This window comes from Narcine bancroftii, chromosome 3 (genome assembly GCF_036971445.1).
Source record: "Narcine bancroftii isolate sNarBan1 chromosome 3, sNarBan1.hap1, whole genome shotgun sequence".
In the NCBI taxonomy this organism is placed as follows: domain Eukaryota; kingdom Metazoa; phylum Chordata; class Chondrichthyes; order Torpediniformes; family Narcinidae; genus Narcine; species Narcine bancroftii.
Window position 1 is genome coordinate 192,777,777 of NC_091471.1, and position 264,353 is coordinate 193,042,129.

Below are 264,353 nucleotides of genomic sequence, written 5' to 3' on the forward strand. Positions count from 1 at the left end.
AGGTGGGTGGCACTCCTAATTAAGATGAGATCAGGGCAATAGTGAGAGATGATGTAAGATCTAAGGAACAGAATGTTGAGTCCATCTGGGTAGAGATTAAAAATAGTAAAGGGGAAAAAAAAATCACTGGTGGGAGTTGTTTATTACCCACCAAATAACAAGAGCACAGTGGCACAGGCAATTAACCGAGAGATAACTGAGACATAAGAACAGAACGGCAGTTGTCGTGGGGAACTTTAAATTCCACGTAGATTAAGAAAATCAAGTTGGTCGAGGTAATCTGGAGGATGACTTCATAGAATGCATCCATGATAGCTTTCTTGAGCAGTATATGAAGGAACCAACAAAGAGGAATGCTATTTTAGATCTGGTATTGTGCAATGAGATAGGTAAAATTAAAGATTTAGTAGTTATGGACCCTCTTGGAAAAAGCGATCATAGTATGAATGAATTTCTCACACAGATGGAGGGTGTAATAGTTAGATCTAAAATGAGTGTATTATACTTGAACAGGGGAGAGTACAACAGGATGAGGGAGGAATTGGTCAACGTGGACTGGGAGCTCAGCTAGTTGGCAGAACAGTTGAGGAACAATGGAAAACATTCAAAGAGATTTTTCACAGTGCTCAACAAAAATATATTCCCATTAAAAATAAGGGCAGTAAGAGAGGGAAGAGACAGCCTTGGTTAACTAGGGAAATAAAATAACGTATAAAATTAAAAGCTCACGTGTACAAAGTAGCCAAGAGTAGTGGGAAACTGAAGGATGGGGAAAATTTTAAAAGGTAACAAAGGACAAGGGAATGAGGATTATGAAGGTAAATTAGCACAAAATATAAAAACAGATCGCAAAAATATTTTATAAATATATAAAGCAGAAGAGGGTGACTAGAGTCAACATAGGTCCCATGGAAGATGAGAAAGGGAGGTTGATAGAGAAATGAAGAAATGGCCAAGCCATTGAACAGATATTTAGTGTCAGTCTTCATGGTGGAAGACACATCCAGCATGTCAAAGAGTGGTGATAGGGATGCGAAGGGAGGTGAGGGCCTTGATAAAATAATTGTTATGAAAGAGATAGTGATGAGCAAACTAATGGGACTGAAGGTGGACCAATCCCTTGGTCCTGATGGGATGCATTCCAGGGGACTGAGGGAAATGGCAGGTAATCATATACCAAAATTTTACAGATTCTGGGCAGGTCCCAGCAGAATGAAAGACAGCAAATGTCAGGTCATTTTTTAAGAAGGGATGTAGGGAGAAGACAGGTAACTATTGGCCAGTTAGCTTAACATCTGTAGTTGGGAAAATGCTTGAAACTGTCATTGAGGATGAAATAGCAAGACATTTAGAACAAATGGGTTCCATCAGATAAATACAGCATGGATTCAGAGAGGGCTTGCTTGACAAGATTGCTGGAGTTCTTTGAGGATATAATGGGTGCAGTAGATAGAGGGGAACAGGTTGATGTTGTATATTTGGATTTCCAGAAGGCGTTTGATAAAGTGCCACACAGGAGGCTTATCAATAAGATACAGATGAATGGAATTGGGGGAAGTATATTGGCAAGGATTGAGGATTGGTTAACTGACAGAAGGCAGAGACGGGATAAATGGGTGCTTCCCTGATTGGGAGACAGTGGTATGTGGGGTGCGCAAGGGTCGGTGCTGGGCCCGCAGCTGTTCACCCTTTATGTTGATGATTTGGAAGAGGGGACAGGGTGTAATGTCGCCAAGTTGGTGGATGATACTAAATTGAGTGGAAAAGCAAATTTTACAGAGGATATGAAGAGGCTGCAGAAGGATATAGTTAAGTTAGATGAGTGGGCAAAGATCTAGCAGATGGAGTACAACGTTAATAAATGTGAGCCATCTACTTTGGTAGGAAAAATAGAAGAGTAGATTATTATTTAATTGGTGAAAAATTGCAGCATGCTGTTGTGTAGAAGGACTTGGGAGTGCTTGTACATGAATCGCAAAAAAATGCAGCGTGTTATGAAGAAGGCAAATGGAATTTTGGTCTTCATCACTAGAGGAATTGAATTTAAGAGCAGGGAAGTCATGCTGCAACTATACCAGGTACTGGTGAGGCCGCACCTGGTGTACTGTGTGCAGTTCTGGTCTCCATACTTGAGGTAGGATATACTGGCCTTGCAGGCAGCACAGAGGTTGATCACCAGGTTGATCTTGGAGATGAGGGGGTTGACCTACGAGGAGAGACTAAATCACCTGGGATTATACTCTCTCAAATTCAGAAGAATGAGAGGAGATCTTATAAAAACATTTAACATTATGAAAGGGATAGATAAGATAGAGGCAAGAAAATGATTTTCATTGGGAGGTGAGACCAGAACTAGGGGACACAGCCTCAAGATTCAGGGGAGTAGATTTAAGACGTAGATGAGGAAAAACTATTTTACCCAGAGAGTAGTGAAGCTATGGAATTCTCTACCCAGGGAAGCGATTGAGGCTACTTCATTAAACATGTTTAAGGTTCAGTTAGATAGATTTTTACATAAAAAAAGGAATTAAGAGATATGGGGAAAAAGCAGGTAGGTAGAGTTGAGTCAATGATCAGATCAGCCATGATCTTATTGAATGGCAGAGCTGGCACGACGTGCCGGATGGCCGACTCCTGCTCCTATTTCTTATGTTCTTATGTTTAAAGCACTGGTGAGGCATCACTTGGAGTACAGGGTGCAGTTTTGAGGACCTCATTTAAAAAAAGGATGTGCGAGCATTGGAGAGGATACAGTTAAGTTTCACAAGAGTGATTCTTGGCATGAAAGGATGACCATACTCCTCTTGGACTGTACTCCTTGGAGTTCAGAAGAATGAGGGGAGACCTCATAAAAGCATTTTGAATGTTGAAAGGCCTGGATAGGGTTGATGTGGCAAATATTTTCCAATTGTAGGAGAACCTAGGACAAGAAAGCACCACTTTAGAATTGTAGGGCGTCCATTTAAACAGATGCAGAGGAATTTCTTTAGCCAGAGAGTGAGGAACCTTGGGAATTTGTTACGATGGACATCTATGGATGCCTAGTCATAAGGCAAAGATTGATAGGTATCTGAATAGTCAGGGTATCGAAGATTATAGGGAGAAAGCAAGGGAATGGGGCTGAGTGAGAGCATGGATCAGTTCATGATGGGATAGCAGACTCGGTGGGCCAAATGGTCTACCTCTACTTCTATATTTTATGGTCTATGGTTCCTGCGGAGTCCCCTTTTTTAATGTCCTGATTAAATCTCTTGGGATTATCTTTAAGGCTATCTGCCAGAGCCATCATTTCTCTTTTGCCCTCCTTAATTCCATTTTTAGCTTACTCCTCAATTCCCAAAACACCTCCAGGTTTACATGTGATCGATCCTTGCTGCTTATACCTGCTCCATGTTTCTTCTTCCTCTTGACCAGAACCTCAATTTCCCTCAGTTGCATGTCTGACCCCTCACCCGAACATGTCCTGGACTCTTGTCAACACACTTTTAAAAACATCCCCTTTCCCTATCTTCTAATTAACTTGAGCTAGTTCTTGTCTTAATCAATCAAAGATGGCCTTGCCTCAATTTTGAATTTTAACTTGTGGTCCTGGCCTGTCTCTCTCCATAACTATTGTAAACCTATTAGAACAATGGTCATAGGTCCACAAGCACTTCATTAACTTTCCCCTCCCAATTTCCCAATACCAGGTCAAGCATTGCCCTCTATTGCCAAAGGAAACTTCCCTGAGCACAATTGACAAATTGCAAACCATCTAATCCTTTTGCAGTATGACTTTCCCAGTGAATATTTGGAAAATTAAAATACCCTACTCTGACAACCTTAGTTGACCTAAATCTGGAAGCAAATAGGGTCCTGCTGACAGACTTCCAGGAACTGGAGGGGGAGGGGAGAGTTAAAAAGCAGGGCCTCGACGGTTGACTTCCTGTCTCAACTGCCAGCAAAAATAGAAACAGGAGGATAAAGCAGATTAAAGTATGATTTGAGTGTGGTGCAGGAGCGACAAAAAGGATTCAGATATTAGATAATTAGGTTCAGCTTTAAAGCTTTTTCAAGATTGAAGGTTTAGATCAATCAGTGGGATTAATGTCATCCGGAAAAATTTCATTAGCATGTGGGTGGTTAAACTAAGTTGGCAAGGAAATGTATCCAACGTGCATGAGTGGAAGAGAGAAATATGGTGCACAATGTATAAGAGTGTCAAATGGCATGTTGTACAGTTTTAGCAGATAGCAGTAATACGCACTATCAATGAGTCCAAAGACTGAGAGTGACAAACGATAGGCTTTAATACACTTTAGATTGTAGCTGGCCTGATTCCGTGTGCTCGAATGAATGGAGGTCAACCTTTATGGCCAGGTCACAAGTGGAGGAGTTACTAGGAAGTTAGCTATCAGTGGGTGGGTCAGCCACTCATACACAGCAGAATATACATATCGCCACATTCACCCCCTCTTTAAAAACCAAAACCCCGCCAGGTTAAAATCTTAGAGGTTCGGCCAGTCGGATGGTTTCCTCTGCCTCTGTGACCTGTGCAACTCCACCGGAGGTGTACTGGTCAGCTCCGTTGCCGCGTGTGTTTCTTGGGGCTCGGGACGTAGGGCTGTCTCTGTAGGAAGTGGGATTTGGTTGTATGTGGGAGCAGTCGTGGTGGTCGGAGCAGCTGGAAGGGGGCTCGGGGCGTATTGTATGGGTGCCCGGGATGTGTTGCTAACCTGCATCAAGTCCCTGAGGTGGGGGCGATGTGGATGTAGGTGGGATCTGAATTGGCTGGGGTGGGGAGTGGATAGGGGTTTCCAGCACGTGCCAGGTCCCGGACAGGGACTGTGTCCTCATGCCCGTCAGGGTACAGCACGTAGGCATATTGAGGGTTGGCGTGCAGGAGCTGCACCTCTTCGACCAACAGGTCGGTCTTATGGCCCCTTGCATGCTTCCGCAGCAGGACAGGTCCTGGAGATGCAAGCCAGAGTGGCAGTGTGATTCCAGTCACCAACCTCCTGGGAAAGGAAAATGCGTTCATGTGGGGTCATGTTGGTAGCGGTGTATAGGAGGGATTGGATGGCATGGAGTGCTTCCAGCAAGACTTCCTGCCAATGGGGCACTGCCTTTTGAATTAAGTGCCAGGAGGACCACCTTCCAAATGGGGGTGTTTTTTCTCTCTCCACTTGGCCATTCCTCCTGAGGTTGTAGCTAGTAGTCCTACTAGTGGCTATGCCTCGAGCCAACAGGTACTGCCATAACTCATTGCTCATGAAAGAGGACCTCTGATCACTGTGGATATAGTTCGGGTACCCAAAGAAGGTGAATATGCTGCAGAGTGCCCTGATGACAGTGGCTGAAGTCATATCAGGACAGGGGTTGGCAAAGGGGAATCTGGAGAACTTGTCGATAACATTGAGGAAATAGACATTCCTGTTGGTTGAGGGCAGGGGACCCTTGAAATCGATACTGAGTCATTCAAAGAGACATGTCGCTTTGATGTGGTGTGCCTTGTTGGGCCAGAAGAACTGCGGTTTACATTCCCCGTAGACCCGATAGTATCTGGTCAGAGTGAGGTCATCCAGGAGGAGGAAGAAGTTAAAAGTGATGTCGACCAGGAAGATGAAAGAGAAGTCAGGTAAAATGGCAATTCCTGGGTCGCGCACGCAGTTGAGCCTTTTGGGACTGGAAACAACATCGGGATCGATGGCCCACCCCCCCCAGGGGTGCACGTAGCGCTGCTCACTCGGGAAGGTTTTGACTTACACAAGCTCTGGTAATGTCCTTTCTTTCCGCATCCTGAACAGGTGGCTTCCTTTGCTGGGTTGAGTTAACCATAACCATAACCATATAACCATTTACGGAGCGGAAACAGGGCATGTTGGCCTTTCGAGTCCGCACCGGTTCACTGATTGTCGGGGGTGTTTTTCTGGCCACAGAAGTGGCACTTCGGGTATCTAATCGTGGCGGCAGTGGAGTTGTGGCCTGCTTTCATGGAAGCAGTCTGGGATGCCAGATCCCAAAATGGCAGCGCCTGCGGCTCACACGTGGAGGGCCCGTTCTTACCGGCAGCTATCGTCTTGGTGTTGCGCTGGGCAGAATCAAGAGTCCTAGCAAACTAGAAGGCTCTCTTCAGAGGCAGCTTGTCCTCCTCAAGCAGTCGCCGGCGGATGTAGTCAGACTTCACCCCTACACGCAGGCATCCCAGACCGACTCCTCCACACAATGGGCAGCAGGTACAGGGGTCAAAACAGTGCTCCAGCTGTGGTACGGGGTCCAAAGGAACTTGTCCATGGACTCACCAGGCTTCTGTTTCCTCGAGGTCAGAAGGTGTTGCGAGTACACTTTGTTCACCCGGTTTCAGCAGAGGTTGCGGAGTTCAGCCATGGCCTCTGGGTAGGTTGTGCAATTCCTGATTGCCTGGTACACTCAGTAGCCCACTCTCACTAGCAGGACCTTGGGTCTCTTCTAATTCGAGTCCACCAGGCCCGCTGCGACTTCACAAAAGTTTGAGAAGCAGGCGATCCACTGCTCATACCATTGGCAGTTTCAGGCGCCTGTGGATTGATGTCTAGCCTGTTGGGTCTCAGCAGTTTGTCCACCCCGTGTAGAAAATTAAAGTGTATTAAATTGATACACACTATCAATGACTCCAAAGACTGAGAGTGAGAAACACTAGACTTTAATACACTTCAGATTGTAGCTGGCCCGATTCCATTTGTTTTAATGAAGGACAGGGGGAGGAAGGTTGACCTTTATGGCCGGGACACAAGGGGAGGAGTTACTAAGGAGTGAATCTTCAGTGGAAGAGGCCAGCCACTCGTACACAGCAATATATACATATCACCAGAAACAGACTAAGGTTAGAGAAAGACAAAGCAAAACATGAGCAGTTGGAAGGACTCAGCAGGTCAGGGAGCATCTGTGGATGAAAAGGGATGGTCGATGTTTTGGATCTAGGTCTGAAAATTCAACTACCCCTTTGCCTCCACAGATGCTGCCTGGCCCAATGAGTTCTTCCAGCTGCTTGCTTTTTGCTCTAGATTCCAGCACGTGGATTTTCTTGAGTCTTTACAAGAAGGATAGAGCTTGGTTCATAATTTATGTGTGTAGATGCACAGAATATAGTAAATAATAAAAAGCACTCATAGCCATGTGAGCTTACGATCGTTGAAATTTAGCATGAGAAAGGTCAAGACTGAGGCAAGAAGGCCAGAAACTATTTCAAAATTTTCACATGTTCCTTTTTTCTCTCTCTCTCTAATTCTTTCAAACAAATGGTTCATCTCAATAATCCCGACCTCACCCCACAGAGATGTTCCCTTTGTCCTATCCCTCACTTCCTCACTCTGCATCTTAAATCTAACTTGTTTTCTCACTTTTGTAGTTCTGGAATTACCTGAAATATTGAACCTGTTTATTTTTTCACAGAAGCAGCCTGACCTGCTGAGTAAGTCTGACAATATTTGGTTTTATTGCAAGAGCTATTTTTCAGGTTAGAAACCAGGAAGTGTACCATTATGTTACCAGAAGTATCTTAAAGGTCACCACGTTGAGAGAAAGAAATAATAAATGAATGAAGTTCAAAGTACACATGTGATGAACGTCTTACCTGCGGCAGCTTCCCAGGTACATAAACTACACAGTGCATAATAGCACATGAGAATAAAAAAATAATATAAAAGGTAGAGGGTAAAAAAGATATTCACAGTTGGCCATAATGCAAAAAAATCCTGAGCCAGTGGTGGTCTTGTAGAAGTCTTATAGAAGATTTCTTGTATAACAGGCTTCTTGTTTAACCTCATGGGAGTAGAAGTTTCATACCTGCCTGTGGAGGGATGTAGTCTGCAGTAAGGATAATGGAGAATTCCCTTGTAAGGTAACAGGCATGGGATAATATTGCCACAGCTGAGCACCACAAAGAGTTAACTCGACAAAAGGAGCAAATCTTCAATCGATATAGGAAGCAGCCGTGGAATGAATAATGAGAGTTTCTTGATGTATACATTAGTAGATCCAACAGGAGCTCTCCAATGGCCACCGTGACAGAGGTGCACCAAAGAAGAGGTACAAGGACTGTCTAAAAAAATCTCTTGGTGCCTGCCACATTGACCACCGCCAGTGGGCTGATATTGCCTCAAACCGTACATCTTGGCGCCTCACAGTTCGGCGGGCAGCAACCTCCTTTGAAGAAGACCCCAGAGCCCACCTCACTGACAAAAGAGAAAGGAGGAAAAGCCCAACACCCAACCCCAACCCACCAATTTTCCCCTGCAACCGCTGCAACTGTGCCTGCCTGTCACAAACGAGCCTGCAGCTGACGTGGACATTTACCCCCTCCATAAATCTTCGTCTGTGAAGCCAAGCCAAAGAGAAAACATTAGTAGATAGTACAGATACACCAAAATTCTTACTTGTTGCAGTCACACAGATATAAAAGATATACCAACTACAATAGTATATGTTAAATATCCCAAGACAAAAAAATAATAAATATAAGAGGAGCAATAGGTAGATAATTTCACCGTTGCAGTTAGTGCAAGACAAAAAAGTGACATTGCAATTGTGCAAGCAAATCTTCTGGTGATCCCAGAGTATTTTATGGTACAGGCAGTAAGGGAAGGAGAAACATTGTAGAGTAGGGGTATTGGGGTGAATTTTCTTACCTCAAAACTGATGTTACTTTCGAAGGAAAAATAAGTGGTGGAGGAAGGAATTTCTGAAATGTGTTTGGGGAAGCTTCCTTGATCAACATGCTCTGAAGCTAGAGACGAAGGAAGCTTTACTGGATCTGATGTTGAACAATGAAGTGGGACAAGTGGAGTGGGTTTCAATAGAACACTTGAAATCACAAGATTTAGATTAATGATGAAGAAGAACAAGATGCAAACTAATGAAGAACATCTTGAATGAAGGCTGAATAAACTCTGGCAGGTAAAATCCAAATGGACCAATAAAAACCCAACAAAGAGGAGGTATTTTAAATACAAATGAGATACATTCCCAGAGGAGGAAAGATAATAGAACAAAAGCCAAGGTTCTCTGGGTGACAGTGGAGATATTAAAGTAAGGTGAAACATAAAAATATGTTATATAATGTCTGTTAAGTGAATAAAGCTCTGTGGAAAGAAAAATAAGGTAGATTAAGGGCAAATATGAGAAAAGTAATCCAAAGACTGCATATAAGCATAATAATGATAAGTGTGTAGTAAGAGGAGGGATGGAGGCAGTTAGGGATCATGAGGGCAATCTGTGATCCTTTACAAAGCCTAGCCAGCAATGTTTCATTAGTGCTTCGAATAGGCCTTTAAACAAACCAGAAATGTTGCCAATATACTGATGGAAGTGGTACGGTAGAGATAATGGACGTTGTGAAAATTGATAAGAAGTAATTATTAAAAAGCCTTGTATGTAAAATAAGGAAGACACTCAATCTGGATTTGAGATGCTTTCAAGGTTGTTGTGGGAAAAGGGGATAGAGATTTCAGAAGTGTTTTCCATAATCTTCCAAAGCAGGGGAGATTGGAAAATAGAGATGTAAAGATATTCAAGACCAATACAAACTGTATTAACTGAAAACTATAACTTCAGATATCAGAGAAGCATTTAAAAACAATAATTGGGTATGAAGTTAATTGGAATTTAGAAAACAGTGAGTTAAAACAGGAAAGCAGGAGCACACTTGTTAAAGGATAAAACCTTTTGAAAAGGTAATAGAGGCAATCAGTGTCAGGAATGAAGCAGATCTCTGAAAGGACTTCATCTGTGACAATTGTAGCTTCTTCATTTGAACCACACCGCCTGCACGCAGCATTTTCTAGCTACTCCCATTGAGAAAAAGATGCAGAAATATCAGAGCCTGAACCACCAGACTTAGAAACAGCTTCTTCCCACAGGCAGCGGAATGATTGCTAAAATAACTCTTTGTGACACTACTATTTATTTTTTTACTTTTTAAAAAAATTTAAATATACAGCATGGTAACAGGCAATTTTGGCCCACAAGTCCGTGCTGCCCAATTTAGACCCAATTAACCTAAACCCCCGGTATGTTTTGAATGGTGGGAGGAAGTCCCTGGAGAAAACCCACGCAGACATGGGGTGAATATACACACAGCAAGGGATTTGAACCTGTGACAGATTATGTGGTGTTTGTATTGTATATAGGTATGTTTTAAAGGAGATAAATTGAGGTAGGTTTTTAGTATAGGTCACCTATAAACACTTCAAAACAGATCTCATTTAAAATAATGGAGCTCTGCTCAGGCCAGATAGCCTGGCTCCAAGAGCCTTTGCAAGAGCTTTGGGCAGTGCCTATAGAGACTTCACTAATGGATTGTTGTTTTGAAAAGCAACAGATGAAAAAACTTGGAGAATTAGGTTCGGAGCCGCAGTCTGTCTGAGTGCATGTTGCTGTTCTAAGAGGTTCATGTGGTTTTGTAAGCAGAGAGTCAAAGAGGTTTTTTTCTGAGAGAGAGAGAATTCAATGCTAGAGTCAGGACAGGACAAGCTGAAAAGCTTATGGAAAAAACCCATTTTGAAGAAGGGTTGTGACTGCTTAGTTCAGCCTGGTCAAAGCCCTTGTGGTCCATACAAGAGGACAGGACTGGGTGCCTAATGTTTCATTTAAAATAAGAGAAAGAAAAAGGAACTCTGTGGTGTCATGCAAGAAAGAAGTTATCATCTGAAAAACCCTGATGGGGCAAGCTTCTTCGGCGAGACCTTGACGTGGCTGATTACAAGGAATCAGTTGTGGGTGCCCACTCAAAACCAACAAGAACCTTCCTTGACGTGGCTGATTACAAGGAATCAGTTGTGGGTGTCCACTCAAAACCAACAAGAACCTTCCTGAGCAGTAACCATTTACCTTTCAAGCACCAAAGCCTGGTGAACTTCATAAATGTTAAATTCTGTGCACAGTATAAGAATTGCCTGCAACCAGTGAACTTGGAGGAGTGAGAAGTGAGATTCGACAGTGAATTAAATAATTTTTCTAAACTTGCTCACACATTACATACACATGCATTTAGAATTAGAAGGGGGTTGTTAGGTAAAGTAGGTTAATAGAAATAAGTTAATGTTTGATCCTTTTTTCATGTTTAAAGATAATTAAAAGCAACTTTTGTTTAAGAAACCATTTGTCTTGGTGAATATTTATTGGTGCAAGGTTTTGGGGTCCTCTGGGCTCATAATAAACCTCAGTCCCTATCGCTGGGACTGTAAAGGCATTGAGCTAACTGCTACGCAAACTGTTTTGCCCATTAATCTTATTAATTTTATATTATTAATAATGTTTATTTTAATGTATGTACTGTGAATATTTTTTGGTGAGGTCAACAAAGGTGATGTAGAGTCCTTTGTTTTTTTCTCTGCACTTTTCTTGGAGCTGTCTGAGGGCAAAGACCATGTCAGTAGTTCCTCTGTTTGCGCGAAAGCCGCACTGTGATTCTGGGAGAATATTCTCGGCGACACTAGGTATTATTCTATTTAGTAGAATCCTAGCGAAGATTTTGCCTGCAATGGAGAGCAACGTGATTCCCCTGTAGTTTGAGCAGTCTGATTTCTCGCCTTTGTTTTTGTACAGGGTGATGATGGTGGCATCACGTAGATCCTGAGGTAGTTTACCTTGGTCCCAAAGCCTTCGACACCGTGAGCAGGAAAGGGCTTTGGCAAATACTAGAGCGCATCGGATGTCCCCCAAAGTTCCTCAACATGATTATCCAACTGCACGAAAACCAACAAGGTCGGGTCAGATACAGCAATGAGCTCTCTGAACCCTTCTCCATTAACAATGGCGTGAAGCAAGGCTGTGTTCTCGCACCAACCCTCTTTTCAATCTTCTTCAGCATGATGCTGAACCAAGCCATGAAAGACCCCAACAATGAAGACGCTGTTTACATCCGGTACCGCACGGATGGCAGTCTCTTCAATCTGAGGCGCCTGCAAGCTCACACCAAGACACAAGAGAAGCTTGTCCGTGAACTACTCTTTGCAGACGATGCCACTTTAGTTGCCCATTCAGAGCCAGCTCTTCAGCGCTTGACGTCCTGCTTTGCGGAAACTGCCAAAATGTTTGGCCTGGAAGTCAGCCTGAAGAAAACTGAAGTCCTCAATCAGCCAGCTCCCCACCATGACTACCAGCCCCCCCACATCTCCATCGGGCACACAAAACTCAAAACGGTCAACCAGTTTACCTATCTCGGCTGCACCATTTCATCCGATGCAAGGATCGACAATGAGATAGACAACAGACTCGCCAAGGCAAATAGCGCCTTTGGAAGACTACACAAAAGAGTCTGGAAAAACAACCAACTGAAAAACCTCACAAAGATAAGCGTATACAGAGCTGTTGTCATACCCACACTCCTGTTCGGCTCCTAATCATGGGTCCTCTACCGGCACCACCTACGGCTCCTAGAACGCTTTCACCAGCGTTGTCTCCGCTCCATCCTCAACATCCATTGGAGCGCTTTCATCCCTAACGTCGAAGTACTCGAGATGGCAGGGGTCGACAGCATCGAGTCCACGCTGCTGAAGATCCAGCTGCGCTGGATGGGTCACGTCTCCAGAATGGAGGACCATCGCCTTCCCAAGATCGTGTTATATGGCGAGCTCTCCACTGGCCACCGTGACAGAGGTGCACCAAAGAAAAGGTACAAGGACTGCCTAAAGAAATCTCTTGGTGCCTGCCACATTGACCACCGCCAGTGGGCTGATAACGCCTCAAACCGTGCATCTTGGCGCCTCACAGTTTGGCGGGCAGCAACCTCCTTTGAAGAAGACCGCAGAGCCCACCTCACTGACAAAAGGCAAAGGAGGAAAAACCCAACACCCAACCCCAACCAACCAATTTTCCCCTGCAACCGCTGCAATCGTGTCTGCCTGTCCCGCATCGGACTTGTCAGCCACAAACGAGCCTGCAGCTGACGTGGACTTTTTACCCCCTCCATAAATCTTCGTCCGCGATGCCAAGCCAAAGAAGACTGTGAATATGTATTGTTTGTCTACATGTGAATAATGTCTATATGTCTGTTTGCACTGCTCTTCACTGTGGACCAGAGAATGCTGCTTCATCAGGTTGTACTAGTACAATTGGGCGACAAATAAACTTGAAACTTTGACATAAAAAGAAGAAACCCACAGATGCTGAAAATAAATTCAGAAGATGCTGAAAAAATTCTGCAGGACAGACAGCATCTGTGCAGAGTGAATCAGAGTCAAAATTTCAGGTCAGTGATACTTCATCAGATCTATTATCTGTTCCGAGTATTTCCATCCTTTTCTGCTTTTGTTTGTGGTCATAGGATATGATATTGCAAATATGTACCTCTTTAAAAATTGTAGCCTCTGTGTTGTCTGCAACAAATGTTTCACTGCAATGCAAGGCAGAATTGGTTGCCATATGAAATATGATTTCCTTGTTGTTAGGTTTTCTTTCTTTGGTTTAACTAGTTTAAGGAAGTATCCTTGTTGTTAATTTGAATCACTATTTATTTTTATACCTTGTGGCATTGTCTTGATCTTTAACCAATACTATTTTGGTTGACGTCCTCAAAAATAAAATTCTGCCTCCTCTTTTTTTAATTAAATGCTGAGATGTGTCAGGTTTTGTTCAATTTGAGAATGGGCCATTGTTATCATTGTGTAGAGCTCGTCGAAAGAACCAAAGACTTGTTGATCCAAACCAAGGCTTTTATTAGCAAAAGACCAGAGCTCTTCACAGGTGGCCGTCCAGTCCGGAATGAACCGACCTGGCTAGGGACACAACCCTTTAAGGCCCAGACAATAGGCGTGGCTTAGCTCTCAGCCAATCGCTGTAAGCACAGTCTAGATACAGTAACTATATACACTATGTACATTGGTGATAGATCTGTACTATCACACATTGATATGTAGTAATGAGGTGGGAAAAGGAATGTTGGGTAAAATCTCCAAATTTGTAGTTGACATTAACATGGAGGAGTAGTAGGTATGGACAATTTGGGCCAAAGGGCCTGCTTTTGTGATGTGAAACTCTATGACTCTATGATTGCAAGGCAAGGCTGGTAAATAAGACAGATGAAATTTAACAGAGAGAAGTCTGAAGTGGTACCCATTGGCCGAAAGTACGAAGAGACACAATATGGCTAAACACCATTTTCTAATGAGTAAACAGTACAGAGGAAAATGGGTATCAATGTAATATTATTCTTCGGATGGCAGGGCCACTTTAGTTTATCTTCTTAAGAGTAGTATTAGCATATGTACTTGCAGTAGTCTTGAAGAAAATTTAAAGAATTCCTATTAGATGAAATTGTCTCTTTTCTTTGCATGCTTAGATATAACAGCTTGTATTATGTGCTGTTTTTTTTAATAGAGTGGAGGATAATAGGCACTGATGTTTCCAGGAGCGAGAGCTGGAATCACTGCCTAAAAGACATTTTAAATGCTGAATTTCATTAATGGGTGAAAAAGCAGAGAAGTTATATTGATCTACTAAAGGTTCAGGTTGGTTTCCAATTTTAAATCCTACATTTTGGAACACAGTGAAGCTGTTAGGCAGGTTTCAGAACAGATTTTCAAAAATTGTTTTGGAATAAGGAATTTAATCTGGAAGATTGGATTGGATTTGTGGGTTTGTTCTCCTTGGAACAAAGTCTGTGAAGAGATTTGATAGGTCTGAGTAGGTAAGGCAGTGTACAGATGTGGTGCTACCACGATGTGTATAGATGAATATATATGCTGTATGGGCTGGCCCGCCCCCTGAACCTGTGACTCCTCCCTCCAAGGCTTTCATGCCTAAACCCCTCCCTCAGTACCTGCCTTGGAACCAGGCCAGCAGCATGCCAGCGGCACTGACGCTTTAAGGCAATGGCTCTCAACCTTTTTCTTTCCACTCACACACCACTTTAAGCCCTATGCTATAGGTGCTCTGTGATTAGTAAGGGATTGCTTAAGGTGGAATGTGAGTGGAAAGAAAAAGTTGAAAACCACTGCTTTAATCATATCTAATTAACTCATTAGTTCCATGGTTTCATAACTCCAAAGGAAATGGGCCAATGACAATTTTTCTCAAGCAAAATATTTCAGTAACAATTGGGACTAGAGCAGTGATTCTCAACCTTCCCTTCCCACTCACATACTACTGTTGTCGCTTTTTGACTATTGTAAATAAGGCCAGGTTTACACAGTTTTCTGGGAGCTTCAGCACTGTTTATTCATTGTTTCATGGTCGACATGTGAGGTTCTGCATCCACCATTACATAGGCATCAGATAGGCTGCCAGCCTCACTCTGGTTTCAGTGTCCCAATGTTTCAACATAAAAGCCCCCTGGCACACTTCTAGTGGTTTCAAAATAAAAGACCTGCTAATAGCAGCATTAAACATTACATCTCCCTTCAACAACAAAAATGTCATGGTACAATCTTCTTGTGCAGAACAACCCCTTTTTTCTTAATAGGTAAGTGTAACAAATCACATAGTATGTAGTATACAAGTCACAATGCAGGTAAATGCAACATAACTGCTTTTTTTCCCATAGGGCAGCATTCTTCATACACCCTTTTAGTCATTTATAAGTCAAGGACTTGCCTTGGCTTAATGGCACGACCATACCTTGTGCGGGGATGCGGCCCAGAGTGGTCTGGTTTGCACACTGAATCAGGGTGAGGTTGCTATTCCCCTGGTTGACCTTGTCCAGTGATCAGGGCGTCACCTGGTCCAGTGATTAGGTTGTTCTCGCTGATCTCAGGCTGCTGTACGTCGGGTGTAGGCTTATCATCTCAGGTGTCGAGAAGGTGCCATCGGTTGCGCCTGAAGGTCTGTCCATCGGTGGTTTTGATGTGGTAGCTTCATGGGGTTTCTGTGGTTTGGATGACTGTTGCTGGTTTCCATGTACCATTTTCCTGCTGGAAGTGGATGTGTGCTCCGGCATGTAGCGTTGACAGCGGCCGAGCACATGTCATACTGCTATTTCTGGTGTCACTGGCAGTTCTCTCTCCTTGCCTGCACTGTTCCCTGAGGGGATACCTGAGGTTGTAACTGTTGTATTGTCATTGGTAAGAAAGAGTGCAGCCTGTGGCTCCTCAGGATTTGGGCTGGAGATTTGAGGCCATCGACCGGTATGTTCCTATACTCCAGCAGGCTGAGGTATGGGTCTTTCCTGTCCTCTCTGGCCTTTATGAGGATCCGCTTTGCAGTTTGAACAGTCTTTTCGGCTAGCCTGTTGCTCTGGGGATAATGTGGGCTTGAAGTGACATGCTGGAAACCCCATGACTCTGCAAACTGTTGGAATTTCGGTGAGTTGTAACATGGCCCGTTGTCGCTAATTACCTTTTTTGGTATGCTGTGTCTAGCAAATTTCAAATTTCAATTTCAAAGTATCTGCTGAGGTAGTCACATATGACGATGTCATTCTCAGAGTTCCAGGCGAATATATCTATTGCTACACCCTGCCATGGGTTCTCTGAAATTGCCTGTGAGAGCATGGGTTCCTTGGTGTTGGCGTGGTCTGTTTGGCATATTTAACACTTCATTACTGTTTCCTCTATCTGTTCACTCAAGCCTGGCCAAAACATTATGTCCCTAGCCCTGTGTTTGCTTTTCTCCACTCTGAAATGTCCCATGTGTATGTGCTGTAGCATGTCTGTTCTGAGCTCCTGTGGAATAATTATCTTCTCACCCTTTAGAAGGATTCCATTGGTCTCTGTGATCTCGTCACGGTGGTTCCAGTATTTTCAGATTTGTGACACCTTTTCCTCATCTCTGGCCAGCCTGACCGAATGACCTGCTTGAGGGTGGACAGCTGCTTGTCTTGGACTGTGGCTGCCTTGATGTCGCCTAGTCGGTCTGCACTCACAGAAACTGCACTGATGATGGTGTGTACCTGGGTCTTCATAGCGTCGGATAGTGAACTATCCTCAGCATCCATGGATTTTCTTGACAGTGTGTTGGCTACTGGGATCTCTTTGCCCGATCTGTGGTTGAGTGTTATGCTGTATTTCTGCAACGCGAGTATCAGGCGCTGTAGATGTGGTGGTGTGAGGGCTAATGGCTTGCAGAGTATTGTTTCTAATGGCTTGTGGTCTGATTCCACAGTTACGTGTCGCCCGTAGGTGTATTTGTGAAATCTCTTACACCCGTATAGGACTGCATAGAGCTCCTTTTCAATTTGGGCATAGTTTTGCTCAGTGTAATTAAGCAGCTTTGATGCATATGCAACCAGTCTGCCTTCCTGCATGATGGTTGCACCCAGGCCATTTATCGATGCCTCGACTTGGAGTGTCACTTCCTTTTCAGGATCAAAATAGGCTAACACTAGGCTCGGTTCCGCTGTGATCGTGTCCTTCATCTGCTGAAACACTTTCTCATGGGTTGCGTCCCATTTGAACTCCGTGTTAAGTCTTAGCAGGTGTCTGTGCGGTGCACTCACCTTGGCCAGGTTAAGAGTGAACCTGACGAGGTAATTCATCATGCCGAGGATTGTCTCCAGCTCTGCCTCGTTTTCTAGCAGCTGCATGTCCCTGATAGCTTTCACCTTGAAAGGGTCTGGTTTCAGGCCATTGGCTGCAAGTCTATGACACACAGATGCAGCATTTGTCCGGGTATGGCCGCACCCCTCTCTCTGGTCCCACTGAACGTGGCTCTGAGGTTACAGTCATGCTCCTCTCTTGTCTTTCCAAACATGATGATGTCGTCCATGATCCCAGCCACTCCACTGAGACCCTCGTATGTTTCATCTACCCTCCTCTGGAACTCGTTCTGAGAAGACACAATGCTGAAGGGCAGTCTGAGAAAACAATATCTGCCATAGATGGAGTTGAATGTAGTGAGCAGAGATGATTCCTCAATGAGTTTGATAGCCCAATAGCCTGATCTTGTATCTAAGACGCTGAAGTATTTTTCCGCAGCCAGTTTGGATGTTACATCCTCAAATGTGGTTGGGGATAGTATGGCCATAGTATTGGTTTGTTCAGAGGCCGTGGGTCCAAGCATATTCGGAACTTGTGTGTTTTTTTGGCTCCTCTCATGTTACCAGAGCATTAACCCACTAGGTAGAATCAGTCACTTTACAGATTATGCTGTCCCTTTCCATGTTTTCTAACTCTGTTCTTTAGCATTCTCTGAGGGCAAATGGTTCCCTCCGTGGTGGGCAAATCACTAGTGCTACGCTAGGGTCTATCTCGAAACTGCACTCACCCTGGAATTCACCGATACCTTTGAAAACATCTGTGTACTCACTCAGTATGTTCCACTCTTACTCACTGGAATCGGTGACCACATATACCACCTTGATGAGTCCCAGGGCTTTACACGTTCTGTAGCCTAGGATGGGTGGGCCGTTGCAGTCTACAATGTAGAACTTCTGGGTGATTGACTTATTCTTGTATCTTCCTACCAGGTTGCAGTAGCCATTCACTTTCAGTGGATGCCCCCCCGTAGCCAAGTAGCTACGCTTGTCAGTCATTAGTGATGTGCTGGGCATGAGCTTGTAAAAGTCTTCTGCAGGTATCATGTTCGTTTGTGCTCCAGTATCCAATTTTGAATGTCATTTTTTTTATTCTGTAGTCCCAGACCTTTGCCTGCATACGCATTATCCTCACCTTCCTTCTCTGATGTAACAGTGTCCACAAACAGCTCTGAGTCAAAGTCTTTATTTCCCTTTTCGACAGTGTGTACATCTCTGTGTCCTCTTATGCTTGGAATATGGGACTTTGATTTACCTGCTCTTGCAAAGTGGTTGAGTTTTCGGCACTTTAGGCACTGTTTTCCCTTTGCTGGGCATTCTGCTAGCTTGTTGTGATGTCCTCCACAAACACTACTTGCTTTATTAAACATCTTTGGGGTTTCATTTTGCCTGCTGGCATTCCTTGCAGTACCTGGCTTTCCTGTCTTGTGGTATATTGCGTGCACTTCACTGCTGTCACTAGCCATGGCCTTGAGCTGCACCTGCCCTAGCTCGTAGGCGCGGGCTATGTTGATTGCCTTATCTAGTGGGAGCTCCGGCCCCTGACTAAGCAACTTCTCCCTTACTCTAGATGAGTTGGTAGTGAATACTATACAGTCCCTGACCAGTTTTTTCACTATTTGCATAGTTGCAGTCTTTAACAAGCAGTTTGAGCTCAGTCACGAAATGCTCGAATGACTCACTGCTCCCCTGTGTATTCTCATAAAATTTTTCCCTGGCGAATATGGGATTAGCTTTCGGCGTGAGGTATGCTGAAAATCCGTCATAATATGTTTTTAGCACTTTTGCATCGACCTCACTCATTGTCCAAGTGTTGCTTATGTCCCGACCTTTGTCCCTGATCCACAGTAGGAGGAAACTGCATCTCTCCTCCTCCATTCTCCCTCTAAGCGGGCCTACGAACATGAGCTCAGCATGCTGCTTGAATCGCCACCATGCATCAGGTAGGTTGGGTGATTCCCAGTCCAACGTTGGATAGGGACACCGAAGGCTTCCATTATTTTCTCTACCTTTTTTCCCAAGTGGGTTCCTTATTACCCTGACACAGAGTAATGTGACTTTCTGCCCACTGTAAATAAGGCCAGATGTACACAGTTTTCTGGGAACTTCAGCATGGTTTATTCATTGTTTCACGGTCTGCATGTTAAGTTCTGCATCCACCAATACAGAGGCATCACATAAGCCGCCTCCAGGTGGCCAGATTACCCCAATGTTAAGCCGCCTAAAATACCCAAATGTGGCTGTTGGGAGGCCAACTGAAAGCGGAGAACCCTGACCCGAGGACTGCCGAGAAGTCTCTGCATCTGCCCACCTCAAAGGCTTAATATGAGACGCATGTGTGACTGGGTTCAGCTCTGGCTATATCAGACAGAGGCTACTAGAAAAGGACGATCAGAGCCTGCAGGAGGTAGTGGACCTGGCTAAATCACTGGAGACTGTGCAGTGACGTGACATAGCATGCTCTTCAGGTAATGAGGCCACTGCGTGGGGGACATGGGCACCGCAATGTTAATACGTGGGATTCCACATCACTGCCGGTGCTATTGAGTGCCAGAAGTACTACCTCTGCGGGCACGACATCACCCAGTTCCGGGTTTTCTCGACTATTGGCCTCAAGTTATCACCAACTACCAATCCAACCAGAGGACAGACTATAATTAAAAGAAATGTGTCTTTAGAACTTCACAGCTGGACATCCTGGGCTGCTTGGTGAAGAATGGCATCATTGGGCCAGACCCCTGCATGCGGCCCGTGTTGGATCTCCCGTTACCCCAGATCAACATGGTCCTGAAAAGGTGCATAGGCTTATTTTCCTACTATGCCCAGTGAGTTCCCAATTACACAGACAAAGCCCACCCCCTAGTGAAATCAGCCACTTCTCCCGTCAGCAGAAGTCCAAATGGCATTCACACGGATCAAGGGCACCATCACCAAGGCAGCAATGCATGCTATGAATGAATCCATCCCCATCCAGGTGGAGAATGATGCGTCTGACTTCGCCCTGGCCACCTCGCTCAAGTAGGGAGTTAGGCCCATGGCATTCTTTACCAGAACCCTCCAAGGCTCCAAGGTTTGACATTCAGCCATCAAGAAAAAGGCCCAAGCCATAGTGGAAGCTGCGCACTATGGAGGCACTACCTGGCCAGAAATCCATTCACCCTGGTGACTGACCAACATGTAGTCATTTTTATGTTTAACAACGAACAGTGAGGAACAATTAAGAATGACAAGATCCTGAGGTGGAGAATTGAACTGTCCACCTACAACTATGAGATCTTGTACCAGCCCGGGAAGCTCAACGAGCCTCCCGATGCCTGGTCCCGCTGGATTGTCTCCAAGTCCTCCACAACAACCTCTGTCACCCTGGAGTCACCGGGCTCTCCTACTTTATTAGTGCACACAACCTCTCCTACTTGGTTGAAGACATCAAGGGCTTGACACGTAACTGCCTGGTCTGCACTGAGTGCAAACTTGAGTTCTACCGGCTGGGCAAAACCCACCTTGTCAAGGCCTCCCGCCCCTTCAAGTGGCTGGGCATAGACTTTATGGGACCTCTCCCATCCACCAACAGGAATGTATACCTCCTTAACATTGTGGATGGATACTCTCGCTTCCCCTTTGCAATCTCCTGTCCAGATATGACCTCGGCCACTATCATAAAGGCACTATGTGGCATCTTTGCTCTGTTCGGATACCCTTGCTATATCCATAGCGCCTGGGAATTCTCCTTTATGAGCAGGACTATGGGCTATAATCCCCGGGGGATTGGACCAGTTGAGAGGGAAAAGGCTACTGTTTGGAAGGTGGTTTGCTTGACTCTTAAATCAAGAAGACTATCCACCACCCAGTGGCAAGGTGCCCTTCCCAACATGCTCTATGCGACTAGGTCCCTTCTCTGTATGGCCACAAACGCAACACCACACAAAAGGCTCTTTTCCTTCCCCAGGATGTCAGCATCCAGAACCACACTATCATCCTGGCTGATGAAACCTGGGCCTACACTGCTTTGAAGGCACATCAGGCACCACAAAACTAACCCTCTGGTCGAGAAGGTCAACCTCCTCCACGCCAACCCCCAATACACCTACGTGGAGTATCAGGATGGTCAACCTCTTGAACCCGGCTCATGCAGGAGACCCCTCGACCGATCGGCCAATTCCCTCCCCCGGTAACCCTGACCAACCAGCCCCACTTGATTTCATGCCCCAAACTCCATCTGACCCAAAGAGCATCACAGTCCCAACACCCCCTCAGCCACCGGAGGCACTGCCTATTGTGCAAGACACCGCTCTGAAAAGACAGCTGTGGTCCCTGCGACGGTTCCAGCGACAGACGAGACCAGTGGATAGACTGAACCTGTAAGGGACTTTGGAACTGCAATGAAAATTAAACCCCGTCGGACTTTGTTTAAAAAGGAGTGCTACCACTATGTGTATAGATATATATATGTGCTGTACGGGTTGGACTGACCCCTTAAACCTGTCACTTCTCCCTCCCAGATATCCCCATAAAAGCTGTCACACCCAAACCCCTCCCTCAGTATCTGCCATGGAACTGGGCCAGCAACATGCAAGCTGTACTGACACTTTAAGGTGATTAAAGCCTATTAATCATGATTAGGTCTGATTGTGGTTGATTGGTAGTACAACAGAGCAACTGTACAAATTAGTAATTGCTTCATAGACCTTGGTCAATAGATTCAAAGCGATAGGCAATGTGTGTGGAGGGAGTGGAAGTAAACATTTCTTTATACAGGAACTGGTTATGATTTAGAAAGAGTGGTGGAATCAGTGCTTTTAAATGCAGTTCAGAGTAAATAATTTCCAGTGCTGGGGGAATAGAGTGAGAAAGGAATTAAATAAGCAAATCTACCAAAAGATTATATCTACTCAAAGAGTTGAATAGCTTCCTTCTGTGTTGTAAACATACTATGATTTTCTAATAAAGAAGGGATTATATGTTCTCCCCAGGAGTGTTCAGAGATCAATCTTAATGTTCTGGATTACAAAATGTAAAACAAAGGCAACCAAATAAAAAGAAAGTTGTTGTGAAGCAGCGTCACTGCAGCAATAATTTTTTTTATGCTATCAAGGTGCTGCAGACATTCCAGTATTAGGTCTTCTTTTAAAAAAAAAGCTTATTTTTCCTTGGTATCATTTGTGACTCTTTGGCCATCATTCCCACATGTTAGACTATATTCACACCTGCAAGCATTGTGTACCTAGACTCAATAGATTTGGTTTGCCCACTTAGTACTTTGGAATAGACACAGATGACAGAGTGTTCTCCGAGGATGATCAACCACATACAGAAAAATACCATTCAAGGTCTCAGCCATCTCTTTGTTTCAGTCTTTCCCTTTCTCTTTTTGCATATTAAGCTATTTCCTCCCATCCTTTTGGTTCTCTAATATTCAGAGCTACTTCTTGAATGGGATCTTCAATTTAATTTACTCATATTCTGTTACAAATATCTTTTACTTCCTTTGGGTGTTTTGACCCCTCCTTTCTTCTCTCCATCTCTTTGTTTCACTTACCATAATTAATTTGAACTTCTGTTTCAAATATACCACCACATTTCAGATTCTGATCTTCACACTGCCAATTTTAAATATGATTTTGTTCCAATGCATTCCTTGTAGTTATTTATTTAACCATCATACTTTTCTTATTGACTTAATGTCACATTAATGCACATTGCATTTGCTCTAACAATTTTGGCCAGTGTTCTGTGTAATAATGATATTAAATCACTAAAATACAACACTCGAAAAGTAACTCATGCAATTACATTTTCCATTACACTGAACAATGAAGATTTTGCTTCCTGAACACTTTTGGGCTGCAGATCATGAAAATCATTTTCAAATTTTCTTGTCATGTAGAATTTTTTTAGATATAATAGGTTTGTAATTTCCTATCATATTTTATTTTTTTTTAAATTTTTCACACTACGAACCATACTGACCAAAATACACACAGACATTTCCCTCTTGAATATACACAGTGTCATTTTCTCCCCTTTTTCCCCCCCTCCCTTCCCTCCATCCCTCACCCCCCTCCCCACTCACTCAACGTTCAACCTATATGATACATTAAACCCATTAAACAAAGTCGTCACACAATAAAAATAAACAAGAAATTTGTGTCTTCTACTTTTACATACTGGGTCAGTTCATTCCATCTTCTTCTCCTTCTGTCATTTTAGGCGGTGGAGGTCCGCGGTAGGGCTTCTCTATTGTGTTCCATGTACGGTTCCCAAATTTGTTCAAATACTGTGATGTTATTTCTTAAATTATATGTTATTTTTTTTCCAATGGAATACATTTATTCATTCCTATGTACCATTGCTGTATTCTCAGGCTATCTTCTAATTTCCAGGTTGACATAATACATTTTTTTGCTACAGCTAAGGCTATCATCATAAATCTTTTTTGTGCTCCATCCAAATTGAGTCCAACTTCTTTACTTCTTATTATTACTTAGAAGAAAGATCTCTGGATTTTTTGATATGTTCCTTTTTGTGATTTTATTTAATACCTGGTTTAGATCTTCCCAAAATTTTTCTACTTTCTCACATGCCCAAATTGCGTGTACTGTTGTTCCTGCTTCCTTCTTACAGCGAAAACATCTATCTGATACTGTTGGGTCATATTTATTTAACTTTTGGGGCCTGTGTAACGAATTATATTGTATCATGCGTAACCTCGTGTTTATTGTATTTCTCATAGTTCCGGACCATAGCTTTTCCCATGTTTCATTCTTTATCTTTATGTTTAGATCTTAACCATATAACCGTTTACAACACGGAAACAGGCCATGTCGGCCCTTCAAGTCCGTACCGGTTCACTTGAACAACTCCACTAGCGCTTCCGCAAACTCCTGAGGAAGTAGAGGCTTTTTTCATGATGCCATTGGTGTGTCATAAAGATAAAAAATGAAAAATGGGAAAAACAGGCTATATATCACACCCCAAAAGTTAAATAAATGCACCCCTTCTGTTTTTAAATGTTAGCAGTTGAGGGGGGGGGGGGAGATTTGGTAAGACTCTAATTTTAAAATACTATATGAAGTATGTAATAATGTTGTTGTCATTTTAATTCAATTATTTAGAATGCATTGGCTTTTTTAGTATTTTTATGTTTTTTTTTAAACAAAGAACCTGTTGAGCTGCACCAATATATGTGACAATAAACTCATTACCATTAACATAGCTCCAATGGATAAGTCACACTATTCTTGTTCCCATTTTTGTTTAGGTTTACAGCTTGTTTCCTCATCCTCTTTTTCTTGCATTTTGATGTAACATAACATAACAATTACAGCACGGAAACAGGCCATTAGGCCCTTCTAGTCCGCACCGAACCAAACACCCCTTTCTAGTCCCACCTCCCTGCACAATGCCCATAACCCTCCATCTTCTTCTCATCCATATACCTGTCCAACCTTTTCTTAAATAATACAATTGACTCCGCCGCCATATTTCTCCCGGAAGCTCATTCCACACGGCTACCACTCTCTGAGTAAAGAAGTTCCCCCTCATGTTACCTCTAAACCTCTGCCCCTTAATTCTTAACTCATGTCCTCTTGTTTTAATCTTTCCTCCTCTTAACGGAAATAGTCTATCCACATCCACTCTGTCTATCCCTTTCATAATCTTATGTTTGTTATAAATCTTTTAATTATCATTGTGTCTGTAATCACATATTCAAAATTGCTTCCTCTGGTAACCTCAGTCTGATCCCAATTTGTCCTTCAAGTAGGTTTTCAGTTGGTGGTATGCAAACATTGTACCGTGATTTATACCATATTGTCCTTCATTTGTTCAAAAGATAATAATTTATTTCCCGAAAAACAATTTTCTATTCTTCTGATCCCTTTTCTCTCCCATTATTTAAAGGAAAGGTTATCTATTGTGAAAGGGATTAGTTGATTTTGCGTCAATATTAATTTTGGTAGTTGATAATTTGTTTTATTCCTTTCTACATGAATCTTCTTCCAAATGTTGAGCAGATGGTGCAGTACTGGTGAATTCCTATGTTGCACCAGCTTTTCATCCCACTTATATAGTGGTACCTTCTCCCCTATTTTATTTAGTTCTAATCTGGTCCAATCTGGTTTTTCCCTTGTTTGATAAAAATCTGATAGGTATCTTAATTATGCTGCTCTATAATAATTCTTAAAGTTTGGTAGCTGTAAGCCCCCATGTTTGTACCATTCTGTTAATTTATCTAGCGCTATCCTCGGTTTCCCCCCTTTCCCTAAGAATTTCCTTATTATTTTCTTTAGGTCCTTGAAGAATTTCTCTGTTAGGTGAATTGGTAATGATTGAAATAGGTATTTTATCCTTGGGAAGATATTCATTTTAATACAATTTACCCTTCCTATCAGTGTTAGTAGTAAGTCTTTCCAATGTTCTAAGTTGTCTTGTAATTTCTTCATTAATGGCTGATAATTTAGTTTGTATAGATGACCTAGATTATTATCTAGTTGTATACCTAGGTATCGAATTGCTTGTGTTTGCCATCTAAATGGTGATTCTTTCTTAAACTTTGTGAAATCCGCATTATTCATTGGCATTGCTTCACTTTTATTTGCATTGATCTTGTACCCCGATACTTCTGCATATTCCTTCAATTTCTTATGTAATTCTTTTATTGATATTTCTGGTTCTGTTAAGTATACTATGACATCATCTGCAAATAGACTGATTTTATATTCCTTCTCTTTTATTTTTATCCCTCTTATTTTATTTTCTGTTCTTATCAGTTCTGCCAGTGATAATATTATAGCTAATGCGAACAGTGAGGGAGATAGTGGGCATCCCTGCCTAGTTGATCTGCTTAATTTAAATTGGTTTGATATATATCCATTTATTGTCACCTTCACCAATGGTCCCTTATATAATGCTTTAATCCAATTAATATATTTCTCTGGTAGGTTGAACCTCTGTAGTACTTTGAATAAATAATTCCATTCTACTCTGTCAAAGGCTTTCTCTGTGTCTAAAGCAACCACCACTGTTGGCGTCTTGTTTCCTTGTACTGCATGGATTAAGTTAATGAACTTACAGATATTGTCCGTTGTTCGTCTTTTTTTAATAAATCTAGTTTGGTCTAGTTTTACTATTTTTGGTACACAGTCGGCCAATCTGTTTGCTAATAGTTTATCTATTATCTTATAATCTGTGTTAAGTAGAGATATTGGTCTATATGATGCTGGTGTTAGTGGATCTTTCCCCATCTTTGGTATTACTGTAATTATTGCTGTTTTGCATGAATCTGGGATGTTTTGTGTTCCTTCAGTCTGGTTCATTACTTCCAGGAGAAGAGGAATTAATAAGTCTTTAAATGTTTTATAAAATTCTATTGGAAGTCCATCCTCTCTCGGCATTTTATTGTTGGGTAGTTTTTTTTAATATATCCGGTATTTCCTCTATTTCAAATGGTTTTATTAATTTATTTTGCTCCTCTTCTTGCAATTTCAGTAGTTCAATTTTAGCTAGAAATTCATCTATTTTGTCTTCTTTCCCTTCGTTCTCAGTTCGATACACTTGCTAGTAGAATTCCCTGAAGTTTTCGTTGATCTCTGTTGGGTTATATGTAATTTGTTTGTCCTTTTTCCTTGATGCCAATACCGTTCTTTTAGTTTGTTCTGTCTTAAGCTGCCAAGTTAGTATTTTGTGCATTTTTTCTCCTAGCTCAGGGGTGTCAAACTCAAATTCCCGGAGGGCCAAAATTAAAAACTTGGACTAAGTCGAGGGCCGAACTAAATATTTATTGAAAATTTTCAACAACATCTGCATGTTTTCTCTTCTTTCAACATATGTAATGTTAAACTTTTTCTTATTAAAATAAATGTTTAATAATAGTTTTGGATAAACTCTTTCCAGAAGCATTAACAAATGAGAAATAAAATATTCAATAAATAATATTTCTCTATAGAGGATTTGTCAAATGTTGCTAGTGCACTGTCGAATAGTAAAATCTGAAGGCTATTGAGAATGTGGGAGAATAACATGATTCCTGAAAAAATCAAATGGGTGACTGATTGTGGGCATGAACTCTATCAGGGTTATTTGCCATGCCCTTTTTCCATTGGTACAGATATCTTTGATTTACACACTTTTCAAGTTTTATGCCTAATGAGCTTGTATCCAGGTGCAGGACCATTTTTAACCAGGAATATATTTATCACTGTGACATGAAAGGTCCCAGGACCTTTCCAGGGCAGTCACCATGCTCAGAACCGCGCTGGGATCCCGGTCAGCGGTGGAGGAGCAGGTGAGCGCGGCTAATCCCGATCCAGCCCACGCCACTCCTGAGATTGGCGGAGGGTTCCACCCTACCTGCCCGACCAGCCTCGCTCTCCATGTGTACTCCGGGCACCCGCCGCTGGTCCGGTGGGAAGGCGCAGGGCAGCCGGCGGCCGGCGCCCCCATCACCCGGCGGGGAGCCCCAATCTTCCCTCTGGCGTCCCGACTCCATCTGCTGCTCCAAGAAACGCTGTGCCACTGGGGTTCCGGGCGCTGGGAAGTGGCCTTGGCTTCCCCTGACACCGGCCAGGCCGCGCTGCGGTTGGGGGGGGGTGGGCGGGGGGACACGACAGTGTGTTTATAAAACCACCCACCACTACTTTTCAAGGACCAGGATTTTTCTCTCTCTCTCTCACCCTGGGACACAGCGGTTACTGTGCATGCGCTATACTGGTGCGGCGGCCAGCGGGCCACCTCTAATACATTTTTGATATGATCTTGCGGGCCAAATATAATTATATCGCGGGCCAAATTTGGCCCTCGGGCCAGAGTTTGACATGTTTGTCCTAGCTCATAATACTTCTGTTTTGTCTTCATTCTGTTCTTCTCCACCTTATATGTTTGTAGTGTTTCTTATTTTATTTTGTTGTCTGCCAATTCTCTTCTTTTTGTTGTATCTTCCTTTATTGCTAATTCTTTTTCTGTACTTGCTATTTCCCTTTGCAACTGTTCTATTTCCCGATTGTAGTCCTTCTTCATCTTAGTTACATAACTTATGATCTGCCCTCTGATGAATGCTTTCATTGCATCCCATAGTATAAACTTATCTTTCACTGGTTCCATATTTATTTCAAAGTACATTTTAATTTGTCGCTCAATGTATTCTCTAAAATCCTGTGTTTTAAGTAGCATGGAGTTTAATCTCCATCTATACGTTCTCGGTGGGATGTCCTCCAGCTCTATTGCCAATACCAGGGGTGAGTGATCCGATAACAATCTAGCTTTATATTCCATTTTCCTAACTCTCCCTTGGATGTGGGCTGACAACAGGAACAGGTCTATCCTTGAGTATGTTTTATGTCTACCCGAGTAATATGAGTATTCCTTCTCCTTTGGGTGCTGTCTCCTCCATCTATCCAAAAGTTGCATTTCCTGCATTGATTTAACCATAAATTTGGTTATTTTGTTCTTTCTGCTAGTCTTTTTTTCCAGTTTTATCCATCTTTGAGTCCAAATTAAGGTTAAAGTCCCCTCCTAGGGTGCTTAAAGAAGTTGCTATGGAAATTGTGGAGGCACTGGTCGACATTTTCCAAATTTCCATAGATTCGGGGGAGGTCCCTAAGGATTGGAGAGTGGCTGATGTGGTGCCGATTTTTAAGAAGGGAGGGAGGGAGAAAACGGGAAATTATAGACCGCTCAGCCTGACGTCAGTGGTGGGGAAGATATTGGAATTTATCATAAAAGGAGTAATAGCAGAACACTTAGGCAGAAATAATAGTATAAGGGCTAGTCAGCATGGATTCCTTAAGGGTAAGTCATGCTTGACTAACCTTCTGGAATTTTTCGAGGATGTGACAAAGAGGGTGGACTTGGGAGAGCCAGTGGATGTGGTGTATTTGGACTTCCAGAAGGCCTTTGATAAGATACCGCACGGGAGACTAGTGGGCAAGATCAGGGAGCATGGTATTGGAGGTAAGGTGCTGACATGGATAGGAAATTGGTTAAGAAATAGGAAACAAAGGGTTGGAGTAAGCGGGTCTTTTTCAGGATGACAGGATGCGACGAGTGGAGTGCCGCAGGGATCGGTATTGGGTCCTCAGTTGTTTGTAATTTATGTAAATGATTTGGATGAAGGGATTATTAATAACATGAGCAAATTTGCAGATGACACTAAACTGGGTGGCGGTGTGGGGTGTGAGGAGGATGTCAGGAAAATGCAGAGGGACTTGGACAGGTTGGGGGAGTGGGCTGCTGAATGGAAGATGACGTTCAATGTGAGCAAATGTGAGGTTATCCATTTTGGGAGCAAAATAATAGGAAAGCTGAGTATTATTTAAATGGAGACAATCTAGGGAGTGGGGAGGTGCAAATGGATCTGGGTGTACTTGTTCACCGGCCACTGAAGGCTAACATGCAGGTTCAGCAAGCTGTGAAGAAGGCAAATGGCATGTTGGCTTTCATAAAGAGGGGATTGGAGTATAGGAACAGAGACGCCCTTCTGCAGTTGTACAGGGCCCTGGTGAGACCCCACCTGGAGTATTGCGTCCAGTTCTGGTCTCCAATTTTGAGGAAGGACATACTAGCTATAGAGGGTGTGCAGTGCAGATTTACAAGGTTAGTTCCAGGGATGGCGGGGTTGACATATGGTGAAAGGCTAGAAAAACTGGACTTGTAGCCAATGGAGTTTAGAAGGATGAGGGGGGACATGATTGAGGTATACAAAATTATTAGGGGGATAGACAGGGTGAAGTCGGACTACTTGTTCCCAATGATGGGGGAGACAAGGACTAGAGGGCATAGTTTAAGAATACAGGGTAGGCCCTTTAGGACGGAGATGAGAAAACATTTTTTTACCCAGAGAAGTGTGAATCTGTGGAATGCTCTGCCACAGAGGGTGGTAGAGGCAGATTCGCTGATTATGTTCAAATGAAATAGATAAGACTCTAGTGGGCAAAGGAGTTAAGGGTTATGGGGATAAGGCTGGAAAGGGGTACTGATAGTAGTGATCAGCCATGATCTGTAAAATGGCGGTGCTGGCTCGACGGGCCAAAGGGCCTACTCCAGCTCCTATTGTCTATTGTCTATTGTTTTATCAGTATATTCCCCTGCGTATCTGCAATCTTCAAAAAGATATCTTGCATAAATTTTTGATCTTCTTCATTAGGTGCATATAGATTGAGCAAATTCCAGAGTTCTGAATATATCTGACACTTTATCATTACATACCTCCCTGCTGGATCTATTATTTCCTCCTCTCTTTTGATTGGTAAAGTTTTATTGATTAATATAGCTATTCCTCTGGCTTCTAAATTATATGATGCTGCCGTTACGTGCCCTATCCAATCTCTCCGTAATTTCTTGTGTTCCACTTCAGTTAGATGTGCTTCTTGGATGAATGCTATATCAATTTTTTCTTTCTTCAGTAAATTTAACAGCCTCTTCCTTTTGATTTTGGTTATGTATTCCATTAATATTTATAGTCATAGAGTTCAACATGGCCATTTCATACTTTGTTTACCTCTCATTTCCGCTTCCTCATCACCAGCTTCCCTCCTTATCCATTTCTGTTTTCTTTTTTTGAACACATTGTAAGACAACACTTCTAAAACATAAAATATTTCCACTATTCCCACATCTAAAATTCCCTTAACCCCAAAAGATCCCCCCCTCTCTGTGTTCCCCCTTGTCCCTTGCCGGGCAACCACAACTCCCCTCTCCATTTCGATTGCGATCCCGCTCGCAAGCGTCAACTGATTTTGCAGTGACTGTTATTCTCCCCCACCTAGCCCCCTCCAGAAAAGACTTTTATTTTCACATATAACAAAGCTCACTCTCTTAATTCCCCCCTTACTTCCTTTCTTCCCTTTTTTCCCCTTCTTAGTTCTTACTTATACTTTATTCTTCTTCTTTATTTGTATTTTGTTGTCATTCTTGTTCTTGTTACATCTCTTCATCTCTCTGTCTGTTTTGCAGGCATTCTGCAAATTCTCGTGCTTTCTCCGGATCCAAGAACAGTCTGCTTTGCTGCCCCGGGATAACTATTTTAAGCACTGCTGGATATCTTAGCATAAATTTATAGCCTTTTTTCCATAGGATCGATTTTTTGCGTTAAACTCCTTCCTCTTCTTCAGGAGCTCAAAACTTGTGTCTGGGTAGAAAATTTTTTTTTGACCTTTGTATTCCAGTGGCTTTTTGTCTTCTCTTATTTTTTTCATTGCCTTCTCCAATATATTTTCTCTTGTCATATATCTCAGGAATTTTACTAGAATGGATCTTGGTTTTTGTTGTGGCTGTGGTTTAGGGGCTAATGTTCTGTGTGCCCTTTCTGTTTCCATTCCTTCCTGTAATTCTGGCATTCCTCAGACCCTGGGGATCCATTCTTTTATAAATTATTTCATATCTTTGCCTTCTTCATCTTCCTTAAGGCCCACTATCTTTATATTGTTTCTCCTATTATAGTTTTCCATTATATCCAGCTTCTGAGCAAATAACTTCTGTGTTTCGTTAACTTTTTTATTAGTTTCTTCCAATTTCCTTTTTAAGTCGTCCACCTCCATTTCTATGGCTGTTTCTCATTCTTCCACCTTGTCTACTCTTTTCCCTATTTCTGCCATGACCATCTCTAATCTACTCATTTTTTTATTCTGTACCTTTTATTCTTCTTTTTATTTCATTAAATTCTTGTGTCTGCCATTCTTTTACTGCTTCCATATATTCAAAAAATTTCCTATCTATGTACTGTCCATTTCCTTCATCTTCTATTTCTCTGTGCAGAGCTTGATGTTCTCCCTCCTCTTCCTCTGGGTCCACTCCAGGATCTGTGTCCTTTACCTCTGTCTCTTCTGACTTTCTTGTTGGGCTGTTTATCTCAGTTTGCTGGGTATTTTTTTTTATTAATGGTATCTTGATGTTGGTCCTCTTCCTTTGGACCGGTAATCTGCTGAGTCTCTGATTTCCTTTTTTTCATTCTCCTCCCTCTCATTCCCGTTATTTTCTGTATCTTCCCGCTGGGAGCCCTGCTGTCGGGTCTTACTCAGCTGTTCAAGGTGAGGAGTTCCACACCCCAGCTGGTCCCCCTTCCCGTCGGTGTTGTCTTTGTCGTGCGCATCGCACACCTCTGTTTGGCTTCGTGAGCCATCCTTGTAGTCCTGTGCTCGGTGGGTCGTGACCCTTTGGGGTTTCCACTGACCTCAGGGAGTGGGCTCCTCTCTCCATGGTGGGTCCCTGCTTCTTCATACAGGTAAGGCCTTCACCTTTCTCTTCCCACATCTTTCCTTCTTCTTTTCTTCCCGTTGTTTTTGGCTTTTCTTTCTTTTGTGGCATTTTCTCCACACCTTTATTTTTTTATTTCTTGTGGTTTGTGTGTCTGTGGCTTTGCTTTTTCTTTACTTTTTTCCTTCTTTTATGGAGAGGGCTGGTATTCTCCTACTGGCCACTACTCCATCACGTGACTCCTCTCCATTTCCTATCATATTTGAAGTTTATTTCAAGCAAGCAAAACTGCTACATGTCATTGAAAATTCATTTCCTGCATTCTATTTGGACTTCTTTCCCGCTGATTTTGGTGCAGTCAGTGACAAACGTGGTGAAATGTTTCACTAGGTCATTGTGACCATAGAAAAGCGATATCAGGGCAACAGGAATCTATCAATGCTGGCTGACTGCTATTGGACACTGACACGAGAGGCAAAACATTTTTTTAGGTCAGTTGAACCAATGCAATGTGTCAGCATCATTATATGATTAAACATGCTATAAATAGAATTAAAGTTAGTTTAATGTTTCTCCAACTTCCTACGTAATACAGCAAATCTGAAATTATCTTTGTGTTCATCTTGAAATTGTTTATCATAATCCCAAATTTGTTTTCAGGAAGAAAACCAGTTGAAAAAAACTGTTGTCGAGTGTTATTTGTTTTCGATAATCTTACACAGCAAACAACTAAAAAATGAAGAATTACATTTTATATGACATTGATTGCAGTTTAAATAATGGACGAGGCATAAAAATTTTGAAACTGGATACAACTTTCAGTTCTTTGAACAAGTTTCACTGCTAAGTATCTCTACAAGAGGAAAATATTGATTTTGGTTAATGGTAGAAAAACTTCAATACTCTTCTTCAAATAAATATGTCCAGCGGAGCAGAGAAACAGACGCTTGGGATCTGAAATCTCTATTAAGGATATTTTCACTCCCTCAGTACTGTAATGTCAAGCTAGCTAGTGTACGAGGGCCAAGAGCAAGACTTGAAACCAATTTTATATGACCAGATGTGGGTGTACTTTTACATTTTCTCCACAAAAGCCAAGAAATAAAAAATAATTGACATGGTTAACCTAGCATTTTGCACAATGCTACTACAGCATCTATGACCCAGGTTCGAACCGTCGCTGTCTATAAGGATAATGTAGGTTCGCCCTTTTTCAACGTAGGTTTTTTTCTGGGTGCTCTGGTTTCCTCCCACATTCCAAAGACTCACAGGGTTAGAAGGTTAATTGATCGCATGAGTGAATTTGAGCAGCACTGGCACATGGGCTTGAAAGGCCTGTTACTGTGCAGTATCTGTAAATTAAAATAAAAATACATTAAACTAAAGCTATTTCTTCACAGTAAGAAAAAATAGCCAGTGAGTCATTTGGGCCCAGCCTTATTTGCTCAATTTTGTCTTCCTCTACTTCATATCCTATGCCATAGAAATTATTTATTTATGTTTCTGCAACCACAGTATTTGATTCCTGAAGAGCTCTTTGTACTGGCCTACCAAGTTAAATACTTTATAACAAAAAGTTATGCCACTCTATTTTGCACCGTGCTCAGCAAACTCCACTAACTCCCCATTCTCTGTTGGATAGAATTTAAAATAATGTACCTTGTACACAAAATCCCTCATTGGTTTTGTCCATCCTGTCTGCAACTTCAATCCTGACACTGCATTTGAACCTGAAATATCAACTTTCCCTCTCTGTGCACATAGAGTACTCATGCAGAACCAATGTAAGTTTAGTGGAATGGACTTCAGGAAAGCACTGTCAATATGTGTTTCAAAGTGCAAGTCAATGTTTAGTTGTGACAGATGCATCTCAATGTTTCTTCTTTGACAGTGCCTCATGACTGAAAATGGCTTGCTTCAGTTCCGTAGGCCCTGATGGGGCTGGTATAGAAATTGCTGACTCTTTCACAGATGTCGTAGGGCATGGCTGCTTGGATTGGTGGGTTGGTAGTTTGTGAGGTAGTACATTCCTTCAATCGTTCATACAAGACCTCTCTGTGTTCCTGATGCATGGAGTAAAGATCCTTAGTGGTCCTCTGAATGCTTCTTCTCACTTTGAATAGTCGTAGGTCAGGAATTCCTGGGACTCAGTGGGGATTTTGAGAGCATCCTTAATCTATTCCTCATTTAATTCAAAATTCAAGATTATTTTATTGTTCTGCAATAAAAGAGAAAATATGAGGTGACAAAAGATTTCCTTTAGTCTACCATAAAGTAGCAAAGATTCACTATCAGCAGAAATTGTTCAGTGCCTCTTACAATCAAAGAAAGATAAACAAAAGAGAGTCTCCTCTGAGATACTGAATATCTATGGTTTTACCTCCAGCATTCCTGAATAATCGAACTACAGAATTCAGTTTATAAAGGCATGAATACTTTACCTTTCCAATGCCTTGCTCCCTGATAGAGTTGCACACGAGAGTTACTAATTTCACCATTTTCTTCGGGGATTTGAACAACCATGCTATGAACAATTCTGAGCATCTGAATAATTCTCTACATCTGAGCTGATGGAAGCTGAGTCAAAGAGTTTATTAATGAGGAGGTAAATAGATGTCATGAAAGACATCAAGGAGTAAAGGAATATTGGCATAGAAGATCAGCCATGTGACAGGCTCAAAAGGCCAAGTGCCTGACTCCAGCTCATATTTTCTGTGTTTTTGAAATTAGGAAGGGAATCAAAGGGCAGCACAGTTAGCATGGCAATTAGCGCAACTATATTGGAACACCGGCAACTTGGGTTCGAATCCAGCGCTGTCTCAAAGGAGTTTGTGCTTTCTCCCCATGTCTGCGTGGGTTTTCTCCGAGTGCTCCGGTTACCTCCCACCCTTCAAAAATGTACAGGGGTTATAGGTTAATTGTAGAATATAGGGGGAATCGGCTTGTGGACCAGAAGGGTCTGTAACTGTGGTGGGAACAGCTGATGCCACCTGCTCCCTATGGACCATTGGCCTCAGCCAACTGTATCTACACCATAATTCAGTAATTAACTGCTGTCTTTGGACATTATGGTAGCATGCTTTATCGTCGCATCCCATGTGTAGTATCAGTATCAATACTTAAAAGTACCTTGATAAGTGTAAAAATCTGGGACCTGCTGAGATCATGAGAAATGCTATAGAATTAAAGGATTAAAGGTAAGGTACTTTTAGAAATGAAAAACTAAAAATAATTGTGTTTGGGTTACAGTACCTCTTTCCCCACTACACAACTTTGGCATCATAAAGTAAAACAATTTTGTTTACGTGGAGTATTGTGCTCTGTTCTATTCACCTCATTGCAGGAAGGATATAAATGCTTTGTTGTGCGTGAAGAGGAGCTTTACTTGGATTGGAGAACATGTCAAATGAAGCAGGGCTGATAGAGCTAAGGCTTTTCTCTGGAGGGATGGAGGAAGAGGGGTGATACCCATACGGTTAGAGGGCTGGATGGGCTGGAGTTCATTAAATGTACTCAGGATTGTTTTCTAAATCAGTTAGTAGAAGAACCGACTTGGGACAGTGTAATACTGGATCTCCTGTTAGGGAACGAGCTAGGTCAGGTAGCGGACATTAATGTTGGAGAACCAATTGGGTCTAGTGATCATAATTCTGTTAGTTTTAGGGTAGTTTTAGCGAAGAGCAAGGAGAGGCCTAAAGTTGAGGTTCTGGATTGGAAAAGAGCAAATTTCGAAGGAATAAGAAGGGATTTGGCGAGTATTGAGTGGGACAGGATATTTTCAGGTAAGGATGTTAATGAAAAGTGGAGGGTATTCAAAAAAGAAATTTTGAGGGTACAGAGCAGTTATGTCCCAGTGTGGATCAAAGGAAAGACTGGAAGTCATAGGGAGGCTTGGTTTTCGAGGAATATTGGAAATTTGGTTAGGAGAAAAAGGGAGGTGTACAAGAGGTATAAAGAGCAGGGAGCTGAGAAGTTGAAGGAGGACTACAAGGAGTATAGAAGGAATCTTAAGAAATAAATTAGAAAGGCCAAAAAAAGGCATGAAGAGGCTTTGGCTGACAGAGTAAAAATAAATCCAAAGGGTTTCTATAGGTACATTAAAAGTAAAAGATTAGTGAGAGATAAAATTGGACCCCTTGTAGATAGCGAGGGTAGGCTGAGTGAGAAGTCTGAGGAAATGGGGGAAGTTTTGAATGATTTCTTTGCCTCGGTATTCACTAGGGAAAAAAATGTTGAACCAGTTGAAGTAAAGAAAAATAGTGGGGAGGTCATGAAGCATATAAGGATAACCGAGGAGGTAGTGATGGCTGTGTTAAAAAAGATAAAGGTGGATAAATCTCCCAGACCGGACAAAATATTCACTAGGACACTCAGGGAGGCTAGTGGACAGTTAGTGGGGCCATTAACAGAGATATTTGGGATGTCACTGGCCACGGGGGTGATGCCAAAGGATTGGAGGATGGCACATGTGGTTCCTCTGTTTAAGAAAGGGTCCAAATGCAAACCTGGGAATTATAGGCCTGTAAGTCTGACGTCTGTGATGGGCAAGTTGATGGAAAGTGTTCTGAGGGATGCTATTTACAAATTTTTGGAGGTACAGGGATTGATAGGGAGTAATCAGCATGGTTTTGTCAGGGGTAGATCATGCTTCACAAACCTGATTGAGTTCTTCGAGGGGGTTTCAAAAAAGGTTGATGAAGAGAAAGCTGTGGATGTTGTCTATTTGGACTTTAGTAAAGCTTTTGACAAAGTTCCCCCACAGGAGGTTCGGAAAAAAGGTGGAGGCATTAGGTATAAATAAAGAGGTAGTGAAATGGATTCAGCAGTGGTTGGATGGGAGGTGTCAGAGAGTAGTGGTAGAAAATTGTTTGTCCAATTGGAGGCCGGTGACTAGTTCCTCAGGGTTCAGTCCTGGGTCCACTATTATTTGTTATATATATTAACGATCTGGATGTAGGGGTGGAGAATTAGATAAGCACTTTTGCGGATGACACAAAGATTGGTGGTGTTGTGGACAGTGAGGTAGATTACCGTAGATTAAAAGGTGATTTAGGAAGGCTGGAGGTGTGGGCTGAGAAATGGCTGATGGAATTTAATACAGATAAATGTGAGGTGCTACATTTTGGAAAGACAAATTTAAATAGGTCATATACATTGAATGGTAGACAATTGAGGTGTGCAGACCAACAAAGGGATTTAGGAGTTATGGTAAATAGTACCCTCAAGGCTGATACTCAGGTAGATGGTGTGGTGAAGAAGGCATTTGGAATGTTGGCCTTCATAAATCGGAGTATTGAATTCAAGAGTAGGGAGGTTATGATGAAATTGTACAAGGCATTGGTGAGGCCAAATTTGGAGTACTGTGTACAGTTTTGGTCACCAAATTATAGGAAAGATATAAACAAAATAGAGAGAGTGCAGAGAAGGTTCATGAGAATGTTGACAGGATTTCAGGGTCTGAGTTACAGGGAAAGGTTGTGCAGACTAGCGCTTTTTTCTCTGGACCGTAGAAGATTGAGAGGGGACTTGATAGAGGTGTTTAAGATTTTAAAAGGGACAGACAGAGTAAATGTGGATAGGCTTTTTCAATTAAGAAAGGGGGAGTTTCAAACTAGAGGACATGGTTTAAGATTGAAGGGGGAAAATTATAAGGGGAACATGAGGGGAAATTTCTTTACGCAGAGGATGGTGGGGATGTGGAATGAGCTTCCGGCAGACGTGGTCGAGGCAGGATCATTGGTTACATTTAAGGAAAGACTGGATTGTTACATGGATGGGAGGGGACTAGAGGGGTATGGACCCGGGTGCTGGTCAGTGGGACTGGGAGGGTGGGGATTTGCTACGGCATGGACTAGTAGGGCCGAACTGGCCTGTTCTGTGCTGTAAGTGGTTATATGGTTATATGGTTAATAGAGGTAGAAAAGATTATGAGCATCCTAGATCAGGTGGACAACAGCATCTTTATTCTGGGGTGGCAATAGCAAATATGTTTAAAGTAAATGGAGGAATGTCTATAGAAGATAGTGAAAGTTTAATTTTTACACAGAAAGTGGTGGGTGACTGGATTGCATTGCCAGGGTAAGTGGTGCAGGTTGATACAATAGGGACATTTGAAAGACTCTTAAAAAGGCACATAATGTAAGAAAAATAGTGGATCATGAATGTGAAGTAGGGAAAAAAAAAAGCTTGTTGTAGAGTAGGTTTACATAGATCAGCACACCTATGTAAGTTTTTCACACAGAGTCTGGTGGGTATATGGAATGAGCTGCCAGAGGAAGTGGTGAGGGTGGGTACAATTACATTTATAACCGTATAACATATAACCATATAACCATTACAGTACGGGAACAGGCCATATCGGCCTTTCTAGTCCTTACCGATTTATGTGAACTCCACTAGTACCACCTACCTGCTCCCTGCCCATAACCCTCCAACCTCCTCACATCCATGTCCTCATCCAACCTCTTCTTAAATTAAAAAATTGACCGTGCTGCAATCACCTCTTCCAGAAGATCATTCCATTCAGCCACCACTCTCTGAGTGAAGAAGCTTCCTCTTCCATTACTTCTAAAGTTTTGCCCCCTAACCCTTAACTTATGACTCCTCGTTCCAATCTCTCCTACCTCAAAGGGAAGAGCCTATTCACATCTACTCTATCTATTCCCCTCATAATTTTATATACCTCTATCAGATCGCCCTCAACCTTCTACTCTCCAATGAATAAAGATCCAGTCTACTCAATCTTTCTCCGTATTCCAGATACTGCAATCTAGGCAACATTTTAGAACATCTTCTCTGCACCCTCTCTATCTTATTGATATCCTTCCTATAATTTGGAGACCAGAACTGCACACAATATTCCAAACTTGGCCTCACCAATGCCCTGAACAGTCTTAACATCACCTCCCAGCTCCTATATGCTATGCTATGACTTATAAAGGCCAGCATACCAAAAGCCTTCTTCACCATCCTATCTACATGAGAAACCTCTTTCAAAGAATGATAAATCATTATTCCAAGATCTCTATGTTCCTCCTCACTATCCATAACTCCCCCTATTTTTGTATCGTCTGCATATTTACTTACCCAATTTACCACTCCATCATTCAAATCATTAATGTAAATGGCAAACAACAAGGGACCCAACACTGATCCCTGAGGCACACCACTAGTCACTGGCTTCCAACCTGACAGACAGTTGTCCACATGACTCTCTGGTGCCTATCTTCTAGCGATTGTTGAACCCATCTGACTATCTCAACATTAATCCCTAGTGCCTGAACCTTCCTCACCAACCTTCCATGAGGAACCTTATCGAAAGCCTTACTGAAATCCAAATGGACTACATCTACTGCTCTACCTTCATCAACCTTTCTAGTCACTTCCTCAAAAAATTCCACAAGATTTGTCAAACTTTTTGTTAAAAGATGTTTGGACTGGTTCATGGACAGGAAAGATGGAGAGAGTTATGGCCCAATGCAGGCAAATAGTACTCGCTCAGGAAACACTTTGGTTGGATGCACAACATAGGCCAAAGGGCCTGTTTCTGTGTTGTATAACTGTACAATTTTATGTCTCTATGGCATTTAGTTGGTGATGTTGAAGTTGTAGTGGACATGCCTGATACTCGGGGTGTGTTGAGTGTCAGAGGTGGGATAGTACACAATGGAAAGTTGAACATGGAGCTGACTGATATTGACATGATATTGACATGCAGTAAATAACTCAAGAGGCCGAAATGAAGTTACTGATTTACAGACTTTTATTCACAATAGAAAAGGATCTCATCCTGTGCCATGATCCGAGCTTTCTGGGGAAGGGTCAAGGTGATGGAAGCTTTTGAACGAGGAAGGGGCCACAGGTTCAGTCACAATGGGGTTGAACCAGGTAATCAGGAATACAGCAGTTCACCACATTCACACCTTGTTTTTTTAATTGCCTGGAGGGGTGACATGGGGATCAAAGTCTTACAGGTTAAGCTGGTCTGGTGGCTTGATCTTCCATACTGATTAGAAGAGCACCAGTTGTTGGGTTGCACCTGGGGCTGCTGTCTCGTCCCTGACCTCCAGTGCTGTTTCGACCTGCTGGGGGTGTGATGGCTTGGCCAGAGTGACTGGGGTTGGAGGGAGGGTGGAACGGTACATATTGCTTGTCCATGGAAGGGGGGTGCTGCATGTTGTGTATGCTCCTTATGGGCCCCCATGTGCGCAAGGTCTTGGATGCAGACCATTTCCTTGTGCCCTTCTGGATAGCCCACGTATGTGTATTGGGGGGTATGCATGGAGGAGCTGGACACCTTCGACCAGGGGGTCGATTTTATGGCCCCTCGTGTTTTTATAGAAGCACTGGCCCTGGAGACATCAGCCAGGAGGGTAGCGTGGTCCCCGACGCGAACCTCCTGGGGAAGGAGAAAATTCTTTTGTGAGGGGAAGCATTAGTGGCAGTACATAGCAGAGATTGAGTGGTGTGGAATGCCTCTGGAAGGACCTCCTGCCAGTGAGACACAGAGAGTCTCCTGGACTTCAGGGTAAGAAGGATGCCCTTCCACATGGTGTCATTCTCTTTCTCTACCTCACCATTCCTCTGGGGATTATAACTCATGGTCCTGATGATGGCAATACCCCTGGCCAGCAGGATTTGGGACAGTTTGTCGTTCATAGATGAGGACCCCTGGTCGCTGTGGATGTGCGATGGGTTCCTGAACAGGGTGAACAGGTTGCGCAGGGCCATAATTACTGTGATAGAGGTCATGTCAGAGCAGGGGATGGCAAAGGGGAACTGCCAATACTCATGAGTAAATAGGTATTGCAGTTGATGGAGGGAAGGGAGCCCTTGAAATCTATGCCTAGGTGCTTGAAGGGGTGTGTGCCTTTTATCAGGTGTGCCCTGTCTGGTTGGTAGAAGTGCAGTTTGCACTCTGCACAGACTCTGCTGTCCCTGGTCATGTCTTTGACATCCTCGATGAAGTATGGCAGATTCCCAGATTTGATAAATTGAAAAAAATCTCATGACACCAGGTTGGCAAAGGTCATTGTGGAGGGCTTTGAGATGATCCAACTGTGCACTGGCAAATGTCCCTTGTGACAGGGCACCTCATTGAGCTTCCCCAGATGATACAGGATATTGTAATTGTAGGTGGACACCTCGATCCTCCACCTCAGAATTTTATCATTCTTTATCTTACCCCATTGTTCATTCTTGAACATGAATGGCATGGCACGTTGAGGAGGGTAAAATGTCTGCCAGCCAGGTAGTGCCTCTAGTGCCATACTGCCTCAACTATTGCTTGAGCCTCCTTCTCCATATAGAAGTGTCAGATTCAAAGCCCTGGAGAGTGCTGGAGATAAACGCAATGGGGAGGTCTGCCTGATTAAGGGTGGCTGCCAGGACAAAATTGGATGCATTACTCTCTACCTCTATAAGGGGAAGATCTATCCACTTCATACGTTGGGGCTTTTGCAATGTCCTCCTTTATGTGGCAGAAGGCTGCCCTTGCTTCATTTGTAAGGGGGAAGAAAGTGGACCTAATAAGGGGACGGGCTTTATCCACATAATTTGGAACTCACTGGGTGTAATTACAAAAGAAGCCCAGGGACCTTTTCAGGGCCTTGAGGCTATGGGGAAGGGGGGGGTCTATCAGAGGTCGCATGCGGCCGGGGTCGGAACCAATGACCCCATTCTCCATGACGTAGCCAAAGATCACTAGTTGGCTAGTGCGGCAAACACACATCCTTATTAAAGGTCAGATTCAGACGTTTGGCGGTGGTGAAGAGTTTCTGGAGGTTCACGTCATGGTCTTACAGGTCGTGGCCACAGATCATGATGTTATCCAGATATGGGAAAATGGCGTGCAGGTCGTTTTGGTCTACCATCTGGTCCATCTCCCGTTAGAAGACAGAAATCCCATTTGTGACACCGAATGTGACCCTGAGGAAGTGGTAGAGGTGATCGTCCACCTCAAAAGCTGTGTACTGACAATCCTCAGGGCAGATAGGAAGTTGGTGGTAGGTGGATTTCAGGTCTATTGGGGAGACTACATGATACTGGGTGATTTGATTGACCATATTAGCACTGCGAGGGAGGGAGTACAACATCCAGCTGTGTGTAGCGGTTAATGGTTTGACTATAGTCGATCACCATTCTGTGTTTACCTGCATCCTTGATCACCACTACCTGAGCTCTCCAGGGGCTGGTGCTGGCCTCAATATTCCCCTCATCCAGGAGTTGTCATTCCTCTGCTTTCATAAACACCCTGTCCTCCTCACTGTATCACTTGCTTTATGTGGTGACTGGCTTACAGTTGGGGGTAAGATTGGCGAACAGCAACGGTGGTCAATGCGGAGGGTAGAGAGACTGTGCATCGGTTGGGCCAGCGGGTGAGGGAGGGGATGAAGGGGGAGCAGAGCAGCTGATTAAGGAACTGTAGGTTGCCGACCATGAGACGTGGGAGAGGGCCTTCAAATTGGATAGTAAGACTCTTTAAATAGCAATGGAAGTCCAGCCTCAACAGTACCAGTGCACGGAGCTGTGGCATAATGAGGAGCTTACAGTCTCTATGTCATGCCCCGCACAGTCAGCATCACCATAGCGTAGTTGTGGATTTCTGCAAAGTGAGACTTTGAGGCTCGGGTGACTTTGTGGGCAACTGGTTTTGCCTCAAGGGTGTAATGTTGGACAGTGTCAAGATGAATAAAGCTCTCAGTGCTCCCATATTGAAGAGGCATTTAGTCACCTAATTGTTAATGTAGATGTCCATCATGGAGCTGGCGAGTTGGTGAGTGCTGTTTTGGTCCATCACCACTGAAGTCAGGGTTGGACCGTGGTCCGACCTGTGCTGACTCGCCATCTGGGGGCATGATAGCGGTGCCCTCGGAGTGGTGTGGGTCTCCCCAGAAGTCGGCGGCGTCCAAGATGGTGGCTGTCATGCCCCTCATGCAGTGGCACTGGGACTGGAGGGTTGTGATAGGCATACTCCTGCATAGTGGCTCTTCGTCCTGCACTTGGAGCATGTCACATCCCTTGCCAGGCCACATTTTCAGAAGTGTTTTGCCTGGCTGCAGAAGTAGCACTTCGGGTGCTCCTGGGAGAGTGCAGCTGTGGTGGGCTTGTTAATTGGGCGCGGTACCTGACTGGTGGCCTGTAGACCCATGTCCCAGGATGGCAACCCCGTGTTGGCTTTCACAGAGTACGCTTCCGCGTTGCAGATGGTGATCTCCAGTGACTTTGCAAGATTGATTTCCCCTTTTAAATCTAACTTACTCTGCTTGAGTAACCTCTGACTTATGTAGTCAGACTTGATGCCTGGAACATAGATGTCCCAGATCATGTCTTCCATGTTTTTGGCAGCCGATACTGCCTGTAAGTTGCACATCCACACGAGTACCCACAGGGCCCAAAGGAACTCATCATCCGATTCACTGGGTTGTTGTCTGCCTGCTAACCTGAATTCATGTCATTTGATACCTGGGCCAGTCTCTAGACTCCAGGGGAACACAAATGATCATGTGCATGACTCACTCTCTGTTTTGGAGATATCATGACCCTTCTCCTGGTTGCCATTGATGGGCAGCACTAGAGGACCAATTGTGAGATGTGTAAAAGGGGTAAGGTACAGTCTTGGCCTGCATCTGGGTGAATCATCATAGCTTCACCCAGTTTAACTTGTACATTTGAAGCTGTAGGTGGATAGCCTCTTTATTCCATGCACTGTGCCTGCACATCTGGGGTGGAACGGTTGGTTTAGCGGTTAGTGCGAGTAATCGGGACAGGACTAGGGTTCGAATCCCATGCTGTCTGTTAGGAGTTTGTATGTTCTCCCCATGTCTGCGTGGGTTTTCCCCAGAGGCTCCGGTTTCCTCCCACCATTCGAAATGTACCAGGGGTTGCAGGTTAATTGGATGTAAATTGGGCTGCACGAATTCATGGGCCGGAATAGCCTGTTATCGTGCTGTATGTCTCTATTTAAATTTAAATCTGGGTGGGGATGAGAATGTTAGGTATTGTTTTCTTTTTAACTCTCAGTAGTTCTAGATCCTTCCATAGGTGCCTGTAACCTGAGATTGATTTGTGTGAGGAGTGCTGACTTCTGTTTCATATGGGTTTTTTTGAGTTTGTAAATAAGTTCCACATTTTTACTATGAACATGTCTCCTGGGTTAATCTCTTTGAATCCATTACCTGCACTCTCTCCACCACAGTAAACTTCGAACTAGGGGTAGTAGGTGATGAACGAAGAATGGAGATGATGGGAAAACTGGAGCAACACACAAAGGCTGGAAGAACTCAGGTCAGGCAGCATTCAGAGGAGGTAATAGGGAGTCAATGTTTTGGACTGTAACCCTTCGTCAAAAATACCAAGAAAGAGGGCAGAAGCCTGAATGAAAGGGTGAGGGGCTGGGCAGGAACACGACCTGGCAGACGATGGGTTGGGGGGGGGGGAGAAATGGGTAAAAAGTAAGAAACTGGGAGGTGGAGGCAGTGGGCAAAGGAAGATGGACTCTGATAGGAGGAGAGTGGATCATGCAAAGTAGGAAGCGAGACGTGGAGCTGGAGGAAAGAAAATGATTGTGACAGGCAGGCCGAGAGGGCAGAGGAGGGGAAAGAAAAGGAGAAATGGTGCCACAGAGATAATGAAATCCAAAGAGGGCTCTCTGAAGTAGGACACTGGGGCATGTTACCAGAAATTGGAGAAATCGACGTTGATGCCATCTGGTTGGAGTCTGCCAAGATACAATATAATGTATTGATCTACAAATTTGCATGTGGCCACAACTTGGCAGTACAGTCAGCCGTGGAAAGACATATTAATGTGGGAATGGGAAGTGGAATTAAAGTGGCTGGCCACTGGGGGATCCTGGCTGCAGTGATGGGCAGAGTGGAGTTGATCCACAAAGCGGTCCCCCTCCTCCCACGCTTTTATTTATGCTCCTGACCTCTTTCATAGTATTCCTGATGAAGGGCTATGGCCTGAAACGTTGACTGTCTATTGCCTTCCATGGATGCTGCCTGGATTGCTGAGGTCCTCCAGTACTTTGGGTGTTGCAGTGGGAAGAGTACATCTGTGGTTTTCAGATGTGAATGCTAAGTCACTAAATTATTTCTTGATTTCTTATTCAAGACTTTTTTGGTATGAATTATGGATAAACACTCATTACTAGCCTCACTTCTGATGCTTTTGTTGATAACATTTTGTTAATGCACTATGGACGATGTAAACAACACATTACTTATTTCCACCTAATGGAAGTATCCTATTAAATATTACATTTTCTCAATGGAAGGTCTGTTGCCTTTGAGACAGAGGGTTGGGATTTTATCTGCAATCCAAGATGAGCAAATAGCAAAATAAGAAAGAGGAGATGGAAGAGGAAAGGGAAGATAGGGGTGAAGGGAGAGGAGGGGTGGAGAGGAAGGGAGGAGAGGAATGAAGGAGGAGGAGGGGTGAAGAGGAAGGGAGGAGAGGGATGAAGGAGGAGGAGGGGAGGAGAGGGATGGTGTGAGGAGGGGAGGGATGGAGAAGGATGAAGGAGGAGGAGGGGAGGAGAGGGATGATGGAAGAGTGGAGGAGAGGGATGGAGGAAGGGAAGAAGGAGGGGAGAGGAGGGGAGGAGAAGGATGAAGGGAGAGGAGGGGAGGAGGGGGAGGAGAAGAGGAGGGGAGGAGGTGGAGGAAGAAGAAGGAGAACAACAACCTGGGTTCTTTTAAAACAACTAGAACTTATAACTGTATAGAGGCATCCATCTTGAATCTAACTGAACTGCAACCAACTCCTCTAGTAGTCAGGTGTATCACTAGTATCCCCTTTCACTATATCCTCTTTCCTTGAGATGTTTAATCTAACAACATGACACACTATTACAGTATTCATTTCAATTTAAAGATCAACACAAATGTAAACACAACATCAGCAGAACAAACTTCTGGAGTTATTTTTCTTAGAGATTTAGCCTATCATGTGCTTTGTTAATGCCTGTGGATCTTCTTAACTCAGGTGCTTCAGTCTGCTCTACTCTTCTGCTATTGTCCAGCACTGATGGTGTTTCCTCTGTTGTTGTGCAGGAAAAACATTGATTTACATAGTGACTCAGCCCTTTAAACTTATTACAGTCTTTTCCTTAGGCAGGGCATTGTTTTGGTGCATGTTTGCAGTTGAATGTCTCCCCATATTTTTATTGTTTCCTATACCTTATTTTTTTTGTTTGTGTGTGGACACACACTGAAGCTATGACAATGCCTTTGTTTTCACTGGTTCTTGCTCTCTCACCAAACTTTTTTGCATGCTGCAGAGCTAATTCACTGGCATGGCGTATCTTCACAGCTCCATCTAAGTTAAGATCTGTCTCTCACAGCAACCTCTCCTCACTTTCTTATCAATAAACCCAAACACAATTTGATCACGGATCATTGAATCTTGCAGCAATGGAAAATTGCATGTTCTTGCTTTTAATTTCAAGTCCGTTAAAAAAGTATCAAAAGGATACTGCAGCTCTGTGAGTGAAGAAAATACATACCTCTCAAATGTTTTAGTTTTCTTTGGTGAACAGTGATCATCAAACATCTGAATAACCTTGTTGAACTTGCCTTGGTCAAATACTCAGCAAAAACACATGTGCTGAAAATCTCTAGTGCCTAAGGTCTACCACTATAAGTAGTTGGGCAATCTTCCATGCTTTAGGTTTGCTATCAGTCCAGTGGCTTGCAGGTACAGCATGAATCTTTGTTTGAACAGCCTCCACTCATGATTGATATTTCTAGTCCAATTTACATTCTCAGGAGCCTTCACACTTTCCATTTCACTATTGCAATTGAATGATTCACACTCCTGGTACCATGTGTTGTTTCTTGTATTATAATAAAGAAACTTGGGTTCTTTTTTTAAAAAAAACTATATTAGCTAAAGAAATCATGACCTTGTGGAGGCATCCATCTTGAATCCCTGAGCTGCAACAAACTAGTCTCCAACTCCCTCTAGCAATCATGAGTATCACTATCACTCTGTCACTACAGCGTGGAGGGGAGGAGGAGAAGGAGGAAGAGGAGTGCAGTGGAGTGAGAGGAGGAGGGCAAGATGAGGGAGGAGGAAGAGGGTGAGGAAGTAAAGGGGAACTGGAGTGGGGAGGAAGAAGGAAAGAAATGGGTGGGAGGTAGAGGAAGGAAAGTGGAGGAAATGGAGATGGAGGAGGTGAAGGGAGAAGGAGAGGGAGGCAGGGAGGAAGAGGAGGAGGGTTGGGGAAGGAAGAGGAGACAGTGGGGTGAGGTAGAGGAGAAGGAGGAGGAAAAAAGGGGAATGATGGGAGGAGAAGGAGGAGGAGATGAAGCTTTCTGACCATCAAGTCTGCTTTGTTTTCCCTTGGGTCATGATTGACTTTCTATTTCAACCCCACCTCCTTCATTATCCTTGTATCCCTTGTCTATTTTACTGTCCAGTGATCCATATATATATTTTTTTAATTAATTGAGCATCCACTGCCCTTGAGAATGTGGAATTTCAAAAATTCACTATCCTCTGAGCTAAGAAATTTTTCTCACCTCAGAGTTAATTAATCAGCCTTCTCCCAGAGATGGTGACCCTGGTCCCAGGCATCCAGAGGGCAGAATCATTCTCCTAGCAGCTGCTCTTTTTAACTCCCAAAAATGTTTTATGTTGCAATTAGGTGAATGTTTATTTTTTTTGAGAGGCGTGGATTTTATGCATAACAAATTCGATCCCACATAACACTTCTGCTCCCATACTAGAGGAATCAATCTAGTTTAGCTTTGAAACACTCCCTTAAAGGTAATTGGTCTAAGGTTTCTTCACTCTAATATTTAAATCCTTTTGCAATAAAGGCCATTTTTCCACAGGGTGATAATTTGATGTCTCCACAAGTTAGCATTCTGTCATGTTTGAACCTCTGATCTTTTTTAATACCAACATATTTCAGCCTTACATCTTTGAAAAATTAAATCATTTTTTTTCCCATAATTTTCATTCAAGAACAAGAAAATGCCTCTTCATTCAACTTCATTTGGGATCATAAACATTGTAAGGATGCAACCAAAAAATAAATAAAATAGAGAATGTATATGCATTTACAGAGCCCAGTACATTTCACAAGCCAAAATGGTTTCTGTGCTTAGTGCATCTCATATAATCAAGGAATCATACTGCCTGGAAACAGGCCATTCGGCCCACAATGTTCATGCTGACTACTGAGCACCAATCCATATGAATTCCATCTTACAGCACTTGGTGTGTAGCTTTCTATGTCTTGGCGATTTAAAAGTACTCATTTATTTGGGCACTTAAATACTGCAAATGACTCTACTTCCTCCGCTCTTTTTGGCATTGTATTCCAGGTACTTATCACTCTCTAGGTGAAAAGGCCCCCACTCCCATACCCTGTAAGTGTCTTACCCTTTACCCAAAATGTATGTCCTCCAATTTATCTACCTCTGAAATGTGGAATTGTTTACTGTAATCTTTTCTGCTTACATCCCTCAAAATACTTGGCCTTCTGTCGTTAAGATTGAAATCACCTGATCAGCTGTTTTTCAACTTTCTTTAAGCATTAATCCACACTTCTCTCAACTTAATCACTATCACCACACCATTCCTCCTCACCACATACTTTGCTACACCACTCTATTTCAGGAATCTCCTTAGAGATTCCAATTATATTATTCACCATTATCTTCCGTGTTGTGCAACATTAGTTCCTGGTCTTGCAAAATCACACATAGAACACAGAACAGTACAGCACAGTACAGGCCCTTCAGCCCTGGAAATTGTGCCTGTGGTGATATGTAATTACACCACTAGGTCACCAGGGATCATCCCAGTGACCTTGTATATAAAGCAGTCCAGAGCTACAGTCTAGCCTTCCAGGTTCATCTTGCAGAGAGACAAGACCTCTTAGTGTACATATTAGTTTATTAAAGCTGTCTTATACTCGCACTGCTGGTGTGGTTATTGTCAGTACAATTTAATAAACTAATATGTACACTACGCAGTCTTGTCTCTCTGCAAGATGAACCTGGAAGGCTAGACTGTAGCTCTGGACTGTTTTATATACAAGGTCACCGGGATAACCCCTGGTGACCTAGTGGTGTAATTACATATCACCACAGTGCCAACCTATAGAAATGTACTGAACAAACTAAAGCTTCCCTACCTTACACCTATAGACCTCAATTTTTTATTGTATCCATGTGTCTGTCCAAGAATCTTTTAAATTCCCTTATTGTACCAGCCACCAACACCACCCTGGCAATGCATTCCAGGCACTCTGTATAAAAACACTTAACACTGACATCTCCCTTAAACTTTCCTCCCCTCACTTTGTAGAGATGTCCTCTGGTGTTTGCTCTTGCCCCAAGAAAATTGTGCTTGCTGTCCACCCTATCTATGCCTCTCATAATCGTGTACACCTCCATTAAGCCACCTCTCATGTTTTTGCTCCAAAGAGAAAAGCCCAGCTCTGTTAACCTTATCTCATGAGATATGTTCTCCAATCGAGGCATCATCCTGATACATCTACTTTGCACCATATCCAAAGATTCCACATCCTTTCTATAATAAGTTGATCAGAAATGAACACAATATTCCAAGCATGGTTTAACCAGAGCTTCATAGAGCTGCAACACATTACCTTATGACTCTTGAACTCAATCCCCTGGCTAATTAAGGCCAGCACACCATAACCCTTTTTAACTACCCTGTCAACCTACATGGCAACCTTGAGAGAGTTATGGATTTGGACTTCAAGATCCCTCTGTTCTTCCACTCTGTTAAGAATCTTGCCATTAAACATGTATTCTACCTTCAAATTTTACCTTCCAAAATGCAGCACTTCACACTTACCCAGATTGAACTCATTTGCCACTTTTCTGCCCAACTCTACATCCTGTTTACATCCTATTGTAACCACTACGACAGCCCCACACGATCCACAACACATCTAACTGTCATGTCATCTGCAAACTTACTGACCCATCACTCTACTTCTTTTTCCAGGTCCTTTATAAAAATCACAAAGAGCAGTGGTCCCAGAACAGAATCCCTGTGGAAATCCACTAGTCACAAACCTCCAGGCAGAATAGATTCTATTTACTACTACACTCTGCTTTATGTAGGTAAATCTATTCTAAATTCATACAGCCAAGGTTCCATGGAACCCATGCCTCATGACTTTCTGAACGCTTTCTGAACGAGACTACTATGGGGGACCTTGTCAAATGCTTTACTAAAATCCATATATACCAGATCTACCACCTTGCCTTCATTAATTTCTTTCTTTTCTTCTTCAAAACAATGAATTAAGTTGCAAGGCATGACCTACCCCTCACAAAACCGTGCTGACTATCCCTGAGACTATACTTCTCTTAATGTCTATAATTCTTGACCCTAAGAATCCTCTCCATTAGTTTGCACACCACTGATGTCAGACTTACTGGTCTTTGAGTCCCGGGATCCTCCCTCTTACCTTTTTTAAAAAGGGGACATCATTTGCCATTCTTCCATCCTCCAGTACCTCCCCTGTGGCCAGCTAGGATGCAAAGATCATTGCCAAAAGCCCAGCAATCTCTTCCCTCACTTCCTGTCATAACCTGAGCTATACTTCATCAGTCCCAGGAATTTATTAATCCTGATGTTTTTAAAAAGACCCAGCATTTCCTCCTTCTTAACCTCAACATGCTCCAACATATAAACCTGCTCTAAATTGAGCTCACATTGACCAGTATCCCTCTCTCAAATGAACACTGAAGCAAAGTATTCATTTAGAACCTCCCAAGCTTCTTTACCTCCAGGCACATTTTGCCTCTTTTATACTTAAGCAGTCCCACCTTCACACTTGTCATCCTTCTGCTCTTCACATATGCATAGAATGCCAGGGATTTCCTTAATCCTACCTGCCAAGGCTTCTTGAACCCCCTTCTCGCTCTCCAGGTCCTTTCTTAAGTTCCCTTCTGGCTACTATCTAATTCTCATGAGTCCTTCTGTGTGCTTCCTTCTTCCTGTTAACTAGCTGTCTCACCTATTTTGTTGACCACAGTTCCCTTATTCTACCATCTTTTTCCTGTCCCAGTAGGACAGACCTGTCTAGAAATCTGTGCAAGTGGTCTCTAAACATCAACAGATCACAAGATATACTGTAAGAGCAGAAGTAGACCTATCAGCCATCGATTGTGCTCCATCATTCTACCATAACCTGATCCATCCATCCTCCCACTTAACCCCACTCACCAGCCTTCTCTCTGTAACCCATGATGCCCCTGACTAATCAAATACCTGTCAATCTCTGCCTTAAATATACCCAACAAACTTGCTTCCACAGTCACCTGTGGCAACAAGTTCCACAGACTCAGGACCCTTGGGCTAAACAAATTTCTCGGCATCTCTGATTTAAATTGATGTCCTTTTATCCTGAAGTTGTGCCCTCTTGACCTAGAATCCCCTAACCATGGGAAACAACATTGCCACATCTAATCTGTCCAGGCCTTTCAGCACTTGAAATGCCTCTATGAGATATCCCCTCATCATTTTATATGCCAATGAGTACAGTCCAAGAGTGGACTAACCTTCTTCATATACTAACCCTTTCATTCCTGGTAATGTTCTCTGAACCCTCTCCATTGCCAGCACATCCTTTTTCAAATATGGATCCTAAAACTGTGCACAGTACTCCAAGTGAGGTTTCACCAGTGCTCTATAGAGTCTCAACATTACATCCCTGCTCTTATATGCTATTCCTCTAGAAACGAATGCCTACATTGGATTTGCCTTCTTCACCACCGACTCATCCGGGAGGTTAACTTTTGGGGTATCCTGCATGAGGACTCTCACCTTGGAATTTTGAATTTTCTCTCTATCTATATAATAGTCTGCCCATCTATTTCTTCTATCAAAGTATATGGCTGCATACTTTTCCAACATTGTATTTCATTTGTCATCTCTTTGCCTTTTCTCCTAATTTATCCAAGTCACTCAGCAGCATATCTGTATCTGCAGCATGACCCACCCTACCACCTATTTTGGTATCATCGGCAAATTTAGCCACAAGCCATCTATTTCATCATCCAAATCATTTATATACAATGTAAAATAGAAGCGGCTGCAACACTGACCCCATTCTTTGTTTCCTGCTGATCAGCCAATGCTTTACCCATGCTAGTATTTTTTCCTGTAATTCCATGGGCTCTCTCGTTATGTAGCTTCATGTGTTGCACCTTTTGGAAGTCCACATACACATCTTCCATCTATCCTAATTGTAATCTCTTAAAGAAAATTGCAGTAGGTTTGTCAGGCATGATTTTCCTTTAAGAAAACCATGCTGACTATCTTCTCATGTGCCTCGAGGTACTTCCTAACCTCATCCTTGACAATCGACTCCAACACCTTCCCAAGCAGGCTAATGGATTCAGAATTTCCTTTCTGCTGCCTCCCTCCCTTCTTGAATAGCCGAGTGACTTTCGCCATCCTCCAGTCCATCAGAATCCATTGATTTCTGGAATATCATTACCAATGCCTCCACAATTTCTACAGCTACTGCGTTCAGAACCCAAGGTGCATTCTATCTGGTCTAGAAGACTTGTATACCCTTAGACCATTTAGTTTACCAAGTACTTTCTCTCTCGTGATCTTGAGTGTGCTCACTTCTTAGAGTCCCTTGAGAGTCTGATATGCTATTAATATTTTCCACAGTGAAGAATGATCCAAAATATTCATTCAGTTCCTCTGCCATCTCCATGTCTCCCGTGACAATTTCTCCAGCATCATTTTCTATCGGTCCTATATCTACTTTTAGGTCTTTTATTCTATATATTTTGTAAGCTTTTAGTATTCTCTTTGAGATTATTTGCTAACCTCCTTTCATAATTGATCTTTTCCTTTCTAATCACCTTCTTAGTTGTTCTTCTCCAAGTTTTTAAAAGCTTCTCAGTCTTCTATCTTCCCACTAATTTTTGCTTCCTTGTATGCCCACTCTTTTGCTTTGACTTTGGCTTTTCCTTCCCTCGTCCACCACAATTGTCTCATTTTTCCATGCACACATTTCCTTCTTTTAGGTATGTGCCTGTCCTGCATTTTCCATATTTCTTTCAGAAACTCTCGCCATTGTAGATCTGCTTTTCCAATCGACTTTGGCCAGTTCCTCTCTCATGCGGCTAAAATTTCCTTTACTCCACTGAAATATTGACACATTGGACTTTAGCCTCTCCTTTCAAATTTCAAAGTGAATTCAATCATATTGTGATCACTGCCTCCTAAAAGTTCCTTTACCTTAAGTTCTTTAATCACCTCTGGTTCATTACACAGCACCCAATCCAAAACAACTAATCCCCTGGTGGGTTCATCATCAAGCTGCTCCAAAATATCATCCCTTAGGCATCCCACAAACCCTCTCTCCTGTGATTATCTACCGATCTGTCTTTCCCAATCTAAAAATTCCCCATGATTATTGGAACATTGTCTTTCTGACATACCTTATCCATTTCCAGTTGTATTTTCTAGTCCACATCCCGGCTGCTGTTTGGAGGCCTGCATATAACTGGCATTAGTGTCCTTTTACCTTTACCATTCCTGAACTCACCCTCTTAAGGACTGTACCTCTTCTGATCCTGTCACTTACCAGCAGAGCCACACCACCCCCTCTACCTACCTGCCTATCCTTCCGATACAACGTGTATCCTTGGATGCTCAACTCCCAATGATACCCATCCTTTAGCTATGACTCAATAATAGCCACAATATCGTACTGTGAGCTGTACTACAAGATCATCCACCTAAATTCAAATGTTGGGTGGATTTAAATTTAATACCTTGAGATTAGTTTTTGAATGCGCCATGGTCTCTGTCATCCTTCTGACTACAATTTTGTCTCATCATCTGCCTGTTATCCTTGTGACTTATCTTACCTATATCATTGGTACCAAGTTGTTTCCATTGGTGGGGGAGACTTGATCTCAGGGACATAGCCTCAAGATTCAGGGTAGTAGATTTAAGATGGAGATATGGAGGAACTGCTTTTCTCTGAGGGTGGTAAATCTGCTGCCATTGAATCCACTGCCCATTGAAGCATTGAAGATTACTCAGTAAATATATTTAAGGCAATGTTGGATAGATTTTTACACAGTAGGGGAATTAACGCATATGGGGAAAGGTCAGGTAGCTGGAGATGAGCCGATCATCAGATCATCCATGATCTCATTGAATGGTGGAGCACATCCGACGAGCTGGATGGCCTACTCCTGCTCCTATTTTTATAAATGTTCTTATATACTTATTAAGTTCCTTGCATTTATAGATGGAAACACAAACAATTACACACAAAACTCTCATCATTTCCTAGCAAACCCAATGCAAAGGCTCCATAATAAAAACAGAAAATGCTGGTCAGGCATTTTCTTCTAGATTCCATATATTCACCATTTGCAGCTGTTATTGTAATTTTTATTTAACACACTTTCAAAGCAGGACCATTTGAAAGATTACAGGGGAATGTAAAAGTTGTGATGTTCCCATAAACCTGAAGCCATGTCCTTCTTGATAGAAGTCAGGGGTTTTGTAGGTCCTGTTGGAGTAGCCAAATTGCAAATCCTCTTTCTTTTTATCTTGGATCTCATTCAAGAATCATCAGACTTTAAACAAATATTAAAGATGCTATTTATGGACATCATTGCTTCTTGTATAGTTTATATTCATTTTATAATATAGGAAATATGCCAGTCAATTTATACACAAGTTTCAACAATATGGTAATAACCAACCACTCTGATCTTTTAGTGATGTAGGTTGGCAAAGGATAACAGACATCATGGATAAATCCTCATGCTTCTCATGAAATGGTCCCACAGATCTGTTTAAGATGACGGCACTGCTGAAGTAGCTGTAGTGGTAATGCTGCCGTTGGTGTAGACCCATGGGCAGTGAAGGAGTGAGGGAATGGAAATGCTGCACTCCTGTGGGGTCCTGCCACCCAGTTGACTGCCATCAGCTCTGCACGGGCTTGGAATGGCCTGTTGAGGGAGCTGACGGGGGGTTTATTTGAGATCCCGTGACTGTGGGGTCTGTGCCCAAGAAGGCGGTGCCTATTAATTTGTAGCAGCCATGAGAGGCTGCAGACTCCAGGGAAGTGGAGGACTGGTGCAGGGCACCAGAGGATGGGAAGGAGATGACACGTGGGGACGGTAACTACAGTGGTGGACCATTGTAGGGGCTCTGCGGGCTGCTGGTGATCGAGGTGAAGGACCCAACAAATCTGCGTGCTGCTGGAGACTGCTGTAGGGAGACTCATGCTGGGCTGCGGACTGCTGGGGACTGGCTCAAACTGGCTGGAGGGGTACCAGGTATTGGAACCGGGATGAAAGGGGGTGCCAAGGGCACTGAAAGGTCCCTGAGTGTGTCAGAGGTTGGGATCTGGAGCTCGGGTCACTAATAGTTTGGACTGGACTGCAGAGGCTGCTAAAGCACTGGAGGCGACTCTATGGACACTTGATCACTCTGGGGAACTCTCTTTTGCTTCTCTCTCTCTCTTACTGTAAGTCTGACCGTAAGAGGCACTTAAGTGATTTCTGCCAGTGGCAAATCTGTCTGCCTTGCTGCAGGTAAAAATAAATTTCATGTAATATGACACTGTTTTATTACTATGACAATAAATTGAATCTTGAATCTTGTATCTTGTCCACCTGAACATTCAGTTACTGCATGTGTAAACTGTAACAAAGAAAGCCATGTTTCTGACATCTGAGTCACAGAATATATATATTAGATTAGATTAGAACAGTCAAGTAAATAGTGCAGGAATCAGAAAGGAAGAAGGGTGCTTCGTGATATATGGTCCAGAACTGCAATCATGTAGCATTGTTTTTCTCATTGCTGCCCATCCAAAAGATACGCAGACTTCAGTAATGTTGCAACTATTTTGGCAGCAAATCTCACCACTCCAGTCATTGCCAGTTCTGATTTTGTGACAGTGGCACAAGGAAGTGATGGTTGCCATATAAAGCTGCTCCATCCCATAATTTCCTGAAGTATGGTATCTCCTGATCAGCCATGGTCTATCTTGAAATCAATATCTACTGATGTACACCTCCCCTCATGAATTCCTGCCATACATTCGGTTATTTGCCTGATCTCTTGATATTATTCTCTTGATCTGTTTAGGGGCTGACATTATTCACCATATTTACAGATGAGGTGGCTAATTGGATAGAAAGCCACATTTTCAAGTTTCCTTTAACAAACAGTGGAATTGTAAGAAGTGAGAATGGAAGCATAAACATCAAAATTTTAAAAAAATCTATTACACAAATATAAAAATGTGTGGCAAATTAGTGCCATGATAAACAAAGTAACACTATCTCATAAAAAAAACTAATGAGCAGAATACTTTGAGAGGATAAAATGTTAGAAATACTGGAATCCAAAAAGATTTGTGAGTCAGTATACAGAATTTATCGAGGGCAGAAATGAATTGCTATCTAGCATGAAAGTGCTATCTAGATGAAAGTGCTAGCAAAAGGAATATAACTTAATGGTGATGAAGCTCTGAAACAATTACACTTTCTTCTTTGGCTTGGCTTCGCGGACGAAGATTTATGGAGGGGGTAAATGTCCACGTCGGCTGCAGGCTCTTTGGTGGCTGACAAGTCCGATGCGGGACAGGCAGGCACGATTGCAGCGGTTGCAGGGGAAAATTGGTGGGTTGGGGTTGGGTGTTGGGTTTCTCCTCCTTTGCCTTTTGTCAGTGAGGTGGGCTCTGCGGTCTTCTTCAAAGGAGGTTGCTGCCCGCCGAACTGTAAGGCGCCAAGATATACGGTTTGAGGTGATATCAGCCCACTGGCGGTGGTCAATGTGGCAGGCACCAAGAGATTTCTTTAGGCAGTCCTTGTACCTCTTCTTTGGTGCACCTCTGTCATGGTGGCCAGTGGCGAGCTCGCCATATAACACGATCTTGGGAAGGCGATGGTCCTCCATTCTGGAGACGTGACCCACCCAGCGTAGCTGGATCTTCAGCAGTGTGGACTCGATGCTGTCGGCCTCTGCCATCTCGAGTACTTCGATGTTAGGGATGGAGGCGATCCAATGAATGTTGAGCATGGAGCGGAGACAACGCTGGTGGAAGCGTTCTAGGAGCCGTAGGTGATGCCAGTAGAGGACCCATGATTCGGAGCCGAACAGGAGTGTGGGTATGACAATGGCTCTGTATATGCTTATCTTTGTGTGGTTTTTCAGTTGGTTGTTTTTCCAGACTCTTTTGTGTAGTCTTCCAAAGGCACTATTTGCCTTGGCTAGTCTGTTGTCTATCTCGTTGTCGATCCTTGCATCTGATGAAATGGTGCAGCCGAGATAGGTAAACTGGTTGACCGTTTTGAGTTTTGTGTGCCCGATGGAGATGTGGGGGGGCTGGTAGTCAAGGTGGGGAGCTGGCTGATGGAGGACCTCAGTTTTCTTCAGGCTGACTTCCAGGCCAAACATTTTGGCAGTTTCCGCAAAACAGGACGTCAAGCGCTGAAGAGCTGGCTCTGAATGGGCAACTAAAGTGGCATTGTCTGCAAAGAGTAGTTCATGGACAAGTTTCTCTTGTGTCTTGGTGTGAACTTGCAGGCGCCTCAGATTGAAGAGACTGCCATCCGTGCGGTACCGGATGTAAACAGCGTCTTCATTGTTGAGGTCTTTCATGGCTTGGTTCAGCATCATGCTGAAGAAGATTGAAAAGAGGGTTGGTGCGAGAACACAGCCTTGCTTCACGCCATTGTTAATGGAGAAGGGTTTAGAGAGCTCATTGCTGTATCTGACCCGACCTTGTTGGTTTTAGTGCAGTTGGATAACCATGTTGAGGAACTTTGGGGGGCATCCGATGCGCTCTAGTATTTGCCAAAGCCCTTTCCTGCTCACGGTGTCGAAGGCTTTGGTGAGGTCAACAAAGGTGATGTAGAGTCTTTGTTTTGTTCTCTGCACTTTTCTTGGAGCTGTCTGAGGGCAAAGACCACGTCAGTAGTTCCTTTGTTTGCGCGAAAGCCGCACTGTGATTCTGGGAGAATATTCTCGGCGACACTAGGTATTATTCTATTTAGGAGAATCCTAGCGAAGATTTTGCCTGCAATGGAGAGCAGAGTGATTCCCCTGTAGTTTGAGCAGTCAGATTTCTCGCCTTTGTTTTTGTACAGGGTGATGATGATGGCATCACGAAGGTCCTGAGGCAGTTTTACTTGGTCCCAACAAAGCTTGAAAAACTCATGCAGTTTGACATGCAGAGTTTTGCCACCAGCCTTCCAGACCTCTGGGGGGGGATTCCATCCATACGTGCTGCTTTTCCACTTTTCAGTTGTTCAATTGCCTTATATGTCTAATACCGGGTGAGGACCTCATCCAGCTCTAGCCTTAGGGGCTGTTGAGGGAGCTGGAGCAGGGCGGAATCTTGGACTGAGCGGTTGGCACTGAAAAGAGATTGGAAGTGTTCTGACCATCGGTTGAGGATGGAGATCTTGTCGCTGAGGAGGACTTTGCCGTCTGAGCTGCGCAGCGGGCTTTGGACTTGGGGTGAGGGGCCGTACACAGCCTTTAGAGCCTCGTAGAAACCCCTGAAGTCGCCAATGTCCGCGCTGAGCTGGGTTCGCTTGGCGAGGCTAGTCCACCACTCATTTTGGATCTCCCGGAGTTTGCGCTGAAGATGGCTGCATGCGCGACGGAAGGCTTGTTTCTTCTCTGGACAGGACAGCTTTGTAAGGTGAGCATGGTGAGCAGCTCGCTTCTTTGCCAGCAGCTCCTGGATTTCCTGGCTGTTATCGTCGAACCAGTCCTTGTTTTTCCTGGAGGAGAAGCCCAGTACCTCTTCAGTGGATTGCAGTATGGTAGTCTTCAGCTGATTCCAGAGGGTTTCAGGGGACGAGTCCGTGAGGCGGATTGCATCGTCGAGCTTTGCTTTGAGGTTAGCCTGGAAGTTTCCTCTCACTTCGTCTGACTGCAGGTTTCTAACATTGAACCTCTTTCTGGGGGCTTTACTGTTCCTGGGCTTTGGCTTGAAGTGAAGGTTGAGCTTGCAGCGAACCAGCCGGTGGTCAGTGTGGCATTGCGCGCTGGGCATGACCCTGGTGTGGAGCACATCTCGTTTGTCTCTTTCTCTCACCAGGACGTAGTCCAGGAGGTGCCAGTGTTTGGATCGGGGATGCATCCAGGTAGTCTTCAGGCTGTCCCTCTGCTGAAAAAGGGTGTTTGTAATGACAAGCCGCTGTTCTGCGCAGAGCTCCAACAGGAGGTGCCCATTGTCGTTGCATTTGCCAACACCATGCTTGCCCAGGATTCCTGGCCAGGTTTCTGAGTCTTTGCCGACGCGAGCGTTGAAGTCGCCAAGGATGACAACCTTGTCGGTTGTAGGGGTGCGTTGAATGAGGTTGCGCAGGTCAGTGTAGAACTTGTCCTTTTCTGCTGGTTCCGCCTGGAGGGTTGGAGCATAGACACTGATGAGGGTGATGCGACACTTGTTTTGAAGGGGGAGTCGCATGGACATGATCCGGTCCGAGTGGCCTGTCGGGAGGTTTTCGAGTTTGGAGGCAATGGAGTTCTTGACCATGAAGCCTACACCAGATAGGCGTCGTTCATCCAAAGGCTTGCCAGACCAGTAGAGTGTGTAGCCCGCGCCGTGTTCTTGGAGGCTGCCTACATCTGCCAGGCGGACTTCACTGAGAGCGGCTATGTTGATGTCAAGTCTGAGGAGTTCATGTGCAATGAGGGCTGACCGACGTTCAGGTCAGTGGCTGTCAGCCTTGTCTAGCATGGTTCTGATGTTCCAGCATGCTAGCTTGAGTTTGTGAGCATCTTTTGAGGGGGAGGACGTGGAGGGGGAGGACGTGGAGGGGGAGGACGTGGAGGGGGAGGACGTGAAGGGGGAGGACGTGGAGGGGGAGGACATGGAGGGGGAGGACGTGGAGGGGAAGGACGTGGACCTGTCCTCGGGCCTGCGCAAAGGAGCTTTTAGGTGGAGAGCAGTGCGCGCAGTACTGGCCCTACCCTTTACACCCATGGTACGTGTGCCGTGGCCAAGCAAGCTGGGACGTGGCAGCGAGGTCCTTGGGTCGTAGGTTTTATATCGGAGTGGCCTTCTCCTATGCAGGTTTCTTACCCGGGCTGGAGGGGTCTACCTCCCCTCCTAGGTCGGTCCATACTGCCCGGACCGGGGCCGAGGCCGCCGCTGCTCTCCCTGTGCCCGGACTGGGGCCGCCGCCTGCCTCACTCGACCGAGGCTGGGGCCGCCACCTCCCCCTTGCTCCTGCCTGGATCAGGGCCGCCGCTGCCCACCCTCTGCCCGGACCGGGGCTGGAGCCGCCGCTGCTCTCCCTGTGCCCGGACCGGGGCCGCCGCCTCCAACTCTCTGCCCGGACCGGGGCCTCCGCCTGCCTCACTCGACCGAGGCCGGGGCCGCCGCTCCAACAATTACACTAGTGCCTCATTTAACCCCACCGGAAATACAGTGAGCAATTCCAGACAGCAATTTAGGAGTAACATTCTGACTTTGGAGGATTGCAGCTTGCTTCAAAGGAGTGCATTACATGAAGGGATTGCACAAACCAAGAATTCTTAGAGTGTAGGAGATTAGTGGTAATTTGATTTGTTTTTATGGTGTTAAGAGAAACTAACAGGATAGATTTAAAAAGGATTTCAAGGCCACAGAGAGGGTGTGGAAGTGGCTTCAGATTTTAGATTTATAGTCAGAGTACATACATGACATCACATACCACCCTGAGATTCTTTTTTCCTGCATGCGTATTGGAATTACCACTAATTGTACTACAAAAAAAACTGTACACAGATAAATAACTGTAAATCGATGATGAATGTAAAGAAACTGACTGTGCAATACAGAGAGAATAAAAAAGAAAATCAATAAAGTGCACAAGTAAGAGTCCTTAAATGAGTCTCTGATTGAGTTTGTCGTTGAAGAGTCTGATGGTGAGGGGTAGCAGCTGTTCCTGAACCTGATGGTGCGAGACTTGTGGCACCTTTACCTCTTTCCTGATGGCAGCAGTGAGAACAGAGTGTATGAATTAATTTCTGGGGAGAGTGAAGAAGTTAGAATGCTCTCTTCAGATGACATTTCACAGAACTTCTGAAGATTATGAAGACGCTTCATAGAATAATGTGGAGAAACTAAAGCACTGGCAAGTAATAGGGGGGATACAGACTTAAGGAGACTGACAAAATCGCAGCGAGGAATTACATTTTTCTATTGAATTGCAGTATATTGTTCTGCAATGCACGGCCTGAAATAGCAGAAAGTATATCCAATTGTAACCTTCAAAGGGGAATTGGATAAATACAAGAACAGGAAAAAAAAAATTGCAATAACCAGAAAAAAGGAGGGAATTGTGACGAGATGGATTACCCGATCCAAGAATTGGTACTGGTACAATAGGGCTGTTGCATGTTTATGTGTATGTGTTGTAAATTAAGGAGAAGGCAATTCTAAAAGATAATGAATCTAAGAATTATCATCTCAAAATTAGAGTCAGAGCATCAGGAGGGAAGTTCAAAAACATTTATATATCCTGGAGTGGTGTTAACTTGTAGCTTCCTTCTGCAATTTCTGTCCGATCTGGGTTTGGATATTAATTCTAAACCTGAGATTGATGTGCTTTTGTTTATCAACATATGAAGGTACGTGGGCCAGACTTGGAAGGTATACACAGGTAGAACACAGATGAGTTACAATCTCATTGAATGCTGGTTCATACTGAAGAAGCTAAAAGGCCTAGTCCCATTCCTAGGTTCATAAGCTTGCAGCAATGAACAGTGACAATAGTGCTATAAAGACATTACATTTGAAGAGACTTAATGTTTTGTGGCATTGGCGTCTACCATGTTAACGTAGCAACTTAATGTCATTCAATGCATTTCAATGAACAGGTGTGAGTTTCAAACAATGCAGTTTCTAAGAAATGAAGCACGAAAGGTTTAATGTATTTGCAGTTAATTGCATATCTGCTTTCTGTTTGAAATTGTTGCAACAATTATACAAAAACCTCAGAGTATACCCTTAACCACACTTACTACCTACAGTAAACTTTGACATGGTATATAAGTAACTGAACAAAAATAAGAAGATATACCTGAAATAAATAGCAAAATAAATGCGGTGTAGCCGCACGCTACTCGAAAGAAAGACACACATGAGTGCAGTCAGTTTAACCTCTGTGTTTTATTGGGGGCTCAGGCCCGACTTTTATACCTCTCACATTTCCCACCATTTCCCCCTTTTTACTGACGCAACGACTGCATAACAGAAGAGTGTTTTAGGTGTGCTCACCACCTGGAATGTCTATTCAATCATTGCGGCAGTGGGCTGCCGCATGACCCCCCCCCCCCACCCCCAGAACCAGCAGCATTGACCTTGGTGCCCGGAGGCAGAGTCTCTGCAGGCTTTGGTGGCCTGCCCCTTTTGCATGGTGCTGGCGCTTCGACTGGGCGCACCAAATTGAGGTGTGCTGGCTTTAGCCTGTCCATGGTGAAAACCTTCGTCTTATCTCCGACCTCCAGCTCAAACGTGGTACAATCTGGAATGGGCCTTCGTAAGGTCTCTGCAGTGGTGGACGATGCGGACCTCTGTGATCGAAAACAAACTCACAGTCCTGTAGGACTTTGGGAATATTGGTTCTTGCGTGTCCATGCCTGTAAGGTGGAGCCAGGGCCAGGCTGCTGACTCCTTCCCTCAGCTTGTGGAGGAGAGCTGCTGCGTCGTCCTACTGCCTGCCTGGGAATGGTACGAAATCCTCCGGGATCACCAGTGGAACTCTGTAGATGAGCTCGGCCAAAGAGGTGTTGAGGCCCTCCTTGGGTGCCGTGTGGATACCCAACAGTATCCATGGAAGCTCATCCATCCATTGAGGTCCTTGGAGTCTGGCCCTGAATGCAGTCTTGAGATGCCTGTGGAAGTGCTCCACCAGCCCATTGACTGTGGGTGGTAGGACTTTGTGTGGTGCAGCTGGGCACCGTACAGGCTGGCAAGGTCAAACCATAGGCTGGAGGTGAAATTGGGCCCCTCTGTCCGATATGATGTGGGATTGTAACCTGAACCGTGTCACCCAGGACAAGATGAGAGCCCTGGTGCACAAAGTTGTGGATGTGTCTGCCAGCGAGACTGCTTCCGGCCACCTGGTGAAGCGGCGACCATTGTGATCAGGTAGCAGAAACCCTGGGATACTGGTAGAGGTCCAACTATGTCCATGTGCAGAGGTGCGATCTTGGTACGTCACTGTACCTTAGCTGTTTGGCAATGCATGCACACCTTGACCCATCCACTGACCTGTTTTTGCAATCCATGCCACACGTATTTATTGGCCACCAGCCATACTGTGGGCTTGATGGATGGGTGAGGCAGTCCGTGGACGGAGTCAAAAACCTGCCATCTCCAAGCCGCTGAGACAATGGGTCTAATTTGGCCAGTGATCACGTCGCACAGGAGGGTAGTGTTACCTGTGCCAACTGGGATGTCTTGGAGCTGCAATCCCAATATGGTTGTCCTGTCCTAGGGCATATCCTTGTTTTCTTGCTGCGGCTCCACCAGTGCTATGAAAACCACACCCCTTGATAGTGCATGAATACACTATTTGGACAGTGCATCGGCCACCATGTTGTCATTTCCGGAGACGTGCCTTACATCTGTGGTGTATTCCAAGATGTAAGACAGGTGACGGTGCTGGCAGGCTGACCATATCTTAGTCAAGGCGAAAGTCAGGGGCTTGTGGTCTGTGAAGGCCATAAAAGTCCTGCCCTTGAGTAAGAACCTGAAGTGGCGAATGGCCAATTACAGTGTCAGAAGCTCTCTATTGAAAGTACTGTACTTCAGTTCTGGATGCCACAGATGTTTGCTGAAAAAGCCAAAGGCCACCAACTTCCTTCGATCTGTTGCTCCAGAACTCTGCTGATTGACGTTCCTGAGGAATCCACCATCAGGACCATTGGAGTGTCTGCTCTGGGATGTTCCAAAAGAGCAGCAACTGCCAGGGCCTCCTTTGCCTTCACGCTGACTCCTTGGCCCATGTGAGGTCCTTCACCTTGTGTGCCTTTTTGGTGAACTGGGGCTGCATGATCTAGGCAGCTGAGAGGATGAACCTGTGGTAGAAGTTGACCATCCCCATGAATTCCTGTAGTCCTCTGATTATGCTGGGCCTAGGAAGTTGGCCACCCGGCTCACCGTGTCCTGGTCCAGGGTGCTCACCACGTGGTAATGCCCAGTGGACTCTGCTGTGATCTGCCAGATCTGGAACTGTGCCTCAGCCTGGTCAAACTACACATGTGGTTGATTCATCCTGAAGGTCGCCAGCTTGAGAGTCACTGCGTGGACTGCTTCCAGCTCACCCATCGTTGGGTTTAGATGCCATTTAAACTGTCTGGGTCACCAATTGTAGCCACATGCTATTCAAAAGAAAGACACACACTCGAGTGCAGTCAGGTTAAGTTCTGTGTTTTATTGGAGGCTCAGGCCTGACTTTTATACCTCTTCCAATCCCACCATTCCCCCCCTTTTTATTGATGCAATGGCCCGCATAAAAAAAAGCAGATTTTCTGCACACGGGTACCCTCTTGCATGACAATCCTATCTTCCCCACGTGCTGTCCCTGTCTGTTGGCTGTGCAGTGGGGCCAGCGCCATTTTGGGGTTACTGGCCCTTAAGCTGCCCTTGCCGATCATCCGCCAGTTTGCTTGCTCGGGCCAGTGGCACTGTGCAGTCCGCTGGGTTTTAGGTGCGCTCGCCACCTGGAGCACGGGTTTGATCACTGCGGCAGCGGGCTGCCACACTGGAATCTTTTTGAAATTGAACCATCCCTCAAGCTTTGCATGGTAGTGTAGGAATAGTCAAATAATGCATGATCTGGAGAACGTACAACATAGTGCAGGAATAGAGAAAAATATATTTACAAAAGACAGTGCAAGACCATCACCTTTTGCGAGAGTGAGATCCATCATAACATCAGGAAAAAAACTGTGCTTAAATCTGAAGGTTTGTATCTTCTTCCCAACAGAAGAAGGGAGCAGTGAGTATGACTGGGGTGGGAAGACTCCTTTCATATGTTAGCAGGTCTCCTGAGACAGTAGGAGGTATAGATGGAGTCAATGGAGAGGAGGATGATTTACGTGATGGGTTGAACTGTGTTTCCTGCTCTCTGCAGTTTATTGTGCAGTTTAGACATATAGCATGGTAACAGGCCCTTCTGACCCACGAGCCCATACCACCCAGGTACCCCAAATAACCTACAACCTTCAATTCCCATATGTTTCAAAGCGTGGGAGGAAACTGGAGCATCTGAAGGAAACCCACACAAACATGGGGAGAACATAAAAACGCCTTACAGACTCCTCTGGATTTGACCTCACGTAACAGCGTTGCACTGACCATTACTCTAACCGTGCCTGTACAAGGTTGCAGTACATCCAGACTAGGTACTTCTGTGGAGCACCTGTTAAAGTTGATAAGAGACCTTGGCGACATGACAAATTACCTCAGGATTCCAGGAACGCAGAGTCTCTGGTGTGCTTTCTTAGTAGTAACATCAACATGGTCAGGCCTGGAGAGGTTGTTGGTGATATACATTGCTAAGAACTTGGAGCTCTCCACTATCACCAGCCCTGCCCGATTGTTTGATACTGGGATGTGGAGCCAAGCACAATCTGCTGGAGAAACTCAATGGATCAAGCAGTATCAGTGGGAGAAACGGAATAATCAATGTTTTGAGCCAAAACCCTTTATTATTTCCAGATCTGTGGTCTCTTGTGTGTCTCCAGCAGATTGTGACATAATCAATTTCACTCTATAAAAAGCACAAGGTATTTCAACTCACATGCTTGGTAAGACACTAAATTTTAGGATTGCAATCATATCTTGTGCATTTCATTGTATTTCCTCACAGTAAATGGTTGGAATAATGAAAGGATAATAATTAATTGAAAAGTTACTACAGTCAAATGCACCATCAGCCCCATCCTATTTATATTATATTTACACACATAAAACTCAAAGGAAATGATAAGATAGGCTTCACTATTTTTCTAAATTCATTTCTTTTTGATCTGTGTTTCAGTGGCAAGATCAGTATTTATTGCCGATCCCAAATTGCTCTTAGGAAGGCAATGTTGAGCTTCCTTCTTAAACCTTCTGGTAAATAATTCTAGTTAATGCTGTGGTAGGAATGATTTAAATACAGCAATGCAAAATGGAGAAGACAGATAGAAGTAACCTGAAGATAAGGATGGTACCACCTTGGTAGCAGATTTCAAAAGTGCCAATTGCACTGTAATGGATCTCAAGTCACAAAAAGTAACAGGAAAAAAAACACAAGTCCACAAGAACTCTCTCTCTCTCTCTCTCTCTCTCTCTCTCTCTCTCTCTCTCTCTCTCTCACTCCCTCCCTCACATCCCTCCATTGATGTGATCTACTGTGATCATTGTCTGAAGAAGGCATGCAAAATCATTGACCTTTCATCCTGCACACAGCATCTTTCAGCTGGTCCCATTAGGAAAGAGATACAGGAGAATCAGCGCCAGCATCTCCAGGCTGAGGAACAACTTCTTCCCATGGGCAGTGAAAATGCTGAATGACCAAAGGAACAGCTCACACTAAGCATCTGAGTCTCTCTTATTCATGGAACACTCTTTATTTATTTATTTATTTACATTCATGAAGACTTGCTGTACAAATGTATTGTTTGACTGTACGAGTGTTATGTCTGTTTGTGTGTTTTCATGTTTTGCACTAACTGGAGAATTCTGTTTCATCGGGTTGTACTTGTGCAAAGAGATGGCAGTAAACTTGAGTTGACAGTAGCTTTCCTTCTCTGAAGGACTAGGAATCCAGATGAATTGTTCATGACAAAAATCGTAAGCAGATCTTAAGTAACCCAGTTGCCATGGTAGGATTTAAATATGTCAATGGGTTGATAGATGAGACCTTTAAATGGCTGTTTCAGCAAAAACATTGCATCATTGGTGTGATGGGTCTGATACAAGAGAGCAGAGCTTGAGGTTCAGCAATCCCTTTTATAAAAAGATTACAAATGAGAGAAAAATTCCTTTCAAATAAACTTAACCTATCTTATCACTGAATGCAAAACAGGTCCTTGACATATTCCATAAAGTGTAATTTGGATTCTGGGCCTTAAGATATAAATTTCTCCTTCAAAGAAGCCCCTGGTGGTTTTCCAGTCATGCGAGATGGCAGAGCCCGACAGCATCGAATCCACGCTGCTGAAGATCCAACTGCGCTGGGTAGGTCACGTCTCCAGAATGGAGGACCATCGCCTTCCCAAGATCGTGTTATATGGCGAGCTCTCCACTGGCCACCGTGACAGAGGTGCACCAAAGAAGAGGTACAAGGACTGCCTAAAGAAATCTCTTGGTGCCTGCCCCATTGACCACCGCCAGTGGGCTGATCTCGCCTCAAACCGTGCATCTCGGTGCCTCACAGTTCGGCGGGCAGCAACCTTGTTTGAAGAAGACCGCAGAGCCCACCTCACTGACAAAAGGCAAAGGAGGAAAAACCCAACACCCAACCCCAACCAACCAATTTTCCCCTGCAACCGCTGCAACCGTGTCTGCCTGTCCCGCATCGGACTTGTCAGCCACAAACGAGCCTGCAGCTGACGTGGACATTTACCCCCTCCATAAATCTTTGTCTGCGAAGCCAAGCCAAAGAAGAAGAAGAGATATGGCACTCTCGTGATAGGGAACTTAAATTTGAGACTTTCTGTGAATCTTGATCCATTGCAATGCAGTTCACTTAATTACCTTCTGAAATGGTTCAATCAAAACCTGCTTGTTGAAATATAATAAAAAAATAACGTGGACCTAACAGCCACAAGGCACCAAATGCAGGATTGCCAAATTCCATCTCAACCTTCTAAGATTGATAAGATTTAGTATTTTGCTTATTTGTGGTGGAAGGACAAGTACTGAGTGCAGATAATCAGTGGCTGTCAACACCTAAAGAATAAACCGGTAGTTCAACAAAACTTCCATTGATATGAATTTTGTGGTAAACAGCTCTAATTTCAATCAACTATAATTTTCAGTGGAACAACTTCCTTACTAGTCATCCCTTTTTCAAAAACTCTACCTTTATTTACAGAAATCATTGCTCTCATGCTCAAACACAAGCTTGCTCAGAACAGAAATTGATTATTTGGCTAACCTGGCCAAAGCTAGTGATGTTTACTGAAGTAGCCAGAGGCCTAAAAATACTTCAAAATTAATTTTATAGATTAAATTCTTCAAGTTCCAGTGCTTCATACTGTGTGTTTTGTTTCTCTCAAAGGCACATCAGTCTTAATATTTGGGATCCCATAGAAATATTCAATATCAATCCTAAATATATATTTGTCCTATAAAAAGAAAATTAAGTTTTCCTGACCATTTTTTGTTAGTGTTGCTTTTTCTAAACAAGCATATGACCTAAACTGGGACAATTTATTAAAGTTTATAAACTAATAGTGATAAAGGGAAGTTTCAAGGATGTAGCAGTATCCATGGTATAATAGCTTACTGAGTTTGCCATGCATCTGGGCTCCATCCTGGCTGTTACTCCATTAAACTAAGTACCCAGCATGAGGTGGAGTGAACGAACTTATTACTAGATGAACCCCTTCAACTGAAGGAAATATGATCCGCGGAACAAATAAATGTTATCTTTGCTCCATGCAAATTGATCTCTCTCTGTAACTTTGCACTTTTGCATTTCTGTACCAGACCTTGCTTGTGGAAATCTGTATGAAATGTGCCTGGTCTGCTTGCAAAACAGCTTCTATCATTACATCTTGGTACATAAGACAATAAACTTGAATTGAACTTGAATTTGGGGGAAACAAACAAATTGATTGTAAGTGTAATCTGGGAGTCAAGGACACTTGGAATCTATCCTAAGCATGGGACAGCCTGTGCCTGATGGTACAAATGCTCACTCCATTCAGTAGTCCAAATGTACAGTCATGTCAGAGTTGGCAAGATTGTTAGAGGCAAGCCCATCTACCAACACAAGAGTGAAGAGAATGATTGTGGATGTTGATCACTCTGGAGAGCTCTGCATCATAATGGAGGCCTCAGCTGAACTAATGCGACGCAGCTTGGAGGATTCAGTTCTGCTGTTCTTCTGGAAAGGCAGCACAGCTAGCATAACAGTTAGCACAAAGGCTTTGCAGTGCTAGCGATGGGGACTGGAGTTTGCATCCCGCGTTGTCTGTAAGGAGTTTATACGTTCTGTAAGGTAAAACATCATGAGATGGGAATGTGTAAGGAGTTACCCTGTACAGGGCTGTAACAAGATGTGAATGCATCCTTGTACTTACAAGATAAGAGAGACATTGATGGATTGAGAGGCAGGAAGCTAGCAGGGAAAGGATAGCAACAGTTTTAGTCATTGGACAAGTAATGATATGATGATGTTCTAAGCACGTATCCAAGGGTATAAAAAATCACCATTTTGCTGATAACGGCAGAATGCATTCTCCGACTAACATGGTTAGTCGCAAGTGTTACAATCCGGTAATAAAGAACAAAGAACCCTGATTTCGACTCAGTCTGGTGTTTGTCTCACTCATTCATGAACAAAGCAGACCTAACAGTTCTGACCATGTCTGCGTGGGTTTTCCCCGGGGGCTATGGTTTCCTCCCACCGTTCAAAGCATACTGGGGGATGTAGGTCAATTGGGTGTAAATTGGGCAGGATGGGCTTGTGAGCTGAAAGGGCCTATTATCGTGCTGTATGTTTACATTTAAAAAGGTCTCTTGGTGTTGGCAGTTACAGGAGTGTCAGCTGATGACCCATCAAGAGACATGCTTTATAGAAACTTTATATAAAACTGGTTAAATAGCCTGTGTCAGGGTTGATATTGCCTAATCTTCTTTTTACTCATCTTCATTCAACTCTTAGCAACCCTCGCATTCATTTTACTCGTGGTTGTGATTTTCTCATTGTATCTGGTCTCTTGGGAAATACACAGTTGCCAAATTCTGTGTTAAACTTACTGGTTTTGATCAATGATGACCTCTAGATTTGTCTATTTGCATTGAGTTTCTCCTAGATTTGTTCTACACTTTTCCAGTGCTTTACTATCCTTTAAAAACACAGGTATTAAATTGCCATGGTTCCAAAAGTATTTTGCATAACATATCCCCTTTTCAAATGTGTAGCTGTAGAATATATGACTGTTTCATGACCTTATTAACTTGAGATTTTTTAGAGAATGTAAATGCATCCCATTTAACATTTCTGGGAATAATTTACTTCCTTATTTTTCCTACCAAAGTGCATCACCTGGCACTTGTAGTGGGCTCATTCTGCAAGTTTATTAATGCTTTGTATTTTGTTACATGAAGTCATGTTCAGTGTTAATGTTGATCCTCTATGGGTGACATGGATAAGATAGCAGTTCGCGCAACACTATTACATTGCCAGTGACCTTGCTTCAAATCTGACGCTGTCTGCAAGAAGTTTGTAGGTTCTCCTCACGTCTGCATGGGGTTCCTCCCAGTTCCAAAGATGTGTGTATTTAGTAGGCTAATTGGCCATGTGGGTAAATTTGGTCTGTGCAGGCATATGAACTGGAAGGGCCTGTTACCTGGAGCAAAAGCTCTAAATGTCAAAATAGATTCATTCTTGAAATTCTAATTCTTGGGTCAAAATATTTCAAGTACCAGTATATTATGTGGTACCAACAGTGATCCTTTCTGACCCCCAGCCACTCTGAATCACCATCCATAGTTGACCCTCCTCCATACTTATCAGAGCTGAGCTTGGAGGCTCTATGTTCCTGATCCTAATATTTTTTTTCGAGGGAAAAATGTTCTTCCCTGATGCATGGTGAATTCTTCTACCCACCTAAAAGGACAGAATGAAAAAAAAAGCACAAAAAACAGTTTGTTCAGTTCTGAAATAAATTTCCATCCTAGATTATTAGCTTTGAATTGCGAGGGCTGCAGTTTAAATAGAAAAGAATTCTGAGCAGTATAACTTTAATATTCTTCTTGTAAATGTTTTTTTTTTCCTACTTTTTTATACTTGTGATTCAAAATGTGAACAAAGTGCTAAAGCATATGGAATCTCCCCCAGATTTCATGCAGCAAAATTGGAGCATTAAAAAAAATGCATTTGTTGAGCAATCAAAGCCTTGAAGCAAGATTAAGCAATATCGCTGTAGCATCACGTGAATAAAAGCAAGAATTACTCTGGCAAGGCTTTTTAACAAAGACAAGTAGAAACACGTGTTCGCGATGAAAATTCCCAAAGGTACAATAGTTTTGGCATATCCTAGTGCACAATTTTCACGTGACCCATTACAGCAGCAATCAGCTTTTTTATAGTTGTTAGGCAGAATAATCCACATTGATGCTCCTAGCAGATCATATTACTGTAATTAGTGATTCAATTGAATCTGTGTTAAATAATCTTCATTTTCCTCATTCTTTTATTTCTTCTTCCTCTTCCTCCTTCTCTTCCACCCACCCACCCCCCCCCCCCCCACCTCCCCCACCACCACCCCCGATTCGAGGAGGAATTGGATTTGGAGAGGCACACTTTAGCAAAGTGGCCCTTCTTGCTGCATTGGGAGCAATATGAGTTCCTTGCGGAGCAGTTCTTCCGGAAACTGCATTTGTATGTGTTCTGAACTCAATGAAGAAGTCAATGTAGGACTCATAGTCTCTGCTATAGGTCAGGCAGGAGATGATGAATAATGTGCATGGGGGTTGGGGAGGCAGGGTAGTTTAAGAGCTCGTGTGCTCCCTCCACTATTTACACTTGGCAATTTGTACTCCCTCCAAATTGACTTGAGTCCCCACGCAGTCTCCAATGCTCGTGCTTCATTTCTGTCAGCCATAGGCCAGGGATTTCCATGAGTTAGACTTCTTCATGGAGACTTTGAGGACATACTTGGATCCTTTCCTTCTTTTTCCTCTAGCTACAGTGGGGCCCAGAATAGATTGTCTGTTTTGGGAGTCTGATGAATGATGTGGCCTGTTCATCAGAGCTGCATGTAATTTGGAGCTCAATGCTGAGGAGATTGGCCTGGGAATGAACACTGGCATTAATCTTTTTTTCCTGCCTGTAGGATTTTGTAGAGGTTGGGTTAGGGTATCATTTCAGTGCCAGTGTGAATGCAGAGTAACGGAAGAGCAGCATAGTTCAGAGATAGGATTCAAATGGACAGTCGATAGTTGATCCCTGCCCAATAATATCAATGTGACCCAAGGTACAGATTCCCTCTTAGAGATCTGATAATATTTATACATGGTGAGAGAGCCTGTCCTTTAATCAACATTTGGTTCAGAAGCAATGTCTCAGCTTTACTATACTATTGTACTTTTAGAAGTTATCATAGCTCAAGCTAGATGCCCAAAATATATATTCCCACTGCCAGTAGATGGAAGCTTGATTTGCCATTGAGCCTCACCATAGAATCTCTCTCTCTCTCCTCTCTTACTTTCTCTCCTTTTATTCCCCCTCTGTGATGATACACTGGCCGCACTCCTACCAGCCTACTGCAGGGGGAAATAACTGCACCTTCAGGCTGGCCCCACCTGCCTACAGTCATCACCGGCCCATATAAAGACTCGAGTCGGCCCCTTCGGGGACAATCAGACACGTGGGCCCAGCAGTATACTGAGACTGCTGTGTACAAGTTTAAGCTAATTAAAGCCTGCTGTACAGTCTGTTGACTTTGCATCAGAATTATTCATGCAGCTGTGCTCACAATTTAATTAACTTAAAATTAAAAGGACAATGGAGAAGTTCCTCACTATTGAGAGGCTGAATATCGACCCTCAAGACCTGGCGATCCAGCATACTTCCAGATCTGAAAGCTTGCAATTAAGGGGATCATCCGCACACAGGCTGAGGTCATCAACACTGACCAGAAGAAACTCATGGTACTACACACCAAGTTGGAACTCCGCGCACTTTCCCAGTTATCTGAGACTGCACAGATTTTGAACCAGCGATGGCTGTCCTGGAAGGCATATACTGGCCCCGACGAACATACTCCATGTCTGGTACCTGCTCAGCATCAGGGTACAGCAGCCAGATGAGATGGCAGACATTTACTTGAGGGCACTTCAAGAGCTAGCATGCCCGTGCACGATCAAAGCTGGAGTGACTGCTAGGGAGGTGGAGCGACTCGTCCAAGATACCTGTGTGTGAGGACTTTGGTCGAGAGCAACTCGACAGAGACTGTTGGAGGAGAATAATGTGACTAGAAGCTGCAGCTCACCATGTAGAAGTTTTCAATGCTCGCCTCCCCCAATCTCTGGCCTGGCTGACACTGATGACAGCAGTTGCTGAGGGGTCCCACGTGGAAGAGATGATCGCCACCACTGATGCAGTATGACACTGTAAGTAGTGCCGGTCCCAGTGTGGATCAGACAGGTGCTTCCAGAAGAACTGCTCCGCAAGGAACCCATATTGCTCCCCATGCAGCAAGAAGGGCCACTTTGCTAAAGTGTGCCTCTCCAAACCCAACAAGAGCACTGCAGTCCTCTATGACCAACCAGCAGCCCCTCTCGACCCTCTGGGTGCCCCTACGTGTGAATGCTGGGCAGCACCATTACTCTGCCCGCCACTTTCACCTGCATTGATGTTACTTCCAGCCTGGCCTTCCAACCATGCTGCCACCATCTGCTCACCACTGGCACCGTCATCTTTCATCATCCAACTTCCGTTTGCACAAGTGACTTCACTTCTGCCGCCATCATGAGCTAGTCAACCCCCATCCACCCCAACTCACCCGACTCACCAACCAGATGATGTGGTCAATGCGCGTGTGTGCAAAACCATGCACATGTCGCACTCCATGATCTTAAAGACACCCACTGGCCACTATTCGCCACAACCATTGGAGAGCAGCGACTCAGGCCCCGAGACATTCCTAGTGTCCACTACATTAATGAAGGACATTCCCCATGGACTTGGGCACTCAATGATAGACATCGCTGTCAATGGGAAGGTAATAAAATGCCTGTTTAATAGCAGTAGTACTTAGAGCTTTGTGCACCCGAATGTGGTCCAAACACTGAACCTCAAAGTAAACCCAGTGGACTTCTCTATTGCATTCACAGCGCAGGACCACTCCATCACAGCACTGGGGTGCTGTTCAGTGAATTTGACAGTGGGGGGTGGGGGGGGATCATATCAAGGGTTCTGACACCTGGTCATGCCCAAACTCTGTGCCTTGGTTATCCTGGGTCAAGTCTTCCAGTGCCACCTCCACAGCCTCGCCCTTACCTTCAGTGGCCCACTACCCCCACTCATTATCCACAGCATAAAGTCCACCTGTGGAATCTCCACCCTATGGGTGCCCCTTCCATTCCTCTTCAACTACCTGATGCCAGAATGTAAGCCTATAGCTGCCAAGAGCAGGCACTACTGTGCGGGCGACAGGACCTTTATCAAGGCCGAGGTGAGACAGCTTCTGGTGGAAGGAGTTATAGAGCCCACCACCAGTACCTGGAGAACCCAGGTCCTTGTTGTAAAAGGGGGCAGCAAACTGAGAATAGTCAACCATTATACCTAGCTGGACACCTACCCACTGCCCCACATTGCTGACATGGTCAACCAGATACCCCGGTTCAAGATTTTCTCCACGAATTACGCTTATCATCAGCTCCCCACCCACGGCTGGGATAAACTTTATACTGCCTTTGAGGCAGATGGACACCTCTACCAGTTCCACCGGAGATGGACTGCATGGTAGACTGGCACAAACTAAGAGCGACTTTCCTGTACCTAAATAATGTCACCATCTGCGGCCACCACCAGCAGGACCACGATGCCAACCTGGGGAGATTTCTCCGGATGACAGAGGCACTGAACTTCACCTACAACAGGAAGAAGTGTGTGTTCAGTACGGTCCATTTTACCATTCTGGGGTGCATCATGGAACATGGTGTCATCGAACCTATCCCCGAATGCATGAACCCCCTGATGAAATTGCCCCTTCTCCATATGCTCAAGGTCCTCCTTCGGTACCTAAGGCTCTTCTCTTACTACTCCCAATGGGTTCCCCACTTCTCAGACAAGTTCCACCCACTGGCCAAGCCACCACTCTTCTCCTCCCTGCTGAGGCACAAGAGGCCTTTGCCCGCATCAGATAGAACATCACCAATGCCACGATCCATGCAGTGGACGAGATCGCCCCATTCCAGGTGGTGGGCTATGCCCCTGATATTGCCCTCACTGCCACCCTCAATCAAGGGTCAGACCTGTGGCTTTTGTCTCCAGAATCCTTCATGGTTCAGAGTTCAGACACTCCGCCATCGAAAAAGAGGCCTGGGAGATCAAGGAAGCAGTCCACCACTGGCGCCACTACCTTGCTGGCAGGAGATTCACCCATCTCACAGACCAGCGTGCAGTGGCATTCATGTTCAGCACCAGCTACAGAGGCAAGATCAAAAATGACAAGATCTTGCTCTGGAGAGTCGAGCTGGCCACCTTTAGCTATGACATCCATGATAGGCTGGGGAAGCTCAAATATTCCCCTACTGCCCAGTCTTGGACCCACACCAGTGTGCAGTCCGAACAGCTTCAGGCACCGCACGACACCCTTTGCTACCTGGGCATCACATACCTGTACCACTTCATTAAGTCTCGCAACCTCCCCTTCACCGTCCAAGAAATCCGGACTATGACTGAGTCCTGCAGGGTCTGTGGGGATGCAAACCGCGTTTATTCTGCCCACCACAGGCCCATGTAGTGAAGGCCACTTGGCTCTTTGAGCGGCTCAGCGTCAACTTCAAGGGACCACTGGCTTCCACGAATAAGAATGTCTATTTCCTCTCGGTCATAGACAAATACTCCTGTTTTCGCTTTGCCATCCCTTGCTCTGACACCTCCACAACCTCCATTATCAAAGCACTGGCGCAGATCTTCACCATGTTTGGATACCCGGCATTCATCCACAGCGACTCTGGGTCTGGCTTCATGAGTGAGGAGCTGAACCAGTAACTGACGGTGCAAGGCATCGTGGCTAGTCGCACGACTAGCTACAACCCCAGGTCAATGGGCAGGAGGAGCATGAAAATGGGGTAATCTGGAAGGCAGTGCTCCTGGCCCTGAGCTCGAAAGGCAGGAGGCCCTCCCTGAGGCGCTTCACACCGTACGGTTACACTTGTGCACGGCTACCAATCAGACCCCTAGGAAATCAGTGACCAGTGTCTCCCTGCCAGCGTGGCTGATGTCTCCGGGACTAGTACTCCTCCGCAAACTCACGAGGACCTACAAATTTGACCCCATGGTCGAGCAGGTGCACCTCCTCCTTTCAAACCCAAATTATGCCTACATCAGATACCCAATGGACGTGAGGACACTGTCTTGACCAGGGACCTGGCATTAGCAGGGGCCCAGCCCTCTCTCCCCAGGCACCCTTGGCTCATCCAGAATCCACCTGGAGCCGACACCCTCTCTCCACCGTTCCAGAGAGTCCCACTCCCCGCAGCCCCACCCTACACCTAAACCCCCACTCTGCCAGACACCATCTCTCCCACACTGTCGGCCGCCCCAGGCACCCCAAACCCAGCTGACTCTCAGGTGGCCCTGCCCCTATTGACCATTGACCAGGAGCCTGCCCTGAGATGATCCCAGAGGCACAGATGACCACTGGACCGCCTGAACTTGTAGATACTACTTGGTACTGAGATCACCCCCCCACCCCCCCCGCCCAGACTCATTTTAAGAAGGGGTTGAATGTGGTGATACAACCACTACACTGGCTGCACTCCTACCACCTTACTGCAGGAGGCAACCACTGTACCTGCAGGTAGGCAACCCGGGAGGCTGGCCCTGCCTGCCGAGTGTCAATCACCAGCCCATATAAAGACTCAAGCCAGCCCCGGGGACAGTCAGACACGTGGAGCCAGCAGTATACTGAGACTGGTGTGGTACGTTTAAGCTAATTAAAGCCTGTTGTATATTCTGTGGACTTTGCGTCAGAATCATTCACGTAGCAACACTCACACCCTCTCTCTCTCTCTCTCTCTCTCTCTCTCTCTCTATCTCTTTCTCTCTTTTTCTCTTGGACAACTGCCTATTTTGCCACTTGTTGAATTCTGCCACCTAAAGAGAGGTCGATAAGAGTTTTTATGCCCAATCAAATGTCAAAATATGTTTAATCAGTTCACATTGTCAATTAAAAAGTTTGTTGGAACAAACACAAAATACATTCAGCAGGGGACAACCTGACCTTTCTCAGAATTCTAGTGCAGTGTTTAATATTATATGAAAGAAGAGGGATCTATATTGTTATAGGTTCAAGTGTATTTTTCTACCTATTGTGTTGCATTACTCACACTGCATGACATTCTGTAGGGAGAATGCACATTGTTCTCTTAGGAGCCAATGGCTAGCAGAATAAAGAAAAACACAATAGATGCCACATATGTTCTTGTCAAGTGTAGTTGAGAAATGAGGCATGAGGAACAAGTAACAGCAAAGCATGGTGTTGGTCGTCTTGTGAATAAAATTCAAAGCTGCACAAATGACATGAATTTAAATCCAAAGAAGAGAAATCAACACTGACCTAAGGTGATGGTGTAAAAGGTGACTGCCATGACTGCAGAGAGCCATCCCATGCTGGGCTACAGAGGTCTGAGATACCACGGAGGCATTCATAAGATCGAAGCAGAGCTACAAACCTTTGAAACTATAATGGGGATGAAAAGAAGGTCAAATGCAGCCTTCGATAATTGAGATTGGATTGGATTTTTTCAGCTCTGGAAAAGAAGTCAGGCAGAGAAGTTTAACCTTTGGGGGAAGCTACACAAATCAAAAGTGATAAAGCATATACATAGGAAGGATAAAGAAAAAAGAAACACATTCAGAGGCCACCTCATGGAAGAGTTGGAGGTCATGCCAAATATTAGAGGCATGCAAACAAAATCTTCCAAATGTACAGTGCCCATCACAACTTGAAATTCAATCACAGAAATCATGTCAGCCTGGTAACAACAAGCACATGCAAAAAAAAAGTTAAAAAATATTGGTAAGATCAGTTCATTTGTGGCTGGGTGAAAACAGGGTGTAAAAAGGTTGGTGCTAATTATACCATATCTTTTATATTCATGGGAAAACAAAACAAATAACCAAAATAAATGGGCAGCAGAGATAGCACACAATTACAGTGCCAGCGACCCAGCTTCAAATCTGGCAGTGTCTGTAAGGAGTTTGTACATTCTCACTGTGTCTGCATGGGCTTCTTTTGACCGGCCCTGAATGAAGGGATTAAAATTTCACTACATGAAATAACCCTCGTCAAGGAAATGAACAGAGTTGAGAGGTTATCTGCTTGTTTAATGTTACAAAGTGGAAGGTCCTGGTAAGAGTGCATGGGGTTATGAGGAGCTCCAGGTCATTTCAGTAACCCGCAGGATGGAGAAGAGAATCGAAAGCAATGTGCTACAAGAAATGTATTGTTGTGGCGACCCACTCACTGCGCGAATGAACTGGCTCCCAAAATGGTGGTCGGACGTCGGCAGGGAGGCTAGCTCCCAAGATAGTTTTGGGCCTTTTTCATCTAGGGGAGAAAGCCTGGATGCAGAAAAAAGCCTTCGTCCGTACCGATGATGCTATTTCCGCCAAGAGCAGTGGAAACGGAAACAAATATAAAATTTGGGCTGGAGCCTGATTAAAGCATTCTTTACTACAACTCCAAACCTGAATTTAATTATTGTCTTAGCGCTGCGTGTAGCACATTGCTACAATCAGTGACCCCAAAGGTCCAAATGTTATTTGGGCCAAAGATGCCTGACTCTTCATCCATACACGCAGTTGCATTGAAGCTACCAATTTTCTGGACGTTGCAGCCAGGTGTGTGGTTCAACCAAGCTGAAGCCCAGTTCAACATTCGAAAAGTAACTTCAGAATCTACGCACTACTATTACACCATAAGCTCCCTGGATCAGGAGTCGGCAAGTGGGTCACGATTTTATACAGGCACCCCTGGAAGAAGGCAAGTGCACGACATTCAAAGAGTTGCTCATAAAGACTTTTGGCCTCTCATGGTATGAGTGAGGTGCCCGCCTGCTCCATCTGGATGGTTTGGGGGGCAGGCCCCCATCAGCATTGATGAATGAGAAGCTGGTCCTGGCTGAAGGACACAAATCCTGCATCATGTTTGAGCAGGCATTCTTGGAGCAGCTTCCCAAGGACATACATCTGCTACTGGCTGACACAGATTTTAGCGACCCCTGGAAGGTGGCAGCCCAGGCAGACCTACTGTGGAGGACCAAAAAAGAGAGCATGGAGTCTGTCAGACAGATTACAAGGCCCTGCCATCAGCAACAGACCAGTCCGTGCCTGGCAATGGAACGCCCTCAACCTTGAGAGCAGTGGTGTTTCTACCACCAGTGATAGGGCACAGAAGCCCGCCATTGTCATCCACTCTGCACGCTCCTGGGAAACGCCAGGGCCAGCTGCCGTTAATGGCTATGGTGGCTGCCACCAGGACAGTCTCCTGTACGTTTGGGACAAACAGTGCAGATGCCACTTTTTGGTTGACACCGGATCAGAGATCAGCTTCCTTCCCCCAACACAGTATGACACCTGCAGCAGGAAGACGGGACCCACCTAGAGGGCAGCAAACAGCAGCACAATACCGACCTACAGCACCCATACAGTCCAGCTGCAGTTTGGCACCAGCAAGTTCACATGGGAATTCAAACTTGCTGCCATGGACCAACCACTCCTGGGGGCAGACTTTCTGTGAGCACACAGCCTGCTAGTCGATCCTCAGGAGAGAAAACTCGTCCACGCCAAGACATTCAGATGTTCTCCTTGGGGAAAGCCAAGTTACCAGCCCCACACCTGGACTCCATCAGACTCTCGAAGGATGTTCACCATAATCCTGACGGATTTCCCATTGGTGCTGGCACCACAGTTATGTCAGCCATGCCGAAGCACATACTGACCCAGGGACCACCACTCCACACCAGAGCATGGAGACTTCCCCTGGACGTGCTCTGCCTAGCGAAGGAGGAGTTCAAGCGGATGGAGGAATTAGGGATCATACAGTGATCCGATAGCCTAGGGCCTCCCCCCTGCAGATGGTGCTCAAGGCAGCTAGGGGCTGGAGACCATGCAGGGACTACCGCTGGCTGAGTGAGGCTAGGACTCCAGAGCATTACCACATGCTGCACATACAGGACTTTGCAGCAAACCTGCACGGGGAAAGCATTCTTTCCCAGGTAGACCTGATCCAGGGATACCATCAGATCCCAGTACAGCCCGAAGATGTCCCCAAAACAGCTATCATCATCCCATTTGGTTTGTTTGAGTTCCTCCGAATGCCGCTTGGCCTGAAGAATGCTGGACAGATGTTACAGTGGCTAATGGATGTAGTGGGACACAACCTGGACTTTGCTTTCATCTATCTGGATGATATCCTGATAGCCAGCAGCAGTTGCCAGGAACATCTGTCCCATCTCTACGACCACTACACCTGCCTGAGCAACTTCAGCCTCATGATCAACCTGGCCAAATGCCAGTTTGAACTCGACACCATTGATTGCCTGGGCCACAGGATTACCAAAGGGTGCAACACCACTATCCATTAAGGTAGATGCAGTCTGACAGTTCACCAGGCCCAACACAGTCAAGGGCCTGCAGGAGTTCATCAGCATGGTGAACTTCTATCACTGCTTCATCCCCTCAGCGGTCTGCACCATGTGCCCTTTATTTGCACTGATGTCGGTTAAGGCCAAAGATATTACTTGGGACGAAGATTCCACGGCTGCCTTTGTGCAGGCAAAGAAAGCCCTGGCAGTCGCCGTGCTGCTAACTCACTCCAGGTCAGATGTCCCGACTGCCCTCACAGTGGAGGAGTCATCCAACATGGCAGTTGGTGGGGAGATGGAACAGTTGATCAAAGGGTCCTGGCAACCCCTGGTGTTTTTCAGTAGGCCACCCGAGCTTAATTACAGTGCTTTCGACCAGGAGCGGTTGGTGCTGTACCTGGCCATCCACCATTTCAGGTACTTCTTAGAAGGCAGGCCATTCACCACTTTAACACAGCACAAGCCGTTGACTTTCACATTCGCGAAGAGGTCCAATTCGTGGTTGGCCTACCAGCAGTGACATTTGTCCTACATCTCCGAATACACAACAACCATTAAGCATGTCTTGGGGAAGGACAACGTCATGGCAGACATACTTTCCAGGCCGACCATCCAGGCCTTGTCCCAGGGAATAGACTTCTCAGCACTGGCGGAGGCACAGCGGGTGGACGATGAAATGCCCAGCTACAGGATCATAGTCTCAGGTTTTCAACTGCAAGACATCCCCATAGATTTGGGCGAGAAGACTCTCCTGTGTGTCATCGCTACCGGTCTACCTCGCCTCATCGTCCCGGCAGACTGGAGACTGCGAGTTTTTGTCTCCATTCATGGGCTGGCTCACCTGTCTATCACAATAACCATCTGGATGGTCTCCAGCAGGTTCGTGTGTCATGGCCTGTGATGGTACAGATCTATCACCAATGTATATAGTGTATATAGTTACAGTATCTAGACTGTGCTTATAGCGATTGGCTGAGAGCTAAGCCACGCCTACTGTCTGGGCCTTAAAGGATTGTGTCCCTAGCCAGGTCGGATCATTCCGGACTGGTCGGCCACCTGTGAAGAGCTCCTGTCTTTTGCTAATAAAAGCCTTAGTTTGGATCAACAAGTCTTTAATTCTTTCGACGAGCTCTACATGACCTCCAAAAACAAGTCAGCGGATGGGCAAAAACTTGCACACAGTGCCAAACAGCCAAGGTACAGCAGCACCTCAATATTCTGCACGTGGGCAAATAGTTCGATAGGATTATGCATTTACAAAGGGAGTATGTCTTAAGTGACGAGACCAATTTAAGATACATTCCCACTGTAAATGCATAATATCTTGGCCCAACAAAGGTGTCTGAATATTCAAAGTGACAGGACCAATTTTGAATATTCAACTACTATTTTTAAGATATTTCACATCCAGTAACGCAGAAGGCTGCAAAACGTGACAAACATAGCCAAGCCTATCACAGGGCTCTACTTCCCATCCATTGAATGCATCTATGCGAGGTTCTGCCTCAAGAAGGCAGCTAATATCACAAAGGACCCCTATCACTCTGGTCAGAACCTCTTTTCACTGCTGCCTTTCTTTCCAACAACTATCAGACTCTTGAACCTCCCCGTTATACTAATCAGGAACTGCTCCAATACCACCAAAGGACTGTCTGCATCATTGCTAACTCTTATTTTCATGTATCATTTTTGAATTTATTGTCTCATTTTAATTCAATTAAGTAAACTATTGTAGTTGTCTTTAAAATGTTTCATATAACCATATATAACCATATAACAATTACAGCACAGAAACAGGCCAATTTGGCCTTTCTAGTCCGCACTGATCCAAGTACCCTCCTCTAATCCCACTTACCAACACTCTGCCCATATCCCTCCACCTCCTCCCATCCATATACTTATCCAACTCTTTCTTAAATGACAAAATTGACTCTACCTTCACCACCTTTCCCAGGTCCATTCCACACAGTAACCAGTCTTCTGAGTAAAGAAGTTCCCCCTCATATTACTCCTAAACCTTTGCCCATCAACTCTTAACCCATGACCTCTTGTATCCATCTCTCCTACTCTCAATGGGAAAACCCTTTCCGCATCAACTCTATCTATCCCTCTCATTATCTTAAACACCTCTATCAAATCCCCTCTCAGTCTTCTATGTTCCAAGGAATAAAGACCTAATTTGCTCTATCTCTCCTTATAGTCCAGATGCTGAAACCCAGGCAACATTTTTGTAAATCTTCTCTACACTCTCTCTATCTTGTTAATATCCTTCCTATAAATCGGTGACCTCACCAATGCTTTGTACAGTTCCATCATTACTTCCCAACTCCTATATTCTATGCACTGATTTATATAGACAAGCATACTGAAGGCCATCTTCACCACCCTATCTCTATGCGCTCCTACCTTCAGGGAACAATGCACCATTATTCCTAGTTCTTTCTGCTCCACTGCATTCTTCTGTGGATGAGTTTTTACAAAATAGTTGTTTAGCTGCAGCAGTTAAGAATAATAGTGCATTTCTACATTGTATAATGAACTCCTGTTCGGCTCCGAATCATGGGTCCTCTACCGGCACCACCTACGGCTCCTAGAACGCTTCCACCAGCGTTGTCTCCGCTCCATCCTCAACATCCATTGGAGCGCTCACACCCCTAACGTCGAGGTACTCGAGATGGCAGAGGTCGACAGCATCGAGTCCACGCTGCTGAAGATCCAGCTGCGCTGGATGGGTCACGTCTCCAGAATGGAGGACCATCGCCTTCCCAAGATCGTATTATATGGCGAGCTCTCCACTGGCCACCGTGACAGAGGTGCACCAAAGAAAAGGTACAAGGACTGCCTAAAGAAATCTCTTGGTGCCTGCCACATTGACCACCGCCAGTGGGCTGATAACGCCTCAAACCGTGCATCTTGGCGCCTCACAGTTTGGCGGGCAGCAGCCTCCTTTGAAGAAGACCGCAGAGCCCACCTCACTGACAAAAGGCAAAGGAGGAAAAACCCAACACCCAACCCCAACCAACCAATTTTCCCTTGCAACCGCTGCAATCGTGTCTGCCTGTCCCGCATCGGACTGGTCAGCCACAAACGAGCCTGCAGCTGACGTGGACTTTTTACCCCCTCCATAAATCTTCGTCCGCGAAGCCAAGCCAAAGAAAGAATGTGTATGACATAAATTTGTTATCCTTATCAGATTTAGATTTCAGATTTATTATTGGAGCACATATATGACATCACATACAACCATGAGATTCTTCTTCTTGTGAGTGAGCATACACATGTAAACAAATAAGGAACTGTAAATATATAATGAATGTAAACAAACTGATGGTGTAATACAGAGAGAATAAAAATATCAGTAATGTGATTAAATGAGTCCCTGATTGAGTCTGATGGTGGAGGGGTAGCAGCTGTTCCTGAACCTGGTGGTGCGAGTCTTGTGGCACCAATACCTCTTTCCTGATGGCAGCAGCGAGAACAGAGCATGTGCTGGGTGGTGTGAATCCTTGATGATTGCTGCTGCTCCCTGATGGCAATGTTCCCTGTAGATGTTCTCGATAGTGGGGAGGATTTTGTCTGGGATATACTGGGCTGTGTCCATTATCTTTTGCAGGGCTTTACTTACCCTCAAAGGTATTGGTGTTCCCATACCAGACTGTGATGCAGCCGAGCAGCACACTTTCTACCACATAGCTGCAGAAATTTGCCAGGGTTTCTGATGTCATGCCAAGCCTCCACAACTCCTGAGGAAGTAGAGACTCTGATGTCATTTGTATACAATGTCATTAGTGTGTTGGGTCCAGAAAAGATCCTCTGAGATAGTGACTCCCAAGAACCTAAATTTTCTCACCCTCTCCTTCTCTGATCCCTCAATGATCATTGGATTGTATATCTCTGGTTTACCCTTTCAGAAGTTGACAATCAGCTCCTTAGTTTTGGTGACACTGAGTGCAAGGTTGTTGCTGGTGCACTATTCAGCCAAGTTTTCAATCTCCCTCCTGTATGCTGAGATCAATGAGATTTTAAAAGTTTCTTAGCACAATACCCACACGTTCAAAGCATCATTGTTTTATCACCAAGTATTTATTGACAAAATAACTACCTCCATGACCATGTTACTAAATGGCGAAGAAGTCTGTCTGGAACCTTCATGGTTTCATTCCCAGGTTGAAGACACAGACATCCTTTTATCAATTTTTATTCCCACTGCACTCCCCCTCCCCGCCCGCCACCCCCACATCTATGTTACAATGTTGGAGGATGGGTGTCTATCTCAACTCCAATGCCTGATCCTAGAACTTCATCCATTGCTTATTTGCAATGATGAATGTCACATTTCCTTTTTAGTGTTGCTTTGGCTGGGTTTTGATGTCATCCAATTGGCCTAGCCCTGTGGTCTGTAAACTTGGCGAATGCATACAAAAATGGCTCATTTCCTTCATCCCACTATTTAATAGATATTTTATGAATATATAATGACAGATCATTTATTGTCTTTCTCAGTTTTCACATCATATCTCTTAACTGGTCTCCTGCTGTGAGCTGGAAGCCCACTCCTCTCACATACAAAGGTCCTTGCAATTGCAAAACTAATTACTGCTTGCATGATCCACCTGCAAGTTGTTTGAAGATGAGTTCTTGCTTGGAGTATTGAAATCAGTTGCTATTAGTTCAAATTGAAATTTATTTTTAGAGTACATACATGACATCACATATAAGCCTGAGATTCAAACTGTGTGCACGAATGAGAAAAAAAAATCTGTAATAAATAATAATGTGCAAAGAAGAAGTCCTTAAATGAGTCTCTGATTGATTTTGTTGTTTACGAGTTTGATGGTGGAAGGCTAGCAACTATTCCTGAACTGAGGTGGTATGAGTCTTGTGACATCTATGCCTCTTTCCTAATGGCAGCAGTGAAAACAGAGCACGTCCGAGAAGGTTTGGATCTTTGTTGATTGCTGTTGCTCTCCAATGCCAGCATTCCATGCAGATTTCTTTGATATTGGGGAGAGTTTTGCCTGTGATGTACTGGGCTGTGTCCATTAGCTTTTTCGTAGGCATTTTCACCTGGAGGTATTGGTACCCCCATACCAGGCCATGATGTAGACAGTCAGCACACTTTCCACTACACATCTGTCAAGTTTGCCACGGTTTCCAATTACATTCCGAACCTCCTCAAACTCTTGAAGATGTGGAGGTGCTGACGTGCTTTCTTCATGATAATATTAGTATGTTAAGTCCAGGAAAAGTCCTCCACAATAGTGACTCCAAGAAATTTAAATTTGCTCATCCTCTCCACCTCTGATTCCCCCAGTCTTCACTGGATCGTAGATCTCTGGGTTTTCCTTCCTGAAGTCAACAATCAACTCCTTGTTTTGCTGACACTGAGTTCATGGTAGTAGTTAATGGTGAGGGGTTGTTATTACTATCTGATAGTTACCTCTGATTGCACTCACTACTTCTTAACAATTATCAACTTATCTTTCAAGACTGACATGATAATGTTCATTACCTGATTGAATGGCAGGAAGTTTAGAACTTTTCCTGACAAACTATGTCCCCTAGAAGATTAGGAAGGAAGAAGTAGGATGATGGCTGACTGATGTCGATGTAAGAGTGTAAAAGGAAGACAACTCTGCTCCAAAATTATTGTCCGAGTTGTTCAAAAGGAAAGCCCATACTGGGGCCACTTGTGACAACCTGGAACCCAGCTAAAGTGATCAATAAAGTCGATACCCCAAGGGTCAATATCATTGCGACAGCAGCTCAGACAGTACAGGAACCATGTGCAGACTACACAAGAACTGATAAAGCAGCAAAGTATAAACAATAACACCCACAAGTCAGAAATTACAGCCTCTGTATTAATTACAGTTGTTGACTCTAGTTTTTGATTTCTGTGTTATTTCAGTGTCTTCTTTGGACAGAGAGTTGTGAATCTGTGGGAATTGTTGCCACAGATAGCGGTGGAGGCCGAGTGATTGGGTATCCTCAAAGTAGTGGTTTGGTAAGGACATCAAAGGTTATGGGGAGAAGGCAGGAGAATGGGGTTGAAAGGAAAAATACATCACCCATGATTTGAATGCCAGAGCAGACTCAATGGGTTGAGTGGACTAATTCTGCCCCTACATCCTATGGTTTTACATTGATAATTTTTTGCTCCAATTTCCTCCCACCATCCAAAATATACTGGGGATGTGTTAATTTGGATATTTGGGTGGCATGGACTCACAGGCCAGAATGCCCTGTTACCACACTCTATGTCTAAATTAAATTTAAAGCCCTGGCAGGAAAATGCTGAATTTCTTCTTTTTACTCTGGAACAGTGTATTGGGAAAGGTTGTGGCTGTCATATGACAGCACTACTCCCTACCTAGTCAGAGGACACACTAACTGCTAATCAAGGTTTGGTTCTGCCCCACCCATTAATCCACATCTTGCCATTAGATCTATGTAAATTACCTGTACTGGACTCTCCAGCTTGCCTGCACTTGGCCTTTAGCCATTGGCTGTTGTAAATGGATTAACCCTCCTGGCACTGAGTCATTGGCTCCTGCTAATGACCTGGGATGGACCCTTCAGCACAATAAAGGTGCCATGTGTTCTTTATTCTCTCTCCTTGCCAGTTTGGGACCACCCTGCTTCACTCCAGGCCTAGAATTGTGGAAGGGTGCTGGAGAAACTGTTGGTAAGATATGCACTGTTAAAAGGGTTGGGCGTGTTTAATTAGTAGCAGAGAGACATGCCTGCACTAATTGGAGGGGTGGTGGGGCATCCTAGTGACTTTCCCTTGAGTATTTTGTTCCCATGCTATTTTCCCCATTTTTGTTATTAATTGTCTACTATTTCTTTTCCACTGCTGCTGTAAACTCTGTGTGTGTGTCTGTTGCATTATTCACCACTTCCCACACTTGCCTTCTGTAAATAAGATCCTTCCATACCAAAACTGTGTTCAGAGTCCTTGCCTTTGTGACCTGCCAAACCTGTTAGCTCACTCACAACAAATAGTTGCTATTCTTTCATTTCTCACACACCAACTTGACCTTTGTTTTACAACTCCCAATTCTCAGGGAATCAAATAATTTTTTTTTCCCCACAGTGGCAGTTATTTATTGAGGGAACTGAGGTGAATTGAATGGTTTAATTAGGTAAAGAATTTAAACTGAAGAAATTGGAAATGATTTTCAGTGGAGCTTAATGTACAGGCTTTGGTCATACATCTGTCCCTCCAAAGAAAATTAAGGTCTTTATTATTCACAGATATTACTTTTTTTTATATCAGGGACCTTTGGATATCTTTCCCCATGCTCAACACCCCAGACTGAGGGTTGTGGGTTCTGGGGAGCAGTCTGCCAGCATGGGCACCAGAGAAGTAGATCAAAGGCCCTCCCTCCCACCAAGAAGCAGACTGGGAGGGGATTTGACAGAGAAGAGAACCACACCAGCGGACCAGTGCGGGGGTTAGGAAGGTGAAGGAGACACAGCAGTCCACCATCTATTGGTGACCAGCTTCTGGTAACCAGATCTTGGGACCAAGGTTTGTGAAGATGCCAATGGTGACAGGCCCACCCCCCCCCCACCCCACAAGGGTCTCGGGAGCTGACCGATTTTGGAGTTTTAGAACTAGGAGCTGAGGCAGGTGACTTGGATATCTTGAGCTCAGGTTCACCACCAGAATGCACAGGAGGCAGTGCAGCTACTGACAGAGAGAGTGGCATTGGAGGAGGAAGGTAGGATCCGCCGACTCCTGATGTGTCAGGAGGGACTCTTTTGGTCAGCTTTCTCCTCTTGATAGTGACACTGGACTGGAGGGACCTTGTTGGGTGGCTTTACAGGGAAAACAAAGGAAAACCCATTCGGTGTATTTTGTGTTCATGCTCATAAATGAATCCCAATCTTGAAAACCCAAACTTCTTTACTATGCTTATGGTGGCTTGGAAGGTATCATGGATAAGAACTGTATAAACAATGTCATGAGCTGTGATAGATGAAAGGTGTGGTAAAATAAAATTACCCCACCCTGTGAAATGCAGGGATTATGAAAATCATGATTTGAGAAATGAATAACTGTGTGAAACAAGATTTTCCTGAATTTTCTAATGGGAGGATAGCACAATCTCAAGATAATACTTGAGCAGAAATATTGGAACATTAGCTGCTAACCATGGATGATATGCATGGTTTTACATGGAGTCTGGGAGAGGTGCTTTTGGTTCTGGTTTCCATGGGAAGTTATTAATTCCAGCAATTAAATATTATAATCTGATTATAATTCAATAACATTAGGAAATAATCAGAAGAAACAAATCTTTTTTTAAATTTTTCACACTATAAACCACATTGATCAAGTTACATATATTTTCCTTTTCAAATATATACAGTGTCTTTTTCTCCCCCACCTCCCTCTTCCCATCCCACCCTCCCTACCTCCCCTCCCATTCATTTAAAGTTCAGAATCTAAGATACATTAAACCTGACAAACAATGTTGTCACTCAATAAAAATAAACAAGAAATTCCACTGAGTCAATTCTTTTCATTCCCTTCTCCTTCTGTCATTTTAGGTGGTAGATGTCCCCGGTAGACTTTGATAGAAAGTCAGGACCTGGGAGGGTTAGAGGAGGGAGTAAAGATGTCCCTGGGTAGAGTACGTGAACGAGCTATGGGTCGAGAACAAATATGCTGATGTCTGAACACAAGAGACTGCAGATGTTGCGATTTTTAATTTTAGATGTACAGCACGGTAACAAGGCCCTTTCTCTGGAGCAAAAAAAACCAAACTGCTGGATGAATAGACTCAAATGCTGGAGGAACTCAGAAGGCCAGGCAGCATCCATGAAAAGCAACTGGCTGTCGATGTTTCAGGCCAGAGCCCTTCATCAGGAAGCTGGAAGTCAGGCAAATGTCTGAATAAGAAGGTGTGGCGTTGGCCTGATTTTTGACATTCTGCCCCTGTTTACCACCAGACGGCTGGAAGACCTCAGTTGGTCTGATAATGTATGTTTTAAAGTAGTAACCAAAATAATATCAAGGGTATGTTCTGATAATTCAGGAAGGTTGAAGAACAACAACTCCATATTTGGCTAGTACAGTAAAGGACTATTCTTCTCTTTGGCTTGGCTTCGCGGATGAAGATTTATGGAGGGGTAAAAGTTCACGTCAGCTGCAGGCTCGTTTGTGGCTGACAAGTCCAATGCGGGACAGGCAGACACGGTTGCAGCAGTTGCAGGGGAAAATTGGTGGGTTGGGGTTGGATGTTGGGTTTTTCCTCCTTTGTCTTTTGTCAGGGAGGTGGGCTCTGCGGTCTTCTTCAAAGCAGGTTGCTGCCCGCCGAACTGTGAGGCGCAGGATGCACGGTTTGAGGCAATATCAGCCCACTGGCGGTGGGTAAGTCACATCTCCAGAATGGAGGACCATCGCCTTCCCAAGATCGTGTTATATGGCGAGCTCTCCATTGGCCACCGAGACAGAGGTGCACCAAAGAAGAGGTACAAGGACTGCCTAAAGAAATCTCTTGGTGCCTGCCACATTGAAAAGACTATTAACCAGTGGGTAAATACACGACCCTGGTTAATGAATCCCAAGTGAATTCTTTAAAAAACATGTACTTCATGGAGAAGCCTTTTCCAAAGTTCTGGAGGGCTGGAAATTTATCTGCATCAATATACAACATGTGAGCCACAAGGCATACTCCCTTGTGGCCAGAAAAGCTGCAGGTGGCAATGTCACTTGCTGCAATGGGAGTTTTCATGTTTTACGAAGTAGCAGTAAAGCACTTCACTTCTGTATTTGTATTCATTTGTCAAGGGTTTGGAAATCTACTTTAAAAGGCCATTCAGCATCTGTGGAGGCAAAAGGAAATGTGATGTTTCAGGTCAAGACTCTGCATCAGATCCTGATGTAGGGTCTCGACATGAAACATCTACTAGCCCTTTACCTCCACGTGTGCTGTCAGACCTGCAAAGGTCTATCAGCAGTTTGCTTTATGGCTTATGGAGTGGAAGAAGGATGAAAGAAGACAGAGAAGGGGGGTGGGGGGAAGTGAAAGGGAAAGCTTAGATAGTTTAGGTTCATTCACGAAATCCGGATGGCCTCATGACTTTCACTGCATGTGGAGTACTTGTGTAGAGCAGTCACTGAAGCAATTTGCATGCAGAAGTTCCTTTGATCAAGTTTAATAATGCTGATTGAGAGAGAAAAATACCCAGGACAGAGGAAAAAATTCCCCTGCTTTTCTTTAAAATCATTCTTTACACCCATGCGGGAAAGCAGGCAGGCCTTCTTAAATACAGCTGAGTATTGATTTCTTTGATAGAAAGTCAGGACCTGGGAGGGTTAGAGGAGGGAGTAAAGATGTCCCTGGGTAGAGGCAGTAAGAGTAATATGCCAATACTCAATCAAATGTTTGACTTACCTCTGCCCTCTGCTGGTTGAGAGTAGTATTACTTCGCACAGGATTATGGACATGAATCTGTACCTTGTCAAAGGTGTCACATCATCAGAGTTGGCTTTACATTTTTTCATCCCCAGATGTTTTCTGCCATATTTTTCTTCTTTTACTTTTGTCTTTCGTTCTGACTGTTGCCTTCTCGTATTGTTTTCTCTCCATCACTCATGGAGAGTCTTTTCCAAAGTATTTATTGATGGCTGTGGTTTTCCACCTATTCCTTTCCTCCCACTTTAAGTATTTCCTATGTCATTGGTGCTCTGTGATTAGTGAGGGATGGCTTAAGGTGGGATGTGAGTGGGAAGGGAAGATTGAGAATCACTGCTCTAGACCCAATTGTTACTGAAATATTTTGCTTGAGAAAAATTGTTATTGGCCCATTTCCTTTGCAGTTATGAAACTGTGCACATAACGAGTCAGTGAGATACGATTAAAACAGTGGTTTTCAAACTTTTTATTTCCACTTACATACCACCTTAAGCCATCCCTTACTAATCACAGAACATCAATAGCATAAGGAATACTTAAAGTGGTATGTGAGTGGAAAGAAAAAGGGTGAGAATGAATGATTTACGAGCACCTCAAGTTCACTCTCTGCCTTTTTGAAAACATTTGGTTTGCTGAGGGATAGGAGCAGGCAATTGTAGAAGAGTCACACTCACAGACAGGCAAAGTGAAAACAGAAGGACTACAATTTCTCGTGATGGTCTCAGTTCAAGCAAATTTCAAACTTGATGATGTCTTGGTTCATTAAAAACAAATTAAAACAAAATACAAACATAAACTATAACAGCTGTTTGTCACAGACCAGCAGGAATGGAAATTCAGGGGTGTGTGTGTGTGTCACCCAGCCTCTCCACAGCTGTGAATGGTTGCAGCAGGTACTAGCCCTTAAAGTGATACTCACACTAAATGAAATGGGAGCTCGTAATATAGGACACAAACATGATGTGACCATATGCGATGTAATATAATTTTCCAGTGTAGAGTCAGGCCCTTTGTCCCAAATTGTCCATAGCAACCATGTTGTCTACCATAACTAGTCCCATTTGCCAGGATTTGGGCCATATCTCTCTCAGCCTTCCATCTCTGTACACTTCTCTAAATGTTTTTCAAACATTGCTATCGTACCTGGTTCTACCACTTCCTCTGGCAGCTCATTCCATGTACCCAACACCCTCTGTCTAAATAAGGTGACCATCGGGATCCTTTTAAATCTTTCCTATCTCACCTTGCATTCATTTTAGACTCCTCTACTCAGAGAAGCAGACTGACTATTTGCCCAACCTATGTTTCTAGTGAGGCAGTGATAACTAAAACTCAGTAATGAAATGTACAGACGTTTCATTTCCTTCCAGCCCAGTCAAAACATTCCTGACTGTAATTCCCAATGATGTAATGCAGACTGACACCTTGTACTATACAAATACTGCAATGTTCTTCAGAGCTTCATTGACCTAGTTAGCAAAGTGGATTCTAACCCCTGGAGAAAAAAAGAGGCCAATTTTATAAAATCAACTTTCTGGGAAATGTCAAAATTTGCACAGTGTAGGAATTATACCTCACGTGTTTTGAAGTCTATAGAGAACAATACTGTGTTAGAAACATAGAAACATAGAAGATAGGAGCAGGAGTAGGTCATTCGACCCTTCGAGCCTGCTCTGCATTCAACAAGATCATGGCTGATCTTAAAGTTCAGTACCCCGTCCCCGCCTTCTCTCCGTAACCTTTAATACCCTTATACTGAAGAAATATATCTAATTCCCTCTTAAATATATTTAATGAACATGCCTCTACTGCCCTCTGTGGCAATGAATTCCACAGAATCACCATCCTCTGGGTAAAGAAATTCCTCCTCATCTCGGTCCTAAATGGTTTGCCTATTATCCTCAAACCATGGCCCCGGGTTCTGGATTTTCCCATCATTTGAAACATCCCATCTGCATCCATTCTGTCCAGTCCTGCCAGAATTTTATATGTCTCTATGAGATCCCCTCTCAATCTTCTAAACTCCAGCGCGTACAATCCCAATTTGCACAATCTTTCCTCATAAGTCATTCCTGCCATTCCAGGTATCAGCCTGGTGAATCGCCTCTGCACTCCCTCCATTGCAAGAACATCTTTCCTTAGATAAGGTGACCAAAACTGCACACAATACTCCAGGTGGGGTCTCACCAAGGCCCTGTACAGCTGCAGTAAGGTATCCTTGTTCCTATACTCAAACTCTCTTGATATGAAGGCCAACATACCATTTGCCTTTTTAACCACCTGCTGTACCTGCATGCTCACCTTCAGAGACTGGTGTACAAGTACCCCTAGGTCTCTCTGCACTTCCCCATCTCTTATGCCTCATGATGACCCTGTCCATTGTATTGTTAATATCTGGCCAAAGAGCATGCACCCACCTACCCCAAAATCCCCTCAAATTAAAATCTAAATCATCCAAAGAAGTTGAGAACCACAACTCCACATGCAATAAAAAAAAATACTTGTTGCAATAAAATAAAGCCTTGCCAAAAACATGTTTGGTCTCTGGATGCAGCGACAGAGCAAGTATTATCTCAAACTAAGGCTGGGATTAAAATATATACAATGAAAACAATATTATTGCGATCACTAGGAGATGAGAAGAACTACTTTCCCATGGGACAGAAAATACGGAACAAGCAGCTAGACCTTGTATTTTATATCAGTAGGAGGAACTGATATCAGGTAAGACGATTGAGGGGGCCATTAAAGATTTCCCTAAAACAGGAGAGGGGCTGATACAATGACAGGGAGATCTGTAAAAGGAAAATAAATCATCCATGAACACTGATTCCCAAAATGTTTTATGATGAATATTCTTTTCAATTTTTTCTAATATTTTAACAAATGATCCACAAATAAAGGAATTATAATCTAAACACTGTTGGACCTGCAGGAAGGTGACCAAATAGCGTATGTCTGTTCATCTATTCGCAGAATTTCTCCTGTGATTCTTTTTTAAAAATATTTTATTTATAATTTTCCACACAGGCCTGTACAGTCATATACCGCGACCTGCCAACGATGGCAGTTCACAATCTCATATACATGTACATGTATTCCTTTTCTCTATGACTATATATACAAGCTCATGTCATTGCCCACCCCCCTCCCCCCCACCTATAAAACAAAACAATTTGTTCATACTACAATGTCAATAACAAACACTAACATTAAAAGGAAATGAATAAGAATACAAATGATAAAAAGAAACGGGGACTATCACGGCTCAATGGATGGCTTCCAGGTCGGTGCTCATTCTTGACTTTCCTTGAATGGAATCAGTGCCGGGGAGAGGGAGCGCAGCAGGGAACGGTAGAACAATCACCTCCATGCACCTATGTAGTGCATGTATGGCTGCCAAATCTTCCGAAAGGTGTTGTACTTGTTTCTCAGATTGTAAGTTATTTTCTCCAGAGGAACGCAATTTTGCATTTCCTTGTTCCATCGCTCGATTCTAAGAATAGAGTCGGACTTCCAGGTTACCGCAAGGCACTTCCTGCCCACTGCCAATGCAATTAACACAAATTAGATTTGAAATTTGGACAGCTTCATTGTTCTCCCGTAATTCTTCTCGAGTCATAGAATCACTAAACTGTAGGAACGGAGAACGTGAAAACAAGCCCCTAACCCACAAATCCAGGTGATTAGCAAGCTCCCACTTACACTGATGTACTCTAATCCTCTTTTATTCTCCTACATTTCCATCAACTCCTCCTGATTCTAACTCTTCATTGAAGTTGGGAGGGATGGGATGACCCAGATTTCCAAGAAATTTTCCTGCTCAATATATAAATGTTACCTTTTGGACTAAACAGACACCTCACAGTGGCTCATCAGAGGTAGGTAAGAGAATCAGCTCAACCATCTGAGGAGGAGAACAGCAAGACTTTATGTACAAGTATGCTAAGTTATCTCTCATTCCTCTCCAAGAAACAGCCTTGATCGTTTACATCATCAGGGAATATTGGAAGAGCCTGCCACATAAGGGTCAGAAACTGTATTACACTCATCAAATTACTCTTTCAAATGAGAAATTTGTTCAGTGGAACCCAAGAAGCACAATAGCTTTAGAAGGAGATAGCGCACCGGTCGTACTGGAACCATGAAAGGCACTGTTCGTTGATGCATCTTTTAGTGTGTGATCAGTGTTGTGAATGACCAATATAGGTGGGATGCAATACTTAAACTGGAAATGCACTGGAGTGTGTCACACTCTGATCTGGCAAACAAACAAAAGTAGGATCCTGTGGTTAATGAGGTGGGGTTTTTTCTTTTTCATTTCTAATTTGTTATTTGTCCTTGATCAGTGGCGTCATGATTGTTGTTCTGTGGATTATTGGAACTGTCTGTGTTTGGAAAAATCATAAATAAAATATTCAAAAAATGAAGAGTGGGATCAGAACACAATCTGCAGGTCGAGCATCATCCATAGGAGAAAATGAATTGTCCACCTGACGATCAAGAAGCTTTCATCAAGTTTGACCCTCCTTCTCCCCACACCCCCAACCTCCAGCCGATGATGCTCGACCCCGTGAGTTCCTCCAACAGATTCTGTTTTGGTCTAGATGCCAGCATCCCATGTGTCCAAAGAATGGGACCATGTGTGAGGGGGGGTGGGGGTTAGGCCCCTGTGTTCTCATTGCTGCACTGTCGGTCTTGGAGAAAGGGGGATGGAAGAGAGCTACGTACCTAGAAACAGGATTATGTAGTACCCATTTGCTACCTGCAAATCCCACATATATGAACATTAATGGTCAGAAATGGACTGTGAATATTTATTTTCCATCCATTCATCTATATTTTATATTTATTTTTTTATTTTTAATGAAACTTAATTGATTTTTTTTTGCAAAAGTAGCCATTCATCTGAAGCAAATAACAATTTTGGTGCATATGAGAATCATTATAACCTTCATGATCATAATATTTTATGATCAAAGTCATTAATATTTTATTTATGATTTTTCCAAACACAGACAGTTCCTTCATGATCATAACTGAGTTAAATGGTAACCACAGGAAAGTTGGATTGGGGACCTCTGTGAACTATGCACAATATTTTGCGATCCGATTACAACTAAATGTTATTTACACAACTCCCATTTCTACATCTACACTATGTAAAGCTTTTGGAAGCATTTCATGAAAAATTCATGCAGTAGAACTACAGTAGATGCACATTGTGCTATTTCCATTATTTAGAGCAGCTATTCTCAAACATTTTAGATTATGGCCTGCTTTGGACTCTGCTCAAACTTTATTGCCCCCCCCCACCCCTTCCCTGTGTTTAGTCAAGTTTAGTTGGTTTCTTCCATCCTTCTCTCCTATCCACTACATTTAAAAAAATACACGTTGTACCACTCTAATCTGGCACTCTGTGGTCTGGCAACTCCTGTGGTCCAGCAAGTTTTAATCTGCTGCCGTTAGTACAAACTCCTTACAGAGAATGGGGAACTCGAACCCCAGTCCCAATCACTGTCTCTGTAAAGGCGTTGCATTAACCACACCACCTCACAGTGTTATTTCCTGTTTTATGCTTTATTCTACCTTTGATATGTTTATGCAAGGGGTTCTCTTTGGGGTTAATTTCTGTTTTCCCGCATTTTCTGTTGTCCGGCAATGGCTAGGTCCCAACGTCACCAGATTAGAGGTATAACCTGCATATGTTATGTGAGGTGAAAAGAAAACAAGGATTTTACTCTGTGTGTTACAAATGTGGCCTGTAATTCCACAACAAATAAATAGGAAATCATTCTTATTGAACACATAGGAAAGAAAAAAAAACCAGATTTATTGTCAGAGTACATCACATTCTACCCCAAGATTCTTTTTCCTGTGGGCCAAGCAGAATTTCTACATATGGATAGAGCAAGAAAAAACTGTTCACAAGAAAGGATACATATGCAAAAGAAAGAAATGAAATCAAGAAGGAAATGCAAACTGTGCAATATAGAAAATAAATATTCAATAATAAATATTGCAAAGTAAGAGTGCTGAAGTGAGTCTCTAATTGAGTTTGTTGTTTTGGAGTCTAAATGTGAAAGGGGAGCAACTATTCCTGAACATGGTGGTGTGCATCTTGTGGCACCTATACGTCTTTCTTGATGGCAGCAGCAAGAACAGGGCCTGCTCTGGATGGTGGAATCCTTGATGATTGCTGCTGCTCTCCAAAGGCAGTGTTCGACATGCATTTTCTTGATGATGGGGAGGGTTTTACCTTTGATGTACGGGGCTGTGTTTACTATCTTTTGCAGGGCTTTCTGTTCAGATCTTGCTGACCCCATACCTGGCTGTGATGTAGCTGGCTAGCACACTTTCCACTACACATCTGCAGATGTTAGCCAAGGTTTTCCATGTTGCACCAAATGCCACAAACACCCGAGGAAGTAGAGGCACTGACGTTCTTTCTTCATGATAATATCTCTCCTGGGGAAAAAAACATGAGCATACATATTGAAAAAAAATTAAAACAAGATTTTTAGACTGAAATGGATTGTACACAATGAGCCATGAGAGAACCTTACTCATAAACTTGAGGATGTGAAAATTTAATAAAAATAACTTTAGAAAATAATTCTTATATAATTAAAATGTTAGTTGGATCCTGTGCAAATTTTAAATGTTAGGCTCCAAACTGGATAATGATAGCTGAATGTCACCTCTTGTGATATCAAGTCAATTCCTGGATTTTGTCAAGGAAACTACTTAACTGAATCCACATTCAATTAAGTACTGAATGTTGAATAAAAGGCAATGAAAAATATTTCAGCCCTTTCCCATAGTTTTTGAAATCCATCCGGCAGATCACTTTCAACATAAAAATCATTTTAAATTGTTTGAATTCACAGCATGCAATTACATCACTCAGAATCCCACTCAGATTTTCTTGAATTCCTGAGTTAACATTGGTTGTTCCTCAAATGGATCTCCTATCCAATACGGGATATTTAGATTTACCAGGTCATTAAATCTTTCTTGCATATATGTTTGTATTTGTTTTGGCTGTTTTACATAAACAGTAATGTCATCAGTGTCTGTGTTCATATTCAGATTTGGAAATTACACTATTTCCTGACATCTGATATTGCTCCAATAGACTTTGAGTTTTTTAAGGAAAGGAAGAATGACTTCCTTTCTATCAATACGTTTATTGTTTTTTTCCCTGTAAGGTTTTGCTCAATATCTAAAAGATAAAATATGTCTTCTTTTGTATCAATTAGTTTTTCTCCATGCTCATTATGAGAAAGAAACTTATGATCCTCAGCATGTCTGAAGTCTACCTCTATTATCTTGCTACAATTTGGCATCTTTCGCTTGGTTAAATTTACCCCCACCAGCATAATGCCTTAATGTGCTTTTAGTTGATTTGCAGACATTAAAACAAGTAGCATTAATGGGGATTATTTCAGGAATTGCCATCTTTCTACTGGTGCATTAGACTTTGGCTCTTGCACATTTGACTTTTGCTGGATCCAAAGGTGAACAACAATCTATACAACAATGGTCTGCAAGACAGCGTGCACAACATGGGCCTGTGTCCACCCTGCAGCACACCCAGCAGTGAGAGCAGACAGAGGAAGTAAACCTTGACATACCAGGCATCAAACTGAGGGAAACAAGAAAACCTGAAGATGCTGGGGTCAAATGCAGTGCATGAAAGTGCTGGAGAAATTCAGGAGATCATGCAGCATCCATAGGACGTTAGAAAAAACAGTTAACATTCCTGCCTGAGTCCTTCTTCAGGAGAAACGAAAATAAAAAAAATTATAAGGGGGAAGGGTTTGGAGTAAATTCTTGGTCTTGAATGAACTGCAAATGAAGGGCATTGCAGTGTAAAACCAATTCTTTTCCTGCAGTATTTAAACACAGTGCATGGAAAGTATTTCCAAAGAAAACCATACAGAAAACAGATTGCATATTTGCATGCAATAGATTTATATATTAATGTCCCTGCATTGTAGAGCGCGGCGAAAGAATCAAAGGCTTGTTGATCCAAACCAAGGCTTTTATTAACTAGAAGACTGGAGCGTATCACATATAGGCCGACCAGTCCAGAATGATCTGTCTGGCTAGGAGCAACCCTTTAAGACCTGCCAGTATGCATGGCTACGTTCTCAGCCAATCACAATCATCCTATACTACAATCTGTTCATATACACATTGGTGATAGAATCTGTACTATGACATAGTGGTAAACCTTTCGAGCACAGTTAGAAGGAAAAATGAAAGAGGAATGGGGCTAGAGATCAGGGAAATCAAAGGGATCGGTAAGGAAGGTGGAGGGGTGGGTGGTTGAGAAAACTGGGGGTGGGGGGGAGGTGAAGGGAAGTTAGATAAGTCAATATTGATGCTGTCTGATTGGAGACTGCGAGACAGAATTAAAGGTTCCGTCCCTCCATTTTAAGCATGACCTCTACCTAGTAGTGTACGAGCCCATGGATGTACGTGCTCATCCAGAAATGTGAAGTGGAATTGAAGTGGCTGGCCACTGCAAGAAAAACCTGTACTCCTCCTTCTCCAGAACCACATTCTTTTTATTTGAGCTTCTGCTCACTTCCTGATATTCTGATGGAGGATCCTGAAACGACTCTTTCTTGCCTTTCCTGGATGCTGCTTCTTGCGTTGAGTTCCTCCAACATTTTGTGTGTTGCTCCAGTTTCCCAACATCTGCGCTTCTCTCTTGTTTACTTCGCTGACCTTCTTCCTTTGGACTTTGCACAAGTCCCTCTTTGAGACAGTGTATCCTACACCACGCACTCCTGAGCCTTGGAACAGGCTGGAGCAGTAGGTTTCAGGTAGACACACATCATCACATTCCCAGGCCTCCCAGCAGCAATTGATTTGGTTTGTGATCTGTCAAGCCCTGTGTATTCAAGCTGCTGAGGTGGAGCTGGAACAAATAACATATCTCTCTCCACACCTTTTTGCAGAGGGGCACTTCAGCAGGGCTAAATGGTCCACTCTGGCTGTAATTGTATTTTGATTTAAAAACATCCACCTGGTTCATCTTCTACCACCCTAGTACCCAATGGTGACTGAGGAATTTGCTAGTTGTAAAAATCAATCTGGTAGTCTACAACATATGTTGAATCAATTCCAGTGGGGGTGAACCTTGGCAACCATTATCTCCCACCTAGCACATTTTCATTTATCAAATGCAATGACAAAACAATAAATTTCTACATCCCCAGTTGCATTTTTTATTGATAAATAGTCCATTAAATTTACTCCAGAAGGATTCAATTTGAATATCTTCCAACATTTTCCAAGGGAATCCATCACTGAAAGATTGTGACATGCCAGCACCTTTTTTTCATTCATTTGCCTTCAACTTTCCCTACGGTTTCTTGGCCTCTTTTTACTTCACCCTCAACAGAGAGCCTCTTTGCAATTTCCTAACTTTTGACCTGACTTATTTCTGTTGAAATCGATCTCTCTATATCTTGTCTAACAAGTAAAGAAAAAGAAAAAAATCAGATAAGATACTGGGAGATATCCTCCATGGGACCTTTCCATATAAGGAGGTACACTCTTCAGTAGAAATTGAGAAGACTGAGCAATGAGAAGAGCATAAATAAACAGGTTTTGGAGATAAAGACAAAAGAATAATTGTGCAACACACAAAATACTGGAGGAATTGGATAGAACAAGCAGGTATCCATGGAAGGCAATAGGCAGTCAACTTTTCAAGTGCAAATCATTCATTGTGCTTTTCATTGCTTTCCCTCTCACATCTATTAAATTGCTGACTTCAATAGACTATATAGGCACTAATACATCAGCTGAAATTACCCGACATTGTCACATGAGCGACTGCAGGTACTGGAATCTGGAGCAACGCACAATTTAATGGAAGAACTCAGTGGGTGGAGCAGCATCAGTGGGAGAGAAAAAAAAAATGTCAGTGTGTGGGGCAGAGTTCTTCATCAGGATCAGAAGTACCGATGATCATTAATACTGATTCATCTTGGGTAGTAATTTTAACCTTGAGTAATAATGTGAAACAGGCAACATTGATTCACGGTCTTGTCTTACATCAACTATTGATATTCACTTACATTGAAATAAATATTGGATTCAAAATCTACTTTCTTTTTCCTGTGAGAAAGGCATTTCCTGCTGCAGTTTTAAGGTTATTTATTATTCACCTAAAACTGGGACTTCTTATTTTATTGTGGCATTTTGATTCAAAGTAATGTTGTAGATTTTTCCTTTTCATTGCACACAGACATTTTAGCATCTTTCTTTACAGGCTGAAGAAAAACTCACACAATTTTGTGATTTAGTCCTCCATCACAGGGTATCAATATTGTGTCTCTTCTCTGTATGAGCTCCAGAACACAAATATCTCCTTTGTTTTTTTTTAGTGAAAGTTAAACGCAGTACTCTCATCCATCAGAACACTGAAGAATTTAACAAACAATTTCCTTTGTCATATCTGAGGTTGACACTTAATATATAACGTTTAGCTTCATTGATCAATAATTGGAGGAGTCTAGCTTAATTTTAACATGCCAGAGTGGAAAGGTTTACTTTGCTAAATTTTCAATCCTGTTGAAATCACTGGAAATGAAAGGCAAGTTTGCTAACTAATCTGAAAATGCCTGTTTCAAGCGATTACTCAGTCAAAATGACTTCCATTGAGTTTTCGGTCATTTGAATCTCATCATCGACATCGGTGCCTTCTCTGGCCAATTTTGCTCCAAAGATTTTGGTTAATTTTCCTTCCCATATGGTTCATATTACATTCAACAGCATCAAAATTCTTATCCATTGCTCTACATATTTACATAATTAGAACAAAATTATTTTGAGTTTCTTTCCAATCCAACTGTTTTTCCCATTTAGGACTTTTAATCTAATCATTGGGCATAGATATGTTGAGATCTTTAAAAGACATTTAAAACAGTGGTAGACTGGATGCCAAGCCCTGAGGTGCTGACCTCCATAAAGGTTGAGTACCCCATACCCAAAATGCTCGGGACCAGACATTTTTCAGTTTTTAGGTTCTTTGCAGCACAGTAGGCATCAGTAAAATACCTGTATCAGCGGTGAAACAGCAACAACAGACAGTGGCAGGCTTTCTGAGAACAAACATGACGCCACAAGTGGAAAGTACACATGAAATCATGTTTAGTATTTACAAAAAAAAATACTTGATCTCTGCTTACAAAAGAAGATAAATGCAGCACCAAACACTAGAAATTCTCCTTAATGGCTTTTTCAAATGTTTACCCTGTCAGTCCTGACACCTCCCCTCAACCACCGCAAGTCTCTACACCAACCCACTGTCACCGGCAGTGTCCCCACCACCATCGCCAGTCTCAACACCTCCCTTCAGCATCGCCAGTCCCAACACCTGCCTACTACCATCGCCAGTCCCAACACCTCCTCACCACCATTGCCAGTCCCAACACCTTCCCACAACCACCGCCCATCCTGACACCTCCCCTCTCCCATCGCCAGTCCAAACACATCCCCACTGCCATCGCCAGTCCAAATACCTCCCCTCCGCCATTGCCACTCCCAAAACCTCCCCACCACCATCACCAGTCCAAACTCCTCCCCACTGCCATCGCCAGTCCCAATAACTTCCCACCACCATCACTAGTCTCAACATCTCCCCACCACCTTCGCCAGCATCGACACCTCCCCATCGCCAGTCCCAATATCTCCCCACTGCCTCCACCAATCCCTACACCTCCCCACCACCACCAATCTCAACACCTCCCCACTGCTACTGCTAGACCCAACACCTCCCCACCACCATCACCAGTCCCGACACCTCTGCACAAACATCGTCAGTCCCAACACCTCCCCACAACCATCATCAATCCCTGACACCTCTCCATCACCATCGCCAGTCCCGGCACCTCCCCAGCCATCGCCAGTCCTAACACTTCCCCACCTCCAGTCCCAATATCTCCCCACTGCCACCGCCAGTCCCTACACCTCCCCACAACTGCCGCCAGTCCCGACACCGCCTCACTGCCACTGCCAGAACCAACACCACCAGTCTCAACACCTCCCCAATGCCACCACTAGTCTCAACACCTCCCCAATGCTGCCACCAGTCCCAACACCTCCCCACTGTTGCTGCTGGTCCCCGACTACAGTCCCTCCTCCTGCCCAGGGGCCTGAGATCCCGCTCTTGCCCAGGAGCCTGAGTTCCCTACACCTGCCTGGGACCCCAAGGTGATTTCTTCGATGCAGATGGCACTGTACCCGATGTTGAGAATGGAATCACTGTACTGACTCTGGCTGCAGCCGATGCTGAAGACTTGGATCCAGCTCCATTTGGCATCTTCCCAGGCAGAAGCAAAGATTTTGTTTTGTACCACAGAGCAGGGTCAGCGCTAGAATGAGTGTTAGAGGAGGGTATTAGGATAACTGGGAGGGGCACAGTTGGACAGTCATAAACTCACTCAGCGGGGGAGGAGGGTTGGTGATGGTGATGGTGGCCTACCTGTAAGCCTCCTCCATCCCTCCGATATAGCAGCCAAAAGTGCTGCTTTTATTGCATGGAGAGTCACCAGCATGAATCAAGCTGGACACTAGTGATGCTTGATGCACGCTAGTGAGATGGGCAAGGGTGGAACTGACGTCAGATGATGGACGCTAGCGTATGGGGGTGCAGCACCTCACAAGGGGGGCCATGCCTGAAATTGCCCCCCCCAGCACTGACCGTGCTACTGAGCTCTTTTGTTACTAAAATGGTGCCGACAGAGCATCAGAGCCCCATATGGGCTAGTCAGGTGATGAATTTTTTTCAACTTGTGACATCATGTCGCCACTAAAATATATTCAGTTTTTGGAACTTCAGATATGGGATACTTGACATGTACTCCCATCCCTGGAAAATCTCCTAACTAGGAACACCGTGAGGACAAGTTTATATTCTCAAAACTTTAACTTGGATTGATGGAGCTCGGAGCTCGTGCACAAAGTTTTACATGGAATTTTGTCAAGTGCCTTTGGGATCTATTAGCACAATGATGTAAGTTCTAACACTTGGGTTGTCATTTATTCACAGACATTCAGTGTCATCTGCTTCCAAAAATGTAATAATATCATCTTGCTTTGGATCACCTTGATAATTAATCCTATATATTTTTTCTTTGTTGCAAGCTGTTGAACCATGACAATCTTTCACCACAGTTCATCTGAAAGTACTTGACAGTAAGAATCAATGGAATGTGAACAGAGGGCTAAAAAGAGGTTAAATGTCAGAATTTGCTTTCTTAGGTTTTCTTGGTTTTATTGCAAGTGAAAGTGAAGAAAAATTGTTTTACCATAACTTACCACTAGGTGGGGTTCCAGAACTTTTTTTCCATCAAGAAATAGGCACATCTTGATAAATGAAGGCAGAAGGTTTTCATTATTAGATGAATATTATTGTTGTCTTAATACAGCACTGTAAAATGAGTCATTTATTATATCAGTCCCATCGACTTGCCAGCACAACTCAAATTCATTCTCACTTTTCCCACATCGTCACAGACCTGGAACTTATTGAGTTTCAAGTATTCATTTACTGTTCATTTAAGTGGTACGAGAGTCTCTGTCTCAATATTCCCCTGCAGCAAAGCATTCTATTCTCTATCAATGTTCTGCGTAACATAAATTCTGAGTGGCAATGAGAAGTCAATGGTTCTCCTCCACTATTTCCTCAACCAGAAGAAGAAATAATTTCACAGCCATAATCCTTCAGAAAATGAAAAGAAAAAAAAAACATAATAAATCTCCTCAAGCTATCTTCAGTAGAATTATTTTTCCAAGTATTCCCTTATTTCTTTCCTCCCTAAAATTCTGCAAATTTACCATGTATCTCTGGCACAAACTCAAAGGACTCAATGTCCTATCTCTGCTGACGTCCTATCATGAAGATATTATGGAGTTGGAATTCTGGACATTAGTCATGTTTCTTCTTCCAACGTCTGAGCTGTAACTGGAGCTCTGGGTTTTAAATTTAACTCCTATTTTTGCTATACCCTTGGAATAGTTGGCTCTGCAGTTGCCAATGTTCTGATCATTTCAAAAAGGGAACAACAGGCGTTACATTTGGAACATGTGTGCATTTCTTTAGAAGAGAAAGAGTAAATCAGTCACATTGAACAGCTCCAGGGGCACATTGCAACCATTCACTGACATTCCTAAATCTGCCAGAGACAGAAAAGCATAAATCGCATTCTCAGAAAAACAGGAGCCATGGAGGTTCCAATTTAGAAAGGAATCTATTGCTGAGCTCTTCTGATTCAATCCAAACCCTATCTTGGTGGAAGCACGATCACAATCTTTTTCTCATTTCAAGACTAGACACATTGCTCCACACTACCTGAATGCATCAAGTGACACTCAGGTGTGTTGTAGTCTAATTTCATCATGATCGTATCCAATTTCTGGGCTGAGAATAACCAATTTAGGGTGGACGTCTTTCTTAACCTGTTTTAAAAAAAAAAGACATCAAAGGTTCTGACCCTTAAAGGGAACTAGGTTGGCAATTTATAGACAAAAATGCCAGTCTATCCATACCTTGATTTCTGTGGAACATGATTCTAGGATTCTGAGATCCATGGAATTTAGGCAAATTCATGCCTTAAATTTTAGTAGATATCCTGGGGCTGGTTTCAGTTTACAGAAGTGGCAGATAATGAACAGCTGATCAATCCATTGTCATTCTTTTCTCAGCATCTGAGAGCTAAAACTAGCCTTATCAAAAGAGTTATTTATAAAATTTCACTGAAAGTAATTGCGTTAAGATGTCAGTAAGTATAATCGTGGAGAATGTAGCATTATGATCGCTTGTGTTTCTCCAATACCTCGATACATAAAACATGCCAACACACTACATACATAAACATTTTCAGATAAAAGTATCCTCATAGCTTTTCAGTTCAAACCCATGGAACATATTTCAGATCTATAATTGGGTTGCAGTGCTGGTGGGTTAATGCAAAGTATTTACAGCATATAGATGGCAAATCACTATTGAAAGGGTGGAGGTGCTTTGGAGAGGATGCAGATGAGATATACCAGGATTGGAGAATGTGTTTTATGAAGAAAGGTTGACAGAATTACTGCTTTTATGTTTGGAATGACAATGGATGAGAGGTGAATAAATAAAGATATATAAGATTATGAAGAGCTTAGATAGGGTGGTCAGCCAACACCTTTTCCTTTGGATGACAATAGAATTGAGTGGAAGAAAATTTAGGGGATATGGCAGAGGTAAGTTTTTTTTTACTCAGAGAGTAAATGGAATGGTAGTGGGGGGTAGTACAATCAAGAAATACGAAACACTCTTAGATATGCTCATGGATGTCAGAAAAATAGATGGTTATGGGTGTGAGGTAGGGAAAATTGGATTGTTGTGGAATAGGTTTGTGGTGATACACCTCTAGCCTACTGCAGAGGGCAATCTGTGAACCTTCAGGAAGATCACCGGAGGACAGACCACACCTGGCCGGCTTTCAATCAGCCGACCTGAATGGACCAAGCCCCACCCAGTCAGCTGTCAATCATCTGCCGGGATATAAGCCACATTCGGCCCCTTGAGGTCAGGCACACGGATTTGCAACTAACTACAGCAGAGACTTTAATTAAAACAAAGCCTACTGTTCAGTCTTTGAAATATTGTGTCTGCTTACTGTCATTACAGTGCATCACGATTTATTCTACTTAAAGTCTCTGCTGTAGTTAGCTGCAACTCCATCTGACTTAACTCAACGGGCCGGATATGGCTTATATCCCGGTGGATGATTGGCAGCTGATGGGGTGGGGCTTGATTCATTCAGGTCGGCTGATTGACAGCCGGCCAGGTGTGGTCTGTCGTCCAGTGATTTTTCTGCAGGTACACTGGTCGCCCCCTTCAGTAGGTTAGTGGTGTATCACAACAAGATTCACATAACTTGGCACAATATTATGGGTTGAAGGGCCTGTGGTGTGCTGTAAACCTCTGTGCTCTTTGTTGAACAGATCACTGCTATCTGAGTCCATCGGAAGCATTACTGTATGAAGAAAAGTAAAATGATCTGTACTTAGTGAAATACTGCTTTACTATTACAAAAAAAATATTTGGCCCTCTTCTAATGCTAACTGTTAAATCTTTAAGAAAAAAAGCAGATGAGAACTGGAATGATTCATTATCATGCTTAATGTTTTAAATATTCATTTGATAATACAGAATAAATTAGAAACACATATGGAACAAATATCATCATTTACTTTCAGAGATCTATTAATGTGAAAAAATGTAGCAATAAAAATTTTAATAAAGCAAAATCTAAAAAAAAAGTACAAAAAATTATCCATTGTAAGTTTGACCAGAGCAATTTAAGGAAATGTAATGAGTAAAATACAATCTCTTCATCTTCAGATCTGGGGACAAATCGAACTGCTGGAATGAAAACTTTCTTCCTAATGGAATTAAGGCTCAAAATGGATGCTCCTTCCATTGCTCAAACTGCCCATAATTCAGCTGCTAATTGCCAAAAAAAATAAACAAAGCACTCAGAGATGTTACAGCAATGAGTTATTTGAATGCAAGGCAGACATTGTGAATTGATATTAAAGAGGATGATCGTGGATAGAGGGCTGTTGAGCATCTGTTTCATGTTCTGCATGACCTAAAACTGCTTTTCACTGCACCAGAAGGGGGAACAAAATTGGACGCTGCAATCCCCTGTTCTGTGAAGGATAAATGTGGCCTTTTGGCCATGAAAATTGTCTGATCAACTGGATCTGTGAGGACCTGAGCCTGCAAGGAGGACTGCAGCAGAAGAAGTAGCTGTCTAGTGCGAGTTGACTTGCTGACGCAGATGTGGATCCATGAGGAGTGGGGGGACCAATCTAACACCTCTTTCTGTCATGAAAGATGCCCACAGAAAACAAGCTCCTCTGGCAGACAAGGTATCTGGAACAACTTCACAGAGAACCTCTTTATCAAGAGAGTTCTCTTGGATAGCTTGGATAGGTTTGAGGTGCAGGTTATCAAGGACTTCCAGGCTAACAGTTACTTTGATGTTCAAGAACCCGATGGAAGACACAAGATGATTCAGGGCTTCTGAGAAAAGGGGAATGAGGGTCTGCTCTTGCTTCTGAAGGTGCAGCCACAGTTCACTCTTCCAGCGTAGAAGAAACATATGATAACAATGCTCAGGTTAAACCCACATGTGGCAGTCGATGATGTAGTCACCTTCCTGGCTTGTGAAGTCGAGGGGGCAGGGAAATGCGTGGACTTCAAAGACATGCTCGGCACCTGGAGCAGCAAGTATCAAGTAAAGGTGAAGCTGAGAGTGGGCAACAAGGTGCAATCGTGCACTCACCATCAGTGTTCAGCATTGGTGTGAACTGGGGGTGTGTGGTGTGCATTGGACAGCCCAGGGCGAACCAGATCTGGAACAGGCCTAGGAATGTGGTGACCCAATACTGCACAGTTATCTCTTAGCAGGAAAGCCACAGACCAAAGGCTGTGCAGAGAGCAGGTGCTGCATCATGTGTGGGGAAGCAGGCCAGCTCTGCAGGGCCTGCACGAAATGTGCCTGCACCTACGGACAGATTCTAGGAGGAGGAGGAGCTGCGATCATCACCACCCACAACACCAGCAGCCTTCCCTTATTCTCATCAGAGACCCCAGCAGATACTGAGTCCAGGCAGAGCTAGGAGGTACAAATCACGTCCAAGGTTGACTCCAGAATGCCAACCACCAGACCCGAGAGGCAGAGTTCATGTGAGGGAAATGCGAATGGAACAGAAGGGCAGTGGCAGACTGTCAAGAAGGCAAAGACATCTGAAAGATCATCAAGAGACAAACAGGTAACTGATATCCCGAACAAATCTGTTATTTAGCAACTGATTGGACCAATCGTTGAATTATTTAACTGTCAACTTCAATTACTATGTGGCCTGGAGATTGCAACAGGAATTGGGAAAATGAAGCACAACTTGAAAAAACCCGTCATCAAAATTGAGTGGTTGTTGGTGTTGCTGCATCTGGCAACGTAATCACTCCTGTAGTCACCCAAGCCACTTTCTATTTTATCTCTATATTGAAAATAGATCACATCCACAGGAACCCATTATGTAAGCCTTCTGCGAAAGTGGGAGAAGTGGGAGGGGAAAATCTATTTGGCCCTTGTGGTGATACTCCACTAACCTACTGCAGAGGACGATATCTGTACCTGCAGGAAGATCACTGCAGGACAGACCACCGGCTGTCAATCAGCCATCCAGGATATAAATAATCCTGAGCCGGCCCCTCCCGAGGCAGTCATTCAGGAGTCACTAGTACAGCTACCACTGTAGCAGAGACTTTTAACTGAATAAAGACTGTTGTAGTCTTTCTCGAGTTTTGTGTCTGCTTACTGCTGCAGCCGCCGTGCATCACAATTTATTCAGTTAAAATTTAGACCTGCTATGGAAAAGCTCCTAATCGTTGGGAGCCAAGAGATCGACCCTCGCCACCCGAAAGCCCAAGCACGTTTCGAAACCTGCAGGCACACTCCGACGTGGTAAACACAGATCAGAAGAAACTCATGGTGCTCTGCACGAAGTTGGGACACCGTGCCTTCCAGGCCCTCAAAGACTGGACAGAGAACCCAGAAGCGATGACTACCCTGGAGGCCATGTACAAGCCCTCAATGAACGGGGTCTATGCCAGATACCTCCTGTGTATTCAGGCCCAGCGGCCAGGTGAGACAGCCGAAGCCTACCTGGGAGCTCTGCGTGAGCTAGCCTGTCCATGTCTGGCAGAGCCCGAGGTGAATGAAAAGAAGTCGAGAGATTGGTCAGGGATGCCTGCGTTCAAGGTCTGTGCTTGAGAGCCACCCGCCAGACATTACTAGAAGACAATATCTACTCCCTGGCCTGAACTATGGAGGTAATCTGCTCCTTGGAGGCTGCAGCCTCCATGCCAAAACCTTTGACTCCTGACTTCCCCAAGCCTCTGCGTGGATAGCCCCGACAGCAGCTGTCACTCAGGGACTGCTGATAGATGAACCCTTCACTGCTGCAGGTGCCCCGTCCCCATGTAAGTACTGTGGGTCCCGGTGTGGGTCAGATCGGCGATCGTGCCAAAACTGCCCGGCGAGAAACCAGTTCTGTTTGTGATGTGGCAAGAAAGACCACTACATAAACGTATGTTTCTCAAAGCCTGCCGACAGCTCAATGGTCCTCTACAATCACCTCGCTAACCCCCCGGATGCCGCCCACATGCGAGGGGTGACTTTTGTCCTACTCGCCAGCCCCACTTCTGGCCCCGATGGGTACTACTGCTGTGTGCTCGCCATGAGGGCCACACTACCCAAAGCCTTGCCAGCCAAGGAAAGCAAAAACATCACTTCCGCCACTACAGATGATGTCACTTCCTCCGATGCAGTGAGCGATGACATCACCTCCCCCAGAGCAGACAGCACAACTGACGGGTAGAGCCAGCCATTCCGCCACCACATGCACCCTCAGGGCACTGCCATCTTGCGTCAGATGAGCCCTGCCACCATCTTGGGTCTATCGGGCAGATACAGTGTACAACCCTTCCTCCCACCCAGAACAGAGCGATGATGACGATGACAACATGGTCAACACAGGTGTTGACCAGACTTCCCTTGCGACGCACCCCAAGTCTGCAGATGTCACAGACCACCACTCTCCTCCATTGACACACCCCACGCCTGCAAATGACGCCACCGGCTGCCACTTGCCTCAACCGTCGGGGAGCAGTGAGTCAGACCCCGAGATGGTCCTAGTGGCCACTACACTAAAGACAGACATCCCACATGGCCTAGGGCGCTGCATGATGGATGTCACTATTAACGGTCCGATAACAAAATGCCTATTCAACAGCGGCAGCACTGAGAGCTTCATACACCCGAACATAGCCCGAACTTTGAAAATTAAAATCTACCCCATAAGCTTTGCTATCGCAATCGCCGCCCAGGACCACTCCATTGATCTAACTGTGGAGGTTAGGGGGAGACATACAATGGGTTCAGGCTCCTGGTCATGCCCAAACTCTGTGCACCAGTCCTCTTAGGCTTAGATTTCCAGTGCCACCTTCAGAGCATTACCCTAGCTTTTGGTGGGCCCTTGTCCCTGCTAATGCTTCACAGCATGCTGTCCGACCACCCCCAGCCCACCTGCAGCCTCTCCACACTGTGAATCACCCCTCCCACCCTCTTCTCCTACCTCATGCTAGACTGCAAACCAATAGTGGCCCGAAGCAGGCACTATTGTGCAGCCAATAGGGAATTAATTAAAGCGGAGGTAAACGGCTCCTGGTGGAGGGCATCATAGAACCCAGCACCAGTCGACGGAGAACCCAAGTCCTGGTGGTTAAAGGGGACAGAAAACTGAGAATGGTCATTGATTACAGTCAGACCATTAACTGGTACACCCAGCTGGATGCCTACCCCGTACCCAGGATAGCCAACATGGTCAACGAGATAGCCCGCTACAGGGTCTTCTCCACAAATGACCTGAAGTTGACCTATCATCTGCTCCCGATCCATGCGCGGGACAAGCCCTACGCCGTCTTTGAGGCAGATGGGCATCTTTACCAGTTCCGCCGAGTTCTGTTCGGGCTCACTAACGGGGTCTGTGTCTTCCAGCATGAAATGGACCGCATGGTAGACTGGTACAAGATGAGAGCAACCTTCCCATATCTGGACAATGTCACCATCAGGACCACAATGTCAACCTAGAGAGATTTCTCTGGATGGCCGAGGAGCTGAACCTCACTTATAACAAGGAGACGTGTGTGTTCAGCACCTCTCACCTCACCTTCCTGGGGTACATTGTGGCACATGGTGTCATCAGCCCCAATCCAGAGTGCATGCACCCTCCTACATCAGCTCAAGGTCCTCCGCAGGTGCCTCGGCCTCTTTTCTTACTACTCCCAGTGGGTTCCCCGCTTCTTGGACAAGGTTCGCCCACTGGCCCAGGCCACCATCTTTCTCCTCCCATCCGAGGAACAGACAGCCTTTACCCACATCAGGCAGGACATCGCAGATGCCATGATACATGCAGTGGATGAGGACTCCCCATTCCAGGTGGAGTGCGATGTCTCTGATGTGGTCCTTGCCGCCACCCTCAACCGAGGGGGTCCGATCTGTCGCCTTCTTCTCAAGAACCCTCCATGGCTCCAAGCTTGTGCACTCCGTCATTGAAAAGGAGGCCCAAGCGATCGTTGAAGCGGTCCGCCACTGGCGTCACTATCTGGCAGGCAGGAGATTTATCCTCCTCACTGACCAGTGGCGTTCATGGTCAGAACCACCCACAGAGGCAAGATCAAAAATGACAAGATCTTGCGCTGGAGAGTCAAGCTAGCAATGTTCAGCTATGACATCCGGTATTGACCGGAGAAGTTCAATGACTCCCCCAATGCCCTATCGCAAATCTGCGCATCGGCCCAGGCTGACCAGCTGCAGGCACTCCATGAATCCCTCTGCCACCTGGACGTCACACGCCTCTACCATTTCATCAAGTCTGGACCATGACTGAGACATGCCAGGTCTGCGCGGAATGCAACCCCCGCTTCTTCCGCTCACCCCAGGCCCACGTCGTGAAGGCCACCTGGCCCTTCAAGCACCTCAGTATTGACTTCAAGGGGCCCCTGCCTTCCATGAATCAGAACATCTTCTTCCTCACAGTGATAAATGAGTACTCCCATTTTTCCTTCGCCATCCAATGCCCAGACACTTCCACATCCACCATCATCAGGGCACTGACACAGATCTTCACTCTGTTTGGCTACCCCGCATTCATTCACAGTGACCAGGGGTCTAGCTTCATGAGTGAGGACCTGCGCCAGTACCTGACAGCAAGGGGCATCGCAACTAGTCACACAACTAGTTACAACCCGAGGGACAATTGGCAGGTGGAGTGTGAAAATGGGGTGATCTGGAAGGCAGTCCTCCTGGCCCTTAAGTCAAAAGGCTGGTCTGTGGACTACTGACAGGACACCCCCCCAAGGCGCTCCACGTCATCAGGTCGCTCATGTGCACGGTTACCAATGAGACCCCCCACAATTGCCTGTTTTCATTCCCTAGAAAATCAGTGACTAGAAACTCTCTCCCAGCGTGGCTCACGTCTCTGGGACAGGTGCTCCTGAGTAAACTTGCATGGGCCCACAAGGCTGACCCCTGATCGAGCAGGTGTTCCTCCTACATGCCAATCACAACTACGTCTACATCCGGTACACCAATGGCCAGGAGGACGCTGTTTCTTTTTTAAATTTTTTTAAAAATGTTTGCACTATGAGTCAGATCAATAACAACATCCCCAAATGATCAACAATATATACACAGTGACATTTTTTATTTTCCCCACTTCCTCTCTCCCCTTCCCCACCCTCATCAAAAATCAATAAATGATAAAACACTTAAAACAAAGAAATAACCAAAAAAAAAGAAAAAAAAATTGTATCATTTACTTTCACATATTTAAATCTTATTGAGGAGCAATCTGTGTAGCCAGTTATATTGAATTATACATAATCTACTATTTATCATGTTCCTCATTGTTCCTATACATAACTTCTCCCATGATTCGTTCTTTATCTCTGTGTTTAAATCTTTATAAAGTTTATACTTTATTTCATCTTCTTCTTTATATTGTAATTTGATGTACATGTTTGTAATAATTTGTTTAATTATCATTGTGTCTGTAATTAAATATTCATAGTTGCTACTTTCTGGTAATCTCAAGCTATTTCCCAATATATATTTTAGGTAAGTTTTCAATTGGCAATATGTAAATATTGTACTTTGTGTTATTCCATATTTATCTTTTAATTGCTCAAATGTTAATAAATTATTTCCCAAAAAGCAACCTTCTATTTTCTTGATTCCTTTTCTATCCCATTCCTTGAAAAATAAATTGTCTTTTGTAAAGGAGATTAATGGGTTTTGTGTTAATATCATTTTTGGTATTTGATAATTTATCTTTTTTTCTTCCAGGTATATTTTTTCCATAATTTAAGTACATAATGTAGTACTGGTGAATTGCTATATTACACGATTTTTTCATCTCATTTATAAAGTATGTGTTCCGGGATATTTTCTCTCAATTTGACTAATTCTATCTTAGTCCAGTCCAGTTTTTCTCCTCTCTGATAAAAATCTGATAAGTACCTTAATTGTGCTGCCCTGTAGTAATTTGTGAAGTTTGGTAGCTGTAAACCTCCTTGTTTGTAACTCCATGTTAATTTTTCTAGCACTATTCTTGATTTCTTACCTTTCCATAAAAATTTCCTTACTATTTTCTTCAGTTTTACAAAAAAATTATCTGTCAGGGGGATTGGTAACATTTGGAATAGATATTGCACTCGTGGGAACACATTCATCTTAATACAGTTTACTCTTCCTATTAAAGTTAATGGTAGTTCTTTCCAATTCTCTAGATCTTCCTGTATTTTTTTTTAAATTAATGGTTCATAATTTAATATATATAAATGTTTTAGGTTGTTATCTATTTTGATACCAAGGTAACAAATCGCCTGTGATTGCCATTTGAAAAGGTTTTTTTTTAATTTCTGAATATCAATTCTGTTCATTGGCATCACTTTACTTTTATTGGTGTTAATCTTGTAGCCTGATATTTCTCCATATTCTTTCAGATTCATATGTAGATTTTATTGACTTATCTGGTTCTGTTAAATATACTATGATGTCATCTGCAAATAGGCTGATGTTATATTCTTTCTCTTTTATTTTTATTCCTTTTTTCATAGTTTCCTTCCTTATCAACTTGGCTAGTGGTTCAATAACCAAAGTGAACAGTGATAATGGGCATCCCTGTCTTGTTGACCTGCTTAATTTAAAGTGATCTGATATATATCCATTTATTACTACCTTTGCTAATGGTGTATTATATAATGCTCTAATGTAGTTGGAAGACTACACAAAAGAGTCTGGAAAAGCAACCAACTGAAAAACCTCACAAAGATAAGCGTATACAGAGCCGTTGTCATACCCACACTCCTGTTCGGCTCCGAATCATGGGTCCTCTACCGGCACCACCTACGGCTCCTAGAACGCTTCCACCAGCGTTGTCTCCGCTCCATCCTCAACATCCATTGGAGCGCTCACACCCCTAACGTCGAGGTACTCGAGATGGCAGAGGTCGACAGCATCGAGTCCACGCTGCTGAAGATCCAGCTGCGCTGGATGGGTCACGTCTCCAGAATGGAGGACCATCGCCTTCCCAAGATCGTATTATATGGCGAGCTCTCCACTGGCCACCGTGACAGAGGTGCACCAAAGAAAAGGTACAAGGACTGCCTAAAGAAATCTCTTGGTGCCTGCCACATTGACCACCGCCAGTGGGCTGATAACGCCTCAAACCGTGCATCTTGGCGCCTCACAGTTTGGCGGGCAGCAGCCTCCTTTGAAGAAGACCGCAGAGCCCACCTCACTGACAAAAGGCAAAGGAGGAAAAACCCAACACCCAACCCCAACCAACCAATTTTCCCTTGCAACCGCTGCAATCGTGTCTGCCTGTCCCGCATCGGACTGGTCAGCCACAAACGAGCCTGCAGCTGACGTGGACTTTTTACCCCCTCCATAAATCTTCGTCCGCGAAGCCAAGCCAAAGAATAAGAAGAATGTAGTTAATAAATTTTTCTGGTATTTTAAATTTCTGTAATACTTTAAACAAATAGTTCCACTCTACCCTATCGAAGGCTTTCTCTGCATCTAACATAACAGCTACCATTGCCATTTTATTTATTTGTGCTGCATGTCTTCTTTCTTTTCTTTTTTCTTTGGCTTGGCTTCGCGGACGAAGATTTATGGAGGGGGTAAAAAGTCCACGTCAGCTGCAGGCTCGTTTGTGGCTGACCAGTCCGATGCGGGACAGGCAGACACGATTGCAGCGGTTGCAAGGGAAAATTGGTTGGTTGGGGTTGGGTGTTGGGTTTTTCCTCCTTTGCCTTTTGTCAGTGAGGTGGGCTCTGCGGTCTTCTTCAAAGGAGGCTGCTGCCCGCCAAACTGTGAGGCGCCAAGATGCACGGTTTGAGGCGTTATCAGCCCACTGGCGGTGGTCAATGTGGCAGGCACCAAGAGATTTCTTTAGGCAGTCCTTGTACCTTTTCTTTGGTGCACCTCTGTCACGGTGGCCAGTGGAGAGCTCGCCATATAATACGATCTTGGGAAGGCGATGGTCCTCCATTCTGGAGACGTGACCCATCCAGCGCAGCTGGATCTTCAGCAGCGTGGACTCGATGCTGTCGACCTCTGCCATCTCGAGTACCTCGACGTTAGGGGTGTGAGCGCTCCAATGGATGTTGAGGATGGAGCGGAGACAACGCTGGTGGAAGCGTTCTAGGAGCCGTAGGTGGTGCCGGTAGAGGACCCATGATTCGGAGCCGAACAGGAGTGTGGGTATGACAACGGCTCTGTATACGCTTATCTTTGTGAGGTTTTTCAGTTGGTTGTTTTTCCAGACTCTTTTGTGTAGTCTTCCAAAGGCGCTATTTGCCTTGGCGAGTCTGTTGTCTATCTCATTGTCGATCCTTGCATCTGATGAAATGGTGCAGCCGAGATAGGTAAACTGGTTGACCGTTTTGAGTTTTGTGTGCCCGATGGAGATGTGGGGGGGCTGGTAGTCATGGTGGGGAGCTGGCTGATGGAGGACCTCAGTTTTCTTCAGGCTGACTTCCAGGCCAAACATTTTGGCAGTTTCCGCAAAGCAGGACGTCAAGCGCTGAAGAGCTGGCTCTGAATGGGCATGTATTAAATGAATAAGTTTACAAACATTATCAGCTGCTCGCCTTTTTTTAACAAGTCCAGTTTCGTCTTTCCTTATTAGTTTTGGTACATAATCATTCAGTCTGTTTGCTAGTAACTTTGCTATTAATTTATAATCTGTATTCAATAATGATATCGGTCTGTATGAAGATGGCAATAATGGGTCTTTTCCCTCTTTTGGTATTATTGTAATTATTGCTGTTTTACATGATTCTGGTAAGTTTTGGGTCTCTTCTACTTGATTTATTACTTCTAAGAGGGAAGAGCTTAATAGATCCTTAAAAACTTTATAAAACTCTATAGGGAATCCATCTTCACCTGGTGTTTTATTGTTTGGTAGTTTTATTAATATATCTTGTATTTCTTCAGTCTTAAAAGGTTCTGTCAGTTTATTTTGTTCTTCTATTTGTAGATGTGGTAGTTCAGTTTTAAATAAAAAATCATCAATTTTATCATTTTTTTTCTTTATTTTCAGTTTGGTTTAATTGTTTATAGAATATTAATCTCCAATGGATTATATGTGATGTGGTTATTGTTTTTTTTTGTCGCTAGAATGGTTCTTTTAGCTTGTTCAGTTTTAAGTTCTCAGGCCAATATTTTGTGTGTTTTCTCTCCCAGTTCATAATATTTTTGATTTGTTTACATGAAAATTTTCTATAATTTATATGATTGTAATGTTTCATATTTTAATTTTTTTTCTCTGTCAGTTCTCTTTTTCTCTTTCCTTCTGCTAATTCCTTTTCTATGATTATCTCTTTTTCCAACTGTTCTACTTCCCGATCATATTCCTTTTTAATTTTAGTCATATAGCTAATTATTTGTCCTCTAATAAAGGCCTTCATTGCGTCCCATAAAATGAATTTATCTTTTACTGATTTCATATTTATCTCGAAGTATATTTTAATTTGTTATTCAATATATTCTTTGAAATCTTGTCTTTTTAACAGTGCAGAATTTAGTCTCTGTTTATATGTCTTTGGTGGGGTATCCTCTAATTCAATTGCTAATAACATGGGAGAGTGATCTGATAATAATCTTGCTTTATATTCTGTTTTTTAAGACTCTTCCTTGGATCTGTGTTGATAACAAAAACATGTCAATTCTTCAATAGGTCTTATGTCTATTTGAGTAGTGTGAAAATTCTCTCTCTCTTTTTGATATTGTTTCCTCCATATATTAATTAGTTTCATATCCTCCATTGCTTTTAGTGTAAATTTAGTTACTTTATTTTAATTGTTAATTGTCTTCCCAGTTTTTTCCATCATTGGGTTCAGGTTGAAGTTGAAATCCCCTCCAAGGAAGATATGTCCCTGTGTATCTGCTATCATTAGGAAGATGTTTTGCATGAATAGCTAGTATTCTTTGTTAGGTGCATAGATACTTAGTAAATTCCAAAATTCAGAATAAATCTGGAACTTTGTCATTACATATCTACTTGCTGGATCTGTTATTATTTATTTTATGCTGATTGGTAGATTTTTGTTGATTAATATAGCTACTCCCCTGGATTTTGAATTGTATGATGATGCCACTACATGGTCTACCCAGTCTCTTTTCAATTTACTGCATTCTATCTTGGTTATGTGTGTTTCTTGCACAAAAGAAATGTTGATTTTTTTTCTTTTTTTAAATAATGTCAGTAACCTCTTCCTTTTAACGTGGTTGTGTATTCCATTAATATTTACAGTCATGAAATTTAATGTACCCATCTTATACCTCTTTTTTCAATTCTCTCTAATTTCCTCAACTCTTCCATCTCTTTTTTTCCAATTAAAAAATATATTTTTGCACATTAAAGTACACGACGACACAGTTAAAAAACACATTATCCTAGAAACCCCTGATAAAATTAATACATAAAATATTCCTATCCAAAATAATGAAAGCCCCCCCCCCCCCCCCCCCCCCCGATTTAGGTTGTCTTTGGCTCCTTCCCAGACAACCACAATTCCCTTATCTATCTGGATTGCGGCAATAACCACAAGCATCAACAGATTTTGCGGGAGTAGTTCTTTTCCTCTCCCTAGCCCCCCTCAGAGAAACACTCTATATTTTTCAAAAATATAACAAAGCTTTTTTTCTTATCTTTTTTCCCTCCCTTATCTTTTTCAAACTTCAACTTTATATTTACATTATTATCTTTACAATTAATCTCTATACATTGTTTTGATAGTCTTTTTTTAGTACTTCTCGTTTCGTTGTCTGTTCGGCAGTTGTTCAGCAAAGTATTGGGCATCCTTCGGGTCTGAGAACAGTCTATTTCATTCACCTGGAATAAATACTTTTAATATTACTGGATGTCATAGATTAAAATTATATCCTTTCTTCCATAGTATCTGCTTTGTCAAGTTAAATTCTTTCTGTTTCTTTAAGAGCTCAAAGCTGATGTTTGGATAGAAAAATATTTTTTGTCCTTTATATTCCAGAGGCTGCTTATTTTCTTTTACTTTATCTTTTCCCACACTAATATCTTTTTCTCTTGTGTCTCTTAGTCGTTTTATTATTATGGAATGTGTTTTTTGATTTGAATAAGGCTTTGGTGCCCATGTTGTATGTGCTCTTTCAATTTCTATTTTATCCTGTAGTTCTTCTGTTTCCAAGACTTGTGGGATCCATCTTTTTATGAACCCCTTTATATCTGATCCTTCTACGCCTTCTTGTACACCTACTATTTTTATATTGTTTCATTTGTTATAATTCTCTAAGATATCAATTTTTTGAATTAAGGACACTGTTTCAACCAGGGATCTGGCCTCAGTGGGTGCACCCACCTTGATACAGCAGCTTCCACTGCCCCAGGACCATGTCAGCCTGATGCATCTTCCCCATCACATTGCATACTCACGCTGTGGGGGACGACCTTTCTCCCCCGCCCCTCCAATGACTCATGCGCTTGCCGATCCAGGCTGTCCCGGCCACCTCACCATGCTATGCCATGCCAACCGTCCCGGCGTCTGCCCTAGCCGCCCTCGCTGACCTTTGACTAGGAGCCAACCCTGTGATGGTCACAGAGACTCCAATGGCCACCAGACTGTCAAAACCTGTAAATACACATATACCACCTAAGATGGTTGCTAACCCCCCCTCTCCCCCCACCCCGGGACAATTTTAAAGAAGGGGGTGAATGATACACCACTAGCCTACTGCAGGGAGTGATTTCTGTACCTGCAGGAAGATCACTGGAGGACAGACCACTCCTAGCCGGCTGTCAATCAGCTGACCTGAATAGACTAAGTCCACCCAGCCGGCTGTCAATCAACTGCCTAGGATAGAATCCTATGCCAGCCCTTCCAAAGGCAGTCACTCAGGAGTCATCAGTACAGCTACTACTGTAACAGAGACTTTTAATTGAATAAAGCCTGTTGTTCAGTCTTTCTTGAGTTTTGTGTCTGCTTACTGCTGCAGCCGTGCATCACAGCCCTTATCCAGTCTATTGGTGGCATTGACACTTCGGATATTGTGGTGCACTGTTAGCCAGAATCAGATACACACAAAGATAAAGACTGTGCAACAGGCTTTAATTCACAAAGACTTCCACAGAGTCAGATTGACTGTGGCTGCAGCAACTTTGAGTAAGGCCTCGGAAGGCCAGCACAGGCTTATATCCCGGAGGGTGATTGACACCCAACCTGGTGGGGCTTGATCCATTCAGGCCGACTGATTGACAGCTGGCCAGATGTTGTCCTGTCCCTTACACTCCTGCAGGTACAGAGGTTGCCCCCTGCAGTAGGACGGTGGTGTAGCACCACATTCACCCCCTTCTTTAAAACTGTCCCAGAGGTAGGGGTGGGGGGGGGGCAGTAACAAGGAATTTCACCCACTATGTACATACAATATTTACAGGTTGAGATGATCCTACAGTTGACAGGGTCTCTGTGACTGTTTTGGTCACTGGTCAGAGGGGAAGTGTGGGAGCTGGCGGCAGGGGTGTGGTGGTGTGGTGCCGTGTGGAGGGGTGGCCAGGGGGAGGCCAGGGTCGAAGTATGCGGGTCATATTGGATGGGTGGGGGGACGGGTTCATCTCCTAAGGCTGAAGCGAGTCCCTGGTGGTTAAGGGGGCCCTGCATGACCCATAGCTGCCTGGGGACGGGGACGTATGCCCGGTCAGTGTCGTCCTGGGTTGGAGGGTGGCATGGTGTGGTGGGTGGTCCTGCTGGGGCCAGGTTTCAGATTGAGATGGTGTCCTCCCTGACACTGTCGAACCTAACATAAGCATAGTTATGGTTTGCATGAAGGAGGAAAACCTTCTCCACCAGGGCTTTGGCCTTGTGTGTCCATACATGCTTACGCAGAAGCACCAGTCCCGGGGATGTGAGCCATGCTGGGAGTGACTTTCCAGTCGCCGACCTCCTGGGGAATGAGAACAGACGTTTGTGAGGGGTCTCGTTGGTAGCCATGCACAGCAGAGACTGGATGGCATGGAATGCCTTGGGCACGGCGTTGTGCCAGTACTCATCGGCCCACACTTTTGACTTGAGAGCCAGGAGGACTGCATTCCAGACCACCTCATTCTCGCGTTCCACTTGCCCATTGCCTGTCAGGTTATAGCTTGTCGTGCGACTGGTCACGATGCCTCTCGCTGTCAGGTACTATCATGTGATTCATCTCCCGCTGAAAGACAGAGACCCTGTTCGTGATCCCAAAAGGAACCCGGCGGAACTGGTAAAGGTGCCCATCCTCCTCAAAAACGGTGTAGGGTTTGTCCTTTGGGTGGATAGGGATTTGGTAATACGCCGACTTCAGGTCAATCGTGGAGAAAACTTGATCACTCATGAAACTAGACCCCCGGTCGCTGTGGATGAAGGCGGGCTATCCAAACATGGTGAAAATCTGCCCCAAGACCCTGATGACGGTGGCCGTGGAGGTGTCCGGACAAGGGATGGTGAAAGGGAAACGTGTACTCGTTCACTACTGTGAGGAAACAGACTTTTTTGTTCGTGGAAGGCACGGGCCCTTTGAAGTCCATGCCGAGACCCTTGAAAGGTCGAGTAGCCTTTACAACGTGGGCCTGGGGATGGCGGGGTGGGGCGGAAGAAGCGGGGTTTACACTCTGCACAGACCCGACAGGTCTCGGTCATGTTCCTGACACCCCTGATGGTGTACAGAAGGTTCCAGGACTTAATGAACTGATACAACCTGGTGACACCCGGATGGCAGAGGGACTCATGCAATACCTGCAACCTGTCATCATGCATAGACGCACAGGTCCGAGAGAGGGCATCGGGGGAGTCGTTAAACTTCCCGGGTCGGTACTGGATGTCGTAGCTGTAGGTTGCCAGCTTGACTCTCCAGCACATGATCTTGTCGTTTTCGATCTTACTCTTGTGGGCGGTGTTAATCATGAATGCCAAGGCCTGCTGTTCAGTGAGGATGGTGAATCTCCTTCTGGCCAAGTAATGGCGCCAGTGGCAGACTGCTTCCATAATCGCCTGGGCCTCATTTTCAATGGCGGAATGCCCTAGCTCAGAGCTGTGGAGGGTCCTAGAGAAGAAGGCAACGGGGCACCTCCATTGGTTGAGAGTAGTGGCGAGAGCTACCTCGGAGCCATTACTCTCCACTTGGAAGGGGAGAGTCCTCATCCACGACCTGCATCGTGGCGACTGCAATGTCCTTCCTGATGCGCATGAAGGCTGCCTGCGCCTTGGGTGGGAGGAGAAAAGTTGTAGCTTGGGCCAGTGGGCAGACCTTGTCCGAGAAGTGAAGGACCCTCTGTGAGTAATAAGAGAACAGGCCCAGGCACATGCGGAGGGCCTTTAGCGTAGGGAGAAGGGTAACTTCATTAATGGGTACACCCTCTCCGGATCTGGGCCGACAATGCCATAGGCCACGATGTACCCCAGGATAGTGAGGTGGGTGGTGCTGAACACACACTTCTTGATAAGTGAGGCTCAGCTTTGCGGCCGTCTGGAGGAATTTTTCGAGGTTAGCATCGTGGTCCTGCTGGACACGGCCGCAGATAGTGACATTATCCAGATAAGGGAACGTCGCCTTCAGCTTGTGCCGGTCTACCATGCGATCCATCTCCCGCTGGAAGACAGCGGGACCCCAAAAGAAACCCGGTGGAACTGGTACAGGCGCCCATCCACCTCAAAGGCAGTGTAGGGCTTGTCCTTTGGGTGGATAGGGATTTGGTGATACGCCGACTTCAGGTCAGTCGTGGAGAAAACTTAGTACCGGGCTATCTCATTGACAATGTCGGTGATTTTCGGCAGGGGGTAAGCATCCAGTTGGTGTACCGATTAATGGTCTGGCTGTAATCCATGACTATCCTCAGCTTACTTCCCCCTTTGACCACCAGGACTCTCCAAGGGCTGTTACTGGGCTCTATAACGCCTTCCGCCAGGAGTCGCCGCAGCTCCACCTTGATGAACTCCCTGTCTGCGGCGCAATAGTGCCTACTTATGGCGGCGATCAGCTTGCAGCTTTGTGCAAAATGTGGGAAGAGCGCTGGTGGGGTGATGCGTAGTGTGGAGAGGCCACAGGTTGGCCGGGGCTGGTAGGTTGGCATGCTATGCAATGTGAGTGGAGGTTGGAGCCCTCTGAAGGCAAGGGTGACACTCTGCAGGTGGCACTGGAAATCCAGGCCCAGGAGGAGTGGTGCGCAAAGTTTGGGCATGACCAGGAGCCTGAATCCTGTGTAAGTCTCCCCTCCCACCATTATATCGACCGAGTAGTGCCCGAGGGTACCAACAATCTTACCCTTGGTAGTGAGGGCGATTGAGCAGGTGGTGGGGTGGACCTTTAACCTTAGGGAGTGGGCCACGCTCAGGTGAATGAAGCTCTCGGTAGGTCCGAACAGGCACTTTGTTACCTGCCTGTTGACTCGCACATCTATCATCGAGCACCTGAGGTCATGAGGGATGACCCTGGTCTGCGTGGTGGTGGCCAGGACCATCTCGGAGTCGGGGTCGTCACTATCCGGAGGGATGGGGAGTGTCGATAGGGTGGCCTGGTCATCGCCCGTGTTGACCACATTGCTGTTGGTCATTGGGTGTGGCATGTGACAACTGATGTCACCCAGAAACATGGGGAGCATCAATAGGGTGGCCTGGTCATTGCCCGTGTTGACCATGTCGTTCGCAGCATCGTCGGAGGCCCTTCATGCTGGGTGCTGTCTGGACCAAGATGGCGGCAGCACGTGGGGTCCGCTGCATGGCTGGCCTCCTTCCCCAGCTGTGTCCGCTGCACCAGGGGAAGTGACGTTATCATGGCCAGTGGCAGTGACGTCGTTACGTCAGCCGGAAGTGACGTTGCTGTAGTTCTCAGCAAGCGGCACGGCGAGGCTGGGGGCTGGTGCAGATGCTCGAGGCACACGCTACAACTGTTGCTGGTGGGGCCGGATGTTACGCGGTCGAAGTTGGGGAAGGCGGAAGTCATCGCAGGACAATGGCACTGTCAGGCACGCGCATGTGGAGGGGTGGGGTCTGCAGTGCAGGTGGGGAGATCATAGAGGGCCGCTGAGCAGCCGACAGGTTTAGAGAGGCACACTTTTGCAAACTTCTTGCCGCATCGGGAACAATACTGGTTCCTAGCTGGGTAGTTTTGGCCCGATCGTAGATCTGACCCACACCAGGATCCACAGTACTTACAGGGGCAACGGGCGCCTGCCGCAACGATGTTCTCCTCCTCAGCTCGGCCTGGGGCTGCAGCTACATTGTGAGAGGGCCATGAGGGAGCCTGGGGGAACTTGGAATTGAAGGCTTCGACATGCATGGCTTTTGCTTCCAGGGTTTGGACCACTTCCACAGTCCTAGTTAGGGCATAGATGTTGTCTTCCAGCAGCTTCTGCCGGATGGCCCTCAAGCGTAGCCCTTGGACGAAGGTTTCCCAGATCAGCCTCTCAACTGCCTCTGCACGTACCCCGGGTTCAGCCAGACATGGTCGGGCCAACTCTCGCAAGTGTCCCAGGTAAGACTCAGCCATCTCCCCGGGTTGCTGAAGTTGAGGAGGTACCTCATGGGGGGCTTGTACAAGTTCTCGAGAGTGTCAATTGCGCTCTTGTATGTGGAGCAGCCTTTGGTTACCTGGAAGGCGCGGGGACCCATCTTTAACTGGAGTAGACCCAACCTCTTCTGATCGGAGTCCAGAATGTCACCCTCATGTGTCTCGATGATTGCCTCGACCGCGTGCTGCCAGATCTCGAAGCTTGTCTGGGCTTCTGGGTGGCGTGGATCAACCTTGAGGCTCCCTGCGCACAGGAGCTTTTCCATAGCCGCCGTAGGAAAATTTTGTGGATTAAATTGTGGTGCACTGTTAGCCAGAATCAGACACACATAAAGATAAAGGCTGTACAACAGGCTTTAATCCATAAAGACTTCCACAGAGCCAGGCTGGCTGTGGCTGCAGGAACTCTGAGTGAGGCCTCGGGAGGCCGGTGCAGGCTTATATCCCGGAGGGTGATTGACACCCGACCGGGTGAGGCTTGATCTATTCAGGCCGACTGATTGACAGCCGGCCAGTGTTGCCCTGTCCCCTTACATTTCTGCAGGTACAGAGAGGTTGCCCCCTTGCACTAAGCCGGTGGTGTACCACCACAGATAGTCTCTCCCTTGGTTAAATGTGCAAAGACCAAAGTTTAAGGCCTTCCTGTCCTTGCACACTAAGGGGCTGGAACCTATGTACAAGTCCAGAGGAATGGAGGTGGACAAAAACTGATGCCATATTGTTCTATTGTCTTGTACAGTGACTGGTGACATATGCACTGTACACATATTTGTGCATTCTTGCAGATTTTCTGAATCAAGTATACTTTTAAATGAAGTAAGTTGAAAGAAATGAGTTTTTCACTCCTCACTTCTTTGCATCTTAAAAATCCAGTCCAGAAAGTTGTGTGCGGTTTATTTTTCAAACAGAGTATGAAAAAGAAATGATTGAAGAAGATACCAAATATTCTGGAGCAAGATTCCTCTGCTCTTCAACTTCTCTCATATGGAATTAAGTCTGTTATCTGCAGAAGCTGCATCATTTTAAATACCTTGCATGTAAATAAAACATGGAATAGAAACTGTGAAACAAAAATTTCTTCTAAAGTTAAATCCAGGAGCATTTCAGTGCTGACAGAGCAGTCACGATGCGCTCTGTAGTACATTTCAGAACATCTGCAATCCAGCTACCTCAACTCTGAAGCTCACTTTACTGTTGCATTTCTAAACTGTCATTTCTCATCTTGCTACTGTATAAAATTCTGTAACCTGCAGTGTATATCCTCAACTCAATGGAACTGCTTTTAACTCTGGGCAGAAGGCTGCAGATTCCAATTTGACTTCTGAAGCTGAGTGCATCATCTGCAATAACATTTAAGTAGGATCCTGAGCAATATCTATATTATCAGTGGCACCGACTTTCAGATTAGCATAGGAACTACCTACCTCTTTAGGATAATCACGGTATGGTCTACTTCCTAAACTACTTCAAAACGGATTTCCCCAGAAATTTCATATTAAAGAAGCAGGCATTGAAACATGAATCACCGGCATCCCATGCAAAACTGGCATTTAATTCAGCAAATGGGTTTCATATGCTTTTACAGATCAATTCAAATTATTGTTTCTATGTTTATTAAGGAACTTTTGACTTAGTTTCATCTATTTTCCTTCTTTTTTGTGTGCTTACATGTATACAAATGATTTGTTATGTGCTTTCTTTTCTAAAACTCTGTATGTAAGCTTATATGTTAAACTCAATAAACTCAATAAAATATTTTAGAAAAGAAAGAAGACTGGCATAGGTCTCAGGAAGGGACACTCTGACAACTGTGACATGCAGAGAGTTGCAGCCATTTAAATCAGTAATTGCATATACAAAAGTTGGTGTTGATCCAAAGCTGTGAATTGGCCTCCGCAATCTCCTGCCCCAGTTCCAAATGTGAGCCGTTGCTTCACCTACTATATAACCATATAACCACTTACAGCACAGAACAGGCCAGTTTGGCCCTACTTGTCCTTGCCGTAACAAATTCCCACCCTCCTAGTCCCACTGACCAGCATCTGGTCCATACCCCTCCAGTCCTCTCCTCTCCATGTAACTATCCAGTCTATCCCTAAATGTAACCAATGATCCCGCCTCGAACACGTCTGCCGGAAGCTCATTCCACATCCCTACCACCCTTTGCGTAAAGAAATTTCCCCTCATGTTCCCTTTATAATTTTTCCCCTTCAATCTTAAACCATGCCCTCTAGTTTGAATCTCCCCCACTCTTAATTGAAAAAGCCTATCCACATTTACTCTGTCTGTCCCTTTTAAAATCTTAAACACCTCTATCAAGTCCCCTCTCAATCCTCTACGCTCCAGAGAAAAAAGCCCTAGTCTGCACAACCTTTCCCTGTAACTCAAACCTTGAAATCCTGTCAACATTCTTGTGAACCTTCTCTTCACTCTCTCTATTTTGTTTATATCTTTCCTATAATTTGGTGGCCAAAACTGTACACAGTACTCCAAATTTGGCCTCACCAATGCCTTGTACAATTTCATCATAATCTCCCTACTCTTGAATTCAATACTCCGATTTATGAAGGCCAATATTCCAAATGCCTTCTTCACCACACCATCTACCTGAGTATCAGCCTTGAGGGTACTATTTACCATCACTCCTAAATCCCTTTGTTGCTCTGCTCATCTCAATAGCCTACCATTTAATGCATATGACCTATTTAGATTTGCCTTTCCAAAATGTAACACCTCACACTTATCTGTATTAAATTCCATCAACCATTTCTCAGCCCACACCTCCAGCCTTCCTAAATCACCTTTTAATCTATGGTAATCTTCCTCACTGTCCACAACACCACCAATATTTGTATGTCCGCAAACTTGCTTATCCAATTCTCCACCCCTACTTCCAGATAGTTAATATATATAACAAACAATAGTGGACCCAGGACCAATCCCTGAGGAACTCCACTAGTCACCGGCCTCCAATTGGACAAACAATTTTCCACCACTACTCTCTGACACCTGCCATCCAACCATTGCTGAACCCATTGCACTACCTCCTTATTTATACCTAATGCCTCCACCTTTTTCCCTAACCTCATGTGGGGAACTTCATCAAAAGCTTTACTAAAGTCTATATAGACAACATCCACAGCTTTCCCTTCATCAACCTTTTTTGTAACCTTCTTGAAAAACTCAATCAGGTTTGTCAAACATGATCTACCCCTGACAAACCATGCTGATTACTCCCTATCAATCCCTATACCTCCAAATATTTGTAAATACCATCCCTCAGAACACTTTCCATCAACTTACCCACCACAGACATCAGACTCACGGGCCTATAATTCCCAGGTTTACATTTGGACCCTTTCTTAAACAGCGGAACCACATGCGCCACCCTCCAATCCTTTGGCACTACCCCTGTGACCAGTGACATCCTAAATATCTCTGTTAATGGCCCCACTATCTGTTCACAAGCCTCCCTGAGGGTCCTTGGGAATATTTTGTCCGGTCCCAGAGATTTATCCACCTTTATCTTTTTTAACACAGCCATCACTACCTCCTCGGTTATCCTTATATGCTTCATGACCTCCCCACTATTTTTCTTTACTTCAACTGCTTCAACATTTTTTTCCCTAGTGAATACCAAGGCAAAGAAATCATTCAAAATTTCCCCCATTTCCTCAGACTTCTCACTCAGCCTATCCTCGCTATCTACAAGGGGTCCAATTTTATCCCTCACTAATCTTTTATTTTTAATGTACCTATAGAAACCCTTTGAATTTATTTTTACTCTGTCTGCCAAAGCCTCTTCGTGCCTCTTTTTGGCCTTTCTAATTTCTTTCTTAAGATTCCTTCTACACTCCTTGTAGTCCTCCTTCAAACTCTCAGCTCCCTGCTCTTTATATCTCTTGTACACCTCCCTTTTTCTCCTAACCAAATTTCTAATATTCCTCGAAAACCAAGCCTCCCTATGACTTCCAGTCTTTCCTTTGATCCTCACTGGGACATATCTACTCTGTATCTGTAAAATTTCTTGTTCCGATCCAGGTAGTTGTCCTCAAGTGGTGGTGTTGTTGGCGGTTGGGGGATGTTGTGAATGTCAAGGCAAGGACATCATGTGCTCCTGACATCCAAAGGGACAGAAGTGGTTGGATGTAGATACATGAGGCTTGGATGGGAGTAATCAGGTCACCCAGGAACCCAGGACAAAAGAGGTAAACATAATTTTACCTGATACTAGAATAAACTATCTTCGTGCTACCTTCACTACTGCACTCGCTGCCAGTGGGTGAGGTAGAAAAGTGCCTTTCAAACAATGTTGCTTCTGCAGTCAATGCCTGGATCATTCACACACACTACTGTGACAGAAAATTAGGAGAATGGCCTCAATTTTGCTATACCTGTATGAGCACTAGAACCATACAGAATCCCAATTAAATATCTAGACATTGGCTACATATGCACATGAAGTAATTAATCACATATAGCTGTCAGATTTTCATTTAAATTCTCTTTTTCTTGATGCATTTAACAATCATATTTCAGAAATGTTCAACTGTACATAAGTGATTTTAGCTCAAGGATGATTTTTTTTAACTCCATATTGTTTCTGTAACATGCATTTTTGGAGCATTCATTAAAATAAAATCGAGACAAGTTTGGAAGATAGAATTATTCTGGAAATTCCAAGAAATTTGAGTGAACTGAACATTCTCTCGACGATTTTCTATGTGGAAAATGTTTGTTGATCTTTTCACTCCTGCATTGCTTGTCACTTAAGTTTTGATTTCTCAATGCATGCTCTAAGTGTCAGAGGAGGATTTGGATGATTTGCAGATTGCACTGCTGTCATATTAATCTGGTTTATCTCAGCCTTCTCATTCAACCTGCTTTCTCTCCACCTTCCAAATATGTACGATCTGAAGTATAAATCTTTATGTTTGACATCTAATTCTTCGGTCCAAATTTTTGATTATATCCTTGACCTACACTTTGATTTATAGACCATCCTGATAAGTATTTGGAGTATCTGCATCTGTGCATGCAATCTGGAGAATGATTTAAATGAAAATGTATTCAAAAGACTCATTGTTTGGGAATGGATATGAACTGGTTCACTTGTTGCATGACTTCTTTTTTAAATACACTGGACTGCAATTCTACTATGGCAGATGAGTCCATTTGGGTGTATTTTAGTTTATAAAGGCATCACATATCCTCCGCCAAAAAGATATGTATTTTAGAACTCTACATCTGGTGTAAATTGCTCAGAATAGAAATTGCACAGATTCAAAATTCCACAAACTTTAATATCAAAAGGGGATTTAGCAGGGTGTCCTTCCATTAGTACGTAGTGCTAAAAATAGTCCTGAAATTACCTTCTGTTAATCTTCATGACCAAGGTTGGAACCAATGGGCCCAGCTCAGTGCAGCAGCAGGTGGAGGGACACAGCTTATTTCTGTTTTTTTTTCAGTATGAGTCCATTCATTGCTCAAAGAAAGTAAGATCTCATAAAAATTTAGTCTGACGAGCTAAACACAATAAAAGCACTGCAAAGAACAGAAACTAATACTGAATTGTGTCTGTCACAGATATATCTTCCTTACAATGAAGGGTATCCAACAGATTTGATGGGGGCTAAATTACATAACTTGCTACAGGATTGCTGCCTGTGCCATGTACCAGAGAGGGTAGAAATGTTAAGTTGTGGCAAATGAATGCGTGGCTGAAGAGTTAGTGAATCATTGGTATCTCTCCTGGGGAAGGTCTGACCTGTACAAGAAGGACAGGCTACACCTAAACTGGAAAGGGACCAATGTCCTGGCGGCCAGTTTTACTAGAGACATTGGGGAGGGTTTACACTAGTTTGGCATGAGGATGGGAACCAGAATGTGAGGGCAGAGATTAGGGAAGAAGGACAAAAGCATGATGTGATGTGCTCTGAGTTGGTGAGGAAGGACAGGCAGGGGATAAAACATAAAGGTAGCCATTTAGAGGGTTTGAAATGTGTCTATTTCAATGCAAGGAGTATTAGAAATAAAGGAGATGAACTTAGAGCATGGATCGGTGTGTGGAACTAAGATGTTGTGGCCATTACAGAACTTAGCTGGAGGAAGTGCACGATTGGCTGATGCAGGTACTGGGGTTTAGGTGTTTTAAAAGGAATAAATGGGAGTTAAGGGGGCAGGGAGGGAGTAGCATTACTGGTCAGAGATAGTATTATGGCTATAGAAAGGGAGGAAGGTGTAGAGGGAGTGTTCATTAAGTCTGTGTGGATGAAATTCAGAAATAGGAAGGGAACTGTCTCTGGCTGGGAGTAGTCTATAGGCTCCCAAGTAGCCCCCGGGACACCAAGGAGCAGATAATCAGACAGATTTTGGAATGGTGCAGAAAATACAAGGTTCTAGTTATGGGTGACTTCAACTTCTTTAATATTGACTGGACCAACTTTGCAGAGAGAATTCAGCTTTGTGCAGAGATCTGTGACTACAAAGTGTTTTATAAAGCCCTTGCACAGTGCAGACGGCCAGGCACTCTACACAGGCCAGGCATTTCATCCAGAACCAGTAGCTGGAACATTTTCTGACTGTCTTCAGCACCAACTGCGTGATCAGCAATTCATCGTATTGTGGTGCGATCAATGACCACTCGCAGACACGAAGCAAGAGTCAAAGGCTTTATTGATCACAAGACACAGACACGCCTCTACATGCTGCTGGCTCATGTCCAAGGCAGGTATGAGGGAGAAAACTAGGGCTCTCAGCCTTTATTAGGGGATCTTATGGGGAGACGCTACAGGTACAAAAGGCTGTGGTCAAACGATAATCATGGCCTTTATTAGCAGAAACTCATGGAACAATAATGAAAGACAATAGGTGCATATACAGTTATAGCCAAGGGGAGTGTCCTTAACAGTAGAGTTAATGCACAGCCAATGTTAGTACAGCAAAGCTGGCCAGAAGGGAGACAGGCAGCTTGGCAGACATTCACCATAGTCTCCCCCTGGCAGAATAAGGGTTAAAATCAAAAGGACAGCTGCTAGAAAAGACTGAGGCAAGTGATACATGGATACCATGTTTGGCATTGAGAATACTCTAACAACCAAAATACACCAGTATCTAGCAAGCAATCGAAATATAATGAGATGTTTTATGAATATGTCAGCCTATCAGGTTGTTTACGAATTCTGGTGCTTCTTCTCAAAACAGGTGCCTCCTTTGCAACCTTGGGAACTGGTATAGTTCCTGGGTCTGTAGTGTGGGAAGGACTGACTTCTGGACCCACTCCAGAATCTCCAGCATGAGGCAGTGGAGCCTCAGCATGGCCATCTGAAAGCTTCCTAGGGGTCAGAGGCTGAGAGGGTGAGCCCAATCTATCAGGCTCACTCTGAGTAGGAGTGTGAGGAAGGGGCAAACCAGGCAAGGTCAGATCTCTTAGGAGTACTCTGGGAATTTAACATGAGCGTAATTGGGGTTGGTATGCAGTAGCTGAACTGGTTGGACTAGGGGGTCTGTTTTATGAGGCCGAGCTTGGCTCTTCAGCAACACGGTTCCAGGCTCAGATAAACAGGCTGGCCAGTCCATCACAGTTCCTGATTTCCTAGGAAAGGCAAACATACGTTCATGAGGAGTTTGATTTGTTGCAGTACACAATAAAGACTGAATAGAATGTAGTGCCTCAGGAAGCACCTCCTGCCATCAGGTAACAGGGTAACCATGTGTTTTTAAAGCAAGATTAACAGTCTTCCAGACTGTAGCATTAGTCCTTTCAACCTGCCCATTGCCATGTGGGTTGTAGCTCCTGGTACGACTGGTGGCAATTCCCTTCCGTAGCAGGGCTCGCCGCAGTTCAGAGCTCATAAATGTTGAGCCCCTATCGATATGAATGTAATTTGGAAAACCAAAAATGCTGAAAATTCTGTCAAATGATTTAATGACAGATGCAGACGAGACGTCAGGGCATGGTATCACAAAGGGAAACCTGGAATATTCACCAATTACAGTAAGGAAATATACATTTTTGTTGTTGGAAGGTAACACCTTTAAAATCTAAGCTAATCCTCTCAAAAGGTCAGGTTGCCTTGATGAGAGTGGCCTCTGGAGCTTTGAAGTACTGCGGTTTGCATTCTGTGCAAACAGGACAACTTTTAGTCAGTTTCCTGAATTCTTCCAGAGAGTAAGAAAGGTTGTTAGCCCTTATGTAGTGGAAGAATCTTGTGACTCATGGGTGGCACAGTCTGCTATGGATCTTTTTTAGACCCTCCAGCTGAGCACCAGCAGCAGATCGTGACAATGCGTCAGAGGGATCATTTAACCTGCCTGGTCTGTACTGGATCTCATAATTATAAGTTGAGAGTTCTATTCGCCAGCGTGCCATCTTATCAATCTTGATTTTATTTTTGTGTTTAGTACTGAAGATGGAAGCTACAGATTTCTGATCAGTGACAAGAGTAAATTTTCTGCTGGCTAAAAAGTGTCTCCAGTAGCAAACAGCTTTAATAATAGATTGGGCTTCTTTTTCAATGGCAGGATGTTTAAGTTCAGGCCTGCGTAAAGTGTGGGAAAAGAATGCTACAGGTCTGCCCTTTTGATTAAGGGTTCCTGCCAAGGCACAATCTCAGGCATCAGTTTCCACTTGGATTGGGTCATCCTCGTCAATGGATAAGAGTGCAGCTTTGGCAATATCTCCTTTAATTCTCTCGAAAATCTTCAAGGCCATTGGAGAGAGAGGAAAAGATTTAGTGTCAAACAGAGGGCGTGCATTCATGGCATTGTCTCGAACCCATTTGCAGTAGTAGGAAAAGAATCGCATACACCTTTTAAGGGCTTTTGCTGTGTCTGGGGGTGGTAACTTCTTAAGGGGAGGGCATTCTTTGCGGGTCAGGGCAGATTTCACCCTTGCGGACAATGTAGCCCAGAATGGGTAGCTCTTTCGCATTGAACACACATTTGCCCTCGTTAAATGAAAGGTTGAGTTTTTTAGCTGTTGCTAAAAATTTTTTTAAGTGTTGTTGTGCTCAGCCTATGCTTTCCCACAGATAGTGACATTATCCAGATAGGGAAACGTACCCTGTAACTCATACGTCCTAACAATCTTATCCATTTACCTCTGAAACACGGACACACCATTAGTGACCCCAAAAGGTACCCTTTTAAACTGGTATAACCCCCCCATCAGCCTCAAAAGCCGTATAGGGTCCCCTTTTTCCTAATGGGGATTTGGTGATAAGCTGCTTTAGGGCGCTATCTGATTAATCATTTCATTGATGCGTGGCAGGGGCTCGGCATCCAGGTTCATCTAACGGTAGTAAATAGCCAGTCGTGTCTTAGTGTGATTTTTCACGACTATCACTTGGGCCTGCCACAGACTCTTACTAGGTTCAATTACTCCCTCTTTATGCAGTCTCTGGGTCTCTGCTTTGATAAACTCACGATCCTCTTTGCTGTAAGAATGGCTCTTAGTGGCAATCGGCTGACACTTGCGATAAATCACTGAAAAGGGAAGGAGCTTTGATCTTTAATGCGGACCGCAGTAACTAGCACGGGGGAAGGTAAGTGTGGGTAGTGGCCCGCCGAAATTTAACACTACACTGTTCATCTGAGATTGAATATCTAACCCCAGTAACTCAGGGGTGCAGAGGTCCGTCATAATAAGAGCCACACATCAGTAAGGCAATGTCCCTGCAAATTTAAAGTAACTTTACACTTGTCCCATACAGTTTTTGTAAGTTCTCTACAAGCCATCGATATCTTTTGGTTTGCTGGATATCTCTGCAAATTTAAGGCTCTGGCAACTTTCTCGTGGATGTAGCTGTCAGTACTCCCTAAGTCTATTATACAATCAAGAGTCTCACCATTCACCTCTCCCTTCATAGTCGACCACTCCAGTCCGTAACATCCCCCAAGCTTCACAGGGGATCATAGGGGATCTCGCCTCGCCGTCACTTGAAGTCGATTCAGCCTGCTCGTCTGAAGATTCCCTCTTTTCACAGTTATCTTCCATTCCTGCAGCTTCAGCATGTATTTTTATGGTGCTTCTCTTTTTCTTATCAGTGAGTGTACTTTTCACTTTACACGCTTTAGTGAAGTGGCTGAGTTTCCCACAATAGCTCCAGGTAGCAAATCAAGCTAGGTACTTATGTCTGGGGTGCCAGCTCTTATCACAGAAGTAGCATTTTTCAGGGGTTTGCCCTTTTCTTTCCTTCAGGGTTCCAGCACTCCTGGATGTTTCCTTTTCAGTTTCTAGCATTTCACTGGACCGCGTGGCACTTCTCAGTGTTTTGACTAGAGTGACTGCCTGGTCGTAGGTTAAGGGCTCCATCTCCAGCAGCCTCTGTCGGATGTAACTGGAGTCAATCCCGTTGACAAATGCATCAGCTTCAAGGCATTGCGGTGTTGTTGCACATTGACTCCCCTGACATCACATTCATTGCCAGTGAGTCGAGAGCCAGTGCATAGGCAGCATCACTTTCCCCGGGTTTCTGTCGTCTAGTCAGCAACTGGTGTCGAGCAAGCACCACATTCCGTGGCACCATATAGTAAGCAGTCAGACATTCCCGGGCTATAGTCAGAGTGGTAGTTCCTTGTGTTACGGCGAAAGAGACCTCACCCAGCAGAGAGTTCAGGTGGCCCCACCATATCGCCTCATCGACCACGATGTTTCAAGCCATGTAGTAATTGAAATAAGTAATCCAGTGGTTGAATATTTCTCTGGCTCTCAGGGCAGACTGGTCAATTATCAGCCGCTCTGGCTTGAGTGCTGCACCCATTTCTGCTAATAAAATTGAAGTGCCAGTTGATGAAGTAGACAAAGACGATGTGGTCAAACAGTAATCATGGCTTTTATTAGCCGAAACTTAAGGTACAATAATGAAAGACAATAGATGCATATACATTTATACCCAAGGGGACTGTCCTTAACAGTGGAGATAATGCACACCCAATGTTAGTACAGCAAGGCCCGCCAGAGCGGAGACAGGCAGCTCAGCAGACATTCATCACAGCCATAAAGCAGCTATGTGGTAAGGCAACAGGATTCAATGGAATCCCACCAGAGGTTTGTAAGCATAGGAGCCCAGAGTTGCACATCAAACTCCATGAGTTCTTTATCTGCTGCTGGGAACAAGGCAAACTACCACAGGACCTCCGTGATCATCACCCTGTACAAGAACAAGGGAGAAAACTGACTGCTCCAGTTACTGGTGGTTATCTCTGCTGTCCATTGCAGGAAGAATCCTTGCCAGAGTACTCCTGAACAGATTGGTGCCCATCATTGCAGAACAACATCTTCCAGAAAGTCAGTGTGGCTCTCTCAAGCTAGATGCAAACTCCTGAGATAGAAGAGTGCTGCTGGCATCTGCAGTTAAGGGCTCACGCCAGGGTGCAGCTAAAGGGGTACAAGGTATCAGAACCTGAATGTGAGAGGGTGCTGGAGGCTTCCTAATCATGACAGAGGTTTGCATCTGCTTGGGTTGCTGATGCTTGGACTGAAGGCTATGTGACTTCTGGTGAAGCCTTGGTCATTCAGTGACTCTGGGGGAATCCCTCTTTTTCTTCTTTTCCTCTAGTTCTAAGGGGTGCTGGGCAATTTCTGCTTATAGCGAATCTTTTTCTGCCTTATGTAAAATAAAGGAAATTTCATGTAATACCACATTTTCTGTTTATTATTTAGCAATAAAATAATCTTTTTTTTTAAAAAAACTTTATTTATTTAAAGATCATTAACAGAAACAATATATAAGCCAGTATAAGTAATTTTATATAGTTATATATAGAAAAGAAAAACAAACATATAAGCACACAAAAAAAACCCAAAAAAAAGGAAAAAAATAATACCCATCCCACCCTCCCACCCCATCAGCCCGCTCTCTTAAGGAGAGCTAAAAATGTTAAAAATATATAATACATCAAAGAACATCTAAATGCATATATTCCAAATACAATAGCCACTTATTAACAAAAAAGAATAATTATCATGTAGGTTGTATATAATTTTTTTTCCATAACAATTCAAGCTTTCAATTCATTATGCCATTGAACCATATTAATCACTGTATTATCCTTCCATGTACTAGCTGCACATTTTCGAGCTACAGACAATACTAAACGTACAAATGCAATTTGAAACTTATCCACCCTAATCCCTTTAAAGGAACCATGTAACCCATTAAAAAATAGATGGGTCTAATGGTAACTTAATATTATATAATTTTTCCAAAATTAACCTAATTTCTTCCCAAAATAGTAGTACATGAACATAAGACCAAACAGCATGTAAAATAAAGTATCAGTACATACACCACATCTAAAACAAGAATCCAAATTACTAAAACCATATTTTTTCAATTTCTCTGGAGTTAAATATAACTGATGTAAAAAATTATAATTAACCATTCCATATCATACATATCAATTGAGTTACACCATCGTAGCACACATCTGCCCAATAGTCTTCAGGAAAAACAAAAGCTAAATCATTTTCCCATTTAAGCTTAGACTTCTCCCATTCTGGTTTATCCATATTATCTTGTAACACTTGATACATAACAGAAATATAACCCTTTTTTGGAATAGAAGAAATCAAAGATTCAAATTTTGTTAATACAGGTAAAATCGTCTCTCTACCATAAATAACTTTCACCAAAGCTCGAAGTTGATAATAAACAAACAAAGTGTTTTCAGCAATATCAAAATGTTCCCTCAATTGATTGAAGGAAAGAAACTGTCCTTCTTCAAAACAATCCTGCAATTAATTTATACCCTTAGAATCCCAACTCTTTAAGTAATTATTAAACATTGAAAAAGGAATAAGCTGATTATTATATAATGGGGTTGAAATTGACAATTTACCTTTTGATCCTAAAATCTTATTTCTTTTAGTCCATACCTTTAATAGATGCCTTAATATCGGCATATTATATTCCTGCAACAAATTTATATTCCATCGAAATATAAATTGATGCACCTCAACTTCAGAAATGCAAGCCATCTCCACTTACACCCAACTTGGGGGTTGGTCCAAATCCATCAATCTACTAATAAATTTCAACTGGGCTGCTTCATAATAATTTTGAAAATGAGGTAACTGAACTCCACCTAGTGGATACTTCCAATTAAGTTTATATAATGCTACCTGCGGTAATTTACCTTTTCATAAAAATTCTCTCACAATTTTATTTAAATCCTGAAAAATCCCTTTGAAAGAGAACATGGTATTGATTGAAATAAATATTGAATTTGAGGAAAAATATTCATCTTAATACAATTTACTCAACCAATTAAAGTTAACGGAAGGTCTTTCCATTTAATTAAGTCTGCTTTAATCTTTTTTAATAAATGAACATAATTTAACTTATATAAAGATTGATAATTGGCATTTACAATTATTCCTAAATATTTAATTTTATCAGACCATTTCAGTTTTATAATATTTTTATATTCTGAATAATCACCCTCTCCAACTGGCAAAATTTCACTCTTAATCTTAATTTTTTCTCTCTCTTTTGTATACATAATTTCTGGAGTACACTGCCAAAAGGTAGAAAGTCTGCATGGCCTGCCAGAAAAAAGAACCTCAGAGTAGCATGTGATGTCATGCATCTTTGACTATTCTGACCTAATACACAAGCATAGTCTTTTTGTTTGCATTTTTAGTCCAGTGCAGTGAGTTGTTAGCAATTAAAGGAAATTATGACTCTATAAATAATTTCATGTAAAAATATCTCTAGTGATACTTAATGGGGCAGACCTCGTGGTAATGACTGGTATTTACAGGATATTCATAAGAAAATATGAACATAAGAAATAAGAGCAGAGTCGGCCATCCGGCCCCATTCGAGCCTGCTCCACCATTCAATGAGATCATGGCTGATCTGATAATTGAGTCAACTCTAACTACCTGCCTTTTCACCATAATCCTTAAATCCTTTTTCAAAAATTAAAAAATCTATCTAATTCATCCAACAAGTTCTGAGACAACTCTGCTGTATTGTTAAGCTTCCCACGGAGACCAAGAGCACACCACCAAGCTGCAATTTCCTAGCTTTCAGGCTGGGAATTGCACTCAGTGTATCTGAGCTGGATCAAGCCTGGAGCAAGTATAATAGTCCAGTTAAAATGCGTGGGAGAGGAAGGGAATTATTATTTACTTTATTAAAGTGCCTCAAAATACTAAAATTATTTTAGATGCTTACATCTTTATTAAAACTTCATGCTTTTAAATAAACCTTAATAATAACATTTAGCATTAACATGACGGGCATGATTTTGAATATTTGTGAATGCTAAAGAAATTCATAAATATACACTGACTACTCCAGCATGAGAAACGGTAAAACCCGGAGGAGAAGTTACATCTGCTGTTGCTTCAGAGAAGACAGCACACACACCCTGCCTTGTGATAACTATATAAATCTCCAACACTGGCAATGTCCACATGAACCTGTGCACTCACAGGTTATCTTTATATAGTAATCAAATGGTTGTCTAAATTAGCCATTCACAATGAGGCCCTACAATGCCCCTAGAAACATAGAAACATAGAAGATAGGAGCAGGAGTAGGTCATTCGACCCTTCGAGCCTGCTCCGCCATTCAACAAGATCATGGCTGATCTTAAAGTTCAGTACCCTGTCCCCGCCTTCTCTTCGTAACCTTTAATACCCTTATACTGAAGAAATATATCTAATTCCCTCTTAAATATATTTAATGAACCTGCCTCTACTGCCCTCTGTGGCAATGAATTCCACAGATTCACCACCCTCTGGATAAAGAAATTCCTCCTCATCTCGGTCCTAAATGGTTTGCCTATTATCCTCAAAACATGGCCCCGGGTTCTGGATTTTCCCATCATTGGAAACATCCCATCTGCATCCATTCTGTCCAGTCCTGCCAGAATTTTATATGTCTCTATGAGATCCTCTCTCAATCTTCTAAACTCCAGGAGTACAATCCCAATTTGTGCAATCTTTCCTCATATGTCATTACTGCCATTCCAGGTATCAGCCTGGTGAATCGCCTCTGCACACCCTCCATTGCAAGAACATCTTTCCTTAGATAAGGTGACCAAAACTGCACACAATACTCCAGGTGTGGTCTCACCAAGGCCCTGTACAGCTGCAGTAAGGTATCCTTGTTCCTATACTCAAACCCTCTTGATATGAAGGCCAACATACCATTTGCCTTTTTAACCGCCTGCTGTACCTGCATGCTCACCTTCAGAGACTGATGTACAAGTACCCCAGGTCTCTCTGCACTTCCCCATCTCTTAATCTATTCCCATTCAAATAGTAATCTGCCCTCCGGTTTGTATTACCAAAGTGGATAACCTCACATTTATCCACATTGTAGTGCATTTGCCATGTATCTGCCCAGTCCCTCAATTTATCCAAATCACATTGGAGCTTCTTGACCCCCTCTTCCGTGCACACAACCTCTCCTAGCTTAGTGTCATCTGCAAATTTGGAGATATTATATCCAATCCCCTCATCCAGATCATTAATGTAAATTGTGAACAGCTGGGGTCCCAGTACAGATCCCTGTGGTACCCCACTGGTCACCACCTGCCACTCAGAAAACGAGCCATTTATCCCAACTCTCTGTCTTCTACCTGCCAGCCAGTTCTCAATCCACATCAATACTTTGCCCCCAATCCCATGAGCCTTGATTTTGGAAGCCAGTCGTTTATGCGGGACCTTATCGAAGGCCTTTTGGAAGTCCAGGTACACCACATCCACTGGCTCTCCCCCATCCATTTTACCTGTCACCATCTCAAAGAATTCCAATAGATTTGTCAAGCACGATTTACCTTTTGTAAATCCATGTTGACTCTGGCCGATCCCTTCTCTGCTAGTCATATGCTCCGCTATTACATCCTTAATAATGGATTCCATCATTTTGCCCACTACTGATGTAAGGCTCACCGGCTGATAATTCCCCGCTTTTTCTCTACCCCCTTTTTAAATAGTGGGGTAACATTAGCTACCCTCCAATCCCTGGGGGCCACAGCACATTTCAGCAAAAGCCTTATTTTCTTTTCGCCTCACAAAGCATAATTTTTATTTATTATTTTTTTATTTAGTATCTAGGAAAGAGTAAGAAATAAATCAAAACTTGACTGCTTCACAGGGAAGGGGGCCTTAAAACTTTGGATAGGGACCTAGGGGGACCTAGCTATAAAAAAAAATGGCTGGTAGAGCTACTAAACCAACACACATATATAGGGTTAGTCAAGCAAAGACTGTTTATTTGAGTTTGCCATGCTTCTTTTATATCCCTTCCATCCCAGGCTCCATGGGATGGGGTGGTGGCGTCACTATGTGTTTGCGGTCAATCCGTGGGGCTGGTGGGTTTCAAGAAAACTGTGGGAGGACTGTGGCCTCAAGAAAGGAGCATAGCAATCCAGCGTGTCATTACTCAGCATGCAGTACCACGTGAACGCAGTCTATTGCCCAGGTGAGTGCATAGCAGCCTGGCCGCAGCTCCACGTGTTCGCCGGTGATCTGCACCAGCAGCGGTTCACGATACCGAGCTACATGCCTGCTCAGCCGCTACATAAGTCTAAATAATAGTTTGTTCAGTCTAGGCTTAATCTTGCTGCTCTCATATTTTATGTACATCTGATAAATTCATGAATAACACATATGGGCTTTTTTCTTGCACAAGCATAACCTGATATCTGTATCTTTAGTAGTCAATGTCTCTTTTTAATTCAGATTATGGAAACTATGAAGTCCCTTTTTTTCAGGAAATACCTGTTCGGCTGCAGCAATAATAATTTTATTGCAAATGTGCATTGATAATAAACATGTTATCATTATCTTCTTAAACTCTTTATTTTCCTGTTCACTCCCATCCCGACCGACACAACCTTCAGATAAGTGTAGTCATGCCCTTCACGATTCATCTGTGGAACATGCAAGGATCCATAAATCTGACTCACTAGTCTAGAGGATCCATCTGCTCCATGCCAACCCACAGTACGCCTACGTGGCATTCCCAGAAGGACGCAAGGTCACAATATCCATCCGGGACCTAACACATGCAGGAGCATCTGGACCCCCCCCCCTCCCTTCAGCCAAAAGTCTGGGTCCCCCTTCCCAGTGCTTCACAGCCTCAGATCCCTACTCCCATCACCTCGGCAAAACTGATGGAGACCACCACACAGCCAAAGGTATATCAGTCACATCGCCAAAGGAGGCCACTGGACAGACTGAACTTATGAGGGTGCCTGATTGCACCAAACCCCCACCGGGATTTTGAAATGTTTTATATGTTTCACCCTGCTCTCACTGGCCAGCTCGTGACTCCTCCCCTTTATCCCCCATAAAGGTTGTCATGCCACAACCCTGCCCCAGTTCAAGCCCGGGTCAGTGTGAGCCAGCAACACAAGGGATGCTGTCCATCTCTAGCAAAAAAAAGTCTTCAGTTCCTATACTTCAGTCTTTGGGTTAATTGATCATGCATCAGGCTACAATCAGAATTGCAAATAAATTATAGAGGGTGTGCATTTAAAGCACTGGTTCTCAACCTTTTTCTTTCCACTCACACTCCACTTTAAGTAATCCCTATGCCATTGGTCCTCTGTGATTGGTAAGGGATTGCTTAAGGTGGGATAGACAGGAAAGTTTGAGAATCACTGCTCTAGACCCAATTGTTACTGAAATATTTTGGTGAGAAAAATTGTCATTGGCCCATTTCCTTTTGAGTTATGAAACTGTGCACATATCGAGTCAATTAGGTACGATTAAAATAGTGATTTTCAAACTTTTTATTTCCACTCACATCCCACCTTAAGCAATCCCTCACTAACCACAGAGTACCTATGGCATAGGGAATGCTTAAAGAGCATGGAAAGAAAAAGGATGAGAACAACTGATTTAAATCTATGTCTTTTTGAGGTTGAAATGCAGAAAGGCAAACCATAGAGCATTCACAACTTCAATCGGTTAATTCAGAACAGCACAGGGCCAACTGTTTATTTGGAATTAAAATATGTGAAAATGTTCTGATGCATAAGTGTGCAGCCATCAAGAGATGGGACAAGGGGTTGTTTAAAATGGAAAGGGCATTGAAGTAATAACTCTATCTATGTAATGTACTACCAAGGGAATGAACTTCATCATGAATATGTAACTAATTGTTCAACATTTTTTAATTATTAGGTCACAATTTCAATTAAATTATAGATGTTAGTGTTCTCCCTGTTTTGTATTTTAAGTTATTGAGTAGGGCTCAAAATTCACTTGGTCAAAAGACTTGCACAACAACTCAAAACATATTGAAATTTTAATCGAACCCCTCTAGAGCGAAACAGCACAATCAGAAAATGGCCCCATATTTTGGATGCATTTTACTATCCATTGAAGTTATCTAAAATTCTTACCTAATCTAATCGGAGACCTGCAGGCAATCTTGGTATCTAGTTGCTCGACTATTATCAGTTCGGTATCTGCAACTTGTTCAAGGAATGTTATCCAGTAACTGTACAGGCTGCAAAAGTTAAACATTTATAATGGTATTGTGGTATGAAAGTTTAACTACTCTGTACAAAGTGTATAATGATGCATAATAAACTGCACAGCATTGTCAGTCTCAAATGTTGAGATAAGTAGTTTTCTTGTTGTCAATTAAAATGAAACTGTAAGGACTTTTTCTCTCAAAAAGAACACAAGAAACAGAAGGAGTAGGCCAATCGAGTGATCAAGCCTGTTCCACCATTCAATTCATCATATTCTGTTCAGTCTTGGTCTCAGCACCATTTTATTGCACTCCATGCCCATTACTTCCTTGTAGTTCAAATATCTGTCAACTCTTTCAGGAATATACACAATTACTCTGTCTCCACATCTCTCTGGTAGTGAATTCCAAAGAATCGCGATTCCTTGGGATTTGAAATTCCTTCACTCATCTTGAATAGTCACACCTTGTTCTGAATACCCTAACTCAGGAAAACATCGTTTCAACATCCAGCCGGTAAATCCTCCTCAAAATCTCATTCGTCTCAGAAAGAATCATCCGCCATTCTTCTAAACTCCAATGAGTACAGACCCCAGCCCACTTAACTATTCAATCCGTATATTCCAGGAACAAATCTCATTAAATTTCTATCCATCGCCTTCAATACAAATATATCTTTCCCTACATATGGAAATCAAAATCGTGTGCAGTACTCTAGTTGTAATATCACTGATAGTCTGCAAAGTTACATCATGTCTTCCCATTTGTACCCTAATATCCTTTTAAAAAATCTATTGGTTCTCCTGATGTCTTTGTGTTTTATGTATTTTTTCCTCCTGATTCCTTTATACAACATTCTACAATTTCAGTCCATTTAATAATTGTTTGTGTTTTCATAGAGATGCTTAATTTTAAATTAAACACTCATAGGGCCTCGCCCATTTTAGTTTTAAATATGCCAAAATGTGACAGCATTTCATGAATAGTTCCAGTTCCAGGATGTCACAGTCTGCAGCAGGTTAAATGCTTTATTTGAAACATAGGCCTGAATTCCGAACTACCTTTATGCTGCATGTCAGATCAGACTGCAGCACTGGAAGTCCAGAAGTGCATCTGTCCATGAAGTTTCAAACCAGCTGCAAACTGCGATCTATAAGCCTTTGAAACAAAATGATTAATTAGACTAACTCACTGCTACATAATGTAGGACAAGTGGTTGATTTCTTCATTGCCACACCCAAATTTCTGGGCATACTCAAAAATGTATTGATTTACAGAATTGTACTGATGGATCATAACAACATTACCCTCCCCATGTTATATGAGAGAACATTTCTTATCATCTCCTTATCCACATAATTTTATTATAAAATCCTTTAGCTGTAAAGGAGGTTGCTTGTCATTCAACAGACCACATCCAGTGATGGTGATGGCTGTTCTGACAACTAGACGATTCAGTTTTGCCTGCTATTTCATGATTATCCAACGAAAGTGGTTAGTTTTGTAGAGAATGAAGATGGTTGCCAAAAATTGCAGCAGGATCTTGATCAGTTGGGCAGGTGGGAAGGAGGATGGTTGAAGGAATTTAATACAGAGAAAGAAAGGTGAGGGGTTACATTTTTGCAAGTCCAACATGTGTAGGACCTACACAGTGAGTGGCAGGGATTTGGGGAGTGATTCAGAGCAGAAAGATCTAGGAGTAGCTTGAAAGTGGAGTTACAGGAAGATGCGTGGTCAAAAAGGCTTTCAACACCTTGACCTTCATCAGTCAAAGAATTGGTCGATTATGTGGCAGTTTTATAAGATGCTGGTGAGACCACATTTAGAGTGTTGCATTTATGCTGATCACAGGAAAGGTGTTGTCAAGCTGAAGAGAGTGCAGGAAAGATTTAGAAGGATCTTGTAGGACTTGGGCACGTGAGTTATAGGGAGAGGTTGAGAAGGCTGGGGCTTTATTCCATAGAGCGCAGGAGGATGATGGGAATAGATCAGCTGAATGCATGCATTCCTATGCCCAGAATAGGGGTATCGAGAAAAAAAGGACAGGTATGAGGGGAAATATTTACTAGGAACCGGAAAGGTATTTTTTTTAACACAGAGGATGGTGGGGGTATGGAATAAGCTGCTGGAGGAGGTGGTTGAGGCAGGTGCTATTGCAATGTTCAGGAAACATTTAGACAAATACTTGGATAGGATGGGTTTAGGAAGTGGGATAAGAGTGGTGGGGAATTTTTGGTTGGCAGAGGCAGGTTGGGCTAAAGGGCCTGTTTCCCATGAGTCCCAGGCAGAGTCCAACAGAGTCATCAAGTTTGCAGATGACAAAACAGTAATTGGCCTCATCAGCAACAACGATGAGTCGCACTAGAGCGAAGAGGTGGAAAATCTGGTGATGAGGTGTAAGAATTAACAATCCGAGGTTCAATGTGGATGAAACAAAGGAGATGACTGTGGACTACAGGAGGACCAGAGATGACCACCCTCCGCTACACATTAACAGCTCAGTAGTGGAGAGATTAGAGAGCATCAAGTTCCTCAGAGTCCACTTAACTAGTGACCTATCCTGGTCACACAACATCTCCTCGTCAGAAAGGTGCAACAGCGACGGCACTTTCTGAGAAGACTGAGGACGTCCTTGCCGGCTGCATCAGTGTTGCTGCAGAAAAATGGATCAGACTGTTAGAGTGACAGAGAGGATCACTGAAGTCTCCTTCTCCCCACTGACATAATCTCACAAACTCATAGAGGATCCCTACCACCCTGAACACAGCGTCTTTCAGTTGCTCTCATCGGGAAAGAGATGCAGCAGTATCAGAGTGAGAACCACCAGTATGAGAAACAGTTTCTTCCAACAGGCAGTGAGACTCCTGAACAACTGAGATGATTTGCTCACACTAACCCTATGAGACTCTACTATTTGTTCAGCAATATTTAATTATTTTTATTCATGTATATATGTATGATTTGTCAGTATCTGTGTGTTGTGTCTGGATGTTTGTTTGCATGTATTTGCACCGAGGATCGGAGAATGCTGAATCGTCAGGTTGTACTTGTATGATCAGATGACAATTAAGTTTGATTTCCATGCTCTATGACTCTATAATTACAAATACACATAGCTTTGGGATGTGGGAGGAAACTGGAGCACCTGAAGAAAACCCACACACTCATCCTGAGTTGTGGAGAATTCTGCGCATTGGCATGGTTAATAAGAGTGGGAAAAAAAAGATAAATCAGGAGTAATAATTAGATGACTCTGACTTTGTATTTTGAAAATGTTCAGAGAAGAGATTGAAGAATTTGGGGGCACAGTCTGGGGTCCATGGAAAATCCTCAATGCCGTGACTTTGATTTGGACATTGTGGGGATGTCAGCAATTTTCCTCTCAGGAAAATCAGCCTCACTCATCATACCTTCAGGGAAGTCATTCTCTTTCATTAGTTCTCTGAAGTAAGTTCCATTTTAAAAGCAAAAACATCCTGTGGAAAGTTTAATGCCATAAGGTTCAGGAACAAAGAAATGGGGCCGAAGAAAGTCTACCAAAAGCAATTAATGCTGCCTGAGTTGACTCCCCCAAGTGGGAATAGGGTAAATGTATAATTAAAAATTTGATAGTGGAAGGTGGGGATAATTAGAGATAATACAGTTCCATCCTTATGGGACCCAAGAAAAGCCTCATTTATGGAACCAAACATATTCGGATTAAATGCAACAAAGAATAAGCTGCTCTAATATCTTTATTTTAATAACCTATAGGATTAAGTTGAATTCTCTCCCCTTCAAACTTCATTTGCATTTGTTCACCTTCTCTCAGAGATTATCCATGTGGGAAGTCTATGTGATCTTAAAGAAAACCCAGGAGAGTAAAGTACTCTCAGCCTCATCTATTTTTATTGGATTTGTTGGTCAATATCTAGGGAGGATTTTGATCTAATCAACAAATGCAACAACGTTTCTGCTGGTCAGCCAGGTTGTCCTTAACTCTGATTGCATCCTTCCATTCCTGTCTTCTTTCCCTGACTTGACTTTTTCTTTTCAGCCATATTCTCCCTGGTTGCTGCCCTTTTTGCTGAAATTTCAAACAGCAGTGGAAATGGCCTGCTGATACTTGCAGAGCTCTGAGTAAAGTCCAGCAATATTAAGTCCGCTTCAATTGCAGAATTGCTCATAATAATTGTCATAAAGATTACTTTTCTTATTGTGAATGAGTCTTCTGTGATTATGGCAATCGTGCACCAGATCTCCTCAGACACTGGGAGCTGCCTGTGGCCTTTGTTTGTCAATTATTTTTGAGATCTTCTTGTCCCAAAAAGCCTCTCCTTGTCCCAAAAATCTTCAAAACTCTGCATTATTCTCTCCATGCTCCTTCCTACATTGGCTGCCACCTTCCTTGGGTCCAGAGGCTGGATTTAATTACAGATCCCTTCTGTAACTGCATCATTTCTCTTCCTTTCCTACTTTCGTAAATTCATTGACACTGTGTGGGTATTGATGACAAGCCCATTACTGAATGTCCTTGACTGTCCTTGAGAAGGTGGTGGTGAAGGAAGTTCAAGGTTTTCGAGCAAGCAATATGAAGAACTGGCAATCAACTTTCAAGTGTGACCAGAATCAGAATTTATTGTCATGAACAAGTCATGAAATTTGGTGTTTTGTGGCAGCGTCACAGTGCAAACATTCATATTATAACCATCTTACAACATTACTATATATAATGTGTGAAGAGTAAGGCAGTGCCTTTAAGGAATTCAGTGTCATTCAGGAATCTGATGGCAGCGGGGAAGAAGCAGTCCCTGTGCTGTTGAGTCCTCATCTTTAGACTCCTGTACCTTTTTCCCAATGGTAGCAGAGTGAAGAGGACATGGCCTGGGTGGTGTAGTAGGTGTATACCTTGAGAGCAGCAGGGGTTATAGATACAGATATAGATTCAGGATGTGGGGGTCTTTGAGGACAGAGGCTACTTTATTAAGACCCCACCTCATGGAGATGTCCTTGATGGAGTGAAGTCTGGTGCTTGTGATGTTGCAGACTAAGTTAACAACCCTCTGGAATTTATTCTTGACCTGAGGGTTGGCACTTCAATACCAGGCAGTGATGCAACCAGCCAGAATGCTCTCCATGGTACACCTGTAGAAGTTTACGAGAGTCTTCGGTGACATACCAAATCTCTTCAGACACCAAGAATGTACCTTAGGACCCTGTAGGAGCATTTGTTGGAATCCAATTGTTGCTAATAACCATGGATGAGCACCAAATGAATGCTTTCTTACATAGAGCTCTACCTGTCTTAACTGCTAAAGCTTGAGTGCTATTTTCACTTGGTATTTGAATGTATTGAATGACGACTTCATTGACCATCGAAAAGATGAACCAGGATGGTTTCAGGAGTAGGAGTTGCTTGCCTTTTGTGAGTTTTGGGTTGTGGGATTTTCAAGTTATTTCTCTAAAACTGTGGAGAATTACATTTCATTGATTCTGGGTTTTTTTATATCAGTAGCATTCTGGCTTTATGAAGATGACCACAATTAGTACTTCAGATTCTTTTGATGGTTCAATGGAGTCATGAATTGAGATACATTGCCAACTATCCTGCATTGTATAAAACATCTGTATCTGAAGCAGGAGTGCGTCTCCTGTGCCAAATTTCAGGACAGTCCATTCCTTTAATGGGATATTATTGCTCAATTTCTACTGACGACTTGAGATATGTGGAGACTCAGATGAACACAGTAAAAGACACAGTCAATGTCTCAAGATAAGAAGTCTGATGCTGCCTTCTACTGGGTCCTTGGGGCTGCCTGATGATAAAGGGAAATGATTCTCACTCCCTGGGGACAAGTGGTCCTGGCAATCTTGGAGTAAGGGCCATTTGATTGAACTTGGCAGCCTAAGCAAGATGCCCAAATATAAGGAAAACAATTTAAAGGGGACGTCAGGTACAACATTGTTCACTCTGGGTTGGTGGGTACATTGGACAGCTGATACGGGTGGGTACAATAACAGCTTTTAAAAGACATTTGATACAGTGATAAAATGGTTGAGAGCCGCTATTCTCAACCTTTTTTTTGGCTATAGCCCATGCTCAAAATATATGAGCCCCCTTCCCTGTGAAGCAGTCAAGCTTAATTGGTTTCTCCATAATTTTCTCCAACCAACTACATACAAAAGCAAGAAAAATATTTATGTTATGTGAGGAGAAAATAAAGCAAGACTTTTACTCTGAGCTTTAACAAGTGTAGTTTGTGATTCCAGAGCAACCAGACAAATAGGAAACATATTACAAAAACAAATAAAAAAAAAGATTCTTAGGAAAAAATGGTTTGTATGCAATTAGGGAACCTTAAGCATAAACTAAAGGGGTGAAAACTTTGAAAAATAATTCTTATAAAATGAAAATATTAGAGAGATCCTTGAGTTTGATGTTCTTGTGCATGTTTTTTTTGATGTCAGGCTCCAAATTGGATAGCGATGGTCTGTTTGTGACATCATGTCTGTTCCTGGATTTGGGCAAGGAAACTACCTTGCTGAATTCACATTCAACAAAGTATGCTGAGTGAAAGGCAATGAAAAATACTTTGGCCTTTTCCAATAGTTTTGGAAATCTATTCAGCAGAAAACTCTTCACCCGAAAATCTTTTTTTTTAGTTGATTAAACTTACGGCAGGCAATTATATCACTGAAGATCAATCAACTGCTCTTGAATTTCTGCACCATCATCATTGGGTTATTCGTCTAATGAATCTAATATCCAATGTGGAATATTGAGCTGTAACAAGTCATTAAATCTTTCCTGAGTGAAACATGAAAGTCTGCAGACGTTGTGAATGTCGTAAACACACCGAAATGCTGGAGGAACTCAACCGATCTTTTCAGCATCTATAGGAGACAAAGATAGATGGCTGATGTTTTGAGCCTGAGCCCTTCTTCAAAGAATGAGCCAGAACCAGGAAATCTCAGAAAATATCAGAATTCAGACCATGCTGGCTAGGGAGGAATCCAGACCGATGAAAGGTGTTAATTTGATATGATAAGGAATGAGATAAGAATTTATCATGTTTGTGCAAAAGATGGAATGGAGAGACAGAAGTAGGGAAAGGCAATGGGAGTAGAAAGTGGCAGTGGTGGGGAGGGGGGCTTTTATTGAAAGCTAGAGGTCAATATTAATGCTATCTGGTTGGAGGGTGCCCAGTGAGAAGTTGTTCCTCCAATTTGTGGGTGGTCTCAGTCTGACAGACATATCAGTAAGGGAATGGGATGGAGAATTGAAATGGGTGGTGGCCACTGGGAGATCGCATTATTGTCGGGGACATAGCTGAGGTGGTCAACAGAGCAATTTCATCCTACTGCATCTAGTGCTCCTGTTGTGGTCCTCTCTACATCAGAGACTGAACAAAGGCATTCTCCTTTCTCACAAACATGATAAGCTCTTACCAGTGGCCACCCATTTTAATTCTCCATCCCATTTACTTGCTGACATGTCTGTCCATGGTCTCATGTACTGCCAGACTGAGACTACCTGCAGATTGGAAGAATAACACCTCATCTTCCGACTGGGTGTCCTTCAACCAGATGGAGTTACTATCGACTTCTCTGGGTTTCCTTAAATTTCACCCCCTCTTTTCCTGTTATCTTTCCCTATCTCTGTCTCTCCATTCCATCTTCTTTTGCACAAACATGATAAATTCTTTCCTCGTCCTTTATTATATGAAATTAACACCTGTTGTTGGTCTGGATTCCTCCTCCAACAAGAAGTGTTTGAATTCTGAGACTTTCTGAGATTTCCTGCTACTGGCTTATTCCTTGAAAAAGGGCTCAGGCCCAAAATATTGGCAATACATCTTTGTGTCTCCTATAGTCACTGAAAAGACTGGATGAGTCCCTCCAACATTTTGGTGTGTTTTTATATTAAATCTTTTCTACTTGCTTTAGGTGTTTCACATAAACCGTTATGTCATCATCCTTCAGTGCCTCCGCATTCATATGCATATTTAGAAATTGTAAAATTTCCCAATGTCTGATAATGCTCCAACAGACCAAGCTTTTTTTAATAAAAGAAACAATGGCTTCCTTACTATTAGTGAAGTTACTATGTTTACCCTGTAAGGTCTTGTTCAATAAATTGAGTTAAACATAGAAACATAGAAAATAGGTGTAGGAGTAGGCCATTTGGCCCTTCAAGCCTACACTGCCATTCATTTTGATCATGGCTGATCATCCACTCAGTACCCTGTTCCAGCTCTCTCTCCATACCCCCTGATCCCCCTAGTCACAAGTACTAAATCTAACTCTCTCTTAAATATAGCTATAGAACCGGCCTCAATCACTTCCTGTGGCAGAGAATTCCATAAATTCATCACCCTCTGAGTGAAAAAATTCTTCCTCATCTCAGTCCTAAAGGACTTCCCCTTTATCCTTAAACTGTGGCCCCTGGTTCTAGACTTGCTCAACATTGGGAACAATCTTCCTGCATCTAGCCTGTCAAATCCCTTAAGAATTTTGAATGTTTCTATTAAATCTCCTCTTAATCGTCTAAACTCCAGCAAGTACAAGCCCAGTCATTCTAGCCTTTCTTCATGTGTAAGTCCTGCCATCCCTGGTATCAATCTGGTAAACCTTTTCTGCACTCTCTCTATGGCAATGATGTCCTTCCTCAGATAAGGAGACCAAAACTAAACACAATACTCCAGGTGAGGTCTCACCAAGGCCCTAATCAACTGTATCAATACCTCTCTGCTCCTGTACTCCAATCCTCTTGATATGAACGCCAACATACCATTCGCCTTTTTTACTGCTTGCTGCACCTGCCTGCCCACTTTTAATGACTGATGCACAGCGACACCCAGGTCTCTTTGCATCTCCCCTTTTCCTAATTGGATGCCATTAAGATAGTACTCAGCCCTACCATTCTTTCCTCCAAAGTGGATAACCACACACTTATTCACATTATATTGGATCTGCCATGCATTTGTCCACTCACCAACCTGTCCAAGTCACCCTGCACACTCTTAACAGCCTCTACACAACTTACAATGCCACCCAGCTTTGTGTCGTCTGCATATTTGGAAATGCTGTTTTATATTTCCTCATCTAAATCATTAATATATATCATAAATAACTGGGGTCCTAGCACTGAGCCTTGTGGTACCCCACTAGTAACTGACTGCCATTCTGAAAAGTACCTGTTTATTCCCACTCTTTGCTTCCTATCTGTCAACCAATTCTCTATCCACCTCAATACCATATCCCCTATACCGTGTGCCTTAAGTTTGTATAGTATCAAAGATATTTGCCAGATAAAATATGTCCGCCTTTGCATCAAAGAGTTTTTCTCCATGCTTGTTATGAGAAAGAAAGGAAGCAATTGTGTCCTAGAGTGCAACAAAGTGACAAAAGGCAATTTCCTGTGGACAGCCACCTCATCTGGGAATGCAACAGCAGGGGTGTCTGGAAATGTTTGTCACTTTCTTCACACAGCTGCTGGAATAGATGGTCTTGAAGGGCATGTGATTTTATAAAGTTTACTGACTTTATGACAATTGAAAGTAAAGCATTTAAACATCCTCCTAGAGGAGCTTGGGAAATGGAACTTTAGTCACTTCTCCCAGAGGAACTTTGGGAAAAGATCTTTGGAATTTGCCCAACACATTGATTCAATTTAAAATGGTACATCAGGTTCATGTGTCAAAAGATAAATTGGCCCGTATCTTTCCTAATGTTAGTCCTATGTGTGATAGATGTAAATCACAAGTGGCCACACTAACGCACATGTTTTGGTTTTACTCTGTATTGGAGAAATATTGGACAGATATTTTTCCAGATTTTGTCCATTATACTGGGTATTAGATCGTAACTTAATTCACTGACTGCTATATTTGGAATTATAATTCCAGAGGTGGGTCAAGTTCCCACTTCTGCAATTTGGGTTGTAGCTTTTACTACACTGTTGGCCAGAAGAGCCATTTTATTTAAATGGCAAGATCCAAATTCACTTACTTTGATGCAATGGCTCTCTCAAGTTGTGTCATGTTTAAGGTTAGAAAAAGTTAGAAGTTGCTCTTTTGATACCTCAGTTAAATTTCAAGAGACGTGGCGTCCTTTTGTAAACTATTTTTGTAGGACTTCATTTGTATTTTGACTTTACCCCTTCCAGACTGCTTTGGATTTCTGTCGCTTTTTTAATATAATTGGCAAGGACCAGATAAATAGTTTGCATCGATCTATTGTAGTGAATGCTCAGATTGAGCTGCCCAGCCCTTTTTGTTGTTGGTGGTGCTGGGTCTTTGTTTGGTTATTTTGGTAGGTTTGGGGCTTTAACAATTTTTTTTCTCTTTTTTTGAATATTCCAAATTGAGGGGAAAGGGATAATATTGTTAATTATGTTATAATGTTACATGTTGCATTATGTATTGCAATATATTGATGTTGCTGTTTTTACTATTCAATTCTGTACTTTACTCTCTTCATGTATTGTTTGCTATGATATGCTTCAGAAAAGGATTGGAGAAAAAAGAAACCTTCTCCTAAGTTTTTAGCCACTAAATGTTCCCTCTGAATGATGCAACGAACAGTAAAGACTGAAGGTCTAACAATTTTCTGGCTGGAGATGAAATCTTTGTATCTTCCCAGTATTGAAGCAGTAACCATCGGTTGCAGAAACAACCATTATCCCGAATGGAATATTATTTGCTTTTACGTAATTCTTAACTTCTTCAAAAACAGTAATTCCCTTAGTATATGTTTTAATCCTTCTGGCAAACAACGTCTCTGATCAGATCGCTTCGACCCCAGAACCCGCCATAAGCAATAAGAAGACCATCATTCTCTTGTGGAGTGGGTTTGTCTAATTGTAATGAGAAATCCTTGTATTGTGTACTGAAATGACTCATTGTTTTTCCATGTCCCTTGCCTTCTCATCAAGTCTTCTATAAACAGTGGAATTACTCAAAGGAATTGCCTGAATAGTTTCTTTGGCATTTAAGTTCATGAAATCAGATATTATTCTAGACACTGAAGGCACATTAAGTGACTCAACGACATTATGAGCATTTCCACTTTTAGCAATCAATTTACTTATCTTTCATTTAGAAGACTCTTTTCTAATTTCTGTGACTTTTCAGTAATCATCCCTGCGAGTATTGGCCTTCTCTTGAAATGATCTTGAAGGGTTTTAAAATAATCCAAGAGCTTATCTTTCTTCTCTTTTTGTACGGGTCTCTAAATGTTGCTTCAGCTTGGCCTCATCCACTGGTTTGAAAATGCATTCAAACAAATCGAGCACTTGTGCAGACAAACGATGTGCGGTGATGTAATGAAACAATATGATTGGTATTCCACCTAATACTGTGGACACTTCTTTATTTCCAGGGAAATTGTGGGTAAAATTATTTCTGAAAATAACAAAAATTAACTATTACAAAACGAAAGCATCTTTAGCACAAAGGTCAGCTTAAATTTTATGGAAAATAATGAACAATACACAACTTCTTGAAGAAACATGAGCTGAAGGTGACATAAATTCACTACCCATCACAAAAACTCAAAGCAAAATGAGGGTGCATAAGGGCTCAAGAAATATGGACAAAAACTTTTCGGACTCCATGCTATTTCCTGGAATTGAAGGCAATAGAACAAAAGAAGAAAACTAGATCAAAGGCAATTCATAGCTAAAGTTGGTTCCATGTCATTTAAACACAATCACGTTGAAGCAAGAGATGCTCTGAAAATACGATTAATATTCTGCATTGATTTAAGGTCAGTGGTGGCCAACCTTTTCATGTTTAATTTAGTCTTAGAGCATGATAACAGGCCATTTTGACTCACAAATCTGTCTGTTAACCTACATCCCCTCCTATTCTTTTGTTCAGACACTTGCTGGCATTTTCTCATACTTTGATGAAGATATCTAGCCCGAAACCTCGGGCTATGTATCTTTACCTTTGCTACATAAAGGACACTGACCTGCTGAGCTTCTCCAGCATTTTGCGTTTTTACTACACCCCTGGTACACACTCGTAGCCCGAAATGGCCTGTTACCGTGCAGTATTTCAAATCAAAAATTAAAAGGTGGGTGCAGTGCAAACCTTTTAGGTACGAGAGCTCACACAAAATGGAGACAAAGAGGTCTCGCGAGCCTGGCCTCGGTGGCTGCCATGTTGTATCATTGACAGGTTGACGGGTTCTGGGGTCAAAGCGATCTGATCAGAGACGTTGTTTGCCAGAAGGATTAAAACATACACTAAGGGAATGACTATTTTTGAAGAAGTTAAGAATTACGTAAAAGCAAATAATATTCCATTCGGGATAATGGTTGTCTCTGCAACTGATGGTTGGAATTTGTTGGACTACAAAGTAGGATGACCAGTTGTGGAAGAAACGGGCATGTCCAGAATAGAAAAATAGCCCTCAGCAGGGGTTTGGGGGGAGGGGGGGGGGGCTGCAGTGACAGGCATCTGTGTTTCCCTGGCATTGGTACTGGAAGAGTGGATGTTCCAGAGCCACACCAATGTGCTGGAGTGGCCTGATGAGCTGCCAGAGTGCTGTACCAGCGATTTCAGGCAGCTCTGCACCCCTGGCCACCCCTAATTCTAGGTCATTCTTGGCTGTCTCCAAATGCCTCCAAACTTGATAAAATCTCACATTTCTTAGCAACTATAGAGCAAAGCCTAGCAGTAATGTCCTCTCCTACCCCCAAATATGTTTAATCCATTCAGTTTCCATGCCCCCCCCCAATCATTAAGGATTTCAGTGTGGCCCCTGTTGAGAATGGCTGGTTTAGAGTGATGTGGGTCAAATGCAGAAAAATAGGATTAAGTTTGATGGGCAACTTGATTGGCATGGACAAAATGCGGCCTGGGGCCTGTTTCCTTGTTGTATAGCTCTGTGACACCTGGACTCTAATATTATGCATGGAACCAGGCTCCTGAAACAAGCACCCAAGTTTATCTGAATGGGCAGAGGAATAAGGATGTTCTCAAAGTCTCCGTAAAAGACATAATGTCCCCATCAACCCATGAAAATCCCTGACCTATGACTGACCTACATGAAGGAGTATCATGTAGCACAGAGGATCTTGGAAAGATGTTCAACGAACTCCAACAACAAAATGGAATGGTTGCAGAGTTTCCCAAATTATCCATCCATCCACCACCTCTTTGGGCACCTCCCGCCCCACATAAGACACTCCACAGATCCCATATTGGCCACCTCATAACTCACAGAGCTGGACTAGAAGTAGGTATTGCCCAATCCCACGAAGAAGGAAAAGAGAGGAGTTTGAAAATGGTGCACATGTAGAGAGCAGATGGGAACGGTAACAGACATTTCTATAAATCATAGGGAAAGTCTATAGGTCAACCTGCATGGTGAATGAGGTAGTGGAGGACGTGGATAGATTGTTCTTCAGAGAAATAGCATCAGGCGAGGAGCCCTGGATGGCTGACATTAATGTAGGAGGCAGCAAAGTAATCTTCAAAATCGACACAGGGGCCAATGTTACAGCCATTCCCGAGCAGGTGTTTAAAAGAATTATACCCAGAGATGGCAAGCTAGGAAAAACATAGAAGCCACTCTACGATCCGGGGAGAGTGAAATGAATGGTCCTGGGATCGGCAAAAGAAATGCTCGAGAGGAGCACCACAAAAGAATTGTACATAGTGAGAGACTGTTGAGCAGACCAGCTTCAGTGAGACTCCACTAATGGCCAGATTGGACACCATAGACCAGGAGATAGTCAGGGAGGCATACTCAGGTAGTACAGAAGCCGTACGTCATTAAACTCAAGGCTGATGTGAAACCATTTTCACTGAAGGTACCTCGAAGGGTCCCATTGGCGCTCGTGGGCAAAGTGAAGAGAGAGCTTGAAAGAATGGAGAAGCTTGGATTATCAGCCACGTAGAGGAGCCTTCAGAGTGGTGTTGCGGCATGGTAGGAGCACCGAAAAAGAATAAAGAAGATGTTCACATTTGTGTGTACTTGACACCCTTGAATGGATCAGTGTGCAGAGAAAAATTTATACTTCCTTGGTGGATCAAACCCTAGGCATGCTCACTGGTGCACAATATTTTACTAAGTTGAACGCGAACATGGGATTTGGCAAATTCTTTTGTCCAAAGAATCAGCTCTCTACATGACATTTATCACACCATTCAGGCAGTACTATTTCCATTCCCTACCCTTTGGTATCTCCTCTCCCCCTGACCACTTCCAGAAGAGAATGGTGACCGAGGTTACCGCAGGCCTGGAAGGAATTGTCTGCCACATGGACAATACCCTCATTTGGGGGACCATGAAGGACCAACATGACGCGAGGGTTCCTGCAGTTCTAGAATGAGCAGAAAGGGCGGGGTCACTCTCAACATGGCCAAGTGTGAGTTTGGAAGAAGGCAGGTGAAATTTCCAAGGAACATCATCTCAGCAGACGGCATGAGACCCGACCCAGACAAGACAAGAGCTGTGCAGGACATGAAGGAGCTGACAAACATTAGTGAGCTCAGAAGTTTCCTCGGTATGGTGAACCAACTAGCTGAAAAGGACAAACCACTAAGACACCTGATGTCCAAGAAAAACCAGTGGAGCAGGGGACAGGAGCAACAGAGGACATTCAGTAACCTCAAGCGAGAGCTATCATCCACACTGGTACTTCACTTGTATGATCCAAATAGGCAACTGAAAGTATCAGCTGACGCTTCATCATATGGATTGGGAGAAGTATTACTACAGAAGGATGGAGACAATTGGTCATCAGTCGCTTATGCTACCAGATCACTAACAGAAACAGATCAACGGGGTGTGCAGCTGTAAAAAGAGGCATTGGCACTGACTTGGGCTTACGAGAAATTCAATTATTTTATTTTTGGACTACAGTTCAAATTGGAGACTGATCAAAAACCACTTGTGAGTCTGCTAGGTGGGCAAGCACTGGATTCGCTGCCACTGTGGATACAAACGTTCAGGATGAGGCTGATGAGTTACTCGTACATGATCTCACACGCACCTGGGAAGAACCTCACAACTGTGGATACACTTTCTCGCACCCCACTACAAGATGGAACCACGAGTGCTGACAAAAACCTCATGGAGGACACCAACATTTACATCAAGGTGGTGATGGAAAACCTCCCAACAAGTGACAGAGCTCCAAGAGCAACTATGAACTGACAGTGTGTGCATGCAGGTCATGAAGTACCACATTGGAGGTTGGCCAGACTGAAAACAGTTACAAGAACCAGTCAAAAGAGGGCCGCTCTGACTGTGCACAATGAACTACTCCTGCGTGGTACGAGATAAATTAACATGCAGAACAAGGTACTTGAGAAAATACACAAGGGCTACCAGGAAGTTGTAAAGTGCCGGGAACATGCCAATCAAACAGTGTGGTGGCCAGGTCTGAGTAATCAAATAAGTGAGATTGTCTTGAGGTGCAGAGAGGGCATGCAGGAAAGGACAAATGTAAGAGAACCGCTGATGCCGAGTAAATTCCCTGACAGGCCATGGCAAAAACTTCGCGCGGACTTATTCACTCTTGGAGAGAACACATACTTACTAGTGGTGGACTATTTCTCTAGATTCATAGAAATAGCACAACTCAGCCTGACACAAACTGCGGATGTAATTGTTCATTTAAAATCTATATAAGCAACAATGGTCCACTATTCTCTGGACAAAACATGAAAGCCTTAGCAGTGAAATACGGGTCCGTGCATATGACCAGTAGCCCTAAGTATCCACAAAGCAATGGCGAAGCAGAGCGAGCAGTACAAACAGTGAAGAACCTGCTCAAGCAGGCAAAAGACCCTTACCGTGCACTATTGGCATACAGAGCCACATCACTGAGCATCAGCTATAGTCCAGTTCAGTTGCTAGTGGGACATCGCCTTTGCACGATTCTACCAACCCTCCCAGAGAGGTTGCAGCCAGAACTCCCAGACTTGCTACAATTCCAGAACGAGGAGAGGGAGAAAAGGTGTAAGAATGTGAAGTGGTATAATGAAAGACACAGAACTAGCGACCTGGAAAAGCTGACACCAGGAGTTGAGGTGTGGATCTCCGATGCAAGATTGCAACGGACAGTAACTTTTGTGCATCACAGCCCATGGTCATATGTGGCTAGAGGACCACAAGGGACACTGAGACAGAATTGCCACCAGCATCTCATTCCCATACCAGTGTCTCCAGGTGAAATGCAACAAGAGCATGGGCAGGAAATGGACACTCCTGCAAAGGCAGTTCAGTTCGCCTGGCATAATAAGAACGAGGTCTGTACGAGAATTAAAGAGACTGCAGAGATTGAATTTGTAGAGACTGTAAAACACCCAGAGTCAAGAAGAACTTGTGTATTGTCAATGTTGTATGTGTATTTGTATCAGAATGCGTAAAGGCGAAGCCACAGAAAAGGGGGCTTTGAACGCAAAGTAAGGGGGATGTGGTGTAGCACTATTGGTTGGACATCAACCAGGCCGATGATGTCACAGTGCGGGACTTCTGCATCTTGGATAGTGGCTCGGGACTAGCAGGGAAAAGCCTGCGCATGTAGATATTCACTAATTGTATGGTAAAATAAAGCAAGCTACAAACACGACTCCAGGCTGAAGGTCATTTTTATAATGAGCGTGACTGAACCCAACATGACACTTGCCACCTTATCAATGCCACTAATGGTTTTATGTACCACTATAATATCACCATCAGCCTCATAGGCACCAGGAAATTAACATCGCAGTCTATCAAGTCTTTCATCATAACCCAAGTCCTCCAGTCCCAGTAACATCCTTGTGAATCATTTTTGCACTATTTCTAGCTTAATGTCATCCTACCTATTGCTAGGCAACCAGTACTGAACATGATACTGTGGTCTCAGCAACAGTTGTAACATGATATCCCAGTTCATGTTCTCAATGCCCTGATCAATAAAGGCAGACATGCCAAATGTCTTCTTCACGACCCTGTCTACGTGTCACCATCTTCAGGCATCCATGTACCTATACTCTTAATTCTCTGTTCGAAATCACACCACAAGTCTCTGCCATTTACACTGTCTGCTTTGGTTTGAGTTACCAAATTGCAACACCTTGAACTTAACTCCTTTCAAATAAGAAATGTAAAAGAAAGGTTGACAAATCCATAAAACTTCAGAAGAAAATTGCAGAAACATTTTTATCCAACTCGTTAGATGGTGGTGCTCCCAGAGTCGCTGTAGCACTCAGTGGCAGTGCTGGTACTGGTGCAGAAACGCGGGGAGCAGAGATGCAGCGCTCCCATGGGGTCTAGCCACCCAGCACCCAGTCAACTGCCGTTGGATCCAAGTGGGCTTTGAATGGAGTTGAGGGTGGCTTTATTTGAAATCCCGCAACGGTGGGCCTGTGCCCAAGATGGCAGCGCCTACTTAGTGGCAGCGGCCACAAGGGGCTGCAAACTCCAGGGAAGCGGAGGACTGGAACAGGGCACCAGAGGACGGGAAGATCATCCCCCTTCTAAGAAGGAGAAGCGGAGGAGACGACCCTCGGGGATGGTGACCACAGCGGTGGACCAGTACATGTGAGAGGCTGCTGGCGACTTGAAGCGAGGAACTTGCGGAAGCTGTGGGCTGCCGGAGACTGCTGTTGGGAGACTCATGCTGGGCTGTGGACTGTCCTGGCTCAAGCTGGCTGGAGGAATACCAGTTATCGGAACCGGGATGCGAGGAGGTACCGCGGGCGCTGAAAGGTTCCTGACTATGTCAGAGGTTTAGACCTGGAATTCGGGTTGCTAATGGTTTGGGCTGGACTTCGCGTGACTGCAGGGGTGCGGAAGAACTGGAGGCGAATCTACGGACACTCAGTGACTCTGGGGGTCTCTCTTTTGCTTCTTTCTCTCTGACTGTACGTCTGACTGCAAGAGGCGCTTAGGCAATTCTGTCGGTGGCAAATCTGTCTGCCTTGGAGCACGCCAAAAGAAATTTCATGCAATATGAATCTGTTTTATTACTATGGTAATAAATTGAATCTTGAATCTTGAAAATCTAACAGTCCTTCATGTAAAGCCAATGACCCATAATCCTTTTGAAGGCCTGAGGATAACTCGTTATCATCAATGGTAAATGGAAATATTTTCAGATAAAATTAGCTCACTTATCTAGAGCTGTCGATTGAGTCAATATTGGATTGCCGACAGCAATAACTATTACAATTCTGTCGGTTGGAAAATGTAGCTCAATGTACAATGCAATGTTAAACTAAATTCAAGTTTGTTTAGGTTTTAAAATCATTTAACTATATTTATATAACCAGATGAAACAATGTTTCTCTGGGCCACATTGCACACACATAGCTCAAAATGATCACATATATACATTAGAATATAATATTAAATAAATGCTTAAATATGTACAAATAAGTTGTGCATGTCCCTTGGTTTTACCTTGTAGGAGTCATTTATGAACAAAATTGAAGAACCCTCATTTGTATATTTTGGACTGTAATTAGTTGACCGATTTTAGTGTATGGTAATCATTGTCGGAGCTAGAAGCAGTAAAATGCTCTTACCCTGAATTTACTATAAGGCAATGAAATTAAAGGTGAAACTTTTATATGAGGGGGGTTGTAAATTATTGACTTCTTGCAGCAGTAATAAAACCATGCAGACATCAAATCAGCTGCCTCACTTGAAAAGTTAAAGGCAATTAAACAAACTACTGGTAGAAAGGAAATAGTCCACCAGCAGGCAACCAGAGCCAATTTTTCCAGGCAGCAGTGGGGATGGGGGGAGGTGGATAAGGAGAGAAAAAGGAAATCAAAATCATTGAGAAGCAGTGAAGGAAGGATGTGGTCTAGTGGAAGGAGTATCAGGTGCCAACCTTGGTGATTAACAGACTGAATCTGCCTACCAACACTGAAGAGGGAATGATGAGCATTTAATTTATTTGAAACCAATTGGAAAGTGTTGTGTATTTACCCGAAAGAATTGTCTCACACAATAGGAACTGTGGTCACTCTTTATTCTGCTCAAGATAGCATCTAACTGAATATGCATATCAAATGCAACTTATTACGTGAATGCACGCGGACTTGTGCATTCCCATAATAACCTCCCTCCGTAAAATAAATTGTGTATATGTAGCGGGTTGTGAACGAGTGGAGTGAAGAGACTGAGACAACTGGCTGTGAGCTCGAGTATCACAACTGCTTTATATTGAATTCCGTGCTGCACCCTTTAAGCCTGTGCTCAGTCCCACCACTAACGTCCCAGTGCAAGCACATATGCCACCTTCCAGTCTGGACCAGAAGAGATGGTCCCACGAAGCCATCATTGCCGTGGCTACCCCTCCAACCATACGTGACAAGTGGGGGGTGGTTCACCATTGCAAGCATGTGTGTCGCTACATGTACTTGTAAATAAATGTACAGTTCAACTTGTGGACACTGCAATGAAACTTAAGCACCACTTCAACTAATTATTTTAACTAGAACTACCAAACAATCTAACTTGAAAATGCATTAAATTGGGAAAATACACAAAGTCTTTAAGTCACTCCACATAGTCATTGAGATGTGCTGGAGGGTGTTTTTCTCTCTTGGATCCTCTCAGGGATAAAGAACACAGAACATGAGTATGAACTTCTATCTTTTCTGGAACAGATAACCTCTCATTGCTGGCTGACACTACTGGCTGTGTGTCCAGTGCAAGATCCCAGCCAAGTTTCCATATCTTGTCACCCATTGTTATATAGTCAAGATAAGGTGAACTATTTTGTAACCATGTAAGAATACACTCTTCTCACTGCAATAACTGTAGGGCACCACTGTGGGGTGTATGTATATGAGTGAGTGTGAACAGTTTTCTGAGATGGTGAAAGACATCAGTAAGTAAACTCTCTTCTGTTATTTGAATCATGCAAGAAGCCTCATAAGTAATACAGGGACATTACATGGTGGCAGCAGTATAAGAGAACAGGAATAAAGCCATACAATTAATAGTAATTCACTAAAATACGGATGAGAAAAAGAAAAAAAAATACTAAAAAAATGGCTGGGGCAATAGCAGTTCACCCAGTGATGGACGGGGAGGCTGAAGACATTGTTGAATCATTTAAAATGTTTCAGCAGAAGTGCAATTTGGCATTCTAAAGCTATTTTCAAAATGCAATAGCAGAGGAGAAGGTCATTTATCTACTTCTCTGGACAGGGGAGCAAGACCTTGACTTATTTAATAGCTGGGAGCTTACAGAGGTGGATAAAAAATGATCCAAAGCAGATATTTGCAAAGTTTGCTTCTCACCTTGAACCCAGGTCTAATCATAGAATTAAACACTATGAATTTCAAAGCTTAATGCGAGAAACTGATGAAACTGTTGATAACTTCCTCACTAGACTAAAAATTGTTGCTGCAAAATGCAGATTTAAGGATATAGAGGAAAGATTAGTTGATCATCTAATATGGGGGAGTACCCATCCCAAAGTGCAAAAGTCTCTGATAGGGAAGGATAGCTTGAAGCTGGCCAAAGCTATAGACACAGCCAGGGCCTTCAAAGCCATGAGGATACAAATGAAATCCATATCTATGCAAATCCACCCACAGCAAAGAGAAGGAAGGGTTGATGCTATAAAGAACACAATCAGAAAAATGCAAACCCCCCAAGACCTGTAGGAAGTGCAGCAGACAACATGCCTTTGATAACTGAAACAAATTCTGAATGTAGAGCCTGTGATAAAGCAAACCACTGGGTGAAGATGTGCAAGTCTGGTATGAATAAAACAGTAATACCAGTGAAGAGAAAAGACAAGGGGAAAATCCACCACAAAAAAGGAAACAACAATGAGTGCTCCAACACCCAGATATCGGACATAGAATCCATACACCTTCATGTCGGGTGAGATGAAAGAAGGAATTGAGATGCACACAAGGATCCAAATACATTGGACAATCCAGAACAAGCCTACAATATTTAACCTAAAGGTGAATCTCGATACTGGATCACAAAGCAACGTCCTTCCACTCAGACTCTACCGCCAGATGTTCCCAGAGAATATAATAAAACGGTATCCAAAAGACGGTGCATTGGAAACAGCAAATGTCACATTAATGGCCTATGGTGGACACATGATCAAGCAACTAGGGAGAGCTAAGATCAATGGCTGTCATAGGGGAAAGAACATCCTCTGTACATTCTACGTGGTAGATGCAGATGGACCAGCAATTCTAGGCCTGGATAGCCACCGCGAGTTGCAGTTTATCTGTCAAGTATGAGATCCAGACAAAGAAGATATCAAAAAGGATCAACAGAAACACACAAAAAGAGGAAATGATTTCCACAACCTGCCAGGCCATGGCACACAGTGGCAGTAGACTTGTTCACCGAGAGTCAAGAGTGGTATTTAATAGTAGCCTGTTACTACTCTAAGTTTTCATTTGTCAACAGGGTAAAAGACCTGAGAGCTTTAACTATCACCTCAGAAATGAGAACGCTCCTTGCTCAGGAATCCCTGAGCAAGTAATATTTGACAATGGTACACAATTCAAGTCACAAGAATTCAGAAATCTGACTGCAGAGTATGGGTTTGCTATCACTACATCATCCCCATACTACCCCAAAGGTCATGGGTCCATTGAAAGACAAGTGGAAACTGTGAACCACACACTAGTTAAGTATCATGAAACAAAAGAAGCCCCATACCTACCTCTTTTATTATCACGAGTAACACCTTTAAGGGCTGACATGAAGTCCCTGGCAGAACTTCTAAATGGCAGGAGATTAAAAAAAAACAACTCTGACAAGCAAAATACACTCTGTAGAAGACCAGGAGGAAACTAGAAGAAGACTGGCTGACACACAAGAAGGAGGACACCAGCATTTTTATAACAAACATGCACAAACATTGCTAGAGCTCTTCAGAGAGCAGGATGTGCATATTCAAGAGCCGATGTTGAAAACATGGACCCCAGCAAAGGTCATCAGAGAAGCTGAGACACCAAGATCATACATTGTCGAGACAGACTCTGGCAATCAGCTGAGGAGGAACAGAATTCACATCTGGCCGACACAAGATGTGATGAAACAGAAAGCTTTAATACCAGCAAAGCCTCCAGCACCAACGTCAAGTGAAGTATAAAGTGAAGAGACCACAAGCACTAATACTGAAACATCAACGCAGCAGTTGTCAGGTGAAGCACAACAAGCTACATCACCTACACATGTACCAGCAACACAGAGCCCAACGGTCACAGCCAAATCCACAAGATGGTGAAGCAACATACTGCCGCCAGTATGATATCGATAAGAACTATTTAAAAATAGTTGTATAAATAAACGATAGTATAAGTTTAGTTAATTTACTTGCACCGAAAAGGAAGTGATAAAGAACAGTAATTTTTTTCTTTATCTTGAGAAGGAGGGATGTTATATAGTCAGGATAATGAGGACTATTTTGTAACCATGTAAGAATATACCTTTCTCACTGTAATAACTGTAGTGCACCAATGTGGGGGCATATGTATATGTATGAGTGAGTGTAAATAGTTTCCTGAGATGGTGGAAGGCATCAGTAAGTAAACTCTCTTCTGTTATTTGAATTTTGCATCTTTAATTTATTTAAGAAGCTTCCCAAGTAACACAGAGACATGATACCCACCAGTAGAGAATATGAACATGGAGATAGTTTCTTGAGAGGCACACCTCTTACCCATGTTTCTTTATTCTCCCTGTAATCTCTTATTAATACTTATTCTCCAATCTCCAGAGATCTTGTTGGCTTACTAGGGGATGTCAACTGCTTAATATGTTTGGTTGTATTGCAGCGTTCGGTTCTCTAGCTGCATCCAAGCATCAATTCTGCCAGCATGTTTTGTAGTGGATTGTGGTGTTGTTCTGTATGATAACCAAAATTCTGTGATTTTATGAGTCCATTATGTTTTTAATGAATTCTTTGCTTTCATCACCCGTTGAAAAGTCTGAACAAGGCGGTCTGCTTCCCCATTCATACTCAGATGGTTGGGTGCAGATAATATGTGTCACACATTATTGTTCGCAGGAACTGCTTGAAAGTGTCTGATACAAATTGAGGTCCATGGTCTGAACCCAGTTCTATAGGTAATCCATAACCTGCAAACACACATTGATGTCTCTTAATTGTCTTTTCCATTGTTGTTTATCACATTCACCACACAACTGGCCATTTGGAGTGTGCATCAACAATAATCAGAAAGTTTCCCCATAAATGGGCCAGCGAAATCAATATGAATTTGATACTGTGGTTGTGATGGCCATTTCCATGGGTTAGCTTCTGCTTGAGGTGCTTACAGTTGGATTTCTTGGCAGATGTGGCATCTCCGAACCATCTGTCAATATCTATGTCAATTAATGCCCTCCAGACATGTATGTGTGCCAGAGGCTTCATCTGGACCATTTCTGGATGATTGCTCTTGAACTCATTTAGAATGGCTCTTACCATTTCTTGGGTATGATCGTTCTTGTCCCCACAACAGGCAACCTTCTTTGATCGAGATTTTGTATCACAGGGTATAAAAAGCTTTCAAATCAGTGGTAAAACTACCAGCCTCGGGCCACCCACTCAAGGTGAAGTACAAAATCTTCGATAGTGTGGCCTCTTTTCTTACCTCTTTAATGATAGCCTTAGCTGTAATGGGCAAGTGTTGAAGTTGTTCCTGATTTATATCTGTGGATTCCACAGTCCAATTGATGTTCCCTTCTGTCTGGTCTGTTGCAGTCAGAGGTAAGCATGAATATGGATCAGCTTGACCGTTCTTGTCTGTAGGATGATGCTTTAGATTATAATCATACACCGCAAGCTCCATCACCCATCATTGAATTCTTGCAGCGGCTAGCACTGGAATACCTTTTTTGTAGCCTAAGATCAAGCTCTGTGGTTTATTATCTATTACTAAGATGAACTTACAACCATGAAGGTACTGGTGAAATCACCTGAGGCAAAAGATTATGGAGAGTCCTTCCTTCTCTAGTTGCGCATAGTTTCATTCACAAGCTGTCAAAGAATGGGAAGCATATGCAACTAGTTGTTCTCCCTTTTCTTTGACTATTTCATCTTGTATTCGTATGTGGGAGTTCTTAGACAACACATGGATGAAGGAAAAGGTTCTTTACTTTAAAGTTGTTGTAAACAACACCATGAGGCATGCCATAAGGCAGCAAGTCTCCATTACAGATCTAACATACTGCATTCTCCTGCTCTATGCCAGCCCTTGCTGGCAGCCAAGTCTAATCAAATGGGAGCTATAATCCTTAAGGCATTGCTAGTTGCATTGCAACCTGTGGTGAATGTCTGCTAAGCTGCCTGTCTCCCCTCTGGCGAGCCTTGCTGTACTAACATTGGCTGTGCATTATCTCTACTTTTCAGGACAGTCCCCTTGGGTATAACTGTGTATGCACCTATTGTCTTTCATTATTGTACCTTGAGTTTCTGCTAATAAAAGCCATGATTATTGTTTGACCACATCTTCTTTGTCTACTTCATCAACTGGCACTTCAATTTTATTAGCAGAAATGGGTGCAGCACTCAAGCCAGAGCGGCTGATAATTGACCAGTCTGCCCTGAGGGCCAGAGAAATATTCAACCACTGGATTGCTTGTTTCAATTACTACATGGCTTGAAACATCGTGGTCGATGAGGCGATATGGTGGGGCCACCTGAACTCTTTGCTGAGTGAGGTCCCTTTCGCCATAACGCAAGGAACTACCACTCTGGCTATAGCCCGGGAACGTCTAACTGCTTACTATGCAGTGCCACGGAATGTGGTGCTTGCTCGACACCAGTTGCTGACCAGATGACAGAAACCCGGGGAAAGTGATGCTGCCTATGCACTGCCCCTTGACTCACTGGCAAACGAATGCGATGTCAGGGCAGTCAATGTGCAACAACACTTCAATGCCTTGAAGCTGGATGCTTTTGTCAATGGGATTGAATCCAGTTACATCCAACAGAAGCTGCTGGAGACAGAGTCCTTAACCTACAACTGGGCAGTCACTCTAGCCAAAACACTGAGAAGTGACATGCGGTCCAGTGAAATGCTAGAAACCAAAAAGGAAACATCCAGGAGTGCTGGAACCCTGAAGGAAAGAAAAGGGCGAATTCCTGAAAAATGCTACTTCTGTGATAAAGAGCTGGCACCCAGACAGAAGTGCAGGGCTTGATTTGCTTCCTGCAGCTGTTCTGGGAAACTCAGCCACTTCGCTATAGCGTGTAAGGCGAAAAGTACTCCCACTGATAAGAAGAAGAGAAGCACCAAGAAAATGCATCCTGGAGCTGCAGGAATGGAAGACAACTGTGAAAAGGAGGAATCTTCAGACGAGCAGGCTGATTTGACTTCAAATGACGGCGAGGTGTGATCCCTTGTGATAGCTCAATTGACTCCAAAGCTTGGGGGATGTTGCGGACTGGAATGGTCGACTATGAAGGAGGATGTGAATGGTGAGACTCTTGATTGTCTAATAGACTCGGCAAGTACTGACAGCTACATCCACGAAAGAGTTGCCAGAGCCTTAAATTTGGGGACATATCCAGCGAACCAAAAGATATCGATGGCTTGTAGTGAACTTACAAAAACTGTACGGGACAAGTGTAAAGTTACTTTAAATTTACAGGGACATTGACTGGCTGATGAGTGGCTCTTTATTATGCTGGAGCTCTGTGTCCCTGTGGTTCTGGGGTTAGATATTCAATCTCAGATGAACAGTGTAGTGTTAAATTTCGGTGGGCCATACCCACACTTACCATCCCACACGCTAGTTACTGCAGTCTGTCCGCATTAAAGATCAAAGCTCCTTCCCTTTTCAGTGATTTATCCCCTGAATGTCAGCTGATTGCGACTAAGAGCCATTCTTACAGCAAAGAGGATCGTGAGTTTATCAAAGCTGAGACCCAGAGGCTGCTTAAAAAGAGAGTAATTGAACTTAGTAAGGGTCAGTGGCGGGCCTAAGTGGTAGTCATGAAAAATCACACTAAGAGACGACTAGCTATTGAGTACAGCCAGACAATCAACTATTACATGAACCTGGATGCTTACCCCCTGCCACGCACCAATGTAATCATTAATCAGATAGCGGAATACAAAGTGTACTCCACTATTGACCTCAAAGCAACTTATCACCAAATCCCCATTAAGAAAAGGGAATGGCCCTATATGGCTTTTGAGGCTGATGGGGGGTTATACCAGTTTAAAAGGGTACCTTTTGGGGTCACTAATGGTGTGTCCGTGTTTCAGAGGGAAATGGATAAGATTGTTAAGACTTATGAGTTACAGGGTATGTTTCCCTATCTGAATAATGTCACTATCTGTGGGAAAACACAGAGCACGACACCAACTGAAAGAAATTTTTAGCAATAGCTAAAAAACTCAACCTTTCATTTAACGAGGGCAAATGTGTGTTCAATGTGACAGAGCTACCCATTCTGGGCTATATTGTCCACAAGGGTGAAATCCGCCCTGACCCGCAAAGAATGGCCCCCCTTAAGAAGTTACCACCCCCAAACTCAGCAAAAGCCCTTAAAAGGTGTATGGGATTCTTTTCCTACTACTGCAATGGGTTCAAGACTACGCCATGAAGGCACGCCCTCTGTTTGACACTAAATCTTTTCCTCTTTCTCCAATGGCCTTGAAGGCCTTCGAGAGAATTAAAGCTGATATTGCCAAAGCTGCACTCTTGTCCATTGACGAGGATGTCCCATTCCAAGTGGAAACTGATGCCTGAGATTGTGCTTTGGCAGGAACCCTTACTCAAAGGGGCAGACCTGTGACATTCTTCTCCCGCACATTACGTGGACCTGAACTTAAACATCCTGCCATTGAAAAAGAAGTCCAGTCTATTATTGAAGCTGTTCGCTACTGGAAACACTTTCTAGCCGGCAGAAAATTTACACTTGTCACTGATCAGAAATCTGTAGCCTACATGTTCAATACTAAACACAAAAGTAATTGAGATCCAGTACAGACCGGGCAGGTTAAATGATCCCTCTGACGCATTGTCACGATCTGCTGCTGGTGCTCAGCTGGAGGGGCTAAAAAAGATCCATAGCAGACTGTGCCACCCAGGAGTCACGAGATTCTTCTACTACATAAGGGCTGACAACCTTCCTTACTCTCTGGAAGAAGTCACGAAACTGACTAAACCGCAATACTTCAAAGCTTCGGAGGCCACTCTCATCAAGGCAACCCGATCTTTTGAGAGGATTAGCTTAGATTTTAAAGGATTTTAAAGGATCATTACTTTCCAACAACAAAATGTATATTTCCTTACAGTAATTGACGAATATTCCAGGTTTCCCTTTGCCCTGTCCTGACATCTCGACAGCTTTTGTCATTAAGTCACTTGACAGAATTTTCAGCATTTTTGATTTTCCCAATACATTCATGGGCACTGAACTGCAGCGAGCCCTGCTATGAAAGGGGATTGCCATCAGCCATACCACGAGCTACAACCCACAGGGCAATGGGCAGGTTCAAAAGGCTAATGCTACAGTCTGGAAGACTGTTAATCTTGCTTTAAAAACATCCTGTTACCAGGTGGCAGGAGGTGCTGCCTGAGGCACTTCATTCTATTCGGTCTTTATTGTGTACTGCAACAAATCAAACACCTCATTGTAGTGCGCAGCGAAAGAACAATAGACTTGTTGATCCAAACCAAGGTTTTTATTAACTAAAAGACTGGAGCATATCACAAGTAGGTCGACCAGTCCAGAATGACCTGGTCTGGCTAGGAGCAATCCTTTAAGACCTGCCAGTAGGTGTGGCTACACTCTCAGCCAATCACAGTCATCCTACACTACCATCTGTACATATGTACATATACACATTGGTGATAGAATCTGTACTATCATATTCACCCCTTCTTTGAGAACTGACCCCAGGGTGGATGGAGGTTAAAGGCTGTACTGGTCAGGGGTTCTGACCATTCGGCGTGACCGCCGTGGCGCTGGGACTGGGGTCACCAGAGTCGTGTCGCTGGCAGGTCTGTAGGATGCGGCCACTGCTTTGCTCAATTCCCCAATGGCGTCGTTGACAGTCTGGCCTGAGCTGGTGTGGTGGAGCTGATCCCTCTGTTCAAGCACATGGCCTGGGGGAGAAGGAATCGGGAGAGGTTGGGTTAAAGGCACTGCTGTGCCTGATCCAGCTTGGGCTAGGTCCCTTACCGAGACTGTGTCCTCCTGTCCGTCCAATTACTCAACGTAGGCATAATGCAGGTTCACATGGAGCAGAGTCACTCGGTCAACCAAGGGGATGTTCTTAGAGTACCGGACGTGGTGTCATAAAAGGACTGGACTGGGAACCGTGAGCCACGCCGGTATAGTCATACCCGACTCGGATTTCCTCGGGAAAGAGAACATCCTTTCATGGGGGGTGTCATTGGTCGCGGTGCATAGGAAGGAGCGGATGGGGTGTAGGGCACTAGTGAGCACATCCTGCCAGCGAGAGGTGGGGAGACCTTTGGACCGGAGGGCAAGCATAACCACTTTCCAGACGGTGGTGTTCTCTCTTTCGACTTGCCCATTACCATGTGGGTTATAGTTGGTGGTCCTGCTTGAAGCAATACCACGCTCCAGAAGGTACTGCCGCAGCTCCGCGCTCATAAACGACGATCCCCTGTCACTGTGGATGTAACTGGGGTACCCGAAGATGGCAAAGATGCTGTGCAGGGCCTCTATAACTGAGGAGGCAGTCATGTCCGAGCAGGGCACAGCGAATGGGAAGCGGGAGTACTCATCGATGGCCATAAGGATGTAGGTGTTACGGTTCGTCAACGGTAGGGGCCACTTGAAATCTACACTGAGACGCTCAAAGGGGCGGGTGGCTTTGATGATGTGGGTGTTCTCCGGAAGGAAGTAATGGGGCTTGCACTCAACGCACACTGGGCAGGCTCGGGTCATGGAGCAAATCTCCTCGACCGTGTAGGGCAGGTTGCGAGCTTTGACAAAGTGCGCTAATCTAGTGACCCCTGGATGACAGAGCTCCTCGTGGAGTTTCTGCAGCCTGTCCAATTGCATGTTGGTTCAAGTCCCCCTGGAGAGCGCATCTGGTGGGTCGTTGAGTTTACCAGGCCGATACAGTATGTCATAATTAAAGGTGGAGAGCTCGATTCTCCACCTGGCAATTTTGTCATTCTTGATCTTACTTCGCTGGGTATTGCTAAACACGAAGGAGACCGCGCGTTGGTGGGTCAGCAACGTAAAGCGCCTGCCAATGATGTAGTGTCTCCAACGACATACTGCCTCGACTATGGCCTGGGCCTCCTTCTCGACAAAAGAGTGTCGGCTCTCAGGACCCTGGAGGGTTCTGGAGAAGAAGGCTACCGGCCGGCCGGCCTGGTTCAAAGTGGCTGCCACTGCAAAGTGAGATGCATCGCTTTCGACTTGGAATGGAATGGACTCATCAATGGCGTGCAGCGTTGCAGCAGCGATGTCACGTTTGATCTGGTCGAAGGCTGGTCTGGCTTTGGTTGACAGGGGGAAGGTGGTGGTCTTGATGAGTGGCTGTGCCTTGTCGGCATAGTGTGGATCCCATTGGGCATAGTAAGAGAAAAAACCCAGGCAGCGTTTTAGTGCTTTTTGGGTGTGGGGGGCAGGGGGGGGAAAGTCCATGAGGGTACGCATGCACTCAGGGTCTGGCATGACCACCCCGTTCTCCACCACACAACCCAGAATTGCGAGCCGAGTGGTCCGGAAGACACACTTGTCGAAATTGTAGGTCAAGTGTAGCCGAATTGCAGTCTGAAAAAATTTCTCAAGGTTGGCATCATGATCCTCCATGTCATGGCCGCAGATGGTTACATTGTCCAGATATGGGAAAGTAGCAGTCAGCCCATTCTGGTCCACCATCCGGTCCATTTCCCGCTGGAAGACCGAGATGCCATTTGTGACTCCAAAGGGTACCCTGAGGAATTAATACAGCCACCCATTCACTTCGAAGGCTTTGAAAGGTCGGTCTTCTCAGCGGATCGGGAGCTGATGATAGGTCGAACGTAAGTCAATGGTGGAAAATACACGGCATTGGGCGATTTGATACACCACATCTGTAATCCGTGGAAGAGGGTACAAATCCAGGAGCGTGAAGCAGTTGATTGTCTGGCTGTAGTCAACCACCATCCGTGGCTTCTCCCCGTTTTTAATAACCACTACCTGCGCCCTTCATGGACTCGAGCTAGGTTCGATAATGCCCTCATCCAGCAGTCTGCGCACCTCACTTGTGATAAATTTCCTGTGTTCATAACTATATTGCCAGCTTTTGGTGGCCACAGGCTTCCAGCCAAGGGTGAGATTTGCGAAAAATGCTGGCAGAGCAACTCGGAGGGTGGAGAGACAACAGGTGAGGCCGCAGGGTGCGGGGGTGGGTGGCTCGGGCTGCCGCTGGCAGGAAGTTCCCGGGGTGGAGAGGTTACAGACAGAGAGCGGAGCGTGAGAGCCCCCAAAGTGCAGGGAAATGGTTTGAAACTGGCACTGAAAATCCAGTCCCAGCAGAGCAGGGGCGCATAATTGGGGAAGGACTAATAGTTTGAAGTCTGTGAACGTGATGCCCTGGATTTTCAGGGTCGCCACGCAGTACCCCTTTACCCCAGTCGAGAGCAATCTGGTCACCAATGAAATTCTCTCTGCAGTGGGGAAAATAGCCAGTCCGCAACGGTGGGCAAGGTCTGGGCGGATAAAACTGTCAGTTGACCCTGAGTCAAATAAGCAATTGGTATTGTGTCGATGCACTTTAATCAGTTCCATTGCTTTTGTGAGGGGTTGGGGGAAGTCCTGGTCGAGGGTTATTGATACCACATGTCTAATGTAGACATTGGAATCCTGCGTGATGATGTCATGCAATGTGTGCGTGATGACGTCACGCAAACAGTTGGACCTGAAAAAACAGTGTCGGGGAGTTGGTGTTGCTGCCTGCAGCCAAAGGTAAGTGTTGGGGGGGGTCACTGCTTGCCATCGGCATTGGGGTGGACAGCGGTGGGGCGGTCAGCGGTGGGTCCCTGGTCGGCAGCATTGGTGGGTACCAGGTCGACAGCGTTGGCATGTCCCCGGTCGGCAGCGGTGGCAGGTCCCTTTTCGGCAGCGGCGGCGGCGGGTGTTGAGGTCAGGGCTGGGGTTTGGTTGGATGTTGCTTCGTAAGGTAGGGTGAATGGCATTGCAGTGAGGGTGGGTTGTACCTTCTGCACTCAGGGTCTGCCCCATGACGTCAGGCGCAGCCGCGCGGTGGAGCCCTCCCTTTCATTGGACGAGAGCTCTGAGGAAGAAGTGTTTGAAATTGAGTGTGGCGATTTGGCTTCACGCAAGGCACTGTGTTTGACGGCAGTCATTTTGGAGCGACAGACTACAGCAAAGTGGCCATTTTTAAGGCACTTCTGGCACCCGGCTTTTCTTGCTGGGCACTGGGACCTGCTGTGCTTGTTTTTCCTGCAGAACTAACACTTTGGGGTTGCATCAGGCAGCGTAGCGGCCGTAGTAGGGTAGAGGGTGGGCATCCTACTTACATCAAAGTGTGGGGTCCAGCCCTGAGCGTACATGTCCACACTTAAGACCGCAGCCTCTATTGTCTCTGCGTTCCGGATCACGTCCTCTAGGTTTTATCCCCTGTGCTCTAGCAGGCGCTCCCTCATCTCATTCGATCAAATCCCGCCACATAGGCATCCTGAATCAGATAGTCTGTGCAGGCATTGTCCCTGCCCATTGCCCTTAGTGCCTGAATACAAGCTTTACAGGATTCACCGGGCTGTTGCCTCCTTGTAACAAGTTTGTACTGAACACAGACCCTGTTCACTGGTCACTCGTAGAGCCCTTTCAGCACCTTCATGGCTGCGGTGTAAGTGGTCGCATCCTGGACACTCTGGTAGACTCTTGGGGACACAATAGTCATCAATATTTGTAGTCAACAGTTATCCTCTATCATGGCAGGATCAGAGAGCTGTAAGTATGTTTTGAAGCATCTCATCCAGTGCTTAAAGTCATTCAAAGCTGTAGCTGACTGTGGGTCGATGTCGAGGTGACCCAGCTGTGGCATACGCTCCATCCCTTCAAAATTTTTTTAGTTAATAAAATTGTAGTGGGCGTCGAAAGAACCAAGGACTTGTTGATCCAAACCAAGGTTTTTATTAACTAAAAGACTGGAGCATATCACAAGTAGGCCGACCAGTCCAGAATGACCTGGTCTGGCTAGGAGCAATCCTTTAAGACCTGCCAGTAGGTGTGGCTACACTCTCAGCCAATCACAGCCATCCTACACTACCATCTGTACATATGTACATATACACATTGGTGATAGAATCTGTAGTATCACACTCATGAACATATGTTTGCCTTTCCTAGGAAATCACAAACTGTGATGGACTGGCCAGCCTGTTTATCTGAGCCTGGAACCGTGGTGCTAAAGAGCCATGCTCGGGTGCGTAAAACAGACTCCCTAGTCCAACCAGTTCAGCTACTGCATACTAACCCCAACTACACTCATGTTAAATCCCAGGCATGAGATCTGGTCTCGCCTGGTTCGCCCCTTCCTCACACTCCTACTCAGAGTGAGCCTGATAGATTGGGCTCACCCTTTCAGCCTCTGACCCCTAGGAAGCATTCAGATGGCCATGTTGAGGCTCCACTGCCTCAATCTGGCAATTCTGGAGCGGGTCCAGAAATCAATCCTTCCCACACTACAGACCCAGGAACTATGCCAGTTCCCAAGGTTGCAAAGGAGGCACCTGTTTTGAAACAAAGCAACAGAATTAGTAAACAACCTGATAGGCTGACATATTCATAAAATATCTCATTATATTTTGATGGCTTGCTAGATACTGGAGTATTTTGGCTGTTAGAGTATTCTCAATGCCAAACCTGGTATCTATGTATCGCTTGCTTCAGTCTTTCTTAGCAGCTGTCCTTTTGATTTTAACCCTTCTTCTGCCGGGGGGGGGGGGGCGGGGGGGGAGACTGTGGTGAATGTCTGCCAAGCTGCATGTCTCCCCTCTGGCGAGCCTTGCTGTACTAAAATTGGCTGTACATTATCTCTACCGTTAAGGACACTCCCCTTGGGTAAAACTGTATGTGCACCTATTGTCTTTCATTATTGCACCATGAGTTTCTGCTAATAAAAGCCGTGATTATTGTTTGACCACATCATCTTTGTCTACTTCATCAACTGGCACTTCACAACCATGATCACTATTATTACATCTCCCTCTCTTAAAACAAAAGTAGCTTTCTTTTAACTAACATGTTTTCTTTGTATAACTCTACAATTTTAACTTTAACACCAAGAATTTACATTTTCATTATTATCAACATTGTTAACAATTTTAAAACTTGTTTTACATACACTAAAACTTGAAGAGTGAATAAGATAGCACTACTTCATTCTGTTATAGGAGTCTTTAAATTTGTTCAATGAGTCCCTTAGGAGGATTCACGTGTCTTGGTGATCTCCTGATTGATTGTCTTTGAATCTGAGTTGTTGTCTCAGACGATGTCTTCTCAGATGTCCATTCAGGTTGTTCAACTGTATCTGTCTTTCCATTAACTGTGGCTGGTCCCATTTGAAGATCTTGATTTCTTCGCAGAACAGCATCTTCATCTGTCTGAATGGTGTATGATCTTAGTTGGATTTCACTAAGGACAGTTCCCTTCTGAGGCCTTAAGTTTGTTTTGTATTTTAGTCTTACTTGGCCACCAGGGTAGAGTTTTGGTAAGTTTTTTGTTCCTCTGTCAAAGTAATACTTTTGCTTTTCTTTCTGTTTTTCTTTGAACTTCCTCACTTTTTCCCCCTCTTTTGTTTTTTAGGAAGTTCTCCTGAATGGGAAGGTTTGATCTTAGCCTACGTCCCATAAGGAGTTGGGCTGGTGACATGCCACACTCGAGCGGTGTTGTGCAGTATACTAGCGTGGTCTGGTAGAAGTTCGTTCCACTGTATTTGCCTTTTTCATCAGTCGTTTAACTGTCTGCACTGATTTTTTCCTCTAGACCACGCATGTCAAACTCTGGCCCGCGGGCCAAATTTGGCCCGCGATATAATTATATTTGGCCCGCAAGATCATATTAAATATATATTAGAGTTGGCCCGCTGGCTGCCGCGCCAGTATAGCGCATGCACACTGAAGGTGAAAATGAAGACGCCAGAGGTGTGGAGGGATCTCAGAGTCCCGAATCCTGGGGATCGGAGCGCCGCACTCAGCCCGCCTGGCTCCCGGACACACAGACGCAGCTGGAGTTGGGGACCATCCTCGCTGGGTCTGTGCTTCAGCGGCGACGCCGGACCGAACGTCTCGTTGGCGATGCCTTCCCCCTCGCTCCGTGCGTGGCAGACCCTGTCTCCCGCTCCTTTTGTTGGAGATGAGCCTGGCACCGTGAGATCGCAGTTTAATCCCTCTCCAACCATGGGAGGGGGGTGGGAGCAACACGCTCTTCTCAGTCAATTCCTCCACCGCCCCGGACGCCAGAGTTTCAATGGGGGATTCGGGTGCCTTCGTCAGGCGACCGACCTCTTGGTCCAAGACAAGGGGAGAGCGTACAAACTCCACACAGACAGCACCTGAACTCGGGTGAACGTGGAACTGTGACCCCACATTCCACATCAGGACTGTGTGTAAGATTGGGAGCAGTGAGACAGAAGCTTATTTTGTTCCTGTGATTTAAGTCTTTCTTGGGGTGGGGGGGGGGGGTCCTTCTCTGACCACTTGCCTAACAATTAATCTAATCAGATGTGGAGTTACCACAATACAACAGTTCTCAACCTTTTTCTTTCCACTCGCGTCCCTGTGCCATTGGTGCTCTGTGATTAGTAAAGGATTGCTTAAGGTGGTCTGTGGGTGGAAAGAAAAAGTTTGAAGACCACTGCTTTAATCATCCCTCATTGATTCGTCATGTGCACGGTTTCAGAACGCTAAAGAAAATGGGCCAATGACAATGACAATGAAAGAGTTTATCCAAAACTATTATTAAACATTTATTTTAATAAGAAAAAGTTTAACATTACATATGTTGAAAGAAGAGAAAACATGCAGATGTTGAAAATTTTCAATAAATATTTAGTTTGGTCCTCAACTTAGTCCAAGTTTTTAATTTTGACCCTCCGTGAATTTGAGTTTGACTCCCCTGCTCTAGACCATTGGACGGTGGAAAATGAGGACTTGACCTGATGTCTACAAAGTCCCACTCTTTGGCAAACTGTTGGAACTTTAAATTGCAAAACTGTGGTCCATTGTCTGTGAAGACCTCGCTCGCCACATCATGCCTGGAGAATATGGCTTTCATACCTGTATTACAGCATCCACAGTGGTGGTGTTTTGTTTATACACCTCTGGATACAGGGAGTAATCGTCTGTGACTACAAGATGATCCTTCCCTTGACATTCGAATAGGTCAGCGTCTACTTTCTGGTAAGGTCTATATGGTGCTGGGTGTGGCCTTAGTGGTTCTGCAGGATTGCTTGCTTGATCTTTCCAGTATATTGTACAGTTTGACACTTCATTAGTTATATTATTGTTGAGTCTTGGACAGTGCATCACCTCTCGTTCTCTTATCTTACACTTTTCAATTCTAAGATATTCTCCGTGGATCCTTTTTAGCACCTCTTGTATCGTAACTAACATCAACCATACAAGACAGATGGCAAGTTAAATGCTAGTTTTAATAGACTAATATATACAGCTAGGTCTTGCCTCTGTTCAAGCTTAGGTCAGAATGGAGAAGCATGAGCTCCGATCGGCTTTATATACAAGGTCGTCAGGTGGTGGCCCCCGGTGACCTATTGATGTAATAATATATCACCATACCTCTTTTCTCAGACTCTTTGGGGATTAGGATTTTACTTCCTTTGTAGATGATGTCTTCAACCACTGATAGTTCCACCCTGCAATTCCAGTACTCTGAAACGTGAGCAGGTGAGCAGATGAGCAGTCCTGCTTCATGTTGGGCCATCCATCCAAGATGTTTTTTTTCTCAGTTGTCCCAGTGTTTCATCTTTGTTTGTCTCTGACTTTATGAACTCCATTTTTTCCATCTGATGTGGGCAGTGCACTTGTGATCATGTCCATGAAGGGATTCACGTCTTCACCTATTTTGGTGTTTGCACAATCTCTCATGTCAACAGCTCTAGACAACATGTCTGCTGTGTACATTAGCTTACCCAGACTGTATGCCACATTCAGTGTGTAGCATTGCAGCCTAATAATCATTCTTTGTATTCTAAGTTACAATTTATTTTATGGCTTTTGGAATAATGCAGTCAAAGTTTTATGGTCAGTCTCTACACTGATTGTTTGTCCTGATTAAATCTTTCACAGGCTGAGCAGGTCCTTTTCAGTTTGAGTGTATTGTGTCTCTGCATCTGTCATTGAGCATGATGCATATGAAATGGGTTGCCAGTCATCATATTTTTGCAAAAGAACTGCACCGATCTCACAGTGTCTGATGATATCTTGATGGCTCTCGCTGGGTTGAGAAACCTCAGAACTGGTTCTTCTGTGAGCAGTTTCTTTAGTTCGCTCCATGACTTTTCCTGGTCATGATTCCACTCCCATTCAGTGTTCTTTTCTGTTAGTCTTCTCGATGGAGCCATCTTTTCTGAGAGGTTGGATATGAATTTACCCATATGGTTGGCCATTCCATTAAACCTCTGTGCATCCTTTTTGGATTATGGCCTTGGCATGTTCCCATTTGTGGACACCTTTCTGGAATCTGGTCTGATGCCCTCACTACCAATAATATCTTGTGCAAATGTTAGTTCTGTTACCCTGAGCTGGCATTTTTCTCTATTCAGCTTCATATTTGCTTTCCTTGTTGCTTCCAGCACTTTCCTTAGTCTCTCATCATGCCCCATTCTCGTGGTTTCCCCATACTATGATGCCATCCATTGAGGTATCAATTCTGTCCAGGTGCTCATAGACCACATGGATAGTTTTGTGATATACTTCAGAAGCTGAGGCAATTCTGAATAGTCACCTTAGGAATCTGTATCTACCAAATGGACTATTGAACGTGCACAGACTTGAACTTGCTTCATCCAATTTTAACTGCCAAAATCCTGATGATGCATCTAACTTGCTGAAAAAAATTGCATTTGCAAACTGTGACATGATTTCTTCATGCTTCGGAAGCTTAAAGTGTTCTGTTTAATGCTCTGTTTAGATCTCTTGGATCCAGGCAAATTCTAAGCTTTCCATTCCTTTTGTTCACAACAATGAGTAAACTCACCCACTTTGTTGGCTCATCTATCTTCTGAATCATGTTCAGGCTTTCCATCCAGTCCAGCTCTGCCTTTAGTTGCTTTTGAAGCGCAAATGGAACTTTTCCGCGTGGATGTATTATCAGTGGCACATGTTTATCCACTCTGATCGTGTGTTCTCCTGGAAGGCAGCCTAAACCCTGAAATAGGTCATTGTACTCCTTCATGAGTTCATCATAGACTCTCTCCTTCACTTTCCTCCATGAGGACTCTTTTGACTAGGTTCATTTTCTCACAGGCTGTTAAACCTTGTATGGCCTGTACATCCTTTGGTACCAAGATAAATACTAGCATGTGCTCTTTGTCCTTGTGTTTCACTTTGACCATGCATCCTCCTTGCACTGGTATATCAGTACCTGAATATCCTGTCACCTTCACTTTTGTTCCATACATCTTTGGTCTGGGTCTAATCTTCTTAAAATGAGTCTCTAATATTACATTAATTTGTGCTCCAGTATCCAATTTACCTGAAATGTATATGTCATTCACTTTTAATCTTAACATCCAGTCTCTGTTTTCTTTCTTGTTTTCAGTCACGACATCTACATAGAATTCCTCCATCTCCCTTTCAACTACTGCATGAACCTTGCTTTGTTGCACTTGATTCCTACAGCAGTGGGCATAATGGTTGCTTTTATTGCACATACTGCATGTTTTACCATATGCTGGACAGATTTTTGGTAGGTGTTGTATACCACATCGATGACATGGTTTTCGATAGTTCCTTTCATTTTTGTTTGCTGGCCATGCCTCTCTTTCCGCTTTGACACGCTTTTTGTTAAATGGTCTATGTCTGTTCTTGCTCACATTGCAGCTAGTTTCACTGAACAACTCTTTTGCCTGCAATTTTACTGTTTCTGTAGACATACAGAATGCTATGGCTTTTTCCAGGTCTAGATTTTGCTTTCTTAACAGTCTTTCCCTTAGACTATTACCTGGAATACCACACACAAATCTGTCTTTTATCAGTGAGTCAGACATTCCACCAAATTCACATGTTTTGCTTCTGTTTCTCAATTCAGTCAAATACTGATCAATACTTTCTTCCATTTTCTGTACACGTGAAATATCTGTGCCTCTCAAATGTCACATTATGTTTAGGTATGCAGTATTCCTCAAACTGTTCCATTATTTTTTCCAGTTTCATTTTCTCTCCTTCAGCAGCAAATGTGAAGTTATTGTACACCTCCAGGACTTCATCACCCACGACATGTAAGAAAACTGATGCTTTCACTTTATCACTTTTCTCGTCATCTCTGACTGCCACTAAATACTGTTTAAATCTATTTCAATTTTCAGCCACGTTACCTGTCAGCTGAAGTTTCACTGGTGGGTGTAATCCTTCCATTTTTCACTTTGTTGTCTTCTCTTCACTGATCAGTTGCTGACTTTCAAAGTATTTCCTTCTAATTTCCTTCATCTCACTTCTGACACCATGTTTCATCTTGTATTCATATGTGTGAATTCTTAGAGAACACCTGGATGAAGGAAAAGGTTCTTTACTTTAAAGTTGTTGTAAACAGCATCATGAGGCATGTCATGAGGCCGCAAGCCTCCATTACAGATCTAACATACTGCAGTCTCCTGCTCTGTGTCAGCCCCTGTTGGCAGCCAAGTCTAATCAAACGGGAGCTATAATCCTTAAGGCATTGCTACTTGCATTGCAACCATGATCACTATCATTACAGTTACTTGTGACAATATCACATCTAAACCAACAGGTGAAGCATCAACAACATGGGTCGCTTCCTTGTCTGGGTCGTAGTGAATGAGAACACTGTCCCTTGAGGTCAGCAGTTTCTTAAAGCGATTGAAAGCTTTGTCGGTTTCAGCATTCCAATATCATTTCTGGCCTTTTGTTAACAATTGGTTGAGAGGGTTGCACAGCGTTGACATGTTGGGGATATACTTTTGATAATGCTTAACCAAACCTAAGAATGATTGCAACTCAGCTCAGTTTGATTGGCAGGATATCTTGACTCCTTCACAATCAAATATGTTATTGAGGGTATCATAAATACACACTTATCTTGACAAAGTCAGTCTTTAGCTTGTTCTAGCCTGCCAATGACCTTTTCCAAGTTTGTTAGATGCTCTGCATTGTCATGGCCAGTAATGATGATTTCCAACATTCAGTCCTTGCAATAATTTGTCCATAAGAGCTTGAAACATTACTTGAGTGGATGATATTCCATACGGCATCCTAGTATAAGTGAAGAATCCCAGGTGAGTGTTGATAGCCACATACTTCACGAGAATGTTGACAGGATTTCAGGGTCTGAGTTACAGGGAAAGGTTGTGCAGACTGGGGCTTTTTTCTCTGGAGCGTAGAAGATTGAGAGGGGACTTGATAGAGGTGTTTAAGATTTTAAAAGGGACAGACAGAGTAAATGTGGATAGGCTTTTTCAATTAAGAAAGGGGGAGATTCAAACTAGAGGACATGGTTTAAGATTGAAGGGGGAAAATTATAAGGGGAACATGAGGGGAAATTTCTTTACGCAGAGGGTGGTGGGGATGTGGAATGAGCTTCTGGCAGATGTGGTCGAGGTGGGATCATTGGTTACATTTAAGGAAAGACTGGATCGTTACATGGATAGGAGGAGACTAGAGGGGTATGGACCGGGTGCTGGTCAGTGGGACTAGGAGGGTGGGGATTTGCTACGGCATGGACTAGTAGGGCCGAACTGGCCTGTTCTGTGCTGTAAGTGGTTATATGGTTATATGGTTAGATGGATTCGGGATCCAATTCGACTTGTTGATATATTTGTGTTAAGTCTGATTTTGTGAACTTTTTCTATTTACCTATTGGTTAGTTTTCCCTTTGTTTTCCTGTCTCTTAACATGTGGCCATGTTTCCTGTACACACGAGATATAATAAGTATCAAACTTTGAAATTAATCCCCAATATATGTCTCGTATCTTGAGTGTGGCCAAGGGAAAAGCATTGTTGCTTACATTCTACTCATGAGTAGTCTGTATAATAATCACAGATATAAGGACTATGGTGTCCCAGATTAACATAGCAACCAATAGGCTCTAAATACATCCCAAGCAGAAGAAGACAGCAAGGGGATGTGATGGGCCTGGATGAGGATAAGACAACATCTGGCATTGAACCATTTAACAACACATGTAGAAGAAGCAATTATGTTAAGTGGCCTCAAATATGGCCTGGAAATTAGGGATGAATATGTAAAAGTTTCTGTCTTCAGTGAGTTTGTGAGACTTTTTTTATTTTTTATTTGTTGCTTACACTTTCCCAATAACTGATGAATAACATGACTGATTAAGATTATATATTGTACCAATACTGCTCTTATCTCAAGAGACTGCAAATATACCTAAAGAGCAAGAACTTCCATTCTTGCCACGTGGCAGATCCTGGACACAACTCTGCCTTTCTCTCTCTACCTGCCAGAGTGTATAGATGTGAAAATGCAGCCTGATGGAGGTGTGAAGCATGGTTGGTGATTTCAGGATTCCAGTTGTAACTGAAAGAATAGTCAAGTTTATTGTCATCTGATTGCACGAGTACAACCTGACAAAATAGTGTTCTCTGGTCCTCGGTGCAAAACACGCAGACACACAACCAGACATAACACACATACAGACAAGCAATATATATACAGGACAAGTATTTAATATATTCAAATAAACATTGTTTCTTGAATATGAGAGTCTCAGATGGTTAGTGTGGGCAGCTCCTTTGTTCGTTCAGCATTCTCACTGCCCATGGAAGGAGAGCATTAAATAGCAACGTGTGTTCGAAAAGACCTTCCTCAAGATTTGTGGAAGACAATCCAGAGCCTGGATAAAGTTAATGGAGATGGTAAATACCTTTTGTATTAAGAACAACAACTAAGCACAGATCACAGGAAAAATTTGGTCAAAAACATAGTAACAGATGTACTGGTAGATGTATGGCCCCTCAACCCTGTTCTGCCATTCAATAAGATGATGAATAATCTGATTTCAGCCATTTCCCTGTCTGTTCACAATGACCCTTCACTCCCCTGAGCCAGGAAGTTTCTCCTAATTGTCCTGTTAAATGAGTGACTCCTAGTTCCAAAACCATGACTTCTAATTTTCATTTCTCCCAGGTGGGATACATACTTGTCATTTCCTTAGAATCTCTCGTGTTTCATATAAGCAGTTCTCATCCTTTTAAATTCTAAAGTGTGTAGGTCTAACCAGTTATATTTTGTGAGAAAACCTCTTCATCCTAGGAATCAACAGAATGAATCTTTTCTGAACTGCCTCTAATTAAAGCATGTTCTCCTTAAATAAAGGAACCAAAACTATGCATGGAACTCTAAGTGTGGTCCAACCAACTTCCTACATAGTTGTAATAAGTCTTCTCCACTTTTACACTCCTCCTCCTTTGCATTAAATGCTTAAATTCCCTTGTCTTCTTAAATATTGCTTATACTGGCATTGTGGCGGCGCACATCCTCATAGTGAATTGGCCCTGCTTGTATCGATGGCGGAGCAGCCGTGGGGAAATGGCGTTGTTAGAGGTTTCTCTCTGACTCCAGCATCCCTTCCAGCGCGCACCCTGGGCAGCAATTATGAGGTCACAATACACCAGGTGACTGAGCTCATGGTGCCCTTAAAGGGGCATGCTTAATTTGAATAGAAACAGTCGTTAATGACCCTCAACGTGGTGGCTGTGTTTCTTCGACTGTTCACACCCCCACAGTGGTGACCCCAATGAGCCCAGACATCTTTCTGGACTCAAAACACCCTGGATTCAGCAGAGGTTAACGCTCTCTCCATCAAGCTTCTCCCCTTTTGGACCCACCGACCGAGAACCTGGTTCGGGCAGGCAGAAGCACAATTTCAACTCCGCAACATCTCCTCAGATGCCATGATGTTCTATCATGTCGTGAGCGCTCTGGACCAAGATACGGCAGCAAGGGTGGATGACATCATCCACCATCCCCCAGCTATGGGCAAGTACACCATGCTCACAGGCTGCTTGGAACTTTCAGGCAAACTCCCCAGCAACAGGTTTCCAAGCTCCTTCACCTAGATGGGCTTGGTGTTCGTAGTCCATCGGCGTTGATGGATGAAATGCTGGCCCTAGCAGAAGACCACAAGCCTTGTTTTCTCTTCCATCAGATATTCCTGGAACAGATGCCAGAGGACATCCAGCTGCTCCTCTCAGATGAAGACTTCTCAAACCCGAGAGCAGCAGCCTGTGCGAATGCCCTCTGGCACACAAAGAGAAAGAACAAGGCAGCCCTCAACCAGGTGGCATGACCAGGAGCCAGCCAACTGCAAGCCACTCCCAAGACCAAGCCAGAGGAGGGCCAGTCGACCTGGTGTTTCTAACACCAGCGCCGAGGAGTGCAAGCCCAGTGGGTTTCAGGGAAATGACCAGGCCAGCCGTCATTGATGGCTGCAACGGCTGGCCACACAAATGCCTCCTTCATGTGACGGACAGATCCACTGGCCACCGATTCCTGGTGGACATGGGCTGAGTTCAGCATCCTTCACCCCACAGTATTAGAGACTAGCACCCGATCTCGAGGTCCAACCCTGCGGGCAGCCAAGGGCTCCACCATCAGGACCTACGGCACCCACAGGGTACAGATCCAGATTGGGAAGGAGAAGTTCCACTGGAGGTTTGTCCTAGCCTCCATGGGTACCATGCTGTTAAGAGCCGACTTCCTCAGAGCTCATGGCCTACTGGTTGACATGAAGGGCAAAAGACTGGTAAATGCCCGAATGTTCCACTCCACCTGTCTGGACACAGCAGAAGCCCACAGGCCCAAAATTGCCGCCTTAGCCACTGCCAGGGATGAGTTCAACGAGATCCTCCATGAATTCCCAGTCATCTTAGAGCCACGGTTCAATCCTGCCCTGCCCCAGCATGGGGTCTTCCACCACATTGCCACACAGGGGCCCCCGCTGCACGCTAGTCCCAGACAGCTGCCGCCTGAGAAGCTGCAGCAGGCAAAAGAGGAGTTCTCCAGGCTCCAGGAACTGAGAATTCGGACAGAGCTTGGGCATTGGCGCTCCATGTGGTCCCGAAATTGTACGGGGGCTGGAGACCGTGCGGAGACTACCGTCAGTTGCATGACGCAACTGCCTCCGACAGGTACCTGGTGGCCCGCATACAAGACTTCTCTGCCAACCTCCACGGCACACTGGTGTTCTCCAAAGTGGACCTTGTGTGGGATACCAGGAGTTCTCGGTGCATCCAGGGGATGTGTGTAAGACGGCCATTATCATCCCTTTCAGCCTCTTCGAGTTCCTGAGTATGCCCTTAAATCTAAAGAACGCGTCCCAAATGTTTCAGCGCCTCATGGACTCGGTTGGATAAGACCTGGACTTTGTGTTCATTTACCTGGATGATATTCTCATTGCCAGTCGCAACTGCGATGAACACACTCTTTGCCCGGCTGGTGGATTTTGGCCTCACGGTCAACATGGCCAAATGTCGTTCAACAAGGAGTGCCTCCAGTTCCTGGGGCAGACCATTTTGGCTGCTGGGGCCACGCTGGCACCAGAGAAGGTAGTGGCTGTTCAACGATTCCCCAAACCCTCCACCCTGAAAGGCCTCCAAGAATTTGCGTGGATGGTGAACTTTTACCATCATTTCATCCCCGGAGCCGCACGCGCCATACGCCTATTGTTCGCGCTCATGGCCACCAAAGAAAAGACTTTATCGTGGTCAGAGGCGGAGATGGCTTTCATTGTGACAAAGGAGGCTCTAGCCAGCGCCACACTGCTGGTGCACCCGCGGGCAGAGGCACACATGGCGGTCTCCGTGGACGCCTCAGCTACGGCAGTTGGGGGAGTTCTGGAGCAGTGGCTCAATGGACAATGGTGCCCACTGGCATTTTTCAAGCAGTTGTGCCCACTGGAATTCAAATACAGTGCCTTCAACCGGGAGCTCCTGGTGCTGTATTTGGCCATCCACTATTTCCACTACTTCCTCAAGGACAGGCCTTTCACAGCCTTCATAGATCACAAGCCCCTCACTCAAGCACTGGTGATGGCCAAGAATCCGTGGTCTAGCCAGCGCCACCTCTCGTACATGTCTGAGTTTATGACCGACATCTGACAGAGGGCCCGCAAGGATAATGTAGTGGTCGATGTGCTCTCCCGCCCAGCCATCAACATTTGCCCCCGGCCTAGATTACGAGCAACTGGCTCAGGCACAGAGGAATGATGTGGAGACACAGGCCTTGCGGACTGCCATCTCAGGCCTCAAACTCAAGGATGCCCGGCAGCCTGGACACATTGCTCATCAACGTCTCAACAGGCACGCCGTGCCCTGTGGTCCCGCCGCACTGGAGGGCGAAGGTCTTCCGTCTGATCCACGACCTCGCTCACCCAGCGGTAAAGACAACCGTGCAGATGGTCGTGGAGTGGTTTGTGTGGCACGGGCTGAAGAAGGAGGTGGCGGAACTGGCCAGGAACTGTACCAGGTGCCAGACCTTCAAGGTCCAGCAACACACGCAAGCACCCATCCAGAACTTTGACCTGGAGGTTCGCAGATTCCAACACATCCACGTTGATGTCATTGGGCCCCTGCCAGTGTCCAAGGAGGCTCATTACCTTCTCACGGTGTTGGATTGGGCCACAAGGTGGCTGAAGGCTGTCCTGATTAAGGAGGCCTCCACAGAGACTGCGCCAGGACTCTTGTTAGCCAATGGATCGCCCGTTTTGGAGTCCCGGTGCACATCACTAGCAACAGAGGGGTGCAGTTCACGTCTGCCCTGTGGACTCAGATGGCGAAGCTCCAAGGGGGTCAAGCTCCACCATACCACAGCATACCATCCACAGTCCAACGGGTTGGGGAGAGGTTCCACAGGCACCTGAAGGCATAGCTTATGGCCAGGCTCTCCGGACCAGACTTGGCAGACAAATTACCCTGGGTCCTTCTTAAGATTAGGACAGCACTCAAGGAGGACCTGCAGGCTTCAGCAGTGGAGATGGTCTATGGCGTACCGTTTTCCCTGCTGGGTGAGTTTTTCGGCCCAGACCCTGACACCACGGCCACCGACAAAAACCTGCTGGTGGACTTACGGAGGCGACTGGCCTCCCTAGCTCCCCCACCCCTGGCATACCACGGCACCCAGCCGTTTCACCTCCCCAAAGTGCTTGACTCGGCCCAGTTCATTTTTGTGCGGAGGGGACCACAAGGTGCACCGCAACAGCAACTGTACAAGGGGCCATACAAAGTCTTGCATCGATCCAGTGGAACCTTCACCCTGGATGTTGGGAGGAAAGAGGAACTTTTTATGGTGGATCGCCTGAATGCGGCCCATCTGGAATTATCACAGCCGGTGTAGATGGCCGCGCCCAAGCGACAGGACGTGCTGCCAGTTCTGGGGTGGGGGGGGGGTTGTGTGGCGGGGCAGCCATGGGGAAATGGCGTCGTCAGAGGTTTCTCTCTGACTCCAGCATCTCTTCCAGCGCCCACCCTGGGCAACGATTATGATGTCATGATGCACCAGGTGACTGATCTCATGCCACCCTTATTGGGGCGTGCTGACTTTGAATAAAAACTGTCGTTAAAGACCCACAACGTGGTGGCTGTGTTTCTTCCACTGCTCACACCCCCACAGCATGTTACTTTTCTACATTTTATGTACAAGCACACCCACATTTCTCAAAAGCACTGATTTATATCTGTTTAAATTGTGTTCGATTCTTTTTTATGCATCCTATTAAGGCGGATAACCTAACTATCCCTATATTATACTGCCAAATCTGTCTCCACTCATTGTACATCGAAAACCCAGTGCCAACTTGGTAGACTCTTCAGAATGTACAATTTTTCTATCAGTAAATTTGGCTTCAGAACCCTTTATCTCTTCAAATGAGCCATAAATAAAATAACAAATGAGGATTCTAGTATTGAGCTTGGGAAAGACCTCATCTCACAGCCCTATTATTGTCTCCAGATCTTTTTATCATATGAAATTTGCAACTTTGGGAGAAATGAACCTTTTCTAGCTGGCATGGATTGCCATGTCTCAGGTGTTACCTTCCTTTGTGAGAATGGAAAATGTAGAAAAAAGTTCTCAAAAGCAACATTTTGAATGTTGAAAGGCGTGGACAGAGTAGATGTAGAAAGAACGTTTCCAATGTACCACCATTGTCTAGGACAAGAGGGCATAACTTCAGGATTGAAGGCCGTCTGCATAGAACAGAGGTGCAGAGGAATTTCTTCAGCCAGAAGGTAGTAAATCTGTGCAATTATTTGCCACAGGCAGTTGTACAGGCCAGGTCATTGGGTTTATTTAAGACAGAGATTGATAGGTTCTCATCTTGATTAGCCAGGTCATCAAATGTTATGGGGAGAAGGCCAGGCAGTTTTGCTGAGTGGGAAAATTGGCAGTCATGATTAAATGGTGGCGCAAACTCGATGGCCTGAATAGCCCTTTTCTGCTTCTATACATAGGTTCTCATCTTGATTAATCAGGTCATCAAATGTTATGGGGAGAAGGCCAGGGAGTTTTGCTGAGTGGGAAAATTGGCAGTCATGATTAAATGGTGGCGCAAACTCGATGGCCTGAATAGCCTTTTTCTGCTTCTATACCTTTTGCCACAGGCATCTGTAGTCGCATGATTGAAATACAAGGTTCCCAGTTGAAACATAACCTTGTGCTTTGGTGAGGCGTTACTGGCCTGCTCTGCTATTATATTAAAATTTCAAATTAAATGGCAATGTTTACCTTGGTATGTTTGCTGAAAACTCACTTTGTATCAAAACTCCTCCTGGATTTTGAGTACAATAAATTCCATTGACTACACCTAGTCTACTGATTCAAAAATAGATTTTAATGCAAGATTTTCTAAACCCAGACTGTTAACTTCCTGTGGTTTCTTTCCCCTCACAAGTGCCTATCCACTACCGATTTCACATACAGTTGGGGGAGGTCACAGAAGCATTAATGAGTCCTGATTATTATTGACCTGAAGTACTGCTGCTACTCACACTATGCTTTCAGAGCACTGTCCTTCTTTCACTGGGAAAGCAATATAATTCCCTTCATTGTGTAGATGTCGGAGCCGAATCATGGGTCCTCTACCGGCATCACCTACGGCTCCTAGAACGCTTCCACCAGCGTTGTCTCTGCTCCATCCTCAACATTCATTGGAGCGCTTTCATCCCTAACGTCGAAGTACTCGAGATGGCAAAGGTCGACAGCATCGAGTCCACGCTGCTGAAGATCCAGCTGCGCTGGATGGGTCACGTCTCCAGAATGGAGGACCATCGCCTTCCCAAGATTGTGTTATATGGCGAGCTCTCCACTGGCCACCGTGACAGAGGTGCACCAAAGAAAAGGTACAAGGACTGCCTAAAGAAATCTCTTGGTGCCTGCCACATTGACCACCGCCAGTGGGCTGATCTCGCCTCAAACCGTGCATCTTGGCGCCTCACAGTTCGGCGGGCAGCAACCTCCTTTGAAGAAGACCGCAGAGCCCACCTCACTGACAAAAGGCAAAGGAGGAAAAACCCAACACCCAACCCCAACCAACCAATTTTCCCCTGCAACCGCTGCAACCGTGTCTGCCTGTCCCGCATCGGACTTGTCAGCCACAAACGAGCCTGCAGCTGACGTGGACATTTACCCCCTCCATAAATCTTCGTCCGCGAAGCCAAGCCAAAGAAGATAGATGTAAATCTTTAGACAGTAATGACATTAGGTTGTTGAAACAAACTGAAGATTAACAAAGATTGAAGCATGTTACTTATTAGTAAAAGAATATCAAATTGTTCCATTTTGGCACTGTATCAAAGTTGAAAGGACCTTGGATTAGCTTTTCCTTAATTCAAGTGGTGTTAACATTTCCCCTGTATCAGCATTCTCATCAACTGACTGAAGTTCACTCAATGTGCAAATTCAAGAAAATAGCAGGCACCACCTTCTTTGGTCTACAGATTGAGTTGGCCATAATGAAACTATGAAACTTCAAATAAAAAAGTTTTCCTTGAATTCCAGGATCCAAGAAATGTCATATTATTGGTGAATGAAATTTAAACATAGCTTTTAACTTTGATAAACACGGGATGGACACAATAAATTTTGAGTGTATAATTCCAAGATATTCTGCTGAGAGGGCTTATGTCTTGGCAGGAACATCACTGCTAGGGTTTGATGTGTTCTTACAATGTAAATTGAAACATGGAGTCACATGAGCAGGTAAAATGTATTGACAGTGAGCCCTTGCCATAAAATTGCAAAACATATTTATATTCATGCAATATACTGAGGGGCATAAAATGTTTTATAATTTTAATTAAATTTGCACCTCTGTTCATTCTATTGCCATGCAATATGGAAATATGCAAAATAGTGGATATATTTAATTGAAAGATTACATTGGGATAGAACTTGCTTTATGAAAAATTTTTTTCCTCTCACCCCACCATTAAAAAACACCCTCTCACCACCACTCCCACCCCCATCACCTCCACCACACTTTACCATTACACCTTTCACTCTTCCTCAGGCCAGGACATCACAGACAAAACCCTCTCCATCACTGAGAACATCTACAGTAGGGCTCTCCAAAGTGGTCGATATGGACCCCCAGGGGTCGATGGAACCATCCAGGGGGTCCAATAATGCCAGAGGGTTGAAAGGGGGAGGGTCAATAACTTTGGGGGGGTCAATTTAAAATTTTGCCTCCTCACTACCTCACCTCACACACCCTACCCTCACCAGGGGGGTGGGAGCAAAGGGGCGCTAACCTGCCATGAACCTTCATGCACTGCCATCACGCTTCCCCCTCATTGCACATACACCAGTCAGCCGGCCTGTGGACTCTAGGATGCCACATTTAACAGGTAAGTGTCCTTCCTGCCTCTTAATTTTTCCTCAATTTGGGGATGTATTTGGGTTGTCCCCCAAATAGAGGACAAATTAACACAAATGGCTCGAGGTGGTGCTGGACAGAGGACAGAGGGCTCAAAAGCAAGACTGTCTGGCCTAAAAGACCCCTGTACAGCCCCCTCCCAGTCCAGCCCTGCCTCAATCCAGTGACCCCCACACCTGCCCCACCCCCCCACCGTCCAGTTCCAGATTCCATGCCTGGGGGAGGGGGGAGGGTCAATGAGGAACCACTTATTCCCTGAAGGGATCGACGGTCTAAAAGGTTTGGGCACCCCTGATCTACAGGGAACACTGTTGTCAGAGAGCAGCAGCAATAATCAAGGATCCACACCACCCTGCACATACAATGTTCTTGCTGCTACCATCAGGAAAGAGGTATAGATGTCACAAGACTCGCACCACCAGGTTCAGAAACAGCTGCCACCCCTCCACCTTCAGACTCATCAACAGTACACTCAATCAGGGACTTAATTAAGGATTCTTACTTTTGGACTTTATTGATTTTTTTCTCTCTGCATTGCACAATTAGTTTACATTTCTTTATTTGTTTATATGTGTAGATTGAGTACAGTTTTTTTATGTAGGCAAAAATAATTTCAATGTTGTATGTGATGTCATGTATGTACTCTGACAATAAATCTGAAATCTGAAATCACTACATTGCTCATTACTGCTGTTTCTTATCAGATAGGATTACATACTCCACAAGCTCTCTGGTCCATAAAACAGCAAAACAAATATTATTAATATAAATGTGGAAAAAGTATAAACATAAATGTAAGCTTTAACCAATAATGATGTTTTACAAATAAAGGGGTCTTATTGAGGGTAGCAGGAAAAAAATATTTCCACCACCTGGAGATTGTCTAAAATTTATAGCTGGGACTTCCAGGAGCAAAGTAAGGAAATGGTTCTACTCGCAAACCACCATTTTATCTTTCATTCCCCAAGGAACTCACAAGGCTTTGTTTTGTAACATAGATCAAAACCAGATATCATTCTGTTTCATTTGCATTGCACTCTCTCCAAGCAAAATCTGATATAACCGTGCAATATCACAGCTGCAATGCCATAGTTGCAACATAAAATCTATGCATTTACACTCCAATCCTCTATATCTAAAGACAAATGTTCCATTAGACTCCTGCAGTGAACTGGAATTCATTGTCTGCGTGTAAAGTAGACGGCCAATCCCTCCTCTTCACTCCACCCCGTCAGCCCTGATATAAACCCTGTTTTCCCGGCTTACCTCAGAATTACCTGAAGACCTCTGTAAATACTGGCCATTAGTTGTAAGTTAATAAAAGCGTGTTTGTGCTCCACACAAGTCTCTGAATACTATCCATCACGTTACAATTTTATTAGCTTACTTTTCAAGACGGAATTAAAGTCCTCTTGAAGCCAGGCATGCTCCAGGTCGACCCTCTGTCCCCAGAGACCCAGGAGGAATTCACCTACTGGTTGGAGTGCTTCCAGTCCTACATAGTGACCTCATGGTGGAAACGACTACCAGAAGAGAAACAAATGGCGGGAATGGTGGCCATCTTGCTGCTTCTCATGGTCAATGCCACCTCTCCAGCCTTCGGATCAAGATGGCGGCAGCAGAGGGAGCAATGCAGACTCTGGAGCGCTGGCATCAGTTGTCCTTGAACAAGCGAAACCCCACCAGCTGAGTAACTTGACGATGGAGGTGAGTGTAAATGGACATCTGACGGACTGTTTAATAGACACTGGCTCAAAGGAGAGTTTTATAAACCCTACGACCGCTTGGCGGTACAACTTAAAGGTTTACCCCATGGACTATTGCATCTTTCTAGCATTGCAGTCGTATTTGGTGACTATTCAGGGGTATTGTACTGTGTACTTATCTGTAAAATGTAGGGGGGCAAATTTTGCAAGTTCTGACTGTTGGTATTGAAAGGTTTGTGTGCTTCTGTGTTGCTGGGCCTAGACTTCCTGTGACCATGGAGTATTCAGACCCACTTCCCCCTTTCATGGTGTGGAACAGAAGGTCCAAAAATACAGACTCTACATGCGGTCGCTCCACGCTGAATATCGAGCCACCCCCACCCCCCCCTCCATTTCAGAACATAATCCCTGACTGTAAGCCGATAGCCACAGAGAGCAGTGCAGGGGACCGAGAATTTATTGGAGCCGAAATGCAGCGGCTGCTGAAAGAAAAAGTCATTGAGCCCAGTAACAGCCCATGGAGAGCCCAAGTAGTACTCGTTAGAGGGGGAGAAAAGCCTAGGCTAGTGATTGACTATAGCCAAACTATTAATTGCTTCACATCCTGGACACATAACCCCTCCCCCGAATCTCAGACATGGTGAATGAAATTGCACAGTACCGGGTCTATTTGACCATTGACCTGAAAGCTGCATATCACCAGTTACCAATCCATTCCGAAGACTATCCCTACACTGCATTCAAGGAAGATGGATGGCTTTATCAGTTCCTGAGGGTCCATTTCGTTATTACGAATGGGTTCTTGATCTTCCATATGCAGATGGACAAAATGGTAGGTAAGTATGAGTTAAGGGCTACCTTCCCCTATATCGACCATGTCACCATTTGTGGACACAATCTGGAGGACCACGATGCCAATATTCAGAAGTTTTTCCATACAGCCAAATCCCTGAATTTCACGTACAATGCCAGTAAGTGTGCGTACTGAACTAAACGTCTACCTATCCTGGGTTATGTGGTGGAGAATGGTGTCACTGGCCCAGACCCCAAGTGCATGCACCCCCTCTTAGACCTCCCAACCCATGGACCATGAAAGTGCTAAGGAGATGCTTGGGCTTCTTCTCATACTACGCCCAGTGGGTGTGTCACTAAGCTGATAAGGTCCACCCCCTCTTAAAATCCATCTCCTTCCCATTATCAGCTGAAGCCCAGGCGGCTTTTAGCTATGTCAGGAGCTATATCGTGAAATCCACCATGCATGCGGTGGACGAAAATGCACCACTTGCAATGGTGGAATAGTCTGTGGGGTAAACCTTTAAATTGCCTCCGATATAGCTGTGGCTGCGACCATTACTAGATGGGCAGGCCAGTAGCTTCCTTTTCCTGTATGTGGAGGAGGCTCAAGCCATTTTGGAGGCCATCAGATACTGGAGGCACTACCAAGCTAGCAGGAAATTCACTCTGCTCACTGTTCAGTGATCTGTAGCATTCATGTTCAATAATACAAACAGGGGCAAAATAAAGAACGACAAGATTGCAAGGTGGAGCATCAAACTCTCCACCTATAACTGAGATAATGTATAGGCCAGGTACACTCAATGAACCTCCAGATGCCCTATCCTGAGGAAGCTATGCTGCTATACACACCAGCCAGTTGCAATCACTTCATAACGAGCTCTGTCACCCGGGCATCACCCGCATGGGCCTCTTTGTCAAGGCACGCTCCCTGCCCTTCTTTTTCAAAGACATCAGGGAGATGACCAAGTCATACCAGATCTGTGCTGAGTGAAAACCATACTTCTACCACCCTGACAAAGTACACCTGATGAAAGCTTCCCACCCCTTCAGCATCGATTTCAAGGGGCCCTTCCCTCCATTACGGAAACACGTACTTTATTAACGTTATCGATAAGAACTCACATCCCCTGTCCAGACACCACCACCACCACAGTTGTCAGAGCTCTTCACTCCATTTTCACCATGTTCGGGTATCCCAGCTTTATTCATAGCAACCGAGGCTCAACCTTTATGAGTAAAGAGCTACACCAGTACCTGATCTCAAGAAACATCACTTCAAGCAGGAGGACTAGGTCCAACCCCCGGGGGGAACGGATAAGTTGAAAAGGAAAACACAATGGTCTGGAAGACTGTAAAACTGGTCCTCTAGCCTAAAGGCCTTCCAGATTCACGCTGGCAAGAGGTTCTACCCACCGTGCTCCATCCACTCCATAAGGTCGCACCTCTGCTCTACGACCAATGTGACTCCTGTAAGGTAAAACATCATGAGATGGGAATGTGTAAGGAGTTACCCTGTACAGGGCTGTAACAAGATGTGAATGCATCCTTGTACTTACAAGATAAGAGAGACATTGATGGATTGAGAGGCAGGAAGCTAGCAGGGAAAGGATAGCAACAGTTTTAGTCATTGGACAAGTAATGATATGATGATGTTCTAAGCATGTATCCAAGGGTATAAAAAATCACCATTTTGCTGATAACGGCAGAATGCATTCTCCGACTAACATTGTTAGTCGCAAGTGTTACAATCCGGTAATAAAGAACAAAGAACCCTGATTTCGACTCAGTCTGGTGTTTGTCTCACTCATTCATGAACAAAGCAGACCTAACACTCCTCACGAACTAATGTTTGCATTCCCAAGGAAATCTACATCGGGGTCACTCTTCCAGTATGGCTAATGACACCAGGACAGGTACTGCTGAAAAAAACACGTGAGGAGAAGCAAAATGGATCTGCTAGTCAAGAAAGTGCACCTAGGTGGCATACCCAGATGGCAGGAAGGACAAGATCTGACACCTTCAGGAACAATAGGCCTGGAACCTCCAAATACCCCATGCAGGGTTCCAGATGACATGGTTTCAGCCCAGCTACCATCAAATCCGGAACCACAGAGTCCCCCTTCAAATCCCACTATCCAAGAACCACAGAAGGCATAGGAAGTTCTGGAAGTCCACCAGTTCTAAGTCACTCAATCAGAATAACCAGGCCCCCTGACAGACTCAACTTGTAAATAATTGTAGAAAATTTTGTGTTGCTGAACTAGGTCTCTGTTTTCGCCCACAGGTTCTTTTCTGAAGGAAGAGGTAAATGCAGTGAACTGGAATTCAGTTAGATTAGATGGCCGACCCCCATTGGTCCCGATATAAACCTTGTTTTCCCACCTTACTCCAGATTTACCAGAAGACCATTGTAGGTACCGGCCGTTAATTGTAAGCTAATAAAAACGTATTTGTGCTCCACACAAGTCTCCGAGTACTGTCCATCACGTAACCTGTCTGATTGGCCCCCTAAAGCTCTGTTTCTAATGTTTCTAAAACTTCATCATTTAGAAAGGGCTGTGTTCTATCCTTTGTGGCACAAGGTAGATAATTTCATCTATGTCTACACGAAGACCCTTTTGCAACAACATTTGTCTGTCACTGAATCTATCAATAAATCTTTCATGCTTTATGCTTCCACCAGCCTTATTGACATCTCCACTTAACTCTTGTGTTTTCAATTTCAAGATTGGGATTATTTCTAAATAAGATAAATAAGATAAATAATAGTGCCGAGGGCGGTTGCTCATATGATTTCAGATTTATGGTCAGAGTACATACATGACATCACATACAACCCTGAGATTCTTTTTTCCTGCAGGTAAGGCAGAATTACCACTTATTGATAGTGCAAAATAGCTGTACTCAAGAAGAGATATGAAATGTAAACAAACTGATGTGCAATGCAAAGAGAGGGGAAAAAATTCAATAAAATGTAAGAGTGCTTAAGAGAGTCCCTGATTGAGTTTGTTGTTGAGGAGTCTGATGGTGAAGGGCAGGCAGCCCTATTCCTGAACCTGATGGTACAAGTATTGTAGTGTAGCAGCAGGCTACTCTGCTCCTGCAATAACACACGCAATCAGATGGGTTGAGCTCAGTGAGCAGACAGGTTTATTGCAGTCTGCTGGGCTGCAATTATACTCCCAGCCCAGACCTGGCTGAGAACCATGCAGGAGGGCGCTGACGTCTCACGGGCGTCACATGGTCCCCAAGCGCTAGCTTCTGAGGCTTGAGCTGGAAGGAAGGGAAACCCCCAATGGTGCCATTTTGGCCGGCGGCTCTGCTGTGTGGCTTACAAGCGAGGCCGGTTTGCCTGCCCTTTTTTTGCCGGGCGGCGTCGCTTCTTGGGCTGGGCAATAACCACGGGCTCAGTGGGATCAAGGTGCACTGGCTTCAGCCATGGTAAACAGCTCATGCCTGCCACCAAAGTCCAGCGTGAACGTCGAGCTGGAACGCTGTATTACCCTGTACGGCCCCTTGTACGGTCGCTGCAGAGGTGCTGCGGTCGGGCCCCACCGAACAAGAACGAAATCCGCGGAAAGCAGCTCACCGGGAACATGAGTCGGGTGGGTGCCATGCCTGGGCAGCAGTGGGGGTTCGAAGAGTCCAAGCATGCCCTGAAGTGAGGAAGTAGTTCTGCGGTGATCGTTGGGGATTGTGAAGTGCATTGATGAACTCACCATGTAGTGCCAGCGGCGCACCGTAGACCAGCTCAGCTGAGGACGCCTGCAGATCTTCCTTGGGAGTGGGGCGGATGCCCAGGAGCACCAAAGGCAGTTCATCCATCCAGTCGGGACCGGTGAGGCGGGCCATGAGCGCCGACTTAAGGTGGCGGAGTAGACGTTCGACCAGTCCATTGGCCTGCAGGTGGTAGGCCATGGTGCGGTGTAGCTGTATCCCCAGCCTGTTGGCAAGCTGTGCCCAGAGTGCAGATGTGAACTGGGCACCCCGATTGCTGGTGAGGTGAGCCAGGATGCCGAACCGGGTGATCCAACCATGCAACAGGGTTCGGGAGCAGGAGTCGGTGGAGGTGTCTGGCATCGGGATCGCCTCGGGCTAGCGAGTGGTGTGGTCCACCCCTGTAAACAGGTAACGGTTGCCCCGGGAAATGGGTAAGGGCCCAACGATGTCCACGTGAATGTGGCTGAACCATTCCCGGATGTGCTTGAACTCCTGTACAGGCACCCTGGTGTGCCTGTGCACCTTGGACGTCTGGCAATGGGTGCATGTTCTGGCCCAGCCTGCAATCTGCTTACACAGTCCATGCCATATAAACCGTTCTGCCACCATCCGGACCATGGACCTGATGGACGGATGTGAAAGGTCATAGATGTGACGGAAGACCTGCCTGTGCCACTGCTGCTGAACCACTGGCCACGGGGTGCCCAAGGAGATATCACACAGGATGGTGCCTTCGCCGCTCAGAGTCAGGAGGTCTCGGAACCACAGGCCGGTGATGGCAGTCTGGAAGGCCATCATCTCCTCATCAGCTTCCTGGTTCTGGACAAGCTGGTCGAAGTCAAGGCCGGGCGTCAGTGCGCAGATGGCCGGTTGTGAGAGTGCATCGGCAAACATATTGTCCTTCACCGCCTTGTGCCGAATGTCGGTGGTAAATTCCGACATGAAGGAGAGGTGATGCTGCTGGCGGGCCGACCAGGGATCCTTTGCCATCACGAGTGCCTGGGTGAGGGGGTTTGTGGTCAGTGAAGATGGTAAAAGTCCTCCCCTCCAAAAAATAGCAGAAATGGCACACCGCTAGGTAATTGCCCAGTAACTCACGGTCAAAGGCACTATACTTGCGTTCTGGCTGGCAGAGCAGGCGGCTGAAGAATGCCAGGGGCTTCCAATGCGCATTCACCTGCTGCTCCAGGATGGCACCGACGGCTGTGGCAGAGGCATCGACAGAGAGTGCCATATGCAAGTCGGTGTGCGGATAGCGAGCATGGCGGCCTTCGCAAGATCATCCTTGGTGGCCTCGAATGCCGTGAAGGCTTCCAGGTTCCAAGCGAGAGTCTTGTGCTTGACTGCGATGAGGGCGAACAACGGCTCATGATGCGTGCAACTCCCGGGATGAAGCGGTTGTAAAAGTTGACCATACCCACGAACTCCTGCAGTCCATTGAGGCTGTTCGGGCGTGGGAACTCCCTGATGGCGGCGACCTTTGCAGCGGCGGGCGTGGCTCCTTCAGCCATGATGGTATGGCCCAGGAACTGCATGGACTTTTTCCCGAACTGGCACTTGGCCGGGTTGATGGTAAGGCTGAAATCGGCCAGCCGGGAGAAAAGGGCACATTGGTGGGCCCTTATGTTGCACCCGATCAAAGATGTCGTCCAAAGAAATAAAGATGAAATCCAAGTCCCTGCCCAGAGTCCATGAGGCGCTGGAAGGGCTGAGTGGCATTCTTGAGCCCGAATGGCATGCGCAGGAATTTGAACAGTCCATACCCATCTTGGTTATGTCCTCAGGGTGCACCTGGATCTGGTGATATCGCGCACCAGCTCAACCTTGGAGAAGACCCTCGCTCCATGCAGGTTGGCCGTAAAGTCCTGGATGTGAGGGATGGGGTAACGGTCAGGAACGGTTGCCTCATTGAGCCGTTGATAGTCTCCGCAGGGACGCCAGCCACCGGAGGCCTTCGGGATCAGGTGGAGCGGTGAGGCCCACAGGCTGTCGGACCACTGAATGATCCCCAGCTCCGATAGGTGCAAAAGTTCCTCCTTCGCTACCTGGAGCTTGTCAGGTGAGAGCCGGCATGCCTTGGCGTGAACCAGCGGGCCCTGGGTGGGGATGTGGTGGAACACCCTGTGGCGCGGCGAGACAGCTGAGAACTGTGGCTTGAGGAGTGTCGGGAACTCGTCCAGGATCTACTGGAACTCATCTCTGGGCGTGCTGATCGTGGCCATCTGCGGTTGCTCAGAGCGGGAGGCGTCGAGGCGAGCAGCCTGGTAGGTATGGGCATCCACCAGGTGCCTACCTCGAATGTCCACCAAAAGCCCGTGTGCACGCTGGTGTCTGAATAGTCCAAGGGATCCGGTAAGCACTCGCTTGATGGTCTCATTTTTGACCTCGGTGGGTGGGTGCTGAACAAGTTGCGGCACGCTTCTGGCAGTGGCCTTGTCCAGGGCAGTGACCACAAGGTGGAATTTGGTTGTGTCGGACGAAATCTGGCGAAGGTGAAACAGGGCCTCCATGTGGCTGAAGCAGGTATCCGGCTCCTGATCCCAGAATTCAGGCAGTTTCACAGCTATAGCGCTGATCCCAGGCTCGCTCATGATGGGTTCAAAGACGTTTGAACCAATCAGGGTCTCCAATTGTAGCAGCAGCTACACTGCTCCTGCAATAACACACACAACCAGATGAGTTGAGCTCAGTGAGCAGACTGGTTTATTGCAGGCTGCTGGGCTGCACTTTTACTTCCAGCCTGGTCCTGGCTGAGAACCGCGCTGGAGGGCGCTGATGTCACGTGGTCCCCAAGTGCAGGTTTCTGAGCCTCGAGCTGGAAGGAAGGGAAACCCCCCAATGGCTCCATTTTGGCTGGCTGCCCCGCTTCGTGGCTTACAAGCGGGGCCGGTTCACCTGCCTTGTGGTGAGCTGCCACAGTAGCATCTTTCCTGATGATTGCAATGAGAACAGAGCATGTGCTGAGTGGTGTGGATCCTCGATGATTGCTGCTGCTCTCTGATGACAGAGTTCCCTATAGATGTTCTTGATGGTGGGTGGGGGTGTGGGGGGGGTTGCCAGCAATGTCCTGTGCTGTGTCCATGACCTTTTGCAGAGTTTTATTCTCAGGGGTACTGGTGTCCTCATACCAGACCATAATGCAGCCGATCAGCACACTTCCACCACACATCTGTAGAAATTTGTCAGGGTTTCCGATGTCATACCAAACCTCTGCAAACTCTGCAGCATGGTAATTGAACAAGTTGTCCAGGTTTATCCCAAATAGCTGCAAAAAGTAGGACTCTGTGCTGTATGGGTTCTCCCCAAAACACCAAAACAAATATTAACTGCTGTTGGGAAACCATTAATCGGGAAACTAACAGACAATCTAGAACCAGGCGTTGCCCCTGATCAAGAGCTGTAAACTGGCACACAAAATGATTCAAGACCATGTGTCAAGTGACTGGCTGAACTTGGGTGACAAGCCACAGTCTAAAGGCTCCAGCATTGCACAATAAGGGGATGGAGTTGGAACATGTGTTGCATGACTGCTGGTATGCTAACATTAATCAATTAAAGTAACATGACTGGTGATGGAATTATTGACAAGATACATGGAATTCTTGTGAGCAAGTAGATTTTGAAATTAAATCCTTGCACATCAGAAACTCCATGCGTTGCTCATTGCTGAGGCTTAGGTTTGAGATGTGCTCCTTCTGACAACAATTAGTAAATGTAGTATCTGATTCTCTATTAGCATGTGCTCCTTTGTGCTCAGTACTCATTGTCATTCTGCATCCGAAGATAATGGTTATTAAATAAAGACTTATTGTTGATGACCAGACTAACACCTTTTCTTGTCATACTAGATTGAATCTGACCGTGTGCCTCTACAAGGCTCATCTCATCCACTCCATCAATCTTTTGTAGAAATGGCTTTACAATCTATTGATTTTTTTCCCCATTTGCGGATTTTCCCCCTTAATGTTGAGAGTGTTCAATGACTTGGCATTGCTGACTGTGCAACAATGTGCCTGCAATTGGCCGGTCAAGATGTTAGTAGGGCAGTAGGTTTGACTGTAATTGCTGCTGGAGAAGGTTGTGTTATTGGCAGATGAATTGTCCCATAAAGCCACAGGATCTGTCCACTGCCTATGGACACTGGGAATTCAAGGCAGATTCTCCAGGAATTCAGAACCATTAAAATCAAACTACATTAAAATAAATGTGCAAAGTTTTCTAATGCTCTCTGAGAGTAGTATTAATTCAATAGTTTGGAGTTTTTAGGAACAGATAGGCAAGAATTAATAACTGGCAAATAAACACAAACTCTCTGTCAAACCTGCCCCAACCCCCTCCCACGTCGCTAGCATGCATCAAGCGTCACTTGCTTTTAGAATGATGTATGCTAGCAACTCTCCACCCACTCCTGGCTGCTAGCGGGCATCAAGTGTCATCAGCGTCAAGTGATGCTTGATTCAATAAAAGCAGTGCTCTCAGCGTCTACATTGGAGGATCAGATGGTTGGCAAGTAGACCTCAGCATCCAACAACACTCCCCCTCCCACCCTGAGCAAGTTTATGAGCATTCCACTGTGCCCCCCCCCCAGCACGCTAATGCCCCCCTCCAAAATTCATTCTTTCTAATGCCGACCCTGAGAGTAAGAGAACGCCACCACCTACCCTTCCGAGAAGTAGAAGCCTGGGAGAGGTACCAGGTAATCATTTCTGCGGACCAGCGAGGGGCTCAGAAACCAGAGCACTCACATCAGGCTGTGAGCTGGAGACAGGTTAGTGAGAACCAGGCATTGGAACTAGGATCCATGAGGGTCCTGATGATGAGCAAGGCCTCTGAATGGTGTTGAGTGTTCACACCTTCCTGAATGAATCGGAGGTTTGGAACCTGAAGCTCAGGTTCACCACTGGAACAAACAGGAGGTTGTGTGGCTGCAGAGGTTAAGGGAGCACTGGTGCCTGAAGAGACTATCTTTTGCTTTCCTTTCTCTTGTTATTGTAGGCACCAGCCAGTGGGACCTCTGTGTGCCTTTATGGCAAGCAAAAGTTAACAAATTTTGTGAATATGAGAATAAAGGAATCTTGAATTCATAGGGACTGAAAAATATTGAAATATTCACCCATTGACAAAGGTTTGATATCTGCAGGTGAAAGTCAAATTTCAGGTTTACTTCCTTGCTCTTTTCAACCTTGGGAACTGAAGATCACCCTGTCTTCTAATTTTCCTCCTATAATGTTGCTTCTGTGTTGTCTCCATTGAAGAAAAAGTAGCTATTTTGGTTAAAATAGGTCAGCAAGTGATTCAGTGGTCTTATTGCCTTGTGGAAGGCCCTACTGTGAGTAAATTTGTTTACTGCACTTCATATAATTGGGTGTAAAGTTCTTTGAGATATCCTCTGGTTGTCAATAGCACTGTCTTACTTATCAGATCCTGGTTAAAGATGAACCAACATTTTGAGGAATTTCATTAACTTCCTTGGAATTAAAATGAATGATTGTTTCTGCACTTATATTTTTAATACAGAATTGAGGGTGCTGATAGTGAATTTTAAAGCACATAAAACAGAAAACATTACAGCACAGCACAGGCCTTTCAGCCCACAATATAAACCTACTCTACAAAAATGTAATCCTTCCCATCCTCACACCAATAACCCTTTATTTTTTTCTTATATACATGTGCCTTTGGGTGACCCTATTATATGCGCCGCCTCCATTACCACCTCCAGCATTGTATTCCAGGCATCCATCATTCACTGTGTAAACCTTTCCTCCACTCACCAGTAGCTGGATTTCAAAGCTGTTGGAAGCATCAATATTTCACCTGTATATTACTAACAGGAAAAAAGGCAAATGACAAGAAAAGTGAAACATGGAAGTCTGCAGATTATGGGTTTGTAATAAAAATACATAGTAAATACTGGAGGAACTCAGCCGGTCTTGCAGCGTCCATAGGAGGTAAAGATATATAACTGACATTTTTGGTGTCCGAATGGAGGGTGAGGTGTTGATCATCCAGTTTGTGCGTGGTCTCGGTCTGGCATTGCATGAGACCATGGACAAACATGTCAGAAAGGGAATGGAATGGGGAATTGAAATGGGTGGAGTCGGACTCTGGCTTTACCCTACCCTCAATTTAGTCTATGTGTTGTCTGAGTCCAGCGTGCTCATTGAATGAAGTGATAGGAGACATTCAGTTCAAGAATCAGTTTATTACACAGCACAAGAATAAAGCTTAACGGTGGGGGCGTGGTAAGATGGCGTAGGGAACAGACGTGCCTTCCAGACCTCTCCTGACTCTGATTTATTGTTTTGTCTTTAAGTGCCCGTTAAAGTTCTTTTAAAAGTTTATAAATAATAAGAGGTGTTGGATTAGTGCCTAATGGTTTATATGCAAAAAAAAGGGTAAAAGAAAACATCAACAGACTGTTAAAAAACTACATTTTCTGAAATTGTCTGAGCCTACTTGTTTACAAGAAGCCAGGACTCAGCGTAGAATGGATCCAGAGGAAGATCTACAGAGTTTGGCATTGAAGCTCCGTTTTAAGTCGGTGAGGCTCTCTGAAGGTCGCACTCAACAGCTTTCAGAACAAAGGGCTGGACGGGTGCCAGTATTTCACACAACGGCCACTGTGAGTGCTGTTACTGAGACTTTGACAGTTGAATCAGCTGGGGCACCACCAGCTGAAGAGTTAAAGAGCTGTCATTCGAGTGGTGGCGCTGCAAAATGCATCTTCAATTACAACGGTTTTTCCAGACATCGATTCAGTGAAGATGATTAAAGAGATTTGGCTTAAAGATAACCCTGATCTTCAGTCTCCTGGCATTGCTGGGGGGGACTTTGAGAGGGATTTTTATACAAAGTCAAACTGCTAGAAAAGATACTAAATTAAGGGAAGGGTCAGAAGATCCCGTGGTCTCTAAGGAACAGCAAGACCCCATTATGCCTGAATCTACTTCTGTTGAAATGTCTGTTAAGGATCTTGAAGATAAGATATATTCTCTATCGAGTCACTTAGCTAATTTTGTGAACCTGTTTATTTCCAAGATTAATGCGATGGCAGAAGTCATTAATGGAGCTTTTAAGCTTGAAACCATTGAAAGATTTGAAATGTGTGATCAAGGTTTAGTCGATGCACAGGATCAACTGCAAGATGAAAATAGAATAATTGAAACATTGCAGATCCAAAATAAAAATTTAGCAAAAAAGGTTGATTATTTGGAGAATCAATCTAGACGGAACAACGTGAAAATTGTTGGTTTGCCAGAAGGCATAGAAGGACCAGATCCAAGAAATTTTTTTACTGAATGGATTCCACGAGTGTTAGGACAGGATAAATTCCCTGAAGGTTTAATGCTGGAACGAGCTTATAGAGTTTTAAGAAGAAAATCTTTTTCAGGACAGAATCCAAGATCTGTTTTGATCCGTTGTTTAAACTATTGTGATAGAGAGACAATTTTACGTACGGCTATTAGAAATGCCCAGCAAAATAGATCTTCATTGGTGGTTCAGAATAATCCTGTTTTCTTCTATCAAGATTTGAGTCAAGAAATTATGTTTCAACGACACGAATTTAATTCTGTGAAAGAACGGTTGTGGAAAAAAAGACAAAAGGCAACCTTCAGGTATTCTGCGGTACTGAAGATTTTTTAGGATGGAAATTAGCCAAAGTTCTTTGACAATCCTAAAGAGGTTATGGACTTTGCTCAGTCTCTACCAATCATGCAGTTTCAGGAACGATGTAGTCCTTCAAGGTCTCCAAAGAGAGTAGAGATGTAAGGTGGGATCCAGTTTTTTAAAAGAAATGGAAGCAATGGTGACCGAAGTGGTAACGTTGATTTAAAAAATAAATCTTTTATTTTTTTTTTGAGAAGAGTTTAAATAGTTTAAATAATGATGATAGTTTAATGAAATGGGAGTTGGGAAAGGGAACTGGGTGGGCACTAGTTTCCAGAAGTCATCAGCTACCTGTGAGTTATCTCACACCCAATATTTTGGGGGAGTTACCGCTTTGGGCGGTTTAAACAGGAGGAGGTAGTTGTGACCTCCGACCTGTTTTTTTTTCTTTTTAATTTTTGGGTTAAGAAGTGAAGGTTTTTTTTTATTATTTTTTTAAAAATAAATAATTTTTTTTAACTCTTTTTGTTTTCTGATTGTAATTGAGAGGGAATTAGGAGGTTTTTTTTCTCTCTTTTTTCTCTTTTTTTTGGGGTTTTTTTTCTTCTCTTTTTTCTTCCTTTTTTAAGAGGATGATGTCACAGAAGATAATAAGTCAAAAATTGAGGATGTTGAATTAGATGAAGAGGAAGATTAGGGGAAAGGTGATAAGAAAAAAAGAAGAAAATTAAATACAAATACATTGAGGGAGAAGAGTTTAATAAAATTAAGTTAATTTCGATAGAGAATTTTGAAGATGTTATAAATGAAGAATATGGAGAATTTTATAAGAGTTTGGACTTTTTTCTTTTTTATTCTTTTTTTATATAAGGGGAGGGGAAGGGAATAAAAAGTTTATCTGATTGTTTTTTTAAGGGATGTTTTTGTTCTCTCGATGAATTATAAAGGAAACTTGGTATTAATGGAAATTCTGTATTTATGTATTATTAATTATGATTTTTTGTATAACAGATATGTGGTTGATATATGATTTTAATATTTGAACTTAGTTTTAAAGTGGATTTCATTTGTTAAATACATGTATTATGTTTGATTTAAATATATGTTTAAGGGTATTATTTTAGTATTGATATTTTTTTTGTTGTTAGTAATTTTTTTTGTTGTTAAGTTTTATCCTTTTTTTGTAAGTGGAGTTTTTTCTATTTTATTTACAACATTGTTAATTAATTCTTCACTCTTTATTTTGGGGGGGAGGGTTGGACTAATTTTAAATTAGATGATTAATTTTGTGTTATAATTATTGGGGGGGTTAATTTTTGTAGTTTAATGATGTAGTATTCTAATTTTTATCATCTTATTTTTAATTATTTCTTTAAATGTAATTTTTATTTTATTCATGTCATAAAATTTTAAATAAAGTTTAAAAAAAAAGAATAAAGCTTAACAGAGCTCAGGTTCAGTCGTTAGTTCATAGGTCACCTGCTCAGTGAGCTATTCCCCAAGACTGACTCCTACTGTCCAGTCTCTTCTGTTTATATAGATCAACATTATTACACTGAACAAAAGTTGGCTTTCTTTGCTAGATTCCTTGCATAAGATTTATCTCAAGCAATTTCCTACTCTGCAGTTATCTAGGGTGTAGACCTCCCATCTTAATCCTCAAGGCCAGAACATCCTGTTGTCTTGATCAGAAATCAATTCATATCCCCTATATTTCTAATTATTTCTTTGTACTCATCTAGCCATAGCCTTCTGTTCTACTCAACACCTCTTTATGCCTTAACCTTCCTACTGAATTGGTTTATACATTTTATTTGTCTCCGACATTCTCAGTCATGGTACTCTTTGTTCTCGTCTGGCCATAGTCTTCCTGTTCTATTCAACACCTCCTCATGTCTTAGCATTCCTCCTAGATTGGTTCATACATTTTCTCTCTTTTGTGTTTGGAGACAGCAAATTCTGCAAATACTATACTCAGCCAACTTTGCTACATACTGTGGCTGTTACTTAATTGCATCCCTATTTCCCTTAAACAGAATACTTGAAGAAATAGTTACATAATACTGGATTAATGAATACATAATGAATAATGAATATGATTACTTAACCCCTTGGTTCCAACAGTCCCCCTTTTGGTCTCATGAAAATGAGACCAACCAAACCACCTGTTAACTTATGGGACCTCAGGAGTTTTGGCAAAGACTGGCACCCCCGACCCCTTATTAAACTTAACCTCATAAACTTGGCCATTATGAACACACTTCATTCCAGTGGGGGCCCCAACACAGTGTTCAGGAAAGTCAGTCCAATCCGCAAAGTACTGTTTCGGTTCGTTATGGGCCCCCCAGGCTGACCGCGAACACTTTGTACAGTTGTTTCCTTCTCCAGACCCTTCAAGGGCTAGGAACAACATCACCCATAGTCCCCACATAGTGTTCATCACAGCCCCCTAAATTCTTTTGACTTCTATATAGATATCTCACTTCAAATACTGATATACAGTCACCGTAATCCAATAGTCTCTTTAAAGGGACCCGTTAAAAATTCTTAGTCCGTAGTTTCTTCACAGGTTCTTAGTCACCTCCGTTCGAATCTGTTCCAGTGTCCGTGTCGGTGGGTCCGTTGCTGCACACTGACTCCAATAATACCACGTCTCTCCTTTTCCCTGTAGTCGAAACGTGTGGGACGTTCTTTCCACCACTCTGTAGGGTCCTGTCCACCTGGGCTCCGACCACTTTCTCTTGATCACCTTCCGCAGAACCCACTCCACAAGGGATGGTATCGGGGTTTCACCTTTTCGTTCGGTACTTGTAACCTGTTGTGAAAAAGCTGATACCAGAGCCGTTAGTTTATCATAATAAAGCTTACATCTCATTGGACTAACCTCTTCCTTTGTGGTATGAATTCCGGCTCCAGGTCCCAGAAACTGGTGACCCGTTTGCAGTTCATACGGAGTAAATCCTGTCACATAACTTACCAAACTCCTTATTGACATCAATGCCAGGGGCAGCGCATCCACCCAATTTAATTTGGTCCGTGCCTGCACTTTTCCGATCTTACCTTTTATTGTTTGGTTCATTCTCTCCACTTTTCCTTGGGATTGTGGATGATACACCGTTCCAAAGGCATGTTTTAACCCCAACATCGCTTCTACCTCCTGTAAATCTTTACTCTTAAAATGACTCCCATTATCTGACCTGATCTTCCGAGGAAACCTGTGTATAGGAATATACTGGTTGATTAGGAACTTAATTATCATCTTTGCATCTTCTCTTTTGGCAGGGATTGCCTCCGGCCAACCTGTGTACACATCTACTGCTACTAAGAGGTATCGACATCCCCTTGCCCTCTCTATCATGTCCGTGTAATCAATTACAATTTCCTGCCCTGGTAACTTAGGCAACGGAAACTGTCCTTCGTGAGGTTTCACAGTCACCTTGACATTATATGTTATACATACCTTACACTCTCTAATATGATTCTCCACCATCGCCAGCAAGAAGGAGTGCCACCAATGTATCAAATACCTTATCATCTGTTTCTTCCCACAGTGGGTTAATCCATGCGCCTCCTCCAGGAGGGGTTTCATGAGTCCAGATGGTAATAGTTAGGAAGGTGCAGTCTTTAGGTATAAATTTTAAGATAGTCAAATGGATTGAACATTGGCTGAAAGGGAGAGGCCAGAGAGTGGTAGTGGATAATTGTCTGTCAGATTGGAGGCCGGTGACCAGTGGTGTGCCTCAAGGATCTGTATTGGGCCCATTGTTGTTCGTTATATACATTAATGATCTAGATGATGGGGTGGTGAATTGGATTAGTAAATATGCAGACGATACTAAGATAGGTGGAATAGTGGATAATGAAGAAGGTTTTCAAGGATTGCAGAGGGATTTGGGCTGCTTAGAAAAGTGGGCTGAAAAATGGCAGATGGAATTTAATGCTGATAAGTGTGAGGTGCTTCATTTTGGTAAGAAGAATCAGAATAGGACATACGTGGTAAATGGGAGAGCATTGAGGAATACAGAAGAGCAGAAAGATTTAGGAGTAACGGTACATCATTCCCTGAAGGTAGAAACTCACGTGAATAGGGTGGTGAAGAAGGCTTTTAGTATGCTGGCCTTTATCAATCATTGCATGGAATATAGGAGTTGGGAGGTGATGTTGAGATTGTATAAGACGTTGGTGCGGCCTAATTTGGAGTTCCGTGTGCAGTTCTGGTCGCCTAATTATAGGAAGGATATAAACAGAGTGGAGAGAGTGCAGAGAAGGTTTACCAGAATGTTACCTGGGTTTAAGCATCTAGAGTATAGGGAGAGATTGGACAGATTAGGTCTTTATTCTTTGGAGCGTAGAAGATTGAGAAGGGATTTGATAGAAGTATTTAAGATTATGAAAGGGATAGACAGAGTGGATGTGGATAGACTATTTCCGTTAAGAGGAGGAAAGATTAAAACAAGAGGACATGAGTTAAGAATTAAGGGGAAGAGGTTTAGAGGTAACATGAGGGGGAACTTCTTTACTCAGAGAGAGGTAGCTGTGTGGAATGAGCTTCTGGGAGAAATAGTGGCGGCGGAGTCAATTGTATTATTTAAGAAAAGGTTGGACAGGTATATGGATGAGAAGAAGATGGAGGGTTATGGGCATTGTGCAGGGAGGTGGGACTAGAAAGGGGTGTTTGGTTCGGTGCGGACTAGAAGGGCCTAATGGCCTGTTTCCGTGCTGTAATTGTTATGTTATGTTATGTTAATAGTGGCCTACCGTCCATTGATCTCCACAGTCCTTGATCTTCGGTTGCCCCCCTTTCTTTCCATACCATTAGTTCCTGGGGTGATGCCTTCGCTTGTTCCTGACTTATTGCCACCTCACAAGGTGGCAATAAGTCATGTGCCGTTCTATCTGCCTGCATCATAATAAACTGAGGGCCGTACCCTGCTGCCCTTTTTGCGGCCATGTCCGCTTCCTGATTTCCCCGAGCTACCATTGTATCTGTTTTATCATGCCCCTTGCATTTAATAACTGCTAATGTCCTTGGTTTCAGGAGGGCCTCAGCCAATTTCCTAACATCCTTCTTGTGTTTAATTGGGGTCCTTGCTGCTGTTAAAAACCCACTTCTAATCCATTGACTAAGCTCAACCTGTATTATCCCTACCACATATGCCAAATCTGTATATATATGTACCTCCTTTCCTTCTGCCCATTCTAATGCTGCTATCATTCCCTGTAGTTCAGCCAGTTGTGTTGACTCCTTTCCTCTCACTGTCCCTGTAATAATTTCTTCAAATCCTTCTGTAGTTTTCCGTACTATTGCATAGGCGGCTTTTAATCCGTCCTTGGGGTGTCTGTAACAACAACCATCTGTAAATAAGGTTTCATCTGGTACTCTTATTTTAATATCCCTTAGAACCCCCTTCTCACAACAGTGTGGTTCTCCCTCTCCCATATTGTCTGCCATGTTAATGCCTTCATGGGTAAACGTAATATTTGGAGCATTCAAAATCTTTTCCAGTCTCGTCTGCCTCAGTGATGTCATTGTAAATGCTGTCGAGCTCACAAATGCTACAATACTGTGTGTTGTTAATGCCGTCAGGGCATGTCCCATCACTATGTGTGCCACCTTTAGTAAAATGTCTCGTACATGGTGGGTGTCTGTCTTCAGTCGGATCCAGTGTGATACTCACATACATGAGCACACATCTTCCACCCCCTTTTTTCTGAAAAAGGACACCATCAATTGTGTGTGCTTTTTCAGAAACATCCAAAAAGAAAGGGTCTCTATAATTTGGAATTGCCAAATCTATAGCGGTTGTAAGAGTTTGCTTAAGTAGAATAAAACTCATCTCAGCCTGTGCAGTCCAATCAAGTGTAGCTCCCAGATTCCTCATCCCCTGCTCATTCACTAAAGTTCGCAGTGGATGTGTCAACTCACCATACGATGGGATAAACTGCCTACTATAACCTGTCAAGCCCAAAAATGAAAGCATTTCCTTAACTGTCTTTGGTTTTGGATGATGTAGTATCGCTGTTCGATGCACAGGGGATATCCCTGTACCTTTCACTGAGACCATTCTTCCTAAAAAGGAGACCACTTGTCTGCAACATTGCAACTTTAAATGAGAGACTTTAAAACCTGCCTTAAACAGCTGCATTAGCAGGAGCCTTGTAGCCTCCAAACAGGAGACATGATCAGGTGCTGCCAATAAGATGTCATCTACGTACTGGATCAGAACTACCCCACCTGGCAGTACTAGCCCCCTCCAGCTGTTCTTTCAAAACCTGATTGAAAATCCCTGGGGATAAGATAAAGCCCTGCAGGAGTCGAGTATAAAGTAACTTTATACCTCTATACGTAAAGGAAAACACATCTCTAAACTGTTCTGCCAGCGGCAAACAAAAGAAAGCATTTGCTAAATCTATACAAGAGAACCACTTGTGGTCAGGGGTTAAAGCAGTCATGGCGGTATATGGGTTTGGTACTGTGGGTGTTCATACAATACCATTGATACGCCTTAAGTCATGGGCCATCCGATATTTGCCCATGTCCTGTTTCAGTACAGGTAAGATGGGTGTATTCCAACTCGAACACGAATGCTCCAATACCCCTGAATACATTAAGCCATCAATGGTCTCTGCCAGACCCACCTCAGCCTCAGGTTTATGGGGATACTGTGTCTGCCAAATGGGAGTATACTCTGAAAGTTCAAAGGTTATGGGATCAACCTGTTGGCAAAAACCCAATCTGCTGGTCCCACTGACCAAAGGTCCTCAGGGAGAGAATCTAACATAGGGGCAGAGTCGGGGTGATCCATCTTTTCTCTACCATGAAAGCGTTCAATCTGTCTATGCTCAAGGAATACCCGATCATTCGAAGGGTACAAAATCCTGTCCACCTGACCAGATGGAGAAAACTGCACTGTCGGTATTTGAGTATCGGACCAGACCCTCAAGGACTTCAAGTTCCGACATATTGGTCCCAAATCTTTTCCCTGGTGATTAGTGCCAATTGCAAGAGTGACATGAGGAATGGCCTCACCGGCCATCACATACCACTCCAGCTGCTCAGATGTGAGTGCAACCGTAGTGGCTACTCCCTCCTTTCCTAACACTATGTAGTCCGAATTAATTTCCCATAGCATGCCCTCTACCTCTTCATAAAAGGCATGCTGATACATTTCATCCCCATCCCTATCATAACAGAGGGTCATATGGGGAGGGTCCGAGGGAGGGGTATACGGGTGTAACGTCTGGATCCACAGCTTCCATTGATTATAAATCTTTAGCAGCCCTCCCTTCTGTGGGTTCTCCGGTTCTAGCAGTCCCCAGTAAATGTCAGCCCATAGTCCCTCAGACGCTGATCCTCCAGCAGCTGACAACAACATCTGAGAACTGGAACAAAGCATAGTTAATGAACAGTTCATTGAATATCCATTTGGAAAGGTGACCTCTATTCCGCTAGGTCCGCAAAAGATCGATGCTCCACACCTGACCAGCAGATCTCTGCCCAACAGATTAGTAGGGCATATTGCCGACAGAATATATTGATGTGTGAAAGTCTGTCCTGCCACAGAAGTGACTAGTGGTGTAGAAAACGGCAGATTTTCTGGTGTACCCGAGAACCCTATCAACTGGACACTACAGGATGATTTTTTAGATTGAAACTCAGCGCCGGTAAGTGTTGAAAATCTGGCACCCGTATCTACTGAAAAAGGATACTTCCATGTCCATCACTTTAATCTGCAGGAAGGGGTCTGCCAACCTAACCTGCTTTTGGGTGCTCGGGCCCCGTCACTGCTGCTAACATTGCTCCTCCTCCGTCAGCAATGGGAATTGTCTCGTCAGAGTGAGAGCCGCATGGGGTGCCTGATGTTCCGGGGGTGGCACTGACGATCTCTGGGGCTGGACCCAAGGCTCATATTGTGGTGGTCCATATCCCCTTCCCCCAGTGCCCTGAGGACCCCATGCTAGGGGGCAGTCTCTCTTCCAGTGTCCTGGCTGAACACATCCAAAACATACGGCTGGCTGCATTCATGGAACACCCCGACCTCTCCCTCTTACTCAGAATTCCCCCATTGGACCTCCAGTCCTGCCCCCATAGGTGGGACCCGGTGCCCAATTTGGGGCCAGGTGCCAGTTCGTATTATTCCCTTGTGGTGGCTGCGATGGCTGCTGAATCATCTGGTTTGCACACTTTGAGGGATTCTTTTTTGCCTCATTGGCCTTTTTCTTAGCCTCTTCCAAATGGAGCTTAAGGAGTTGCACTTGTGCAGACTCCGTAATTTGTTTGTCCTCCTCTTGCTTAGACCTATAACACTTCATGTGATGGGTCAAATGTTTTTCCCATTGCTCAGTCAAGCAACCAGGAATATCAGGGTTATTCTCTAACGCCTCCCTGACTACAGCTGGCAACCCGTTCGTTACGGCAGACCTAAATAGTGTAGTTTGCAAGGGTCCTGTGGCTGGGTGTACTCCGGCTTTATCCGTCCAACTCTCTTTACACTGACTTTAAAAAGTCGAGATCTCCTCATCCTCCTTAATGGAAAATGTCAGGGACTGCATGACACCGGGGCGAACGGGAAACTTCTCCCGCATTGCACCTCCTAGTGCCGTAGCATGTTTTGCAAATGGTTCAACATCAGGGCACACAGTGCTTCCTGTGACCATTTCTACCTGCTGTATTTCCCACAGCCCAAACTGTTGGCCTAATAATGCCCTCCAGTCTCCCATTGCTATCTTATGTCCCATCGTATGTTGGCAGAACTTTCCCATCCACGCTCCGCCTCCCTCAGTAGGAGGTGGCATTTTATCCAAAACACAATTCATATCGGTGAACGAGAAGGGTTGATACATTTCCCCAACTTGTGGTCCCTTATAAATTAGCGGCATCTGTCTATATCTTTCTGGGAGACGTAATTCCTCCCGGCTTCGCAACTCATATCCCGAAGGGGAGCGAGTGCTTCCCTGACCCTGTCTTTTGTGTGTGATCATTCTTCCCCTAATAGTTTACTGGCCGTTCCTCATCCTCGCTCTCCACACTTACACTCGCTATCTCACTTTCCTCATCCCAAACTCTCTCCCGCTGCCATCGTACACTCACTGGGTCACCTCCCCTCATTGCCTCCTCTTCTTCCTGTTGTCTATTGTGAGGAGTGGGGGTGGAGTGATCCTCTGACATTCCTATCAAGAAGGCATTCTCAAGTGTCTGTTCTTGCTCTCTCTCATTTGTTTTTTCCAGTCACATACTAGTTTCCCTTACTTTACATACATCGTTCTGTATTCCCTTTGTCAATTCCTTTATTGTCTCCACACTTTCCTGCACAACTACTTTAAATCTCTCTTTCACCTCCTGGAGTTCTTGTCCTGTTAATTCAGTGACATTCACTATTCCCTCATTTATCTGCATCACTGGCATCTGGGGAATCGGACAAGGTGGTGGCAACATCTTTGGTAACTTTGGATAGAGCGGGGCTGATGGCTTAACCTCTCCGTCACCTCCTTCCCCTTTTCCTACTTTGTGGTAGGGGATGCCTTTTTAGTAGAATGCTGAAGGTTTGTTTCCACAGCCATGCAAGCCAATGTCACATTATGTAAATTTGCCCTCCTCTGTTCCTTCGCTTCCTTCTGTTGTTTAAATTTTCTTCTATTCAAGATAGACCCTTGTCCCTTTTTCTCATGTTCCTGTACCTCTTTGTTGCCTCCCTTTCAGCTTCTCCTAGATACAATACAAGCCTAATTTTTCCTAATCCTAGCGGCACCTTCCCCTGACTCTGCAGCTCTTTCCATATCTGATCGTACCATTTCATAGCCTTTACTTCCTCTCCCTTCGGTAGTCCGCCCATTAATTGACTCCTTGTTTTTTCCCACTGCTGGTTCACAGATGGAGGAATCCATACACATCCCCCATACTCCCGACATTCCCCTCATTCTCCTTCCTTCTTTCGCTCCTATCTTTTTTCCTTCGGACCTCGTAATTCAATGAGTCTCTCACCTGGTAGGATTTCGCCGCCCTTCAACCTACTGTGAACCTTAACGCTTTCTCGTAACCACAAAAGAAAAACTTAACACAATACTCAACCAAATAACTCTTATGCAATACTAAAACGAATAACTCTTATGCAATATGAAAACAAATAACTCTTATACAATACTAAAACAAATAACTCTTACACAATACTAAAACAAATAACTCTTATACAATATGTTAACTAAATGGCCAAGACCTTTAACTTTTATATCTATGTCTCTACTAGGGGTTTCTAACCCCTATTCCTCTAGGGGGCCTCTAACCCCCATTTTTCCAGGGGATTCTAACCCCCCGTTTTTCCAGGGAACTCTAACCCCCGTTTTTCCAGGGGACTCTAACCCCCGTTTTTCTCCAGGGGACTCTAACCCCCGGATTTCCAGGGGACTCTAACCCCCGGATTCTTCTCCAGGGGTCTCTAACCCCAGGATTTTTTAAGCTTTATTCATTGGCTTCTACTAGAACTTTTGCAGAGTGGTGACAACACACAATTTTATCATTGCCAATAGCAGAACTTCATTTAAACAGGCATCTGTTTACCTCCTTCTGTTGAGTGGCCACTTGTTGTTATCACCACACCACAATCGACCGTTGTTTCATCTCTTTCTCTTCCGTCACTTCTCCACCTTCATCACGTCGGGGTCACCAAATTGTCGGACTCTGACTTTTCCCTACCCTCAATTTAGTCTATGTGTCGTCTGAGTCCAGTGTGCTCGTTGAATGAAGTGATAGGAGAAGGTATTCGGTTCAACATCAGTTTATTACACAGCACAAGAATAAAGCTTAACAGAGCTCAGGTTCAGTCGTTAGTTCATAGGTCACCTGCTCAGTGAGCTATTCCCCAAGACTGACTCCTACTGTCCAGTCTCTTCTGTTTATATAGATCAACATTATTACACTGAACAAAAGTTGGCTTTCTTTGCTAGATTCCTTGCATAAGATTTATCTCAAGCAATTTCCTGCTCTGCAGTTATCTAGGGTGTAGACCTCCCATCTTAATCCTCAAGGCCAGAACATCCTGTTGTCTTGATCAGAAATCAATTCATATCCCCTATATTTCTAATTATTTCTCTGTACTCATCTGGCCATAGCCTTCTGTTCTACTCAACGCCTCCTTATGCCTTAACCTTCCTACTGAATTGGTTTATACATTTTCTTTGTCTCCGACATTCTCAGTCATGGCACTCTTTGTTCTCGTCTGGCCATAGTCTTCTGTTCTACTCAACACCTCCTCATGTCTTAGCATTCCTCCTAGATTGGTTCATACATTTTCACTCTTTTGTGTTTGGAGACAGCAAATTCTGCAAGTACTATATTCAGCCAACTTTGCTATATACTGTGGCTGTTACTTAATTGCATTCCTATTTCCCTTAAACAGTATGCTTGAAGGAAATAGTAAATAGTTACATAGTACTGGATTAATGAATACATAATGAATAATACATAGGCATATTTTCTATGATTACTTAACCCCTTGGTTCCAACAGTGGTCACTGGGAGATCCACAGTATTGCGGCAGATGGAGTCGAGGTGCTCAATGATACAATCATCTAGTCTGTGTCCAGTCTCTCAGATGCAGAGGAGAATGCAATGGGAGCACTGGATGCATTAGATGATCCCTGCAGTTTTAAAAGTGAAGTGTTGCTTCACTTGAAATTATTGTTTTGGGCCCTGATTGGTGATGAGGGAGGAGGTGTTGGCGCAGGTGGAACGTCTCCTGCCATGAGGGCAAGTGGAATCCTGTCCTTGTTGTATGAAATGGGAGGAGGGAACCAGGGCAGATGTGTGGGTAATGCAGGATATGTGGGTGTGGGCTGAGTTGATGTTGGTAGAGGGAAAGTCTCATTGTTTGAAGAAGGAGGGCATCTTTGATGATCTGGTGTGGAAGAACTTGTCCTGGGAACAGATGCAATGGAGTTGGAGGAATTCAGAAAAAAATGAATGGAATCTTTAGAGGGGACAGGGTGCAAAGAGATGTACTTGAGATAGCTGTGTGAGTTGGTGAATTTGTAGAAGATGTCTGTTGAGAATAGATCTCCCAAGATGGAGACAGAGTGATCAAAAAAGGGAGAGTATTGTTGGATATGGACCAAGTGAATTTGAGGTCAGGGAGGATGTTGGCAGCAAAGTGGATGAAGTTGATGAGCTCATCATGAATGCATGAGGCAGAACCAGAATAGTCATAGAAGTAGCTGAGGAAGAGTTGAGGACTTTGCCTGCACAGGCTTGTAGCATGATTGCTCCATGTAGCCAACAAAAAGTATCTGAAGAATTGCCACAGCTACTTCTCAGATGTTTCATCTGGATGGAGGCTAGTGAGAATGCCACTAGTCTCCTGCACTTTAATGTAAACAGGGTGATAAAGCAATTGGGTTTTCTAGCCCTGTGCACTAACCATCCACACATCTGTTAAAGATTTGGATTTGAGAATAGAATAACATAATATAATTTTGTCGAAGTGCATTCCTTTTTGGAGCTTCATGTGAACACATATCGGGAAATCTTGGGACTGGCATGTACCATCTGTAAAATCAAATGTACACTTGCAATTTCTCAACATGTCCTCTTGGAGAGGTGGATTCCAGTCAAAAGTTGAGGTATCTTTGACCTTGGCAGCTAAATGACCGCCATCATTTTCAATCCAATTAAAAATCATTCAAAGTGTTAATTTCATGGCTAAGCCTTTGTGGTGTTGTTCATATATTTCCTAAAGTCAATATTGTTTCTTGTATCCTTACTTTGGGCAGTTCCTAATTCAGAGGGTTCACAGTTGTGTGGATGGTCCTGCATCTGCTCCACAAACTCCTAACCTATGAATACCTCCCAATGTTCCCACCTTGACTGCCTTTTACTGAAGGCAGAGGACTGAATGGCCTGCCAAAAGGCTCTCATGAGGCAGTCAACTCCAAGTGGTGGGTAGGCGTAAGACGAGGTAACCTGCCAAAGACCTTTGAAACTGTTAATTGTTTCAGATTGGCATTCAAAATATTCAAAAAATAGACACTACAATATTAACAATATATTAAAATAATTCAAATAAATCAAAAATAACTCAAAGCAATTCACTTAAAGTAAATAATTGAAATCAAAACAGATGGTGGAGGATTGCATTTGTGGTTGTACGTCTGAGAGTGACAGTACACTGAACACATTGGCATTTGAACCCTTAGTATTTGGTTGTGAATTTTGGAGGAGTGTGAATGATAAGCTTGCCCAGATGTCATGAAAATTGGTATTGTTTCCAATAGTGAGAAAGATAGTCCAAGCAAACAGGATAATATCGATCAATTGGTAAGATAATCCTGACTAATGCACGATTATATACTTTAGATGAGCAACTAATGGCAGGAGCCATACCATAACTGTCTCTAAAGCGTAGTGAGGAACAGGTTACTTTGGTATATAAGTCCAAAGATCTTTGAAGGTGTCACAGCAGATAGATAATGATAATAATGATGAGTATATTGTCATATAGATTGTACAATATCTCTTTGGCTTGGCTTCGCGGACAAAGATTTATGGAGGGGGTAAAAGTCCACGTCAGCTGCAGGCTCGTTTGTGGCTGACAAGTCCGATGCGGGACAGGCAGACACGGTTGCAGCGGCTGCAGGGGAAAATTGGTTGGTTGGGGTTGGGTGTTGGGTTTTTCCTCCTTTGCCTTTTGTCAGTGAGGTGAGCTCTGCAGTCTTCTTCAAAGGAGGTTGCTGCCCGCCAAACTGTGAGGCGATATCAGCCCACTGGTGGTGGTCAATGTGGCAGGCACCAAGAGATTTCTTTAGGCAGTCCTTGTACCTTTTCTTTGGTGCACCTCTGTCATGGTGGCCAGTGGAGAGCTCGCCATATAACACGATCTTGGGAAGGCGATGGCCCTCCATTCTGGAGACGTGACCCTCCCAGCGCAGCTGGATCTTCAGCAGCGTGGACTCGATGCTGTCAACCTCTGCCATCTCGAGTACTTCGACGTTAGGGATGAAAGCGCTCCAATGGATGTTGAGGATGGAGCGGAGACAACGCTGGTGGAAGCGTTCTAGGAGCCGTAGGTGATGCCGGTAGAGGACCCATGATTCGGAGCCGAACAGGAGTGTGGGTATGACAACGGCTCTGTATACGCTTATCTTTGTGAGGTTTTTCAGTTGGTTGTTTTTCCAGACTCTTTTGTGTAGTCTTCCAAAGGCGCTATTTGCCTTGGCGAGTCTGTTGTCTATCTCATTGTCGATCCTTGCATCTGATGAAATGGTGCAGCCGAGATAGGTAAACTGGTTGACCATTTTGAGTTTTGTGTGCCCGATGGAGATGTGGGGGGGCTGGTAGTCATGGTGGGGAGCTGGCTGATGGAGGACCTCAGTTTTCTTCAGGCTGACTTCCAGGCCAAACATTTTGGCAGTTTCCGCAAAGCAGGACGTCAAGCGCTGAAGAGCTGGCTCTGAATGGGCAACTAAAGCGGCATCGTCTGCAAAGAGTAGTTCACGGACAAGTTTCTCTTGTGTCTTGGTGTGAGCTTGCAGGCGCCTCAGATTGAAGAGACTGCCATCCGTGCGGTACCGGATGTAAACAGCGTCTTCATTGTTGGGGTCTTTCATGGCTTGGTTCAGCATCATGCTGAAGAAGATTGAAAAGAGGGTTGGTGCGAGAACACAGCCTTGCTTCACGCCATTGTTAATGGAGAAGGGTTCAGAGAGCTCATTGCTGTATCTGACCCGACCTTGTTGGTTTTCGTGCAGTTGGATAATCATGTTGAGGAACTTTGGGGGACATCCGAAGCGGTCTAGTATTTGCCAAAGCCCTTTCCTGCTCATGGTGTCGAAGACTTTGGTGAGGTCAACAAAGGTGATGTAGAGTCCTTTGTTTTGTTCTCTGCACTTTTCTTGGAGCTGTCTGAGGGCAAAGACCATGTCAGTATACATATACATATGTACTAAATTCCTACTTCCTGCCACTGAACAGGAGACTGGTACAAAAAGTCAGAATCTAGAGGATCCAAAACAAGTTGGATCCAGAAATATCTTAGTAATAGCATTCAAAAGGTGAATTCACATTAAAAAATAAAGCACAACTACCTCAGTTGTACATTGTGTTAAATCGAAAAAGATATAATACATTCAAGATTCAACATTCAAGATTTTATTTACTGTCACTGTATTAAAACTGTCTTTTTACAGGAAATTGCTTTTGCCTGCTGTAAGGCAGACAGATTTGCTATCGGCAGAAATTGGCTGAAGTGCCTCTTACAGTTAGAGAAAAGAAAGAGAAGTCCCCCGTCCCCCCGCCCCCCAGAGTCACCGAGGGTCCGTAGATTCACCTCCAGAACCTGCGCAGCCCCGGCAGCCACAGAGTCCAGCCGAAACCATTTGCAACCCGAGCTCCATGTTCGAACATCCGACATGGTTAGGAACCCTTCAGCACCTCCTTGTATCCCGGTTTCCATGCCTGGCACCCCTTCAGTCAGTTTTGAGCCTGTCTCCAGCAGTCCGTAAGCATGGCATGAGTCTCCCAACAGCAGTCTCCAGCAGCCCATAGCCTCCGTGGTTCCTCACCAGCAGTCCACCGCACCCACTGGTCCCTCAGCTGTATTCAAAACGTAGATGGGTAATAAATATTCACAGTTACCATCGTGTAAGAAAAAAAATGATGTTACTATAGTGCAGACTATATTTTTGTGGTTTCAGAGCGGACCATGATTTGTGTAAAAAGGGGAGGTTTAAGAAAGTGATGTTTGTTGGAAAAAACTGTTCTTGTCCCCTGAGGTCTTCAGGATTCTCTCCCGTCTGCTCAAAGGTAACAGTGAGAAGAGGTTGATACCAGGGTATGAGAGTGTTTTATGAAGTTGGCTACCTTTTTGAGGCAGCACCTTGTATGCATATCTTCATTGGATGGGAGATCAGAGTCTGTGATGGACCTGGCTGTGTTTGTTACCATCTGCAGCCTTTTGTGCTTCTGAGCACATGAATTACCAAACCAGGCTGTGATTCAACCTATCAGTATACCTTACACAGGGCACCTGTATAACTTTGATAGAGTATTTTACTACAAACCAAGGTTCCTCAGACTTCTTAGAAAATAGAGCCATTCGTGTACCTTCTTCACAATTGCCTTGATCTACTGGCTACTGGAGATGTTCTTCAGTATATGAATTCCAGCAACTTGAAGGTACTGTAATAACCCTCTCTATGGCTGTTCCATTAATGCAGACAGGTGCATGGACCCTTGGCTTCTCCGTTATAAAACTAACAATAAATTTGGTCTTGGTGATGCTGAGAACAAGATTGTTCATCTGGCACCACCTAACCAGATTCTCAGTCTCTAACCTGGGCATTAACTCATCATTTCCAATTATTCAGCCAACAACCGGGTTATCATCAGGGAATTTATAGATTGCGTTGAAGCCGAACTTGGCTATGCACTCATGAGTGCAGAGTAAATAAAATAGCGGACTAAACACATAACCTTGAGGTGCTCCTATGTTGAAGATCTACGTGGAGGAGGTGATGTTGCTGATCTGCACTGATCGGGGTCTGCCCATGAAGAAGTTGAAGATACATTTGCAGAGGGAAGAACAGAATCCCAGACCCCTTCATTTGATATTTAGATTTTCTCCTAAGGTAATGTTGAACACGAAGTTGTAGTCAATGAATAGTCTGACAAAAGTGCTCTTGTGGTCAAGGTGATCTAACACAGAGTGGGAAATGTGACCGATTATGTTATATTTTATATTATATATAGATATGTTTTAAAGGAGATAATTTGTGGCACGTTTTTTTAGTTTAGGTCACATACAGATACAAACACTTCAAATCAGATCTCATTTAAAATGCCAGAGCTCTGCTCAAGCCAGACAGTACAGGCTCCGAGTGCCTTTGCAAAAACTTTGAAGGATGCATATAAGGACTTCACAAGTAGGTGTTAATTGGACAAGCTGTGGAGTAGTGGATTATTGTTTTAGAAACCAACAGGTGAACCAAATCGAAAGATTAGGTCTGGAGCCATAGTCTGTCTGAGAGCAGTTGGCTGTTCTAAGAGGATCATGTGGTTTTTTCTGAGTGAGTGAGTGAGAGAGAGAGAGAGAGAGAGAGAGAGAGAGAGAATGTAGTTCTACAGTTCAGCAGCAGCAACTGGGACTGGAACAGGACAAGCTGGCAAGCTTGTGGAAAAACCCCATTTTGAAGATGGGTTGTGAGTTCTTAGTTCAGCCTGGCAAAAGATGATGCCCCTGCATGGTGTTTTTAACAGTATTTTTCTTTATGTTCTGCACTATTTGACCTATTGAGTCACTCTTTGACATATTGGATTACTATTTCCTCCAATGCTATCTTATTCATTTGTTTATTTGTTTGTTATTACTGCATTACATGCTAGGTCACGTCTCCAGAATGAAGGACTATCGCCTTCCCAAGATTGTGTTATATGGCAAGCTCTCCACTGGCCTCCGAGACAGAGTTGCACTAAAGAAGAGGTACAAGGACTGCCTAAAGAAAGCTCTTGGTGCCTGCCACATTGACCACCGCCAGTGGGCTGATATCGCCTCAAACCGTGCATCTTGGTGCCTCACAGTTTGGCGGGCAGCAACCTCCTTTGAAGAAGACCGCAGAGCCCACCTCACTGGCAAAAAACAAAGGAGGAAAAACCCAACACCCAACCGCAACCAACCAATTTTCCCTTGCAACCGCTGCAACCATGTCTGCCTGTCCCGCATCAGACTTGTCAGCCACAAACGAACCTGCAGCTGACGTGAACTTTTACCCCTCCATAAATCTTCATCCGCGAAGCCAAGCCAAAGAGAAGAGACATGCTGTCTGAGCTGACTTACTTGGATAGAATGCAAAACAAAGTGTTTTATTGTATATTGTACTAGAGGAGATGGCTGGCTGCATAATGTTTCTTTTCAAATAAGGGAAACAAAAAGGAACTCTTTTGTGACCTGAAGGAAAGAGGTTATCATCTGTAAAACCCTGATGGGGCAAGATTCTTCAGAAAGACACAGACGTGGCTGATCGGAAGGAATCAGTTTGTGTTCAATGAGCAACAGATCTCTCTCTAAAAACCGACAAGAACCTTCCTGAGCTGTAACCATTTATCTTTCAAACAACAAAGCCTGGTGAAATTCATAAATGTTAAATTCTGTGCACAGTATAAGAATTGCCTGCAACCAATGAACTTGGAGGAGTGAGAAGTGAGATTGAACTGTGAATCAAAGAACTTTTCTGAACTTACAAACACATTACATACACATGCACTTTGAATTAGAAGGGGGTTAAGCTACGTTAAGTTAATAGTAATAAGTTAAAGTTTGACCCTGTTATAATGTTTAAAGGTATTAAAAGTAACTTTTGTTTAAGTAACCATTTGTCTTGGTGAATTTCTATTGCTGCTGGGTTTTGGGGTCCTCTGGGCTCATAACAGGAACCAGTGAGATGCTGTCTACCACTGGACAGTTGCGGTGACAAGCAAATTAATATGTTACAGTTGCTTCCTGAGACAGTAGTTGATTTGTTACATAACCAACTTCTCAAAGCTCATCGTTATGTTCAAACTTTGCAAAGCACACTCGTAACAGAACCTGCCCTCAACTCATTGAGATAAACTGTTCAATTCATCATTATAGACTAATTTACATAGCAGTGGTAGGCTTTGATGAACAGTTTCTGAGTTGAGATGTTAACAATGTTTTTCTCTCTCTCCAGGTGTGATTTGGTATTTCCAGAATTTTCTGGTCTCTCATTTCATTAGAATGGCTTGACAGCTTATCTCTGGAAATACAGAGAAAAATGTCAAGAAAGAATACTTTCTGGATAACAGTATAAAGGTGAAGCGGTTAGGGATTAAAATCAAAATCAATGCCATTTTAAACTTGGCTTACATGAGAGATCTAGGAAGAGCAGGACTACATGATATTTTGTGCCTCGTTTCGAGAATCCTGGAGTATCAGTTTCCATTTGGAGGAAGTGATAGCATCCCAAGGAGATGATCCATGTCAGAACAATGTTGACTAGGATTTATGTGGAAGGGACTGCTGGTGCTTAGTTTGATGTGTCATAGAGTCATCCAGTAACGGGTACTTCAGCCCACTGTTTCCTTGCCAACTGTAAGGCAGCTATCTGAATTAATCCCATTCACCAGGATTTGGTGTATAACCTTTCATGCATTGGCAGTTCAGTCACTAGACTGTCTGGAATGCACTCAAGCAGTGAATTGGAGAGTCCAACCATGCTCTGGGTGAAAAAGTTCTTTCTCAGATCCCCCATCAATCTTTTAGTCCTGCCATAAACCTATAGGCCTGTATTTTTAGATGTTTTCACAATGGGGAAATTTTCTCACTGCCTGCCCTATCTACACCTTTCTTAATCCTGCTCACCTTGATTAGATTTCCCCCTCAGCCTCTTCCACTCCAAAGAAACAAACCTGGCCTCTCCAGTCTCTCCCTAAATGAAACATCCTGGTGAATTTCCTCTGCTTGCTCTCCAGTGCAATATGACATCCTTCTTATTGCGTAGTGATCAGAAATCTACACAGTATTCCAGGTAGGACCTAACCAATTTTTTTAAAAATAGAGTTGGACCCTAATTTCCCTGCTTTAATATTCTATGCCCTAATTAATGAAGAAAAGCATCCTAAATACCTTTTTTCACTAATGTATCTACCTTAAAAGGGGATAATGCAAATAGGCAAAAGGTAAGACTATGGGATGGAATAGTGCCAAATAAAATTTAATGGAAAGGAAAACCATGAAAAAAAATGTCTTCATCCAGAGGATGATGAATCTGTGGAATTTGTTGCCCCAGATCGCTGTGGAGACCAAGTCATTGGTTATATATAAAGCAGAGGTTAATAGGTTCTTGATTAGTAAGGGTGCCAGAGATTATGGGGAGAAGGCAGGAGAATGGGGTTAAGAAGGAAAATAGATCAGCCACGATTTGAATGACAGACCAGCCTAGATGAGCAGAATGGCCTCATTCTGCTCCCATGTCTTTTGTAGCATGCTGTTTCAGAGTTTTTGATTGGACGTGGAGAAGGATAAAAGTGCTAAACAAGGCAGATTATAAATAATCGGTCAAACTGATGTAATGAGAGGTCGCAACATTTATGTGGCTCTTTACAGCATTAAGGCATCTCAACTGTTAGAGTAAATGCTATTACAGTGCTAACAACCTGTGTTCAAATCCACTACTATCTGTAAGGGGTTTGTACATTCTCCCTGTGATTGCATGGGTTTCCTCCAGGTTTTCAGGTTTCCTTCCAAGTTCCAAAGTCATTTGAGATTAGTAGGTTAAATGGTCGCAACATAGTAATGGGAGTGCATTGACTCATGGGCAGGAAGACACTGTTACTGCACTGTGTTTCTACCTTTAAACGAAAATGTAATTTAAATAATAAGTGCTGTGGTTTCAGGAACACTGTGATCTCTGATCACAAATGGCTGGAATTACAATAAGTTGGATCCCTCTGTTTTAGGTTCAGGCTGGAGACAGCGCTGAGATAAACGTAGTTCTGAAGGCAAGTTTCAGTAGACACCCGATTAAGTCCATGAGAAGAATCACCAGTGAAACTAGGTTCGCTCTGATAATTGTGGCTCCATTGATGAATTGCAAAATCAGGAAATTGTATCCTTTGCATTTATCATCTTTTATAATGCATGCCTACACTTGAAAGCCAAGTTTTATATAATTTTTTTTCATGTCATGTACATATTACCTGACCTTTTATTAGCTTCAAAAGAGATAATTTGATTTGAAATATGTGCTCCAAGCAAGAAAACTCAATCATCAAATCAAGGCAGCCTGCAAGGATGTACATCAAGATGAAGAATTGCAAAATTAGTGGAACTCACTCACCCCCTGGGAGAGATCAGGGCCGGATTCTCTGCTACAACAAGTGTACAATTTAGGCAAGCCTTGGGCATGTTGGCACAGAGCAACTGCTTGTGGGAATGTGGCATTGGAAATTAAATTTATATAAAAAATGGTTTCAAAGATTGTGTCAATTAACATTATCTGAAATGTTAGAACACCTCAGCAAGTTCAAGAAAAACGTGAACCAACCACCAGACACATCATCCCCTCTCCTCCCTTCTCCACTTTCCACAGGGATTGCTCTTTCAAGGATTCCTTCATCCACTTGTCCATTCCCAGAAAATGCTCCTTGGGTACCTATCCTGTGACTGCAAGAAATGCTGCACCTGTGTCTACACCTCCTCCCTCACCACCATTCAGGGCCCCAAACAGTCTTTCCAAGTGAAGCAATGCTTCATTTCTGAATCAGCAATGATCATCAACTGCATCCGATGCTCCTATTGTGGCCTCCTCTACATCGGAGAGAGTTGATGCAGATTAGAAGATGGTTCCGATGAGGACATTCACTCTATTTGCTGCAATAACAGTTATTTCCCAATGGCCAACTATTTTAATTTTACACACCATTCTCATACCGACATATTTATCCATGGCCTTATGCACAATCAAACTGAGGCTAACCGCAATTGGAGGAACAACACCTAATAATCCATCTGGACTCTCTCCAAACAGACAGAATTAACATCAACTTCTGCAGGTTCCGTTAAACCCCTCCCCCATCTCTCTCTTTCTCTCTCACTCTCTCTGTCCCTATCCCTCTCTCCTTTCCTCCAGTTCCCCACCCCACTCTCCAATCAGAGCTATCGCCTCTCCTATCACTTCTCAGCTTTTTCTCTTCTATGCTCCCATCTATATCCACCTGGGACCTGTTAGCCAGTACTCCCCTCCCTGCCCCTTCCTCGCTCCTCCCCTCTTTTCCACCATACATTTTCTCTTTTACTCATACATTTAAAAGGAGCTCAGCCCGAAACATTAGTTACCCTTTAATTCCGAGAGATGCTGTGTGTCTTTTATTTATTTTGATTTAGGTTTAGACAAACTGTGCGGTAACAGATCCTTTTGGCCCATGATCCCATGCTGCTCAATTACAGCCAATTGACCTACAACCCCTGGTACATTTTGACTTGCTGACTTTCTCCAGCACTTTTGCGCATTGCACTGCGATCCATACTGTCTGCAGACTTTCCTGTTTAAAGTCAATGCAAAATTGCTGTTTCTACATCCCTCAGTGGTCGTCCTCCTGGCTATGTATGTTCAGGAGGTAATCATTGCTGCTCTCTGGCATGAGCGTCTGCTATGAGGAGGGAAAATATGTGACTGGTGACCATCTCCTCATAAAAATGAATGTACAGAAAGGCTCTGCACCAGCTAGGCTATGTGCATGTACTGAAGGAGCAGATAGGAAATGGTATTTCACCATCTTATGGAAACAGTAAAAGTCAGCCCCCAATGGACATCCTCCTGGTGTTCCAAGCATTCATGGTCAGCTCCATCAATGTCACACCAGTGTTCTTCTCTGACCATTGCCTCATATTGTCTGCCTATCACCTACAGCAAAACCGGAAGGCTGGCAGAGGGTCATTGGAACTGATTATCAAATGTCTAACCCTTGAAAGCACTGAGGAAATTCAAACAGTTTACACAGGTTTATCTCCCCAACACCTCTGTGGGAACCAATCAAGGTGAGCATCAGCAAGATCTTTAGATTCTTCATCCTAAAAGACATTCAGGAAATAGGAGGCAGAGGGAATTGCCTCAACTACAGGACAGCATGCAGGAACTGCTCTTGCAAAAGGAAGAATCAACATGTTCAATCTTTGTCTTTATATCCTCAGAGATCACTCTTTGGAAATGATGATGGGTTTATTGTCATTGACATTCTACAATATACATGTTCAATTAAATTCTTAATTGCTGCAGCCAAACAGGTACTTCATAAAAACAACTAATATGCAAAATTACATTCAAAAGAGATATTAAATACAAAAGATAAATGGATATTAAATATTCACAGTAATTATAATAAAAATTTTAAAAACGGTGAATGCTGACAATCCATAGAGCAGAATGGGACATACACATGCTTCTTCCAAAGGCTCTGAAATTAACAGCTTCATGAAAGAGGAATAATCTTGCTATTAGACATATGAATGATCAGCAAATCCCTCTGTGCTGCCCTTTAGCCAGTAAGGCCACAGACAACTTATGCTTCCAGAACTTCTGATCTTTTGCCTTGTAGTTTTTATACTACAGCAAGTAGGGGAGTCTAAACCAGTCATGAACCATGGAAGTGGTGACAATCTCTATCAGTTTATCTATGACAAATAAAACCCCCTGAAGCGATAGGTGTACTTGGCTCATTGAGACTGGATGGGCCCTAACCTGTTAGAAGTGTACAATACATTACTTCTATCTGGATAGCACATCAGAATTCATGATTAAGAGCATCATTGTTCTCAGCTATAAAGATGGGCTGTTCCAAAGAATGCACACTGACACAAAGAAACTGTTGCTAGAAGATCGTCATCTAAATCAAAGATGCATTTAGCTTGCCTGAAACTTAATGGACTTCTAGTGCAAGAAAATGTCCACAACTAGATGCTGACAAATGGCACAGTCCGAGGTGTAGAGGGACATACAGATGGATGCATGGATGTCTGGGGCAGGCATCACAATGGGGAAAGATCACGATCTATGGTTCTGCCAGCATTTCAGTGAGCGTCTGGGCACCATGAAAAACCCTCTCAAACATTTCTATGCTGAAATATTTTAAGATGACATTTTGGAAGTAATGCATTGAACTGTTTGGTACAGTAAATGAAAATAATGGCATATCCCAATTTATTACTAAATACATTATGAATGCAGTATTATTTTTGGAAAATTATGGTTCAGCATTGAAAAATATGATTGATAGGCATTCCTAGCAGTGAACCTTTTGACAGAGCTTACAATCACAAAAAAATTTTGCAGGCTGGTGAATTGTCTCTGTTGATGTCCTGAACTGATTTTTATTTAAATTTGAAATGAGATGAAAGAAACTACCCTCGTGGCAATTGAATGATGGCTCCATTTGAGATATGGGCCTATCTGTTTTAGTACTGGGAGGGTGAAGGAATTAAAAGTTCAGCTATGTCTGAGGTTCTGGACTCTAGATAAAAACACTCTATTTCTTTGTGTGACCTTAATTGCCAAAAATACTGACAGGAAACAAGCGAAATTCACTCTCAGGCATTCTTAGATTGTAGATGGGGCCAAATTGAATCTCTTATGCAATATACTAGTCAGGATTCACATGAGGATTAGAAGAGACAACCGAAAACACAGCAGGGCTGTTGGAATATCATCAGGAAATTGTGGGTGCACACCCTACGAGATTCTGTTCACTACCATCACTGATGGTAAAAAAGCAAGGAGTATGCAGATGTGCTATCCTACCCAATGTTTGTAGGGAGTGTCAGTTGAGTTGTGAGCAGAACCTTTCAGCTGTCTCTGCTTTTAACTCATGGTCTGAAATTAATTTGATGCACTGTGAACAAAATGCTCGTCTGCCGCTGAAGGCTCTTCTTGCAGAGTTGTCGAGATTTTAGATTTTAATTGCCTCACACCAAATTATGCAAAGTGAAGAAACAGAAGTGGCTATGCCTGTGGTGGTCTGGATTTGTTGAAGGTGTTCCTGATTAACTCTCTATTTCTCCAATATCTCAAAAGATTTATCTCATGCAAATTCATCCTTTCATCCAACCATACTTTACAACAAAACTCCCTCGTTGGAAAGTACATTAATGAATAGTTTACATGCCTTCTTTTGATGGAATGGCCAGTGGCACTAAAACTCAGAATAAGTGTATGATTGTGTGAATGACATATTACTGAGAGGGATAATAAGTAATCAGAAAAAAATGATCTGCTGGTACGTGCAGTAAATGATGAGAAAAAAAGATCTCTGTGCTGTAACATGCAGCACTACAGGCTGAGAAATGATGGGCACAGGTGACAGATTTGGCTTCTGGTGCTCACTTTGTTGGTCAGGACTGTCTGTTGTGAATCCGATGTGAACCTTTGTGAGAACGACATCACTTCCTATCACTTTCTTTCAAAGATGCTGCTGATTTCCTCATTAAATAATCTATCTGTTTGACAGCCAGCTGAAGTTCTGTAAGCTGCTTGAGTTATTTCCCATGTGCCATGTCCCATACACAGTTTGAGCAATATAACATCACTCCCAATGGTTATTGCTACTGGCAAATTTCCTTTACAACAACTTAATGCACGTTCCTCCAGCCATACTAATTGCAGGGTTAAAACATTTGATTGATTTGCTCTTTCATATTCTGCTGGTGCTTAAAGATGGAACGGGAGTAATTTTGAAGAGCTCAGCTTCAGGCTTTCTCAGCATTGATTCAGCCAGGTGCTGAATATCAAGGTGAGAGTGACTGCCCTTGACGTCCAGGCTCCATTTGACTGAGGGTGGCATCAAACAGCCTTAGTAGAACAATAAGACCCTAGCAGAGAAATCTCCACTGGCTGTAGTCATTCCTTTCACCGAGAAAAATAGCTATGAAATCATACAGGAAATATACCATGCTAGAAACACTCAGTGGGTCAGAGAACAATTGAGGAAAAGGAAACAGAGTTAGTATTCCATGCCAAAGACATGTTGTTGGAACTTGGAGAAAAATACAAAGTAGCTTAAACTTGGTGGGGATGGTGATATGTGTGGAATGAAATTATGGTGTTGGAAATTATCTATCCACCCCCAGAGACTTAGGCAGGAATTCCAGAGGGCAGTGTCCTGGGTCCTCTTTCCAAATTTTGCCCTGTTATCTTTTGCTCAGGCAAAAGATGATGCCCTTGCACTGTGTTTTTCTCTATGCTCTGCACTATTTGCCCTATTGCGTCACTCTGATATATTGGATTTTACTATTCCCTCCACTGCTGTCTTATTCATTTGTTCATTTGTTATTACTGCATTACATGTTGTCTGAGCTGACTTACTTGGATAGCATGCAAAACAAACTGTTTTATTGTACCTGTATATTGGTACACAATGCAACAAGCAATTCAATTCAATTCAGTAACAACTTCTCAGAAAATGGAGTAATCTATGATAGTGTGCAGCAAGACATATGGCATATTCTTGTCTGCTTGAGAGCAGCACCAACAACATCAAAGGACTTGACATCAATTCAGAACAAAGTCATCTGCTTGATTGGCACCCAATCTACTAGCCCAAACATTCACCCTGTTCTCCATGGTTCTGCATTGCTCTATCATTAAAATAGTTACTTACATTCAAGAAATGGATGAAAATGAGGAAGTAAAATTCACTCAATTGTCCAGCAACAACTATGATGAAAGGCTCCCGTTCGAAATGCCAGTTATGTATTTAAATCTTTTCGATATAAAGGACACTGTTTGACCTGTTGAGATGATTCAGCTTTGTATTTTTATTTTTTCCATGGTGTCTGCAGACTTCTGTGTTTTACAGCTATCTCTGACAAGAGTCTTTCCACTTAACCTTGACATTAAGAGTCATTAGTCACCATGTCCCGTTATTAACTTCCCGGTGATAAGTACTGAACAAAAACAATCAGACTATTTCTATGAATATTTCAGTGCAAGAGGAGGTCAGAAGATGAATAATCTGAGTGATTCATCTCCTATTATTTCAAAGGAATTCCAACATCTACAAATCATATCTCATGGCATATTCTTGTCTGCTTGAGAGCAGCCCCAACAACATCAAAGGACTTGACATCAATTCAGAACAAAGTAGTCTGCTTGATTGGGACCCAATCTACTAGCCCAAACATTCACCCTGCTCTCCATGGTTCTGCATTGCTCTATCATTAAAATAGCTACTTACATTGGCTACACTAAGAGCATCTCCCAAATGCAAGAGCTTTATCACCAAGAAACAAGTTTAAGACACATGGAAACACTACCATGCGCAGGTTTCCTTTCAGGTCCCTCACTTTTGGAATACTGATACATGGGAATGTTTGACCATTCCTTCATCATCATTGAGTCAATGTCCTGGGACTTGCCCAATAGCACTGTGGAAAAGTATTAATCAAAAGGACTGCAGTGATTCAAGATGACAACTCGTCACCAGCTTTGAAAGGGTTGTAATTGCTAGTTGGACCAGCGACACCGATACATATTTTTTTCTTTTAATTTTAACAATGCAGCATGGTGGAGTGTGAGTGGAGAGTGTAGCACCTGGCGAAAACCTATGAAGGTCACGGAGAGAATGTACAAGCTCTTTACAGCCAGCAGTGGATTTGAATCTGAGTCGCTGGTCCTGTAATAGCATTGCCAGAAAATAGTGAAAATGAAACAATAACATCCAAGCAAGTTTTATTTTGGTAAATACTTAATTTCAGCACCATTCTGCTGGGACTTATGTAGCAGAAACATTTTTCTTTTTAAAATACTTTATTGAATTTAACAAAAAACATTTACACAGGGTATATTAATGATAATATAAATCAAATCATATATGTATGTCACATATCAATTGTAAATTAGAAATAAAACCATAATTATTACATTAACTTATTTCATTCAGGGCATCAAATTCTATAATTATAATAATTAAACAAGTAAATCATATGTCCAAAATAATATTGAATATCAAAATTATATAAATAATACACATTAAATTCCCTTACATAAGATATTTTATATTTCTTTGATGTGATTATGTTGTTCTGTTTTATGATCCATAATCTGTAGTTAAACTCTCCTTTACTTGTTTGTCTTAATAATTAAAAGGAAAAAAAAATTCTCCCTACTAATCCACCCACTCTGTCTAAACAAAGTTATTTGTATATATTGTATATATGATTCAAATAATGGCCCCCAGATACCAGGCAGGGAATCCCTGAAGCAATCACGCCACTTAAATCCTCAGATTATGATAATAATCCATGAATGGGCCCCACATTTTATCAAATTAAGACTTTGCATCTTTAGTATTAGATCTATTTTTTTTCCAAACTTAAATAAGACATGATATCCATGTAACCATTGAATCTGAGTGGGTGAAACGTTGTCTTTCCACTTCATTAAAATTGCTCATCTAGCTATTAACAAAGCAAAATCTAGGATCACTTCTGGGTTGAGGACTGAAATATACCCTCTTCGAGTGGAAAAAGAAACAAATAAAGCAATCAAAGGTCATGGTTCGAATTGTTGATAAAGTTTGGAAAATCTCTTTCCAAAAATATTCTAAGTTTGGACACTCCCAAAACATATGAATCAATGAAGCTTCAAAAATGTTACACTTATCACATAATGGGTCTATAATCAGAATAAAAACAAGATAATTTAACTTTAGACTTATGTATTCTGTGCACCACCTTAAATTGCAACAAATAATATCATGCACAAAATGAAGAGTCATTGATCAAATTAAGAGTTGGTTCCCAATCCTCGTCCGAGAATACTCTATTCAAATCACGCTCCCAATCATTCTTAATCCTGGTCATTGAGGTCATTCTAAGTACAGTGAATTATTATAAATATTTGATATTAATCCTCCTTGGGAAAATTGCAATTAAAAAAATACATCAAAAATATTTGCTTCAGAGTTTTGAGGAAAATCAGAAAGTTTGGACTGAACAAAATGCCTAATTTGTAAATATCTAAAAAAGTGTCTATTAGAAAGATTAAATGTTGCTGTTAGTTGTTCAAAAGAATCAAAATTACCTCAATTAAAAAAAGATCTTTAAAACTTTTAATGCCTCATCTATCCCATTCCTTAAAACCTGTATCTAACAAAGAGGGATAGAAAATATGATTTGTTACATTAGGAGTAGCAAGAGAAATACTTTGATAACCCAAAAAAATCCTAAATTGTGTTCATATCTCCACTCTATGCCTTGTTATTGGGTTATTGGTCAATTTTGAAAAATAAAACCTAAAATAGCCAACATAGATATCTTTTTTAGAAAAGTTCAATTCCATTTTTCTACCCATGAAGGGTGATCAGCTAATTTGTCAAAATGCAACAATAAGGGTAAATTATGTATATTGGCTACCCAATAAAAAATCTAGTGATAATCTCCCATTCCTTTCAGTCTTTTAGAGATGAACCTCATTTATGTGATGTTGTTTTCCTTGCCATATATACAACATTATAATCAAATCCAGTGAATCAAAGAAGGATTTAGGTAGGAATAAAAATTGGTAAAGATTGAAAAAGATACAAAAATTTACATCAAATATTTATATTAACCAAATTGATGTGTCCAATCATTGTAATAAATGAACATTTTTTAAACCCAGCCTTGGGTGTTGATGGTTTCCAAGAACCTTATTTTAACAGATAGAAATTCATCCTAAAATCTTCTTTGTATCTTGGTGATAAAGTCAAATATCACCCCATGTAAATAAAACAAGATATGTTATTGATAACACTGCAGTGAGAAGGTGAACATGGAACATAGAACAGTTCAGCCCTGGAACAGGCCCATCAACCTACATGTCCTAATCAAACTAAAATTCTGCTGATTACACAGATACTATTATTATACATGCTTCTACTCCTATTCCTGGCTGCTCATTCCAGGTACCCACTACTAGAATTGCTCACACATCTCCCTTAAACTTCATCAACCTCAACTTAAACATGCCTTCTTGCACATAACACTCATGCCTGTGGAAAATCAAACTGTTCACCCTATTAATGTCTCTCATAGTTTCAAGAACATCTATTGGGCCTTTTGTCCAATATATGTTATAGTCATAAAACCATCAAATTATACCGCATAAAACTATCCTTTTTGCCCAACTCATCCATACTGACCAAATTGTCTACCTGAGCTAGTCCCATTTAGGTCATAACTCTCTAAATTATTCCTCTCCATGCAGTTGTCCAAATGACTTTTAAATGTGGCAATATCTCAACCATGTCCTCTAGCAGCTCATTCTACATGCCCACCAACCTCTGTGTGAAAAAGTTGTCATTTAAATTGTTCCACTCTCACCTTAAATTTATGCTGTGAATTATAGATTTGTCTTTCCACACTAAAAGACTGCGACAATTTACTTAATCCATGATACTTTTGATTCTATTTATCTCTATAAGGTCACCTCGTATGCTCTGGAGGAAAAGCTCCAGTTAATCCAGACTTTCCTTGTAACTCAAGCTTTCCTGTCTCCATTAATATCTTTGAGGATAATTTCTACAGTCTTCCCAATTTAATATCATCGTCCCGACAGCATTGCACACAATACACCAATTGAGGTCTCACCATCATCTTGTATAGTTGTACCATGACATCCAAACTCTTGTACTCATTCATCTGACTGATGAAGGCAAGCTTGCCAAATACCTTCACTACTGTTTACCTCTGTTGTCATTTATAGGGAACTATGCACTTTTAATCCTAGATCTCTGGGTTCAGTGCTCTCTGGGGCTCTGCAATTCATTGTCTAATGCCTGTCCTGGTTTAACTTGCGAAAATGCCACACTTCATACTAGCAGAGTTGAATTCTGCCTGCAATACATTACCTAATTTTTTCAGTTGACTGAGATCCTGTTGAAACCATTTCTACTGCTCATTACAACACCAATTCTGGCATAATTGACAAACCTAATAACAATACCAACTATATTCATCTCAAATTGATAATATACATAACAAAGAACAGTGGACCCATCATCCATTCCTGTAGTACACTAGTGGTAATAGGCCTCCAATCTAGTTAATAACCCTCTACTACTACTTTCTGACTATTGCCACCAAAAGCCATTTTTGTATCCAATTGACTAGATCACTCTGGAGTCCATGTGATCTAACATTCTGGACCAATCTACAATGCTGGATCTTGCCAAAGATCTTGCTAAAGTCCATGTTGACTGCCCTTTATTTGTCAATCTTCTTGATCAACTCTTGATAAAACTCGTCAAATTCGCAAGGTTGAATTTCCCTCACACAAAATAATGTTGGCTATCCCTAATCAGGTTTATATTTTCAAATGTAGGGAATTTCTGCCTCTCAAAATTTCATCCCAACTCTTTCCCACCAGTGATATTAAGCCCATTGGCCTGCAGTCCCTGGCTTGTCTTTGCAGCCCTTCTTTTAAAAAGGCACATCATTAACCATTCCCCAATCTTCTGATATCTCACTTGTGGTGAAGGATGATAAAATTATTTCTGCCAGGGCCCCATTTACTCCATGGTAAATATGGAAGAGAAATATTCATATGACTTTTCCATCTCCATTGGCTCCACACATGCATGACCATACTTCACCTTAAGGGACCCTATTCTCTGCCTTGATACCCTTTTGCTATTAATATGTTGAAAGAATCTCTCAGATCTTATATATTTATAGAATCTCCTTTTCCTTCTCTGCCAAGGATATCTAATGTTATCCCTCTTGCATATAAACGTATATACCTTATGCTTTTCAAGGGATTTATTTGATCCCAGCTGTCAATATCTGATATTACCTTTGGTTTTTCTGACCAGACTGTGAATATTTTTTTTAAAAGACAAACAAGCATAGTAACTGGCCCTTTCAGCCCACAAGGCAGTACTGTCCAACTACACCGAATTAACTTACAACCCAGATAGGTTTTGAATGGTGGGAGGAAACCAAAGCACCCGGAGGAAACCCATGCAGACACAGGGAGAATGTACACAGTCCTTACAGAAAGCTCTGGATTTGAACCCTGGTCACTGGCACTGTAATACTGTTGCGGTAACCTCCACACTAACCATGCTGCCCTTTGCTAACCGTGCCACCCTTAACTAACTTTGTCATCCAGGACTCCTTAATCCTGTTAGCCTTGCACTCCAGTACAACCTATTGGCCCTGAACTCTCTCTACTCTCAGATTCTCCCAATTAAATTTTTAAAGCTCCTTGTCCAATGCCAACAAAATTAGCCTTGCATCACATTTGGACTCTAACATGTTGTCCAGTCCTATCTTTTTTTTAAGAATCAGAGAGTCAACAGCATGGACACTGGCCTTTTAATCCACCTTGCCCACGCTGACCAAAATGTCCCACCCACAATAATCCAACCTGCTTACCTTTGGCCCATATCCCTCTAAACCCATCCTTTACCTATATCTTTCTTTTTCAATCTTTTTTATTGCTTTTTCATAGTAAATAGTAAATAAAGTAAATAAAGTACAATGAAGAAAAGGGAATGAAACTGAAAATACAATATCACATATGTGTGTGTGTATGTATACATATATATATAGTGACAAATTATGTTATATTTTATACTGTATATAGATATGCTTTTGGAAGATAAATTGTGTTTTTTTTTTAGCTAGGTCACACACAGATACAAACACTTCAAAACAGATCTCATTTAAAATTCTGGAGTTCTGCTCAAACCGGACAGTCCAAGCTCCAACTGTTTTTGCAAAAACTTTGAAGGATACCAATAGGACTTCACAAGTGGGTGTTAATTGGACATGTTGTGGAGTAATGGATTATTGTTATAGAAAGCAACAGATGAATGAACTCGGAAGAATGGGTCCGGGGCCACAGTTTGAGTGCAGTTTGCTGTTCTAAGAAGGTTGTGGTTTTCTCTGAGAGAGAGAGAGAGAGAGAGAGAGAGAGAGAGAGAGAGAGAGAGAGAGAGAGAGAGAGAGAGAGAGAGAGAGAGAGATAATTCAGTTCTACAGTTCCACAGTTCAGCAGCAGTAGCTGGGACTGGAACAGGACAAGCTGGCAAACTTGTGGAAAAACCCCATTTTGAAGATGGGTTGTGAGTTCTTAGTTCAGTCTGGTCAAAGCCCTTGTGGTCCATACAACAGGAGATGGTTGGCTGTATAATGTTTCACTTGAAATAAGGGAAACAAAAAGGAACTCTCTGGTGACCTGAAAGAAAGAGGTTATCATCTGGAAAATCCTGATGGGGCAAGATTCTTCAGCATGGCTGAACAGAACGAATCAGTTTGTGTCTAACGAACAACAAATTTCTCTCTGAAAACTGACAAGAACCTTCCTGAGCTGTAACCATTTACCTTTCAAACAGCAAAGCCTGGTGAAATTAATAAATGTTAAATTCTGTGCCCAGTATACGAATTGCCTGCAACCAATGAATTTGGAGGAGTAAGAAGTGAAATTGCACTGTGAATCAAAGAACTTTTCTGAACTTACACACACATTTCATACTCATGCACTTAGAATTAGAAGGGGGTTAAGTTAATAGTAATAAGATAAAGTTTGATCCTGTTTTCATGTTTAAAGATAATTAAAAGCAAATTTTGTTTAAGTAATTATTTGTCTTGGTGAATTTCTATTGCTGCTGGGTTTTGGGGTCCTCTGAGCCCATAACAATATATATATCAAGATAAAACATCAAATAGAATAAACATGATCCCCCTCCACTACACTGGGTAAAGACAGAAAATACATTATCTATCTAAATTTTATATATATATATATATATATATATACAAATAATCTACTCTATAAAAAAAAAATTAACCAAAAAAAACCATCTAAGCAACTTATCCTTAGGATTACTTTTATTTTGTAGCTTTTAATCAATAAACAAAGGTAAGACTATATCTCATCTGGAAGTGTGAGTATGTCTAATCACATTAGAAATGTTTACATCAAATGAAAATAAGACTTAAAAGGTCTCCATGTACCTTCAAATTTCACTAATGAATCAAATACATGATATCTATTTTTTTTCTTAACTTCTACAGGACATAATATGAGAGAACCATTGAAACACTGTTGGAGGTCTAGAGTCTTTCCATTTGAAAAAGATGGCTCTTCCAGCCAACAATATAGAGAAGGCCACAACCCATTGCGCAGGTACAGAAAAAAACTTCTTATGTCTGATTCAATAACCCCAAAAAAGAGCAGTTACTGGATTGGGTTGTAACTCCACCTGAAATACAGTTGAAAATATATTTAAAAATTCTTTCCAATAAATTCCAATAAATTTCCAATAAATAAAGACCAAAACATATGTGTCAATGTATCAGATCTGCATCTGTCACAAGTAGGGTTAATATTAGAAAGGATACAAACCAGCTTATCTTTGGATATGTGAACACGATGCACCACTTTGAATTGGATTAATGAATATCGGGCACATATTGAAGATGCATTCACTAGTTTAAGAATCGTGTCCCACAGATCCTCAGGTAAGGGTCTTGCAAGTTCCATTTCCCAAGTCTTTTTAATCTTATCGTGAAGTATTGGACATAATTTCAAAAATCTATCATATATAATTCCAATAAATCCTTTCTGAGAAGGTTCAATTGAAAAATATTATCAACTTGATCTAGTGGATATACAAATGGAAAGACCATTTGTGGCTGTTGGAATCACAGTAGACACAAAAAAAAATCATCACACCAGGTGTTTCTAGAGCGAATCAAATGGATTTACTCTTCATCATCCGCACAACCTTTTAAAAGCCAGAATCATACGCTCGACACACACTGACATCATCAAGCACTGATGTCACATGGCTGGTTTGATGCATCCTGGGAGTTGTAGTGCCACCATAGCATTGTTACAAAGCCCCTTCCAACACCCCCCCCCCCCCAAACCGGCAGAAAGGTTGTCTGTCTTTTTTGGTTGCGGACCTCTGCGATGGACTGTTGATTTGTCCACATAATCTGGTTTAAGCCTGTGGCTTCCCTCCAATGTCCAAAATACAGGTCAACCTAATTTGTCTATGTATCCTATTAGGTCCTTATTAGAAATCTATTAAGGTTTACCAAGTGTTCCCCTTTGGATGAAGACATATTCGTAGTTTTTGAGGTCTTCAGGCACAAAAGAAGAGTGTTCTCCATGTGCTGATGGTGGTATAGGGGTCAATTTTCCTACCCTTAGCACCCCTTAGCCTGCTCAACAGTTCCATAGGATCATCACTGGAGTTAGAATGGTAGGGGAAGAACTTCCCTGGAACTACCAACGGTGCTCCGTAAATGAGCTCCACAGATGAAGCTTGGAAGTCCTCCTTTGGAGTTGTTCTAATGCCCAGTAATACCCAGAGCAGCTCATCAGTCCAGTTCAGACCCTCTAAACGAGCCATCAAGGCTGACTTGATGAAATCTTTCCGTCATTCCATTGGCCTGGGGATGATAGGCATTCTTATGATGAATTGTCATACTGAGCAAGCAAGACAAGGCTGTCCACAGTGAGGAAGTAAATTGTGGTCCTCTATCTGAAGTAACATGCACCGGTAAACCAAAATGAGACACCCAGGAATTGAGCAACGGCCAAGCACAAGTGTCTGTATTAGCATCTAACATAGGCATGGCCTCAGGCCATCACATAAACCTGTCTATTATTGTAAAGAGGTAATGGTATCCTCTTGAAACAGGAAGCAGACCAACAATGTCCATATAGACATGAGGAAAATGATGAGTAACTGGTGGGAAGGATTGCAATGGTCCTTCAGTATACCACTGAACCTTTGCTTTTTGGCAGGCAACGCAGGTCTTCACCATTTGTGTAACATCTTTTTTAAGACCATGCCGCACGAACCTGTCTGAAACCATATAAACAGTTGACTTAAATGAGAGACCATGCACAGAGTTGAATAGTCAACGTTTCCATGATGCCGCTACAACTGGGCGTGGGTGTCCCATTGCCATTAACTCCAAAATGGACATCTTTCAATTGCAGGTTCATGTTTGCAGTCTGATAAGCACTCGTCTCATGGTCATGTTTTTGGGCTATGGCCAAAGCTGTGTAGTCAATATCTTGACCTACAGACGAAACCTCAAGTGGAGCAGAGTGGGAAAATGCATCAGCTATTACATTGTCTTTTCTGGAATATGTGGTATTTTTGTGGAGAATTCTGAAATCAATGTTAATTGCCATTGTTGCCATGTTGATCAGGGCTCCGTGACCTTGGAAAACATAAATTTTAAGGGCTTGAGGTCAGTGTACATAGTAAAATCTCTGCCCTCCAAAAAATGACAGAAGTGTTGAATAGACCAGTAAATGGCCAAAAGCTCCTTATCAAAAGCACTGTATTTCTTCTCTGCTTCATGAAGATGGTAGCTGAAGAATGCTTATGGTTTCCATTGACACATTGATGCAGTGCACCTCCTACGGCCATACTGGAAGCGTCTTTAGAAAGGGCGTTAGCTGCATTTATAACTGGGTAGCAGAGCACAGTGACATGAGGCAGCAAATCTTTTGTTTTCAAGAAGGCATTGTTTCCCTCTTCAGTCCAGATGGTTCTGGTGTTTCTGGACAGTAAATTGAACAGAGACTTCATGATATGAGCTGCCCCTGGAAGAAACCAATGGTAAAAAATTACCATTCCCATGAATTTCTGAGACTTTTAACCATAGCAGGTCTTGAGTACTTGGTGATGGCCTCAACTTTGGATGGCAGTGGAGTCACACCTTCCTGAATAATCCTGTGCCCCAATAAATCAATAATTTCTTGTCCAAAAATGCATTTATCCAGATTGATGATCAGTTCAAACTTTTGAAGATCTATATAAAGTGTAGGAAGATTTTCCAAATGTTCTTCCTTAGACCCACTGGCCACTAAAATGTCATCAAGGTAAATGAAGACATTGGTCATACTACGTCTTAAAGCATCCATTACCCATTGAAATGTTTGAGTGGCATTCTTTAATCTGAATGGCATTTGTAAAAATTCAAACAACCCAAAAGGGGTAATTATTGCTGTTTGTGGAATGTCTTCTGGCTCCACTGGAACTTGGTGATAGCCACACACCAAGTCTATTTTGGAGAAGATCTTCACTCCATGCAAATTAGCTGAGAATTCCTGAATATGAGGTATTGGATAACAATCCGGAATGGTGGTGTCATTAAGCCACCTGTAATCTCCACAAGGTTGCCAACCTCCATTGTGTTTCAGGACCATATGTAATGGAGATGCCCAGGGACTGTCGGACCTACAAATTATGCCTAGTTCCTCCATCTTGGCAAATTCTTCCTTAGCACAGCTCAGCTTCTCTGGCACACTTTAGCAAAGACAGGAGGGTGCTTAGTACAAATGTGATGAGTAACACTGTGCTTTGCAGTGGAGGCAGAAAGTTGTAGGGTAATAATCTCAGGGAAATCTTCCAATAGCTTGGAGAATTCATCTACTGGTTTACTTAATGTTTGAAGGCGCATAGCAGGGGTATAGGTAGGATTCTGCCAGAGGAATCTATTAGTTCCATCTATTAGCAGATGCTCTTTTAAGTCGACAAGGAATGAATGAGAAAATCTGCACCAAGCAAAGTTCGGGATACTGCTGCTATAATTAATAGCCAAGTGTTGAGATGATTCTCGAACTTGACATTCATCTTCCTGGTGCAAAAGGTTGGAATGTTGGAACTGTTAACTGCTTGTAGTTGCATGTCTGGAATAGGATGGCGTGTGTCTAAACCAGCAGGTGGAAATATGCTAACTTCTGAACACATGTCCACCAGAAATTTTCATTGGAACAACTGGTCCCATACACAGAGTAGGCTTGCCGGTTTTTTGCCAACTGCCACCGCCCTTACTGGTGGTTGGCCTGGGTGTTTCCTGCAAAGGGGTAGGGTTTAAGGCAATTGAGGGCATTTACTCCCAAAAGCCTGTGGTAAAAACACCACGATGAGGTGTCCACAGGCTGCTTGCTTGTCTTGGAGCATTGCCTGCTTGTAGGGAGTGATGTTCTAAGGCAGACATTCTATGGCTGGCTAAAAAGCACAGCAAGGAAAGACAAGTTTGAACAACCAAAACCTCCGATACTGACACGGTGAGTATCGGAGGGTTTGGTTGTTCAGACTTGTCTTACCTTCCTGTGCTTTTTAGCCAGCCATTGAATGTCTGCCTCCGTCACAACAGCTCTTGGGTCTTCAAATGAACACTTGGATAACAAGAGTCTAATATCATCTGGCATTCATTCTAAAAAGAGCTGCTTGAATAACACATTGGGCCATTCACCAGCTGCCATGAACAGCATTTCATCCATTAGTTCTGAAGGGGGCAGTCTCCCAACCCAATGAAATATTGTAGATTGGCTGTCCTTTCCCTATGGGACATACCATATACAAGTAATAAAAGTGCTTTTAAAGCATCATACTTGTTGGGAGGTGGTTGACCCCATAGGAAGTGGCTGACCCTCTTAGCGATGGCCTGGTCCAGGGCACTGACAAGATGGAAATAACGAGTGGTGTCCAACTTGACTTTGCAAAGGTGAAATTGTGCTTCAGCCGGTTGGAACCACAATCCAGGCTCAGCTGCCCAGAAAGGTGGTAGCTTTACAGTAACGGGTGCAGAGTCCATGTTCGTCCAAAAATATGTTTTTGGACTCATTAGGGTCACCAGTTGTGGCCACTGGAATCGCTGTGGACACGACAAAAATCACCACACAAGGCATTTCTAGAGTGAATCAAACAATCACCTGCATAACCTTTCAAAGGCCAGAATAACATTCTCGACATGTGCTGACATCATCACGTACTGACGTCAAATGGCCGGTTCGATGCCTCCTGGGAGTTGTAGTGCCACCTTGGCACTGCTACACATTAATACAGAAATTTCTAATCTGTAAATATTTTTTTAAATGAATATTTGGTAAGTCATATTTAGTTGCCAGCTGTTCAAAAGACATTAAACAACCTTCCTTAAATAATTTTGCAAAAAAGCACCTTTTGATTTTCCATATAGAGAAAGATTGATCAATTATTGACAGTAAAAAAAATTATGATAGATAGCACTAGATAAAACAATTTTTTTAATTTAAAAAATTCCTAACTTAGAACCAGATTTATAACACATGTTTGAGTTTTGGATTGATGCATCCTTATTGATCTTGGAAAAGGTAAATGCAAGAGAGGTACCCAATAAAGAGGCCACTGAATACTGCTGTATAGATTTCAATTCTAAATCTGTCCATAATGGACAATCCAATTTGTCAGAAAAAAAATCCAAAAAGTTAGATAACGAGCATTAATAGCCCAGTAATAAACTCTAAAATTAGGTTGGTTCATACCTCAATCTTCTTTCAATTTTTGTAAATGAAATTTACAAATACTAGAGTTCTTGATCTTCCAAATAAAAGAAGAAAATTTTGAGTAAATATTATCTAAAAAGACCTTGGGATGAAAACTGGAATCGCTTGAAATGGATATTAAAAACTTAGGTAATATTATCATTTTAATTGGATTGATATGACCTATTATTACCTATAATGATAAAGGAGACCATTTAGTATAAAGGAAATCTCAAATGCTCGAAGAGAGGAGAAAATTTGCGGTTAAATAAATCTTTAAATCAGAGTAATTTTATCACCTAAATATGTGAAATTATCTCTGACCATCTTTAATGCAACTTGAGTGTAGAAAGGGATTTGCTTATTAATCAGAAAAAAGTTCACTCTTATGAAAGTTTAATTTGTATCCAGAGAAAGATGAATTGAGAAAACATGGACAACATAGCTGGGATAGATCTTTCTCAATCTGAAATATAAACTAATAGGTCATCTACATTCAAAAAAACCTTATGAGTTATTCCATTTCAGACAATTCATGAGCCTAAGGGCTTTTAACATAACATAACATAACAATTACAGCACGGAAACAGACCATTAGGCCCTTCTAGTCCACACCGAACCAAACACCCCTTTCTAGTCCCACCTCCCTGCACAATGCCCATAACCCTCCATCTTCTTCTCATCCATATACCTGTCCAACCTTTTCTTAAATAATACAATTGACTCCGCCGCCACTATTTCACCCGGAAGATCATTCCACACGGCTACCACTCTCTGAGTAAAGAAGTTCCCCCTCATGTTACCTCTAAACCTCTTCCCCTTAATTCTTAACTCATGTCCTCTTGTTTTAATCTTTCCCCCTCTTAACGGAAATAGTCTATCCACATCCACTCTGTCTATCCCTTTCATAATCTTAAATACTTCTATCAAATCCCCTCTCAACCTTCTACGCTCCAAAGAATAAAGACCCAATCTGTCCAATCTCTCCCCATACTCCAGATGCATAAACCCAGGCAACATTCTGGTAAACCTTCTCTGCACTCTCTCCACTCTGTTTATATCCTTCCTATAATTAGGCGACCAGAACTGCACACAGAACTCCAAATTAGGCCGCACCAACGTCTTATGCAATCTCAACATCACCTCCCAACTCCTATATTCCATGCAATGATTGATAAAGGCCAGCATACTAAAAGCCTTCTAAAGCTAGATCAAATAACAAGGGGTTAAGGAGACATCCCTGTCTAGTTCCCATAAACAGCCTAAATAAGAAGGATTTGTTATTATTAGTAACTACCATAGCTAAGGGGGTACTATAAATCAATCTAATCCATGATATAAAGCCAACACCAAAATTAAATCTCCATAATGTTTCAAATAAATAGTTCCACTCCACTCTGTCAAAAAGCATTTCTTTGGCTTGGCTTCGCGGATGAAGATTTATGGAGGGGTAATGTCCACGTCAGCTGCAGGCTCGTTTGTGGCTGACAAGTCCGATGCGGGACAGGCAGACACAGTTGCAGCGGTTGCAAGGGAAAATTGGTTGGTTGGGGTTGGGTGTTGGGTTTTTCCTCCTTTGTCTTTTGACAGTGAAGTGGGCTCTGCGGTCTTCTTCAAAGGAGGTTGCTGCCCGTTGAACTGTGAGGTGCCAAGATGCACGGTTTGAGGCGATATCAGCCCACTGGCGATGGTCAATGTGGCAGGCACCAAGAGATTTCTTTAGGCAGTCCTTGTACCTCTTCTTTGGTGCACCTCTGTCTCGGTGGTCAGTGGAGAGCTCATCATATAACACGATCTTGGGAAGGCGTTGGTCCTCCATTCTAGAGATGTGACCTACCCAGCGCAGTTTGATCTTCAGCAGCGTGGACTCAATGCTGTCAGCCTCTGCCATCTCGAGTACTTCGATGTTAGGGATGAAGGCGCTCCAATGAATGTTGAGGATGGAGCGGAGACAATGCTGGTGGAAGCGTTCTAGGAGCCGTAGGTGATGCCGGTAAAGGACCCATGATTCAGAGCTGAACAGGAGTGTGGGTATTACAACGGCTCTGTATACGCTAATCTTTGTGAGGTTTTTCAGTTGGTTGTTTTTCCAGACTCTGTGTAGTCTTCCAAAGGCGCTATTTGCCTTGGTGAGTCTGTTGTCTATCTCGTTGTCGATCTTTGCATCCGATGAAATGGTGCAGCCGAGATAGGTAAACTGGTTGACCGTTTTGAGTTTTGTGTGCCAAATGGAGATGTGGGGGGGGCTGGTAGTCATGGTGGGGAGCTGGCTGATGGAGGACCTCAGTTTTCTTCAGGCTGACTTCCAGGCCAAACATTTTTGCAGTTTCCACAAAACAGGACGTCAAGCACTGAAGAGCTGGCTCAGAATGGGCAACTAAAGCGGCATCATCTGCAAAGAGTAGTTCACGGACAAGTTGCTCTTGTGTCTTGGTGTGAGCTTGCAGGCGCCTCAGATTGAAGAGACTGCCATCCATGCACTACCAGATGTAAACAGCGTCTTCATTGTTGAGGTCTTTCATGGCTTGTTTCAGCATCATGCTGTAGAAGCATTTCAGCATCTAGAGAAATTACACATTCTGGAATTATATCTGAAGGGAAATAAATAATATTCAATGACCTATAGATGTTAAAATGTAAAGAGTGACCTTTAATAAATCCAGTCTGATCTTTGGATATAACAGAGGGAAGGATATTTTACAACCTACTATCCAACATCTAAGAAAGAAAATCTACATTCAGCAAAGAAATGGGCTGATAGGAAGTGCATTCAGTCAGATCTTTATCTATTTTAGGAATCAATAAAATTGATACTTCATAGAAAAAGTTGCTGGTAAACTCCCAGAAAAATTGGAAAAGTTGAGGGGCAAGTAAATTAGTAAATGATTTTAAAACTTCCACTCTAAAGCCATCTGGATCTGGGGCTTTATCAGATTGAAGAGAAGAAATAGCTTGGGAAAATATATAATTTTGAAATTGGAGCTTCCAACAAGTTTTGATCTTCTGGTGATATATTGGGAATATTCAATCATTGCAAGAATCTATCCATTGAAACAGAATTTTCAGGAAATTCAGATTTGTATAGATCTGATTAGAATTCCTGAACCACTTTATTAATTTCAGCCTGATAAAAAGTAAAGTTTCCATCCTTCTTAAGTATCTTTGTAATTTGTCTTTTTGATACTGCTGCCTTCAGTTGACTAGCTAACAGCTTACCTGATTTCTCTCCAGGAACATAAAATTGGGATTTAAGTTTAAGTAGCTGATTCTCAATAGGGTAAGTTAATAATAAATCATGCTGAGTTTGAAGTTTCATTTTTCCTGATAAAAGTCCATACTAGGCATCATTGAATATAATTTGTTGATCTCTTTAATTCTGTTAGTGAGTACTCTCAGTTCACTTTTACTACATTTACCAAATCCAGCAGAATTAAAAATAACTTGCCCTTGTAAAAATGCTTTAAGTGCATCCCAAATTACCAGGTTGGACATTTCTTCAGTAGATTTTTGTGTGAAAATAAATAAAAAGAGCTCTGATATTTAATAAAGCTAATGAATTTCTCATCCTGAAGCAAAGTGGAATTAAACCGTTGCTGTTGAACTCCGGTAGTGACACCGGAGATCTCAACAGAAAGCTTTAAAGCCACATGATCAGAAACGACAATTGCATCATATTCAGATTTTGGTAATGAAGGGACCAGTCACATATCAATGAAAAAATAATCTATTCTAGAGTATTTATAGTCTACATGAGAAAAGAAAGAAAATTCATTTTCCTTCAAGTGTAAAAATCTCCATATATCGATTAAACCATAATCCAAAAGGAAAGAGTTAATATAACGAACTGATTTATTTGGAAGTGTCTAAATGGTGGAGAACCTGTCAATTAAAGAATTTAAGCAACATTTGAAATCTCCACCCATAATCAGCACATGTTCATTCAAACTAGGTAAAGACTTAAAAACCTTTTGAAAAAATTCAGGACAATTGATATTCTTTGGCTTGGCTTCGCGGACGAAGATTTATGGAGGGGGTAAAAGTCCACGTCAGCTGCAGGCTCGTTTGTGGCTGACAAGTCCGATGCGGGACTGGCAGATAGGAGCTTATATATTAACCATGACCACATTCTTAATTCCTAATGAACCAGTAATTAGTAAGAATCTTTCAACTACATGAGATATTGTATTAAAATGTACCAATGGAACCGATAAAAATCGAGATACTTCTAACTTTAACTTGAGAAAGGGAGTGGAATTGTAAACTATCCAAAATTTTTTTAAAAAATATTCTTCCTATAGAAATGTGCATTTCATTGGCTTGAAATCTTTTAAACATATTAAATATCTTTTAGAATCTAGATAATAACCCTCTACTACTACTCTCTGACTACTGCCACCAAAAGCCATTTTTGTATCCAATTGACTAGATCACTCTGGAGTCCATGTGATCTAACATTCTGGACCAATCTACAATGCTGGATCTTGCCAAAAATCTTGCTAAAGTCCATGCAGACAATGTTGATTGCCCTGTATTTGTCAGTCCTCTTGATCAGTGGTTAAAATTCCAAGAAATAAAATTATATATATTTATAGCCATATTAATATTAAGATTAATAAAATTAATAATGAAAGCTGGTCGTGTATATATAAGCACACTCTAGAGTGGGCGATAGATACAGCTTGAACCTTAACAGAGAAATAAGTGATAAATTCCACAACAACTTAAAGCTGCTCAAAAAAAAGCTAACATTAACTAACCCCACTCCCATTCCCCCAAACCCCAAAACTGCCCAAGAAGAGTGTATTTGTATTTTGGAAAAAATGTTAATACGCTCTGACTGATCTTGATAGCCCATTGAAATCTTGTTATATTGTTTTTCTAAATCTTCAAAACGGCCTTGAAACATTGTAATTTTCTGATTTAGTGCCGTGTAACACAAGTTCAACTTATCAATCTTAGCTTAAAATCTTGTGAGAATTTCTTTAACCAATTTTGAAGATACTGATTTGGAACCTTTTCTTCCATTTTCCCTTGCATTGGTTCTGGAATGGTCCTTCTCTTTCACAAGTCTGGCATTTAAAGAGACTATTTTAAAAACAATTTTGCAAAAAAAACAGCTTTTACAGATTAAAATAGCTCTTAGGTGTAGTGGAGAGAGGTTAGCTGTTCAGGAACAACTCCAAAAACGTGTTACTCCATTGACCCAAAACTGTACACAGTACTCCAAATTTGGCCTCACCAATGCCTTGTACAATTTCATCATAACCTCCCTACTCTTGAATTCAATACTCCGATTTATGAAGGCCAACATTCCAAATGCCTTCTTCACCACACCATCTACATGAGTATCAGCCTTGAGGGTACTATTTACCATAACTCCTAAATCCCTTTGTTGTTCTGCACTCCTCAATTGTCTACCATTCAATGTATATGACCTATTTAAATTTGCCTTTCCAAAATGCAGCACCTCACATTTATCTGTATTAAATTCCATCAGCCATTTCTCAGCCCACACCTCCAGCCTTCCTAAATCACCTTTTAATCTACGGTAATCTATCTCACTGTCCACAACACCACCAATCTTTGTGTCATCCGCAAACTTGCTTATTCAATTTTCTACCCCTACATCCAGATCGTTAATATACATAACAAATAATAGTGGACCCAGGACCGAACCCTGAGGAACTCCACTAGTTACCAGCCTCCAATTGGACAAACAATTTTCTACCACTACTCTCTGACACCTTCCATCCAACCACTGCTGAATCCATTTCACTACTTCCTTATTTATACCTAATGCTTCCACCTTTTTTCCTAACCTCCTGTGGGGAACTTTGTCAAAAGCTTTACTAAAGTCCAAATAGACAACATCCACAGCTTTCCCTTCATCAACTTTTTTGTAACCCCCTCGACGAACTCAATCAGGTTTGTCAAGCATGATCTACCCCTGACAAAACCATGCTGATTACTCCCTATCAATCCTTGTACCTCCAAAAATATGTAAATAGCATCCCTCAGAACACTTTCCATCAACTTGCCCACCACAGACGTCAGACTTACAGGCCTATAATTCCCAGGTTTGCATTTGGACCCTTTCTTAAACAGAGGAACTACATGCGCCACCCTCCAATCCTTTGGTACCACCCCCGTGGCCAGTGACATCCTAAATATCTCTGTTAATGGCCCCACTAACTGTCCACTAGCCTCCCTGAGTGTCCTAGGGAATATTTTGTCCGGTCCGGGAGATTTATCCACCTTTATCTTTTTTAACACAGCCATCACTACCTCCTCGGTTATCCTTATATGCTTCATGACCTCCCCACTATTTTTCTTTACTTCAACTGGTTCAACATTTTTTTCCCAAGTGAATACCGAGGCAAAGAAATCATTCAAAATGTCCCCCATTTCCTCAGACTTCTCACTCAGCCTACCCTCGCTATCTACAAGGGGTCCAATTTTATCTCTCACTAATCTTTTACTTTTAATGTACTTATAGAAACCCTTTGGATTTATTTCTAATCTGTCAGCCAAAGCCTCTTCATGCCTTTTTTTGGCCTTTCTAATTTCTTTCTTAAGATTCCTTCTACACTCCTTGTAGTCCTCCTTCAACTTCTCAGCTCCCTGCTCTTTATACCTCTTGTACACCTCCTTTTTTCTCCTAACCAAATTTCCAATATTCCTCGAAAACCAAGCCTCCCTATGACTTCCAGCCTTTCCTTTGATCCAGACTGGGACATAACTACTCTGTACCCTCAAAATTTCTTTTTTGAATATCCTCCATTTTTCATTAACATCCTTACCTGAAAATGTCCTGTCCCACTCAATACTCCCCAAATCCCTTCTTATTCCTACGAAGTTTGCACTTTTCCAATTCAGAACCTCAACTTTAGGCCTCTCCTTGCTCTTCCTTAAAACTACCCCAAAACTAACAGAATTATGGTCACTAGACCCAATTGGTTCTCCAACATTAATGTCCGCTACCTGATCTAGCTCGTTCCCTAACAGGAGATCCAGTATTACACCATCCCGAGTCGGTTCTCTCTACTAACTGATTTAGAAAACAATCCTGAACACATTTAATGAACTCCAGCCCATCCAGCCCTCTCACCGTATGGGTATCCCAATCAATGTGTGGGAAGTTAAAATCTCCCATGATCACTACCTTATGATTTTCACACATATATGTTATCTCCCTACAAATTTGTTCCTCTAATTCCCTTGGCCCATTTGGTGGTCTGTAATACACCCCTATTAGCACCCTCTTGCCTCCTCCACCCCTCAATTCCACCCAAACAGCCTCACTGGTCGATCCCTCCATACCATCCTGCCACCTCACGGCAGTAATGTCCTCCCTAACAAGCAGAGCAACTCTTCCTCCTTTTTTAACCCCTGATCTATCACATCTAAAACAAATGTAGCCCGGAACATTAAGTTGCCAGTCCTGCCCCTCCTGTAGCCAGGTCTCACTAATTGCCACAATATCGTGACCCCAAGTATCTATCCATGCTCTCAGCTCATCTACCTTGTTCACTATGCTTCTTGCATTAAAATATATGCATCTCAGAGAATGGCCCTCACATATATTCTCTTTTTTACCTTCTACCCTAATCTCCATCCTACCTTTCTTATCTTTTTTATTCCTAGCTAGGTGGCCATACTCCCTGGACACTGCTCTCACCCTCTGTTCCCCACCCCCCTGCCAAACTAGTTTAAACCTACCCCCACAGCTCTAGCAAATCTACTTGCCAGCACATTGGTCCCCCTCCAGTTCAAGTGGAGTCCGTCCCTCTTGTACAGGTCCGACCTTCCCCAGAAGAGATCCCAATGATTCAGAAATCTTATCCCTTTCCCCCTGCACCATCTCTTTAGCCACACATTCATCCTCCACATCCTCCTATTTCTACCCTCACTAGCTCGTGGCACGGGCAGCAATCCAGAGATTACTACCTTGGAGGTCCTGTTTTTTAACTTCCTACCTAATTCCACATAATCCTGTTTCAGGACCTCAACCCCACTTCTAACTAAGTCATTGGTCCCCACATGGACCACGACTTCTGGCTGTTCTCCTTCCCCTTGCAGAATGCTATGTACTCGATCAGAGATATCCCTGACCCTGGCACCAGGGAGGCAACATACCAACCTGGATCCCCTATCTCTTCCCACAAACCTTCTATCTGTCCCTCTGACTAATGAGTCCCCAACTACAAGAATCCTATTCTTATCCTTCTTTCCCTTCTGAACCTCAGGGGCAGCCCCTGTGCCAGATACCTGACCCCCACGACTCGTCCCTGATAAGAAAATAGGTTTAGCTGTTATCTTATAATCTGTGTTAAGTAATGATATTGGTCTATATGACGCTGGTGCGAGTGAATCTTTCCCTTGCTTTGGTATTACTGTAATTATTGCTGTTTTACATGAATCTGGTAAGCTTTGTGTTTTGTCAATCTGGTTGATTACTTCCAGGAGGGGAGGAATTAATAAATCTTTAAATGTTTTATAGAATTCTATTGGGAATCCATCCTCTCCTGGTGTTTTATTATTTGGTAGTTTTTTTTATTATCTCTTGTATTTCTACTATTTCAAATGGTTCTGTTAATTTATTTTGTTCCTCTATTTGTAATTTTGGTAGTTCAATTTTAGTTAAAAATTCATCTATTTTGCCTTCTTTCCCTTCGTTTTCAGTTTGGTATAATTGTTCACAGAATTCTCTAAAGTTTTCATTAATCTCCGTTGGATTATATGTGATTTGTTTGTCTTTTTTCCTTGATGCCAATACCATTTTCTTAACTTGTTCTGTCTTAAGCTGCCAAGCTAGTATTTTGTGCGTGTTTTCTCCTAGCTCATAATATTTCTGTTTTGTCTTCATTATGTTTTTCTCCACCTTATATGTTTGTAGTGTTTCATATTTTATTTTTTTATCTGCTAATTCTCTTCTTTTAGTTGTATCTTCCTTCATTGCTAATTCTTTTTCTATATTTACTATTACCCTTTCCAACTGCTCTGTTTCCGGATTGTAGTCCTTCTTCATCTTGGTTACATAACTTGTTATTTGCCCTCTAATGAATGCTTTCATTACATCCCATAGTATAAACTTATCTTTCACTGATTCTGTATTTATTTCAAAGTACATTTTAATTTGTCTTTCAATGAATTCTCTAAAATCCTCCCCACCAAGCCTCCCCCCCCCCGGAAATGTTTTCAATTTTCATATATAACAAAGGTCACTCTTTTAATTCCCTCCTTATTCCCTCTATTCCCTTTCATTCCCTTATTAATTCTTATCTATACTCTATATATTTTCCTCTAAGTACGGATACACTCATGTATACACATATATACATACACATCTATATATATATATATATATATAGATATATATATATATATATCTATATATATGTATACCCATATATACACATACATATAGTTCGTGGTCATTTTTACTCTCATTACATGTCTTCATCTCTCTGCTTGTTTTGTAGTTGTTCTGCAAATTTTCGTGCTTCCTCTGGATTCGAGAATAGTCTGTTTTGTTGCCCTGGAATAACTATTTTAAATACCGCTGGGTACTTTAACATAAATTTATATCCTTTTTTCCATAAGATCGTTTTTGCTGTATTGAACTCCCTCTTCTTCAGGAGTTCAAAACTTATGTCTGGATAGAAAAAAAATTTTTGACCTTTGTATTCCAGTTGCTTTTTGTCTTCTCTTATTTTCTTCATTGCTTTCTCCAATATATTTTCTCTTGTTGTATATCTTAAAAATGTTACTAAAATGGATCTTGGTTTTTGCTGCGGTTGTGGTTTCGGGACTAATGTTCTATGTGCCCTCTCTATTTCCATTTCTTCCTGTAATTCTGGTCTTCCTAGGACCCTGGGGATCCAATCTTTTATAAATTCTCTCATATTCTTGCCTTCTTCATCTTCCTTAAGTATAGTTTTATAGTTTTATAGTTTTCCATTATATCTATTTTCTGAGCTAACAGCTCATGTGCCTCTTTAACTTTTTTATTAGATTCTTCTAATTTCTCTTTTAAATCCTCTACTTCCATTTCTACGATTATTTCTCGTTCTTCCACATTATCCACTCTTTTTCCTATCTCTGATATGACCATTTCTATTTTATTCATTTTTTCTTCTGTACTCTTAATTCTTCTTTTTATCTCATTAAATTCTTGTAATTGCCATTCTTTCACTCATTCCATATATTCTTTAAAAAAAGATATATCCATTGTCTTGCCTTTCTCTTCTTCTTCCATTTCCCTATGTTCTTCTTCTTCTTCTTCTTCCTCTGGGTTGGCCATCTGTTGTTTCCTTGTTTTCTTTTTGCTCTCTTCTTTCTTGTTCTTGTTATTTTCTATGTTCTGCACCTGTTGCTGTGTTGCAGCTGTCTCTCTCAGCTGTGGAGATCGACTCCGCAGCTGTTCCCCCCTCCCGTCAGTGTGTTTTTTTTCATGCGCATCGTGCATGCACGACTCCTCGCGCATGCGTGGTTGCGCACTTTTACTCGGCTCTGCGAACCATTTTTGTAGTCCCGAGCCCGGGACTTCCACTGACCTGAGGGAGCAGGCTTCTCTCTCCGCGGCGGGCCTCCTCAGACAGGTAAGGCCTTCACCTTCTTCTTCCGATGTTCTTTCATCTTCTCTTCTTCCCGCTGTTTTCGACTTTTCTCTCTTCGCTGCCATTTTCTTCTCACCTTTATTTTTACTTTGTTTTAATTTTTACTCTTGTACCTTTGTGTTTTGTGCGTTTTTTTTTCAACTTTTCCGGAGAGGGCTGGAATTCCCTGACCGGCCACTACTCCATCACGTGACTCCTCCAAATTTAGTGTTCTTTATCACTTTCTTTCCAGTGCAACTCAAGTAACTGAACTTGTACACTAATTTATTTGCACTACTAGTGCTTATCAATATCGCACTGGCAGCAGTGTGCTGCTTCACCATCTTGTGGATTTGGCTACGACTCTTGGGCTCTGTGTTGCTGGTACACGTGTAGGTGATGTAGCTTGTTGTGCTTCACCTGACAACTGCTGTGTTGATGTTTTGGTATTAGTGGTTGTGGTCTCTTCACTTGATACCTCACTTGATATTGGTGTTGCAGGCTTTGCTGGAATTAACGCTTTCTGCTTCATCACATCTTGTGTCGGCCGGATGTGAATTCTATTGCTCGTCAGCTGATTGCCAGAGTCTGTCTCGACAATGTATGACTTTGGTGTCTTAGCTTCTTGATGACCTTTGCTGGGGTCCATGTTTTCAACATCGGCTCTTGAATATGCACAGCCTGCCCTCTGAAGAGCTCTAGCAATGTTTGTGCATGTTTGTTACAAAAATGCTGGTGTCCTTCTTCTTGTGCATCAGCCAGTCTTCTTCTGGTTTCCTCCTGGTCTTCTGGAGGATGTATTTTGATTGTCAGAGTTGTTTTATATCCCCTGCCATTTAGAGGTTCTGTCGGGGACTTCATATCAGCTCTTAAAGGTGTTGCTTGTAATGATGGAAGAGCTAGGTATGGGACTTATTTTGTTTCACAACACTTAACTAGTGTGCACTACACAGTTTGCATTTGTCTTTCAATGAACCCATGACCTTTGGGGTAGTTTGGGGATAATGCAGTGATAACAAAGGAACACACTGCAGCCAGCTTTCTGAATTCTTGTGACATGAATTGTGTTCCATTGTCATATATTCCTTGCTCGAGTATTTCTTGTTCAGCAAGAAGTGCTCTCATTTTTGAGGTGATAGTTGACACTCTCAGATCTTTCACCCTTTTGATGAATGGAAACTTAGAGTAGCAACAGGCTAATATTAAATATCACTCTTGCCTCTTGGTGAACAAGTCTGGTCGCTCTGTGTGCCATGGGTTGGCAGCTATTTCTGTAGAAATAATTTCCTTTTTTTGTTGTGTGTTTCTGTTGATCCTTCTTGATATCTTCTTTGTCTGGATCTCATACTTGACAGAGATCTACTGCAACTCCTGGCAGCTATCCAGGCCTAGAATTGCTGGTCTGTCTGCATCTACCACATAGAATGTACAGAGATTATTCTTTCCCTTATGGCAGCCATTGATCTTAGCTTTCCCTAGTTACTTGTTCATGGATCATTAATGTGACATTTGCTGTTTCCAATGCACCATCTTTTTGGATATCCTTTTATTATGTTCTCTGGGAACATCTGGCGGAAGAGTTTGAGTTGAGGGATGTTGCTTTGTGATCCAGTATCCAGCTTTCCCTTTAGGTTAAATATCATAGGCTTGTTCTGGATTGTCTTCTATATTTGGATCCTTGTATGCAACTCACTTCCTTATTTCATCTCACCCGACATCTTGTAAGGTGTATGGATTCTATGTCCAGTACCTGAGTGTTGGAGTCCTCATTGTTGTTTCTTTTTATGTGGTGGATCTTCCCCTTGTCTTTTATCTTCATTGGTATTACTGTTTCCTTCACATCAGATTTGCACATACTCACCCAGCGGTTTGCTTTACCACAGGCTTTACATTCAGAACCATATGTGGGGCATTTGTTTCAGTCATTGAAGGGGTGTTGTCTGCCGCACTTCCTGCAGGTCTTGGGGGTTTGCACTTTTCTGATTGTGTACTTTATAGCATTAACTCTTCCTTCCCTTTGCTGTGGGTGGGTCTGCAAAAATCATTTGCATCCTCATGGCTTTGAAGGCTCTGGCTGTGTCTATAGCTTCGGCCAGTTTCAAGCTATCCTTCCCTATAAGAGACTTTTGCACTTTTGGATGGCTACTCTCCCATATTAATTGATCAACTAATCTTTCCTCTATATCCTTAAATCTACATTTTGCAGCAACAATTTTTAGACTAGTGAGAACAGTTTCATCGGTCTCATCTATTAAGCCTTGAAATTCATAGCGTTTAATTCTATGATTAGACCTGGGTTCAAGGTGAGAAGCAAACTTTGCAAATATCTGCTCTGGATCATTTTTCTCCACCTCTGTAAGCTCTCAGCTATTGAATAAGTCAAGGTCTCACTCGCCGTCCAGAGAAGTATATAATTGACCTTCTCCTCTGCTGTCGCATCTTTAAAATAGCTTTTAAATGCTAAATTGCACTTCTGCTGAAACATTTTAAATGATTCAACAATGTCTTCAGCCTCCCCCATCCATCACTGGGTGAACTGCTGTTGCCCCAGCCATTTTTTTTCAGTAATATTTTTTTCTCTTCTTCCCCTTCATATTTCAGTTACTTACAATCAATTGTATGGCTTTATTCTTGTTCACTTATACTGCTGCCACCATGTTATGTCTCTGTATTACATGGGAGGCTTCTTAAATAACTTAGAGATGCAAGATGAAAATAACGGAAGAGATTTTATTTACTGATGTCTTCCACCATCTCAGGAAACTGTTTTCACACACACACACACACACACACACACACACACACACACACACACACACACACACACACACACACACACACACACACACACACACACACACACACACACACACACACACACACACACACAAGCCCCACAGTGGTGCACTACAGTTACTACAGAAGGGTGTATTCTTACATGGTTACAAATAGTTCACATTATCCTGACTATATAACTGTTGGCTACTAGAAGAACTCTGTCACTGGTGCGGACTAATCACCTATGGCATAGGGTTTTACTTAAGGTGGTATGTCTATGCCTATGGGGTTAGTGCTTTGTACTAGATGTCAGATGTGGGAACCATGGGTGAGTCCTACCCTCCCAAATAGCCACATCTGCGTCAGGTGCACCGAGATGCAGTTCCTTAAGGACTGAGTTGGGGAACTGGAGCTGAAACTTGAGGACCTACGGCTGGTAAGGGAGAGTGAGGAGTTGATAGCTTCAACTCTCAGGGACATAGTTACCCCAAGACCAGATGTGTCAGGTAAGTGGGTAACTGTCAGGGGATGGAAGAAAAATATCAGGAAAATGGAGAGCACACCTGTGAATATCCCTCTCAGTAACAGGTATATTTTGTTGGATGCTGTTGAGGGAGATGACCTGACAGAAGCTGGCAGCAGTGACCAGGTCGCTGGCACTGAGCCTGGCATGGTGGACCAAAAGGTAAAGAGGAATGCAGTGGTCATTGGGGACTCCATTGTCAGAAATACAGACAGGAAATTCTGTGAGCCAGATAGGTATGCCCACATGGTGTGCTGCCTCCCTGGTGCAAGGGTGGGGGATATCTCAAATCGGGTCCAGGGTATTCTAAAAGGGGAAGGCAAACAGCCTGATATCTTGGTACATGTGGGTACCAATGACATTGATAAAAAGGAGGAAGTACTGAAAAAGGATTACAGAGAGCTAGGACAGAAACTAAGAAATAGGACAGCCAGGGTGGTGATCTCTGGTTTGCTACCTGTGCCAAGTGCAACTGAGGACAAAAATGGAAGGTTAAGAAAAATGAATATGTGGCTGAGGGGCTGGTGTAAAGGACAGGGTTTTGGCTTCTTGGATCATTGGGATCTCTTTTGGGGAAGGCATGACCTCTACAAGAAGGATGGGTTACACGTAAACCCAAAAGGGGTCAATATATTGGCAGCTACGTTTGGTACAGCCGTCAGGTGCGGTTTAAACTAATTTGGCAGGGGGGTGGGAACCTGTATGATAGGGCAAAGGACACAAAAGATAAAACATGAAAAGTTAGGTTAGGGAGCGAAAGTAAAAAAATCAGAAAGAGCAAGGAGGGTGAAAAAAGCAAATCTGAAGGCTTTATATCTTAATACAAGAAGCATTCGGAACAAGGTAGATGTGGAAATTGAGATAAACAAATATGATTTGATTGGGATTACAGAAACATGGCTGCAGGGTGGGCAATCCTGGGAACTTAACATCCTGGGGTATACGATATTTAGGAGGGATCGGCAAGAAAGAAAAGGGGGTGGGGTAGTATTGATGGTGAGAGAAGGGACCGACATGATGGACAGAAAGGATATCAACTCGGAAGATGCGGAATCTATATGGGTAGAACTGAGGAATAGCAAGGGGCGGAAAACGTTAGTGGGGGTTGTATATAGGCCTCCAAATAGTAGTGTAGCGGTGAGGGAAGGCATTAAAAGAGAAATTAGAAAAGCGTGCAATAAGGGAACAGCTGTCATCATGGGAGACTTTCATTTGCATATAGATTGGACTAGCCAAATTAGTAAAAATACTGAGGAGGAGGAATTCCTTGAATGTTTACGGGACGGTTATCTAGACCAATATGTCGAGGAACCAACTCGGGAGCAGGCCATTTTAGATTGGGTATTATGCAATGATAAAGGGCTAATCAACAATATTGTTGTACGAGGCCTTTGGGTAGGAGCGATCACAATATGATCGAATTCTCACTCGACATGGAGAGTGATGAAATTAAAACCGAGATTAAGGTCCTGAATTTAAATAAAGGGAATTATGATGGCATGAGACGGAAGTTGAGTAAGATTGATTAGGTGGTGTTTATGGGGGAGTTGACTGCGGATAGACAATGGAAAGCATTCACAGATCTAATGGAGAAATTGCAAAAATCGTTTATATCGGTTTGGCATAAAAATAAACCAAAAAAGGTGACTCAACCGTGGATAACAAGGGAAATTAGAGACAGCATTAGGTCCAAAGAGAGAGCATATCAATTGGCCAAAAAATGTACCGCAACCGAAGACTGGGAGCAGTTCAAGATGCATTAAAGGAGGACAAAGGGATTAATCAAGAGAGCAAAAATAAATTACGAAAGTAAGCTTGTGGCAAATATAAAAACTGACTGCAAAAGCTTTTATAAATATGTCAAGAGGAAAAGATTGGTGAAATCCAGAGTAGGTCCTTTGCAGTCAGAATCAGGGGAATATATAATGGGGAATAAGGAAATGGCAGACCAATTAAATTCTTACTTTAGTTCTGTTTTTACAAGAGAGGATACAAATAACCTCCCAAGGATGTTGGGAAACATAGAGACTAATGCAAGGGAGGAACTGAAAGAAATCAGTATCTCTAAGGACATGGTCTTGGGGAAATTGGTGGGATTGAAGGCAAAATCCCAAGGGCCTGATAATCTACATCTTAGGGTACTTAAGGAAGTGGCCATTCAGATAGCAGATGCTTTAAGAATTATTTTCCAGAACTCGATAGACTCAGGATTCTTACCCATGGATTGGAGGGTAGCTAATGTTACCCCACTATTTAAAAAGGGGGGTAGAGAAAAAGCGGGGAATTATAGGCCGGTGAGCCTTACATCAGTAGTGGGCAAAATGATGGAATCCATTATTAAGGATGTAACAGCGGAGCATATGACTAGCAGAGAAGGGATCGGACAAAGTCAACATGGATTTACAAAAGGTAAATCGTGCTTGACAAATCTATTGGAATTTTTTGAGATGGTGACAGGTAAAATAGATGGGGGAGAGCCAGTGGATGTGGTGTACCTGGACTTCCAAAAGGCCTTCGATAAGGTTCCGCATAAATGACTGGCTTACAAAATCAAGGCTCATGGGATTGGGGGCAAAGTATTGATGTGGATTGAGAACTGGCTGGCAGGTAGAAGACAGAGAGTTGGGATAAATGGCTCGTTTTCTGAGTGGCAGGCGGTGACCATTGGGGTGCCACAGGGATCTGTACTGGGACCCCAGCTGTTCACAATTTACATTAATGATCTAGATGAGGGGATTGGATGTAATATTTCCAAAGTTGCAGATGACACTAAGCTAGGAGGGGTTGTGTGCACGGAAGAGGGGGTCAGGAAGCTCCAGTGTGATTTGGATAAATTGAGGGACTGGACAGGTACATGGCAAATGCACTACAATGTGGATAAATGTGAGGTTATCCACTTTGGTAATACAAACCGGAGGGCAGATTACTATTTGAATGGCAATAGATTAAGAGATGGGGAAGTGCAGAGAGACCTAGGGGTACTTGTACACCAGTTTCTGAAGGAGAGCATGCAGGTACAGCAGGTGGTTAAAAAGGCAAATGGCATGTTGGTCTTCATATCAAGAGGGTTTGAGTATAGGAACAAGGATACCTTACTGCAGCTGTACAGGGCCTTGGTGAGACCACACCTGGAGTATTGTGTGCAGTTTTGGTCACCTTATCTAAGGAAGGATGTTCTTGCAATGAAGGGAGTACAGAGGCGATTTACCAGGCTGATACCTGGAATGGCAGGAATGACTTATGAGGAAAGATTGTGCAAATTGGGATTGTACTCGCTGGAGTTTAGAAGATTGAGAGGGGATCTCATAGACACATATAAAATACTGGCAGGACTGGACAGAATGGATGCAGATGGGATGTTTCCAAGGATGGGAAAATCCAGAACCCGGGGTCATGGTTTGTGGATAATAGGCAAACCATTTAGGACCGAGATGAGGAGGAATTTCTTTACCCAGAGGTTGGTGAATCTGTGGAATTCATTGCCACAGAGGGCAGTAGAGGCAGGTTCATTAAATATATTTAAGAGGGAATTAAATATATTTCTTCAGTATAAGGGTATTAAAGGTTACGGAGAGAAGGCGGGGACAGGGTACTGAACTTTAAGATCAGCCATGATCTTGTTGAATGGCGGAGCAGGCTCGAAGGGTCGAATGACCATCTCCTGCTCCTATCTTCTATGTTTCTATGTTTCTATGTAAGTGGAAAGAAAAAGTTTTAAAACCACTGTTATAGAGGGACTAAAGTTAAAGAGATCTAATAGCATTAGTATGAAGAAAGTACGAAGTGAAGATCAAGGATGAGAAGATGAAGGAGGCAATTTAACAGGGATTAATGTGGGCAAAATGACCAATTCCTGAAGCCAGAACTTACTTCTGCATCTTCCCAAGGGGTATTAGACTGCTCAAGGAAAGGTGGGTTTTCTGTTTACACATGCAGCCCCTTCTCCCTCAAGTCTGCCCTGCCGTTCAATATGATCATGGCTGATCAGTACAAGGCCTCAACTTCTCTACTGTACCAGGTTGTCAGTCTTCCTTGTACCTTGATCATTCAAAAATTGGTCAACCTCTATTTTAAATATCTCCAGTGTTCTGGCTCACCAACCCGTGGATTCCAGAGATTCACCACTCCCTGCAAGAAGATATTCCAATACACCGCAGCTTTAAATCACTGCCCCCTTACCTTGCAACTGTCTTCCTTTGTTCAAGTCTCTTCCACTATTGAAAATGCCCCAATGTCTAACCTGTCATATCTCTTGTGATCTTCAATACTATCATCCCTCTTTCTTTGAATTCTAAAATATACTGGTCTAAATTTAAATTTCGATCTGCTTTTCCCCTTCTTCATTATTCCTGCTGCTGCTCATGGTAATGATAAACCCAGAATTTAAATAGTATTCAGTTGCTTGTGCTATTATTCTCCATTTTTTCACTGTGTAAGAGCAATAAGAGTGGGCATACAGTGGCAAGAGTAGCATAGCTGAGAAGAAGGGGCTGAGAGAACTGAGTGATGGAGGAAGATGCTGAGAGAGAGTGTAGAGTGTGTCGAAAGAACCAAAGACTTGTTGATCCAAACCAAGGCTTTTATTAACTGAAAGACTGGAGCATATCACGTGTAAGTCAACCAGTCCAGAATGACCTGGTCTGGCTAGGAGCAATCCTTTAAGGCCTCCCAGTAGGTGTGGCTACACTCTCAGCCAATCACAGTCATCCTACACTACCATCTGTACATATATACATATACACATTGGTGATAGAATCTGTTCTATCACAGAGAAGAAACAAGGGACGGAGACCTGAAGCAGTGAAGAGCGATGAGGAGAAAGGTGAGCAAAGAAGATGATGTGGCAAATATTGTATACTCAAGATACCCGTGACTGTTTTGTTGCTGGGAATGTGAATACTGTAAAGGCCACATCACACTCATGAGTGGTGCATGTGCACAGATGCATTAATGTATTGTTAAGTATGGCAGTAAGCATTGCATAATTAC

The 264,353-nt window shown here is 43.3% G+C and overlaps 2 long non-coding RNA genes across 3 annotated transcripts; one reads left to right on the forward strand and one right to left on the reverse strand.

Moving 5' to 3' along the window:
* Positions 1–12,768: 12,768 nt before the first annotated feature.
* On the forward strand, positions 12,769–224,996 carry LOC138756339 (uncharacterized). The gene is made up of 2 exons (XR_011353002.1): positions 12,769–13,207; positions 224,014–224,996. It is a non-coding gene; the product is annotated as an uncharacterized lncRNA (long non-coding RNA).
* Positions 184,591–185,564, reverse strand: LOC138757974 (uncharacterized). 2 transcript variants are annotated; one of them, XR_011354018.1, is made up of 2 exons: positions 185,396–185,564; positions 184,591–184,773 (listed from the first exon to the last, which is right to left on the reverse strand). It is a non-coding gene; the product is annotated as an uncharacterized lncRNA (long non-coding RNA). The 2 variants fall into 2 exon arrangements; XR_011354017.1 differs by having other exon boundaries at positions 185,080–185,564.
* Positions 224,997–264,353: the final 39,357 nt, after the last annotated feature.